Raw genomic sequence first — 288,358 nt, 5'->3', positions numbered from 1 at the left:
CTCCGATCATTGCGGGAAAGTGATGTACTTTCACGATGACTGTGAGAAAATTGAACTGGAAACCTCGTGTCACCACTTCTGTTTTAAAAATAGATGCGATGGCGACACTTATTTTTTTGTACAAATTATGGATTAAAATTTGCAAACGAAGTGCTAATTCGTTTTTTCTCGTCATGAAGGCCGTAATGGAATTTGTCTAGTAGGAACAAATGCATGATGATAACGATGTAGAATCTTTCACTGATGTTGGGTGCCAAAATTCATTACGTGCATGCAGATTGCTAAAGTTATTCCTTACTCCGCACCTTCAGTCTCAACCTGATTTACTGGAGCTACTGATCCGCGCCTGGAATCCAACAGATGGGAAATTCATAATCCGAGGCCGAGACATCGAGTTCGATGCCACAGATATATACTTCATGACCAAGCTATCTCGTCGTGGTGAGAGGCCCATTCTCGAGGGGCAGCGACCCGGGGGTGATTCTCTAGACATGCTGATGGCACAAGTGTGCCCACATGCACACAAAACGAGGAGCGAGAAGGTGGAAATCCCAACAGTGGAAGACGTGGTTCTTCGCACTATTCATTTTATGGTGACATGGGAAGCGGGCTCCCAAGCCCAACACGAGGCCTTGAAGACCCATCTTCGGTTGGCTCTCGAATGTCTCAATCCAACCATGTTTAACTGGGCAGAAACAATGATGACCAATATGAAGAGGCAACTTATCAACTGCCGTCAACGAGAGACAAAGAAGTTTGGCTGTGGGTCGATCTTAGTCCTGCTCATGCTGGAGCAGGTGCCAGCATTGCAGTTATAGGACATGGATTTGGATTTTCCCAAAGCACATGAGACCAGGGCCACACAGTGGGCACACGTTATGCCACGAGGAGGTGGTGGATGACCAGTGTTGTGGGGGACACTATTTCAAGAGTGGTTGGAGTGCCAGATGATCTTTGTTAAGGATTGGCCATATGCTAGCATGGAATTCTGCCGAGATCCTGACATGTAGCTGCCCACTGGGAGTAGTGGGATGATAGTGGTAAGACACTTGATCACATTAATTTTGCATTTTATTTTTTATAATGTTTTTAGATTTTTTCTTGTATATGTCCTAATGACGAATGCTATGGTATTGCAGATGTGGGACGAGTGAGACCCTTTGGGCTGGCTCCAGAGGCACGGAGGGATGTATAGGGCATTGCAGTGCTGGCCTTGGCTCCTCCAGCTGATGATCCAGTGGAGAGAGTGGCCCGAAATCTTGAGGGCCTGACGGTAGAGATTCCTGATTACATGGGGGTCAAGGAGGTCCCCATAACATTCCAGATCCACATAGTAGGAGTGGTACCCAGGGTGCACCGCCTGTTGAGGTGGGTGGCATGAGCTGTGGTGTGCTATAAGGAGCATAACCCATCGTAGTAGATGCCTAGGTTTTATTTCTTGTTGATGATTTTTTGAGATGCATGTGTCTCGGATGTATGGAGAACATAGACTCTATTTGGACATATACACTTATCTTTTGAGCACCTTAGTGTGCCACATGAGATATATATATACATACATATTCCTATGGTTTATTATTGTGTTTTACATGCTTCTTATATGCTGTTTTGATTACATGTTACACAACTGTCTATCTAATACATGGTTTGCCAATGCATTAGTTAATGTGTTTAATCTTCGTGGAATATGCTAATATGTGATAAAATCAAAATTCCTTTCTAACAATTTAACATGTAAATACAACCTTAAAATCTGATGGTCTCTGATGGAATATCACCCATTGAGCTGGTGGACAACAAGCTGAGAATCCAGGTTCACAACCAATGTACGAATACCAAGATTGATCGCCTCGGCCAGTAACTCAATAACAACACTATATTCAGTGACATTGTTTGTGGTACAACCTAGACAAACACCTTGAAGGTCTTCCAACTCACCATGAGGATCGTAGATCACCCATGTCGTAGAAGACAGGTTGTGGGTATTGCGGCAGGAACCATCAGCGAAACCAACGTAAGGTGCACCAGACATCTGCACAAGAAGCAAAAGACACAATAAGCGGCAATACGCCTACACACTAAGCCAAAAACATGAAAACACACACACACACCTACTAAAAACACATGTATGTACAAATCGAAGTGTATGAAGTTCACGCATAATATTTTTTCAAGTAAAGCCCATTTCGGGGCTTATCTAGAGGGTTCCCTTCATAATCAATCAGCTCGTAGGCCCCTTTTTGCAAAACTCGCTTTACAATATAAGGCCCATGCCACATGGGCTCGAATTTGCCTGCCCCCAGCTTATCATTTGCTTGATCGTAGAGTAGGACTAAATCTCCTTCAACAAAAGAATGAGGATGGACAGTATGATCGAAGTGAGTTTCCACTCTCTTCTTCTGTGCTTCAATAGCAAGAGAGGCTAGTCGACAAGTCTCATCCAGCCATTCTAGGTAAAGAAGGCATTCTTCTAATGGAGTAGTGTTGGGGAGTAATTCGACAGCTAATTTCAAAGAAGGGATCTCACACTCGATGGGAAGGGTAGCCTCCAGTCCGTAAACTAATTGGAATGGGGTGAAACCGGTGGCATCCTTCACAGAAGTTCGGTAGGCCCATAAGGCAGAGAACAACATCAAGTTCCAGTTAGACTTGTGCATGCTAATGTTGCGTTGAAGCATCGTAACTAGAACCTTCTTGACAGCTTCTACTTGACCATTGGCCTGAGGATAGTATGGTGTCAAGCTATCGTGCCGCAAGCCTAGCTGGGTTGTTAGCTCAGTCATCATATGATTACGGAAATGCTTACCGTGATCAGTGACGATAGCTTGAGGGACTCCGAACCGTGAGATAACATGATTAAACAAAAATTACGCTGCTGTGTGACCGTCTTCAGATAGTGTGGGCATCACCTCGGCCCATTTTGTGAAGTAATCAATGGCAACGATGATATATCCATGCCCCCCGACCGAGATAAGGTTACAAGTCATATAATCAATGCCCCATTTGGAAAAAGGGCCAACGGGAACAACAGGCTGCAATGGAGCAGGAGGCGCGTGCATCTTCCACTGGTAGATTTGGCACTCGTGATAGGAGCAGACAGTAGGAATGCAATTCTTGAATATGGAGGGCCAAAAGTAACCACCACGAAGGATCTTTTGAGCAGTAGCATATTTGGACATGTGACCACCACAGGCACTAGAATGGCAGTCATTTAGAACTCGCTCAACTTCCTCAAATGTTAAGCATCGGCGGAGAACAGTCGGTGCTGAGACGATACAGGGTGTCCCCAATAATACAGTAGGGCTGAGATTGATGGCGAATTCGTCATCAAGCATCCTTAGACACATCAAGACGAAAAGAGGACGTATGTAGATAGACAATGATATCCCCGTACCAGGGATCGAGGGTGCTAATTAAGAACAAAGTTTCATCTGGGATATGGTCCTCTAACTGAGAGGGCACGGTAAGAGATGGCAGAGAGCAAAGCAACTCAGCAAAGATGAGGGATTTCATAGACTTGGTAGTAGTGAATTCCAAGTCGAAATCTTGGAGGATAACAATCCACCTCGAGTACTTGCCCCCCAGCAACCAACGCGACAGGATGTACGTCATTGGGTTGCAATTAGAAACCACTGTCATGGTGTGCAATAAGATATAATGGCAAAAACGTTGGATGGCACAAACAGTGGCCAATTCCGACTTCTCGACATAAGCAAATCGAGTTTCCATATCTAGTAGATTGCAGTTGAGATAATAAATGACATGATCAGTGTCATCATCATCATCTTGAACGAGAACTGCTACAGGGAAAAATGTCTATTTAGAACTGCTCTATCCCACTAAGGTGTGACAGCTGCCTTAGAAACAAACATAGAAAAACTACTTTTGTTTTTCCTTTATGAATTATAGATAGAGAGGAACAGAAAGACCAACCTCTGTCTTGCGCTAATCCTTCGATTCGATCCCTCTCTTCTTTGATAGTCCTCAGCTACCTGCTCCCTTGCACGCCCAACTTCACAAAGTACCTGTAAGATCACATAAGCATAGCACTATACAAAGACATGGATCTATAATCATAAACAATCTAGGATCAGATGTAAATTGACCATACAAATGTAACAAGCATAAATGATACAAAAGCATGGAGGAAAACTCAAATAGCTTTTATTGATAAACAAGAAAAGAGCCAGGAGGAGTTAAAACTAGTTGTTCTGACCCAGCATCAACCTCCCAGCAAAGAAGCCCCTCTTCACCTCAAACAAAGCTTAGATCACCCAACAATTTGATGTTTGTCTCTAGAAACCAACAGCAATTCCTTACAATATGCAAAATTTCAGCCTCTGGATCTCTGGGATGAGGGATCCATATATAGATATCTGTAAGGGGGATGAGTCAGCTTGTGATTTGATTAGTGTCTTCTCTCTAATAGTTCTTGCTTCCACTTGGATATTGATGGCCTCTTACTTATCCTTGGTCGAATTTAGAGAGGCAAGTGTCATAGGAGAAGATTCTAGAAGCTTCCATTGCCTCTCCACCTCGCGGAATGACACTGCCATTTGTCATTTCTCACCCATCGCACCCCACAGAAGGGACTTTTGAAATGCAACGCACCCTCACAGTGTATTTAGGTGAGATGCAACGCACTTAGCCAGTGGAGCAGCTGCAATGATCCCGTTTTGACCAATTCTGAGTAGTTTCTCATGGAGAACTTCCGACAGAAGCTATAATCTGTTGACCTTGTTCCTTTAGGGGTTAGAACAACACTTTTAGGGACTTAGGAGCCCTTGGTTTATGGACATTTCATGCTTGGGATTGTAGGGCCCAAAAATGTCTATAACAGTTGCCCCCTAAAGTATGAGGCCGTTAATCTTTTGGTGTCAGGTGAAATGCTTTATTATGAGGATCCGAAGTTCTTTCAATGTTGGGCGGAAACCTGTAATAAGATACAATACAATACATTATCTTCATACTATTTTCATGATCTAGCTAAGGCGGGCATTCCCATGCTCAGCTTTATAAATTCATTTTAATGTACATAGGAAAAACAATCATATGAGTGTAGACTGATGATTCTGATAGAGCCATCATCCTTTTGAGTGGATGATTATCTGTGCAGCAATGATGTACATTTAATGTCTTTATTTCCCTGAATATATCGCAGCCCGGATGGATGAAACTAGATCTGGGGTCTTCAATCTCGTCCGATCTTCACTCAAAGTACAAGTCAATCCATGTGAGAAATGTTCTGAAGTCGAACATGGAAAGACATCTCCAGTCACTGATGTAAACTGTTAACAAGCACGAGAGGAATCACCAATAATGATAATGACCCTCAAGGTACTACAGTACAATTCACATGGTGTGAATAAAGGACTTGGCGTCGAACACCACGCAAAATCTTTTGGTCGAAGGCCATTGATGTAAACCTGTCGCCGGAAGTGAGAAACTTAACATTGAGGCATGCAAGCTTCAAAGTACTGAATGGTGTGTTCCTAGATCAACTTCTTGGATAATGAGTTGATGTCGACAAGAAGTGATCTGTCACAGGAGGGCCTTAATGAATCCCCCATCAATGACACGGAACGGAGCAAATGATTTTAATGGAGGTGAAAACGATCTGGCGATATAAGGTTCAGGGTGGCGGTCATGAAAGAATGGAGTATAGTGTATGGTAGTGGGTGAGACACAGGTGAATTCACTGAATGACTTCTCTTGAACATATCGGTGACACTGATGTGATGGATTGGTAGCATTAACCCCAAATGTGGATGGTATAGCGTGACCATGGTGATGTGACCGGTCAATGAAACAACCCAACCCGACTCGGACACGGAGTGGAAGTGTCACGTTCAAGAGCGACTTGCTACCAGCAAAGTTTCTTTAAGTTTTCTTCCCAATTTTTCCCCAGTCATTGCTGACCAGTACCTCTTTATTTTCGTCAAGCTTGAGGAGGATAACATATGCTTGTTCTATAATTTGCCCTTGGGGCAAACCCATCGCTATGTTTTAACGAGCCTAGCGATAGTGAAACTCGTTCTCGTCTATAGACAAGTTTGTCGCTATTAATCTTTTTAATGAGTTTAACGACAAAGATAACTCGGTCCTTTTCAATTTTAGAGAGTCTGAAAAGGAACGTAAAGGTAACTCCAAAATTCCTTTTTCGTCATCTAATCCCTTAAGTTCGAAAAAGTATAAAACAATACAGAAGGGATGAATTTTCGATACTTTTAACGAGCCGAACAAAACAAGCGCTCGATCGTTTTGTGTAATAATCCCTCAGGTCCAAAAAGATTAAAATCTAGAGGAGGGATAGCACTTCCTGTCCCTTTAACGAGCTGGAGAGGCCAATGGCTCGACAATCTTTTCATATTTTACGAGTCAGCTGAAAAGAGCTTAAAGGAGACTTGTCTTTTGAGGAACGAGTGATAAAATGGGTAGCAGCTGATTCCAGGTAAGGTTTGGAATTTTCCAATCACGGCAGTGTCACAAGGATGGCTAGTGAAATCACTCTTCGCAGTTGTTTGTCAAAATGGGTAAAAAATCAAATGGAGGTGAATGATCGGCCAATCAAATGGAGGCGACGGTGCAAACACGACCAAGGCTTTAATGGCTGAAGTACTACATTCACGATGGTTATTTACCGGGGAATAGTTCATTTTTTAACGAGTTTAAACGTGGGTGGAAACATTTGCTCATGTCTTATTTTTATATTTTAACGAGCTTGAACTATGTGCTAAAACTGCTCGATTGAATGGTCCCATTTTGATTTTACCATAAATAGCTTTGTTCTTTCAAAGATTGTACTGTATTTTCAACTGCTTCATCAAACTAGTCAGAAATTAACAATATATGCTTGAAAACGAGTTAGAACACTAATATTTTATTTTGAACTACGTAAAAAGTAATGAAAAAGTGTTTTTACCTCTCATTTTACCATTTCATTTGAACTTTGGTTTTTTGGAGCTTTGGAGGTGCTTTCCCCCCTTGATTTTCATCAGCTGATGTCGAGAAATTCAGTGGACGATTCTCGGCGCCGTCTGGACTAGGTAGGAGCTAAACCTGAGCTCTTTCATTTCATGGTTTCCATTTTGCATTTTGAGCTTGATTCCTAGTTTTTTTGAGCCCTTGGGGTTTGAAAAACTCGTTCTGCCTTCAGTGCACCTTCTGTGTATCGAAATGTGCGTTAGATGTTGGCCAGTCTGAAGGGCATCTGACATGCAACACACCTAGAGCATTGCTGTAGGTGCGATGGGCGCAGAGAAGGAATTCTGTGCACAATTTTTGATGGAAATTTTGCCTGTTTCTTACCAAAATCAGGATCTAACTCTTCTCTTGTTTTTTTTCAGAGATCTTTGGAGTAATATGACCATTACATGGTGAGAACGTGAGCATGAAGAAGAGGACATGCTTGCCCTACATGATCCAGTTACAGTAAACGCACTGCGGAACTGTGGCTTGCTGAAGCTTTTCCGCATTTCTAGCACGAGACAACAGATCAACTTATTGCAGTATTTGCTCGATGCTTGGGATCCTACCAACCAGGTTTTCCAGATCAGGGGCAAATCTATCGTCTTGACTGTAATAGAAATCTATTTCTTGACTGGCTTGTCGAGGCAAGGTGCCCCCATCTCTTTATCAGGTTCGACCCGAGGAGGCGACTCTATGAGAGATTATGTTCTCCAGTACTGCAGAGAAGGATCTCAGCCGAGTAAAGATGGCAACATCATCATCCGTGATGTCACTGACAGGTCCCTCAGGACTATTCTGTTTACTTTTGGTAGGATGGCCGGTGGTGCGGCTCTTCATGTAGCCAACCGATCTTATATGCAGTATGCCTTGGAATGCCTCCAACCGAAGGTGTTCAACTGGTGCGACGCAGTACTTCTTGTGATGAAAGAACAGTTGACCAAGATAAAGAGCGGGAGGTTGAAGAACTTTGGGTATGGTTCTATTTTGACCGCCTTTTCCTTGGAGAAGATACCACTGATGCAGCCGTAGTATATTGCACTCAATTTACCTTCACCTACTGAACCATGTATGCAGAGATGGGTTGACCATATGTCTAGGCATGTTGGTCAGTCTCAGATTTCATTTTCTGATACCTTCTTCAGGTGGTTTGATCGTCAGGAGATGGTTTATTTCGAGTATCCATATGCTGGCATGGACTTCCGGGGTGATCCAAATTTAGTACTGCCGGATGGCGAACAGTGGGGCGCCATTGGTAAAATCTTTGACCATATTCCTGTTTATTGTTTTTTCAATTATAATGTTCTTGTGCTTTATTCTATCAAGATTTTAATCAAACTCATGTGTACATGCAGATGTTGGTCCTGTTCGTCCAGTAGTTTGCCTGAGAGTTCCAGCTACCGCCCCAGCAGGAGAGGCTGTCGGAAGGGCTATCCTTCGTGACCTCGATGTGGCCGAGACTCTCACAGCGTTACAGGAGCAGGTTGAGGGCCTCACTCTTGGTATTCCAGATGTGAGGACCAACGAGCTACCTTTGAGGCTACAACAGCATACTACTAGTGTGCCAAGACGATGGACTCGTCTCTTACGCATGATTGCACAGGCTGTGACTTGCTATCATGAGCATCATTAGACTAGGGTGCCCCCTAGCATTTTGAGTTTTTGGGTCACTTGACCGATTTTGTCTTGGTTACAGAACATTATGTGTAAACCATAAACAGTTTTATATATATTTTTGATTTTCGGAGTTTTATTTTGGTTAAGTTACATGATCCAAATGCAAACATTGATGATATGTTTATTTTTATAAATGTTGCAAATGTCTATCTAACACATAATTTGCTAATGAGTTAGTTAAAGTGTTTAAGTTTCTGGAAATGTGTTGATATTGAATAAAATCAAATTGTCTTTCCAAAATCTTAACCCTTAGGAACATACGATAAATAGCTGGGTTTTGAACGGAATATATACCATTGAGTTGTAGTACTACGAGTTGTGAGTCTAGCCTGACAATTAGTCGGTGTATACCATGTGTGATGGCATCAGAGAGAAGTTCTATCAATGCTCTATATTCAGCGATGTTATTTGTTGATTGACCAATACATACCCTTCTGAAACTTACTAACTCGTCGCTTGGATCAAAAATAGCCCAGGCTGCGGAAGATAGGTTCCGCGAACTATGACTCGCTCCGTCGGCATATCCAACACATGATTCCAATAGGTTTGACATCTGCAACAAATGTAAAAAGTGGATTACTTGACCAAAATAAACACTTTAGTGAAAACAAAAACATAACAAAAGCATACAGGTTACCATTACGCATAGTAACGCTTGAGGTACAACCCATTACGAGGTTGCGCCAGTGGAATTCCGTCATAATCCATTAACTCATAGGCTCCTTTTGCTAACACTCATTTAACAATATAGGGGCCCATCCATAAAGACTTAAATTTACCTACTCCCAATTTATCGGATTCTTGGTCGTAAAGCAAGACCAAGTCACCTTCTGAGAAGACACGGGGTTTGACATTTTTGTCGAACTGTGCCTTGACTCGTTTCTTATGGGCTTCATTAGCCAAAGCGGCATCACGACGGGTTTCATCCAATTGGATTAATTCCAAGAAACGAGCTTCTTCTTCTGAAGTTCCGGGGAGGAGATCAATTGCGAGTTTGAGAGACGAGATTTCACACTGGATTGGTAAGACTGCTTTCAGGCCATATACCAGTTGGAAAGGTGTAAACCCAGTTGCATTCCTTACCGATGTTCGGTAGGCACACAAAGCTGAGTACAGGATTAGGTGCCACCCTCTTTTGTGAATTCCAATCATCCTTTGCAGCATGCGCTTTAGGACCTTGTTGATTGCTTCAACTTGTTCGTTGGCTTGCAGATAATATGGAGTAGAGCTGTTGTGAGACAACCCTAGTTTGGCAGCTAATTCGACCATCATGTGATTGAGAAAATGCGATCCATGATCTGTGACTATAGCCTGTGGTACGCCGAATCTGGCGACTACATGATTGAAAAGGAAGAGGGCAGCTGTTTCACCAGTATTATCTAATGTAGGCATCGCCTAGGCCCATTTGGTAAAATAGTCAACTGCGACTATGATATACCCATGCCCCCGGTCGAGGTGGGGTTACATGTCATGAAATCGATGCCCCATTTGGCGAATGGCCCAACAACCACTATTGGCTGCAGAGGTGCGGGTGGTCTTCTAGTTTTGCTATCGAAAATTTGACAAGCATGGCAACTTCTGACTGCGGTTATGCAATCTTTGAACATTGTTGGCCAGAAGTATCCTGCTCGTAATATTTTTTGCGCTGTAGCATATCCAGACTGATGCCCCCCACACGCGCCTGAATGACAATCATTCAGGACTTTTTCGGCCTCCTCATGGGTGAGGCACCTTCTCAGAACTGTATCGATACCACGACGATAGAGTGTATCACCGACGATCATGTAGTCTTTTGCCTGGTATCAAATACGGTTTTGTTAGGAGTGGGAGGTGTCTGGCCTATATTTTTGGGTTTGGAGATAAATTATTATATCCCCATACCACTCATTGCTTGAAGATATCAAAAACAAATTTTCGTCCACGATTGTTTCTTCGGATGTTTCATCGTTGGACGACGATGGGAGATCGCATAATAATTCTGCAAAAACTAGAGCTTTCTTCGACTTGGATTTTACAAATTCCAGATAAAACTCTTGTAGGATTGCTATCCATTTTGAATATTTGTCCCCCAGCAACTGTCACGACAATATATAAGTCATGGGGTTGCAATCTGACAGAATGGTAGTTTTCCGAAAGAGGACATAGTGTCGAAATCTCTGTATCGCTTGAACAACTACGAGTGCTAGCTTTTCAACGTAATAATATTTTCTTTATGTATCATTTAAGTTTTTACTTCAATAATATACAGGATGTTCAATTCCATCGACTTCTTGAACTAAAACCATTGCGATGGTCGTATCCGCTGCAGCCAGATACAGGTTAAAATCTTTTTGATAATCAGGAGCATACATTAATGATGTTTTCATTAGTGATTCTTTTAAAGCATCAAAGGAAGCTTGCGCAGCCTGATCCCAGACAAAGGGCACTTCCTTTTTCAAAAGACATGTATAACCTTTAGCAAGTTCGGTGTAATTTCGAATGAACCTCCTCAGAAAGTTTGCTCTCCCTTGGAGTTTCTGAATCTGAAGTAAATTCGAAGGTGGAGGGAAATTTATGATTGCCTGGACCTTACATGGGTCGAGACGAATCCCGTCCTTCGAGACTACAAAGCCAAGCAAACGACCAGAACTGACACAAAATACACATTTGTGTGGATTGAGTCGTATCTTGTAGTGTCAGCAACGTAGAAATATCACTCTTAAATGCTGCGGGTGATCAGTCCGCTTTCGTGAATGAGCCGGAAGGTCGTCGAGGTATGGTTGAGTGAGTTTTTGATGTCATGGAAGGCATAATTCATTGCCCTCTGAAACGTTGCCCCTGCGTTCTTCAAACCAAAGGGTAATTTTCGATATGCGAACGTGCCCCACGGACAAATAAATGCAGTCTTTGACTGGTCCTGTGGGCGGATATTTACTTGATTATACCCGGAGAATCCATCCATGAATGAAAATATTTCGCATCCGGTGCATTCATCAATTATCTGGTCAATGAAGGGTGTAGGGTAGTTGTCTTTTGGACAAGCCCGATTTACATCCCTATAATCGACGCACACTCTAATTGTTCCTTGTTTTTTCATAACAGGGACAATATTCGATACCCAATCGGTTAGAGGAACTAGGTAGATGAAACCAGCATGGAGAAGTTTTTCAACTTCTGCCTTAATGGCAGCAGCTTTCATGGGGTGCACCTGCCTTAGCCGTTGTCGTACTGGTTTGACATCTAGATACATCTTAATTTCGTGTTCAACAATACTCGAGTCAATGCCTGGCATTTCACTGTATGACCAAGCAAAGAAATCTCTTAATTCGCGAAAAAGAGCGTTATATATTTCCAGTTCTGAAGGAGAACAACATTTGCCAACATAAATATTCTCTACAACATCTGTCTTGGTCGAGATATTTATGGCGATAGTCTCTTCAATATTGGACAAGTTTCGCTCGGAATCCACTGTGTTTATAGTATTTGATAGGAAATCAAAGACTGAAGGATGATAAAGGTCATTTTGAGTATCTTCTCCATAATCTGGAAGAAGGGAACGATGGTGGGAATCATTCCATGGTGCTCCTTCAATTACCATTGATTGGACAATTCCTTCGTCGGTGACATGCACTTGCAACCAAGGATCTGAAGGGGTACCATATTCTTTAGACCTATCTATCCAAACGCTTGATGAGCGTTGATTTGGGTTTGCCTCCCATGCTAGGAACATTCATTGCTACAATATTTCCATTGGGCTTGGGGGCAAAACCATTGCATGATCCATGTCGATATCGTTTTCTGAGATCTTTTTAGAAGATATCATATTGCAGGTTCCTATCGACGCCACTTCCGCCAGGTTGATTGGAGGTGGAAGGGCGAAAGTTCCCATTAGTATAGGATCTTTTAGTAGGCCTACTCCGATATTTTGAAGCGAATGGGGGCTTCCATGGATCATGGGAATGCTTCCTGTAACTTGAGAACCATTGGGGAGGAAGTTTTGTTGATCGACGATTGTAATCCCTCCTTGAAAGGGAAATGCAATCTTCCTAAAATAGGTTGACACAACAGCCGCCATAGCATATATCCATGGTCTTCCTAGTAGGATGTTGTAATCAAGATTGCCATCGATTACCTCAACATCTATTTCTGCTGTTTTACCTCCTAGTTCAATTTTCAAGTTACTTAGAATACCATATGGGGTATATGTCGTTCCGTCGAATGCTTTTAATGTCGTCGAAGATCGCGACAAGGTTGGAGATCCTAAAGTTTTCCAGCAACTCATCGACATAATGCATGTAGATGCCCCCTCATCAATAATTGTTCGATGAACAGTTTTGTTGAGGGCTTTCACTTGAACAAGGAAAGCTAGTTGAGCTGGTAATTGAGGATCATATCCTTTATGATTGAAGGATACAAGATTGGAATCCTTTGGGTCTATCCCACCAATGGCTGATAATAAAGCCTGCCTTTGGGATGGGCAATTCTGTAGTACTTCAAGAGTCGACATAGCGGATGGCGATTGGACCAAATCTTCCACTATATTATAATGTTGTGTCGCTCTAGCGTGGGGATTAAACGTCGACTTGTGTACTACTCCCTTTGGCAGTTTTATTGTCAATTCAGGAATGATGGGTGGTGCAACTTCTGTCGAAGTTGTTGTCGAACTACTAGGTTGATCTTTATCCTTGTTGTTCGATAGCTGTGGATTCCCATAATCTTTGTTCCTTGTCGATATCAAAGCATCATTTTGCTGTTTTGAAACCGACAACATTAGCACTTGAGACGGGGAAGCATTTCCACTTTCAACCAGATTTGTTCCTGGATTTGGAAACGGATCAGTTAACACTGCGGAGGTTTTCGAATTCTTGAAGAATTTCTTAAGCTCAGCCCTATGTAGACAATTTGCGGTCCAATGATCCTCATCGCATATAAAGCATGCATTTTTTGGTTTCCTATCTCCAGGAGGGTTTGAAGAAGATTTCTCAGGTGATGATTCCTCCTGTTTCTTCTTCTTCCCTTTGCCTTTCTTCTTGCTCCCTGGTTGTTTGGTTTCTTTGCCTTTATCTGTTGATACGACATTTACTTCCGAAGCAAGAAGTTCATCTTTTGCATTTTGACTTGAAATCTTACGAGCCTTTTTGGATGTAGCCTTTGTCGATTTCGTGTCTGTTGTGCCAATCACACCATCGCCGGCATGAGAGTCATTGTTTGATTTAGGAGGAGGAGGAATTGAGAATTCTGGTCTAGGGGCGTCAGGTATTTTATCGTAGAGCATGCGGGACTGAGTGTAAATCAAGTCCAGGTATTGCACATGAGCAATAACTTGCTCTTCTGTTACGACTCCCCCCTTTGCCACATCTTCCGTGATGGAAGGTAGTAATGACTTGATAAACCATTCAGCTAAGAGCTAATTGGGGACATATGCTTTTACCATTCTATGACGACGTCACCACTCATGTATATGATCAGATATGTGAGTGGTCGTTGTCTGTTTGAAATTGGTAAGAAGTTCTGTTCCCGTTTCGTACCTTATTGGTAACTGAAAATGCGTTAAAAAGGTTGTGGCTAAGGTACTGAAGTTGTCAAACGAAGCTCTAGGCAATTCGATGTACCATTTTGTTGCAGGACCCATTAACGTCCTCTGGAAGAGGCGAAGTCTTATCGAATCATCATTTAGGGTGTTTGATGAACACCATAGATGAAAGGTCATCACGTGATTCAATGGATCTTCACCCAGATTTCCATTAAATTTAGGAATATCTGATGGAAGTTTATGCGGAATCGCTGGCCACCTAGGGGCGTAAGCGACTGGATCGTTTGTTAACCTATTTAAATCAGGTAACTCTAAAGTTTCCACAAAGGGTAACTGCTGACTCAGGTTAGGTGAAGCATACCCAGGATAAGATGGCATTGCCTGGGCAGTTGGTCTTTGCATACGAGCATAATGCATTTGATGCTGGTATGTTTGGTAAGGTTGGTGGACATGACCATTGTAAAATGGTTGATTTTGACCGTTTTGAATGTACGGCTCTCCACTATTAGCAAAGATTTGTTGCTTAGAACCTTGGTATACTTGTTGGAATTGCGGTTGTTGGTATTGCACCAGCCATGGTTGTGAAGCCATGTGTTGTTGCCCGATACTAACAGTTTGACCAAGATGAGGGGTAATTGTACCCATCTGAACCTGTGTCGTTCCACTGATTGGCGATTGTGGTTGAGTCGCAGGGTCAAAGGGCTGTTGCATTAAAACCTGAGAAACCTGAGGTTGGCATACAATAGGCAGCGCTTGAACTTGCGACACCGTCACAATAGCTGGCATAGTTGGGATATTTGACATAGGTAAGCATTGTTGCATCGAATATACAATTCTTGGTTGTTGAGGTAGTATTGGTACCCAACCACTTGAGGTAATTCCAGTATAACCTGAATGTTGTTGTGAACTCCTGTATGGATATCCTCCCGGAGGGGATAATGAAAGGGTATACTGCCCCCTATACGGTGGTAATCCAGAACTCAAGGGAATTGTTTGCCCTTGGGGACCAAACTGCCCAAATTGACCTCAAAATGGATCAATTTGTTGAGACTCAACATAAGAGTTTCCGGATATTATTCAAGATGAACAAACAGGAACAGACCATACTGTCGAAATAGCCCCTGACTGGGCTCCTTCTAGCGGTTGAGAGCTAGTCGGGACAGATGGTATACCGACGAACATTGTCGGAGTGATAGCAGGGAGTTCTGTCGTCGCTGTGTCAGATGACACAGTCCTAGATGTTGATGGTTGTTCAGACATTTGTACTCTATCCAAAAGATTACCTAGCGATTCTACAGGAGCTTCCGCTGGTGGTAGACTAACTTCTGATGAAGAAGGATATAGATTGATCCCGACTCCAAATTGCGATGGAGTACTTGTTGGAGGATCTTCTACAATTTCTTCTATGGCAATCAGACCAGGTGGAAGGTGAAGACCGTCAGGTCCATAGAATATTTCTAGTGCCGAAGAAGGTATGGAATCAGTAGCGACAGATGTTTGAAGGGCAGGACTGTCCGAACCGGTTGTAGATGGAACTGGTTCGGTAACACAAGTGTTTACTCTCAGACTAGGATCAGTATCACTGTCCTTCTGTGGCTGTTGAACTTCTTCTGTAGAGGCAGGGAATCCAGAAATTTTTAGAGTAACCGGAGTCTCTGATGTCGTTGGAACACTTGTTCTAACTTTAATAGGAGATTTGGAACCGGTTAAACGAGTTCGCTTTGCCCGTACTGGCTTCGATTCCGGAGACAAAGATGGTTGACTCGTAAGCCTCCGCGAACGACAGGGTTTCAATTGACTTTCTTCCACGATTGCGGATTACTCGATCAACTAAAATAAAGGGGAAGTATGTTTCCGAATTAAATAAATTTTAGACGCTTTGACACAACTTGTTTTTTCAGTTTTTAAGTGTCGAGAAAAAACAAAAGATGACTCTAGTCTCCTTCGATTTTTAATGAGCCTGAAGTGACAAGTGCTCAGATGGACCTTTTCTGTTAAGGAGTCTGAAAAGGAATGAACGGGACTGCTCTGGAAATCTAGGTAGAGGGATTACCAAACCAATCGCAAAACTGCAGAATACTTTTTACGGTATGGCAGTCAATCTTCCCGAATGCTGTGTTCAGTGCATTGCGATCGATACGGCGGCAGACACGACTTCCTATGGATAAAGGATTAAGCCTATTGGTGTCTCCCAAAATATACTCGACGGTACGTGGGAGCACAAGTCCGTACTGGCACTTATCATCTCAAAGTTGAGGAATCACCCAACCATCAGTGAGAACAACAATTACCAGGCTTTACGACGCCGGAATACGTCTCTAGCCTAGACTTCTAAATGTTGTGCGTTAAGTTCCAAAGCGTTGTTAGATTCATTGAATTTATTTTAAGTTGATCTTGTTTATGAAGTTTGCCTTTCGAGTTCACCACGAGATGTAGATGTAATTCCTAAAATGCAATCTAAGATGATAAAAAAACTTTTTATCTCCTTTATGCAATGAAAATCCTAGCTACTAGGGAAAAGAAAGACAGAATCTTTTCACAAAGAGCAAAGAGCACACTCTAAATGCACTTTCCTAAATCAAACCAATCAGACTGTCTATATGCAAATGCACATGCATGTATTTGTTTTTCGACTTTCTTAGTATATGAATGCTAAAAAGAAAGTTGATGCACAAATCTGAATTTCTTTTCAAGTGACAAATATCAACAAGTTTCTTTTCGAAATCAAAAAATGGAGACGATTACAACACCTTACGATTTTGAAATGAATACTTGTTCTCGACACTAGAAGATTACAAATTCAGACCAAAAGAAATAGTAACAGGATAATCGACCATCAACAGCAATCAAACTCTTTCCTACGATTGAAATCGACACTTGCGACAGTTTCAAATCAAAGGGCGACAGTACGATTACGCTATTTTTGCAAAGGAGAACTATAAATGACTCAACAAACACATAAAAACATCTACAGTTCTTTTTCACAAAGGAGGTGGAATAACAGTAAGGAAAAGGGATTTCAAGCAGACATATACTGATCACAGGCAGCAAAATTCAAGAATAGAACTGGAAAGAATGAACCACAGGAGCCACAACTACACAAAGCTAGTCTGATCAGCGCACCTGTAACATAGAGAATCTGAAATGCAGCGCAGGTTGTCCACTTGGGAAGTGCGCTGAAATTCAAAATCTCTGAACAGTACCTGCGTTGGGCCAGAAACGAGACTCTGTTCGGGTTCCGGGTCATAGTTTGTAGTTCAGTTCTTGGGTTTTGGCCGAGCAAAAACAATCAGTAATGCAACAATCAAGGGTAGATCTGAGGAGGATCTAAGAGCTATCACAAGGGCAATCAGATAGTTTGTGAATCAGTTGTTTAAATCATAAATAGATCCAATAGATGGATTGAAGTAGCAGTTGTCTACTTTGCATTTGTTATGGCAAATGCAGTTCGAATGCTACTTGTAAGTTTATGAAATAGACAAAAAAGAATGATAAACAAACAAACTAATTAGCTCCCCAGTGGAGTCGCCATTTTGTTATAGGGAAAAGTGTCTATTTAGAACTGCTCTATCCCACTAAGGTGTGACAGCTACCTTAGAAACAAACAGAGAAAAACTATTTTTGTTTTTCCTTTATGAATTATAGATAGAGAGGAACAGAAAGACAAACCTCTGTCTTACACTAATCCTTCGATTCGATCCCTCCCTTCTTTGATAGTCCTTAGCTACCTGCTCCATTTCACGCCCAGCTTCATAAAGTACCTGTAAGATCACAGAAGCATAGCACTATACAAATACATGGATCTATAATCATAAACAATCTAGGATCAGATGTAAATTGACCATACAAATGTAACAAGCATCAATGATACAAAAGCATGGAGGAAAACTCAAATAGCTTTTATTGATAAACAAGAAAAGAGCCAGGAGGAGTTACAACTAGTTGTTCTGACCCAGCATCAACCTCCCAGCAAAGAAGCCCCTCTTCACCTCAAACAAAGCTTAGATCACCCAACAATCTGATGTTTTTCTCTAGAAACCAACAGCAATTCCTTACAATATGCAAAATTCCAGCCTCTGGATCTCTGGGATGAGGGATCCATATATAGATATCTGTAAGGGGGATGAGTTGGCTTATGATTTGATTAGTGTCTTCTCTCTGATAGTTCTTGCTTGCACTTGGAGACTGATGGCCTCTTACTCATCCTTGGTCGAATTCAGTGAGGCAAGTGTCATAGGAGAAGATTCTGGAAGCTTCCATTGCCTCTCCACCTCGCGGAATGACACTGCCATTTGTCATTTCCCGCCCATCGCACCCCACAGAAGGGACTTTTGAAATGAAACGCACCCTCACAGTGTATTTAGGTGAGATGCAACGCACTTAGCCAGTGGAGTAGCTACAATGATCCTGTTTTGACCAATTATGAGGAGTTTCTCATGGAGAACTTCCGGAAGAAGCTGTAATCTGTTGACCTTGTTCCTTTAGGGGCTAGAACAACACTTTTAGGGACTTAGGAGCCCTTGGTTTATGGACAATTCATGCTTGGGATTGTAGGGCCGAAAAATGTGTATAACAAGAACCCTGCCAATAGTGGTATTGGTAGCGGCCAAATATAGAGTGTAGTCACGATGATAATTAGGAGGATGCAAAAATTGAGCAGAAACAAGGAGAACCTTGAGGCACTGGAAGGACTCTTGAGCAGTGGCATCCCAAAGAAAAGGGGTATCCCACTTCAATAACTGCGTATAGCCTTTGGCCACTTTGGCATAGTTCGGAATGAAATGTCGTAAAAAGTTCGCTTTGCCCTGCAAACTCTAGAATTGCTGCAAAGAAGCAGGGGGAGAGAGATTCAGAATGACCTCAACTTTAATGGGATCCAAACAGATACCCTCTTGGGAGACGATGAACCCGACAAGTCTGCCTGACTCAACGCAGAGGATACACTTATGTGGATTAAGCCGGATGCAGTAGTGTCAACGGCAGAGAAAGATTCCGCGAAGGTGAGCGGGATGGTCCTGGCGTTTTGCTGGATGTGATGGCAGATCATCCAGGTAAGGTTGCACAATCTGTTGAATATCATGGAATGCATAAGACATTGCACATTGGAAGGTGGCACTAGCATTTTTCAAACCAAAAGGGAACTTTTTGTAGGCAAAAGTGCCCCAGGGACAGATAAAGGCAGTCTTGTGTTGATCTGCTGGCACAATATTAATCTGGTTATAACGAGGAAATCTGTCCATGAATGAATACATTTCACTCCCGGCACACTCATCAATGAGCTGGTCAATGAAGGGTGTGGGGTAGTTATCTTTGGGATAGGCCCGATTAATATCATGGTAATCAACATAGACCCTGATAGTGCCCTATTTTTTAGTCACAGGGATGATATTGGAGACCCAATCTATGAGTGGGATGGGGTAAATAAAACTAGCCTTAAGAAGCCTTTCAAGTTCTGCTTTAATAGCCGTAGCCTTTCAAGGGTGCATGGGGTGTAGATGCTGTCGAATAGGCTTAGCACTTGGATACGTAGGTATCTCATGCACCATGACACTAGGATCGATGCTGGGCATCTCTTCGTAAGACCAAGCAAAAACATCACATAATTCGCGAAAAAGATCATTATAGAGCTGAATCTCCTCTGGAGTACAAGTTACTTGAACATGGATATGCTCTACAATCCTTGGTTTAACAGAGATGTTGATTGGCTGGGTTTGCATGATGCTTCCCATGTTCCCTTCAAAAGGCACTTGATAAACTTGAATGGGTGTCCAAAGGGGTAGGGATGGGGGACAAGGAGCAAACTGCCCAAGGCAGGTAAGCATTTCCCAATGGGTAGGGAGAAACGAGGAACGATGGTGATGATCAGACCAAGGGGGTTCCTCGAGAGACATGGTCTTGATAATGGCTTCATCAGAAGGAAAAATTTCCTTTAAAGGGTCTGAAGAAGTGTCACCTCCAAGCCAAGGAGAATGAGCATACGAGTCAAGAGTTCTGCTCGAAGGAACAGATTCTGGGGGGGAGCCGATGCAGAAACAATTTCAACGTAGTTAAGCTTGGCAGGACTCAATGACATCTCATCGCCCCAGGATTCTATCTGATCAGTGGGGGGAAGAACCCACGGGTCAGAGCGAACATAAATCATATTAATAGGAGCGACGTCGGGAGGTGGGAGTGAAAAAACACCCATAAGGGCAGGATCTTTAAAGAGTCCAGCACCCACACTCTCACATGGGATGGAGGTATGCTCCACAAAGTGCACGTTGCCATTGGAAGAGGAGGAGAAGAAAGTTAGCTGGTATACTATGACGATCTTCCCCTGATGAGGGAAACGAATGACGTGAAATAGAGATGAAGCCACGACTCACATGGCATATGTCCAACTCCGTCCCAAAAGGAGGTTGTAAGTTAAATTGGCATCAATGACTTCAACTTCCACTTCGACCATCTTCCCTTCTAATGTAATAGGCAAGCGTTGGAGTATACCATAAGGGCGAGACTCTCTCCCATCAAAGGCTTCCAAGGTCGTAGGAGACTGGCTTAGAGTCAGAGAACCGATAGCCTTCCAGCAAGCAACAAACATTATGCAAGTCGAAGCACCTTCATCAATGACCGTACGATGGATTGTTTTAGAATTGATGATGACCTGGATAAGGAAGGAAATTTGGTAAGGTAGTCTCGGTATATGACTATCGAGGTCAAAAGCGATCAAATCTGAGTCGGCTCGGTTGATGCCACCGATAGCTGATAGCAAGGACTTCCTCTGAGAGGGTCAACTCTGGAGAATTTCTAAAGTAGACATAGCTGACAGAGCCTAGGCTAAGTCCTCAATGATGCTATAGTGCTGAGAAGCACAAGAATTAGGGTTGTAAGAAGACTTCCGGAGTACACCTTTAGGAGGGGGTCGGATGGGCGTCTCAGTGCTAGGTCTCTCAATATGGAGTGGACCAAAACTGGATGGAGGAGCACTAGAGGGGACCTCAGGCTCTTTCCCAGCAGGTGACGGATACTCTCTTGCTTGAGTACTAATGTGGATGGGAATTTTCCCAGCCATAAATGCTTGAGAACCAAAGGGAGAAGAGGATTCGGATGGATCAAACACCATCTGCGTTTCCTATGAGGGAAAAGGCTCTTTGAGCACGGCAGGAGTCCCAGGAGCACCTTTCAACAAATGACTAACTTCAGGCCACCTCGGGCAGTCTTTGGTATTGTGATCCTAGTCACAGATAAAGCAAGGATACTTGGGATTATGTTTGGCACCTTCCTCGGGTGGAGGTTTAGGGGAACCCTGCCTGGGTTGATCAGCTTTATTCTTGCCTTTCCCCTTCTTATTTCCTTTCGAGGCTTTTTCCACCGTGGTGGACTAGATGGCGTTAACCTTGGAATTATTACTGGAATTGGAAACAGCCTAAGAAGTATTTTCATTCAGAGCATTCGACTTTTGCTTCTCAGGGTTCACAGAAGATTTCTTAGAGGACAGATTAACAGAACCAATGATGCCATCAACAGATGGTGCTCGCAGGGCTTTGGAAGTTCCAAGCCTTGGGGCATCAAGCAAATAATCATATAGTGTACCGAACTGGGAGTAAACCAAATAAAGGTATTGAGCACACACAATAGCCTACTCTTTAGTTACACATGCCCCCATAGCAATGTCCTGTGATATTGAACCGAGAAATGACGTTGTGAACCAGTTAGTCAGAAGCTGATCGGGAATCCAAAACTTAATCAAATGGTGATGCCGTCTCCATTCATGGATATGATTGTAGATATGCGTAGCCATTGTTTGTTTTAAGGATGTCATGAGACGTGTGCCTGTTTCATATCAAATCGATAACTGAAAATGAGTTAAAAATGCCATAGCGAACTAGTTGAAATCATAGAAAGATCTGTGAGCTAACTAAATATGCCATTTAGTAGCAGAGCCAGTGAAGGTCCTTTGAAAAAGGCGGAGCCGGATTGAATCATCAAGCCACGAATTTGATTAACACCATAGATGATAAGTCATAACGTGGGCTTGGGGATCTTCTCTATCTTTACCATCAAATTTGGGGCAATCACCAGGAATCTTAGTTGGAACCGGCGGTCAATACAGATTATGAAGAATAGGATCATTGATCAGTTTGGACACATCCGGTAATTCCAACGTTGCTAAAAAGGGTAATTGAGTGTTAAAGGATATCTGACACCATGGGTAGGAGGTAGCATCAGAGTTCCAACCAGCTGCTTGTTGCCACCATTGATTCTGTTCGAATGGATTTGGACCAGAAGGGTTCTGTCTGTAGGGATTTTGTCCATAGGGGTTATAGTTATAACTAGATGGCTGACCTTGGATTTGCCCCCCAGCACTCCATTGATTACCAACTTGTCCTACAGGAGCAACATACGGTTGCTAGTAATTCTGATAGGGACTCACCTGCAGTTGTTGATAATTTTTTTACGGGGAAAATTGGGTTTGCCCTTGGGATTGCTGGAAATCATAAGGCGTCTGGGCTCCAAACTGAGCCTGGGAGCCAGGCTACGTTTGATAAGCAGGCTAAGATTGGGATCCAACCAGAATTTGAAGACCAGATTGGGTCTGTAGCCCAGACTGGGGCTGAAAACTGGGTGGAGCTTGAGAAGTGACAATCATTTGAGTGCCTGGTTGAGCAGGCCCAGATGGATGTCCTTCAGAGAACTGAGGCTGAGCCACCTAGCCAGAAGGTTGACCTAGTTGAGATTGAGATTGACCCATTTGCCTAGAAGGTTGAGCTTGTTGGGTATTGAGTTGTCCTTGCACAAATGAGGGTTGTCCTGATGGACCGGATGACTGACCAAACTGGATAGTTGGTTGACTTGATTGGATTTGAGGCTGACCAACTTGTCCAGATGGTTGACCAGACTAGACAGTGCGTTGGCCTTGCTAAATGTAAGGCTGACTAGCTTTCCCAGAAGGGTAGCCCTACTGGACACCAGGTTGACCTTTTTGCATGTAAGGTTGTCCTGGATTACCAGAAGGTTTCCCAAAATAAGTAAAAGATGACCCACCAGAAGCCGAAGGTTGTCCATGGAAGGGTTGTCCTTGTGGGCCTCCAGGTTGCCTTGGATAAGGCTATCCATAATACTACTACCCATAGGAGGGCTGCATGTAAGACGGCTGACCTTGATAAGGTGGTCCTTGAAAATTGGCAGGGGGTACTTGGCCACCATGATAACCGGTGGTACCCCAAGCAATGGATAATGGGACTGTAACCTCAACCACAGGTTGAGAGGGCAAAGGTCGGGTATAATAAATATGAGCTCCTCGAGAATCATAATAATGAAACAGATCTTGGGGGTCCGGATTCTGAAGAGCGTGAAAATATTGATTATATGCCCCCCCTGCTAGAATGGAACCAGAAGAAGGTGGGGCATTTAGTGTAGGATCAACAACTCCAGGTGTAGATGATGATGGCCCACTATTCACAAATCCGAATGAAGGTCCAACAACAGTGGTCAAAACTAAGGATGTAGTGATAGCACCAAAAACAGGGGTCAAAGAAGCCACACAGACAATTGGAATAGTCGGGACTGAGGTCACAGACACATTGTGAATTTGAGGAATAAAAGACTCCGAGGTTGGAGTAACGGTATGAGACCACATAGAACTCATAAGGGAGGTCCTAGAACCCATAACATCCCTCAAAGCCTTATAGCGTAAAGGCGGCGTGACATCGAGAGGGGTGACACGGAAGGGTGTAGTCTCTGTTGAGATAGGGATTTCACCACTCGTCCAAACGGATTCTTCACTCATAATGGGGGATGTGTCATCCATGTTAGAAGAAGACATTGGGACCGAAACACTAGGAGGAGTACCGAGAATATATTCTTTGGAAGGCTCCCAAATGGGGTTCCAATGAATATCGTAAGACTCGTCTTCTGGAGCGCGAGAGTTAATCGGTTGGATACTCAGAATAATAGGGAGAGTATCACTAACAACCGGTATCTCAGGAGCAACAAAGGAGAGATATCCTTGGTCACTTAGAATGGGAGACAGGATCGGTGATTCCGCCAGGATGATTTGATTCAAAAACCCTAGGAAAGCTAACGAGAAATAACCCTACTCAGGCTAACACAAACAAGATCTAACGGGGTAAATGTGAACGTGGCTGAATAAATTTTAAGACATAGGAACAGAACTTGACCTTTTCATCTTTAAAGAGTCGAGAAAAGGACAAAAGATGACTCTAGTCGCCTTTGAATTTTTAATGAACCTGAAGTGACAAGTGCTCAGATGGACCTTTTCTTTTAAGGAGTCCGAAAAGGAACGAAAGTGACTACTTTGGAGAACTAGGCAAAAGGTTTACCGGACAACCCGTAAAACTGCATATACACCTTGGCAGTCATATGAAAACCAAGGACTTTCCGTATGGCAGTCAATCTTCCCGAATGTTGTGTTCGATGTGCTATGGTTTGTAAGGTGGCAGACACAGCTTCCTAGGGATAAAGGATGATAACCTAGTGGGGTCTCCCAACATATACTCGATGGTACATGGGAGCACAATTTCGTACTAGACCACTATTGAGTCATAGAAGGAGGAATCACCCAACCTTGAGTGGAAACAAAAGTGACTAGGTTTAACGACACGGGAGCACGTCTCTAGCCTAGACCTCTAAATAGTGTGCGTTATGTTCCAATGTGCTGTTAGATTTATTCAGTTCATTTTAGAGTTGATCTTGGATTATGTTTCGGTTTTCTGGCCTTACCGTATGTATATAAAAAATACTAGGATGCAGCTAGAATGAATGAAAAATCCTTTTTCTTCAATGAACATCTACCTATGGGAGGGTAGAGAGATTATTCCCAAACCAAGAAAACCAGGACAACAAAGGCAGTCACTCAATGCATACAGACATCAATTCCGAAAGTGCACGGATACTACTAATTAGAGATCTTATCATTCACTTTCCAACATGCAAACTTGAAATGCAAATTCGCTTTCACTTTTGTACACTAAATGAATGCAATCCTTTTGATTTTGATGTCTTTAAATCTAGAAGAAACAAATAAGCAACAAGCAAGTGTGGAAAAACGCGGTTGATCCAAACAATTGTAATCTATGTTTGGTAGTGACAAGAAATTGAATCAATGCGAAAGGTTGGTTCAATAACAGTCACTAAACAATCAACCAAAAACAAGCAAAGGGGAATTCTCAATCAAACCAAAAAAAAACTGCAAACTAAGCTTGAGCAAACAAGCAACCAAGCCAACTGATTCAAGAAACTTGAAATAATGAACTAGGTCACATGGGAAAAAAGGCAAGATTCATTCAACAAAGCTCACAAAAGAGTGCCTTAACCATAAACAATGAAAAACAAGCTAATAAGCAGGCAAGAAAAGCAAGGGACCAGCAGGATTGATGGACTTAGGAGGCAGAATTGAGAAAATCAATTCTATAGCAATCATCACGAGTAATACACAAGCAACAAGCACTAATAAAGAACTAACTGCAACAACAGAGCGATGTAAGCACGAAAGTACATGAATTTTCCGCGATGGTCGGATTTATAGAACCGTCGTGACTGTGTGATGTAATTACACAATGCACAGGATGTTACAAAAGGGTGAGCGCGATGACAGTGTGAATGTTAAAATTTAATCCGTGATGATGTTCAAAACAATGATAGGCATACCAAAACTCCCAAATCAAAAGCAGTCAATCCTTCAATCAAATAGAGGTAGTTCCCAGATCAAGTCAGGAAACTCAAAATACTGATAACTAATCCCCAAACTTCAAAAGAGACCAAATCAAAAATCAAAACAAGAGCAAACAAAGTAAGAACTAAGGTGAAACTCCCCAGTGGAGTTGCCAATTTGTGATGCAGGAAAGTGTTCCCTCTGCGGATAGAGGCAACCCCTCTAGCCCTAGAATGGGTCTAGTCACAAACAAGGACAGATCAACAATAGTTTTCCTTAAACAGTCATAGTTGGAGGCCCACCTCAACTGGTGGTCGATGGAGTTCCGTTGCACTGCTCCGGCTTCCATTTCCTTCTCCTAATGAATGATTAACCTGAAACAATGTAGAGGAAATACAACAAAGCATGTAACCGAAAAACAACAATGATCTATTTACTCACAAAGTCAATAAGTCATGAGCTATCAAGTAAACTACATACAAGACATAGGAAAACATCATTGACTATATTGATAATGAAATAAGAGTAAGCTTACAAGCAAAGTCTTGATGTCGCAAGCCTTCTCAGAGGGATCCAATCAGCATGTCCTTCAAGCATTCACTCTTTGAAGATGGATCTCGCAACATACAAGATCGCTCTCACTCATAAGTTTTACACAAGATTAAGGGCACTTCACAACCTTCCACAAGCTATCAATAATCCCACACTTGTCACACTCACACCAACTATCTAGCAAACTCACAAACACTAACAACACTACTCAACTAGCCAACTATCAGAAACTAGCAATGCATACCAATGCTGAGAGTTTAAATAGGAGAAGGAGTCTCCATGAAAGGTGGAAAAGTGAGCTTATCCCAAAGGAAGGTAGCACAGTTGATGAAACTGCCATGCCAGAGAAAGAAGGGCGATACAAACTATGCCAACAACAAGGTCTGGAGTCATCTGGAAGGCCGACTGTTGGAACAAACTCGCCCAATCTAGATAATCGCGGAGGCATAATAGACTCTTAGCGCTGACATTGCTAGTGATCAATGTAGCCAGTCAGATCATCGCTAAAGATAATAAGTAACCTCGCACTGGAGCATGAAATCGGACCATCATGGGAATTAGATGTAGTTCCGCGCTGGCAACACAACTGGACTGTTTACGAGCGCCTTTCAGCGTGTATATTTAGTCCATAGTAGAGATGAGGCAGATAACTTCGGAAAAAGGGTCATTTGGCAGCACAAGAGAGTATTTGAGCATGTTTGATTTGGACACATGACATAGTAGAAGGACTAGAGTGAAGACAGTGACAAATTACTGTGTAACAAGGACCTGGTAGAGGTTGAGGATTGTTGATTAGCTACAATTGCAGAGGACCAGGACACTATGCCTATGATTGTACTAATCCAATGCATCCGTCATGAAAGTATTGCATGCTGTTTGATCATGAAACAAAAGATTGTCCTATGCTGATAGCTAGGATATGTGACAGAGGGGCGCTACCACCTCTGTCAACTCAGAACCTGTAGATGATGAGATCTAAGCAACACGAGGAAGATCCAAATGTAAATATAGTACTCAAAAGTGGAATCATGATAGGATATGACAAGGGGAAATAGCCAGAAGACAGTACATGAGTTCCCAAAGCCCTGGTGAAAGAGGCTGGATTCGATTTGGAGCGCGCTCGTGAAACCTTCATGGAAGCTAGGAAGAGCTTCATTGAGGCCTCCACCTCAAGAAGCAAGGATAAGCCTAAGCCAGAGATGGACCCCTCTATGCTCACAACTTTCCTAGAGAACTAAATGAAGTTATTTCGCGACAGTAAGGTTGTGAAAGGGTTACAAGAACTCATCAATAAATGTGTTGGAACTGTGCTAGGTGAGCTGCGCATAGTAAGAAAGATTGGCAAGAATAAAACAAGGACAAGACTGGAGATGAGACTGGCCACATAGATAGGAGAGTATGAAATGGATTAGGTCATTTTATACCTAGGATCATATGCGAATGTCCTACCAAAGTAGACTTGGGAGTGAATGGGCAGACCTGCATTGCAATGGTCTCTGATTGAGCTAAGGATGGCGAATCAACAGAAAATCATCCCCATGGGGCGGCTACAGCGGGTAACTGTGGATATTGAGGGAGCGAGCGCGTTGGCGAATTTTGAAGTAATAGAGATAGTGGATGATGTTACACAAACATATCGTCACCATGATTATTTGCAGTCAGTATGGGTCTATCATCACTTGTATTGTCCTCGTAAGCAAGTCTCAGACCTCAGCTCTTCAAGTCAAGCTTTGTAATTGAGAGAAAGACATTGAAAATCAATAAAACTCTGGTTCCGCACTTTCTCTCATTATTGCCTGCAGTCTTGCACCTTCTGTTTACAAAAACTGCGGACCTGCCCGCTCTGTCCCTAAAGGTGTGGGTGCAGACCCCTGTGAAAGTCAAAAAGGTGCAAGTTTATTCTAAAAAACTCACTTTGGGTTAATTCTAGATGATTCTAGAAGGAATTTTGACGTGGATTGGCCGCTCTTAGGTAGTTCATGCATCCCAAAAGAGAAGGAGCTAATCCCTTGATGAGAGGAGCTATCCCTTTGAAGGAGGGCTTTATCCCTTTGAAGGAGGACCTAGTAACTTCCCTCCATTGCACTATAAATTAAGGCAGTGGGCTGGTTGCTAAGGAGGTTAGAAGCTGAAGATTTTTTAGGGTAAATGCTGGTGAGATTAAGACTTCCTAGTTGAGCTTAAGAGGAGAGATCACATACCTTTTTGGCTTCATTGGGGAGTGAGTGAAACTTGTCAAAGTAGAGGAGACTTCTTGCTGGACCGTGGGAGGAACTTGTACAGCGTCAAGGCAAAGGTTGTAAAGTTCTTCTTCTTTTGAATTAATACAATCAAACTCATTTTTCTCAACAAGTATCTCATGTTATTTGTTTCATGGACTCCTTGACTTTCATGTTAAATATGTTTTATGCAATTGGCTTTTCAGGTGCTATTTAATTTGTTTGCCTTGTTTGTGTTTGCATATTCGTGACAAAGGAGCTCATTTGGATCGAAGGAGCGAGGGCATCCACAAGCTTGCGTTGGACCTAAGGTAGGCCCTAAAAACACTTGTTTACCATTGTTTATAAAAGCATATTTAGAGAAAGATAGTGTCTGGTTGGTTTGCTTGTCATTAGGTCTTCTTTAGATTCTAGGAAGGTCTATCTTGTCCGCAAGATCGACTTATTCCGTGTGTCAAGCTCATTAAAAAATGAAACAAGGAGTCTTGAGCATAGTTCCTTGTCTTGTGTCAAGCTCTTTAAAAAATGAAACAAGGGTAGGTTATATCAGTAGATTGTAGAGAGTAGAATCGAGGATAGTTTTGTTCCTGTGTCAACCTTGTTAAAAAATGAGACAGGGTGTTAGAGGATAGTTCATGTTACTGAGTCAACCTCATTAAAGAATTAATGAGGTAGATTGTAGGTTATATAGGTATATTGTAGAGAGTAGTTATGAGCATAGTTCCTTTTCCTGAGTCAACCTCGTTAAAAAATGAATCAGGTGTGAGGATAGTTTTGTTCTGGTATCAACCTCACTAAAAAATGATACAGGGTTTCGAGGATAATTCCTGTTACTGAGTCAACCTCGTTAAAAAATGAATCAAGTTTGAGGATAGTTCTTTTCCTGTGTTAACCTCGTTAAAAAATGAATCAGTTGGTTAGAGCAAAGTTCCTGTTACTGAGTCAACCTCATTAAAAAATGAATCAGGTATGAGGATAGTTCTTTTCCTATGTCAACCTCACTAAAAAATGAAACAACTCCCACGAGTATTTCCAAGATTTCGAAAGTAAGCCTTCATTTCATCCACCTGGTTCAATGCAATGAAGCTTGGGGGGCATGTACCTTGATTTGCGTCATTATGCTGGGGGCATGCGAACTTATAACAAGCGTAGTTTTTTGTTTCAAGCTTGCGTAAACATGAAATCGAATCCAAGCATAGTTCTTTTCCTATGTCAAGCTCATTAAAAAATGAAACAAATCCTCCTCTAATTGAGTCGAGAGTTTGACTAGATCTCATAAATGTTAAGTTGTATATTTAGGTTAGTTATCTCAGTTTTTTGCATAATTTTCTTACAGTTGTAGGTCAAGTCTTTCAAATGATCTTGTAACTGAACCTTCATTCCATCCAGCTATTAATTAATGTACTTAGTTGAATGAAATGAAGCTAGGGGACATGCGCTCTAGTAGTTATGCTTAGGGGGCATCAAGCACAGTTTTCTCTCTATTTCAAGCTTGTGTAAAAATGAAACTACTTTGAAGCATAGTTTTTCTCAGTTTCAAGCTTTTGTAAAAATGAAACCTATCTCGAGTCAATTTCAGTTATTTTCAAGACTCGTTAAACTCATGAAAATACCGAGATTATTTTGCTATCTTTCATTCTCATAAAACAAATGAAAATGCTGAGTTCTTTTTGTCGTTTCCTGCTCGTAAATTAAATTGAAAGTCGGCCATATGAGTACATTTTTATCATTTTTTTGAACTCATTAAAACTTACAAAAAAGTGAAAACTATGAGTACATTTTTATCATTTTTTCGAACTCGTTAAAACTTACGAAAAAGTGAAACCTTGGAGTTCTCTTTTAAGCCCTTTTCAGACTCTCAAAATATGAAAAGATTGTTGAGTTTTTCTTTTTAAACTCGTTAAAATGGAATTAAAAAGACGGTCCACTTACAGCTCTTTTCTGACCGTAAAAACATGAAAAGATTGCTCGATTTTTGTTGTTTCAAATTCGATATTGGTTATAAAATGACATGTCATTGATCGCTTTTTTACTTTTTCGGATCAGGGGCACTAATTACGAAAAGTACTCCTTGGTCGTAAAGATCAAGCGGTTCTCTCAAGTATTATTTTATACTTTTTCGGGCTTGGGAGACACAAATTTACGAAAACGGTCAATCCTGGAGTCTTCTTAAGTTTTTTCAGACTCTCTAAAATTGAAAAATGCCGAGTTTCTCCTATACTGGACTCGTTAAAATTTTACAGTAAAGGACCTATTCAATTACAAACATGAACGAACCACTCCTTCTTAGGGTTCGAATTTAAACTAAGTTGGACTCATCCGAAGGATGAGCTTATAATCAAGCAAATGTTATCCTCCTCGAGCTTGTCAAAAATAAAGAGGTACTTGCCAGAAATGGTGGGGGAAAAGAGAGAAAAATGAGACTGTTTGTCATACTTTGTAACCACTCTTGAACACGACACTTTTATTCACCTGGGTTGGGAAATCCTTTGCATAACAGTTGATCAAACCACATTGAAAGTCTTCAGCCAGTTTCTGGGTATTAACTTTGGGTCAATTGTCACCAAACCATCTGTTGTGTCATTATGCGTTCAAGAGGTCACTGCCAATAAGCCATTCATCTGCAAAATATCTGTCATCCATCTTGACCATCCCTGAGTCAGTCCTTGCAACTAAATTTCTTCAACTTGATCTATGATTTCGTGTGGTGGGCTTGCCTGCGATGGATCGCTTTCTATCGACTTCAGCTCATTATATATAAAGATGATCTAGAAATCGTCAATACCTTGGAATCTGCATGCCTCAATGGCAGGTTTCTCGCCTTTGACGACAGGTTGCATCATTGACCTTCGATCAAAGGATTCCGTGACATGTTCGACATCAACACATTTATTCACATCTCATGGATTGTACTTGGTACTTTGAGAGCCATTGACATCACTGGTGGTTTCTCTCACACTTGTTAACAGTTTACATCATTGACTGGTAATCAAGTGGTTTCTACCATGTTCAACATCAACACATTTATTCACATAGATAGAATTGTACTGTTTCAGGAAGTAGAAATGGAGACCCTGGATCTAGTTTCTACAATCCAGGCTGCGAGGAATTTTGTATTCATTATATGATGGACTATTCACGAACAGATGGTTGCGTCCATACTGTGTCCACATGAGTTTATACTTGTGGTGTATTATAAGATCATTCCTATATCAGAGCAGTAGTTAGTTTGCTAAGTTAGTTTTGATCTGAGTATGGGAATGCCTACCTCAGCGATGATATGATCTCATATATATATCTTGCATTGAATGTTTTTACAGGTTCCGACCAGGCTCTCCACAAGACGATCCTCGAAATGATAATGTACTTCACTCTTCCTAACTGATAAATGAAATCCTCATCTACTACAGACTTAGCACTTTAGGGGGCAATCTGTTACACAAAAATATCGTCACCATGATTATTTGCAGTCAGTATGGGTCTATCATCACTTGTAATATCCTCCTAAGCAAGTCTCAGACCTCAGCTCTTCAAGTCAAGCTTTGAAATTGAGAGAAAGACATTGAAAATCAATAAAAATCTGGTTTCGCACTTTCTCTCACTATTTCCTGCGGTCCCGCACCTTCTGTTTACAAAAACTGCGGATCTGCCCGCTTTGTCCCTAAAGGTGTGGGTCCGGACCTCTGTGAAAGTCAAAAAGGTGCAAGTTTATTCTAAAAAACTAACTTTGGGTTAATTCTAGATGATCCTAGAAGGAATTTTGACGTGGATTGGCTGCTCTTAGGTGGTTCATGCATCCCAAAAGAGAAGGAGCTAATCCCTTGATGAGAGGAGCTATCCCTTTGAAGGAGGACCTAGTAACTTCTCTCCATTGAACTATAAATTAAGGCATTGGGTTGGTTGCTAGGGAGGTTAGAAGCTGAAGATTTTTGAGGGTAAATGCTGGTGAAATTAAGACTTCCTAGTTGAGCTTAAGAGGAGAGATCACATACCTTTTTGGCTTCATTGGGGAGTGAGTGAAACTTGTCAAAGTAGAGGAGACTTCTTGCTGGACCCTGGGAGGAGCTTGTATAGCGTCAAGGCAAAGGTTGTAAAGTTCTTCTTCTTTTGAATTAATACAATCAGACTCATTTTTCTCAACAAGTATCTGATGTTATTTGTTTCATGGACTCCTTGACTTTCATGTTAAATATGTTTTATGCAATTGGCTTTTCAAGTGCTATTTAATTTGTTTGCCTTGTTTGTGTTTGAAGATTGATGACAAAGGAGCTCATTTGGATCGAAGGAGCGAGGGCATCCACAAGCTTGTGTTGGACGTAAAGTAGGCCCTAAAAACACTTGTTTACCATTGTTTATAAAAACATATTTAGAGAAATATAGTGTCTGGTTGGTTTGCTTGTCATTAGGTCTTCATTAGATTCTAGGAAGGTCTATCTTGTCCACAAGATCGACTTATTCCATGTGACAGATGACAAAAATCCTTATCCTGGACTCCTGGGAACTGACTAGGCTACTAATATGAACATGGTAATCAATCTGAAGAAGCGAAAGATGATCTTTGAGAAGAAATCAATGCACGTAATAATACCCCTCAATCCTATTGAAGGATATCACTATATTGAACCTGTCCATGCTTATGAGAGTGATGACGACCTGGAATGTATCTATAAGATAACAACATGAGACCAGGATTGGGTGAATCCCACCATGGGTGGATGTATTACATGGGATTGCAAGAGTTCCTGCACTTCAGACTTTGATGAAGAAATATAATGCTGGCAGAATCGGTTACATGAAGTAACTACGCTGAATTGCAACATGATGAGCAAGTTGTTATGTTGTGTGTCATCAAAGGTAAGAAATCTACCTATTTATGATGGTATAAATGAGATAAGAAATCTACATATCTAACCAGAAAAGCAACGCTTCCAGGCTTTGCATTGGGCACTGCGCGCTACGCCCGCAAGATGGTGGGGTACGCACAAGGGAAGCTTTGATGATTGGCGCAAATATACGAGGATGATGAGAACATGATCCAGGAAGCCTAATATGCGATTGATAGATAAGTACGATGGGAAGAATGATCTGTGCATGCATCTAGCCAAATGGATGCATGCCTATGGAGAAAAGCCCGAACCTGAGTGGGTGCACCTATTTTGTCATACCTTGGATGTTATCCCAATGAATTGGTATATAGAAATAGAGCTCCTCCATGGGATAGGTGAATGGGATATCCTATGCGAAGGATTCATGATGACATTCATTTCTGACAGCGGGTTTGACAGTATTGATGAAGTGCTACAAGAGGTGAAAGCAGCCATCTTTAAGATACTGCAGGCTCCTTTAGACCTGATTCATCCTAAATGGGCTACTCAACTGAGTCATGCACTTTGAATGTTATAATATAATTATTGAAGCAGAGAACGATGATCCACAGAAGATTAACCTGAGTGGGTGCACCTATTCTGTCATACCCTGGATGTTATCCCAATGAATTGGTATATAGAAATAGAGCTCCTCTATGGGACAGGTGAATGGGATATCCTGTGCAAAGGATTCATGATGACATTTAGTTCTGATGGCGGGTTTGACAGTATTGATGAAGTGCTACAAGAGGTGAATGTAGCCATCTTTAAGATACTATAGGCGCCTTTAGACCTGATTCATCCTAAATGGGTTACTCAACTAAGTCATGCACTTGAATGTTATAATATAATTGTTGAAGCAGAGAATGAAAATCCACAGAAGATTAACATTCCATAAACAAAAGGCCACCGCGAGGTTTAAGGATCATAGATTCAGGACCCTGATATAATCGTGCCATTGAAAACAAAGGAAGTGAACATTGGTATGGAGGAAGAACCTAAATTCGCGAAGATTGGAGACTACTGGGATGAAGTGATGGTGGATAAGGTCGCTGAATTGCTATACAAATACCGGGACTTATTCCCTACCAAGATTATGGATCTAAAAGGAATAATCAGAGACCTAGGAGTGATGAACATCACATTAAAGCCCGACGTGAAGCCAGTTAAGCAGAGGCCGTACTGCCTCAATCCGAAATATAAGGAGATGGTCCACTTAGAGCTAGACAAGATGCTAGTGATAGGCATCATTGAGCCTGTGGTAGAATTCAATTGGGTAAGCCCAATGGTGGTCCAAGAGAAGAAGCGAAAGGATGAGATAAGGATATGTGTGGACCTTAGAAAACAGAATGATGCTTGTGTGCAAGATCCTTTCCCGACTCCATTCACAGATGAAGTGTTGGACAATGTAGGTGGCTAGGAAGCATATTCCTTCACTTATGGATTCTCTGGGTACCACCAAATCAAAATCGCGTCAGAGGATAGGAGCAAGACAACCTTCACGATTGAGTGGGGTTGTTTTCAATACACTATAATAAGGTTTGGATTGAAGAATGCGTCTACAATCTTTTTGCACGTGGTTGTTGCGACATTCAAGGAATTTATTCATAAGTTCCTAGAGGCATATTTTGATGATTGGAATGTATTTAGGCTGGTTAAGCGCCATGTAGAAAGCTTGCACTTGATGCTGGATACTTTTTGAAGATACCAGATCATGCTCAATCTCAAGAAGTGTCTGTTTTGCTTTACTTTTGGGAACCTATTGGGGCATGTGGTTTGCAGACAAGGACTAATGGTAGAGCCCGTGAAGATGTGATCCTGAACTTGGAAGCGCTGAGGAGAGTGAAATAGTTGCGCACTGCTCTGGGACATACGAGTTATTACAGAAAGTTTGTCAAAGGCTATGCCCAGATCACTGCGTCGATGGTAAAATTATTGAAATAAATGATGGTTACTATGCTGATTATAGTCTTCCTGGACTCGAAGAAAGAGTTTCATGTACATGTTGACGCGTCATGTATAGCGCTAGGGGTAGTACTAACACAGGATGGTGGAGAAGACTTGGACCATCCTATCGCATTCGCAAGCCACATATTATCCAAAGGAGAGAAGAACTATTCTACCACTAAATGTGAGGGGCTAGCTATGGTGTATGCACTCCAGAAGTACTGACACTACTTGTTAGGAGGCCATTATAAGATGTATACAAATCACTCCATGTTGAAGTACCTGGTCAATAAGCTTGTGTTGGGGGGGCGAATTTGTAGATGGCTCTTCCTATTCCAAGATTACGATTTTGAAGTTGTTGTGAATCCTAGATGATTGAATGCAAGACTAGACCATTTGTCGTGCATCGGGACAGGGGAGGAACCTACTGACTTCGAAGAAGGATTTCCTGACGTGCAACTATTTGAAGTATGCATCGTGAATGGTCATTTTGAGGATATAATACACTTCCTAACAATAGGAACTACACTAAAAGGATAATTTGTTGAGCAAAAGAAGTAATTAGTGGTGCGCGTGACAGATTTCTTTGTCATTCATGGGCATTTATACAAGATGGGGACTGATGAGATATTGCGATGGTATGTACCTAAGTTTGAATGAAGTAGCATCCTCGTGGACACTCATGGGAGCACCGTGGGAGGACATTATGCAGGGAGAGAAACTATGCAGAAGATTCTACGCTCAGGGTTGTGGTGGCCAACCCTTCATCAGGAATCAAAAGCATATTGCAAGCTGTGTGATGTATCTCAAAGAATAAGCAGGCCATTATGGAGGGATGAAATGTCTTTGAATCCAAAAATGACATTGAAACCTTTCGAAAAGTGGGCAATAGTTTTTGTAGGACCCATCCAGCCACAAGGGAAGACAGGAGTGAGGTACATTATCACTGTGATAGAGTATTTGACTCGTTGGGCTGAAGCACAGCCGGTGAAAGATTGCATGGGTGCGACGGACACGAAGTTCCTATTTGAGCATGTACTAATGTGATTTGGATGTCTATGGATCTTGATGACTGATCGGGGTGCGCACTTGCTGAATGAGACGATCAGTGCACTAACAAAGGAATTCTAGGTACATCACCAGAAGAGCACACCTTATCACCCACATGCTAACGGGATAGTGGAGGCGTTCAATAAAGTGCTCAAAAATGCATTGACCGAGGTTTACAATACTCAGTGAAGTGATTGGGACCTACACATATCTGTAGTATTGTGGGCTTATCAAATGACATGCAAGAAGTTGATGGGACAAAACCCTTTTAGGCTTGTCTATGGTGTGGAAGCCATATTGCCTATGGAATATATAATGCCTAGTCTACGCATAGCAGTGCTCATAGGTATGATGGATCGCGGATCCCTGGAAGAGAGGCTCATGCAACTGGATGAGCTTGAAGAAGAAATATTTTTGGCTAGATTTCACCAACAGGTCTAAAAGCAGCGTGAAACAGCATGGCATGATCGACACATCAAACTGCACACATTTATGGTAAATGATCTAGCATTGTTGTATGATAGTAAGTCTGATAAATTTCCCAGAAAATTCAGGATGCACTGGTTAGTGCCTTATGTTATTAAGGAGATTATCGATGAAGGAGTGGTACAGTTGGTCAAGTTAAATGGAGAAACATTCCCAGAAAAGGTGAATGGCAGTTGCCTGAAGCCATATACCGGCGGTCCATCCATGTGACTAAATGAAAGTAGCACAGTCTTAGCGCTCCATGCAGCTAAAAGGAGGCACTAGACTATAAACTACACTACCCAAGTTAGGGAGCTGCATGATTGGAAGATGGTGCGAAGCAATGACGTGTCACTAGGTCCACGACAGTGCAGAGGGAGTTGTGCTACCCAGGGAGAAATCATGCAAGTCGGCTGGAAAGTGACTGTTAAAGTCACTATTCATGAAAATATGGCAAAAGTAAGGCCAAATTAGGCCGCCAACATTTAAGACAAAATTTATGGCTTAGATCCTTGAAAATCTCTCGCCAATCTGACATTAATGAACTGATTTTAGGGGGAACAGTTGGATTTGAATTCAATTTTCCCTATAAATTACAAGTGGTTGTCTAGTAAGAAACACTTGGTACTTTAAGTATTCAGCTATTGAGCTCTCAGACACCTATGGGCCAAGAGTTTTTTTAGGCTCTCAAACAGACTCCTACATTTGTGAACTTTCCTGAGACATTGCAAGTACTGATAGAGAGTTTTATTGTTGAAAATAGCAACAAGAAATGCTAAAAATAGAATTGTAAAAATAACATTGCAATAAATAGAAATTCAGCTAGTGTTGATCTTAGCAATAATGGATGGAAATTGGAAGTGCTAAAAATAACATTCTATAAATAGCATTTCGGGATACCTTCCTATTTTATTCAGTCCCTAAACTAAAATAGTGAAGTAAAATTCGAATTTGATCTTATCAGCAGTTTGTAAATTAATTAATTAATTCATCTTGAGTTTATTAGTTAAAGAAAATCAAACTTGAAGTCTATGTGGGGACATGCAATAATTTCTCCATTAATTGAGGAATTTATCCATCAGTTAAAGGATAAGGGTGAATTGTAATTAGTTGGCTCAGTTAACTGAGTCAAGTCCAGTTAGATTAATTCAAACAACTTGTTGAATTAATGTAAGTTCAGTTAGTTAATGCTTGCATGCATGTAACTACTACACTTTAGATAACTGAGTATTCTCTCATAAATAACTCATGCATATCAGTTCAGATAGAGACCTAGTTGAGATCAGATGGAGGGGCAGTGTACTATCAGTGTCTAGAATATTCCATTGTGAATATTCCTTGCATGTAGAAGGAATTCTTTCCTTGAGGATTGTGCAGTTACCTCTTCAGGTTTAGTGAGTGTGATGAGGCCAATTCACACATGTGACATCATTGGACCCCAAGAAAAATTGCGCAAGGAAATAGGAGGCTTGGAGGGCTTGAGGAGGACATATATAGTGTCTATTCAGTCTGTGAATTGTATTTTTTTATTGTAGAGAAAGTAGGATAGCTTGAGAGCTGTTTATCTTTGTAACTTGAACAAGATTTCCACTTGTATGATAATACAGAGTTGGGGTTTTAGGCTGAGGCTTTCCCTGTGATATTTCTTCTGCGTTATGTGTGATTGATTTCTCATTCACAGTTATATGTGTTATCTTGATCTTGCTCAATTCATTTAAGCTTCCGCAAAGTGTTGTAGAAGTAGATCTTGTATTGTGTTTTATTATATTGCATAATTTGTTGATCTACACTGGGAATTTCTACATGGTATCGGAGCAAAGGTGATCAAGGCGAAGAACAATATACAAAAAGGAGAAGTTCAAAGTTTGGTTCTTGAATATAGAAATTGAGTTCTTATCACATCTCTATTTCACCTATGGAATTTAGTTCTTTAAGACTAGAGTATTCCCTTGATGGCATCTCGAATTATATAGCCTAGAAGGATCACATGGAGGTAGTGTTAGAGGATAACGATCTAAAGGACTTCATTGATCAAGAAGTCCCCAAACCGTCTGATGCTACTCAATTGGCAGAATGGAAGAAATGTGTGGCTAGAGCAAGGAGAATCCTCGTGGAGGGAGTTCAAGACCACATTGTCTTGAGCCTCCATGGGAAGGAGACTTTGTTTTCGATGTGGAAAAAATTGAAATATTTAATATTTATATTATAACAACAATGATCAGAGGAAGTTGGTGCTGAAAGACAAGCTTTATAAGATCAAGTGTGAAAAGGGCGACATGATCTCTACATATCTGAACAATCTCACCACTTGCAGGGATGAGCGTGGAAGTGTAGGGATCGTGACCGTTGATGATGACATGGTGAGTCTTGCACTCCTTGGTCTCCCTAAGAGCTGGCATAGCTACCAAGACTCGGTTAATGGGAGAGAAAAACTACCAGATTTGGAATGACTTTGGTCGGATATAATGTAAGAGGAAATCAGAAGAATCACCAGAGATGGATCCTCATCGAAGCAAGATGATGACGAAAATCTAGCCTTAGCGAGTAAGGTGAGGAAGGGGAAAGGGAAGGCATCCCATGCCAAATACGATTCTTCCCATGGTGGGAAGAAGATTGACAAATCAAAAGTGTGATGCTTTCATTGTCATGAAGTGGGCCATTATGTTACGAATTGTCCACAGAAGAAATCCAAGAAGGGTTCCTCAAAGGGATCTGATGGTGAGGAACTGGCCTCACAGTTTGAGCTGGATTTCTCACTTATTGCATGCATGGTTTCATCCATGGTGGGATGCATGTGGTACCTGGATAGTGGAGCTTGATTCCACATGTCAACTGACAAGAATCTTTTCAGTACCTTGGAGGAGAAGGATCTCCAAAAGACGGATTGAGATGGGTGATGATGGAAAGTACCACGTTTCAGGTGAAGGTACGGTTGTGTTTCAGAGGGAGCATGGAGCTCCCCTCACCCTGACTAATGTAAAGTATGTACCAGGTCTGAAGAAGAATCTTGTGTCTATCACTATGCTAGAAGATAAAGGCTATGATGTAGTCTTTAGTCAAGGAAAGTTATTCCCGAGGCATATCGATACTCGACAAACAAAGAAAATAGGGATTCAAGTCAAGAATCTCTACAAGCTAGAGGTAGATGACTATGCTGCTTTGACTTCTAAAGCTGAGATGGTGTAGAGCCAAGATGTTGGCAAGCTATGGCATAGAAGACTGGGCCACTTGCACCATGGAGCCCTGAAGATCATGCGGCAAATTTCAATCGGATTATCCAAGGGAAAACTTGAGCAGATGACTACATGCAAAGGTTGTACCTTAGGTAAGTATGCGAAATCTTCCTTTCCAGATCAAGACAGTAGAGCTGGATCCATCCTAGAGCGAGTTCACTCAAATGTTTGTGGGCCCTTCTCTACAGCCTCCACCGCTAAACAAAGGTACTATGTTATTTTTATTCATGATTTTTCTCATAGATATTAGATCTACTTTATTCAAAAGAAGGATCAGACCTTCTTGAGGTTTTGTGAGTTTAAAGCCTTGGTAGAGAAAGAATATGGAAAGAAAATAAAAGCCTTGCGTAGTGACAATGGTGGGGAGTATGTCTCCCAACAATTTAAATACTTTTGTGCTGCGAAAGGTATTAAATGGGAATTAACAGAACCCCATAACCCACAACAAAATGGGGTGGCCGAAAGGAAGAATAGATCGATTGTTGGAGCAGCTTGAGCGATGTTGCATGACCAAAGCCTACCACTGCATTTGTGGGCTGAGGCATGCAATACAACAGTATACGTGTAGAACAGAAGCCCGCACCATATACCAGGGATGAAGACACCTATGAAGGCCTATTCTGGGAAGCGACCTGATGTAAGTCACTTCTGAATCTTTGGATCATCAGTTTACTGTCATGTGACCAAAGGTGCCAAGAAGAAGCTAGACCCAATAGCTGAGTTGGGAATACTTGTGGGGTACACGGATACACCCCACAACTATTGGGTGTAACTACCTTCCACTCAGAGGATTGTAGTATGTAGGGATTTGAAGTTCAACGAATAGAAAGCCATGCCCTTATCACTTGAGAGGGAGCTCAAGTTGCATGTAGTTGAGGAACTTTCAGTTCCTAAGGATGAGGAGCCTCAGATTGATGCAGAACAGCTACATGCAGAGGATCTAGGAGTGGAGACATCCACTCATGCTAATACTTCCAGAGATGGGTAGAAATGCTCAAGCGAAGCTGACAGGTTGATGCTAGATGCGTAGGAGAATGTGGGACGGCCATCTTCTCAGTGTAGACAGAGGAGGTCACCCAAGCGGCACACTGGGTACACGGCCCTGTTGGGGAGTGTGTAGATATTGAACCTTCTTAATTCGAGGAGGCAGTGCAACAACCAGTCTGGGTTGATGCAATGGTAGAGGAGTACGACTCTATCACTTGGAACAGTGTGTGGGATGTTGTTCCAAGGCCTCAGGGCAAGTCAGTGATGAGTTCCAGATGGCTTTACAAAGTAAATCAGGTAGCTGAAGGCAATTTTGAGAAACATAAGGCAAGGTTTGTTGCCTGGGGTTTCTCACAGGTTGAAGGGATCGACTACGATGAAACTATTGCTCTTGTAGCAAGGTACTCATCGATTAGATCGATGTTGGCACTATTAGCTCAGATGGGGTGGAAGATCCACCAGATGGATGTGAAGACAACATTCCTCAATGGGAAGATTGAGGAGGAGGTGTACATTGAGCAACCAGAAGTTTTCGAAACCTTCGATCATGAGTCGCATGTGTGCAGACTAAAGAGGGCTTTGTATGGGCTGAAGTAAGCACCCTCTGCTTGGTACACCAGGATCGACAACTATTTCACCAGTTTGGGCTTTACCAAGAGTGAAGCAGATGTGAAACTTTACCACATCATGCTAGAAGGTAAACCATTGATCATTGTTCTTTATGTCGATGATCTGATTTTGACAAGTGATGATCAGTTTATACAGTCTTGCAAGGAGGACCTTGCAAGAGAGTTTGAGATGAAGGACATGGGTCTTATGCACTACCTTCTAGGCATGGAGGTGTGGCAGAAAGATGGGGAAGTATTTGTGTCTCAAGGCAAGTATGCCAATGAGATACTCAGGTGCTTTCACATGGAGAAGTGCAAGCCCATGCAACCTCCTCTATCTGGGAACTGGAGGAAGGAGGATGATACTTCAGGTGAGGTAGTAGCTGCTACTGCTTATCAGAAGCTGGTGGGTTCACTTATGTATCTAGTGAACACATGACCCGACTTATGCTTTGCTGTAAACCAGCTGAGTCAAGAAATGGTTCAGCCTACCAAGCTGTTTTGGAAGGCAACGAAGCATGTGTTGAGATACCTTAGAGGCACATCTCAGTTCAGATTGTGGTACAAATGGAAAGAGGGAGTGAAGCTTTAGGGCTTCACAGATTCAGATTGGGCAGGGAGTCCATCAAACCAGAAGGGCATTTCTGGAGGAATCTTCAACCTTGGTTCAGTTGCAGTTTCCTGGGACAACAGGAAACAGAGATCAGTTGCACTTAGCTCATGAGAGGTTGAATACATGGCTGCTAGTCAGGCTGCATGTGAGGCCATTTGGATGCAGAAGATTCTAGTGGGATTGTTTGGCCAGATGATGGATCCTACAGTGATCTACTGCAATAACCAGAGTTGTATCAAACTCTCGTAGAATCCAATTTTTCATGACAGGTCCAAGCACATAGATATCTGGTATCACCATCTTTGAGACTGTGTGGTCAAGAGGATCATGTTGTTGTTTTATGTTTTGACCAAGGAACAAGACGCAGTTATCTTGACTAAGGAATTGTCAAGATGCAAGTTTGAGTTCCACAGAGACAAGATTGGGGTCACTCATAATCCCTTTCTTGTTGAGAGGGAGTGTTGAAAATAGCAACAAGAAATGCTAAAAATAGCACTGATATAAATAGCAATTTAGCAGTGTTGATCTTAGCAACAATGGATGGAAAATTGGAAGTGCTAAAAATAACATTCTATAAATAGCATTTTAGGATACCTTCCTATTTTAGTCAGTCCCTAAACTAAAATAGTGAAGTAAAATTCGAATTTGATCTTAGCAGCAGTTTGTAAATTAATTAATTAATCCATCTTGAGTTAATTAGTTAAGGAAAATCAAACATGAAGTCTATGTGGGGACATGCAACATTTTCTCCATTAATTGAGGAATTTATCCATCAGTTAAAGGATAAGGATGAGTTCTAATTAGTTGGCTCAGTTAATTGAGTCAAGTCCAGTTAGATTACTTCAAACCATTTGTTGAATTAATGTAAGTTCAGTTAGTTAATGCTTGCATGCATGTAACTACTGCACTTCAAATAACTGAGTATTCTCTCATAAATAACTCATGCATGTCAGTTCAGATAGAGACCCAGTTGAGATCAGATGGAGGGGCAGTGTACTATCAGTCGCTAGAATATTTCATTTTGAATATTCCTTGTACTCCTTGCATGTACAAGGAATTCTTTCCTTGAGGATTGCACAGTTACTTCTTCAGGTTTAGTGAGTGTGATGAGGCCAATTCACACATGTGACATCATTGGACCCCAAGAAAAATTGTGCAAGGAAATAGGAGGCTTGGATGGCTTGAGGAGGACATATACAATGTCTATTCAGTCTATGAGTTGTATTGTTTGATTGGAGAGAGAGCAGGATGGCTTGAGAGCTGATTCTTTTTGTAACTTGAACAATATTTCCACTGGTATGATAATACAGAGTTGGGGTTTTAGGTTGAGTCTTTCCCCATGATATTTCTTGTGTTATGTGTGATTGATTTCTCATTCTTAGTTATATGTGTTCTCTTGATCTTTCTCAATTCGATTAAGCTTCCAAAAAGTGTCGTAGAAGTAGATCTTGTATTGTGTTTTAGTATATTGCATACTCTGTTGATCTACCGTGTGAATTTCTACAGTTATGTCATCAACCCCAGAACTTATCAATACACAGCAAGTGGTAGAAGAGCCAACACAAGAGATGGAGAAACAGGAAGAAGAGGCTACCCCAGAAGTAGCCGAAGTACTAGCGAAGGTCCCTAAATTCTCAAAAACACCAAGACAGAAGCTAACCCCAACAAAGGAGACCATGAAAGATAAGAAGGGAAAGAAGCCTTGCATCACAGTGCGTGCATCGCCAAGATGAAACCCAACAAATCCCACTTCCTAGGAGAAAGGCAAGGCTATAAACCTAGAGGCAAAAGAGGAGGATATCAAAGACATCCCCATGGATGATGAAGATGTGGGAGTGGAAATAAAGGAGGTTGAAGCCCAGGGTGCAGACCCTATTACACAGTTGCTGTAGTATGTCCCTCCGTGCAAGACTAAGTCCATAGTCCCCAAGGACATTGACAAAAGTAAGACTCCCCTACAAACCCCATTGCTACCAAATGAGACCACTTTTGACAATCAACGTTTGACACAGGTGCTAATTTTGAAGCTCGAAGACTGGGAATTGGCGGAGCATGAGAAGTTACCGCACTTGGAAACCGAACAGTTGATGCACCACATCATAGACACAACTATGGGGAGTACTAAAATGTAGCCACTAAAGTGGCTCAGAGGAGTAGAGAAGGTAGGATTACTCAACTTGCTCTAGGTACTGCACTATAACTGCACCGCTGTCACAGTTTTAGTCATCAAGCAGTTGTTGTGCTTGGTGCATAATGGGTGCTTGTGGCTAGACGAGCCAATACCCATCACTGATATGTTGATTCACCGCATAATAGCCTACTGTATACAGGCAAAAATATAGCAATGATCTTTGGTGGTAAGGGTGGCAAGCTGGTGCTCGCAGAATCAATGAAAGAAAAGTTCAAATTGGTGAAGAAGTCACATGGGTACTCAATATCCAGCATATGTGACCCTGTTGTGAAGGTGGAAACTCAGATCCTCGCAGGAAAGGTGATGCAAGTGTGTTGTGCTAATGAGGTGTTGATGCTTGTCGTCACGCTCACACAACAGTGTGCAGAAGGAGTTAAGTTTAACTGGTTGGACTACCTTTGCGGTGAGTTCTTGGCAAAACTACCGCGAAGTGCAGGAGCAAAGTAAGATGGTCCACTACGCATGGCTCTTGCTATTGATTGTTCTCATAGCATGGGAGCTATTAGAAGAGAGCCAATTCCACTCGATTGCGTCAGACCTTCCTGAAGTAGCAAAGTACGCTTCACTGTGGGCGACCAAGGATGCGGAGCACTTGTGGGATAGAAAGATCTTCTGGATCTTGATGGAATTGAACATTAGAATGGCTATCAATCACAAGCCGTGATTGTTGCCCATGGTATATGCTAACTTGCAGAGCTATGCCAAATTCAATGGTGATTTCCATCGGATCTTAATCAGGGCACGGAAGCACCCTGCCCAGAAGTGGTACAAATTATCATACCTAGCCATAGATGATGCCAATGATGTGGTGTTGGATAAATGGCCAGCAAAGTGGCGCACCTCTACCGACGTGTCGGTGGGTGGAAGCAAGTTTGCTACACTAAACAAGAAGTACAAGGCCAAAATGAAGATGGTGCAATTGGTAAAAAAGTGGAAGAAGGAGGCCGTTAAGAAGGCCAAGGAAGAAAAGACATGGAAGGAGGCAGAAAAATAGATAAGTGGCACAGAGCAAGGCTCTGATAAAGGTGTGTGGTCACCTTCACCTGAAACTAAAGAAGAGGACATAGAGCAGCACACTATGGACCCTCAGGAGACATCTAGTCGCATTAAACGGCCAAGAGAGTCGGAAAAGGGAGGGTCCAGAAAGAAATCAAAAGCGACCAAGACCTTGCTGGACCCTATCGCACTGACCAAGGGAGATTTATATCACATTGGTGACATAGTCAGCGATGTCCCCACAGAGGCCTTGCAGCAATTTGAAAAGATGTAGCAGATTACCCTAGGGCCCATCCAAACGAGACTGCAGGAGTTGTAGACCCGCGCATCGCAAGTTGCTACGGTGTCTACCAGCTTGGCTATTGGCAAATCAGATGCTGCTGATATGCTGCGCATGAAGGATTCTAGCACATTAGTTCTGCTGGATGGAGCACTAACAACAGAAAATGAGGCTGACAGGCCCACTGTCAGCGCCTTTTAGGGAGTAGGATTGAACCTGGTAGCACTCCCGCGCCAAGCACTCCACTCCTTGTAGGATGGAGTAATTGCAGAGCTGAGGGCCCGCAAGCAATGCGCCCTCCAAGTGATTAGTGAACAAAAAATAAACAATGAGAAGATGGCCTTATAGAGGGATGTTTCCATCGTTGCCGAGGCTGAGGCAACTAGCCGGAGAAATAAGATCATACAGGTCTTGGAGGAGGCCTGCAAAATGGTCCTGGAATTGGCCATTCCGGAGGAGGATCCAGTTGAGGTCTGCATTCGTAAATTGGCCATAGGGGTGTGTGACACTTGGACAGAGATGCCATGGGTTCAATTGGAGCTAAACTTGCATATCACAGAGCTCCAATTGAGGGCTTAGCCTTCAACACCACCGAGGTAAAGGAACAGCGGGTGGCCGCTATTACAGAAGAAGTCATGACAGTATAGAGTGCAGTAGCAGACTGCACCTAGTTGTTTGATCAATCATTTGAGGTCCTGACTCGCTTGCCAATGATGATGCCAATGATGCGGTGCTGGATAAATGGCCAGCAAAGTGGCACACCTCTATGGACGTGGCGGTGGGTGGAAGCAAGTCCGCTACACAAAACAAGAAGTATGAGGCCAAATTGAAGATGGTGCAACTGGTTGAAAAGTGGAAGAAGGAGGCCGCTAAGAAGGCCAAGGAAGAAAAGACATGGAAGGAGGCAAAAAAATAGACAAGTGGCACAGAGCAAGGCTTTGATAAAGGTGCGCGATTGCCTTCACTTAATACTGAAGAAGAGGACACAGAGCAGCACATCGTGGACCCTTAGGAAACACCCAGTCACATTAAGCGGCCAAGAGAGTCGGAAAAGGGAGGGTCCAGAAAGAAATCAAAAGCGACCAAGACCTCGCTGGATTCTATCACACTAACCAAGGGAGATTTATATGACATCGGTGACATAGTCAGCAATGTCCCTGCAGAGGCCTTGCAGCAATTTGAAAAGCAGCAACAGATTATCCTAGGGGCCATCTAGAAGGGACTGCAGGAGTTGTAGACCCATGCATCGCAAGTTGCTATGGTGTCTACTAGCTTGGCTATCGGCACATCAGAGGCTGTTGATGTGCAGCGCATGAAGGATTCTAGCACATTAGTTATGCCGGATGGAGCACTGACAATAGAAAATGAGGCTGACAGGCCCACTGTCAGTACCTTTTAGGGATTAGGATTGAACATGGCAGCACTCCTGTGCGAAGCACTCCACTCCTTGTAGGATGGAGTAATTGCAGAGCTGAGGACCCGCGAGCACCGCGCCCTCCAAGTGATCAGTGAATAAAAAATAAAGAATGAGAAGATGGCCTAATAGAGGGATGTTTCCATCGCCGCCAAGGCTAAGGCGACTAGCCAGAGAAATAAGATCATATAGGTCATGGAGGAGACCTACAGAATGGTCCTAGAATTGGCCATTCTGGAGGAGGATCCAGTTGAGGTCTGCATCCATAAATTCTCCATAGGGGTGTGCGACACTTGGACGGAGATGGCGCAGGTCCAATTGGACCTGAACTTGCAGATCACAGAGCTCTAGTTGAGGGCTCAGCCTTCAACACCCCCAGGGATAAAGGAACAGTGGGTGGCCGCTGTTATGGAAGAAGTCACGGTAGTATAGAGTGTAGTAGTAGACTACACCCAGTTGCTTGATCAATCATTTGAGGTCCTGACTGACTTGCAGGAGGACCCAAACATCCAAAGGATCGAGACGGAAGTGCACAAATACCAACAGCGGTATGACGAAGTTAAGGGCACAATGCGTACTATCACGCTGACACAAAGGTTAGCCAAGCTACAGGAAGCCAAGCAACTGAAGGAATAGGTGGACACAATGCTACACAAGGAAGCAGTGTTAAAGGTACAACTAAAGCCCTGGTTGGAGGAATCTTATGCAGTCACAGGAAACATTAAAAGCAAGCTTGTGACTCTACAAGCGTCAGAACAACAACTTTAGGCTGATAGGGCAGGGGTAGTAACCAAGAAGATAGTCAAAGATGTGAAGCAGGAAGTAGCTCATTGCACAGCGGAAGTTGCAGTCATCAGGGTTGAGCTAGACAGGCTTTGTGCAAATACCTCCGCACCTACCGAGTGACTTGAGGGTGAGTCATGATGTTTGTTTTAGGGGCCTGTTGGGAGTGGGATCCCCCAAGGGCCGTTTTAGGGCTAAAAGCCCATGTTTAAGTCAAGCTTTTGTAATATTATTGTAAAAAATCTGCATTTTGTGGTCGCAGAGCGCGAAGGTATTATGTGTCACAAAGGATAGTCCACCCTTATTTTTGTAAAGTAAAGTCAGCTGTAAGAGATCTACCCATGGTCCACAGACCATGGGATTGTATAAAAAGAGCTAAGCTCTAAGTAGCTAGAGGCATCAATCAATGGGAGTAAGAGAGCCATAGCTATAGAGCAAGATGTCTAAGTCTTGGGTTGTAGCGTAGGTAGAGGCTCTGGAGCTGAGTGCGTAGAGGCCTATGGTAGAAGTCCGCACCTGAGTGCACGGACCCTTGCAGCTCTATGCGTAGGGTGAACAGAGTCTGTAACACTTGGAAGATATTAATAAAAGGATTTATTCTATAATTTCTGTGTATTTGTTCTGTTGATGGGTTTGGATATTTTGTGTATGAATTTCCTTTGTTATGCTTCTATGTTGTGCAAATGAATATAGTTACATTGAATAATTAAACACAATTACGAATATCTGATTACGCGGCAATAAAATTAAGTATTCAACAAGATAAGAAAATCACTTAGGGTAATTAAGGAATCTACACGGCGCGCTGCCATAACAGTGTGAAATTACATGAGCCCCAGGCTAGGGCTACGTGAAGGTTGATCATATACTTTCATGAAGGTATTGAAATCTGGAATATAGGATTCATCTTACAAGCCCTAGAGTGAGACCACCTGTGCGAAGGTAGGGATAGAAGAGATCAAATGACATCACAACCATCTCAGTGTGTAGAAACTTTGTTCTAGCATCCCCCCATACTGCTTCGGGTGAGACTTCACTCTGCACTCCACGGGCTGATGTTGAAAAGGCCAGTAGTGTAGGGATTTGTTTGGCTAAATAACATTGAACCTGGGTTAGGCCCCCTCAAGCCAACACTCCTTTACCCAATCCTTGAGAATGTCTCTGGAGTTAGCTCTGTTGTTGGGTAAGCTGAATGGCAGACTCATGGCAGTCACGGGCTCAGCCATCTGATACATCTCATCATAATCTTGTTCCCAGAAGGTCGTAAGCTTCTTCTTCTTCCCACTAACACTGCCCAAGGTCATCATCTCAAGATCAGTCTGAGAGATGGTCTAGTGTATCATGTCTGCACATGGGAACATGGGGTATCTACATGCAATCCGGTACAGGTCGGACTTGTGAATGTTCATGTACACCTGACGATCTTCGAGGTCTTACCCAAAAGTTCCTGCGAATATTTCATTAACTTCTTTCCACTTTAGTTTCATGTCCTTGTCTACATACAACTTCGTGTATTCATAGATCGATAGATTAGAGGACACCTGCTCAAATACTACTTCAAATATAGTTCCATCAGTGTCTTGTGATCCTATTCTCTTGGAAGCCATTGAGATAGATGAACACCTGGAAGATCTAGAAATAAGAAACATGCATGGAAAGAAATATGTCAGTGAAAACAAAGAAAATCCAGGGAATGACATATCTCATACCTAGGAAACTGATGAGAAAGATTGCACAATTTCTTGTTGGAGGCTGGGTGACTAGCTGCTAGAACTATGTGAAAGGAAGTGTTAGTGTCAATATCTTCATCCCTCCATCAGTGATCAAATCATCTTGTTGCATTGCATGTTAGGTGTCTCATCTGATCAGTTGCATTCCATTAGGGTCATGGATCATCTGATGGTAGTGGCATTTTTTACATTTTCCCTCATGCTCTTTACTTGCAAGCACATTTTCATACATCTAGATCATCTGCAATCATTTTTTGTCCTTAAATATGCAAAAGTCATTTTTAGGGTTTTAGGTCTCATTAGGTCTAGGGTTTCGTTAATAAGTTCTTGAAAATGCTCAATAATGGTCAGTAGGCACACGAGGTCAAATAAAGTCTCAGCAACAATAATTTCCATAATCACATGCTCAGTGATTGATTTTTCCTCAAAACCCTGTTTTGAGGAAAAACTAAGTTTTTTATGTTCTATGTACAAGATTTCATGTAATTTCATTTTTTCCTATATGTAATAATTTCAGAGGCAACCCTGGTCACCTTGCCAAGCCTCTACTACTGTAGTTCCTACAAAAGAAACAAATGCCAAAGTATTTAGTACATTAAAGGCAAAAACTAAGCAAAATGCCAAAACAGAGTTTCAAAAAGAAAGTGAAAGTCAAACATTAGAAGAGTGGGTTTTTGTAAATGAAAATCAAAACCATATGTATATAAACTATTTTTCATGTTTAAAAAGTTCATTTGTGCCCAAGGGAGAAAGAGTGAGCAATCAAAAAATCGTTTTGGGGCAAAGTAGGCAAAATTGAAGCAAGTTTGACATTCTCCCTGTCACAACGCACCTGAGCGTGGACACGGCGCACCCATCTTGCGTGGTGCACCAGGTAGTAGTTTACAGTGTATTCTTATAAAGGGCGTGATGCACCAAGGTAGCATGGCACACCTATGAGGTGGCATGGCACACAGGTCTACAAAGCCTGAAGTCGTTCACATATTCCTCCAAAGGCTCTCAAATTGTAAACTCCTCATCTTACAAGTCAGTTGACACTCCCTCATGGCCAATGAATGAGTTTGCTTAGTGTTCATGGTGATTCAATAGGGAAATATTGAAACCCTAGCTCCTTGTATTTCTTGTTAAAAAAGAAAACACTGCTTAGGATTTACAAATTTCTTTTCTTGCCGCTAAATCCTACCCCTATCATTTGCATTCCCTCACTTCATTTTCTCCCTCCCTTTTCATTCATATTTACCCATTCCCTATTTCCCATATCCCTAAACTACTAACCCTAAATACCTACCTTTACTTTTCCCAAACCCTAAATATTATTCCCTAAACCCTTTCATTTCCCAATAATCCTACAAACAACATCCCCAACCCCTTATACACAATCCCCTCACAGTCCCTCATCAATTTGTATATTTTAGCAGCAATTTCCTATTGTCACTCTAAAATCTATTCATACTCATCTAAGAAAACTCAAGCATTGGCAAACATGGAGTCAGATTCTTCCTATGACAGAAATGAGGAAACAGTCAGTGACTCTTCTATAGAAATTCATGCACCAAGGAGACCCCATAAGAGTGGTAAACATAACTGGGAGGAGCCTACTTCACTTGCTGAGTTGTTGGCCTGAACTCTTGTAGTCACATGCTTCCAACATCAATCTTGTTTTCAATTTTGTGAGACGGTGGAAAGAGTCAAATACCACCATGAGCTTGCCAGACTGTTTATACTCCATCTTCACAATGGCCAAGTCAATTTGGTAGGTGTGACATTCACCTTGACACCTGAGACTATAGCTCAAGCAACCGGTATTCCGAATGTAGGTGAGCAGTGGAATAAGGGGCAGCTAGTTGACAGAGATCACTATGAGCCTTATATCAGGGCTGGTTTCCAGAGACATGTCAGTAGGGTCTTCCCATTCAGGTACCTATAGGACACATATGGTCCCTTGATGAAACTCTTAATCAAATATTTCAGCTTTGAGGGCAGATTCTCTCGTCTATACACATGTCACATCAGATTGTTGATGCACTTTACTAGGGTGAGGATGATGAACATCCCCTATTTCATTTGCCATAATATTGACAAGATGACCACGCTAGTGCAAAGGAAGCCTCCTCATCAGCAATATAACAACATCTATCACTTTGTACTAATCAAAATTGTGGTTTTGCATCAACTTAGTCTACTAAATGTTTTATGGGAGGATTTCATCTCACATGAGGTCTTTACTGGTCCTCAAGTGCCCCCATCAGTTTTTCATGAGGCAGGAGAGCCTTCACAACAGTGAGAGGTGCATGAGACACAAACCACTAGTGTGCCAGTGTTTGTCACATAACAAAAGGGCACTAGGAGATTGTTTGCAGCAACAAAATGAGTACTATGTCCACCCAGTGTGGAAGGGGTCTCATTTCCTCCATCAGTAGAGTAGGTACAGGACAAGGGTAAGCAGCCATTACATGATGAGGTCAAGAGGCAGATTTCATTCTTATTCAGGATGATGACACTGATTTGAGCACAAAGCTCAAAGAGATCATTCGGGAGCAGCAAGATGACATTCATCATTTGTATCTCAACCTGGAAAGAGACAAGTGGATAATCAACTATTTGGAGTAGAGAAACAAATAGTTAGAGGATCAACAAACCATTATGGAGCTCCAAAACATAAGGGCAAACTGAGAAGCTACCAAGAGGAGGAAAACCAAGTTGACACCACTTGAACAAGAAATTGAAGCTGATCATGAATCTTGGCTTAAGAGGATAAACATGCACTTGGAAAAGATTTTGGAGAAGGACAATAGAGAGAAAAACATGTTGAGGCACATGGCCTATCACTACTTGGCGAGAAACAAAAGTTGCAAAGCAAGAATCAGGACTTTAAAGGCCAAGTTGAGGAAAGCATTGAGGAAGAGAAAAGAGGAAGATAGACTTCAGATCTTGGTTGAGGCTTCCTTAGCCCAACACAACACTTGATGAAGGACACTCAACCCAAATTTCAAGAAATTTTGGAAACATTTTGCAAATTTGAATTTTTGGCCTAAAAGACAGGGTTTTCTACCTGGCGCGCCACGCCACCTAGCATGCACTTTTGCTCGAGACCTTGTTTTGAGGAAAACTCAGCATTTTTGGATTCCTCATGGAAAAATATTAATGCCCTCACATGGACAAGAAATTTTGACAAGTTTTGAGCTTCCATAAACGTCAAAAACACCTCAAAAATGACCTTTCTGCCCCTTTTTGGCCACGCAAGAAGCAATGTTGGGAGAACTCATTTTTGGAGGGGCAAATGGAGACCAAATTGAGAAATTCCACTTGTTCTAGAAAGTAGATAGGTAGATCTTTCGAACAAGCCCACTTTAAGTAAATTTGGTGCAAATGAAGGCCTCCAAAATTAGCTCCAAAGTAGCGTGGTGCACATGATGAAATTTTCTCATTTTGGCCAAAAAAATCTCTTTTTCACCTAGTTTCTTGTCAGTTTGACTTTTCTCTTTCTAATAGTCAAACTCATGATGTAATTTGATGTAACTTGATGGATTTTGATGTAATTATGCTAAATTTTCACTCATGGAGGTACATTCATCATGAAAAGGTAGTTTGCAACTGAATGAATCAGTTTCCTAGGTTTTAGAGGCAATTTGTTCCATTGCCTACTTTTCAGCTCTTAGTTTAGATCTTGTTGAAACAGCTCCCAAACTCATGAATTCGACCCCTAAAGCCTAGAATAAGTTGTTTTTTTCCTATATCTAGTAGTTTTTCGGTCATTGGTAAAGGATGGACTCTTTTGAATGCTTTGAGCATTGTTGTACATTCATCTCAGCAGTTTGGCAAAGGAATAGACCAGGGTTTTCAACACTTTATGGGATTCTTGTGGCAACTAGGTTTGGTATTGTGTTTCCTTCTATAATTGAAAGTTTACATGTGTTTTATGTATTCCATAATCTCTCTCTATTCATCTTAACTAAATGAAACAATGATAAAGGTAGAATTCATTGAAATTGCAGTGCTCTACCTAGGGTTTGTTTAGTTATTTATGTTTTCAGCTGTTTGAAGAGGATCCCTAAGAATTTCATGCCCTCTCCAATTCCTCACCAGTATTAAAGCTCTCCATCTCACTCAATTTGAAATACTAAACCATTTGCCTACCTCGCCCCATAGATATCTCTGCAAGATTGTGTTCATTCCCCAGACCCAAAATTTCCTTTCACATTTGAGCTAGCAAACCAACATTAAATTCAATCAAACTCTTTTGAACACATACCTAGCCTAAAATCAGTCTTTACATCAGTCATCTCAAGCTTTATTGGCCATCTTTTATGAGATTGATAAGGAGAGAGCCCTCTCCCAACCTGGTAGGGCTAGCTACCAGGTTAAGCGTGGTTTGATGTTACCCTAGATCCTGCCTTTCTTAGCCTGAGGAAGATTTAGGCCCTAAAAGGAAGTCTAGCATGTCTAGGAGGTAGGACTGGCTGCTGGATCTACAAAATGCACAATCAATTCTGGATGTTAGCTGTTGGGATTGTGCAATGTGCAACTCTAGTTGGGAAGGACTGCAGGTCTAGGGACTGATTTGTACAATTTCCTGGCCCAAGCAGTTAGTGTCCTCCAGAAATGCACAAAAAAGTTGTGGAGGCTAGTGCAGGGCATAAATGTGTATTTTTGGAGAGCAAGGCAGAGCCTTCCTTCCCCAGATTGCACAAACAAGTCTTAGTGAGGCATAGTTCGGGCCAAGGTTGACCCGACTCGCCGACTAGAAACTAAAATAAAATAAGACAATGAATGCATGGTGACACTAAGTCATAGAAAAAGTGATTCAAAGTGCATGCAAAAAATGAATGAAAGATTCAACAAACAGATCAACATGCATGTGAGTTAGGCAATTCGCCGGTTCGGCGAACATTCGTGCAAAACAATTTCATGCATTCGACAACAGTGAGATAGCAACAAAAAATGAAACAAGGCTAGGACAAGGTAATATACATGTAATGATAGCAAGAGTTCAAAGAAATCAAGAAAAAAACACTAATACAAGTGAATACACAAAAAGCGACAGAAATGATGAAAAATACAAGTTGAGGCCACTTACCTGTGAATAGCTAAGCCAAATGTGTCTTAGAGTCTTTGACATGCTGTGGGATGTTAGAGCTCCAAGATCGTTGCGAAATAATGAGCTCTGATACGTCGAATAAATAAGTTTGGGTGCATGATGCACATGCCAAAAAATCTAGGAAAAAATGACATTTGGAGGGAAACTTCTAAAACAACTTTGCTTGTAACCCCCAGCTGCTAAAAATATCTCCCTAAATCATGGGATGCCCTTTGCATGTTACCTTCTGCTATTCCCAGAAGAAGAAGTCATGCATGCATGCAAGTCAAGTTTCCTTGGTCCCGGGTGGAACTAATCAACCTGACCGCTCACGCATGTAACTTCTCAACTGCTTGAGAAAAATGTGCATTTATGGCTAGGAGCTGGGCAAACTACCCGAGAGGTTTGTGCAATTTCAGGGCAGAGCAGCTAACTGCTACCTAGATTTTCCCAAGTTCTAGGCTGAGCAACCTTGCTAGGGAAATTTTCACAATTTCTGCTAAGAGTGTTGGCCAGTAGAATTGCACAACACTTGAGCCCGACAGTCTTCTAGATAGAATTGCACAATTTTGGATGGGAGGCTAGTTGCCCTCCAGAAATGTGCAATTTTCTTGGGGAAGCTACTCAACCAGCAGTTGGACCAAGTTTTGGTGAATAGCCTCTGAGAGGATTGCATCAAGCTATGCTCGACAGGTTACCTTTGTGCCTAAAAAACATAGAACCTTATATACTTGACGAAGCAAGACAAAGTGCTGTGAAAGGTTGGTAGGGAGGCTCCAAAATGGGCTAAGGAAAAATTTTAGAGGGTGGTTGTAGCTACTACAACAGAAGTATAATAAAAAACAAATTTGACGTCATAGGAGGGTTCAAATTTTAACATAATACTAGGTATTAGCTTAAGAATTCCATCAAAATTAATTGTAAGAATGATTTACTAGTTTCATGGTAGCCAATCAGTGGATAGGGGTGGCCAAAATCATGTGAGTGAATAAATATTTATGTTTAGAAAGTGTTCCATTATGATGGTGTAGGTTATACGAAGAATGAAACTAGAAGAAGGGACCAACATTATAGTTGCATAGGGAACAATGTTTCACCGAGAGGAGAGAATGAAAATAATAATAGATATTTATGTTCGGTTTAGATCAATTCTCTATCTAGTTGAAGCATGGGAGCTAGAATTTATAATTAGTTGTAGGAGCTCTATGAGGGGGGCCATTGCTAGGCTTAGCATTCGAGTGTACTAGGAGAGTCAGGTTACACCAATATGGATGCCTTCTCTTCCCAACAACTTGGAAATTAACTGCATGCCAGAGTATGAGGAGTAGTGGCAATACCACCAAGAAAAAAGACTTCCTAATGTAGGTCTCCAAAGTAATTATTACTTTGAGAATTGGCATCTCTTAGTAATTCATAACTACAATCAGTATTTTTACAGTTTTATTTTAGAACCCCCTGCCATTTTATTTGGAACTTGGGTAGAAATGAAAATGGTATATTCACATAATGTTATTTCCTTGTGATTGTGCTAGCCTTTATGAAAAGAGTCAAATTTATTAGGCAATTGGGAAAATTATTATGGGCAAAAATCTAGCATAGTCAATATTTGGTGGGTGGAGAAAGGAACTACATGTTTTACAACCCATGCTAGTATGTAGTGGTGGGAAAGGTTGTTCAAATTCATTAATTTCTCACTATTTTGGTAACGTTGGGTTGGATTTGGAATAAAATTCAATAAGAGTTGTATGGATACTTCGAGTTACTACCTTAGGTTCGTGTGGATTGATAATTTCATGAGTGTATTCTAGAAAGAGAATGAAATTGTCACCTATTTTCTTTCAGTGAAGTGGGGGGATAGGAGTTGCATTGTTCTTGTCTTATGCCAAAGAAATATATGAGGAGGAGTTAGTGGAATTATCTTACTTCTCAGGGCGGGGAAAAATAATATTGTGTGCTACAAGACTATCGTCTCTTTTAATGTCAACCTCTATATTCTCTCTACTTGGTTAGATATTCCAACTTGGCTCTCACATAATAACTTTTCAATTCAATTTCTGGTCATTAAACAAAATATTACCATGCTAAGGGAAAGGGAGAATGTGAGAACGGGTTCTACATATTATGCAAAAAGACCTAAGAGAGGGAACACTAGCCTACAAAATAAGGATAAAGGATTTGTAGCTTGGTATTGGTATCAGATTCACTCACATGTACAAGAAGAGAAGAACTATGTAGAAAGGGAAGTAGTGGCTCAATGAGGATCAATACATGATCCTACACTAAAGGAAAAATGCAAAGCATGGTTCCAAAACACTGGGAAAATGACGAAAATGACAAGTAACTACATGTAGGTCATAAACCTTTATTCGATAGTGAAATTCCTATTGGGAAGAGTGATAATGGAGATAAAGGAATTGTGGAGGGATATGCTTTAGACGTTGGACAATATCCATGCTCATCTAAAGCATAATTATTGTAGACTTGACATGATGGACCAACAATTGGCTCACACTGAATACCGCTTTGGTATCTCCTTGGTGATGCCAAGACCTCCATTAGACCCAACGAACCCAATTATGGTAGTAGGCTTAGAATCTAATCCGATATCTTGATTATGTAATGAATTTTGACTTGGACTTTCTTTTGGTTATTGAATGTGCTTGTGACTAGATGTACACAATTTATAGTATAGGCATGTTTTATTCTAGTTATGCTATGTTATGTATGGCTCTTATGACCCTTCATAGAGTCCAATTTTGGGTGTGGTCCAATATACCTTGGGAGATAATAGTAGGAAATAGTAATTCATTTCAATGTAAAATCTTGTTTTATTGTTGCTATGTGGAATCTATGACTACGGACAAAAGTATCTTCACTAGGAATGGTGAATTGGCCTAGAAAAATAGAAAGGAAAAGAGACTAATGTTTTCCTTAAAGTAAATAGATAATGGGATGAATCCTACCTGGAATTTGTTGCATGCTTCACTCCTTTGGCTTGAATGCAACAATCCTTGCTCCGATTGCTATTATTAGAACCTACATATTTAGATAACACAAGCCAATGATCCATGAAATCTATACAACATCATATAATCACTTTATTTAATAGATCAACATAGTGTTGAAATATATGAAACCATAATATCATATATAGGAAAACAAAGAACACTTTTCATTAATAGAAATGGAGTGAGTTACAACCAAAAATAGGTGTTGATCCTATAAAAGAGCTCTTCCAAGTTGACTTTTCCTTTCCTTGTCACAAAGTGCACCTCCAATCACTCTAATGCATTGAAATATATCTCTCACAATAGCATCATAAGAATATAATCACGCTCCAAAATCCAACCCATTTCCTATGGATAACAACAAAAATATAGCTAAAGGAGGTAGTTCATGAACTCTTATCCTTTCAGCAATTTAGGATTGAGGTCCACTCTTGATGGGAGAATGAGCTCAAGGGATAAGGGATGAAATCTCTGTTGGGAGAGGCATCCCCCAAGGGTAGTTTTGGGGCTAAAAGTCCATGTTTAAGTCAATTTTTGTAATATAATTCTAAAGACTCCACATTTTGTGGTGGCAGAGCATGAAGGTGTTATGCGTTGAAAATGGTAGTCCGCCCTTAGTTTTCTAAATTAAAGTCAGCTGTAAGAGATCTACCCATGGTCCGCAGACCATGGGATTGTATAAAAAGATCTAAGCTCTAGAGAGATAAAAAGACACATGATGTAATAGAGTCATAGATTTGGATCAAGAAGTCTAATTCTTGGGTTGTAATGTAGGTAGAGGCTCTGCAGCTGAGGGTGTAGAGGCCTAGGGTAGAAGTCCGCAACTGAGTGTGCAGACCCCTGCAGCTATGTGTGCATGGTAGACATAAGCTGTAACACTTGGAAGATATTAATAAAAGGAGATATTTTGCAATTTTTATGTCTTTGCTATGTTGCGCGTTTGGATATTTTATGTATGAATTTCCTTTATTATGCCTATATGATGCGCGAATGAATGCAATTACATTGAATAATTGAACACAATTACGAATATCTGCTTACACGGTTTTAACTTTAAGTATTTAATGAGATAAGAATATCACTTAGACTAATTGGGGAATCTGCATGGTATGTTGCTATAGTAGCACGAAAGTACCTGAGTAGTAGGTTAGGGTTGCGTGAAGGTCGACCATGCCCTTTCACAGTGATACGGAGGAACGGAATAGAGGGCTCATCTTGCAAGCCCTAGAAAGAAGGAACCTACATGAAGGCAGGGATAGAAGGAATCAAACGACATCACAACCATCTCAACGTGCGGAAATGTGGTTCCAACATCCCACCATACTACTTCGGGTGAGAGTTCAGTCTGCACTCCGCAGGCTAATGCCAAAAGGGCCAGTAGTGCAGGGATTTGTTTGGCTAATTAACATTGAACCTGGGTTAGGCCCCATCAAGCCAAGAAATGGTTACATTTCTGGGAACGAAATCTGCATAAGAGATGTGTGATGTCGTATCACTAGAATCCAACTAAGAAAGAGATCAAAGGTTTGTTGGATAGGAAGATCCATCAATTCATGGCGCAGGAGAACAGGAACCCACGACTGACAAAGGAATACTGGTTGGAAAAATACCTGTATACAGAGATCCATGAGATATTTTTCTTCTCCTTCCCTATTTAGCTATACGACTAGATCACGACGCTAGAAGATAGCCAAGGAAGGTGGAAACTTGACGGTCCTATTGTGTGGACCTCGGAGAAAATACAGAAATTGGAAGCATATGAGGACAATATTGCCTACGCTGTCAATCATTGACTTGATTATGTCATAGGAGGATTTAGGACTGAATTCATGGCCGACACCTCAATCAGCTATAGTGAGGTAGAGCGATTCTTTGTCAAAAGACCGCGAGGTAGGTTCGTAAAATCTCTGAATACCTGGATTAAAATGCTATTGTGTGAAAAACGGGTTACGTAGCTACCTTGATGTTTAGGACTACGTAAAGTAGAAAAACTTACAGGAACGAAGGAAAAAGGGGTCCAGAGTATAGTCCATTTATTTCTCCTCTACGAGGTGATGAAGAAGGAATAGCAAACATTTCTCTGTGAAGTGCTATTCAGTTAATAAGACAAGGATTCCTGCGAATACCACCTCCGCCAACAACACCTCCAACTTCAACGCCATTACCTCCAACTTCACCCGTACTATCTCCACCTCCACCGCAGTTTATTATGGCAAATACAGTGAAGCTGCCATTGTTCAAAGGCTTGGGAAATGAGGACTTGGACCAATTCTAGTTTGTTGTAAGGGTTGTATGGGAATCTCAAGGTGTTAGAGATGATCATATAAATAAGGCGACGCTGGTTAGTGCTCTGCAATATCGCGCACTAACTTGGTATATTAAGTACTCCAATGATAATCTGAATGTTGGAGTGGCAGACATCCAAGCAACACTGAATATAGAATTTAGTAGGCCTAAATCTGAGGCACAGTCGATTGTGGGATTCAAAGAGATCGCAATGCAACCAGGCGAGATGTCTTAGGAACTAGATTAGTGGTTGAAGTGTACAATCCATGAAGACAACATGAATTTGACTGATGGACAACATCGTGAATGGTTTGTATCTTCACTACTACCACACTTAAGGACTGCGCTGTCATAGCAGAAGATAAGAACTCAGGTAGATGTCTTGGATATTGCCATGAGACTACATGAAAATCTGATACAAGATCCAAATCTAGGATTTTAGCAGATCCATGTGCAGTTGAAGAATATGTGCCTTGAGATGCAAAGTTTGAAGTAGGATAGGATGGTTTGACCAAAGGTGTGCAAGGAGGTATGGTACTTGAAATGCAAGAGTCAGGTAATGACAAAGATAATTGCCCAGTCTTTGAAAACTATATTGCAGGAGGAGGACCAATTCCTTTAAGGCCAGAAGCTCAAGCAGGACCTAGCATGGGACCTGTATTATGGTGTGCTATCTTTCAGGTAGCCAGAAAACATGCCACGCACAATTGTCACTTCTTACAAAAGTTTGTACAGGCACCGCAATTTCTTTTCTGCAACTTTTGTAGGTCGGTAGGATATGATGAGAGTACTTGCAGGAGCTATGAATTGATGATGGATAGAACTCATACCTATACAGTTCAGGCCGAAACACAGCCCCTTGACCAGAGTGCAAGGATGGCGTAGACAAGATTTCAGGGGCACGGAAGAGGTTGAGGTAGAGGAGGACCTAGTAGAGGTCGAGGACAATTGATTTGATATAGTTGCGGGGTACCAGGACAGTATGCCTGCGATTGCACTAATCCAACGTGTTCATCATGCAAGTATTGCATGTTGTTTGATCATGAAATGGAAGACTGTCCTATGGTGATATCTAGGATACGTGACAAAGGGGCACTACCACCTCCGCCAACTCAGAACCTACAAATGATGAGGTTTGAGCCATGCGAGGAAGATCCAAACGTGAATATAGTGCTCAGGAGTGGAATCGTGACAGGAGATGACAGAGGGAAACAACTAGAAGATAGTGTGTGGGTCCAGAAAGCTTCGGCGAGGGAAGCTGAGTTTGATTTGGAGCGCACACGTGAAACCTTCATGGAATCTAAGAAGAGCTTCGCTGAGGCCTCCACTTTAGGAAGCAAGGCTAAGCTTAAGCAGGAGATGGACCCCTCTATGCTCACAACTTTCCTAGAGACCTGTATGAAGTTATTGCATGATAGTAAGGCTGTGAAAGGGTTACAGGAGCTCATTAACAAATGCACTGGAACTGCGTCGGGTGAGCCACACGTAGTATGAAAGATTGGAAAGCATAAAACAAGGACGGGACGGGATATGAGACTGATCGTGTAGATAGAAAGTATGAAATGGATCAAGTTATTTCGGACCTGGGGTCAGACGTGAACATCCTACCGAAGTAAACTTGGGAGCAAATGGGGAGACCTACACTACAATGGTCTTTGATTCAACTAAGGATGGTGAATCAGTAGAAGATCATCCCCATGGGGTGGTTGCAGGGGGTGACCATGGATATTGAGGGAGTGAGCGTGCTAGCAGACTTTGAAGTAATAGAGATAGTGGGTGACAGCAATCCCTATCCTGTACTCCTGGGAATTGACTAGGCCATTGGTATGAACGGGGTAATCCATCGAAAGAAGCATAACATGATCTTCGAGAAGAAATCAGTGCACATAATAATACCCCTAGACCAGACGGAAGGATCATGCTATACGGAACCAGTCCGCGATTATGAAAGTGATGACGATATGGACTGTATCTATAAGATAACAATGCGAGACCAAGATTGGGTGAATCCCACTCCACTGTAGATGGATGGATTACATGGGATCGTGAGAGTTCCTGCACTTCAGAATCTGATGAAGAAATAGAAAACTCGTAGAAATAGTTACATGAAGTAACTACGCTAAATTGCAACATGATGACCCAATCGTTGCACTGTGTGTCCTCATAGGTAAGAGATCTGCCTATTTATGATGGTCTGAATGAGGTAGATATCTTTTTGGATGCATTTGAAAGGGAGGTACTAGAAAAGCAGCACTTCCAAGCATTGAACTAGGAACTGCGTGCTACGGCCACAAGATGTTGGGGTACGCACAAGGGAAGCTTTGATGATTGGTACGAATATAGGAGAATGATGAGAAATCACATTGGGAAGGCGAAGATGTGAAAGACAAAAAAGTATGATGGGCAGGATGATCCATGCACACATTTGGCCAAATGGACGTAGGCTTATGGAGAAACACCACAACCTAAATGGGTGCACTTGTTCTATCATACGCTGGATGTTGCCCGAATGAATTGCTACGTAGAAACAGAGCTCTACCCTGGGACAAGCGAATGGGATATCCTACATGAAGGGTCCATGCTATCATTTAGTTTTGAGGACGGGTTTGATAGCATTGATGAAGTGCTACAAGAGGTGAAGGTAGCAATCTTTAGGATACGTGGCATTCTTTAGACCTGATTCAGCCTAAATGGCCTACTCAACCAAGTCGCATGCTAGAATGTTATAACCTAACTATTGAAGAAGAGGACGAGGATCAATGGAAGATTAACATTCCAGAAATAGAAGGTCATCGCGAGGTTGAAGGGTCGTAGATTGAGAACCTTGATATAACCGTGCCGTTGAAAATGAAACAAGTAAACATTGGTACTAAGGATGAACCCAAATTCATGAAGGTTAGAGATTATTGGGATGATGCGATGGTGGATAAGGTCGTTGAATTGCTCTTCAAATTCCAGGATTTATTCCCTACCAAGTTTATAGATTTGAAAGGGATAATCAGGGACCTAGGAATGATGAAGATCACATTGAAACCCGACACAAAGCTAGTTAAGCAAAGGCTTTACCATCTCAATCCAAAATATAAGGAGAAGGTCCACTTAGAGTTAGACAAGATGCTCACAGCAGGCATCATTGAGCCTGTGGAAGAATCAAATAGGGTAAGTCCAATTGTGGTACATGAAGAGAAGTAGAACGATGAAATAAGGATATGCATGGATCTCAGGAAGCTAAATGACTCTTGTGTACATGATCCTTTCCTGACTCCGTTCACTGATAAAATGTTCAACAATGTAGTTGGACAGGAAGCATATTCCTTCACTGATGGGTTCTCTGGGTACCACCAGATCAAAATCATGCTAGAGGACAAGAGCAAAACAACCTTTGAAACTGAATGGGGTTGCTTTCAGTACACCGTGATGCCATTTGGGTTGAAGAATGCACCTGCGATCTTCTCACACGTAGTTGTCGTGTTTAAGGAATTTCTTCATAAGTTCCTAGAGGTATATTTTGATGATTGGACTATATCTGGGCTAGTTAAACGCCATGTAGCAAGCTCATGCCTGATGCTCGAAACCTGTAGAAGATACCAAATCACGCTCAATTTGAAGAAGTGTTTCGCTTGTGTTCCTTTTGGGAACCTGTTACGGCATGTAGTTTGCAGACAAGGACTAATGGTAGATCCCATGAAGATAGCGGTGATATTGAACTTGGAAGTGCCAAGGAGTGTGAAGCAACTGCGTGCTACCCTGGGATATACGGGATACTACAGGAAGCTTATCAAAGGCTATGCCCAGATCACCATGCCTATGGAGAAATTTCTAAAGAAGGATGTCACATTATGCTGGCATGATGATTGTAAGAAGATCTTGGATTTATTGAAAGAAAAGATGGTCACCGCGTCGATTCTAGTCTGCTTGGATTGGAAGAAGGAGTTTCATGTGTATGTCAACACATCATGTATAGCGTTGAGAATAGTACTAACAAGTTGGCAGAGAAGGCTTGGACCATCCTATCGCATTCGCAAGGCAAAGATTATCCAATGCAAACAAGAATTATTCCACCATCAAGTGTGAAGGACTAGCTATGGTGTATGCACTCCAAAAGTGTAGGCACCACTTGCTGGGAGGCCATTTTAAGATGAATACAAGTCACTCTATGTTGAAGTACCTGGTCAATAAGGCTATGTTGGGGGGGAGAATCTACAGGTGTCTCTTATTATTCCGGGAGTATGATTTTGAAGTGGTTGTGAAGCTTGGATGATTGAATGTGGGACCAGACCATCTGTCGCCAATCAAAGCAAGGGAGGAACCTACTAACTTGGAAGAAGGATCGCTTGACACACAGTTATTTGTAGTGTGCATCATGGATGGTCATTTCGAGGATATAATACACTTCCTAAAAATAGGGACTGCACCGGAAGGATACACTATCCAACAAAAGAAGAAATTAGTGGTGGATGTGGTAGATTTCTCTGTCATTGTTGGACATCTGTACAAGATCGGGATTGATGAGATATTAGGACAATATGTTCCTGAGTTTGAAAGAAGTAGAATCCTTGTGGAAGCTCATGGGGGTGCTGTAGGAGGCCATTATGCAGGGAGAGAAACTCCACAGAATATTTTACGCATAGGGTTGTGGTGGCCAACCCTTCATCAGGACTCAAAAGCATATTGCAAGGTGTGTGATGTGTGTCAAAGCACTGGCAAACCATCATGGTGGGATGAGATGCCTTTGAATCCACAAATGACGTTGCAACCCTTTGAGAAGTGGGTGATAGATTTTGCAAGACGCATTCAGCCACAAGGAAAGACTGGAGCAAGGTATATTATCACCGCAACGGAGTATTTGACTCATTGGATAGAAGTGCAGCTGGTGAAGGATTTCACTGGCATGACTATCGCGAGGTTCCTATTTGAGAATGTACTGACGTGATTTGTTTGTCCAAAGATCTTGATGAGTGATCGTGGTATGCAGTTCTTGAATGAGACGATCAGTGCACAGATGGAGGAATTTCAAGTATACCACTAGAAGTGTACACCTTATCACCACAGGCTAATGGGATGGTGGAAGCATTGAACAGAGTGCTAGAAAACATGCTAACCAAGGTTTTCAATGCTCAGCAAAGTGATTGGGACCTATGCATACCTGTAGTATTGTGGGCTTATCGAATGACATGTAGGAAGTTGACTATACAAAACCCTTTTAGGCTTCTCTATGGTGTGGAAGCGGTAATGCCTATGGAGTATATCATGCCTAGCCTACGCATAGTAGTGCTCACAGGTATGACAGATCATGGAGCCCTCGCATAGCTAGATGAATTGTAGGAAGAAATATTTTTAGCAAGATTTCACCAGCAGGTCCAAAATTAGCATGAAGAGGCATGGCATGATTGACACGTTACGATGTGCACATTTAAGGTAAATGACTTGGTTTTGTTATATGATAGTAGGTTTGATAAATTTCCAGGGAAGTTCAGGATGCAGTGGATAGGGCCCTACATTATTAAGGAGATTACTGATGGAGGAGTGGTACAGTTGGTCAAATTTAATGGAGAACCCTTCCCAGGAAAGGTGAATAACAATCACTTGAAGTCATACATCGGCGGACAAACCTTTTGACTAAATAAAGGTAGCATAGTCTTAATGCTCTAGGAAGCGGAAAGGAGATGCGGGACTATAAACTACATTGCCTGGGTTGGGGAGTTGCACGATTGGAAGATGGTGTGAAGCAAGGAAGTGTCACTGGGTCTGCGGCAGGGTCGAGGGAGTTGTGCTACCTAGGGATAAATTGCGCAAGCCAGCCGGAAAGTGACTGTTAAAGTCACTGTTTAAGAAAAGATGGCAAAAGTGAGGCAAAATGGAGTAGGTAGTCAGCATTTAAGATGAAATTTATGGCTTAGATCCTTGAAAATCTGTCACCAATTTGAAATTAATGAACCTATCTTAGGGGGAACGGTCAGATTTGAATTCAAAATTCCCTATAAATTACATGTAGCTTTCCAATGAAAAACACTTGGCATTTTGAGCGTTGAATTGTTGTGCTCTCAAGTGCACATGAACTGTGAATTCTTTCAAGATCTGATAGCGAGTTCGGCATTTGAACAATTGTCAAAGGAGACACGAGAACTAGTGAATAGCGTCATGTCGAGACATGCAGAAGCTATGAACATCGAAGAAGTGGTAGCCGAGGAGAATGTGCAAGAAATTGTTATGGAGGCCAAAGTAGCTACTCCAGAAGTAGTCGCTCCAAAAGTGGCCGAAGTATTGGCGGAGGTCCCTAAATTGCCGAGAACACCAATACCGAAGCCAACCCCAACCATGGAGACTGTGAGGGAAAAGAAGGGAAAGCAGCGTATCATATCGGTGCGCACGTCACCAAGGAGAAACCCACGAAATACCACTGCCCAAGAGAAAGGCAAGGCTATAAAACTAGAAGTAGGGGAGGAGGATATCGAAGACATCCTGATGGACATTGAGGATGTGGGAGTGGAAGTAAAGGAGGTTGAAACCCAGGGTGTAGACCCCATTACACAGTTGTGGGAGTATGTCCCTCCATGCATGCCTAAGTCCAAGGTCCGAAAGGACATTGATGAGAGTAAGACTCTCCTGCAAACCCCTCTACTACTAGATGAAATTACTTTCGACGGTCCATGCTTGGCCCAAGTGCTAATAATGAATGTTAAAGACTGGGACTTGGTGTACCATGAGAAGTTCTTGCACCTGATGATTGAGTAGCTAATGCACTGCATCATAGACACAAATATGGGAATGATCACCTTAGAGCCACAGAGGTGGCTCAATGGGGTAGATAAGGTAGGCTTGCTGAACCTACTCTAGGTGTTGCACTATAACCACACCCCAGTGACAGTTTTGATCATCAAGCAGCTATTGTTCCTAGTGCATGGTGGGTGTCTATGGCTGGAGGAGTCGATACCCATCACAGATATGTCGATTCATTGCATAACGTGCCTGCCATAAACAGGCGAAAATCCAGCTGTGATCTTTGGCAGCAAGGGTGACGAGTAGGCGCTCACAGAGTCAATGAAGGAGAAATTCAAGATGGTGAAGAAGCTGCGTGAGTACGCTATCTCCAGCATCTATGACCCCACTATGAAGGTAGTAACGCAAATCCTTGTAAGGAAGGTGATGCGGAAGTGTTATGTTGACAAGTTTCCAGTGCCTGTCATCATACTCACATGGCAGTGCACGGTAGGAGTCCAATTTAACTGGTCAGACTACCTTCGTGGAGAGTTCCTAGTGAACTGCCGTGAAGTGCAGGAACAAAGCAAGACATTCCACTACGCGTCGCTCTTTATGTCGATTGTGCTGGTAGAGTGGGAGCTATTAGAGGAGAGCCAATTCCCTTTGGTCGTGCTAGACCTTCCTGAAGAAGTGAAGTACGCTTCCCTGTGGGCGACCAAGGACGCAGATCAAGTTCAGGACTGCAAGATTTTCTAGATCTTGATGGAAATGAATATCAGAATGGCCATAAATTGCAAGCCAATATTGTCACCCAGGGCATACACTAACCTACAGAGCTCTGCCAAGTTTAAAGCTGATTTCCATCGAATATCAATCAGGGCATGGAGTGACCCTATTTAGAAGTAGCATTATTTCTCGTATGTAGCCACAAATGATGCCATTGATGTGGTGCTTGATAAATGTTCGGCAAAGTGGTGCACTACCACGAACTTGGTGGTGGGTGGAAGCAAGTCTGCTGCACAGAAGAAGAAGGAAGAGGCCAAGCTGAAGATGGTGTAGCTAGTCAAAAAGAGGAAATGGAGGCCACTGAGAAGGCCCGCATAGAATAGGTAGGAAAGGCGGCAAGAAAATAGATAGGTGAAACAGAACAGAGATCTGACAAAGGAACGCGTTCACCTTCACCTGAGACTGAAGAGGAGGACATAGAGTAGCATGGTGCAGACCCTCAGGAGACATACGCCTACATTAATCACCCGAGAGAGCTGAGAACGGAGGGTCCAGAAACAAATCTAAAGTGATGAAGACCTTGCTCGACCCTATCACATTAATGGAGGGTGACTTATATGACATTGGTAACACAGTCTGAGGTGTCATTGTGGATGCCTTGCAACAATTTGAAAAGGAGCAGCAGATCATACTAAGGGCCGTCCAAACCAGGTTGCAGGAGTTGCAGACCCGTGCGTCGCAGGCTGGTATGGTGTCTACCAGCTTGGCCATTGGCACTTCAGAGGCTACTGATATGCTATGCACGAAGGCTTCCAGTACGATAGTGATACGTAATGGAGCACTGACCATGAAAAATGAGGCTAACAGGCCCACTATCAGTGCATTGAAGGGACTTGGACTGAACTTGGTAACACTTCTGCATGAAGCACTCCACCTCTTGCAGTATGGAGTAATTGCAGAGTTGAGGGCTTGTGAGCACCGCACCCTCGAGGTGATCAGCAAATAGTGGATAAACAACAAATAGATGGCCCTACAAAGAAATGTTTCCATCACTGTTGAGGCCGAGATGAACAAATAGAGCAAGAAGATCATGTAGGTCATTGAGGAGGTATGCAAAATGGTCCTAGATTTGGTCGTTCTGGAGGAGGAGCCAGTCGAGGTCTGCATCCAAAAATTGGCAACAGGGGTGCGCGACACTTGGACAGAGATGGTGCAGGTTTTGTTGGAGCTGAACCTACATATTACAGAACTCTAGTTGAGGGCCCGACCTTCAACACCACCAAAGGTAAAGGAATAGCCGGCGGTCGTTGTCACAGAAGCAGTCACGGTGGTGGAGTGGGCAGTAGCAGACTACACATAGTTGTTTGGGCAACTGTTTGAGGTCTTGACCAGCTTGTAGGAGGACCCAAACATCCAGAGGCTAGAGACGGAAGTGCGTGAGCTACAATAGCGCTATAACAAAGTTAAGGGCACAACGCGAATCGTCACGCTAACATAGAGGTTATCCAAGCTGCAAGAAGCCAAGAAGCTAAAGGAATAGGTGAACGTACCACTGCACGAGGAAGTAGTGCTAAAGGTACAACTAAATCCTTGGTTGGAGGAATATTACGCACTCACAGGAAACATCGAAGGTAATCTTGTGACTCTGTAAGCGATGCAACAACAGCTTCAGGCTGACAGTGCAGGAATGGTAACTGAGAAAATAGTTGAAGATGCGAAGCAGGCAACAACTTAGTGCATGGCTGAGGTTGCAATCATCCGGGTCGAGCTGGACAGGCTTCGCACAAAGATCTCTGCGTGTACCGAGTGACTTGAGGGGGAGTCACGATGTTTGTGTTGGGGCCTTGTTGGGAGTGGGATCCCCCAAGGGCAGTTTTGGGACTAGAATCCCATGTTCAAGTCAATTTTTGTAATATAATTCTAAAGTCTCTACATTTTGTGGTCGCATAGCATGAAGGTGTTATCTGTCAAAAAGGGTATTCTGCCCTTAGTTTTGTAAAGTAAAGTTGGTTGTAAGAGATCGCGGACCATGGGATTGTATAAAAGGAGCTAATCTCTAGAGAGATAAAAAGACACACAATGTAATAGAGTCATAGATTTGGAGCAAGAAGTCTATGTCTTGGGTTGTAGCATAAGTAGAGGTTCTGCAGCTAAGTGTGCAGAGGCCTAGGGTAGAAGTCCGCAACTAAGTGCACAGACCCCTGCAGCTGTGTGTGCAGGGTGGACAGAATTTGTAACACTTGGAAGATATTAATAAAAGGAGATATTCTGAAATTTCTGTGAGTTTGTTCAGTTAATGCATTTGGGTATTTTATGTACGAATTTCCTTTATTATTCTTATATGATGTGTGAATGAACGCAATTACATTGAATAATTGAACACAATTACGAATATCTACTTACGCGGTGTTAACTTTAAGTATTTAATGAGATAAGAAAATCACTTAGACTAATTGGTAAATCTACATGGCACGTTGCCATAGAAGTCCAAAAGTACTTGAGCAGCAAGTTAGGGCTATGCGAAGGTCGACCGTACCCTTTCGTGTTGGTACGGAAGAACGGAATAAAGGGCTCATCTTGCAAGCCCTAGAAAGAAGCAACCTAGGTGAAGGCAGGGATAGAAGGAATCAAATGACATCATAACCATCTCAGGGTGAAAAAACTTGGTTCCAACATCCCCCATACTAATTTGGTTGAGAATTCAGTCTGCGCTCCGCGGGCTGATGCTGGAAGGGCCAGTAGTGTAGGAATTGGTTTGGCTAATTAATGCTAAACCTAGGTCAGGCCCCATCAATCCAACAATATCCAAGGTAGGATAGGATACGATTTGAGAATTTTATCTGGGGTAAATGGTTACAACATATCCTCAAAGCTTCTAGAAGAAGAGGCTTTGGGATTCTCTTTCTTTTTCCTGAATTTCTAGAACCAAGACAGGTGCATAGTGGAGCAACCTGTAGGTGATCAAGGCAGGCCAAAGTGGAGACATCTAGTAGTCAATGCTATCGAGTAGGAGATCAAGGAGTGTTGGTCCTTAAAATGGATGAAACAAGGTGTTCTCAGGAAGAAACTCAGGGATTTGAATGAGTCATGGTTAGGTATTTGTGCTAGGATGATGAGAATGAAGTTATAGGATGTTGGCTAATCCATTTGAAGGCGTATTGACCAGATGTGACAAAATGGCCTATAAGAGATTCCCCCCTAAAGCACAAAGTTAGAAATGATAACAAAGGAATGAAGTTCTTTACCTTTTGACAAGTCGAGATCAAGAACAAAGGTGAGATCATCATCTATTACAATAAATCATGATATATTTGTTGAGGGAGGCATACCCATAATCAACACACAAACTAACATTACATGAACAATGATCAAAAGATGCATCCACGGATGATTGATTGTGGACCTATGATTGTATGAATTAATATATGATCATAGCCATCATACATTGTGATCTTGTATTACTCATGAAATTATATCCTAGATGGATGAAATTAGATTTGGGGTCTTCTATCTTTCCCATACAACCAGCTAATGTACGAGTCTAACCATGTGAATCAATGAGCTAGAGTTGAACATGGTAAACACCATATGATTACCGACCAATGATGTAAGTTGTTAACATATGCAAGAGAAATCACCAATGATGTTAATGGCTCTCAAGGTACTCTCTGTATTTTGTGAATAAATGAGTTGAGGTCGAACACCACAAAATATTTGGTCGAAGGCCAATGATGTAAACATGTTTCCGAGAGCAATGAAACTTGTCATTGATGTATGAAAGCACCAAGGTACCAAGGTATGTTTCCAAGTCCACTTCGTAGATAATGAGTTGATGTTAATAGGAAGCGACCCATCACATGATGGCCTTGATGTATACCCCATTAATGATGCAAAACAGGTATGATGATTTGAGACAGAATGGTCAAAATGATGTTGATATGGAACTAGATCAGGAAAGGCATATATGGAATGAAGGATTAAGAGTATTGTAGTATATATTAACTGAATGATTTCTCTTGAACACAATAGAGACACTGAATGGAGTTGGAATCTTTGACCAAAAAACAAAAGCAGAGGGTTTGAAATGGTATGATAAACCAAAATACAAGTAGATTTCCCAACCTAACATCGACGAAGATGAAGTGGAAGACTATCATGTTCAAGAGTGACTGACTTCCATTAGCAAAATGGAGTACCTTCTTTTGCCAATTTCCCTAACCATACTGGTCAATACCTCTTTATATTTTAACATTCTTGAGGAGGATAAAATATTCTTGATCTATAAGTCCATCCTTTAGATGAATCCCTCTTAGAATGTTTAACAAACCTAGAGAAGGAGTGATTCAGTCTTGTCATGAAAGACAAGTCCATTATTGTTTCATGTTTTAATGAGTCCAACGAAGGTAAAATTTGACATCTTTTTCATTTTTAGGGAGTTTGAAAAAGAGGTGGAAAAGAAAACTCCAAATGTTCATTTTCGTAGATAGTCTCTTAGGTCCAAAAAGGCATAAAATAATACCCAAGATAACCTCCTAGCCATGCTCGGCTAAGGTATTCCTTTTTTGGAATTATTCTATCTCATTCTGGAATAGGGTTAAACTTATACTTATTAGATGTATTTTTATTTACTTTAATGAGTTCGAAATATCAAGTGCTCAACAATATTTTCATATTTTGGGAGTCTAAAAAGAGCTAAAAGACGACTCCTTCTAGAGGAACAAATGGTATAAATGGTAGCAATTGGTTCCTGTCATGGTGGAGCTTCTCAAAACATGAAAAGGTCAATAGGATGGATAATAAGACCACTCATTGTAGCGTTCCTTAGGAAAGGGTAGAAACCAAGTGAAAGTGTATAATCGAAAAAATAGATGGTGACACTGGGATGAGAAAACCAAGACTCACTTGACAGAAAAAGAATGATAAAAATGGAAATCACGAGAGGTAAAGTTGGAATACATATATTCCTTTTCGTAGATATTCCCTTAGGTCTTAAAAGGTAGAAAATAATACCCAAGATAACATCTTAGCATGTTTGACTAAGCTATTCCTTTTTCGTGAGTCATCTATCTCAGTCTAGAAAAGGGTTGATCTTATACTCAACAGATCTCTTTTCATTTACTTTAATGAGTCTGAAAATACAAATGATGGAAACTATTTTCATATTTTGGGAGTCTAAAAAGAGTTGAAAGAGGACTCTTTATGGATGAAGAAGTGGTGTAAAGGGTAGCAACTAGTTCTGGTCATGGTGGAACTTCTCAAAACATGCAAAGGTCAATAGGTTGGTTAATAAGACCACTCATTGAAGCAGTTCCTCAGGAAAGGGTAAAAATGAAGTGAAAGTGTATAATCAGAAAATAATATGGTGATAATGGGATGAGAAAATGAAGGCTCACCTGATAGAAAAACACTGATAAAAATGGAAATCACAAGCGGTAAAGTGGGAACGGTTTCATTTTTACAAAAGCTTGAAACATGGGAAACTATGCTTAAAATTTGTTTTGTTTTTACACATGATTGGAATAGAGAAAAAATATGCGTGAAATAAGTTTCAATTCCCCCAACATAATGACTCAATTCGATGTACATGACCCCTAAGCTTCATTTACAATATAACCACATAAATATGTACATAGTGGCTTTTTACGTAGGAAATCCTGGTAGAAAAGTAACTAAATTGTAGTTGTAGCAATCTTGGCCCTTAAAATAATTATAATGGGGTACTCAATAATAGAGATAAGATACATTATATAAGTATTATATGTGTTATTGTGCTATTAAAATTTAGCATAAAAACCAATATTGTAAATTGGCTCTATGATCAAGTCAAGTATATCCAAATTGCTCTAAAAATATCCCCTTAAACATAACTTGTGGGGATAAAATTACTCTAAATATTGTTGTAGAAGGTTATATAAAAATGTTATCATCCATCGAAATATATGGGGAACCGATCCCCCACTTAAACTTAAATCGGGGAGATCAAACTAGTCTCAATCTTGTTATCAAAGTCCATATAAAAATATTACCATCAATCGGAATACATGGGAAACCAAACACTATATCTACCAGTTTTCTAGCATGTTTTTTCTTGTTCATGGCTCATCAACCATCTCACTTCTTCACATCTCACATTTCCTCCCTCAAGCTAACATTTAAGTACACTCACTACACTTGTACTTATTCAAGTAGTGTGTTCCATATTTTAATTATTCATGCACGGAACATTACTAATTATGAGAGAATAGGAGGTCATACAACAATATAAGCTGAAGATAACGACCGAGTAAACCAAATGCACTTGTACCTATACAAGTGGTTCATTAAATAACTTGGAAGATAATGTGCTACCATGCTGCATGTATACCTAAAAACAAGTCTTACAACATCCTTATGGAAAATAGCATAACTATAACTATGATTTATGAGCTAGACCAAAATCCTTTATGATGTTCAAACACTATTACATCTCTCCATAACATGTTTCTTCCTTCACCAGTCCTCAACACCATTGAATCCATATCCATTTTCACATCAAAGTAGCCATGAAACATCTATTGCTATATCTCCAGTCCATGTCAATCAATACTTGACCCGCCCTTCTAACACAATTTGCACTCATTACATCCACATGATTTCCCATAAACACATATCATGTCCATTTAAGAGTCATCATTCTCATTTATCATAATGACAATAGCCTTTTGTTGTGAATGCACACACTCTTCCCCATCGTTAACATTGACTTTCTCATTGGCTTCTCTAATTCTAACCAGGCATGGTCATCTCTTGCACATCATCCCATGCTCTTCTTGGCCTACCAAACTTCCCTTGTCTGATGACCACATGCTATGGTGCCTTAAGACCATCATGGGAATTGTGTGGCGCCAAAAATATTTCATCAAAGTTATACAACTATGCTAACCTAGACTACACCTAACTCCTTTGCGCTTCAACACTTAGTCAATTTTCCAATTCCAATCTTGTTTATTCAAGTACTTCATTCAATAGTTATACAATTATGCGATATCATAACTTCAATACAAGCAACAGAATAAAAGTTCATTAAAAGTATGCGATATTACTTCTCTTGTGTGAACTTGCTTCTTGCCTCCTTCAAGTTCCGATCTCCTCTACTTATATATGTTACTTCCCTTTGGTTCACTGTGGGCTGCCACCCCTTTATGTGTTGAGTCAACCTTTCACTTTGCGCAGGTGCCTCTTCATGGGCGGACACACCCCTGGGGCGACCTGTTGTTGGGTCATGTGGGTACACCCCTACCTGGGCATTTTGCCTCTATGTGCTCCACGTTACTACCTTGTTGAAATGTATTATCACCTACTCCATCGTCACATTGCCCCTCATCTCACCCCATTGTACCCTCGCTTTCCTTGGCCACTAAATCTGACACATCTTGTTACTTAGCTACATTATCCGCTACGTTTTTCTCATCGCATTTCTTGATTACCTTGGATACTGCATCATGCCCATCGTGGCACCCAGGCATCCCACCATGGGTGCGGGCATGCCCGCGGCCATGGTCCTACCCAGTTGGGCCACTACTATGTTATGTGTGGCCAGGTGGTCTCTCCTACATGCCCTCCACTATGTCATGTTGTTGGATGGTCGCACCCATCATGACGTGCACGCTGTGCCTCGCCCGATGTAGTTCCTAACACCCCGCCTTCATGTGGGAATTCCTAGGGTGCTTTACCTTCCAATTCATGCATGTTTCCCTTATGTGGGCCTGGGCACCCCTCCTCCATGTGGTTTTGCATGTTTCATAGGCATGCTTGTCATGCCTCCAAGTCCATTTTTCACCACAAAGTGAGCATGCGTTATCATGGATGCTCATTGGCCTCAGTGCTAACTCAAGGCCCTGACATCCTACCCCACTTCCAAATGGGTTTCTTCCTCAACAATAGATCCACTTAAAAACTCCATCACCAAGTATTCATAAAGTGCCACCAGCTCCATGTCAATCATTTTGTTGATGCATGAACTCCTTGCCTTTTCCATATGAAAATTCATCAAGAATCAACCCTCCATGTGGGTAAGACTCCTCAATCTCACAGTTATCATCCATAACTCATCGCAATCCTCCACACTACCTCAAATTACAGAAGGTTTCTCCCTCCCACACGGCTGCATGCTTTGGTCACAAATCATATCATGCCAATTTGTTGCATATCGTCATCATGTGAACTGGTGTTTCCATACTCCCATTCAACTCCAAAACATCTCAACACATTTCACGACCCCATGACTTGAACTAGTTGGCTAGCTAATCTAACCATCACATTCAACCCATGATCATGCACCTCCTCATGCCTTCATGGGTCATATCATCAACACTTTGTCACATCTTCAACTTCAATCAAGGACTCTCCCCATCTCCATGCATAATGTTCATCGCATCATATCTAGGTCTATGAAGAAAACTCCATATCATGTGCGATATGTTGCTAATGAACGTTGTCAAAGGGGAAAGTATTCACTTGCCTCATTGTATTGTCAATGTACTACCGTTGGTCATAGACCAACAACTTGCATGTCGATCAAAATAGTTAAGTCTCATCAAACTGAACCCATTCCTAAGTGCTCCCACCAAGGAAACGTTGTTGCTGCAACCACCATCCAACTCCAAAGTGTCATTCTCCTATCACATATAGCATATAACTCCTCACGAGCACATTCGATACTATTCCCAAGGTATGCATCGCATATTACATCAAAGTCAAGTTAAAAATTGACCTCAGTTCCTCAATCAACGAGACACTTCAAGACCACCATCACATGAAGTCTTGATTGGTTCCAACTTCTTCGATTCATCATAGGCTCCTTTCAACTATATTCATTCAACACTTCAAGAAAGCGCACTTTTGTTGGTCGTAAGTCCCATCACAAGTTTCCTCTGTTGTCTTTTTCGCATGAATGCTCTCATAGCTCGCCCATGTCTTCCTCCAAAATGACCATTGCCTTATTGTTTGGATGTGCCCAAAATTTGGATCATTCAATATGCAAATCATCTTCATATCACATCAACACATCCTTTCTTCATGAAAAACTCACTTGGCACTCCTTCTTGATGTCCATATGTGACATTATTTAAAGCACCCTTGCTTGATTCCCTTGCATGAAGTTTGTGATGATCTTCTCTACAACTACTCGATGCACACAACCTCAACTGCCCAACTCATCCGCTTTGATAGGACCATAAACTTCAACCATCACATCCTTTCCTTCGGTCAGAATAGCTCCCTTAGTCACCCTACCCTCATATCACCATCATAGGTTCCTTCCATGATCATTGCCTCCCACATCAGAGGTTCACCAAACAATTATCCTTGTTCCAACGAGGCTCCAATGATGAAGTCCACCCAAATATGCATCATATTGACTTCCTCATTTTGGTGTGCCCTTCCTTCTTGCTTTCCATGAGCCATGCCAGGAACTTAGTAAAATCTCCATTTAGGCTAAGCATGACTCACCCATCACATAAATTCATCATGTTCCACCCTTGTTCCGGGCACTGAAATTTTTTTCTCTAAGGCCGAATACCACTCGAAAAGGCCCTGCAAAAAACAAAATCATCCATCACAAAACTAAATGAAAACTCACCTCAACCTTCAAATTGGAAGTCATCGATCACACGTTCCCATCAATCAGGATAATGGAAACCATCATAAAAAATCCATCAATAGCTTCATATTTCTTCAAAGGCTGTGATATGCATGAATTTGGTCCAACTTTGACAAGCTCCATCTCACCAAGCCCTTCCTCTTTCATTGGTAATCTTGCAACACTTTCTTCGTAGTCAACTTCCTCCCTCAATATTTCCAATAGGCCCAAATTTGGTTCAGTTGTGCTAGCCATCGTGCCACTGAACGCTTCCTCTTTTGGTACCATGTTCATAGCACTTACATCACACTTGACCATTGGACCAACTTCCTCTTCAACATGCTCGACCAACCAACCAAGTTGAATAATATCGCTTCTAACCTTGTCTTCTAAAACTTCAAGTTGATTTCGCAAGTGTGGCCTCTCTTCCTTCATGTGGCCTAATTGTCCATGAGCTACAAAATTCTATCATAGCCCTCTTGTAAACCTACCATCGTACTGGCCAACCTTTAACTTGTTCATAGCCTTTATTGTAGCTCCTTTCCTTCTAAACTTCTCCAAGTTCCCACCTTCACAAACCTTACTTTCATCCCATTTGTCACGGCTGCATGTTGTAGAGCATTAAGACTGTTAGCTTTGCTGAACAAAAAAGCAAAATTGGATTTAAAATGCTCTCAAAGGCAGCGAATATACGTATAGTCATGCTCAAGATCCATTCATGCTGTCAAAACACTCATGTTGGGCTAAAAGGTCTTCCACCGATAAAATTTTGCGAGAGGAAAGCCCTTCGGAAGGCGGAAATGATCTATCAGGAGGCCTAAAGCACTCCAAAACAAGAAAAATTCAAAATCACAGGCCTAGCAATTCAAATGAGCGACAGCCGTTTGATCTGGCCGATCAACGGTCCAGATCGCATCGGCGGGTCGAAATTGGAGGAGGCAGGCAGTGGCAGCGACATGAGACTTCGCCGATGAGCGATCGCCGATATCGCATCGGCGTATCGCAATGGAGGATTTACAAAGGGGCAGGTGCAATCGCCGATGGGTCGGACCCGACAGCCATACAGCGCTGCATTTTATATTATATCGGGTCCGCGGTGGTCGCCGATATCGCATCGGCATTTCGCTGTCGGGACTGTCAAAGTGGACAAGGTCTTCACGTAGGCTGTGTTCCGACCCGATGGGCCGGACCCGATGACCACAACACTCCATTTTATATTCTGTAAAGTCTGCGCCCATAGTGTTTTAAATATATTTTGTGTATTTTCTTTATATAAAGAAAATACAAAAAGAAGCTTATGGCAAGCGCCGATCGCTGACGGGGTTCGGGCCCGATAGGGTTCTAAAAGGCCAAATATATATATTTCAAGTCCACCAAGGCCAATTTTTCATGTTTTGTGGCAGTTTTGCAGTGGCGCGGAAATCATTAATGCAAGCATACAACAGTACAGCGCAGTAGGCAGCTGCCTTCAATTGACAGTATGGCCTAACAGGAAGCAAGACGTGCCTCAGATAGATCAACATTTATCAGTCATGATTGACCCATGGTTGAAACTTTCAAGTCCAGATGAAGCATTGTGGGCGGGAATGAACAGTGTGGCAGTGTTTCATTGTTGCCAAGCCAAGCAGTCATATTGGAGCCATTCAATGATTCAACAACAGCATTTAATCAGTAGTATGGCCGAGGAGGAGATAGGACGCCACAGATCCAGTCATAGCATTCAGTGGTTATGGGATTCGCCCATACTTCATCTCACCTACCCTAGAAGGATCGCAGAGCACCAGAGAGGGACAAATTTATTCAAAGCACGGCCAGATTTGTACCAGAGGCCCATTCTTGAATGTAAATATGGTTGGTGGCCATTTATGGGCTCCTCCACGTATTGTTCAGTAGAGATATTTTGTATTGTAGCAATATATATACTCAGAACAGAGATGTAATGGATTGATGAGTGTTTGATGAATGAGAGCTTATTGTAGCCTTTTAACTTCTGGAGATTGTTAATACTATGAGACCTGCAGCTTCTGGTCTTGATTTCCATTTATACAAGCTTCTTTTGCTGTCACCTGCTCACTTTCTACTTCTTCTTCTTGTTCCAGGCTGTGCCTGCTTGCATTTATTTGATGTGCTGTGAATGTTTGATATCAGAGGGGCTGTCATCCCACCTCTGTATTATAATTTAGTGGCTCATTGAAATTGTTTGTAGGTTGCTGTTGTTCAGATAGCAGAGAGCTGTCATCCTCACTGTTTATTGAATAATAGTCTTGCAGATCCTTTAACTGATTGCAGCTGGCCATCACAGAGCTTTGCATCCGCTGGTGCAATCAGTCTTCTCCATCATCACTTTTACCTTAAACCGTGAGTAGTTGGCGGTTGAAAGCCTTGTAGTTTGGGGGTCTTCACCCATGTCTGGGGTAAATTATAGTAGAAGTGGTTATCTGGCTTAAAGGTGCTGCACATCCTTCATTCGTCCATCATTTTATCCAACAAAACTGTTGAATTTTTAATGTTCCTGAGCATCACCGATTTACAACCTAGGTGAGTTCCTTGGGGTGATAACATAAATTGGCGCCGTTGCCGGGGAGAGGAGAATCGAAGCTCAGCTTCCCTGGGAGAACGACACAGCTTCAAACTTTGATGACAAACAAAGTTTTGAACACAGATTTTGGTTGTAATCATCTGTCTGGCGACTCCACTGGAGGAAGGCCATCCTTCGGCGACTCCACATTGAAGTTCTGGCGCAGTTTGTGAGGCATACTAGAAGAAATCCACAAAAGTCTCCAGCTGTTCCAGTGCCTGACCCTGAAAAGATTGTTAACTCAAAGAAAACATTACAGAAAGGAGCATCAGGATCAGGTAAGCCCAAGAAATCTTCTACATGAGGAGTTTTTAGTTGAAGATACACAATTTGAAGCCTTAGAGCCTAGTAACGTTAAGGGAGAAATACCTGCAGAGATTTATAAAGCTCCTTCTCCATTTAATTCACCTTTGAATCTGAGTCCGAAGAAGGTTTCCCATACTGTCCAAAACATCCCAATATCTTTCCCATCGATTACATTATCTCCTACCGCTCCATCTGTTAGTATTCTTCCACATATTCCAAACATGGCAGGACAGCAAGCACCTACTAGGATTGAGAGGATTGTTGCTGCTAGATATGGACCTTTGATATTGCCTACACCTTTAAATGCCATGCCTACAGGAGAATATCAAAAATATATGCCCAAATTCACTGGAACAGAGGGAGTCACAGCAGAAGAACATCTTGAAGCTTTTTACAGTTATGCTGATAATTTAGACATAAGTGAGAATGATGTATGGATGAGAGTTTTTGTCCAGAGTCTTGATGGAGAGGCTAGGAAGTGGTTTAGAGAATTACCCCAGAGATCTATAACAGATATAGAAGCATTAGATGAGGCATTCTTGAAGCAATGGGGAGATAAGAAGGACTTGCTGTATTATCATACAGAGTTTGGAAACTTGAAAAGAGAAAAGGGTGAGTCTTTGCCTGACTTCAATAAAAGATTTAATAGAATGTATAGTAAAATACCAGCTGAGGTAAAGCCTACCCCTACTGCTGCCAAACTCACATATGCCAATGCTTTTGATTCTGACTTTTGCTTATTGTTGAGAGAAAGACGATGTGCTACGCTGGGTGATATGCAAGAGGCAGCCTTGGAGGTGGAATCAAATATTATGGCAGCAGAGAAGTTAAAGAGTCAAGGTGACAGAAGAAGGCCGAGAGGTGAGGCTTCTTCTTCCACTGCATCAACTTCCGAGCCTAAGTTAGACAAAATGACCAAAATGATAGAGTCATTGGCTGCCGAAATTTCTAAGTTAAAAGTTGACCAGACTTCTGGCAAAACAAGGCAGCAAAACACATTTGGCCCAAGAAATCCAAACCCATTCAGAAAAGCAAATGAGCAGCTACAGATTATGCAAAGGGGTGAAGAAGCAAGAGAAGATCATAAAGTAAAAGCTCCCTTTTAGAATGCAGTCATGGAGGGGGAACAATCTGAAGAAGATGAAGATGAAATTCACTGCTTAGAGGATAAAGGTAGTGCTGCATTTTTAACATTGGCCGAATATGAAGAGTCATTGCAGCAAGAGCAAAACAGCCAGAGGTGGGACAGTGGTGCTGTTCTGCAATCTGGTGAGCAGCAGCAAAGATATAATCTAAGATCCAATGCAAAGAATGTCAAAGAAAATACTGTGCAAGAAGCAGTTGCTCGAACAGTGCCACAAAATAGCAGGCAAAGAAGACCAGCAACCGATCCTATCACCCTCAGAGCTCCAGTTCAAGAGGTAAAAACTGCTGATAAAGTATCCTCTTCTTTTAGTTTTGAGTCAGAAATTCAGAAATTGAAAATATCCATGCCTCTTACTGAGTTGGTGAAGAGTGAATTATTTAGGAAGCCCATCCTTGAAGCCCTTGAGCTAGAACCTAAACAATCCTCCATTGACTCTGTCAATTTGCAAGATGATAAGCCTGCTATTATTATTAGCCCCATGATTGAACCTGCAGATGATACTTCTCCATCTTTCTATGTTTCATTGACTATCCATGATAAAATCCTCCACAATTGCTTGCTAGACACAGGAGCCAGTCACAATTTAATGCCTAAAACTGTCATGGAAGAGCTAGGCCTTGATATCACCAGACCCTATCATGATTTATTCTCATTTGATTCAAGGAAGGTAAAATGCCTTGGATTAATTAAGGATCTGGCCATTACCCTAACCCAGCTGCCCATGAAAAGTATGATAATGGATATAGTGGTGGCCGATGTTCCTCCTAAGTTTGGTATGCTGTTGTCTAGAGGGTGGATTAAGAGACTAGGAGGGACATTGTAGAATGATCTATCTTATGCAACTGTTCCAGTGTTTGGAGGAGAAAGCAGGAGGTTATATAGAGAAGCACAGCTGGCATATGTTATTAGTGATGAGAAGAATCCTACAAACCATCCCATATATGCAGTGGACACTGATTTTGGAGCTTTCATCCTCCAAATAGAAGAGTCTCAGAAGGCTACATTGCATATTCGGAAACCAACAGCTCTGGCTGAACATGATACGGGTGGTCAAATTTGGGAAATGTTTTTTGATGGAGCATGTACCAAGGAGATTGCAGGAGCGGGGGTGGTGTTAGTGTCTCCACAACAAGAAACAGTTCAGTTATCTCTAAAGCTAGTTTTTCAGGTGACAAACAACATAGCAGAATATGAAGCACTGTTGTTGGGCCTTCATGAAGCCAAAGATAGAGGAATAAAAAATCTGAAGGTATTTGGAGATGCTGATCTGATAATTCAGCAAGTAAATAGAACGTTCCAAGCAAAGCATCCAAGGCTGAAAGCTTATAGAGATGAGGTATGGAGAGTCAAAGAGTTCTTTGATTTTTTCTGCATTTCATATATCCCTAGAGCCCAAAATTAGCTTGCTGATTCCCTTGCTGTCTCTGCTAGTTTATTCATCCCTCCATCGCTTCCCAAACTAGTTTATGAGGTACAAATGAAGTATAGACCCTCTGTGCCTGATAATGTCCACCATTGGAAGGTTTTTGATGATGATGATGAGTTAAGTAGGTTCCTTCAAGTCATTGATGAGTTCTCTGAAATGCAAATTGACCAAAACAATGATGTTTTGTTAGAAGATCCCAAGTCCCAGCTTAGAAATAAAATTGGCAAAAATAGCATAGTCCAGCTTCCTAGTAACCATATTCCTAAGGGTCTAATTCCTCTTGAAAGATTGTTTGACCACAATGATGTGCCTTACAAAGCTGCCCAAAAAGAAGATCAGTCTCAAGTTTGCAAGCATGATATAGGAGGTCCAGGTCAGCCCAAATTCATAAATCTGTCCACTAATCTATCTGCTGATCAGAGTGCTGAATATTGCAAATTAATGAGGCAATTTGCTGATGTGTTCGCTTGCGAGTACAGTGATCTGAAAACATATGACAGGAGTATAATACAGCATAAAATTCCACTTGAAAAAGGCGCTACTCCTTTCAAACAGAAGCTGAGGCCAATGAACCCTATGCTCTTTCCTCTGGTCAAGAAAGAAATTAAAAAGTTATTGGCTGCTAAAATTATAGTGCCTCTCAAATACTCTAAATGGGTGGCCAATCTGGTTGTTGTGAGGAAGAAGAATGGAGAAATTAGACTATGCGTTGATTTCAGGAATCTAAATAAATGCTCCAAAAAAGATAATTATCCCTTGCCAAAAATGGAGCATTTGTTGCAGCAAGTCTCAGGTGCCAAAGTGATGTCTTTCATAGATGGGTTTTCAGGCTTCAATCAAATCGCTGTGCATCCAGACGATCAAGAAAAGACAACATTTACCACTCCTTGGGGCACGTTCATGTATGCAAAAATTCCATTTGGGCTAATGAATGCTGGAGCCACCTTTCAGCGAGCTATGGATATTGCTTTTGTGGGTGAAAAGGATAAATTCGTGTTGATATATCTTGATGACATAACTGTTTATTCTGGCAGCCATCATGATCATCTACAACATTTAAAAAGGGTGTTTTTAAAATGCAAGAAATTTGGAATTTCACTCAATCCCAAAAAGTGCCAATTTGCTTTGGAAGAAGGGAAATTGTTGGGACACGTAGTATCTGCTGCAAGCGTTTAGATCGACCCAGAAAGAGTCAAAGCGATTCGAGCCTTGACCCTTCCAAGATCAAAGAAGGATATACAGTCATTTCTTGGCAAAATCAACTTTGTGAGGAGGTTCATCCCCAATTTTGTAGAGCTGGTTAAGCACATAACCTCCATGTTAAGAAAGGAAGCAACGGTAAAGTGGACTGATGCAGCCAGAAAATCTTTTGAGTCCATTAAGAGGGCTATTGTAGAAGCTCTGACTTTAAAAAGTCCTGACTATAGCAAGGAGTTTCATCTCTTCTCATTTGCCTCTAAGGATACCATTGCAGCTGTCCTGTTGCAGCAAGATGAAGCAGGCCAAGAGCATCCAGTTGCCTTTTTCAGCAAGAATCTGAGGGATGCTGAACTAAGGTATGATATTATTGAAAAGCAGGCTTATGCTCTTATCAAATCTTTGAAGGCTTTCAGAATATACATCTTGCACTCCAAAATAGTTGCATACGTGCCTTCTGCTACAATAAAGGATGTTTTAACGCAGCCTGATGCTGATGGAAAAAGAGCGAAATGGATTGCAAAAATGATAGAATTCAACATAGAGCTGAAGCCCACCAAGCTGGTAAGAGGTCAAGGGCTTGCTAAACTGTTGGCTGAAGAAAATTGCAGGTCTTTGGACATTGATTTCTTGTTCAATGTAGCAGAAGATGGTCTAATGGAAGAGCACGAAATAGCTGAAATGCAAAGAGGACAATCAGTGGCCAAGAACCTAGCTTCATGTAGCTGGTATGCTGCAATAATTAATTTCCTGCTAAAGCTAGAAGTTCCTTCAGAATTTTCTCAAAGTCAAGCAAGAACGTTAAAGCTCAAGGCAACGAAATATTGCATCAATGGTAGTTTGCTTTATTGGAGGGATCCATCTGGAGTGCTTTTAAGATGCCTGGATAAACAACAGTCAATAGAAGTTATGCAGCAGTTCCATGACAGCTTGTGTGGAGGACATCATTATTGGAAAACTACAGCCCAAAAGATTCTCAGAGCTGGATATTATTGGCCCTCTTTATTTTCTGATGTATTCACTTTTGTTAAATCTTGTGACAGGTGCCAGAGATTTGAAGGTAAGCAGCATTTGAAATCCCTGCCCCTCAAGCCAATCATTGCAAAAGGACCTTTTCAGCAATGGGGTTTGGATTTCATTGGTGAAATCAACCCACATTCCAGCGGCCAGCACAGGTGGATATTAATCACCACTGATTATTTTACAAAATGGATTGAAGCAATCCCAACAAGGAAGGCTGATCATAATGTGGTAATGAAATTTTTATCAGAAAACATTTTCAGTCGATTTGGTTGCCCACATAAGCTTATAACAGATAATGCAACAGCTTTCAAGGCTAAGGAGTTGGTGGAAATGTGTGATTCAATGGGCATTAAACTTGTTCATTCTACCTCCTATTACCCCCAAGGGAATGGTTTAGCAGAGTCCTCCAATAAAAGTCTGATCAGGATTATTAAGAAGCTATTAGAGGATAATAAGAAGAATTGGGATGCCAAGCTGAAATATGCACTTTGGGCGGACAGAGTGACCATTAAGAGATCTACAGGCTGCTCTCCTTTCAAGTTGGTATATGGTACTGATGGTATTTTTCCCATTCAACTTACCCTTCCCGTGGCAAAGTTGTTCCAAACAGCGCAAAATGAAGAGGATGATATGGCCAACAGAATCACCGATTTAATAGAATTATATCAGACCAGAGAACAGCTGATTGAAAAAGCTACAGCACATCAACAAAAGGTAAAAGAAGCCTTTGACAAGAAAACAAAAAGAAACAATTTCCAGGTTGGGGATTTGGTCATGAAATGGGATGCTTTTAGAGAAAAGAAAGGCAATCATGGCAAGTTTGATGCTTTATGGACAGGCCCTTTCAGCATTGCACAGATTCAAGGAAACAACACTTTCATACTGAAAAGTATGGGAGGGGAACCAGTTTTTGATGGCCCAGTTAATGGGCGGTTTCTAAAGAACTATGTGATTTAAGGTCTTCTGGCCTTAAAAGCTGTAAATAGTCCGCTTTTATCAGTTTTTAGTATGGCCATAGTAGACTCCATGCCCAATGGAACACTAGGAATTTTGGCTAATTTGTTTGTTGTTGGAAAGGCATTGATCTACAGGTTCTTGAGACCTCACAGGGAGGATCTCATCCCCAGAAGGAGCCAGTGTTAGCTTTGCTGAACAAAAAAGCAAAATTGGATTCAAAATGCTCTCAAAGGCAGCGAATATACGTATAGTCATGCTCAAGATCCATTCATGCTATGAAAACACTCATGTTGGGCTAAAAGGTCTTCCACCGATAAAATTTTGCGAGAGGAAAGCCCTTGGGAAGGCGGAAATGATCTATCGGGAGGCCTAAAGCACTCCAAAACAAGCAAAATTCAAAATCACAGGCCTAGCAGTTCAAATGAGTGACAGCCGTTTGATCTGGCCGATCAACGGTCCAGATCACATCGGCGGGTCGAAATTGGAGGAGGCGGGCAGTGGCAGCGACATGAGACTTCGCCAATGAGCGATCGCCGATATCGCATCGGCGTATCGCAATGGAGGATTTACAAAGGGGCAGGTGCAATCGCCGATGGGCCGGACCCGACAGCCATACAACGCTGCATTTTATATTATATCGGGTCCGCGGTGGTCGCCGATATCGCATCGGCATTTCGCTGTCGGGACTGTCAAAGTGGACAAGGTCTTCACGTAGGCTGTGTTCCGACCCGATGGGCCGGACCCGATGACCACAACACTCCATTTTATATTCTGTAAAGTCTGCGTCCATAGTGTTTTAAATATATTTTGTGTATTTTCTTTATATAAAGAAAATACAAAAAGAAGCTTATGGCAAGCGCCGATCGCTGACAGGGTTCGGGCCCGATAGGGTTCTAAAAGGCCAAATATATATATTTCAAGTCCACCAAGGCCAATTTTTCATGTTTTGCGGCAGTTTTGCAGTGGCGCAGAAATCATTAATGCAAGCATACAACAGTACAGCGCAGTAGGCAGCTGCCTTCAATTGACAGTATGGCCTAACAGGAAGCAAGACATGCCTCAGATAGATCAACATTTATCAGTCATGATTGACCCATGGTTGAAACATTCAAGTCCAGATGAAGCATTGTGGGCGGGAATGAACAGTGTGGCAGTGTTTCATTGTTGCCAAGCCAGGCAGTCATATTGGAGCCATTCAATGATTCAACAGCAGCATTTAATCAGCAGTATGGCCGAGGAGGAGATAGGACGCCACAGATCCAGTCATAGCATTCATTGGTTATGAGATTCGCCCATACTTCATCTCACCTGCCCTAGAAGGATCGCAGAGCACCAGAGAGGGACAAATTTATTCAAAGCACGGCCAGATTTGTACCAGAGGCCCATTCTTGAATGTAAATATGGTTGGTGGCCATTTATGGGCTCCTCCACGTATTGTTCAGTAGAGATATTTTGTATTGTAGCAATATATATACTCAGAACAGAGATGTAATGGATTGATGAGTGTTTGATGAATGAGAGCTTATTGTAGCCTTTTAACTTCTGGAGATTGTTAATACTATGAGACCTGCAGCTTCTGGTCTTGATTTCCATTTATACAAGCTTCTTTTGATGTCACCTGCTCACTTTCTACTTCTTCTTCTTGTTCCAGGCCGTGCCTGCTTGCATTTATTTGATGTGCTGTGAATGTTTGATATCAGAGGGGCTGTCATCCCACCTCTGTATTATAATTTAGTGGCTCATTGAAATTGTATGCAGGTTGCTGTTGTTCAGATAGCAGAGAGCTATCATCCTCACTATCTATTGAATAATAGTCTTGCAGATCCTTTAACTGATTGCAGCTGGCCATCACAGAGCTTTGTGCATCTGTTGGTGCAATCAGTCTTCTCCATCATCACTTTTACCTTAAACCGTGAGTAGTTGGCGGTTGAAAGCCTTGTAGTTTGGGGGTCTTCACCCATGTCTGCTGTAAATTATAGTAGAAGTGGTTATCTGGCTGCACATCCTTCATTCGTCCATCATTTTATCCAACAAAACTGTTGAATTTTTAATGTTCCTGAGCATCACCGATTTACAACCTAGGTGAGTTCCTTGGGGTGATAACAAAGACCATTGTGGGAATTTTGCACCATTGACAATATTTCGTCGTGTTATACAACTACTTTAAACTAGACTATATCTCACTTATTAACACTTAAGGACTTAGTTAATTTTCCAATACCAATATTATTTATTTAATTATTTCGTTCAATAGTTATACAATTATAGGCGATGCCATAACTTCACCACAAACAACAAAATAAAACTTTATTAATAGTATGTGATATTAATTCTCTTGTGAAAGCTTTCTTTCTACCTCCTCCAAGTGTCGAGCTCCTCTACTTAAAGGTGTCCCTACCCTTTGGTTAAGTGTGGGTTGATGCCCCTTCTATGTTGAGCTAACCTTCCACCTTGTGCAGGCACCCCTTCCTATGATCCACGGTACTCCCACATCACAATGTTGTGTCGCCTACTCCATTATCATGTTGCCCCTCATCTCAACTCGCCACAACCTCAGTTGAATTGGCTGTTATGTCCTTCCTATTGGGTTACTCACTTACCTTGTATGCTATGTTATGCCCCTCGCATCTCTCTCTTGCCTTGGACATTGCATCAAACCTGTCGCGGCACCCGCACACCCCATGTCAAGCCCATGAGTCATGTGTGTCGGATGGACATGTTTAACCAATGGGTCAATGGGAGTTGGCACGGGCGAACAACGGGCGAGGGCATCTAAGGGCATTTTTTTGAATGACCGTGTGAGGGCGTCGAGCTGAATGACAAGGCGAGGGCGTCAGAGGGCATTTGTCTAAATGATCGTACGAGCGCGTTGGGCTGAATGACCAGGCGAGGGCGTCCAAGGGCGTTTTTTCGAATGACCAAACGAAGGAGACACGATGTTTGGGTTGGCCGGTGGGCGAGCCGACTCGTTGAAAAATTAAAAAGAAGGAATACATGGTGGTCAGCCAAGCATGGAGTCACAATGATTCCTCGAGGGCGGGGTATATATATGGGCGTGCTTTAGCATTAGTTAAGGCATCAAATCAAACGCAAAGTTCAGATCATCCAAGGGTGGAACAAGGTGAAAGTGCGAAGGTGGGTCTAAAATTCGAGCGAAGGTGTAGGTAGATGAAGTGCAAGGCCAAAGCACCCGAGCTGAGCTGAAGGAGGTCGTTAAAAGGTGTTTGTGCAAGCAGTCATTCGATGGTGTTCGTTCAGAAAGTCATTCGAGGGCATCATGCAAGAAATTCATTCGAGGGCGTCATTCAGAAAAGTCGTGCAAAGCCATTTGGGTGAGGGCATCGTTCAGCAAAATTGTGCAAGAGCATCGGGCAAGGGCATCATGGAGAAAAGTCATGCGAAGTCATCGAGCGAGGGAGTCATTCAGAAAAGTCATGCAAAGTTGTCAGGTGAGGGAGTTTGTGCTCTATCATTCGAGGGTGTTCGGGCAAGGTCGTTTGAGGTCATTCGAGGGTGCGACAAGGCATCCGTTTGAATGGTCATTCGAGGGCACGGCAGGGCGTCCACTCAAATGACCCAATTTGGTCAAACGGTGAACCGGGTGAAGTCTTGAACATGTGACACGACCCACCTGTGGACGAGTTGGGCGTTTGGTGGAAGCACCTGACGAGTGGAACAGGTTGAATGAAATGCAATCGGGTGAACATGCGGAGGCAAATGAAGAGTTGTGTAGAGTTGTTCAGATGACCGTGTGGGCTTGCTGACGAGTTGGGCTAACTGAGTTGTGCTAGTGAATGTAAAATTATTCTAAGTGTAAATTTGGGGCTTGCTCAAGATTGTCACTTACATATATATATATTGATATTTCAAGTAGACTCATTATAGGGAGTTGCCCCTCCCAATTATACTATTGTGCATTTATGGTGAATGTTAATGGTTTTCACTGTGTTATAATGAAAACATATACTTGGTAGAAGAAGAAAATAAATGAAGTATCAAAAGTAGGCGTAGTCCACGATTGCAAGTATTGGTGAAAAGAAAGTGGTCGGTAGTGCCGCACCTCCTATAGTGTGGTTAGAAGAGTACCACCAGTGTAGGGGCATGATAGGTGGTATCAGAGCTGATTCACAAATCTGGAAGGTGATTCAGGATTTACAAAGAAACTGATCCCACTACACTTTGTGACAGGTTTAGCAGGGGTGAAGCATCTTGCTTGGGCCAAGCTGAATGACAAGACATGGCAGATTTGGAATAATGTGAAGGGAAGCTCTTGCTGACCTTATAAAAGTTGAAGAGGATGAAAGAAGAGAACCCATGGATTCGTGATAAACTTGAAGTCTTGGAAAGGAATGTTGAAGATGAACTTCTTCGACTTGGTTGGGCAATGGAGCAGGATGTAGCTGCAAATTGCGATGACAAAAAAGAGCAAGTTGTGATGTTTGAGGATGTTGCAGATACGACAATGATGGAGGATGAACTTGGAATCGATCAAGTTGGACCAGGATCGTGTAGTTTGCAGACATTGGTGGATGAAAATACTCACTTGGAGGAGCCTCATGATGAAGTAATTATTATTGATACTTTTGTTTCAGTGAGACTTTCGGAAGATGGACCATATGCAGGGAAGAGAAAAATCAATTTGTCGATGCAAGGTAGGATCTTACCATGGATTTCTACGATGAGACCTTGTATGAAGAGGCAAGAATCATTGACTATTACAGGGCTTGTTGGGGTTATTGGTGACCTTATGGTAGAAGGTACGAAGGCCCGTGACTAGGGAGGAAAGTGATGATCATTGTGGAGGAATGGGTCATGCTTTAGCCAAATGGAGAATTGGCTAAGTGCCCAGCATGACTCATGGACAGATTAGAGGAGGGCACACACTTGGGTATGGTGATATTTGGGTGGATTTCTCATGGCCAAGACCAAGAAGAAGTCTTGGTGGAATCTTCAGTGGGGGAGCAATGGTGGAAGAGACTCATGTGATGATGATATGGTTGGGTGACCAAGTTCACTAGACAGGACTGCAGACTTGGATAAGGATGACCGATTGTTGTGATGGGTTTACTTAGTTGGACAACATGGGAAACTTGAGTCATGGACATCGAGTTGGAGACATGGAGCATGGTAGTCTTATGCAGGGACATTATGCAGGAGCACTTGTAGAGGTGTTTCTTATGGGCATCCAATGAGGAGTACCAAGGCAGGGATGTTGTGCAAGTGGATTTGCTAATGTGACATGGAGATGTTTTACTTGTGAGTCGATGGAGATGTTGTGTACTCTTGTACAACAAGGTCGTGGATTGATTGGAATTGTGAGCAGACTATGGAGCATTACTACTACATGCAGAGTTGAGGCATCTTGCAGAGACCTTTGGGCCAAGACATTCATGCTTGCTAGGGTGTTGGTTGGAGATGACTCATGGAGCTCATGATGACATGAGGTTCTGACTTTTGTGGACTTCATATTATGGTGGACTTAGAGGATCTGATGCATTGAGGAGCTAAGGTCAGGGACTTTGATGCAAGATGGGGTGCATACTTTTGAGTACATGTATGGCTGTGCTTGAAAGAGTGACTTGATGAAGAGGATCGATATGAGACACTTTGGAGTGATGGAGTTATAATGATGATGATGACTTGGTGGCAACACTTGGGCATGGGTTGAGCCAACTTTTTACATATAGGAGATGAGACATGTGTATACTTGATTCTATGGTAGACTTGAGGGATGGCACATTACAGATATGATGGAGGTGGCTTCATGGACTTGGATGTGGCACATCGAGAGTCGGGTTTGATGAGATGATCTCTTCATATTGAGGAGATGGATGTTACGGAGATAGATGATGATGTTGGATAGATGCGGCTAATTTCATGCAGCACATTGATACTAAACATCATGGACAACATGTTGCAAATGAGATGGAGTTTTGCTTCATGGACATGGACATGGCTTACTTGGATGGAGATGGATTCTTGATTATGTTGATGCTGTGATAGGAGTCTGAGAAACGACTGATGATGGCATGAGAATGTGCATTCTCATGGTTTGAGCGTGACAGTTGGATTAGCTAGCCGACTAGTTTGAGTCATGATGGCTAGCAGTGTGCAGAGATGTGTTAGCATTGTGTTGGAGCATCATGGTAGCAGTTCACACAATGACGATACATGATGGAGTCAACACAATATATGTTGCAGTGAGCATGTAGCTTGAGTTGGAGGGGCCAACCTTCCACGATGAGGCAGCATGTGGGGATTGCGACAGATGTGGTTGATGATCATGGATTGGGGAGATTTTCCAATTTATGGAGACATGAGCCTTTAATGGTTTGTGCGATGGCAGAGTAGAGGCAGACAACATGGGCATCTTTGGATGTTGGAGCTAGTGACACTTTGCGATGTTGTATGATGGTGTTGTCAAGGACGACAACCATTTAGAGTGAGGGAGTATGTCAAGCCCACGACTCGGGCGTGCTAGACAGATGCGTTTAACCAATGGGTCGATGGGAGTTGGCATGGGTGAACGATGGGTGGGGGCGTCCAAGTGCATTTGTCCAAACGACCATGTGAGGGTGTCGGGCTGAACGACCAGGCGAGGGTGTCTGAGGGCGTTTGTTTGAATGACCATGTGAGGGCATTAGGCTGAATGACCGGGCGAGGGTGTCGGAGGGCGTTTGTCCAAACGACCAAACGAAGGAGACATGACGTTTGGGTCAGCCGATGGGCAAGCCGATTTGTTCAAAAATTAAAAAGAAGGAATGTATGGTGGTTGGCCAAGCATGGAGTCACAATGATTCATGGAGGACGAGCTATATATATGGGCGTGCTTTGGCATTAGCTAAGGCATCAAATAAAACACATAATTCAGAGCGTCCAAGGGTGGAACAAGGTGAAAGTGAAAAGGTTGGTTTGAAATTTAGGTGAAGGTGCAGGTGGATGAAGTGCAGGGCCGAAGCACCTGAGCCGAGCCGAAGGAGGTCATTCAAAGGCATTCGTGCAGGCGGTCATTCGAGGGCGTTTGTTTAGAAAGTCGTTCGAGGGCATCGTGCAAGAAAGTTGTTCAAGGGCGTCATACAGAAAAGTCATGCGAAGTCATCTGGGCGAGGGCATCGTTCAAGAAAATTGTGTGAGGTCGTCGGGTGAAGGTGTCATGTAGAAAAGTTTTGCGAAGTCATCGAGTGAGGGCGTCGTTTAGAAAAGTCATGCGAAGTCATCAAGCGAGGGCGTTCGTGCAGGATCATTCGAGGGTGTTTGGTTAGGATCATTCGAGTTCATTCGAGGGCGTGGCAGGGCATTTGTTTGAATGATCATTCGAGGAGTCATTCGAGGGCACAATAGGGTGTCCGCTCGAAAGACTCGAGTTGGTCGAACGGTGAACCAGGCGAAGTGTTGAACGGGTGACATGACCCGCCGGTGGACGAGTTGGGCGTTCAATGGAAGCGCCCGATGAGTTGGATGAGTTGAACAAAATGCATTTGGGTGAATGTGTGGAGGCAAACGAAGAGTTGGGCAGAGTCATTCGTATGATCGTGTGGGTGTGCTAACGAGCTGGGATAATTAAGCTGTGCCTGTGAATGTAAAGTTATTCTAAGTGTAAATTTGGGGTTTTTTCAAGATTGTAACTTACATATATATTGAAGACTCATTATAGGGTGTTGCCCCTCCCAGTTATACTTTTGTGTAATTATGGTTAATGCTGTTTATGGTGAATTTTAATGGTTTTCACTGTGTTTATTTTCCTAATTATTAGTTTGATTTTGTCCTTTCTCAGTTCTTTGATCATTGTCATTCATGGAAAAATTATCTTCATATTTCCTTTCATTATTATTATGATGTTTCTTCTCATTTTGTTTCATTTCCCTATCTAACTTTTGTTCTACATATGAATTTGCATCCTGGTCTAATCTCTTTCCTTTGATCGAAGCACAATCAATTTTATCGTCTTCCTTATTCTTCTCATTTCAAATGGCAGGCCTGCCATCAGATGATTTATCTCATTTGGTCTTCTACTCGATCTTAGGGTTCTTTCTCTCTTTGGGCTTACTAGATTTCTAGCCTCTTAGAGACTTGTCCTTTGCATCCTACCTCAATGATTATGATGATTTCGTTTTCTCACCTTTCATGTTGTCAGCTCCCTGTTTTCCATTCTCATCTTTAGACTTGCAGCTTGTCTTTCCCAGTTTCCAAAGCTTAATGGGTTTTTTGGTAAGGAGATCAACCGATGCACCATTAGGAAATAAATATGGCAATTCACAATATATTGTATTATCCTCTCTTCTAAATATCGAACCCCTCAATATCAATCTATTTATATAACTTTTCTAGCACAATTCGCACAACTTCTTCCTTTGTCGAATTGATTTGACTCTCCCCTTGTAGATCTCCAAAAAATAAGATCAATAGCGGGTTAATATCTCACAGTGGCCAACCCAAAAACACCTCCTACTTAGCATCTACACTCGCAAGTGATATACGAGACTGAATCTCCAAGGAAGTCTTTGCTAACGGTCCCTTGAGCCCACAATTCCCTTCATTGATGGTATATAGAGCCTCATTGTTGTCACTTCAATGACAGGCCATCGATTATTCACACTGACACCTTTGATTCTTCATTACATATATTTTTCACCTTCAAATTTGTGAAACTCACCATAGCATCCAATTACAATATGTCTCTAGTGGTTCTCTTTTGATGTAGCCATAGTTAAAAATTACAAGCTCAACCGAAAAGTTATAGTTAGACCATACTCATTCTAAAGAAATTTTAAGAGAAACAAATGATACATTCACATACATAAGTAGCAAGAACACACATCACCCATATTTAGCATGATTTACGCTTAGAAACTCTAATAGGGAAAACTAGTCTAATAATAGATATAATAGTATGTTAGGGGTTAAAATCAACAATGATTTCACTTAAAATAAGTGAAATTGGCCAACTTAAAAGAAGAGAAGTTACGCAACAGCTTGGCCCTACCAAGTAAGGCTTCCGCATTCCAATAAAGAATGTCTAAACATTTTAAAGACTTCAAAACATATAATCCAAAAGCTCTAATAAAACTAGCCACCAAAATCATGTCTTTAAAACCATCATTATGAACCTAAAATCATTTATTCTTTTATCAAATCAAATTTAGTATAATAATATTAATTAATGAAATTTAATTTGATTTTTTTAATTCAATTAAATGTAATATAAAATTTATATTTAATTTCTTATAATATATTTTATATTGGATTTTGTTTTAAAATTTATTTATATTATTATTAAATTTAAATAATTTTTTTAATATTTTGATTTTATTGTTTTGACAGGTAATTAATCTATATGTAAAATTGATGGTTTATTAATTCATGTAAATATTAATGAATATACCGAATTCCAAGAAAAGTTTGTTTGAGAAATATGGGCAAGTTTCAAATTAAAATAGAATAAGATGTAAATTGAATTGAAATAGGAGAAACTTAATGCCAACCTATTGAAGATAATAATAACATAAATAAATTCAATTTAGAAATAATATGAAAAAAATATTTATAAATATTTAAAATTAAAAAATAGTACGATCAGTGTCAATATAATAGATATTTATTTATTTTTAAATGTGAAAATATTATTAAAATAAATTATATAATAAAATATATTATTAATATATATGTATATTCATTTCAAATTTCATTTAATATTTAAATATTTTAAAAATTATTATGAATTACAATTTTATAAAAAAATTCCAATTAATTTTTATTGTTTCAAATTTTTCGCTCACTGTTCATCTTAAATTAATCATTTTTAATAATTAAATGTTAAATTTAAGCTCGAACTGTTTTCCATTTCATTCTCTAGATGTAATGCCATGAAATGATATTTCATACCTGCTTTTAAGACTATATTCTAACGATCGATTGTGCCATTCCTTTAGCACAATCATCAATAACGATCTTCGATATGTTAATGGGTGTAGCAAGAATATTAGTTCTATTTACGTATTTATTTATGAGATACTAAGTTATTTTATTATCAAGTGGATTCATATTTACATTTTCACTATTTCTATTTTAAGAAAATTCATCTATAAAAAGAGAGTGATATCTCATTTCTAGGGAATAAGCTTAAGAAAATAGTGCAATTTAGGTTCGTGTAAAATGTAATTTCATGACATTTTTTTAATATAAATGTATTTTTATAATTTTGTATTTACTGTGTGGTTTTATTATACTTAAGTTATTGTAATATACATATTGTGATTTATTCTTTGAGATAAAGTTTATTTCATTAGAATAAAGAGTTGCAGAAGTGAATGGTCATTTATTTCATTTTTTAGGTTTTTATTTATTTTTCTATTTTCCAATTTTTTCCATAGTATTTTACTTTTGCAAATTAAGCCGAAGTAGCTAGTGTTTGGCATAATTTTCCAATAGTAAGAACTTTTATCTATGTAAAGAAGAGGTGCCCTCATTAACCTAATAAGAACACATATAAATAGATCAGTGTTAAGAATGAGTTTTTTTTTCTTAGGTTATAGTTTAGGTAGATAGTAATGTAATTTGTTTTGATACAAACATATTAGAGAAAAAACGGGAGTAAAGAATTTAGAATATACATATATATTATATGGAATCTCATAGGCATTTAGTCTCGAGTTGACAATCTAATCCACAATCTTTTTGTTTACTCATTTTTTAAATAGTTAAGTAATTAAATAGAGAAAAGGCATTTTTATATACTTGAAATCATTAATATGAGAAAGCTCAAATAATATAAAAGTGAAAATAAGAAATATCAATAATAATTATTATCTTTAGAATATTGAGATATTGCATTAAAATAAAATAAAAACAACTTGAGATGAGTATATATGTAGACCTTGTGATGTTAATTAGATCAATCTTAAATTCAAATCTAGCAATTATTAAGAGGGATAAAATTTGTATATATGTAATGTCTTTTTAGTCAGAAAAATATGAGAAAAGATTACATTTCAATATATTTGATTCTTATCAACACTCAACATATTCAGAGTTACGATGGATCGAGGTTGAATCTAATAATAGGTTGACATGTCAAACTTAAGACTATCATCATCATGTATATAAATGTATGTTCTAGATAGATTTGATCCTTTTAATATTTTCATCCATACAAGATATGTTTATCGTCAATCCAATGACCCATGTGAGCAGAAAAGAACATAATTATGAGAATAACAAGAATCATCCTTCCACATAGGATCTTGTAATACCTACACATCCAAATGACCCTCTTCACATCAAAAAACCATCATTTGGTGTTGTGCCACATCCTCCCAAAGTTGCACTTCAGAATTGGTTACATTACCTTGATGCAAATGTTGCTCACAATTACAGTATTCTTGGGGATCTAATCTAAGCGCCCACTGCCATGTCTTCCCCATGTCTTACATGGTCTCCCTACACAATGAAAATAACTTCTAACCACCATTGTGCTATATCCTTTAGAATCAAATATCATCATGTTTGACCCAACTGGTTCTATGCAATAATGGATATTGTTTCAGTATTTTTAGGGTCTTTATGTTACCCCATGAGAGAAATATTGTCACTATCAACCACTAATAAGTCTTTAATCATCAAACGCATTTCCATGATTAACAGTTAGATTCATTTGTGGGTGATTTTCCTCATTTTTTTTACAGTTATAGAAAGGGTATGTTTAAATATTCATCATTGGCGGGTACATTTTCCTGTCATCTACCATAGCCATCTTCATCTATAGCCACCATGAACCTAATATCTTCTGTCAACGGTGGATCCCCTTGATTGCTTAATCCTCAGGTGGTGCCTATGGAAGATAAATATCATGGGGGCATAATGCCACCTCTTGTGGAAGTGGTCACCTGTTTAGTGGTCCCAACAATGCTTATTTAATTTGATGAAAAACTCCATCTCAATATGGAATATGATCAAGATACTCTACCCACATAGGTTGTCACTGCATCATTTTCTCATGACTCCCTTGATACTGAGTTACCTTCAATGGAGACCATCTTGCGATCAATCGATTGACATGATCAACCAAGGTACATTGCCCCTAATAAATCATCTACTACACAAATTTAAAAAATGGAAAATTTGACAAACAAAGCCTTGAATCATAATGGGGGCATTGCATAGGTCAACAAATGAACTACCATGCCTAGACTAAGTTAAGTCTCAAATTGTAGAATCAATCTTTCCACTCAGTTATAAATTCAACTTATCCCATCAAAATGTGTCTTATACCCTCTCTGTTCCTCAATTTCCATCATTGTGGACTTGTTTTAGATCATGAGATCATTCATCCTTTATGTCCTTAGGTCACTCCTGAAAATATTATGGTTCTATATATTCCCTAGTATCATCAAACTTCAAGAATGTAGTAATTCAGACATATGTGGCCTCAACACATCACAGTGTGTCATATTTTACCAAAAGCGGCAAATAAGTTTATATGCATCACTTGAAATCTTCGGCTTTGCCTAAAAGTGTGCAGTACATTCCATAACCTAGTACAGTATCTGATGCATTATATATATGTATATAATACATCATAAAAATTAAAGAAAACTTTATATAATGCAAAAAAATAAAAATATATATTATTGTTATTAACCAATCCATGATTTTTTCTTCCACATATACTTTAAATATGGGTCTATCCTTTTGGATGGTTTTGTAGGATAGTGTGGATTTTTTCTACCAAGACATATATTGGTGACTTGAGGAATAGTTTTGAAACTTGAATTTAGAGTTAGGATCTGGATCAAATTTTCCACTCATTTTCCTTGTACTACTTTCTTTTGCCTCAGGTCCCACCCTATCATATTGCAATATTAACCTCAATTATGTACATATTATAACTACTCTTGTAAATCGTACACTTCATGGGTGCTCTATAGTAGCACTTGATTGTTGTCATGGTTCCCATTTTTTCTCATTTGTAGGCCCATGAAGCCTCTTCAGATCCAATCATGAAATTTAAATTGAGCCTCATACATCTCGTTTCTTACTATTTCTAGCCTCACATATCCCATAGAAGGGAGTTCTTATCCCTTTTTCATTTCTTTTTTGTTGTCAATGACTATGATCATAAATGTAATTCCACATGGTTATATGTTGTTGTTTTCCTTCATGTCACACACCACCTTCTAATTCATGTTTCAATTATTTCATTCACATAGATATTGCTTCCATCTCTTAACTCATATTAATGTTCAAGAGAGATTGTTGCAATAATTTAATTTCCATTGCTAGACACTTCACAATTTCATCTTTCTTTTGTTAGGTTGGTTTCATCATTCTAGGAAAAAAATGAGTGACTTCAAGCCACTCATTTATCTAGAATGGTATACGTTTCTTCTATCTATTCATGCTCATTAAAAAATGAAAATATCAAGGTCCTTTCACTTATCTTTTCAAGCTTGTTAAAATCTATAAAAAAATTGAGTTATTTCAATTCTTTTGTACTCCTTAGTTAGGATGAAAGTTGATAAACAATCCATTTTCCATTTTCGCACTCATTAAAGCATTAGAATGAAATGAGATCACTTTTACCACTTTTCTCGATGCATTAAGAAACTGTCATGAAAAATACACAATGTCTTGATTTTGGACAACTTTTTCATGAAAAATACACAAATACAAAAATTATCCTCTTGTCTACTAAAATAACTCTCATGAAAAATACACAAATACACAAATTATCCTTCTCTATCCTAAAATCAATCTCATTGGTGTCCATGGTACTACAGATATCTAGTGTGACAAAGATCCACATTGTATTATGATTAATCCTTGATGACATGAGTCTGCAATATATTATGGCCAACCATGATTTATTCCTTTGGTATTGAGTATGGGTATTCCTACGTTGGGGATGTATGTAATATGTATCTATGACTTTTGCAACTCCTTATAGGTTCCATGTCCTCAGATCCCACTATCTTCGAAGCTCAACAATATTATTATAATGTATTTTAGTAATCATTTTTTGTTTTGACCTCATACATTCGGTTGAATCTATTATAGCTAGAAATGATACCCCCAAGGTTTACTAGGGAAGCGACATAGTATTATGGATGAAATGCTAGAAAAACTACATGGAGACACTACAAAATCTTTAGTTTTTCCTCTTGAATTTCCCATGTACAAAAATAAGGAGAATTTCAAAGTCCCAAATGGGTTCAGAATAATATTTCAATACTGAGACACCTCAACAACATAGCATTAAAATGACTATCATTTCCAGAGCACATGGATAAGGGTTGACAGGGTAAACAATGACTAGATTTTGAAGATGAGGATGAAATAACTTAAACAAACTTAGTCAATACAATGTCTAGGATTGTCTAGTAACTCTTGTTAATTCATCTATAAAATAAAGGCTCTCAATGGAGAAAAGAGAGAGAAATGAATGTAGTTGAATGTTTCTGAAATGACAACTTAGTCTTTCCTTGTGATAAACCTATAACAACAGTGATCTTGATGGTGGTTTTAGGATAGAGGAGGAGCTTAATATGAAGAAGATGTGGAGGGAAACCATTATAAGAAATTTTGGTAGACTAAGAAATTATAGTTTCTACCCCGTGTTATGCCCCTATACCAATAGGTGTCATATATCATGATTGACTTGATGAGCTATATAATATGTTCATACCTTTACTTGTTGCCAAGGTTTTCCATATTTGTAAAAAAACAAAAAATTTGAAAAATGTAAAGAGGGTATACCCTAAAAGAAAAATCAAAGAGTAAAAATAATAAAAAGATGATCAAAAAATGAAAGAAAATGAACCCCACCAAAAAGAAAGACCACGAAAGTGTGCAAGTCTAAATGCCACTACTTTTTCACTTTTGTATAATAAAAAATTGTGTGCAGCTTGTCAACGTATGCCACAATTCATGAATAGTCAAAAAATTTAAACTTGGCTAGTTCATAGTTCAATTTCATGTTTTAGAAATAGAGAATAAAGATCTGACCAAATAGTGTAATCTTGGCAGATAAGTAGATAGGTAGAGTGAAAAAAGGAGCTCAATAATTTAATCTGAGCCCTTGGATGTAATAAGTGTAGACTTAGATAGGCATCACCATGTAAAAGAAAAGAAAGTTTGATAAGGGTTTGCTAGTCTAAATGCACCCAAATAAAGGAGTAAAAATGCTAGGTTAAGTAGGTAGGGTAAGTAGATGATGGTTGTAGAATGGTATGTGGTGAATGATGATTCTAAATGTGTAAATATTTTACTTTCATCACAAGACAAAGGCATACATCATGTGGAAGACAAATAAAACAAGCAAAGTCAAAATAATTAACTTCCCTACCCATTTCCCCTAAAAATTCACTAATTTCCCCTAAGTGCCAAGGTATCTATCAAATTAGAGGGGCTTACAGCATTTCTCTGACTTCTGGAGGGACCGGACCCTTGGCCCAATAATTTATAATGCCTAAGTGCTTAAGCTCAATCATTAATCATCTCATCCCTCCATGAATCATTCATTCCCTTGATAAGTTTTTTCTAAGTAAAATCCTATTTTACTTAGGGAAATTAAAATATTTTATGTAAAGACCCTCATTATTCAATAAGCCTAAGTTTTAATGTACACATGGAAATGTTATACACTTAGCATTTTTTCCTTTCATTTTCATACTAACTACTAACTTAATAATATATATAAATCCCCTATAAAAAATCTACCCATTCCCGTACTACTATAACTATATAAAAACCCTGAAATATTATATATCCTGCCCCTTTGGTTAAAATATAACCATAATACATTACAAAGAGATTAATTAGTTAATCAGTAACTAATTAAGAACCCCGTCTCCCTGCCACATTAAAAAGGGATTAAATAACCCTCATGGTTAATTAATAACCTTCCCGACGAATCTCGTTGCTTCCAATATGGTTAAAAAATCTTTAATTACATCGGGCTTGCCCTCATTAAAGTCATGTCACCTTGCCTCCACGATAGCCATCTGATCAAGTCTCTGAGATCCGATGACTATTGTACATATCGCATGGCCCTCCATGACCGAACATTAGCGTGTGATCGCAGAGCGATTTTGTGAACAGTACCCGTGCCACATGTCGCCCATCCTATCGAATCACTCGTTCAAGCCCGAATATCACCCCCCCTCCATGAGCGGTGCGATAGAAACCGTTTACCGCCTCCCACAAATGACAAAACATCACATCATTTGCCTGCTGTCACCACCCATCTAAATCCTGAAACCCACCATATTCTTTACTTTGTATAAAAAACAAAACAAATCATTTTGTCATTCTATTCTGTGAACCTATACATGCTTGCAAAATTAACGATGAGGTGAACTAGATTGTGCTTCCAGCCACCAACCAACTTCAAACTTTGTAGTCGACGCTGCCTAGAGCCATCCATTCACACTCAATACCTGCTTTCCATCGCCCACCCCCAAGAGTAGGTATTTACCAATTTCCCATCAAGAAACCCTTTGAATACTTGTTTTCCACTGCAAATTAATTGAAAAGGCCAAAATTCACCATAATTCTGCTACTGCATTTGTAATTCAAGTTCCCAGACCTACTATTTCATCATTTTCACTTAAGAAAGCTCAATTTCCTTTCTGAATCCATAAGAACCAGTATGGAAACTCTGGTAGCCCTAAATATTGCATCCATTACCACCCCTCACCATGATTTAGACTATCTATCCTTGGCAGATAAGGACTTTCAAATAAAACACCTAACCACTGATAAAGACCATCTAAAAGTTTTTTGCTAATTCCGAGATAACCACTTGAATGGCTATGATGCCATAGGACTGTGGGAATCCAACCTCCCAATGTACTTTCTTCCCTCTGTGCATGTTTTCCCTGACATAATCCATCAGTGCCATGCAAATTACGATCCCAACCTTAGAGCAGTGATGTCCCCCAACCAAATAGTCCTTTTCACAATAACTGCTGACTCAATCAATGAGATGCTGCAATTTCATCCTGGTCAAGCCCTCACCCCCATTTCCCTTGGAAATTTGCTTGAGAAATCAACTAAATTATCCCAATCTGAACTCAATCGCCTTTGTCAAACTTTTATGGATAAGAACCATCAACCCAAAGATCCCCCTCCTTATGTGTCAGATTTCTTCATAGATATAGGCAAAATCCTAGTTGATATGATATCTGCAGTCATGGGATTCAACACTAGTGAGTATGTAGATGAATTGACCCTAGTGTTGATGTCCATCTTTACCCCTGGTCAACCCTCTGTTGTCAAGTATGATTATGCTTCATTTATTGCTTAGAAAATCCATGATCAGTTCATGAGACTGGAGAATGAAAAGGTTTTCAAATATTCCACCTTCATATATCATCTCATCCTCTACTATTAGTCTGACAAGTTCCCATTTTCTGTCAAGAAACTTGATACAAAGGGAAATCCAAGGTTTGTCATCTTTCGGTCTTCTATCTTCCATGAATATTTTGCTTGCCCTTATTCATATAATGAGTTCATTGACTAGTTTGTCCACCCAGCAACTACCTTGCTGACAGGAAATCTTCGCCCAAGGATTAGTGATGAAATCAGAAGGATCCTTTAGCTATCCAAATAGTACAGAGTAGGTGACTGGTACTTGTACCAGAATCACACAGAAATCAAGGTATATGGGTGTGATCTTTCCCCATTCAAGCTACCTAAATATGTTCTAATGAGGTTGTTTGTATTGGAGTATTATAGATAGATGATAAACTCAGATCTGATTCATTTTACTAAGGCTAAGAAGAAAGCACAAATGAGGATCAAGGATCACTTAGGCCCATTTGTCTGCAACAATAGGGAAGTTGGGAAAGCAGTAGAATAAATCCTAGAAGACCACATGAAATTAAACAAAATTTTTAGTTGGACTCTATATGATCCCCACAGTTTCATCTGTGATAAAAGAATGAAAAATAGACTATCAACCTATTTTCATCACGGAATTCCAGAGATTGAAAAATGTGCTAACACGGATGAATGGAGGGAAGGGACTCTTATAGAAACAAATAGTGAAAAGGTCAATGTAGAAAATGTAATGAAAGATCTGGAAAAGACACTTGACCTAGATTCTTTTGGACAGGTGCAATTTGAGACTTCTCAAAAGCCAACATCAGGGACTAGTGCCTCAACAACTGATACCTCACAAAGGCACTCACACGGGACTAGTGCACCACTTACAGAGATATCACAGGGAAGAGAAAAAGAGATCATCACTCAGGCAACAGAATAATCAACCATGTCAAAGCAGCCTGAAACCTCTCAAGAGAAGGCTCAAACATAGACCCACCCAACTCAAGTCAACATTGGAGATCCCCCAATTTTACAGACTCCTCTGAATGAGGAAAGGAACAAAAAGAGATACGGGGAAGTAGCTACCCGTGCCAGTGGCCCATTAGACCAACCTGGTGCTAAGAGGCACAGGCTAAATCCCCATTCAGAAGAGGAATACTTTGAAGAAACTATAGAGAGTCAAAGAAAAGAAGGTGCAGATAATCAACATACTTTCCCAGCAGGTGGGACACCTTCTAGCTCACAAAGACAAGAGCTGGAGAGACAGCAAAGTGCTGAAGTATCATCCTTCAGGTCTTGAGGTAATAAGAACATAAACATTAAAGAAAATTTCAAAGAAATAAAATCCATAAATGAACCACTAAGGGTCAAAGTCTACAATCAATATTCGAAAATGGCTCCCACCAATCAGAATAGGTTGATGTCATCCTATGACATCAAAGAAGGAAAGATGCTAATGAGCTTTTTCAAACCCAAAGTACAACAGCCTCAGTCAATTGCAGATTACCTCAAAACTGATTTTGAGGTTATGGCCAAGGACATTCACCCCCTAGATCAGATTGAATTACATAAATAGGTAGGGGAGATGGTGTATTCCAACTTGACAAGCAAATATATGATGGCCCAAAGATTGGAAAATTCATTAAATAACACAACTGCTTAAGTAAAACTAGAAAGAGCCTCCTCATAGGCTAAAGACAATAGAATCAAATCACTAGAGGAGTTGGTTATTGGACTGGGTCATAACCCAAAGGATGTAAGGGCAACAGAGGCCTTCATAAAGAGAAAAGATGAAGACTAGCTGCCTTGAGAAAGTAGCTAAAATTACCACCATCAAGGCATCCACAAGCTGCTAAAGTTATACAAAAGAAATCTGAAGAAGAGCTTATGGACTTGGTCCTTAAGCTTAATGAACAATTGAAGGAGATTGAGCAAGAATTACAAAAATCATTGAAAAGCAGGCAGGGAGAGTCAACCTCTCAGCCTCAAAATGTAATACCAGTGGTCTCCACGGTAGTCCCCTCAACACTAATAACAACTCTCGCATCCAATGTCCCCTTGGCCACAACAGAGATAGTTACAAGTACAAGCACAGGCACAACACCAGCAGGAACTTCAGGTTTAAGTATAGAAGAGTTAATCAAGTCAATGGAGGAGATGAAACTTCAAGTTTCTGAAATCCAAAAGTTAAATAAAAAATTTGTCACTTTAGAACAAAAATATGATGTTTCCAAGATTAATTTTGTTGAAGAAGTAAAAGGAATAATAAAGGCTTAGCTCAGTAGGTGAAAACACTAGAAAAGGACCTCACTTTTGAAAAGCCATTAACAGACATTAGAAAAATTTTATGGGCCAACATCACTCAGTCAATAAATGATGTTTGGTCATCAATACAGATTATTTTTGAATAGATTGAACTGGTGAGAGTTGCTCTTCAAGAAATTCAGAAAACCAAGGAAGAGCTAGGGGGAAAGCCTGAGGAAGCTATCAGGCTAATAAATTTTTTGAACAACAAAAATAAGTACCAGCTAGAAGAGCTGAAAATTGAGGATAGAACTGGGACTATCTTAGAAATCAAGAAGGTATTGACCAAAATATCTTTGATGCAGAATTTAGAAAGAAAATGTCAAAACATGCAAGAAGACATTGATGATTTTATGGAGAAGTTTGGCATTTTACAAAGCAAAGGACTTCCCAGTCCTTTAGTTATTAATGATAAATTGATGAGGCATGAAGATTATATTGACAAATTGGATAAATATGCAAATAACCAGGCCAGTTCATCAGCTAGTGCATCTGGACCCAAGGCACTACCTACAGGCAGAGTTCTCTATGACAGTCTAGAGAACCTTTTTTATGTTGAACATGAATTGAAACATTTATTTCCAGTTCAGCCTAATTTTGTAAAATATATAGAGGCTGATGAAATCTTTAGAAAGCTACAAAGGACCAAGATACCAAGGGAAGATTGCTGGACAGACATGACCGACATTTTGTAATTTACCTTGGTAAAAAGTGAAATTGAAGTATTTACTATGGTCAATTTTGGTAAAAGAAGATGAATGAAGATAAAGCAGGTAAAGAGTATCAGAATAGGTCAAATAGTATTAGTAATAAGATGAAAAGAAAGCAACCAACACAGAATTATGAGCAAGACACCAAGATGCTCAATCTTACGGCCTGCCTCTAGTTCATTCACAAAAATAGGGACAACAAGCCATCAATTCATTCTTAGCTTCTATCTTTGAGACCATCTGTCTCTACTTTTATGTAACATATAGTTAGGCTTCCTAGATTATATCTCTATCTGTTATGAGATATTTTATTGTAAACTTTTGTATAAAGAATCCCTCATTCAGAGTACTTAGGGTGGATTCTAAAACATTTCGGTATACTTATTATTTTGGAAAGGAAGTGCTATTGGAACAACTCTTGTATGGCTGGCTGGAAGCATTGAATAAAGCAAAGGAATTTCATAGGATTCATGTGAAAAACATTGGTCAAATAAGTATTCTATATCTCTTTTTATTATTGTTTTCACTCTATTTATTAATAATCACATGTGTTTTCATGAAATCCGAATGATAAATGAAATAATGATATCTCAGGAAGTGCTTTATCGCAATCTGTTTTAAAAGGTTTATCTTTCTTAATGTTTTCTTCAAAACTATTATAAGCAAGGAATTCTTAGTTGCTCCTCATTTCTTAATTTTTCATTGTGGTCATTTAGTAAGAAATTCTTAACTGCTTTTTATTAGTGATCACCCACTTTCCCTCCCCTCGAAATTTTTTGAAGGATTCTTAACTACCCTTCCTCCCTTTTGAGAGCATTTCACCCTTTCAAGTTACCATTTGCCTCTTGTTTTGATGTCTTTCCCTTCGAAGCCCTCCTTTCCTGAATCAACCCAATTCAGTTAAGCCATCCTAAGTTGACTCCATAGCCCAATGGCTTAAAATACTCTGTTCTACCCATCTGCTTCTAAATTACACCACCTAATCAAAATCAAAACCCCCAAGCTTTCATAACTAGCCTAATACCTTAACAAACAAAGATAAATCATAAAGAGAGAGCCCTCTCTGAGTACATATTGGCTACACTCTATACTTAAAAGTCGGTTTGTGGTTACCTCGGATCCATTTCCTACTTCTGACAACTTCTAGGAAAATCTGAGTGATAACACCCCCCACTAATTTTTTTTGTTCTATTGATGGTGCTGGACCGACCAACATTCAAGGGATCTCCCCAATACGAAGTCCCAACTAGACCTCACACTATTTATAGTAATATTCACAACAATGGGTGATAATGTAATGCCTTAACCGTAGTAGCGTGCAGAGAAACATATGATAACTTTGGGTGAAACCAAATCTGTGAACTTGGGGAGAGTCAAGTGCAATCCATGAAGGTTCTTACACATGGAGGAGAAAAGGAAGTGCACCCCTTAGAAGAATGTAATAGTGCATAGCTTGAAAGGAACAAAAGAGAGAAATGACATCACAGGCTAAAATGCAGAATATTTCACAAGTTGAAGTGATGATTTAATCCAACAACACACATTCAACAAGATTTATACAAATGCATACAAATTAGTTCATAAGCATATGCATAAGTTAAATAACATACATGGTAAATATAACATGAATAGTCCTACTATATTAACAACATATGCATGAAAGCGTGTTGGCTCTGATAATATTATTATAAGTGAATGTTCGATCCATACATACACCATTGATGAACACTAGCCCCAATAGTGGAACATTACAGTGAGGAACATCTTCTCCTCCAAATAAGTATACTTGATCTATGCCATGGAGAAGCCAAGGCTCTTCACAATACTCCCAAGCCTTCTCTAAGACTAAGCCTAAGAAAAAACATGGCTCCCAAAATCATGTTCTATGGGTTATGAGGTTATAATTATAACAAAGGGTGGGTTGACCTTCGACCTTCCCCTTTGTGACTCTTTGAATTCCCTCATGACTCATCAACTTATTCACTAAATGACACATTGCATTACATAATGACTTTTCATATTCCAATATTGACACTTGGAATTTCACTTACAACATATTTACAAATAATATTACATTTTCCACATGTACCTACATAAGAGAAAATAGGGTGGAGATACCTTGAAAGACAAAACACTATGATTCTGAAGTTTGGGGGAATTCCAACTCAGAAACCTCCACTTGGTGCTTCTCGGTCACATATTGGTGCCAAGATTAGTACTCTAGTATGGTGTCCCCAAACTTCTTGATTGTGTCTTTCTCGAAGTGGACTATAGCCTACATGGCATCCAGGTGCACTGTCTTAGAACCTGTATCCAAGTCATTCTGAAGCACGAGTAGCATGGTCTTAACCTTGACAGGACCTACAATGTACTTTTGCATGTTGTGTGTGTTTAGCTCCAAGTCTTCTATGGTGGCCTCTCATATTAGCTTTTCCAAGTACTCATCGATATCTAGTTGGACTTGGTTCTTGGGTTTAGCATTGGTGGTGGAACCGATTGATGGGATCCTATGCTTTCTCACCGTGACATCCAAAGAATTGTACAACCACACATATGAGGCTTGTATGTTGCCAATGAATGAGGTGAAATGTTCATTTTTCTAAATCAACATTTAGACCTTCGCTTTACCTAGCTCTACCTATGGCTTCATATTCTTCTCTAAGTCAAGCGGGGCCCCATTGTACCACATTTACCACTCTTTTACAAGGCCAATGGTAGCATGTATCTTCTTGAGAGTTTGAGAAAACTCTTTGATCCACTATTGTAAGCCATGCACATAGGAAACTACTTTATCCATAGTGACAAATCCATCATAGAGCTTCCACATGGTTTCTAAAAGTGATGATGCCTCAGCAGGTATCGCTTTCCTCATCTAACCCAATGTGGAAAATGCATTTGTGTTGTTGCCCAAAATTGTTCTATCTCTCACCTCGGAGCTGCAAGTTATTTTCTAGTTGTTCATTGTTCATAGGTCAAGTTGGCTTCGGAAAGGGAAGTTGGATGCTTCCCCATGTCTGACACTATCACCCTTTCCTTGATGAAGGCAGGTGATGCGTGATCATCCGGAAAGTGGTTCCTCCATGCTTGTATAATCTTCTTCTGTAATTGGTCAAATGATAGATTGTACACATCCATTACCGGATCATCATGAAGGAGAACATCATCTACTTGCTTACTTGGCGTTGGTTTTGATATTAGAGGCAGTGGAGACTGAAGGATGAATTGTGGTGCTTTCAGGATCAATTTAGTGTCTTCCCATTGTGACACCCATTCTAACTCCATGTCTGTCACTTCAATCAATTGCTCAATATGCTGAGTAAGCTTCCGATCCTCTATTTGTTTACCCTCTTCCTCAACCGTTGGTTGTTCCAGCTCATCATCCTATATCGATGTTGTTTCCTCTCTCATCACACCTTCCCTTTGTTCCTATTCCTACTTTTACCTCTCTTCTCTTTCTCTCCTCCTCAACTCTTGTTCTTCCTTCAACTTCTTCGTCGTCTCCTACAACTTCAGTTTTGCTTCTTGCAACCTCTATTTTCCTCTCTTCCTTCACTCTACTCTCTTTATCTGCTGCTCCCTCTTTTCTTTCGTTGCCAAAGTTTCCTTCTCCAGGATAGGATCTGCCTTCATTTTTCAACTTTTCTCTCCCTCTGGGTTCTCAAAACTCTTCCTCTTTCCCTTGTCCTGCATTGGATTGCTTCCTTCTACTTTTTCTTTTGTTTACTTTGGAGCTACTTCTATATTTAAAGAAGCCTTCGAAGTTATTTCTATATTGACCAACTCATGGAGTCTGGAGGTATTATAGAAGTACCTCCAAGGGTCCTCCTCTGGGCAGTGAAATGTCTCATGGATCCATGGAAAGTACTCTCATGTACAGTGGTCCTTGAAAATATTGTGGGGATCATATGTATTAAATTCCTTCCTTCCGAACTCAAATTTTACTATGTCCTTGGCATCAACATCTACTTCTTTTAAGATCTTAATTGTGTATAATCTGATCCGCAAACGAAGAGTGGGCCATGGCACCTTTTTCTTCCTATGCAGTCCTGCTAACAACCCTATAGAAAGGTGGTATGAATATTCTTGCATGACTAGTTTGTCAGTGGCATACCTTGGTAGAGCATGCATAAGTTTATCTCCACCAAACACTCTGATGAAGGTTCCACCTGGTGAGGCATATCAATACGCAATGTTTACTATCACCTTCATTGCTTATCGAGACATGCAAGGTGGATCATGTTGAAATATAATCTTGTATAACAAGATGATAAAATGGTTAGTTAACCTTGCCATCAATCCTCGATAGTTGTAGTGAGAAGGAAACTTGTAATAAATGTTCACAACAATCTCTTGCAATGTCCATCTTCATCTCATGTTAGGGAACTCATGCCGGGAACAAATTGCATCCAGTGAATGTGAGGACATGTAAAACCTTGCTTTCTCATTCTTTGGTGGATTTTGAGCCTTAGCCACATGGGACTTCAAATGATGAACCAAAATATCCGACGAGTTGAATGGCCTCACATCATTCATAAACCAATCTAGTATGACTGCCCAACCTTTAAGAAAGTTCTATGTCTTCTCTTGAGGATATATTCTGCAAGAAAAGATGATCAATAACTAGTAAGCCTTCCCAAGGGACTTTGTCTTGTAAACATGGGTGTGTGTTTGTCTAAACTTCTATTGTTCTTTCACCCAACTCTTAATAATTTCTCTCATATTAAAATAGCTATGGGTGGCATGGAAGAGTGATTCCATGTGCTTCAGCAGCTAGAGAAAGTGATACATCTATTGAATGTTGTCTGCCTTGAAGGTAGAAAGATCTCTCTTGTTGGCCCTGCTCAATGTCATAGTCTTTTAATCCGTATGTGAGAAAATCTAGTTAATGATGTTTGCACAAGCAAAGCCATGGTATATGCAAGCAACCTTGAATGATCCTAACTGCTCGGTGCTAAGATAAACCTATGAGTCTTCGAGGTCTAGCTTGAAGTCCTCTGCAAAAATGTCTTTGATCTCCTTCCATGTCAGTGTTGTTCCCTTCTCAATCAATAGTTGGGTATTTGCATATACTAGTAGATCAACTGATATATGCTCAACTGCTTCCCCAGTACTACTCTCAATGTTTTCCTTTGATGAAGCTCCCTTGGATTTCATGTAAACTATAACTACTAAAGAGATTCTTAACAACTGCTATACTTGTGGGAGAGAGAGGATACTCATGGCAAGAAACTGTCAGCTAAAAGAAAAAAAACTTTAAGACAAAATCAATTAGTAAGTCGAGCTCATGATGAGAAGGATTATGTAATTTTGACTACAAGGGGTGACTAACTCACATTGGGAAGTACACATTGTGTAGTCCCAATATTCAGTTTGGAAGCTTGATGATTGGAACTACACAATTTGCAGTTCAGTCTAGGCCAAGGCCTTGGAGAGAGTATGAATTATGCAGTCTCAGCAGCCAATCTAGGAGACTGGCTCCTGGAATTGTGCAGTGCTAGTTGGAGCTAGCCTAGGCTAGGCTCTGCACAATTCCAGAAGCCAAGCTAGAGGAGTGAGTCTCTAGATTGCCCAGAGCAAGCTATGCATAGTGAGATTTGGGCAAGGGGACCCATATCTGCCCAAAGGGAGTGTGAAAAAAAAGAAGATATGAAAGATGGTGTGATTTCGATTTCATATCTGACTAATTTTTTATGCATGCATGTGAAACACGTGTAGCAATTGATTAAATTGAACGAAAGAGAAGCATGTTTGGAGAGTCGCCACAACGAGGACCGTTAGTGAAAAAACAGGAAAACTCATGTAACAGTATAATTAGAGTCTACATAATCAATTTTCTTTGGTAGGAATCATCTAACTTACAAGAATGAGAATATTCAGACAATATTGAATATTAAAGTTCATCCAAAAGTTTTCTAACATACAACTAAAGGTTGTTAATTTAGAAAGAAGGACCATCAAGATCATATAAGGGACACCATTTTGGAAGGTCCTCATAAGGATCATTATGAAATCATTGGTATATATTCCATTTAGCATGGAAACAGTGCTCTTGAAGGATGAAGTAATAAAGATGGTCAAGTTTCATCTTGAAAGGCATGATGAAATTATTTCTTAGGATCCTATCCTTAACTTGTATAAGAAGCAAGTTTATTCAAGAATGGATGGCTAGATCATTAATGTATGCATATTTTAAGAAACCCTTCTCTAAGCTAGGATTCATATCTAGAAGAATATTGCAAAAAGAGTTGGTTATAAAAGTGTGCTTGGTAAACCTTCCATATTCTTAGATGATGCTTGAAAGAAGAATTTTGACATGACTAGAGATCAAGTTTCTCACATAATATATCATGGCATAAACATAATTATCAACATCAAGTATGGTATCCAAAAGAAAGAATGTGAGTTGATGATAACTTCAAGGAAGATATTGTAGCTTGCTAATCAAGCTCGAAACATGGCCACCCTCATTCAAAGTAAATACATGGAGAAGGATTATTGTGTGAATCATATGGAAGGATGTTGATCTCAGAGGGTTAAAATAAAAAAAATGCTTTGATAAAAGGTCCATTATGATCAGGTATGTCTCATATTAATATTTTGGTATTGTTAATCTAGTTGACATATTATTTTTCCACCTAAAAGGATATTGCACAAATGCATAATAGTTGATGCTAGATGAACTGATGATGTTGAACTTGATTGAAAGAACATATGCACTGAGTGAATGGCATTTGTAATCCTTAAAGAATTATGTACTCAATATGTATACATCGTCATCTTTGGATTTAAAGCTAGTAGTACAAAATGATAACCTAATGTTTCAATCAAGATCACTTTTGTGTTTAGAGGGAGATATAATAGGATTAATATAATGCCTTCATTAATAATAACTAATGGAAAGTGATATATAAGGTTGATGTCCTAAAAATTGTCCAAATATTAAAGGAAGAGAATGCCTCCATAATATCCAGGAAGGTGCAAGCTCAACATAATGAGATGCAAAAGAAAGGAAGAGCCATGCAAATACTACTTGAAAGTCTCCATGAAGAACTAGTAGAAAATACTTTTATGAAAAAAACATATAAATCTTGTGGTTATGACTTCCCAATTGAAAGGAAGTGAAAGAATATTCTCTATGATTTTTAGGGAGTAATCATTCTAAACAATTTAATAGTCACAAAAATCTAAAATCTAAAATCATCAACCTACACAGAAGGGACAAAATAAAAGAAGTTGTCTCTTTAGGATTAATTAAAGTACTTCTAGCTAAAAGTACAATTTATCTCACCTTCCTAAAATGTTGTTATTACAACCTAGGGGTTGATCCATTTTCCATATTCCTTCTTATCCTAAACATGAAGAAAAATTGTGGTTTTGAAACCTTGATCTCAAAATTATCACGAATGCGATGGATCCAAAACATCATTTGGAACAATTTAATAGTCACAAATTTCTAAAATATGAAATCATTAACCTACACAAAAGGGACAAAATAAAATAAGTTTTCTCCTTAGAACAAGTTAGATTACTTATAGCTAAGAGGAAAAATGATCTCGCCTTCCTAAAACGTTGTTATTATAATCTAGGGTTTGATTAGTTTTCCATATTCCTTTGTATCCATAAGATGAACCATAATTGTGGGTTCAAAACATTCATATCCAAGTTATCATAAATATGATGGATCCAAAAACGCATTTGGATCAAGTTAAGAGTCACATAAATATGAAATCTGAAATGACTGATATTCTTTCAGGATTGGGAATCCAAGACAGGAATAGTCCTAAAAGGACGTACCTAGTGAACATCTAGATGGGGTATGTACCTTGAAGAGGTAGTGTTGTATCTCACCTAATGCCTCCTAGAATTATCCTCTGATATAAGAAGAGCTTGTCACGTTAAGGCCTTACTATGTTGACAATGTTGGACATAATATTAATGACTAAAGGTGGCTTACTAATCTAATTCTTCTTATGAGAAATCTTTAGTTTGAGAATATCCTTGTACCATGTGTACAACTATGAATACCTCCCTAGTTAAGAGGGAGTATTGGAAAATGTAACTAGATTCAGTCTTCATAATTGTCATTATACTCATGTCATTATGTATATATTATGTTACAAGAAAAAGAAGAAAGAAAACTATCATTTTAAGCATGGATTTCATGCTCCATTTTGTTGATCAACTAGGAAAACCGTGTTCTTCATGCTTCTAGGGTTTTTCAATTCAAATGAATATTTTTCTTGAGTCAAGAGAGTCTTTATCATTTGTATAAGACCCTATTGGGATAGTTTTAACATGAAAAAGATATTATTTTCAGTATGAAAACTCCTTATATGCCTCCTAGCATAAGTCAACCCTACCAGCAAGAAGTTGATCTAGAAAGTGGTATTCAACCTCATGGAAAGCCTCTATATAGAAGAAACCTCAACCTCTCTCACCATGAATTAGATCACACAAGAAACAACTTCGATTAGAAGCTGGGAACAAGAAGGAAGCAAGAGCAAAGGTCTAAAAGAAGAGAGAATTTCAAGGAGAAACACAAATTTGACTTTTGTGAGTATCTTTCTCTCACACGTGGGAAGGATATAGGGTTTTTGTTGCAGCTTCAAGGCCAAGATTTTAGATCTAGTTTTAGGTCCAAAGTTTTGAAAGAAGGTCAAGACTTGACGTCAAAAGTATATAAGAAAAGGAGAAAGTCAACAACAAGTGAAGGAGACTTATATTTGATCTCTTCTATACACCGATGTGATAGGGTTTCTATACCCATTATAAGACTAAAAGTTGCAGGACAAGATTGTAGATTCAAAGATGGGGTCGAAAACTAAGATTGGAAGTATATTGAAGGAGGATGCACCCTTGTTGACTTGGTTGATTTTTTACCTACATGGAAAATATTCTTGGACGACTGACTTGGTGCTTTGAGGAGGAATTGGTATAGGGATTCGGGTTTGGTTCTCTCATTTGAAGTAGATTCTATAAGAAAATAAGACATTATTTCTAGGTTTTCCCCTACCTTCAATCCTACTTATTATGTCGATTTTCTTTATTGTTTTTGCAATTGATAATTGTTTGATGAAAATATTTAATAAAGAAACATATGAATATAACTGAAGTTCACAAGAAATTAATAAGATTAAGGAGATTTTGTCTTAGTAGATACCCTACTACAATCTCCACCATTAGATGCTCTATTTTCAATTACAGTTTTAGTTATTTGTCTTTGTTTCATGATAGGTCGAGCACTTCATAATAAAAAAGAAAGTCCAAAAACATTTCCTTTGTGATTAGTCTCAGATTTATGGTTTACATGTTATTATTAGTTCTAGTTATGAATGCTCGCATTAGTAATCTTTGAAGGATTTTGCATTCGAAATTTTGTCAACAATTCATTAATTTTCAATCAATTCCTTCTAGAATAGTTTCATTTCCAAGTTTTATAGAATAGTTCTTCTTTCAAATCGATAAATAAATTTCCTTTCCAATTATTTAGAATAGACTTATTTGAAGTTTCAGTAGATAAAATCTAGAATAGAACCATTTGAGAAGCTTTCTAGAATATATTTCATTTTTCCAAGTCAATTATATTAGATTTAATTTCATTGTTAAATAGAATAGATTAGAGTTCTTGTTCACTAGAGTAGTTTTCCATTCCTTAAGAAACACGATAGTTTACTTTGAAGTTTATTTACATTGAAGTTTGAAATGACATTTTGAAACATAACATATGTGTATGCTTAATGAGATATAGTCTAGATTTGATTTCAATTTGTAATTAGATTAATATTTTTTAAATGCAAAAATATGTCCTAGCATATACGGTGCATGTACACTTCACAAGTTCACAAACCCTCGTGAAAAGTTTAATTAATTAATTTAACTAAAAATTAAATTAACCAACAGTTTTGGCATCGTTGCGAGGGAAGTGTACATAGAAATGGTTGATTCCTTCATTTTTTGAAGATAATTTGGGAAATCAGTGTTCATAATAGTCACAGAGAAAAGAATGGATAGATATGCTAGAAGAAGACTAGTAGAAAAAAAATGGCAAGTAACTTGTGTTGTGAATTATTGAAATTGTGAAATAAGGAAATCTTAGCTACAAAAGGAGGAAATACAAGCTCAATTTTGAAAGGATCAAGAAGGATATGGACAAATGCACCATGTTTTTTCAATGTGGAATAGATCAAGCATAGGATCAAAGACCCTATGCAATGAATAAATCAAGCGAGTTAGTCTATAAAAGAAGCCATAGATGGGAAAATAGAGTAGCTAAAGCTAGAATCAGAGCTAGTATTCCGATTTACTACTAATGGTTTATGCCTTGAGAGCTTCTAACTTGCACAAAGTTATGAGTATTCCTTCTATGAATTGTAAGGTTTTGGTGTAGTTTATTTGATATTAAGATATGATAATGCATAAGTATGTCCAGATATTTATTATAATGATTGATCGAATAATAATGAAGGAGTTACAAGAATTACTTGTGTGATATGGTTTGATGAATGTGTGACCCTTTTATTTATTTTTCATCAATTTGTAGTTATTTATCTATTAATCCATGAAAGTTTTATTTGTAATTAGATTTGGCTACGAAGAATGGTACTATGTTTAAAATCAATAAATAAAGTGATGATAGTTTTAGTTTCACGCCACCTATCTGGATTCATTATATCATTTTCTGCTTTGGCATGCCTCGGGTTAGGTGATTGTTTTAATTGAAGTGAATGAAAATGATGGCGATAAGATAGACTATGATGGTACATTGTTGGAAATCTTAGGTTGAACCCTATGCCTATAATATTCCAAATTGTTTTCCAAGAAATGGTTTCGTTGGGAAGACCCTAAGCTTACAAGTAGGATCTAGATCGTGGCATCTAGAATTATTGATATAGGTATACAGGATTGGTGGCATGAGAAGATTGGCCATTTTATTCTGCAATAGGCTCAATTGAGTAAAAGTGTTTGGAATAGGTCAAAGAAGAAGTTGTGTATGTTAAACTTGCTTATGACCAATACTTAATATTTTGGTTCAAGTTCCCTAAAAAATTACAAAATATGTTAAGGTGGCTGCAAGTCAGAGTAGGAGTTAGAAGTTTCCATGGGCTCCATAGAGACTAGTCTACATCTAATTTGGTTGAAATTCACCGATTAGATAAATATCTTAGAAGGGTTTTTCAATTTTGGGTGAATTCGAAATTAGAAGGCCATATTATTGAGTTTATATGTGAAAAAGACTAGCGGTTTTCCATAGTAGATCGAGTATTTAAGTTTAGGTTGCGATGAAGACTATTGAAGGAGATCCTACTTTGGATGAAAGTCTTGATAGATAAATATAATCTACTACCATTCGAGGAAGATTGAATTTCTCCTTAAAGCCCTTAGTGTTTGGGGTTCGATATAGGGGGAGGAATGTTGTGCAGTTGGAGAAAATGAGGGTTGTTGCAATGAAGAAGAGTTGTGTAAGGTACTACATTTTAGGGCATTGTGGAGGTCATAGATATATAATGACTGGAAAGAAGGTAAGTTTCGGGAAATTAGGTGTAGAGGAAGGGAATTACATAGGATAGGAGAAGTGATTATGAGTTCAGCATCGCGAAGGAATACCATGGGTAGTACAAAGTTGTGAGGAGGAGAGACTGAGAGATCTCCTTCTATTGAAATAGGAGGTAACTGTGTAAGTGTTGTGGGGAGTTCAATTGGGACAAATAAACCCCAGTGAGAGTCAGCAGGATTTCATATGCTTGAGCCATTTATACAGTCGATTATGATGTCTAATGAGCATACTCTAGCATACAGTGATATGCACTTTGTGATGATGTGATTTTTCCTTGAAGATTACTAACTCCTTGCTAGTGGTATTTTGCAACATATGGTTACAATTACTCCTCTCCCTAACCTTCCCCTGATACAATATCAAAATCATGATAATTTCTTTTCTAAGTTGAGTAAGACTCTAAAATTTTAGCAAGTACATTTTAGATATAGTACCGATAGTTCTAGTGGAGGAAGTAGTTCTAGTAGTGGCTTTCAATCAAGGTCAACTAGTTATTCTCTACCAGGTTCCAAGGGATTTATGATAGTTCAATTTTGGAAAACAACCATGGCTAGAAACATGGTGGGATCGCTTACCTGGTACTCAGAGTTCTCAGGACGGGATGGTGAATAATTTGAACAACATTCATATCTATGTTGGCTATTTGGAGGGCTAGACAGAATCCTGCTATGACCAAGCTTGTTGAATTCCATATTACTTTACAAGATTAGATGTTATGATGCTTCATTAAGTGTATTGATGCAAATCCTAACACCACCATGTATATAGTTAAATGATAATTTCTTCAAGAATTGAAGTTTCAATGGTCTAATTAGCAAGTTTGCCAGAATTATTAGACATCAGACAGAGGGACGAAGAATCTACTTGGTAGTGTATGCAAAGATTCAAAGATGCTATTATTAAACTATATTATCGCATAGAACCTCATCATTAGGGAAATTTCTTCATTGGGACTTTTTTACCCATGACATTTTGATGTCAAATAGAATATTGATATGTTGTAGATTCTATAGAGCAGGTGATGTAGATTTAAGAAATGGAAATATACCCTAAGGATTATAAATTGGGAACTTCTTCTATTGATCCTACTATTATGGGGCTTCAAAATCAAATTTCCATCTAGACTGAGAAATTCAAAGATATTTGTTCGACACGGCCCAGGAAACCTCAAGTTTGGTGCACATACTTTGAAGTTGAAGGGAATCATGTTATGGAATGCCATGACTTAGGGGTCTAGGACAATCTAGCATTCCTATGGGACCTCCTTAGTTGCCACCACATAGTGTTGGGATTTTGCATATTTCATTAGAAATTATTTTCGAGGACCTTGTCAATATCAAGTGTTCCTGAATCACCAAGGTATGTCTATGAACAGGTTTTGTGAAATTTGCAAGTATTTTAGTCATTTGACTGATTCATGTCATATTTTACATAAGTATTTCAATGTGCCCAATAACATATTATATGAATTTTGTTGATTTCCCACACTCCTATAGAAATCCTTCATCCTGTTGGAGGTATACTCACCCCTGTTATATGATCTCAACACCTTGATCTTTTTCCCTCTTTGATTCTCAACAAAACCTAAAACCCTTGGAACCTCTTCACACTCTCATATTTGGCCTTGAGAAAGAAAATCTAGGTCTTCCTGGAGAGATCATCAATGAAAGTCACATAGTACTCACATCCACTCAATGATACATGATACATAGGACCACAAACATCAAAGCGTACCAAGTCTAGGATAGCTCCTACTCTATCTTCACTACTTAGGAAAGGTGTCTTCCTATACTTTCCCAAAGCATACCCCCTCCACACATCACAATGCTCTTTGTTGAACTTTTTTTAACCACTAACCATATCCCTTAACATCTTAGTTTCTCCATGGTGCAAGCAAGCCATCTTCTTATTCCAAACATCTCACAACTCACTATTATTGGTTTGCGCCACTAAGGGTCTACTAGGCTGAAACATAAACCACTATAACCTCCCTCTGTGGATGCCAATCAATTTATAAGAGTTGATACTTTAGCCTATGGGATATATCAACACCTGTCCTTCTTAGAAAACCACCTTATACACTCTATCCTCGATACTTGAGATTGATATCAAGTCCTTCTTTAGCACAAGAACAGAAAGAACATCCACGACTTTCAAAAGAGCTAATAAGTCCATCTAAAATGACACTATCACCACTCTTACTGCTTTGTCCTTCAAATTATCTCCAAGCACAACCTCCAAGTCAATAACATTCTATGAGAGACTTGTGAAGCACTTACTCACTCTAGTCATATAGTAGGATAGTCCACTTTCTATAAGCCAAAAGCCGGAATAGGTAACATTAGTGGTTAAAGGTGCCACTAAGGAAAACTAATCCACCTTCGACTATAAGGAAAACTCTATGTCAAATATAGACATGAACTCATCCACCTCTGCCGAAGGTGAAACTCCCTTCATCTTCTTTCCCTTCTTGTTGGGCCATTAGACAAAGCAGTGACCCATCTTCGCATAAGCAGAGCATTTTAATTTTCTCATATCCTTCTCCTTCACCTTTTGCTTCCCCTTCTTCTTCTTAACTCCACTAGAGTACCCATTAGTTTCTTTCTTCCTTCCCTTTATTGCAATAGAAATATCCTCCTCCTCATCTAACCCACCATAGAAACTGTCAACCTTAGCACTCTTGGATAAGATCATCCCATGTCCTCCTCCAGTTTGGAAAATGCTCTATATCGACAATGTCATGCCTGAATCCATCCCACTTTAGGTGAAACCATCTAGTGCAATCCTCACCAAATGCTCCTCGGGATAACCTCTCCCATAACATCCAAATCATCCTTAACCTATGATATGTTGGTTAGGTATGAAGTGACATTTCCAGTCTTGGTCATCTTGGTGTTTCTTAGCTTTTTCCTCAACACCATATTCCTCTTCTCATTGGAAATATAGTGTAAAGTGACAAGAGAATCTCATGTCTGACGGAAAACTTCATTCTTTTCACATGAGGGATTAACTTGTCTTTGATAGCACCAATGATGCTTCTCCTTGCTTTCACATTCCTCTTGTTGAAGCCCACCAACTAAGCGGGATCAATAAGAGGTTTCACAGGATCCTCCACTATATCCCACACTTCAACGTCCTCATGTATAAGCATCATTCTCTCCTTGCCAGGACCAAAATTATCAACCCCACTCAATCTATCCTCTACACTCAAACAAGTCACCATGGCCCTCACAACCAACACAAAAGAACAAATTTTTTACTAGGTAATCTTCCTCCCTCTCAACCAATATTTCCTTGGGTTTCTAACTGAGGTTTAATGTTTGTTGTTCATTAATAACAAAAAAAATTGCTTGTTTGTCTCTTCTAGCAACTGATAAAACTTTTAGATCTGAAGTGCCTTAAGCTCTCATACCATGTGGAAAATTTATGTACGTTGTAGCCCTTCCCCGTTTCATATTTTTTCATAGGATTAATACACAAAACCCATCATAACATATGACCTGATATATATTTTAGCATGCATTTTACTCCAAACATAGAACTACTCTACTCTTTTGACTTTTTGCAACTGATACAAGAAATAAATGCAAGCACACACTTAGAAATTACATAGTGATTTGATGTAATGACTCTGGAAAAACCCATAAGGGGAAACCACTCTTCAATGAGGATTTTAAATGCTTTTCAAGAAATAAATACATAGTAGAGACAAAGTCAACTTACCTGCTTTTTAGCTTGAAGAAGTGACTTTCAGAATATATATAAATTCAAGCTCGCACATTCATAAGCACCTTTTATTTTATGCACAGATAAACATTGATAACTTCCCTTGGAATTCATTCCAAGTAATAACTAAATTTAGCATAAATTTCTTCATTAAATATGACTCGAAGGTACCTCACTTTACCACAAAAAATTTCCATTAGAGGCCCAAAACCAACATTCAATGTCACTAAGATTCTCAGCCCTGTTGACTCTATATGTGACAAAAACAAAGGGTTCCAACAACTCCTCTATTTCAGAAGAAATATTTGAATTAGTTAATCACTACTCCATCTATCAGCGAAGACCCTGACCTAGAATCCTGGTCTATTTCATACTTTAAAATTCACCTAAAAACTGCTACAAACACGACTTGAAATCATTTCTTGAAATTCTTAGGAGTCATGCTAGATAACAACAGTAAACATAGGTTATTCTTTGGTGTATGAATCCCTCTTCCTCAAATCTACAAACTCATCATGCTTGCTCCGCTCCTTCTCCTTAAGTTTCATGACGATAATGAATGAGATTTTATGTCCTCTTCCCCTTTTTGTCTCTTACAATGATGAGAACCCTAACCCATAGAAATCAAGGGTTGAGATTAAATATCGGTCCAATAACTTAATGGATGATATCAAGTCCCCCACATTACCCCCTCGTTCTTGTGGTCCCCCTCAATTAATGAGCCTCCTAGTACATTTTACTGTTTTGTACCATGTTCACTTTTTCTTGCATAAAGTCGCTTTTAAAACACAATTCACTTTAATATTATAAAGTGTACTGAGTAGTTTTCTCATAAAGTCACTTTTATAGCACATTTGACGTTAATAAATTAAACTACATAGTACAAAGCTCATGAAAAGTACTTTTGTCCATGACATTGATAGAACTCATAAGGTCACATGACAAAAGTGTCATTAATGTTTCCTTCAATGCCAAAAGGATAGATGCACTAGAAAACACCTCCTTGGTAACCTTCTTTTCAACATTTCTTTGGTATGATAATTTTTAGATTTCTCCTCTCCTACTGGTGCATGTTATATTCTTAGCCAAATTTCTTCTTTGTGTATTTTCCTTCCAAAACTATTGTCATCAAAATATCCTAAAAAGCTGGTTAAAGGCAATTATGACTAAGAAACATAGTTTTCTTATAATCTTTCCATTTCCCTGTAGCTCACGTTGTTGTTCATAATACTTTATATAAATGTGTTGTGAAGGCACCTCAAAAGTTCATTAGCTTTCTCTATAGAATGTTTGGTCATAGTGTTAACAATTACATGCTCCTCCTTTTCCCCATTATTAGATGGGTTTTATCGAAGTTAGTGGAAATAACTATTGTTGATTCATAGTCCATTGTATAATATAAAAGTACTTTAAATGATTAACCTATCAATAACCTCTATTAGGTTACCTCTTTATCGGATGTCAACTTCAATAATCAATGATCTTTATAGATATTAGTCATATATTTCCATGACCTCCTACTTTGAGATGCCTAAGAATTAGAGTCTAACATTTTCTATTTCAAACATGAAAAAAAAATTGTCAAATAAATAGGAATTTGAAACTAATAATCCAAACATGACCTGATATTGATTGGAAATGTGCATTGTTTATATAACTTCTCACACTATTCACTACCCAACATTCCATTTTTCTTTGATTTTTTATTTGAGTTCCAGTTGGAATCTATTCATTCCCCCTTCTTATCTTCCCATTGTTTATCAAATTTTTTGATGAAATTCTTACATGATCATTAATTTCTTATGAAATCTTTCCATGTTTCCCAATTTTCTTCTCTTATTGTAGTGTTCGAATATTGGCTTTTATTCAATTGTCGCATTTATCAACCATAACAGACAATTTATCAGTTTGAACCTCCTCAATTGTTCTGGGTCTGTTAACATAATTATGTTTGACATAGCTCACACTTGTAAGATTCACAATTAATCACTAGATGTGGATTTTATCTCCCTCTCTTATGTCCTACATGTGTTATCTATCAATTCTCTAAGTGGAACTATTCAATGGTATGGCATTTTTCCTTGGCCTCAAGCTCTTACTTTCTCTATTCTTCTACACAATTTCTATCTTTCTATGTTTACTTCTTTTCCTCCAAATCCTTTTCCTATATTTTAGCATCTTCATTAACCTTTTGTTTTTGATGATATTTTTGAATGGAAAAATTCTCCTTATCGATATTTTCTCTCTCTATGCCCATCAGTTTATATGAGGCCTACCTTGTTTTTTTATGCCCATTCCCTACAACCCTTTTTATTCATCTTTAGATACATGTTATTCCACTCTCTCTTTTGATAGAGTAATATTATTTATTGATTAGGATTCTTCATGTTGCTACCTATGTATAATGAAATTGATTGATTTCAACAATTTATATTAGTCACTTCTTTTACTACTTATTGACTATTCCCTAAAATTCTATAAAGTTTTCATTGGTCACATTATGTAGCCATCAATAACCCTCTATCTATGTCAGGTATTCCATCATTTTAATTGAATGACAAGACTACATTGTCCTTGTTGATTATGGTCCCTATTTTTGTTGAACTCTTCTCCTTCTCAATCGGTGTCATTCATTTTGTGTGGCTTCTCTTGATTTCCTAACTTGGGGTCTATTTGGATTTCCTAGAACATCAGGGTACCTCATTAATAATGGTGGCAAGCCCATTGTCCAATCCTAGATAAGGATGAACCCTAAACTAAAAGTTATTTTCAAGGAAGAAGTACAATAATTATTGGATGTTGGGTTGTTTTATCCTATTTATAATATTATGTGGGTATTTCCTTTGCTTATTGTTTGCAAAAAGAACGGAAAGTTGATGATGTGCATGAAATAGCAAGATCAAAATTACATTTATGTTTCATTAATCGAGTCTTAGATGTTTCATCGAGGAAGAAATTCTTCTCAGTCGTAGATTGTTTTAGTGGGTATAACCAAATTCAAATCAACATAGAAGATTAGTATATGACAACTTCCACTTTACCTTCAGGGTCATTTTCTTGTAAAATTCTTCCCTTTTGGTTATGCAATACCCTACCCACTTTCCAAAGGGAAGTAGTTAGTATATTTTTTGATCTCATTCTTGATGTAGTGGAGATCTATATGAATGAATTTATACCTTATGGAAATACTTTTTTAGGAATCTCTCACCACTCCTACTAAATTCCTTCAGAGGTGTCAATAGATGAATCTCTCATTCAATGATAAAAAATATCAATTTTTGTTAAGGGAGGGGTTTTTCCTAAGATATTTGAATGATGTTTTCTTCTTATTTAAGAGAATTATAGTTAAAGGAATCACCAAATGGGTTGATAAATAACCATCGTCTTGATATGACATGAGATGATTAGATTATATTATATGATATGATGGCCTATTATGGAATATGATCATGTTGGGATATACATTTGTATTGATGTGCATGTGAGTAATATTCTTATAAGCGATATGAAATTCTAGTGATAAGTGATTACATGAGATGACACAACTGAATACATGTTATATTATGAATTTTACTATATTATGTTATGCTACTTATGGATTATCAAGTGTGACAAGGAGAAGCATGGGAACATATGGACTTTAGGATAAAACATTATGTGTGGACCCAACATGCAGTCATGATATTGATAATTATCATTCATATCTTGTTTCTTATTGTGTTTTCATGATTATTCGAAACCATTATTTGCTATGTTTATCTCTATATGTGTGAAGATATGAGAATAACATTTTCTAGTTAATCTAAGACATTTAGAAATATTTCTACATAGAGTTGTGATATACATACTATTAGAGAGAGGAGGTATATGTAGCCCTTTCTAGGCTACTGCCATTATATCCATGTAATATGTTGAATAACACATGGTTTCTCTTGGAAATTACAGGTTGTCGTAATAGTAGGTCATGGATTTAGTCACTCAAGAGGACCTACTCAAGGGTATAGAATAAGTTCTTAATCTTCATTCCCTTTCTATCGTTAATATTTCATTAGGAGTAAACAAATCGGATTAGGTAGGTACCACTCTAGTAGTATTACCCAACATGAAAAATTAATACTTGAAGGCCATAAGTTAACTTAACCTTATGTTTGTTCATGAAAAGTTGTAAAATTGTTCCTAGAGCTTGGTACGAAATACTTGGACACCTTTGACTTGCCTCTGTCTCACTCATGGTATGAACTTTGATTTGTGTAAATATTTACATTAGGAGAAAACTTTAATTTTATTTTCCTAATTATATTGGCATAATAAAATGAAAAAAATCATATATGACTTAATTTGTTAGGGATACCTACGGATATTATATAAGAACGGAAGACTTAGAATAGAATCACTTTTATTTTTTTTTTAAATACCAAAAAAATTCAAAATAAAGTAAAAAATGAATTTGAGTTAGAAGTTTTATTTAAATATGAAAAGAAAAAATCTTTACTTAGCAATAAAACAAGTATCAAGCCTAAGCTTTTAAGAATAGAAATATGAAGGATAGTTGGAATATGGTGAATAATATACTTTGATGTGCTTTTCAAACTAATTATTAAGTTACCTATGAATATTTTACATGTGGAAACTATATAATTAACATTTTTACATGAAAATGGAAAGTGAAATGACTCTCAAGTCCCAAGTCCCATGTAAGGAGAAAGTTTGAGCTTCAAAGCTATATTTGGTACCATAATGCACCCTAATGCTAACCCTAATGCTAAATGGTTGCCTTAGCATTAAATATTTTCATATTTTTTTGGTTGTGAGTTTGATCTCAAGTACTATTCCATTAGATTAGAACTTACATATTTCAAAAAATGCTCTATAAGAGTTCCACATTTTTCATGAGAATTATTTTACTCTCTTTCTACAAAGCCATTATAACTTGATTTTAGTGGAAGAAAAATATAAATCAATTGCTACACATTTATCAATTAGAAATTCTTAAAATTTAAAATAATTTTTTTTTTTTAAATATTCTTATAGAAAACATAGATCTAAATACTTGACTAGAGACATGTATGTATATATATCACAATTTATAGTATATATTTATCTTTTTTCATTTTGAAATTTGCCGTGAAAAATTAAATCTATGAATGGACATAACTCTCTCATCTTATTATGAGGTTAAAACCTTTGTTTATGGTAAAAAAATCGTAAACAAAATTAATAAAATTAAATATAAAAATATAGAGATTATTAAATGATTTTTATGCACATATCTCTATTATGAAGTTGAGGATTATATATATAGTTTTATTTTTGGTAGTTGACTAACATACTAAAACTTTACACAAACAAATAAAATACGTTTTTATCCTTATTGCAATTTTTTCATCCCTTCCGAAAATAAAGAGAAAATATATCAACAGCATTTGAAACTAATGTAAGAAAGAAAGAAAGAATATATATATATCGAAAGGGAGGATCGATGGGCAGCTGGAGAGAATGCATTCACATTGATCATATATATCTATTTTATATGTATCTGCAATACATCCAGCCTTGATTGACAAAAGCCGATGTTGATTATAGCTCCTGTATGTCGCCAAAAATTAAGACAATAGCATATAATTTTTTACAGTGATTATATACAATTTGTGACGTTATGTTTGACACATTTAGCTGTGTACAAGACTTAAATGGAATTTTACACAGTATTTCTTGAAAACTGAAAGCCACATCCTTAAGATTTCATACGCAGCCAAGATGAAAATATGAACTGCAGTTATTACATTAACACAATCACAAGTGAGGCAAATCGCCGAAGTAGTAATGTATCGAAAAGATAACAAGTGTGGAAGAGAAAAGACGATCCGTTCTACTTACATGGTGGGATCAATCAAATTTCCATGCATACACGTTCTCACGGCTCACTACTAACCTCACTTTCATAAATTTTGGGGGAAGTATGTACAGGCAATACCTATATCCTTCCACATGAATACACACAGCTTGTAATAACATTGACAGACTGAGTAGGCGGTGTATTACGCGGAGCCACCATAGCCCGCCATAACATTATTCCATGGAATAACAGATATTTGAACGTTTTCATAATAAGTGTAATATGGTGAACGGGTACGAGTGGAGTAACCTGGGCCACCCAGATCTGAACTACCAATCCTCCTCTCAAGGAGCAAGTAGAGGGTGCGAGCTAAAGCCGTAAGTTGCCTAAGCATTAATTGTATGTTCCTGGTTGATGGAATGCATAACACCAGCGAGGAGAGGAGGTCCAACACGCCTGCCATATCACAGTGTATTTCTGATGAGATCGGCACTTACAATCCTTCAAATATGCAGCAGAAACGAATTACTTGCGCAGAGCTCAGCCACAGAAATTGGAAGTAGGTGCCAAAAGCCCTGAAAACCCTTTTTCACGCCAACAGAATATCGCTTCCTACTGCTGCTCACCTTCAGTACCGCTTTGATGGTGGGTTTCTGTAATAGCTCATGTGCAATCCTTGCTTTCTGCAAGGCGGATAAAGTTGAAAGGAACCCGTTGTACAACATCTGCATTTGCAATTTGTTAGTTTTCTTTATTTGGAAGACTCTGACAACGTTAAAACAATGATGGTTGATATATTGATCAGTGAAGGCCCACATTATCTCGGGCCTATCGATTCTGTAGATACCCAATTTGCCATTATAGAAAAGGAAATGAGAGTTCTGCTTTCTCCTAATAAAGCTTTTCAAGATTCCTAATGCATGACGCTTAACCCGCACAAGAATACGAAATGAAATAACATGATTGCTGAGGTTTCCTTTACTTCTATTGTAAGATTTCTTGAGAAAAAGTTATTTCCATGCTGCCCACATTCCTGACTACCTGCTTGGATCAGCAAACAACTTCGTTGAAAACATGATTCATTATAGCCGGTTTCTCATGCATCTATGTATGAAATTATAATGTAAAAGAAGGCTGCAAGTGAAGTAGATCTAAATATTTAGAGCAGAAAGCATTTCTAATTCTGTTTTTTACACACGGAAATTTAAAAACAAAATTGTAGGTTGATTGGTTTGATTATTTTTAAAGTCGGATAGATTTGGAGTTAATATTAGCTTAACTTAATTATTTTATATATGTGTAATTTACATCTATTAATTTTGTAGCATTTAAGGAATTACACATCTCCATAATTTTGACTATCAATAAAAATCTATTTACTAAAAATTTATGAAGCATTAAGAAGGACCAATTCTTGTTAGGCAAATCTTTATCATAGTCCAAAACATCTATGATTGATAAATCTAATGCTAATATACATTTAAATTCATTTTTTTTAATTTATATAGAAAAATGACACTCCATTTTGAAAACAACACCAATAAAATGTTTTAGATATAAGTTATTTTGGAGGGAGACTTATTCTATTTTACCGTTGAGTATGAGGAAATGTCTAAGAATTGGCACTTGTTCCTCTTAAAATAAAAATAAAATACATTTTAAATAGAAAAATAATGTCAGCTGTAATAAAAAAATCAATATGTTATGGATTAAAGTAACTTCATCTAGAAATAAAAAAAAAAATAAGATATTTCAACATGGGATTTAAATAGACTATTTGAAGATCTATATTAACTAATTTTAATGTTGTATATAATAAAATTTCCAATGTTACGCATTATATTTTGCACTATAAGGAAGTTTATATGTGAATCCCTCTTGACTCATGTTAGATCCATGGTTAAGATGGATGTATATTGGATCTATGTGTAAGTATATCTATATATCAAGTCAGCCAAACTAGTAGGGCCTAACCCGAAGGCCGTCAAGGAGAATTGGTAGGGCCTAAGCCCAAGGCCCTCAAGGAGAATTGACCCTGTGACCTCTGGATCAGGGAGGTACTTAACAATAGAGATTCTAGTAATTGAGCTAACCCTTGGAGCTATATCAACTTTATATGCAAAAAATTTTAGCAAATAAAAATATTTTAATATTGTATATAATAAAATTTCAAATATGAATTATATACTTAAAAATATAATAATAGTAAAAAACCAATTTTGAAAAATATATAAAAAAAAAATTATGTATATATGTGTCATATGGCCAAGGCATTCCAATGGAATAAGCTGTTCCACGCATAACTAAACTAGCAATCTCCTCTGAGAAACAGGTAGAGACATAACTAAACTTGCAATCTCCTCCGAAAAACAGGTAGAGGTTACGACCTAAGTTGCTTAAACATTAAGGGTGTGTTACTGGTTGGGAGAATGCATAACAGCAGCGAGGAGAGAGGTCCAACAGGCCTGCCATGTCAGTGTATTTCTGATGAGAGCGGCGTTTAAAATCCTTTATCTGGTATGTAGCCGAAACGAATTACCTGACTGGAACTCAGACGCTCAAATTGGAAACAGGTTGTAAAAGGCTCCAAAAAGTTTTTAATTGAGTAAAAAGAGTATCATTTGTATTTAATTTTTTATTGAGTAAAAGGAGTATCATTTGTATTTAATTTCCCGAGGTGTTATTCATATGCCTGTAGTGTAGGAGGATCACTCACATACCAGTAGTGTAAGAAAGATACAGCAACATAAAAACAAGCAGTGTTTAGAATGGATTTGTAACTAGTCTCACCATGTATTTCTCAACTTAACCACGGTATAAGTCAGGTTCTGTAATAGTTGTACGTAGAATCAAAGTTAAAAGATTATGCTCGTGAATGTCAGGTTGCACAATTTTCTGCATGTGCAATCGATTTCTATTGCTGTCTTGGGATACTGCAAGATAGTTAAAAGAAAAGATGGCTGATAAATTCATAGTTGGATGCCCCACACTATCCAGTGCCTATCGAATCCGTCGATATCCACACCAAAAAAACAGCAAAAAAAAGAGAAAGAAAGAAAATTGTGACACCCCCATAATTTCTAGGCCCTACCTTATCTGTAATATCCAATTTGTTATTAGGGAAAACGATATAACGGCTAGGCCCTACCTTATCTGTAGATATCCAACTTGTTATTAGGAAAAACGAAATAAAAGATATATTTTGTTAGGTTATGTTTTGTTTTGGATTCGTTTGAGTAGAAATAACATAAAACCTGTATATGCATATGGCTCATCAATATGACAACTGTAATAACATGATCTTACAAGATTCCTTTGTTTCTGTCGTAAGACTCCTGGAGGAAAAATAATTTCCATTTTCCCTACGTTGACGACCAACCACTCGGATCAGCAGATAACCTATAAGTATTTTGACAATTTAGCTGAAACGTGAACCTTTTGGAAACATGATTTCTTTGTTATATATAACAAGGAATAGTTACAAGAAAACAGGGTGCAAGGGAATGACGCAATAAATCATATAAATACATAAGATTATGCAACGAAACGAAAAAATGAAACTTATATGTTCTTTATGGAAAATAAAAACTAAATTACCTTACATTGCACTAGGTGCAAAACTATTTTGGTTAAGTATGAGAGGTTGCTTTCTCCATTTTATTTATTTATTTATTTATTGTATTTTATTTAAGTTTGAAAGTATTAATCAGTTTATATTTATTTTAATTCTAGATTTACCATGTTTAAAAAAATCAAATTTCTGCAAACCACTTAATATTTGTGTGCTTTTAGTAGATTCCGAGTTAACATAGATTAATATGATGTTATATAAATTTCAAATTCGTATCTATAAGTATTCTCATATTTAATTTTGTAATTTTAGATCTCTATATAAAAATATTCTCATATTTAATTTTATTAAAACTGCTCTTTATTCTTCATTGAATATCCATTAAATAATTTATTTTTTTTAGTGAAGGTGTTTAGATGTATCTCATAAGTATAAACATCTTCCCTTTAAGTTCAATTAAAAAATGTTATAAAATTATATTAGAATAAAATATTAATAGAATATTTAGGTTGTGAAGTGACTTATGGTTTTTGGTCATGTTGTATTGATAAGCTATGGTATTGGCCTATAGTATAGGAAATAAAACTATTTACAAGTTAATAATATGCATGGTAAAGTGGGGATGACTATCCATGGTTAAGAATCTTGTTATATTGTAAGTTTACTATAAGGATTTGATGTACTTATTTATTAAATTTGAATATGGTTACAAAATCATTATTAGTCTCTACCAAGGCACCACTAGCCATCCATGTTTCCACTGACCTTCATTAGTTTAGCATTGAACAATGCAACTTATAATGTTTGAAAAATAAAATTTATTTTTCAATATTATTAGGAAAATATTTTTCAAACATTTGATTTTACCATAACTCAAGCTCAGATTATAGGCTTTGCATAATATCATGTGGATAACTACATCACATATTTTATGCCATAATTTATGGATATGGTTCTGTAACCCACCCCTCTCACATTTACTCAATCTCATGAGCCTCTTAGGGTAAATATGAGACGAAGAGTTACTATGACATGACCTAACCTACAAGCTTTAGTTAAGGAAATGGGGCCTAAAAGTTGACCACAAAGTGGCAACTCACAACATCCCTCATGGCTACATGACACTCAATAGCCAAAGAACAAGCCCAAGTGACCAAACCCTGAGCTGGAACTCCTTTTCGCACAACTTAACCTCAAACTCCACATATGACAAGGCCTACATGAGGTTGAATGCCTCCAACTGTACTCACAAGCCTTTAAGAGTTTAGTTGTGACCCAAGTTGTCAAGTTTAGAAGGTGCGTTACCGAGATTTGAGCTACAATTCCACATCAGCCTCCATAATACTACCCATAATTGCTTGCAACTTCTCATAATCATTATTGACATGAAAACCAAGCTAAACATTCAAACTCGAATAAAAAACTTGACCTAGACTAACCAAAACATACTAGCCATTTTGTCAAACACATGGAAAATATGTAAGCTATAGGTCATGAATGCATATATGATCATAAAAGTCAGAGATGCATCTCAAAATCACCATAAAATCCCCATGCCCTCTCCACATAACAACAACAACATTTATTAGTCCATAAATTCATTAATACATCAATAGATAAATAATTCAAGACAAGAGTTGTAGAAGATACACATCATATAAACAACAGATAACCAGAAAATAACTAGCATCTAAACCATGGTAACTCATCCATGACATCACCAACATCATTGCTACAAATATACATGAATCATAATAGAATAATAACTCTTATTAACATATGAAAATACCAACCAAGTGAGTGACTTCCACATACCACTCAACCCTAGATTGGGATGAACCAAATCTCTCTTTCATCCAATCACCCCTACACCATATTCCAAGCATGAATGTGGGACCTCGTGGAATAAACCAAACAACACTAAACCAAGGCTTCGATATGCCAAACCATCTTAACCCTCAACCAATGATTCCACCTCATGGTTAGACATCACTAACAACAACTAGATTGGTCTCTACCCAAGCTAGTTAGGGCTCTAGGAACTAGTAACTCAACCCACAATCTTATAGGACTCTAGAGCATTTGTCCAACCTGGCTCCAGGGACTAGTAATTCATCCCACCAAGGGCTCCAAAGCATTTGTCCTAACCTAGGATCTCAGACTCGTATCTCAACCCAAGTTGTTCTAGGGCTTACAAAGTGTTTTTTCAAACCCACAACAAAAAGGAATTATGACCACCAATGAGAAAATAGTCAAGCAAAAAAACCCACAACACCATGGCTATCCAGGAAATGGAAAGAAAAGGACAAAACCACTGTCAAGCCAGCCAAATACTCCATACTGATGACATCACATAACCATATAATCACATGCATACACTATGTATCCATAAATCAACAAGGAAATCACACATGCAACCTCTTACCTGCAATTAGTAATCTAGTTGTAGTTGTTGATCCACATGTTCCCCTGTGCTTTCCTACTTCATTTTCCTTCTTTCTCCAAATCCAATGTATGCAAAAGTTCTTGAAGAATAATCTAAGCGCAATAGTATGAGATAATGAAAAAATATATGAGAGATCCAAAGAATGAACTGAGAAAAGGTTGTGAAGTCACCCTCAAAAGCCTTTTTATTATTGATACCTTTATTTTCTTCATTTTCCCTCTTTCTTCCTTTAGTTTACTCCTTATGTAAATTTGTGACCTTTCATCTTCGATTTCTTCTATTTCTTTTATTTCATAAATAAAATGTCAATTATTGCCACTTTTCCTCTGTCAATGCCTTTGCCAATTTTCATAGCCATAAATTAATCACAAGTGATACCCATCACTACGTTTTACCCAACATTCATCTTGGAATACATTTCCCATCACCTTAGTCTTATTTTTATTTACATAGAAAATCAACAAGGGGCTATTACAAACCCCTCCTCCTTGGGGGAACACAATCCTCGGTGTTTAATGACACTTATAAACCAGAAAAACACATGTTTCCCATGCATATTTATAACATAGTTCGATGAAACATTTACATCATACCATATTGTTGACACGATGACCATCATACCATGAGCACCATACTGCTTATTGGAGCTTTATAAGACAACTCATTGTGGTATTTACATACATATGCATATATAGACATAATCAAAACACATAATCAAATCATATATGAAAATACATCCACTCAACTAGCGAACAAAGAAGGATACATAGCTCGCATATTATCATTCACTTAGCGCAAAGTACTTACATTAAAATTTAACTTTCTTGACTCATCTGTTCCAGAGCATGAGTGCCTTTCAATGAAAACTGCACTTAGGTTTCGGCTGGAATTCTCCTTTTGGTTCCACTTGCAATATAGACTAGTCAATCACATGATCAACATCCTTCAAATGTATTTTAAGCAATGTCAGATGGAAAACATCATGGAATTTCATTGTTAGAGGCAGTGCTAGTGGGTAGGTCACTAGTCCAATTCTCTCAAGGATCTCGAGAGGCCCGCAATACCAAGGTTCCATCTTAGCACATGATCTAATCCTCAAGGAGTTCTTCTTGGGATTGATGTGTAAGTATACATTCTCCCCAACATAAAACTCCTTAAATATTGTGTGTTGATTTGCATAACTCTTCTGTCTATCTTGCGTTGCCTTTAGATTTTTCTTCATAACCTGTATTTCTTGCTCCATCTCAGCCAACATATCCGATCCAATTAATATCCTGCTCACTGCATCACTCCAACTAATGGGAGTATTACAACTCTGCCCATAAAGTGCCTCAAACAGACTTATCCCCAAAGATTCCTAATACCAATTATTACATGCAAACTCCACTAGTAGAACATACTCTTCCCATTTTCGCTACTAATGCATGACATATATCCTCAACATATCCTCAATAATACTATCGACTCTCTCTGTCTTTCCATATTTTTGCGGATGAGAAGTTGTACTCAAAGCTAACTCTATCCTCAAACCTACAAAATAGTCCTTCCATAACCTAGAAGTGAAATTGACATCTCCTTTTGACACAATATTCCTAGAAATGCCATGTAACCTCACTATCTCCGTGATGAAGACCTGGGCTACCTCATTAGATGAATTCATAGACTTCACTAGAATAAAGTGAGCTACCTTAGTCAACCTGTCTATTGAAAAATGTGTAACTAGGTTCACTCTTCAAACAAAATGAAATCTAGTTTGTACTCTTGTATATTATAAAATGAAAAAAAAATTATTATTGTTATTTTTGAAGCATGGGTTGCTTGCTTAAGATATTTTAGTTTAGAGGTCAAGCACCCATTGAGTGCTTCTAGAATTCTTATGATCAAGAAGTCAAAAGATTCATTTTCATATATGGAAGACCCGATCGAGCACATTTAAACTTGATTTTTTTTTTTTTTGTATTTTAAAGTCTCAATATAGCTTCCAAGACCAAGTCATCTTGGAAAATAAGAAGTTGACCTATTCTATGACATTTGGTCCACCTTGGAGGCATATATATAGGACAGAACTTGACCTCCTTAGGAAATCATTCATCCTCTCATCATTCAAGCAAAGGAGAAGAAGAAGAAGGCTATTGAATAAGAAAGAAGGACGAAGAAAAGTGTTTGGGTTGTTTTTGTCTCTTTCTCACACATGGGAAGGAAAAAAAACTAGGGTTTTGCTGCTGCATGATCGAATTTCAAGAAAGTGTAGAGAGAATCCTGAAGGAATTCTCATTAGGTCATCATCAAGCCCTAGAAGAAGGAGAAAATAAAGAGAAGGTCAAGATAAGACCTAGAACCCCTAAATCATCTCAAACGTACGAAGGCAATAGTTGTTGGAGGGGCCAAAAATTTTAGATCTTCAGTAGAAGTTGAATTATGTACCTCAAAGTCGAAGTAGTGTTGCTAGAGGATATTTGACTAGGTTTGGCTTGGGAAAAGGAAGCACATCATCAAGAAGGTTGGACTTGGTCTTGGTCTAAAGGTATTAGAATTCATCAATTAAAGAATATATAAAAAGATAAGAGATTTGTGGGTTTTCCTCTCAATTGGAGAGGTTTTGGCCCTGGCTCGAATCCTTTATCCTTTGTTCCTATGTATTGTTGATATTATTGTTTTGGTAGTTTTTTATGATAAAAAATAACATAATACAAAGAGAAGAAGATAATAAGTAAGAAAAAGTAAAAATATATCACAAGAAATTATCAATTATAAGAGAAATCATCCTAACTATTGGCCTATATATTTATCAACATAGTATCAAAGCTAAGGTTGGCTAAGGGCATGACAAAGATCACTAATCCTTTGAAGAAGTATTTACAAAAGTGTTATATGGTATAAATTCATCTCAAGAAAGGTATCAAGCCATTGGGGAATATCCTATTATTCATCAAGAATAGTATGACCAAGACATTTACAAATGACAAAGGATTATTCATAGCACTTACTAGAACATTTGAAGATGAGAATATTTAGATAATTGACAATGAAGTGTCAAGAAATATTACTAGTGACCACAAGAAACTAAATACCTTATCAAGAGGAAAATCCACTTACTTCGTTGATCTTCGTGACAAGAAGAGTTATTTTGTAAGAGGAATTGGATCAACCTCACTAGAGCTAGGGAATGGACGAAATATTCATCTCAACAACATCCTATTTGTTCCAGGTTTGCAAAAGATTCTAGTCTCTATTTCATGTCTAGCAGATAAGGGAGATAGAACCTCTTTTATAAATTGAAATATTTTTGTATGGAATAAAAATTCTAGCATAAAAAATGCAAATTTTATTGGGATTCATGAAGGAAGACAATACAGATGGCTGACTCCTCTCTCTCAAGCTTTGGTTCACATTGAAATAAGTCCATGTGAACTTTGGCATAAAGTTTTGGTCACCTTCACTACAAAACCTTACCAGCTCTAAATTCAATGGTGAATGGCATCCCCGAACTTAAGGAGGATCATGAAGGAGTATGCAACTCATGTGCATTAGGTAAAAATGTCAAAAGACCATTTGGAAGTAGTGCTTCAAGCTCAAAATAAATTGTGGATCTCATTCATTTGGATGTTTGTGGTCCTATGTCTACTAAATATCTTGGAGGTCATCTATATTATTTGACATTAATTTATGAAATTGAAGGAAAACTTGGGTTTATTTGTGGAAATCCAAGGATGAAGTATTCATCAAACTTCAAAAATTCAAAGTTGAAGTGCAGAACCTTACAGAAAGAAGAATAAAGGTACCAGGGTCTGACAATGGAAGCGATACACTTTAAAGGAAACCATATCTTTCTATAAGGAAGCTGGGATTAAGAGGGATATAATAGTCCCATATAATTCTGAAAAAAATGTAGCTTCAAAATGAAAGAATTGATCTATTGAAGAAATTGCAAGAGCCATGTTACATCATCAAGATTTGCCAAAAAATTTGTGGGCTGAATCAACAAAGAATGCTACATATATTCAAAATTGAAGTCCTCATAGATCACTGGACAACATGAATCCTAAAGAATCATTCACTAGGAAGAAACCAAGTGTGGACCATCTTTGAATATTTGGATATCCTATCTATATTCACATACCGAAGGATAAGAGAAAGAAATTGGATCTTACAAGCATGAAGGGAAAATTTGTTGTATATAATAATACTTCAAAGGCATATATGATCTACATAAAGGGAGGACAACAAATATAAGTCAGACGGTATGTGATATTTGTTGAAAGTATTGCATTTAAGAAATGAAAAGACTTCCCAATGGAATTTGATCATGAAGAACTTCCTATATTTGAAGAGGAATGTACTAGGAAGGAAGATGATTCAAATCATGAAAATGAAGGTCCTAGTGAACCTGTGCAACCTGTGGTCATCTCTGAAAGTATAAAGAGACCTAATTGGTTGAGATCTACTCTTTTAGATGCAAAGGGACATTGAGCAACCAAAGGCACATTTAGGGAAAGTAAGAAGCCCAAAAGATATTCAGGATATGCAGCCTATATGACGAAACTAAAGAAGCATAACCATCCACCTTTAAAGAGGTTGTCAAACATCAAGAGTGGAAATATGCCATGAATGAAGAGTATCAATCGATAATCAAAACTGGATTTTGGGAGATTGTACCTAGGACTGAAGACAAATTTGTGGTAACTTCCAAGTGGCTCTATAATATTAAACATGCAACAGATGGAAGTATTGATAAATATAAGGAAATATGTGTGTCTAGGGGTTTCTATGAATAGGAATGCATCGATTATGAAGAGATATTTACACCTATAGAAAGGTATACAACTATACATTCACTAGTCTCTTTAGAAACATCGATGGGATGGAACTTCCATCAAATGGATGTAAATATTTCATTCATGGATGGAAATATTGATGAAGAATTCTATCTAGATCAACCCTTGTTATTTGAAGTAAAATATAGAGATACTTATGTTCGCGGGTTGAAAAAGGAATTGTATAGCCTTAAGAAAGCATCAAGGGCATGGTACACAAGGATGGATGTATACATATAAAGATGAGACCATAATCATTCTTCTGTATGTGGATGATTTTCGCATGATAGGTATGGAATGTCGTGTTCAAGAGTGCAAGAAGAAACTGGTAGTAAAATTCGACACGAAGGATCTAGGGATGATGCAGTATTATTTGGGAGTGGAAGTTTGGTAGGGACCTGATGATATTTATCTAGGTAAAGGAAATTATGTGATCGATAATCTGAAGAGGTTTGACATGATGGATTTCAAACCTATGACAATTCCCATGATCACAAACTTAAATAGGCTAAGAAGTTTTGAATCAAGTCCAATGGTGCCAAATAGGTATAGAAAATTGATTGGCTTGCTGATGTACTTGGTAAATACTCAATTAGACATTTGTTTTGTAGTGAATGTCTTAGTCAATTCCAGGTAAATACTAAGCACAATCATTGGGTGAGAGCCAAGCATATATTGAGATATCTGCATCGAACAATCCACTATTTCCTTAAGTATGACGAGAGGAATGATGTCCACTTGATTGTATATACAAATTCTAACTGAGGAGGTAGTGAGCAGGATGGAAGAAGCACCATTTTAGGATGTTTTAGTTTGGGATCTGCCATGGTATCTTGGATGAGAAAAAGGGAAGAATCGATTGAATATATTATAGCTTCTGAAGTAAGAAGAGAAGTTTTCTAGTTGAGGAAGTTGTTATTTGACTTGTTTGAATGACTAATGGACCCTAAAGTGATACATTGAGACAACACCAATTGTATAAGGTTATCTTAAGACCCAATGTTTCATGGAAAGGCAAAACACATAGATAACAAGTATCACTATTTTTGAAATCTGGTTTAGGATGGAGTATTGTAGCTATGGTATATCACCATTGATGAACATGTAGATGAAATCCTGACAAAATGTCTTATTAACAAGAAGAGTGTGTACTTCAGAGACATACTTGGTTTGGTTAATATAATATCCAGGCTAGTTGAGAAGGAGAGATAGACACATCATTATTGTCTTCAGTTCATGAATAAAGAATGGATGGTTGGCTAAGCATTTCGAATCCGACACTCTTTGAGGATGAGGTGGGGAATCCAAGATAAGAGTTTCTGGGAATTATCCTAGAAGGAAATACCCTATAAATAACTAGGTGGGGTATGTGCCTTGAGAGACAATGATGATGATGTCTATCAGTCAATGGTCTCGCTATCATTTTCCTATGATCTTGTGGAGAGATAGAGTTGTTAGTTAAGGCCTTGCTATGTGACAATGGTAGTTGATTTGATGAAAATATATGGCTTACCAATCCAACTCTTCTTATGAGATCTCTTTATATTCATAATATCCATGTTCCATTTATGAATACCTCCCTAGTTAAGAGGGAGTGTTGGAAAATGTGTAACTAGGTTCAGTGTTCACAAATATGAAATGTACCTTTTATTATTATATATTGTAGAATGAAAGAAAACAATATTATTATTATTATTGAAGTGTGGGTTTGATTCTCAATATATTATATTTTAGAGGTCAAGCACGCATTGAGTTCTTCTAGGATTTGTCTTAGGGTCAAGAAGTCAAAAGTGTCATTGTCATATTAGGAAGACCCCATTGGGACCATTATAACTTGTAAAAGGAAATAATTTTGTATTTTGAAGTGTCAAGATACCTTTTAATGCCAAGATGGCCTAGAAACAAAAAAGTCGACCTATTTTAGGGAAATTCATCCATGTTGGAGGCATATATATAGGAGGGAACTCGACCTCCAAAGGACAACATTCATCCTCTCGTAAATAAAGAAAAAGAGAAGAAGAAGAAGGCCAAAAAAGACAGAAGAAGGACAAAGAAAAGTGTTTGGGTTATTTATCTCTCTCTTTTCACACGTGTGAAGGAAAAAAGGCTAGGGCTTTTGTACTACAAGATCGAATTTGAAGAAAGTGGAGAAAGAAGGTTTAAGGAGGGTTCATTAGGTCATCCTCAAGCACTAGAAGAAGAAGAAACTAAATTGAAGGTCAAGAGAATCCCTAGAATCCATAGAATACGTAAATCATCTCACATGTGTGAAGGAAATAATTACTGGAGGGGCCAGAAATTTTAGACCTACTCTAGAGGCAAAAATTATGTAGCTCAGGGTCGAAGTTGTGCTGCTGGAAGAGATCTTACTGGGTTTTACTTGCACAAAGGAAGCACATCATAAGAATCTTGGAATTGAGCTTGGAAGGGTATTGGTATTGGTCTAGAGGTCTTGGAATTCTTCAATTGAATAACCTATAATTAGAGAAGATATTTACGGGTTTTCCTCTCAACTGGAGAGGTTTTATCCCTGTCTTGCATCCTATATCATGTGTTCTTCTGTATTGTTGATGTTCTTGTTTTGGTAGTTATTTGATGATAAGAATAACATAATAACAAGAGAAGAAGATTATAATTAAGAAAAAGTAAAAATACATGACAAGTAGTTGTCAAGTATAAGAGAAATCATCCTAACTATCTCCCTATAGATTTTTCAACACTATCAACCACAACCATAATAGAATCACGTTGTCTAGATGTCCTCAGCAAACCTGTAATCAAGTCTATGGAAATGACCTCCCATTTTCACTATGGAATTCGAATCAGTTGCAATAAACCACCTAGATGTTTACACTCTTATTTTACCTGTTGACAATCCAAACATCTCGTAACATACTTAACCACCTATTTATTCAAGTTCAACTAATGGTAGAACTTCTTAACCATTGTCAATTTATTCTAATATCTCGGGTGACTTGAATATAACTTGACATGAAATTTCTTCAACATATGATTCTTGAGCTCATTGTTGTCTAACACATAGTTCTTGTCCCTAAATATGACCAAACAATTTTCCGTGAGGTGATAGTCGACATCTTGTTCAATTGTACTCTACTATTGTAAGTTGTGCTTAAGTTGTTGGTACCTATCATCCTCTTATCATGCCTGTAATATCTAATCCTATAAATATGTCCCATATGTACTAACAACTGAAATGTTCTTTACCTATAGTCTTCTACTGAGAGAATTTGCAACCTTGTTCTCCTTACCCTTAATGTACCTAATCTCGTAATCAAACTTAATGAGCTTACCCAACCACCTAGATTTCCTGATATTCAGATTAGGTTGGTGAAACAAGTGCCTCAACCCACTGTGATCACTCATTAGAATGAACATCCTGCCAATAAGATAGTGGCTGCACATCTTCAATGCATGGATAATAGTTGCCAACTCAAGAACGTGTGTCACATAGTTCTTCTTGTGCACATTCAATTTCCTTGACTCATAGCATAACACCTGCCCTTCCTACATTAGGACTCCAATAAGTCCTCTCTTGCAAGAATCTTTACAAACCAAAAAATGCTTTATGAAACTTTGCAAACTTCAAGACTAGAGCATTTGTAAGAAAATGCTTCAATTGCTCGAAACTAGTTTCACACTCCTTTGTCCATTCAAACTTCTTCCCTTTTCACTGCAACGATGTAAGAATATAGGAAATTTGTGAGAAGTTCTTGATGAACCACCTATAGTAAATTTCTAGTCCCATCAATGATCTAACCTCATCGACATTCTTAGGAGTTCCCACTCCATGATAGCTCTGATCTTTCTTGGGTCCACTACTATACCTTCCGTGAAACCACATGCCCTAAGTAATGAACTTATATTTGAAAGAAACTGCACTTGGTAAGTTTTGCAAACAACTAATGCTCTCTCAAAAATCTTAACATTGCTACTAGATGTTCTGCATGCTCTTTCTCATTCTTATAATATATCAATATGTCATAAATGAATACTATCACAAACTTTTCTAGATAAGGATGCAACACACTATTCATCAAACACATGAACGTAGTTGGAGCACCACTAAAACCTAAAGGAACCACAACAAACACATAATTCCCATACCTAGTCTAGAGAGAAGTGTTTTATATGTCCTATTTTTTTATGTGTACCTCATGATATCTTGATCTCAAATCAATCTTCAAGAAGATTTTTTTCTCCCTTCAACTAATTAAACAAGTCATCAATCTGTGATAAGGGGTACATGTTCTTAATCGTCCCCTTATTCAGTTGCATGTAACCAGTGCATAACCTAAGAGTACCATCCTTCTTCTTCACAAACAACATTAGTGCAATCCAAGGTGACACACTTGGAAAAATGTATCCCTTATCAAGCATTTCCTTCAACTGCAACTTCAATTCCACCAACTCTAGAGTGCTTATCCTGTAAGGTTCCTTCAATGTCAGTGCTACTCCTAGAGTTAGCTCAATACAAAATTTGAATTCCTATGAGGTGGTTACTCTGAGATATCTTATGGAAATACATCTTGAAACTGCTACAAAATCAAATACCTCTTCAAGACTTCAACATCCTTAATGTCCTTCCCTTTATCACTAGAAATGTGAACTGCAAACAATACACATACTTTCCTTCTACTACACTTTGTCTGCATATTTGTAGGCATTCTCACTTATGTAGGCTTCTTCTTACCCTGCAAGATTATCTTCTCTCTTCCATCATTCAAATACTAAATAACCTTATCGTAGAAATCTACCTTGATCTTGTGAATGTATAACCAATCCCTACCCAATAACATGTTGTATGATACCAGCAAAATCACATTTAAATGTGTTGATGCAGACAAACCATTCAGCTCAAATTCACAAGATCTGACCCAATGATGAACTCTTTTCTTGGTACCTGTAGCGAATTGCACAAACCAATACTTTACACGTATTTATTTATTAAATCAACACTTATCTTCCATGTCATGAATGATATAACTATAGTTAGATCTAGCGTCAATCAAAATGGAAACAACTTGATAAAAAATCCCACCTTCCATCTCAAAAATAGATTCCTGATGATTAACCTGCCTATTATCTAATGCTGCATAAATCTAAGGAATTATTTTTCCAACATCCCCAACTATGTATGCCTCCTGAGTGTTGTAAATTTGCAGTCTAAAACCATGATGTTGTGGACAATCTCTCCTTAACACAAGTCTAAAACTACAAAGACTTTCTGCGATCATCATTGTTTTTCTCCTAAAACTAAAATACATGTCCTCCATTAGCCTCATTGAATTTATTATGAAACACTACATTCTCCTTGTCATTTGTATCCCAAGCTTTTCCTCTCTTGTTAGCCCACTCTATTTTATTCTTCCCATTACCTTTCCAATCCTAGTTAGACTCACTCTTGCACTTTGATTGCTCATAACACTACTTCATCTTTCTAATGGCCTTCTCCAACGATCTAGGCTCATCAAACTCAATCATGTCTTTGAATGACATAAAAAACCCACTGATGAATCTTTGAATCATTTCTTTCTCCTCCTTAAGATAATGAACATACCTCAACAACTCCAAGAATATTCTAGTATACTCATTAATCATAGATCCCATCTTCAACTCATAGAACTCATTTTCCATGACATCACAATATCTTCCGTATATATACTTCTTCCTAAAAATTATCTTGAATTCACTCCAAGTTAGATTCTCCTCTCGAATGCCTCTGAAATTATTTACATATTCCCACCAAATGTCTGTTTTTCCTTTAAGAATGAAATTAACTATCCTAGATTTCATATTCTTTGAATAATCATGCAATCTAAAAAAAAATATTCATCCCAAACAACCAAGCTTCTACATCTTGTGGCTTCTCCATTTCTCCATTAATTTTAGGAGGCTTTTCTTTCTTGAACTCCTTTAGAAGGTACTACTTCTCACTCCTCCTATACAAATGGTGGGGATGATGATGATTATGTCTATCTAAACCAAAACTAGAATAGAACCCATGGTTATTACCCCTCATATCAGGTGTATCCAATAACCTACCATCTATGACTATGTCATCCTTGTCAACCCTATATCTTGATTGAGACGTGTTGCCATATGTCCCATTAGTCCTTTCCTCCTAGCTAGGATAGATCCTAAGTAGTCACTATTGCTACAAATCTCAGTCTCTGAAGAGTGATTGCATTAACTTCCGCTTGCTTTTCCTATGCTCTGGAAAGTTTTTCCTATGATTGAATGGTCCTATCATTATCTAACTTACAACATTTGATCTCTACTTTTAACATTATCAATCTATCTGCTATGTCAGGGAAATACTCATTGCCATTTTCTTTATCTGATCTCTAAGGAGAATCACTTGAACTATAGACCACCATTTTTCTTGTCATCTTTATCTTCTACTTCATGAAAACATACCATGTCAGATAAACCAAATACAGAAAATAATCAAACATACCTTAGTGAAGTTCAGGGGAGGCTATCTCCTCTACACAATAAATATTGATTAGCACAACATATGTATATATAATGAAATCAACATATGGATCATCTTAACATCAACATCATCAACCTCTACATAATGACATTACTGCAACAATGGCTATGAAAATGCATGTGGAATGAAACCATAGACAACTAACATGCATGCATGACAAGCACAGTCCACCCATCCAATCCAAGTGTTAAACCTAGGAGCTCTAATATCAATTTGTAACCCACGCCTCCCACATTTACCCAATTTCACCGTCCTGCCAGGTAAACATGAGACAAAGAGTTTCTATGACATGACCATTCCTCCAAGCTCTAGTTAAGGAAGTCACGCCTACAAAATGACCATAAACTAACAACACACAAAATCCCTCAGGGCTATAGGACACTTAGGGGCCAAAGAACTACACTAGGTGACCACAGTGGAGAAACCTATAGGTGGATTCTATCAAGCAAGTGGCCAGGGTTTGTTGGTCCTAAAATTTTCTTAGATGATGTAGTTTAGAGAAGAAACTTTGGGGAATGAGAGAGTCATGCATAGGTATTTGTGCAATGATGATGTAATGGGTGAATAGGATGTTGATTGATCCCATTAGGAGGTCGATTGATCAGATGAGATAAAATAGCCTATAACACACATCCATAAGGAAATATGAGCACCAACCAAAAAATGATCAAGCAGAAAAAGCCACAACACCATGGCTATCCGGGAAATGGAAAGGCAAGGCTAAAACCACTATCAATCCAGATAAATCCTCCATGCGAATGATAGAAAATAACCATATAATCACATGCATACACCATTCATCCATAAATAAATAAGTAAATCATGCATGCAACCTATTACCTGCAAATCAATCTAGATGTAGATTTTGATCCACCTATTTGCCTGTGATTTCCTGCTTTCCTTTTCCTTCTTTCTCTAAATACCAAGTATGCGAAAGTGCTCCAAGAACACTCCAAGAGTGCAAGAGTATGAGAGAATGAGAAAATCAATCAGAGAACCAAAGACTGAAATGAAAAAAGGTTGTGAACTCATCCTCAAACCATTTTTATTATTGAGACCTATATTTTCTTCATTTTCCCTTCAATTTCCTCCCCATGCAAATATGTTACATTTAACCTTGCTTTTATCCTATTTTCATTCATTTCATAAACAAAATGCCAATTATTGTCACTTTTCCTTTTCCACTTCCCTTGCCAATTTCCATAGCCATAAATTAATGACTAGTGATACCCATCACCATGCTTTACCCAACATTCAACTTGGAATATGTGCCCCATGACCTTGGCATTACTTTTATTTACATAGGAAATAAACCAGGGGTTATAGTCATTTTTTAATCCAAAAAAGAAAAATCCTTGAAAATAACTCATACTCATGTAAATAATATATTTACCATATGTTACTTCCCACCATAATTTAACCAATTTCTTGCATAAAAAAAGGATAGAAATAAGATATAGTTATCACAAGTCACTACCCACCATTATTTATGTTTTCCTCGAAACTTTTGTGGGAATAACATTGTAAATATATAGAATTACAAGTGGTTACTACTGACAAAAATTTATGCAAGTCCTTGTGCCTCAATAATCAATTAATTTATCCACTTCACATGTCAATTTATTAGCTCATTCCAAAGAAATACTATAGGACTACACCACTTGTTTTAATTTATATGGTAAAATGGATCCTAATTTATAGCTACTATTTATATGCTATATATTTTAATGTGATATGTATATTTTGATTTTCTTTTATGTAAAAAATTGCTCATAATTTTATTAATTAAAAAATATATTATAATGACGTATATTGAACTTTAATTGCGAATGGAGATGATGGTTTGTGCTAGGGTTTTGGTGCTCGTTGATTCTTTCCTAGGCATGGAAGATCACTGAGAGACTACAAGAGAGTTCAAGGGCTTCCAATGGATTGCAATCTAAGTTTGTTGCATCCATTCCAATAAGGAGTGTGGTGATGGAGCATTCCAATGGATCTATTGGGATGATAAACAATGGATATTTTCAAGTGATTGATGTTGCAGGTAGACAATGATATAACGGGAAATCACATATGCCATTGGTGCATTAACAAGGAAACAAAATTTATCAGAGTTGGTGCACCTGATTTTTTTCAGATCCAGTTGTGTTATGGGGTATGGTTTTTGTTCGGCATCTCCGTTAGAGAGAAGGGCATGTATCATTTTATTTTTTTATATTATGGGGGATTTCATATATACACATATTTTATTTCCCCGATCTCTAGGACATAGTAAATTTGTATAAAAATCTAGATCAAAAGGAGGCCATTTGTACCTTACTCCCAAATCTTGCCAAAATACATGTAGACACTGATACTTTTCAGATATTATATCTAGATCCACCCTCTTATGGGTATCATCTCTATCCTTATCTCGCATTATGGAGAATAGATAGATAGAGAATGAAAAACAACATATTTTATTCAAATATTTTAATCGAAAGACACTTATCCTCTGGCTTTGAGGCTCATATCTATTGGGAATACTAGTGAAACTTCAAGTTTTGACATATGAGGGAAAATTTCTCCAAGATTCCTTCTAGATGAAATATTACGGCATGGCAAGGGATTCAACCATAATATTAAGTTTTAGGTTATGGTGTGGGGCTACAGGCTTGATAAACCATAATACAGGTTCTAGAAACCCTAATGGATTAATATCATTCAAGGATGATATGAGAGGGAAGGATTTTCCTACATACCAAAACCAAAATTTACAAGGACGCAACATTGTTGAACAAATGGAATAAGCTCTAGCCATGGAAGTTAAAAATATAAAGGTAAATTCACTTTTCTCAGCTTTTCAATCTATGGCTACAATGTTCAAGTTTAATGGGTTTTGTTCAAGATATAAATATTTATACTAGTGGGTATCCTCCTCCTAGACCCCTAACTATAACATATTCTTTTGTTCAAAAGGATTCTTCCTAATTGAATTTGAAAAATATAAAGATTTAGAAAAAGTCCTAAATGATGGGCCTTGGTTCTCGAGTTGGGAATGGCTCTTTATCAACCCAAGGTTCCCATATTTTGATGCCCAATTATGGTGGTCACAACAATGTTGATTTGGGTGAAATTACCAATTCTTCATATTCCATTTTGGAACCCTTAGGTTGTAGAATACGCCAGAAACATTATGCGAACATTAAAAAAGGTGGACCATAATAGAACATAGAAAGGAATCTTCACATTCCCGTGAATCTATTTAGACGTAGACCTCAACAAAGTTCTACCAGATCGCATCCATATGAAAATAAAATAAAATAAAGTAAATAAATAAATAAATAAAATAAACTAAAATAAATAAATAAATAAAAATAAAATAAAATAAAATAAACTAAAAAAATTTAGTGGGCCCATGTTTTAAATTATGAGAACGTGAAATTTAGATCTCGTAGTTTTTTTCAAATAGGACAACTACAAAACAATTTCCCATAGGAAAAATAGCTCCTAAAAAATTGTGGCAAGTTCATACTCGAAAGGGATGGAAAGTATTCGAACCTTACCTTTTTGAAGAAGAAGAGGGGGAGAATGTGGAGGAAAGTTCCAAGAAGGAACCATAACAATAGAAGGAAACCATGAAGATGAAGGGGCATGGACCAGATAGGAATTGTGACCTGTATCTAGAAGGGTACTGAATTGGTAGAGATCAACGTAGTTGAACAACAGAAAGAGGAAACACTTAGAATATGAGCCATTGGGGTGCAAACATAATTAATTTGTACAATAGTTCTCACTGTTAGGTTCCTATAATAATAGGATTCATAATTTTGAACTGACCATGTAAGTTTTGTAATATTGTCCATACCTTTGCTTTCTACAAATGTTTTCCCATATTTAAAATATTAAAAAATGTAAAGAGGGTATGTCCTAAAAGAAATATCAAAGGACAAAAAGAGTAACAAAATATAAAAAAAGTGAAAAAATGTGAACCCTAAACAAAAACAAATCATGAAAGTGCGTGTTAGTGTCAGTGTCTTCACACTGCCATCAGTGATCAAAATTTACTCTTTTTAATTTCATACTAGGAGTCCCATTCTAATGAGTTGCATTCCATTAGATCATGGATCAACTGATGGTAGGGTTCATTTAGGTTTTGTCCCTCATGACATATATCTGCTGACCTCCTTTCATACTTTTCAGTCCATGATTCATGCTTATTTTTAGTTCATTTCATCAATTAGGTCTTAGGTCTTAGGATTTTAGTATCATTAGGTATTAGGGTTTTACCATGGTCAAATATTAGTGACTATTGATTAATAATGGTCAGCAGACACATGAAGAGGACAATAATGATCATAAAAGTTCTAATCTCTTAATTTGTAAGCTTAATGAAGTTCTCACCTAAAAACTAGTTTTGAGGTGAAAACAGAGCATTTGTATTTTAATGTTAAATTTCATGTAATTTTATTGATGTTATATGTAATAAATGGTTCCATACTGCTCCTGGTCACCTGGTGATATTTACAAGTACATGCCACTATAAAAATTCAAAGAAATTGAGCAAGAAATTGAGCATCAGTTAAGCTATCCAAGCAAAAAGTCAAATATAAAAGAAAAAAACTGAATATTTCAAAAATAAAATAGACATTACAAAGTGGGTTTTGAACATCAAAAATCAAAAAGTTGAGAAACTATATAAAGATCATCCCTCTTTCAATCATTTCATTACTTGAGTAGAAATTCAAGAGCTAAAAGGCGATTTTGAAGTGTCATTGAGCAAAGGTGTGCAATCATTGCATTTTTGGACAAGTTCAAATGGCGCTGCGCATCAAAGGCTGGCACTACGCACCTGGCACACTTCCTCAGTGTTAATTTGAATGGGCGTTGTGCACCTGGGTGAGGTGCTGCGAACTTGGTAGCCAAGCTCCAAATCACTCTAAATCACCCCAATTTGCCTCAAATCTTCCAAGTTACCTCTTTCCCAAGTAAGTACATTAATATTTCTTGTTGAAAATGGTTTTGTGTCAAGTCTTGGTGACTCTTTCACTCATAAAATTAAAACCCTAGTGTTCACCAAACTGTCTCATAAAATTGACAAGCTCACTCTCTCATTTGTTTTCCTATCTCATCCATTTCCTATTGTTCCCTAAACCCTATTCCCTCATATAATTCCCCTAAATCCCATTATCATATACAAATTTCCCAAACCCTATACATTCTCCCCAAAACCCTACACACTTTATCCTACATACATCCCTAAACCCTACTCACTCCCTAAATCCCATTGACACTCCCATTCACTCTCATTTACTCATTCATCAAATATCTTCATACTCATCTTTCATTTGTTCACTCTATCTCCTCATTCACCATAAGTGATCACAACAATAAAAACAATGGAAAGAGACATTGAATATGAGCTTGAAGAAGACACCCTTAGTGACAGTTCAAAGGAGAGAAACATACAGTACAGGAAGCCTCATAAAGGAGGATGAGTTATCAGAGAGGAGCCCACCAGTTTGATGGAGTTGCAAGCCTGCCCACTTGCCATTTCTTGTCTAAATGCCAGTGAAGTTTTGGTTTTTGTGAAATGGGGGAAAGGGTTAAATTTCAACATGAATTGGCAAGATTTTTTGTGACACATTTGGGCAACAATGAAGTAAACCTTGTTGGAATTACATTCACCTTAGCACCAGTTGTCATTTCAGAGGCTAAAGGTATTCCAGATGTGGGTGAAAGATCAGGATATTGATAGGGAGTACTATGAGCGTTACATCAAGGCTAGATACAAAGACAAACTCAAGAGAGTATTCCCCTTCAAGTTCTTACAAGACAGGTTTGCTCCATTGATGAAGATCATCATCAAGTACTTCACTTGTGAAGGTAGGTTCTTCTAATTGTATTCCTACCACATTAGACTGTTGATGCATTTCACTAGGGAAGCATGATGAATATCCCTTACTTCATGTTTAGAAACATTGAGAAGATGGAACTTTTTGTAAAGAAGAAAGCATATCCCTAGCAGTTGACTAGCATTTACCACTACTCTTTGATTAAAATCATTGTTCTACATCAACTGAACCTTTTTAACATGCCATGGGAGACTTTCATTTCTCATCAAATGCTCAAAGGCCCTCAAATATTTTCATTAGTGCATCATGAAGAAGGTGGACCTTCAGGACATGAAAAGGTCAAAGAGAGTGAAACTGTTGGAGTGCTAGTGTTTGTGACATATCCGAGGGGCACTAGGAAACTTTTTGCAGCTACTAGGTGAGTATTATCTTCGCAAGGTGTGGAAGGGGTCTCGACTTCTTCTTCAGCAAAGCAGGTACAGGTAGAGCAGCTGAGCAAGGGCAAAACTATGGGAAAGGAAAAGATGTAAGAGAAGGATCCTAGTGATGGGCAGGAAAGAGATTTTGCTCTCGTTGATCATGAGGAGTCACAATAGCATTTCATTCATCATGGAGTTGACATTATTGATTTGGAAACTCAAGATCTAAGGATGGTCAAAGATAGGATCATAAAAGAACAAGAGGCTGAGATACAAGCCTTATCAGACAACTTGGAGAGGGATAAGTGGATCATTAACTATAGAGAGCAAGAAAAAAAACAATTGAGTGACAAGCAGGTCCTCATGGAGCTACAAATGATCAAATAAGATAGGAAAAAGATCAAGGAGGGCAATGCTCCACTGACCCATATTAAGTAAGAGATTAAGAATGACAGGGAAACATGGCTAGAGAGGGCCAACATACAGCTTGAGAATTTGATTAAGAAGGCCAACAAAGACAAGAAGATGCTTTGCCACATGACCTACCACTACATGACTCGCAACAAGATCTGCAACATAAGAATGAGGAAGCTTAAGGCTAGGTTGAGGAAGGCCTTAAGGAGAAAAAAGGAGCAAAGACAAGTTGCAAAGGCAAGTTTTGATCAATTTTTGTCATTTTCAAATATTGAAATTTTGAACACAAAAAATTGCCCTAGGTGCATATGGAGGACTTTTTGAAGAAATGACTTGTATATCTAGATTCAGCATGATGAGAGCATCAAACCCAGAAAATATCAGCAATTTTGGAGCAAATCTAGGTCACGAGAAGGGCAAAAAACTAACAAAAAATGACCTCTCTGCTTCTTTTCGGACACACAGAAGCAGCCTTGGGAAATTTCACTTTTGAGGGGAAAATAACATCGAAATCCAAAAATAAAAGATTTTCCAAAAACTAGACAGGATGGCATTTCCAATGAGCTATCTTGGGCTCAATTTGGCTAAGGGGAAGGTGTCTAAAAGTGGCTGTAAAGCATCACTATGCACTTGGCCAGTGACACTGTGCATAGAGCCAGTTTGCCCAAAAAATCCAGTTTTTGCCTAGTTTCTCTGCAAGTTGACTTTTTCTCTCTTCATGGATGAATTTATGATTGTAATTAATGATATTCTATGTAAATGTAATTGTTAAACGATCTTAGAGGGTAGATTCATTAGTTTGAGGTGGTTTGGGGGTCAATGAATCAGTTTCGATGCTTATAGAGGCAAGCTGTTCCACTGCCTATACTCCTGTTCCTTGTTTCGAAATGGTTGGAACAGTTCCTTATCTCTTGGATTTGACCCCTGATGGCTAGCATAGGTGGTTTTTTGTCTATATTATGTGTTTTTTCAGTCATTAGCAAAGGTTGGACTCTCTTCGATGCTCTGAATTACATTTTACACCTTTATCAACAGTTTTGCAAGGAAATAAACCAGGATTTGCAGCTATTTTATGGGATACTTGTGCTAAAGTGTTTTTGCATAGTTTCTTCTTCTGTTATTAGTTTTTCTCATGTGTTATGTGTGCCACAATCTAATTCATTCTTCTAGCTAAATGATATCAAGGTAGATAGGTAGAATACATTGGTTACAGTGCTCTGCCTTAGGAAACCATTTAGTTTTTGATGTTTTCTACCATTTGAGAAGGATACATGATCCTTGCATGCCCTCCTCAGCTCCTCACCAGTCTTAATCCTACCATCTCACTCAATTTCAAGTGCCAAAACACCTACCTATCTTGCCCTATAGAACACCATGCATTCCTGATTTGATTTCGCGGACCCAAAGTTGCCTGCTCCATTTGATCCAACAACAAAACTAACAAAATCAATCAAAAAACCTTAGAGCTACTATACCTATCCTAAAATCTATATTTTATCCAGTCATCTTGACTGCGATTCTAAAGGAGAGAGTCCTCTCCCGACCATGTAGGGCTAACTACTAGGTTAAGCTGGGATTGTGGTTATCCTAGGATTACCTCCCTTCAGCCTGAGGTCAATCTAGGCTCTAACATAGTGGTGACCATACTGGGGAAGAAAGAAAAATCACCTTAGTACTATTGAGAAGTTCTAAACTTTTGGATGATAGGCTTAGAATCCATTAGGCTAAAAAGTGGAAAGTTGTAAAGCAATATAAAAATCTTGAGAACTTTGAACACACTGGCTTCAAGAATATACACCAGGTCTAATCCCGATCATGATCCTCCTATAGTATTTGAAAATACTAATCTCATTTCGAGGATACTCAAATAAGAAAGTTCACCAAGTCCAAGACCAGTTTTCAGATCTCATTCATACCCTGTGGAGTGGCTGTTCCTTGAAGATCTTCGTTTTGATGAATATTTTGGTCTCTCCCTGTTTAGAACCACATCTAATAGTGAGCTATTGGACATATTTGCAGACCCATAATTCACAAGAGAACTTGAAAAAGAAAGGGCCAAATTGATAAGTAACTGAAATCTTCAAAACTCTCCTCAGTCATCCCTTAGTACTGATCGAATTCCTAAATTCTCTGATTCAGCTTCAACATCTTTTGCCTCTCCATCATTTCCCCATATTTCAGAGACTCATCCATCATCTCCATTCATACCTTCACTCCCTAAAAAACCTATCATTACCCCTCAAACACCTATCACTTCTGCTACATCAACTGCCCTTGTTGTCATAAATCCCCCTCTTTCCCCAAGACCAGTTTCAAATCCACCTCAAGTCATGGCTGCCAGATATGCACCTTTCGTTCTGCCTCAGAATTTGGATGATATGCCCAGTGATTACCAAAGTAAGATACCTCTATTCAACGCCACTCAAAGTATTACAGTGCAACAACATGTCCATATGATGAATGACTTCTTTGATCTTCATGAGGTAGATGCAAAAAATATGTCCATGAGATTATTTATGCAGAGTTTTGGAGGCGAGGTTTGAAAGTTGTTCAGAGCATTACCAGCGGGATCTATCAATACTTTGAAGGTTCTCCATAGACAATTCCTGGATCGATGGGGGGTAAAGAAAAATCCTCTCCAAATTCTATCTGATTATGAAAATATCAAAAGGAATGTAGGTGAAAGTGTCCAAGATTACTGTGTAAGGTTCAATGCAGTTTATAATGCCATTCCAGGTGATATTAAACCACTGATGGGGTTAGCATTGATCAAATTTCTAGACTGCTTTGATGCTGATATGGCATATCAGTTGCAAGAAAGAGATCCTACCACACTTGAGGATATGCAGAAGAACGCTATGAGTGTAGAGGCAAATCTGCTAACCAAAAGATCAAGGATGAAAACTGAAAAGAAGGTGACTATAAAGGAAGAAGCATCTTCCTCATATGTTAAGGAAGATCATATACTCCAAAAAATTGAGAAGATGTTTGATCGGTTGACAATTGCAGACAAGCTTGAAACCACAATCAGAAATCCAAACTTCAGAGGACAGCAACAACCTCAGTTCAGGATTAAATAAAGGGAGCAGAAGGCACAAGATCAGTCATCGTAGTAGCAGGTCAAAACTTCCTTGCAACAAAACTATGTACATGGAATAGAAATTGAAGATGATGATGATGATCCAATGGTGGAGGAAAATAATTTCTTTACTGCTGATGGTTTACCCATCTATCTCACAGAAGATGAAGAATATTTGGAGGTCCTAGATGCTCAAAAGGATGAAGATTTCATACTAGCAAATGAGGCAGTTTTGGAGGATGATTCGAAATGATTATCAACAAGGATATATGAACACATTGACAGCAAAACAAAAACAATATTCATTTAGAAGCAAAGATGTACCAGTCAGTCCAGGTCAAAAGAGAAAGGAAGTGCAATCCAAAAATGACTCTTAAAACATTCAGAAGAAAGGGAAGGATCCTACTGACCCAACTTCCAGCAAAGGATCATTTGCAATTGAGAAGACCAATCAGTAAAGTGCAGCAAAGGAAAAAGTCGAAAAGAAGGACCCTCCAATCAAAGAGGTAGATAAAGTTTCGGCTTTTAGTTTAGAAAATGAGATTGCTAAATTAAAAGTTTCAATCCCTTTGACTGAACTGATGAAGAATAGTAGCTATAAACACCAAGTGTCCAAAATTTTTAATATAGATCCGTTATTTGATATGGTTAATGTAGAAGCTGATCACCCTGAGCTCATTTTTGGCCCTAGTTTAGAAGGTTAGTCCGAGGATAGTGAAGTTCCTCCATTCTATATAAGCCTTAGATTGCACGAGTATGTCCTCCATAATGCCATGTTTGATTCCAGAGCTTCCCATAATCTGATGCCAAAAGTCATTATGGAGAAACTAGGCCTTGACATTACTCGTAAATATCATGACCTATATTCTTTTGATTTTGGTAGGGTCCGTTGTATTGGTCTTATCAAAGACTTGGTGGTGTCTCTATACCAAATCCCAGGAAAGAATGTTCTCATGGATGTGGCTGTTGCAGACATTCCACCACTGTTTGGTATGGTTTTGTCCAGATCGTCGGGTGCAAATCTTAAAGGGACTTTACAACTAGATTTCTCCTATGTCATCATTCCTGTGTTTGGCCAATTGAGAAAACTTTATAGGGAGAAGAAAATGAAGTACATGATTACAAGCAAGGAGAAATCACTTAATCATCCAATTAATGTTGTACATACAGATTTAGAGTCATTTTTATTATATTCAAATAGTGGTTTGAATGATGTTGATAGTCAGTTAGTTGAAGTAGAAGATGTGACAGAGATTTTAGAAAATTTTAGACCAATCCTTGATCAAGAAAGACACAAAATTGCAAGCACTTCCGAGCAGTCCACATACCAGCAATAGCAAATCGAAGAGATCAGTCAAAGTAATGAAGAGACTGAAATAGAATTTCAGCATTTAGAAGAAGAAGCAAGCCTATGGAGCATGGATTTTGATGGAGCCGTGGATAAGGATGGTGCTGGCATAGGGATTTGGATTCACAACCCTGTTTTCCATCCAAACAAAGTCCCTAGTAATGTTACAATTAGTTCATATAAATTGGCCTTTGACTCTTCTAACAATGAAGCCGAATATGAAGCATTGATTTTAGGTTTGAAAATTCTCAAAAAGCTAAATGCAAAAAGGATATCAGTCTATGGAGATTTAGAGCTACTAATAAAGCAATTCAAGGGTCAATATCAAGCCAAACACTCAAGGATGAGGGCCTATTGAAATGCAGTTTTAGATATCTTAAGGATGTTTCCAGATTATACCTTGATAGCAATATCTCATGCTCAAAATGTTATTGCAGATTCTCTTGCCACCGCTACAAGTAATTTGAAGATTCTGATGAATTCCAATAACAAGTTTGAGATCCATGTCAAGCACCGCCCAGCTGTTCCAGACAATTTAAGGTATTGGTAGGTGTTTTGGGATGATAAGGAGATCAATATGTTTTTTCAGAATGAAGGGAACTACAAGGATTCTTGCATAGATGTTGATTATCATACCTGTTAGCACCTAAATCTGCCTTAGGCTGAAGGAAGGCAAAAATTAGGGTAAACACAAACCACGCTCAGTCTGGTAGCTAGCCCTACCAGAACAGGAGAGGGCTCTCTCCGAGTCACGCTCAGTGAATATATAAGAAAAAACGGTTTGAGATGACTTACAATGAAATATTGATCTTAGGCTAGTAAGTGAATAGGGTTATAAGAAACAATTTCTATGAATGACTGAGCTTCTGGGATGGTATGGGACCAATGGTCAGCAAAGAACAGAGAATTTAATACAAAGGCACAAATTACTTCGTGAGGCAAGGCAGGTGGAAAGTGTAGCAATTTAGTTTGAAATAACGCGGAACGGAGAGATTGCTGAGGAGTGTGAAAAGGGCATAGGAACATGAATCCTTTTCAACAGAACAAAAACACTGAACACAAAATTTTCCCATAGGCAGAGCAATAAAATTGAATTCTACCTAATCTCACTCAGAAAATTTCACTGGAAATGAACATAAATTGAATCATGAAACATAACGAAATACATATGAAAACATAAGAGACACATTTACTACACTCACAACCACAAGAATCTCATGAAACAGAGCCGCTGCCTTTCACTAATTCTCTGTCAAAAATATACAGTGAAGAAACAGAGTTTCTTTCCTATAGTCTCCCAGAAGTTACAAGCCAACCAACCCTTTGCAAATAGCTTGCATACAATATATAGAATGTGTAATGAAGAGATAGAATGCCCAAGGGTTGGGAAGTTACTCGAATCATTACAAAATGGAGATGAAGAGCCAACCATCAGCTACAGGTGCAGCGCTACAAACATGACATTTGGATTAGGTGACCGTTTGCCTTCCTTCGCCACTTGGATAGAAGCGAATATGGAGAAAAAATAATTTAAATGCCGCCTTTGGTGCCAAAAAACTGAAGTGTAGATGAGCGGGCCCACTTGGAGAAGTCGCGAACCGAAAATTCGCGAAACGGAAGCAAATTTGGCAATTTTTCCTCTGTGCACTGCACCATTTTCTCTGTGCGTCATGCTACTTTGGGGCCTGTTTTGGGGCATTTGCAGGTGTCCAAAATGTGCCAAAGTGGTATTTTTGGAGAGCCTATCCTTTCTTCTTTCTAAAACCACTGGAATTTTGAATTTGGTGCTCATTTTCCCCTCTAAATCTTCATTCTCCCAAGACTGCTTCCTATGTGTCAAAAAAGGGACAGAGAGGCCATTTTTGGGTGTTTTTTGACCTTTTGGAGACTCATATCTTGCTCAAATTTCTTGTACGAGCACTAGTAGTTGTGATTTTTCATGCTGAAAACAAAAATTCAAACCATTCCTCATTTGGATATCTAGAATTTTAGCGTCACGCCACTGGGAGAAAAACCCTGTATTTTGCCCAAAAATTTGTCATGTGACCCAAAATGCCCCAAAAATGCTCCAAATTTCTTTTTCGGGCACCAGTAGTTATGATTTTTCATGATGAATCCAAAAATTCAAACCATTCCTCATTTGGAGTTCTAGATGTTTAGCACCGCGCTAGTGCGCGGCGCACAGGGAAGTGGCGCGATGCAGTGGGCTTGAGGCACGGCGCATATAACCTCTGTGTAGCGGTTTTTGCAGGAGACTTTGGAGGCCTTTCCGGTGTCCAAATTGGGTGAAGGATAGCTTGTTTGAAAGGTATTTTAGTCTTATTTCTAACTCAACTGAAATTTTGCAATTTGGAGTTCATTTTCCCTGTCAAAAATCAAATCTCCCAAGACTGGTCAAAATGTGCCAAATGAGGCTGCCTAAAGGCAGAGTGCGGTTACAGTCAACTTTTGAATGCCTTCCTCAACTCCAAATTGAGCTCATGATAGCTCATTGGAAAGATATTTGTGTCGAGCTATCATTTAATTCATCACGCAAGTCATTTGACCAACCGAGCTAGGAGAAAATTTGATTTTCCCAAGGTCACTTCAGAGGTGAATCAAATCTCCTGAGGCAACTATATTTTTGACATTTCTCCAAAACCATGACACCTGTGTAAAATGGGAACGAATTTTTTCTTCCTTGGCATGTTTTGGACAAAAACCTCTCTTAGTTTTCCCAAATTCATCTTTTATTGCTCAGAAACATCATTTGAGTGAAACCTATCCTGATGTGTGGAACAAGGGATTAGTCGAAATGAAGCGAAGTGATGGGGATAGGTAGCTTCTAAATTCTTGAGGAAATTTTGGGAAGTAGGGAGGGATTTTAGGAAGTAGGGGAAAGTGAAATCTTAGAGATTGAGTGAGGGGAAGGGGTCCAAAAAGGAAAAACACAGGTCCAACCTAGAAAATTGCTAGGTTGTAGCAAGAAACTAGGGTTTGTGCGAAAATGAGGAATTTGGGGGATTTTAGTGATGGGTGGTGTTTAATAAGGTACATTATGGATAGGGAAAGGTGTATGAACATCAGGATACAATTTTTTCCAATGATTTGACCATCCAAGAGAAATTAGCTTCAAAACCTTAGGAGAGGGAAATGAACCTTGCCTAGGCACAACTGAAGCATGAACAAGGTGTAAAATGGCCCAGTGGAACTTGACATGATGATGAAAACCCGAATGATGGTACAATCAATTGAATTGTGACATGGAACGTTATTTGGAAAACTTTGACAAGGGTAAAATCAAACCCTAGACCTAATGCCTAGTGACCAAATTTTGCTTTGAAGACTCACTGAAATGACAAAATTTGACCTTGACTTTGTAAGAGCATGTTTGATCACTGGAGGAAGGCTACAAAGACTAACACTAACATTGGCTCCAATAGGGATGGCAGCTCCAGCTCCTTGGAGGTGCCAAGAACTGCAGATCTTTGGGTGAGCGGACAGTGCCTTTGTCCATTAGGCTATGGAGTCAAAACACGGATTCCTGACATTATGCAGACGAACTCTGACTGAAGACTCAAACTGAAAACCATAATAAAACCAGACATGACTATGTTAGCTACCTATACCAATAGGTTTCATATTTCATGATTGGCAAAGAAAGTTCCAAATATGCTCTGCTTTGGTGATACAAAGATCCCATATTTTCAAGGGAAGATAACAAGTGTATATAGCTTGATGTTGACTCAATTTTGATGGATGTTCCAACAGCCTAATCTGGATCATGCCATGTTTCAATTTTTTGTTGTAGAATAGAGAAAGAAGTCTGTCCAAACTGTTTAATCTTGGCAGACCAGTAGTTAGGTAGAGAATTAAGGTTCCCAACTGCTTAATATGGGACCTTGGAAGCAATAAGGGTAGCCTTAGATAGAAAATCAAAAGAAAAATCCAAAAGAAAAGAAAAGGCACATAAGGGTCTGCAAGTCCAAGTGCACCCTCCATGAAGAAACAAAAAATGCTAGACAAATAGATGGGTAGGCAGATGGGGTTGCAGAAATGTCATTCATTTCAACTGAGTCTTGCTGGTCTAAAATAAAGGAGGCATCAATGGATAGAAAAGCTCCTCTTCTCTATCATTTTGTAGCGAAGCAAAGGAGCATGTCTAACTTCCCATTTTCCCCCTCCACATTCATTGCTAACACCCCTACACCAGTTGTGTTCATGAAAGAAATCAAGGTCTTGTGTTGGTTCTTGGTTCTTTAAGAGCCACATTTCTTGTCTAAAATTCTTTTCATTTTGATCTACTTCCTATACTAAGTTAATTCCATCCAAAACTTAGTGTATCCACTTCTAGAATCCCTTCTCATTCACTTCTCCCATTCATACTAACCCCTAATTTCTTATTATCTAAATCCCCTATTTTCCCCTTTCCCTTACTATTATAAACACTATGGTGTATAAACCCCAAGCATTTTATAAATATCCCTTCCCCTTTGGCATTATAGCCATTTGTTCACAGTCAGGGATTAAAGTGACATCTGGTCAATTTAAGAACCCGAACCCTACCCCTCTTCCCCTTTCAGAAGTTATCTAAACCATTTAACCCCTTCATTTGCTAAAGAATCTTGTAAAAAAACCCCATTTTCACCCCTAACCCACTTTTCCCATTTTACCCAAAATTTGGTGCAAAAGCGCATTTTGATAAAATACATTGAAAAACCATACAAACTCGCCAAAATTCCATAATCCCCGCTGGGCACGTATTCCAAAGAAAATATTATTTTATTCCCTACCCCTTTCTGTATTGTCCTGGCACCTTGGCGATCCGTCGACCGTCAGATCTTGCCCTTTTCATCCGACGGCTCTCATCAATATCGGACCGGGCCCGACGTCCGTAAGTTACCTTCTGAAATTTGTCAGAGGGTGACGTCAGGCCTCTGCCACGCGTCACCCCCAAATCGTATCGGAGCGTCCTCTGACAATTTCGCTTCCGTATAATGAGCGGTGCGATATCATACTGCTTACCGGTTCTGGTTTCTGTGAACCCGCCATGCCAACGTCACTACCACGTCATTACCGCGTCACCGCTACATCACCGCCGCGTCAGTGCCCCCGTCCGCCACTGCTCTGACCTGCCCGCCACCTCACCATCCCCGTGGACCACTCACAGACCGCCACGTCACCCAATGACGTCATGCTGACATCATCCCACCTTGACCCCACCTGATGACGTCATGCTGATGTCATCCAAAAAAAAGCGCCAAATAACCCAAAAGTCTATATTTTGGCCGAAAAATCGTGTTTTTCATTACTTTTGCAAAAAACAACTGTTGCACCTCTGCATGTATTTTACGACCAAATAAGCGTCAACCTGCTGAATTCAACCCAAGGACCGTTGGCGCGCCAAATCCACCTGCATTTGTGACTATTCCCGACAGTTTACCAGGTATTTATCCCAGTCATTCCCTCTGCGCTTGGTTTTATCCTGCATTCTCCAACAATAGCTTAAAGAGTAAGAAAACACTGTGTTTGCCGATAAATCCCCTGTGGCTAGCCTCCATTTTCAGTTGTAAAATCGAAATTCACCTGCAGAGCCTTACTTACCCAAGTTTTCACAAAACATACAGTTAAAAAATCTCCAAAAGTTGCTTGACTTAGAGCTTTGTTCACAGGTATTTGCTCTTCCAGGCACTCAAGTGGGAGCAGCTGCCTCATCCTCTACAGCACTTCAGCAAGAAGCCAAAGCTACTGATCAAACTTCCAGCAAAGGCAAAGAGAAAGAGATGGAGCCAGAGTAGCCACCCCATGAAAAACAGTACAGCAGCAGGAAGTTCAGCAAAAGGAACAACAACAAGAGGGGCAGCAAGAAAAGGAGCAATCAAAGCAGCAAGAACAAACATTAGGAGCCCCAACGTCCACAAGGTAGTAGGCTCAGGACACTCTGTCTCCTAGGCAGGAGACTACAGTGGAGGCCTCGGTCCTCCAAACTCCACAAAATGAGGACAAAAATAGGAAGAGGGACAAAGAGAATCCCCTCACAACATCCACAAATCAAGGAGAGAAAAGGCACAGAATGAATCCCCTCTCAGAAGAAGAAATGCCTATAGGGCAATCTTTGGGCATGGGCCCACCTAGCATGGAAGCCTTAGCAAGTTCCTTCCAGCAGGAACAAGAAAGGACAGTGGGAGGAGAAGTCAGCTCCTCAAGCCAGCAAAGGGGAGGTGAACTAGGCATCAAACAGCAGCTCATTGATATAAAGAAGAGGAATGAGCCAATAAGAATACAACTGTACAATCATTTGTTAAAGATGGCTCCCACTAACCAGCAGAGATTAATGTCTGCATATGATGTCCAGGAGGGAAAAATGATCATGAGCCACTTTATGCCAGCCGTGTTGCAGCCACAGTCAGCTGCAGATTACATAAGGACCAATCTTGAGGTCCTTGCTAAAGACATCCACCCAATGGATCAAATTGAATTACATAAACAAACGGGTGAGATGGTGTATGCCTCCTTGGCAGACAAAACATTAGTGAACTACAGGCTGGAAAATAGCCTAAACAACACAACTTCCCAACTTGAGTTGGAAAGAGCATCCTCCCAAGCAAAGGACAACCGAATCAAAGCGTTGGAGGACATCATAATAGAACTTGGGCATGATCCCAAGGACATCAAGGCTATACAAGCACTATTGAAATTAAGGGATGCAGATATGGCAGCATTGAGGAAAATGATCAAAATCCCAGCAACTCTTCATCCTCAAACAGAAGAGGTTGCCCAGCTGAGACATGACCAAGATGCAGCAGCTATGCTGGTATCATTATATAAACAGTTGATCCAGACACAAGAAAAGTTGGCAGAATCTGAGGCTGCACTGCAAGTAGCACTGCAACAAAAGGAAGGAGGCCAAACTTCTCAGCCCCCTCCGGAAATAATCAATTTGGAGGAACCTCCTCAGACTACTGCTCCTCCCACTGAACAGACAGAACAGGCAGCACCATCTACATCAGCGCCAGCACCAACTACAGAGCAGGCTCCAAGCTTGGATATGCAGAAGCTCAAGAATGAAATTCAGGCCTTAGAGGCCCAAATGGCAGAGCTAAATGAAGCCAGGGAGAATCTGGCTAAGCTCAATGAAAAATATGATAAATCCAAGCAGACTGTAGCAGAAAAAGGAAGGGAAATAAAGGCCCTTAAGGAGAAGATAAAGGAGCTGGAGAAGGAGCTCACACTTGACAAAGTGATAGCTGAGCTCAAAACAGTCTTATGGGCCCACATTGGCCAATCAATCACTGATCAATGGCAATACATCGAGACCATTCATGAGCAAATAGAGCTCATAGGAAAGGCACACAGGGAAATCCAGAGAGCAAGGGCATCTCTAGGCAATATGCCTGAGGTTGCCAATAGAATGATTAATGTGCTTAATAACAGAACAAGTGCTCAGTTGGCAGCAATGGGAATTTCCAACAGGACTGAGACCATCTTGCTGATTAAGAGAGTCCTGACACTAAGAAGCCTGGTACAAACACTAGAAAGAAGAAGCCAAGATATGCAGACAGAGGTTAACAAGTTTATGGACAAATTTGTAGCATTGCAAAACAGAGGTCTTCCTAGCTTACTGAACAGCTCAGGGAGACTACTTTCACATGAAAATTATGCCAAGAGGGTCAACACATTTGCTACAAATCAGGTCACTGAAAGACCAAGCACTTCAGAAGAAACAGGGCCAGCATCAGGACAGAGTCTCTACAATAGGGTAGAGAACTTATTCTTTATTATGAATGAGATCAAACATTTGTTTGAAGTGCCTCCAAATTTCTACAAATACACAGAGGCAGATGAGACCTTAGAGGCAATTCTGAGACATCAATTGCCCACACAGGAATTCTGGACTAAAATGATATATTTAATACTATAAACAAGAGCCTGTAATCAAGTTTTTTCATTAAAATACATAAGTTATCATGCACAGGAAAAGTTGATGAATTCATGCATGTATGAAGAAAAATGGGCTGAACCAACTCAGCAAATCTACTCGGCCACTAAAGCAGCACTGACAGTCACAGGATGACAGGGCCGAAAAGTCTACAGGATGACAGGGACATAAAGACATATCATTCAGCATTTATAACAGAGCGTTCAAACCGACTCAGTGGCCTCCAAATGTCAAAAAGTCTTCTGACAGAATTAAAGAGCATTTATTTTGTATTCAAAGCTGTAATAACTTCTTATCTACTGTTCTGTACAAGTTGGTGAACATATTTATTTCTCAGATGACTCAACGCTTCAGATATTTTGTGTAACCGATTGTATATATTCCCCCTCGCATAAGCTTGCAGGGGTTGTTGTTGATTTCTTTTCTAGAGTTCTTCTGATGTAAATTCTCAGAGAATTAATACAAAAGCCGATGGAATTTCCAAAGCTCTGCGTTGTCTGAGGCATTATGGTGTTTTGCTGAACGTTACAGGATTCCTGCGTATCTCATGGCACAATAAGTTTTTCTTCAAACTTTCGTTATGTGTTTTTGTTATCTTTTCATAGCTCATTCATGCTCAATGTTTCACAGTTAATAGCAAGGAAAAAGAATAGTTCCAGGATTTAATCATAGATTACCCTGAACTCAATCTAAGCTATTATAAATGTTTTTCTTCAGTTATAGTAATAAAGGTGTAATTCTTAATTGCTGCACCTCCACACTATATCTTTCATAGTGATTATTGTTTCAGGAATTCAAGTCTGCTCCTGTGCAATATATCTCTTTCTCACACTCCCAGCTTAGTGGAAAATTCTTAATTGCTTTCCACTGGTTATATACACTTCACCATCACAATTTAAGTTTGTTTCATGAAGTATTTAAATGGCCCTGTAGTTTCAGCAACCCAACTCAATATTTCAAACAACCTGTAGCCACAGACTCCATTGCCCAATGGATTAACACTATCTGAAGACTTTCACCTTAGGTACAGAAAGATATCCCTCAACCAAAACATAAATCAAAACCTGAACTCATAACTAGCCTAAAATCTTCACAAAGCAGAGATAAACCTTAAAGAGAGAGCCCTCTCTGATTATAGGTGGGCTAGAACCTATAATCCAAAGATTGGTTAGTGGTTACCCCGGCCGTATTCCCTTGGGAGTCAAAGGGAACAACCTGGGTGTTAACATAATGGCGACTCCACTGGGGATGCATATTTTTCAACTGTTGTCTGTCCCTAGACAGTGGTTCTAAAAGCATGAGCAGTTCCTTGAAACAGTTCTAAAAAATATCCTAAAAATACCAAAAAGAAGTTCAGAAGCTGGCTCCCAAAAGGAAAACTAGGCACACTAGGTCAAATCCTGACCCAAATCCTCCTCCTGTTTTCAATAACCCCAATTTGATCCATAAAACTCATAAAATCCAAGAGGAATGGGAGCAGTCTCCTGAATCCAGCCCTGAGGCAGTTCAGCATAGTTTTATCCCCACCCCTGCTAAACATACTACTCACCTCCATACCACTCATTCCTCCCCCTCTTCGTCATCCACTTCACAAAATATATTGGCAACACCTAACGCACAAACTGCTATCGTTGTTCCTGTTTTTCCGGTTGTCCCACCTATCCCACCAAATATGGCTAATCATTATGCACCCCTACAATTACCCAACAATCCTAGGGCCATGCCTCAGGATTGCCAAGGAAAAATAACTTATTTTGATGGAACTAGTACATACATTGCCTTACAACATACTAAGAAAATGCAAGACTACTTCGAAAACTATGAGATATATGATGATGATGTAAGGATGAAAATCTTTGTACAAAGTCTGACAGGTGATGTAAGAACATGGTTCAGAGCACTGGCTGCAAACTCTATACCTAACTCGGGTACCCTGTATCAGTCCTTCCTCAACAGATGGGAAAAGAAAAAGGACCCTCTACACATTTTATCTGAGTATGACACCATAAAGAGGGGTCCACAAGAAACTGTTTCAGACTATTGCACTAGATTCAATTCTGTCTATAGTGCCATTCCTCAAAACCTCAGGCCTCCACCTGATCTAGCATTAATTAAGTTCCCTGATGGATTTGATGCTGATATGGCATATCAATTGAGAGAAAGAGCCCCTGCTACTTTGGCAGACATGCAAGACATAGCAGTAAGTGTAGAAGCAAATTTAATTGCCAAAAGAAATAGGGCAAGAACTGAAAGAAGAACAACATTTAAAGAAGAACCCTCAGCATTTGAGCAGAAGTTAGATGCAATCATCAAAGGTATGGATAGGCTTCGGGACAGAGTGGAAACCATAGAAAGAAAGTCATCATGGGAAGGGCAAAAAAGCAATGTAAGAAACCAAAATTTTAGAAAAACTCAAAATCCCAATATTGGAAGGACTGATCCTGACCAACATGTCAGACCCCCTTTCCAAGAAAATTATGCTGAGGCTTCTACATCTAGTGAACCCAATGAAGACCCTCACATTAATCTAATGGGTTTGGATGGTGAAAATCAAGTCTTTTTAACACAAGAAGATCATAAGGATGATGACATCAAGCAATTCCAAACCAAATCAGGTGAGTCATTTGACTTCAAACAAGGATATGATACAGCTGTTTATGAAGTTCACAAGCAATATAGATTGAGGAGTAGAACAATAAATGTGACACAGCCTTACAAAACAAAGGACACCCCACAGCCTGAGAAGGCTATTGTCACAGAGCCAATTGACAAAACTGATCCAATCTCAAAGGAAGTAACAGTTGAGGAAATAACTGAAACATCCCCCTCAAAACAGCAACCGGTAGATACAACACCCTTCCAACATAACCCAAGCAACATTTCTCAAAAGACAAGTAAAAAGGATAAGCCTCAAGATCAAAAAGAGAATCATGAGGAAGGCATCAAGGATTCCATTGAAAAAGAAAGGGCTATTAACCAAAATACTAAGACTCAATCTGAAAAACCTTTTGACTTAGAAGCTGAAATTGGAAAATTGAAGATAGCCATTCCTCTTTCAGAGTTGGCCAAACATAACATCTATAAACAACAAATCAAGAAGTCCCTTCAACTTACTAATAACAAAGATGATGTTAATGTGTTGGATGATACTCCTGAACTACTTTTCAGCCCAAAAGTTGATGGAAAGATAGCAGTTACAGGAACCTTACCTTTTTATGTCAGCCTGCATGTTCATGATAAGATATTACACAATGCAATGTTTGACTCTGGTGCTTCCCACAACCTGATGCCCAAATCAGTCATGGAAATATTAAATCTGGATATTACAAGACCATACAAGGACCTATTTTCATTTGACTCCAGCCAAGTTAAGTGTGTAGGTCTCATCAAGGATCTCTGTGTATCACTTGTCCAATACCCAAATAAGACAATCCTGATGGATGTTGTAGTTGCTGATATCCCACCCAAATATGGAATGCTGTTATCAAGATCATGGGGGGCTAAACTTCAAGGTTCCCTACAGTTAGACATGTCATATGCCACCATATCTGTCTTTGGGCAACCTAAGAGACTATACAGAGAAACACTGATGAAATACATGGTAAGCAGTGAAGAAAAACCTCAAAACTTTCCCATATATGCTGTTCATTCTGACATAGATTCCTATATTCTCTTCAATGATAACACAGGCCCTACAAATAATGATGAAACTAATACACTCAAAACAAATCAGCATATAAATGAACAAACCGCTGCTCTAGAAATCAAGCTGATGCAATCAAGTGATGAGACTGTCCTAGAAGGCAAACTAAGTGAAAAACCAGAACTTCAACTCACAATTCCAGATTACAGAGAAGCTATTAAGCCTCCCCTGAAACAAGAGATCCTATGGTTTCTTGAATTTGATGGGTCAGTCAACAAATTAGGGGCAGGAGCAGGAGTTTGGATACATAACAAGCAGAACAGTCATGCAGAAGGTCGAGCCTATAGGCTAAACTTCAGGTGTACCAACAATATGGCAGAATATGAAGCTCTTTTACTAGGCCTAAAACTAGTAAAATCCTTACAAGCCACAAAGGTTTCAATCATGGGAGATTCAGACTTAATTATCCAACAAGTGAAGGGAAATTTTGTCACTAATGACAAAAGATTGAGATCCTATAGGTCTGCTGCTGCTGAAATACTAAACTCCTTCACTGAATTTCAAATCACCAAAATCTCTAGGACCCACAATCTTCACGCTCATAGTTTAGCTACATTTGCAAGTACCTGCAAACTACCCTTTGAACCTAAGCATTGTTTTACAGCTGAGGTAAAACACAGACCTTCTGTCCCAAACAATGTTAAAGATTGGCAAGTATTTGAAGATGATACACAAATAAATAATTTCTTGACATTACAACAAGAATTTGCAGGATTAAACATTGACACTGAGGGAGCAAGTCAATCACAAATACTGAATGAACAGAACAACAAGCCAATATCACCCAAAACAGCTAACCAAAGGCTACATCCATCAATTTTCAACAAAGACAACATACAAGAAATTCAACAAATCAGTTGTGAAGAAATAGCTGATGCTGAAGCTGAAGTGATACAATTGAAAGACAATTTTCTTCCAACAGGCCTAACTCCATTAGAGGATATTTTTGACTCAAATGATGTCCCTAGAAAACCAAAAATGCAGCCCCTTAATTCTGCCATTGAAGAATGCAACATTGGAACTGTTGACAAACCCAAGATAATAAAATTGTCTGCGTCCTTACCTCCTGATCAGAAGCCTAAATACATTGACCTTTTCAAAGAGTTTCAAGATGTCTTTGCATGGAGTTATGAGGACTTAAAATCCTATGACACCTCTGTTATCCAACACACCATCCCTCTCAAGCCTAATCAAAAGCCATTTAAGCAAAAATTGAGAAGGATCAATCCCATGCTTCTCCCTTCAATTGAGAAAGAGGTACAAAAAATGTTTAAAGCTGGTATCATAGCCCCTATCAGGTTTTCTGATTGGATCTCAAATTTGGTGCCCACAAGAAAGAAAACTGGTGAGATAAGACTTTGTGTTGATCTTAGAAACCTAAACCAAGTGTCCCTCAAAGACAACTATCCCTTACCTAAGATGGATCACATTCTCCAAAGAGTGGTAGGAGCATCAAGGATCTCATTACTTGATGGATTCTCAGGCTTTAATCAAATCCTAGTGCACCCTGATGATCAAGACAAAACTGCATTCACAACCCCATGGGGAACCTTCAAATATGTGAAAATGCCTTTTGGATTGAAAAATGCAGGGGCTACATTTCAAAGAGCAATGGCTATTGCTTTTGCCAAAGAGATTCATGACTTCCTTGTCATTTATTTAGATGACCTCACACCTTTCTCAAAATCTGACCAAGAACACTTGAAACACTTGAGACAAATATTCTTAACATGTAGGAAATATGGCATTTCCTTGAATCCCAAGAAGTCTCTATTTGGTTTGGAAGAAGGTAAACTATTAGGTCATATCATCTCAAAGGAAGGCATTAAAATTGACCCAGATAGGATACAAGCTATCTTACAAATGCCCCACCCAAGAAACATCAAAGAATTACAAGCCTTCTTGGGTAAGATCAACTTTTTAAGGAGGTTTATCCCAAACTTAGCAGAATTGATCAGATTACTAAACAACATGCTAAAGAAGGATTCAAAGGTGAAATGGACAGTAGAAGCAAATTAAGCTTTTGAAGGTATAAAATTGGCCCTTACCCAAACACCAGTCCTAACAAATCCTCAATTTGATAGAGAATTTATCATTTTTTCTTTTGCCTCCCAGCATACTATTGCTGCTGTTTTATTATAGAAAGATGACCAAGGAAATGAAAAACCCATTGCTTTCTTTAGTAGAGCTCTTAGAGATGCACCCCTGAAATATCAGATCATGGAGAAGCAAGCCTATGGTTTGGTCAAGGCCATTAAAGACTTTAGTATTTACATCCTGTACTCCCATGTTATAGCTTATGTACCAAGTCCTATTGTAAAAGACATACTTACTCAGGAGAACTTAGAGGGCAGAAGAGGAAAATGGATAGCTAACATTTTAGAATTTGACATTGAAATAAAACCTACAAAACTGATAAAAGGGCAAGGTTTGGCCAAGTTAATGTCTGAAACAAACTTCCAAGCCTTAGACATAAACCAGCTGGACAATGAACCGGAGCTGGCGACTCCAAAGATCAATGTAGCCTTTGAACAATCCCCTTGGTACTCTGATATATGTTATGTGTTACAAAACCTGTGTGCTCCACCAGGATTGTCCAGAACTAAGTGTAGGTTCCTAAAAATGAAAGCTTCAAGATTTTTTGTTATGGATGGCAATTTTCTTTGGAAAAACCATGAGGGTATACTGCTAAACTGCTTGATAGAAAATGAGACTAACAATGTCACCAAAGAATTTCATGCAGGTGACTGTGGTGGACACTTGTATTGGAAGTCCACCGTGGATAAGATACTGAGGGCTGGTTACTATTGGCCCACTGTTTTCTCTGATGCCAAGAAATTCACAACTTCATGTCATAAATGCCAAGTATTTGAGGGAAAGAGAAAGCTACTACCACTTCCTTTGAGACCTATTGCAACAGAGAGACCTTTTCAACAATGGGGCTTGGATTTCATTGGGGAAATTCATCCCTCATCTTCAGGCCAACATAGATGGATTATAATAGCTACAGACTACTTTACTAAATGGATTGAAGCTGTTCCATGCAGACAAGCAAATGATTCCACTATCTTTCAGTTCCTTGAGACCAATATTCTTTCTAGATTCGGTTGTCCTGATAAGATAATAATAGACAATGCTGCTGCCTTCCGATCTAAGAAGATGGTCAATTTCTGCCACAAATTTCACATTACTTTGGGCCATTCTACTGCATACTATCCACAAGGAAATGGCCTTGCTGAATCATCAAATAAAAGCCTTGTAAACATCATAAAGAAGGTGTTGGAAGAAAATAAGAAGAATTGGCATAAGAAGCTGGTCAATGCCTTATGGGCAGATAGACTAACAACCAAGAGATCAATTGGGGTCAGCCCATATGAGTTAGTCTATGGACTAGAAGCTAAATTCCCTTCATCACTAGGAGTTCCTGTCATGAAACTTCTTCAAGAAAGCCAGGCTGAACCAAATGATATGCAAAGAAGGATCAATCAAATAATATGTTTGCAGCAAACTAGAGACCAAGTTTACAGCAGAGTTCAAGTTTTACAAGAAAAATTAAAGAAAGCTTTTGATAGAAGGACCAAGGCAGAAGATTTTAACATCGGTGACAAAGTCCTCAAGTGGGATTCAAGAAGGGAAGATAAGGGAAAACATGGAAAATTTGATTCCCTTTGGAGAGGACCATTTGCTGTTCAAGCAGTACAAGGAAACAATACTTATTTCCTTAAAAGTCTTGATGAAGATAATTTGGATGAAGGTCCTGTGAATGGCAGGATGTTAAAGCACTATTTTGACTACTATCCCTAAGTGCAGCCTATGTTTCCCTTGTACATATTTAGGTGTATATATTACTTTCTGTTAACATGTAAAAATGCAGTTTCTCAAGTTTTATAAGTTATCAGCAAAAGGCAAATAAGTTCAGAGACCTACTAAGATGGCAAGATCACAATTTTGAGATTTCAAAGAGCAATACTCCAAGTTTTGGTAAAAGAAGTCAAGGGCCAAGGCATTCTGACCTGTTGTTCTTGATCTTTCAAATGAAAGAACCATCCCCATGTGGAGCCACTCTTAGCTACCTATACCAATAGGTTTCATATTTCATGATTGGCAAAGAAAGTTCCAAATATGCTCTGCTTTGGTGATACAAAGATCCCATATTTTCAAGGGAAGATAACATGGGTATATAGCTTGATGTTGACTCAATTTTGATGGATGTTCCAACAGCCTAATCTGGATCATGCCATGTTTCAATTTTTTGTTGTAGAATAGAGAAAGAAGTCTGTCCAAACTGTTTAATCTTGGTAGACTAGTAGTTAGGTAGATAATTAAGGTTCCCAACTGCTTAATATGGGACCTTGGAAGCAATAAGGGTAGCCTTAGATAGAAAATCAAAAGAAAAAGCCAAAAGAAAAGAAAAGGCACATAAGGGTCTGCAAGTCCAAGTGCACCCTCCATGAAGAAACAAAAAATGCTAGACAAATAGATGGGTAGGCAGATGGGGTTGCAGAAATGTCATTCATTTCAACTGAGTCTTGCTGGTCTAAAATAAAGGAGGCATCAATGGATAGAAAAGCTCCTCTTCTCTATCATTTTGCAGCAAAGCAAAGGAGCATGTCTAACTTCCCATTTTCCCCCTCCACATTCATTGCTAACACCCCTACACCAGATGTGTTCATGAAAGAAATCAAGGTCTTGTGTTGGTTCTTGGTTCTTTAAGAGCCACATTTCTTGTCTAAAATTCTTTTCATTTTGATCTACTTCCTATATTAAGTTAATTCCATCCAAAACTTAGTGTATCCACTTCTAGAATCCCTTCTCATTCACTTCTCCCATTCATACTAACCCCTAATTTCGTATTATCTAAATCCCATATTTTCCCCTTTCCCTTACTATTATAAACACTATGGTGTATAAACCCCAAGCATTTTATAAATATCCCTTCCCCTTTGGCATTATAGCCATATGTTCATAGTCAGGGATTAAAGTGACATCTGGTCAATTTAAGAACCCGAACCCTACCCCTCTTCCCCTTTCAAAAGTTATCTAAACCATTTAACCCCTTCATTTGCTAAAGAATCTTGTAAAAAAACCCCATTTTCACCCCTAACCCACTTTTCCCATTTTACCCAAAATTTGGTGCAAAAGTGCATTTTCATAAAATACATTGAAAAACCATACAAACTCGCCAAAATTCCATAATCCCCGCTGGGCACGTATTCCAAAGAAAATATTATTTTATTCCCCGCCCCTTTCCGTATTGTCCTGGCACCTTGGCGATCCGTCGACCGTCAGATCTTGCCCTTTTCATCCGACGGCTCTCATCAATATCGGACCGGGCCCGACGTCCGTAAGTTACCTTCCGAAATTTGTCAGAGGGTGACGTCAGGCCTCTGCCACGCGTCACCCCCAAATCGTATTGGAGCGTCCTCTGAAAATTCCGCTTCCGTATAATGAGCGGTGCGATATCATACCGCTTACCGGTTTCGGTTTCTGTGAACCCGCCATGCCAACGTCACTACCACGTCATTACCGCGTCACCGCTACATCACAGCCGCGTTAGCGCCCCCGTCCGCCACTGCTCTGACCTGCCCGCCACCTCACCATCCTCGTGGACCACTCACAGACCGCCACGTCACCCAATGACGTCATGCTGACGTCATCCCACCTTGACCCCACTTGATGACGTCATGCTGATGTCATCCAAAAAAAGCGCCAAATAACCCAAAAGTCTATATTTTGGCCGAAAAATCGTGTTTTTCATTACGTTTGCAAAAAACAACTGTTGCACCTCTGCATGTATTTTACGACCAAATAAGCGTCAACCTGCTGAATTCAACCCGAGGACCGTTGGCACGCCATATCCACCTGCATTTGTGACTATTGCCGACAGTTTACCAGGTATTTATCCCAGTCATTCCCTCTGCGCCTGGCTTTATCCTGCATTCTCCAACAATAGCTTAAAGAGTAAGAAAACACTGTGTTTGCCGATAAATCCCCTATGGCTAGCCTCCATTTTCAGTTGTAAAATCGAAATTCACCTGTAGAGCCTTACTTACCCAAGTTTTCACAAAACATACAGTTAGTTTGCGCATTCGTGAACTGAGAACCCAAGCTGCACCAATTCACCGTGAAGAGAGTTTTTAAGGCCAAGCATTTACTCTATCAGTGCTTTGTGCACTTTTTCAATTACTGCCATTGCCATTCTGCCCTCTGTTCCTCAGTAAGTCACTTCTCTGGTCCAAGAATTACTCCTCTGTGTCGCTCTGTTCAGTAACACCAGTTCACATACAAACAGAGTCCTAAAGTAACCATGGATGCACCGGTAGCACCTGTAGCTTTGAATATTGCTCCATTAAATGCCCCTCAGAGAGAGTTGGAGTGGAAAGCATTAGCAGATCTAGATTATCATATATCAGAGGAAATGCTGCTGCATAGCAAGTACCACATCCACTTGCTAAATGAATTAAAGATTAAGCATGAGTGTGGAACGGATGTATTGGGCATTTGGGACTCTTTCCTCCCAATCTTCAAGCTCCCTCAGGTTAACCAGTTTCCTGACCTAATCCACCTATGTGCTGACTGCTATGACCCCACTCAGAGGGTTGTGCTTGACCCTTCAGGCTCAGTTGTTTTTTATGTCACCCCTGAAGCCATCAGAGACATGCTGCACTTCAATACTAATAAGAAATTGGTTCCTTTGTCATTGATAAATCTGATAAAGCAAGGATCTAAACTGACAGATGCCCAGGTCACCAAGCTAAATCAATTGTACATTGACTCTAACACTGTGAAGTACCCTCCCATTTCTCATGTATACCTCAATCAATTGGGCAGAGACCTTGTAGATATGATTAGTCCCATATTGGGCTATAATTCAATTGAGTTTGTTGATGAAACTGTGCTGGTTGTGATGCTCATGTTTTCCCCTGGCAAGTCCCCAATCTGTTATGACTATGCCACTTACATATCTGGTAAAATGCATGAGCAATTGATGAACTTGTCAAGAGAAAGGGTGTTCAGATACACCTCATACATCTACCACTTAATCTTGTATTATCAACATGAGAAATTTCCTTTTGTTGTGAAAAGAGTGGATGCACAAGGCAATCCAAGGTCAGTAGTCTATTGGTCCTCTGTTTTCCACCGCAGATCTTGTTCTCCATACACTTATTGTGAGTTTATAGACCTTTTCATCCACCCAGCCATGTCTCTGCTTCTGAGCTCACCTCCTCCTAGACTAACTGATGAGATGCAGAGGATTCTTCAGTTGTCTAAGGTATACAGCATTGGGGATTGGTACTATTACCAAAACCATACAGTTATCAGGATATATGGGTGTGAGTTGCCCCCATACAGATTACCCAAATATGTGCCTATGAGATTGTTTGCCCTTGAATACTTCAGGCAATTTGGCAATGCTGATATACTCCATTTTTCAGGCAAAGGAAAGAAAGCACAACTCAAGGTCAGAAACCAATTAGGCCACTTCATTTATAACAAAAGGGAGGAAGGTTGGCAAGAGGCAGATAGCATGCTAGAAGCCCTTGGCTTGCAGACCAGCTTCCTTTGGAAACCATACGACCCCAATCATTTCATAAGTTTAAGAAGGGTCAAATATAGACTGACCGGTTATGACCACTTAAGGTTGCCTCACATAGAAAAATATGCAAATCAAATAAAGTGGAGGAAAGGCACCTTAGAGGAGGCTGCTACACACGAAGAACTAAGTCAAAGAGAAGTAAACAATCTCCAAAAGTTGGCTGACTTAGAGCTTTGTTCACAGGTATTTTCTCTTCCAGGTACTCAAGTGGGAGCGGCTACCTCATCCTCTACAACACTTCAACAAGAAGTCAAAGCTACTGATCAAACTTCCAGCAAAGGAAAAGAGAAAGAGATGGAGCCAGAGCAGCCACCCCATGAGAAATAGTACAGCAGTAGGAAGTTCAGCAAAAGGAACAGCAACAAGAGGGGCAGCAAGAAAAGGAGCAATCAAAGCAGCAAGAACAAACATTAGGAGCCCCAATGTCCACAGGGCAGCAGGCTCAAGACACTCTACCTCCTAGGCAGGAGACTACATTCGAGGCCTCGGTCCTCCAAACTCCACAAAATGAGGACAGAAATAGGAAGAGGGACAGAGAGACTCCCCTCACAACATCCACAAATCAAGGAGAGAAAAGGCACATAATGAATCCCCTCTCAGAAGAAGAAATGCCTATAGGGCAATCTTTGGGCATGGGCCCACCTAGCATGGAAGCCTCAGCAAGTTCCTTCCAGTAGGAACAAGAAAGGACAGTGGGAAGAGAAGTCAGCTCCTCAAGCCAGCAAAGGGGAGGTGAACTAGGCATCAAACAACAGTTCATTGATATAAAGAAGAGGAATGAACCAATAAGAATACAGCTGTACAATCATTTGTTAAAGATGGCTCCCACTAACCAGCAGAGATTAATGTCTGCATATGATGTCCAGGAGGGAAAAATGATCATGAGCCACTTTATGCCAGCCGTGTTGCAGCCACAGTCAGCTGCAGATTACATAAGGACCAATCTTGAGGTCCTTGCTAAAGACATCCACCCAATGGATCAAATTGAATTACATAAACAAACGGGTGAGATGGTGTATGCCTCCTTGGCAGACAAAACATTAGTGAACTACAGGCTGGAAAATAGCCTAAACAACACAACTGCCCAACTTGAGTTGGAAAGAGCATCCTCCCAAGCAAAGGACAACCGAATCAAAGCATTGGAGGACATCATAATAGAACTTGGGCATGATCCCAAGGACATCAAGGCTGTACAAGCACTATTGAAATTAAGGGATGCAGATATGGCAGAATTGAGGAAAATGATCAAAATCCCAGCAACTCTTCATCCTCAAACAGAAGAGGTTGCCCAGCTGAGACATGACCAAGATGCAGCAGCTATGCTGGTATCATTATATAAATAGCTGAACCAGACACAAGAAAAGTTGGGAGAATCTGAGGCTGCACTGCAAGCAGCACTGCAACAGAAGGAAGGAGGCCAAACTTCTCAGCCCCCTCCGGAAATAATCAATTTGGAGGAACCTCCTCAGACTACTGCTCCTCCCACTGAACAGACAGAACAGGCAGCACCATCTACATCAGCGCCAGCACCAACTACATAGCAGGCTCCAAGCTTGGATATGTAGAAGCTCAAGAATGAAATTCAGGCCTTAGAGGCCCAAATGGCAGAGCTAAATGAAGCCAGGGAGAATCTGGCTAAGCTCAATGAAAAATATGATAAATCCAAGCAGACTGTAGCAGAAGAAGGAAGGGAAATAAAGGCCCTTAAGGAGAAGATAAAGGAGCTGGAGAAGGAGCTCACACTTGACAAAGTGATAGCTGAGCTCAAGACAGTTTATGGGCCCACATTGGCCAATCAATCACTAATCAATGGCAATACATTGAGACCATTCATGAGCAAATAGAGCTCATAGGAAAGGCACACAGGGAAATCCAGAGAGCAAGGGCATCTCTAGGCAATATGCATGAGGTTGCCAATAGAATGATTAATGTGCTTAATAACAGAACAAGTGCTCAGTTGGCAGCAATGGGAATTTCCAACAAGACTGAGACCATCTTGCTGATTAAGAGAGTCCTAACACTAAGAAGCCTGGTAGAAACACTAGAAAGAAGAAGCCAGGATATGCAGACAGAGGTTAACAAGTTTATGGACAAATTTGTAGCATTGCAAAGCAGAGGTCTTCCTAGCTTACTGAACAACTCAGGGAGACTGCTTTCACATGAAAATTATTCCAAGAGGGTCAACACATTTGCTACAAATCAGGACAGAGTCTCTACAATAGGGTAGAGAACTTATTCTTTATTATGAATGAGATCAAACATTTGTTTGAAGTGCCTCCAAATTTCTACAAATACACAGAGACAGACGAGACCTTAGAGGCAATTCTGAGACATCAATTGCCCACACACGAATTCTGGACTAAAATGATACAGTTAATACTGTAAACAAGAGCTTGTAATCAAGTTTTTTCATTAAAATAAATAAGTTATCATGCACAGGAAAAGTTGATGAATTCATGCATGTATGAAGAAAAATGGGCTGAGCCAACTCAGCAAATCTACTCGGCCACTAAAGCAGCACTGACAGTCACAGGATGACAGGGCCGAGAAGTCTACAGGATGACAGGGACATAAAGACATATCATTCAACATTTATAACAGAGCGTTCAAACCGACTCAGTGGCCTCCAAAGGTCAAAAAGTCTTCTGACAGAATTAAAGAGCATTTATTTTGTATTCAAAGCTGTAATAACTTATCTACTGTTCTGTACAAGTTGGTGAACATATTTATTTCTTAGATGACTCAACGCTTCAGATATTTTGTGTAACCGATTGTATATATTCCCCCTCGCATAAGCTTGCAGGGGTTGTTGTTGATTTCTTTTCTAGAGTTCTTCTGCTGTAAATTCTCAGTGAATTAATACAATAGCCGATGGAATTTCCAAAGCTCTGCGTTGTCTGAGGCATTGTGGTGTTTTGCTGAACGTTACAGGATTCCTGCGTATCTCATGGCAGAATAAGTTTTTCTTCAAACTTTCGTTATGTGTTTTTGTTATCTTTTCATAGCTCATTCATGCTCAATGTTTCATAGTTAATAGCAAGGAAAAAGAATAGTTCCAGGATTTAATCATAGATTACCCTGAACTCAATCTAAGCTATTATAAATGTTTTTCTTCAGTTATAGTAATAAAGGTGTAATTCTTAATTGCTGCACCTCCACACTATATCTTTCACAGTGATTATTGTTTCAGTAATTCGAGTCTGCTCCTGTGCAATATATCTCTTTCTCGCACTCCCAGCTTAGTGGAAAATTCTTAATTGCTTTCCACTGGTTATATACACTTCACCATCACAATTTAAGTTTGTTTCATGAAGTATTTAAATGGCCCTGTAGTTTCAGCAACCCAACTCAATATTTCAAACAACCTGTAGCTAGAGACTCCATTGCCCAATGGATTAACACTATCTGAAGACTTTCACCTTAGGTACAGAAAGATATCCCTCAACCAAAACATAAATCAAAACCTGAACTCATAACTAGCCTAAAATTTTCACAAAACAGAGACAAACCTTAAAGAGAGAGCCCTCTCTGATTATAGGTGGGCTAGAACCTATAATCCAAAGATTGGTTAGTGGTTACCCCGGCCGTATTCCCTTGGGAGTCAAAGGGAACAACCTGGGTGTTAACAGACTAGATCCTAACTAACAAACTGGAAAGATGCTCATATTTGAGCTTATTCAGCAAACCTACCCTAATTACTCTTTCCACCACTCGGTCAAGTGAGATGGAATAGCCAATGCAACCAGGTAAGCATTATGGCTGATATTTGATTTCTTCCCAAATGCTTTTTGATGCGTAGGAAAAGGGAAGAATCGAAAGGCAGCTCCCATGGAAACTTGGAATCAAGTTCACTGCTGACAAACTTGCAAAGCATGAATTGGCTGGATGACTTCAAGAATACTGTAAAAGGATATTCATAAGCATCGCCATTGATTTCCATTAATACATTACTGCTCTAGTCCAAGTAATCTTCATAGCTGGATATTAAAATTTTCCTCACATCTGCATTGTGTTTCTCTGATGATTGCAACAAGCGGTCAAAAGGATCTTGAATTTCGTTAAGAACCAAACTTTGTTTTTGATTCCAAACATAACCAAAGCCTCTTTTATCGATCTCCTCATATGACTGCAAACTTTGGTATGGGCTATGAAATGAACAATCTGTTAAACAAGACAATGAAGGTGACCCTTGAAATAGATGATTATCAACATTCTCTTTTGTCTCCTAGTTGGCTGATGGAGAAGAAGTTTTACAGCAAACAAAATCTAACACATGAGCAAAAGGATCATCAAAAACTTGAGGAGACTGCCGCGATGTATCTATTGAAACTCTATGACATCCTATTGGATGTTCATCCTTTTCTTTAGAGATATTACAAAGATTCTGCCTTATAAACTGAAATGCTTCGTAACACAAGGGTACATAATCCTCTTGCATCATTAAATAATGTGTTTCGACTACTTCACCTTCATCTGTAATCTGACCTTGAATTGTGTTTGGTGGCTGCAAATCTGGTTCTGTACCCAAAATTATTTCATCAATCATTTCAGGGGAAGATTCCTTATTAATGACCTGCTCAAAAATTTCGCCATTTGTGTCATCTTCAACATTAAAATTGAGAGATTGTTGATTTCCTACAAGATTTTCATTTGAATATTTACTATGCAATTTACCCCACAAAAACTGAAATGATTCAAAACATAAAGGTAAGGAATCTGCTTGTATCATTTGGTCATATAAGCCAGCTTCTATGTCTTCATGTGTAACCTGACTATTAATGGCATTTAGGGGCTGGAACTCTGAATATAAGAAGTCTGGAACAAAGTTTTCATTGCCCTCAAGAGCATCCAAATCCAGATTTGTTGATAGTTGATGTCTGATTGCATGGAAATTTTCTCTAATGAACTGACATGAATCAAAGCACAAAGGCAAAGATCCTTCACTTACTTCAAAATCTGATGCACTTTCCTTGTCGTTTCCATAGCTGATATGCATTGTTTGATCACTGTACTCGAGCTACTGTAAGCGAACATCCTCATCCCACAAATTAGCTTCTGATTTTTCTGCAAGATTAGCTTTTGTTTGGAGAGCATAATCATCATCATCATAATGATCAAATTGAGGCAAATCATCAGTATAAAACACGTCGTCAAGCATACATGTCATATCAACAGGTCTTTCTTCTCCAAGATGATCTACAAAACAATCCTTATGACTACTGAGATAAGAAACAAAATGTTTTGGATCAGCCACTTGTTCATGAACGTCATTTTCATCTTTTGCAGTCATTTTCCTCACCATCTCTTCTACTGCACTCACCAAAATGTCAAGATTTTCCTCTAAAGGTGTAGTTTTCTCTGGATCCACGTTTTTCATCTCTTCTTCTTTCAACCTTGCCCTTCTGATCAGCAAATGAGCCTCTACATTTACTGCATTGTTCTACATCTCTTCAAGTGTTGCGACATTCTTTTCTCTCAGCTGAAACTCCATTTCCAGATCAAAGGCACCCCGGTAGTGCAAGAGAGCAGATCCAGGAGTGGGTCTTATATCAACTGGCATTGAATAATAAAATTGATTAAATCTAGCTAAAAACTGTTATACTGTCTCCCCTGGCAGTCTTTTCAGCTGATTATACTCTTCTACGATAAGGAAAAGGTTCTGTCTGATCCTCCAACTGTCAAGAAAAAATTTGATGAACTGCTGTAAATCTGTGATGCTCGCATCAGGCAGGGCTTTGAATCAACTCTTGATTTTGCCTTGCAAAGAAAGCGCAAAAAGCCTTATACTGACATCTTCTTCATCAATTTCATAAAAGGTCTAGAAAAGTCTCAACATTCTGCACATGTTTCTCGGCATTAACATTCTTACATTCACCGTCGAATCTTGGCAAGTATAGATCATAGTTTTTGGGGAAAGCATGAAGAACAGAAGGTAAAACAAGAGGTTTATACCTATGTGGGATTATAACAGCTGTAGGAATATGTACAAGAGCGATGGGGTCAAGTTTTTTTTCTTTAGGCTCATCACTCTGAAGAGAGGCATCATAAGATGTGGGAAAAGTAAGGAGGCCAGGATCTAAGGGGAACTCAATCTTTACACTTTTTGAATAGGTCGAGTGAAGACTCTGATCACCTTTATCATACAACAAGTTCTGAAACATTTTCAGGGAAGCTTCAAGAACAACAAAGAAGTAATTCACAAGGAAGCTGAGTAGGTCCTGAATACCATTCCACTTTGGATACCCAAACTTTGTGTAAGATCCTTCCATTTTCACAGAGAAAAATTTAGTCCTCCAGTGGAGTCACCATGAAGCACCGATTGTTGGATTCTTCAGTGAATGGAGTTGCTAGGTGAATGATTTCAACCATCTTCTATCTGATCATTGTCCACCATCAACCATCAGATCTGAACTTGAGATATGTACTGGGGCAAGACAATCTACAAGTAAACCATTTTCGTTCCCCAGTATGGTCGCCACTATGTTAGCACCTAAATCTGCCTTAGGCTGAATGAAGGTAAAAATTAGGGTAACCAGAAACCATGTTCAGTCTGGTAGCTAGCCCTACCAGAACAGGAGAGGGCTCTCTCCGAGTCATGCTTAGTGAATATATAAGCAAAAATGGTTTGAGATGACTTACAGTGAAATATTGATCTTAGGCTAGTATGTGAATAGGGATACAAGAAACAATTTCTATGAATGATTGAGCTTCTGGGATGGTATGGGACCAACGGTTAGCAAAGAACAGAGAATTTAATACAAAGGCACAGATTACTTCGTGAGGCAAGGCAGGCGGAAAGTGTAGCAATTTAGTTTGAAATAACACAGAATGGAGAGATTTTTGAGGAGTGTGAAAAGGGCATAGGAACATAAATCCTTTTCAACAGAAGAAAAACACTGAACATGAAATTTTCCCACAAGCAAAGAAATAAAATTGAATTCTACCTATTCTCACGCAGAAAATTTCACTAGAAATGAACATGAATTGAATTATGAAACATTATGAAATACATATGAAAATATAAGAGACACATTTGCTACACTCACAACCACAAGAATATCATGAAACAGAGCCGCTGCCTTTCATTAATTCTCTGTCAAAAATATACAGTGAAGAAACAGAGTTTCTTTTCCACAGTGTCCCAGAAGTTAAAAGCCAACCAACCCTTTGCAGATAGCTTGCGTACAATATATAGAATGTGTAAGGAAGAGATAGAATTCCCAAGGTTTGTGGAGTTACTCAAATCATTACAAAATGGAGATGAAGAGCCAACCATAAGCTACAGGTGCAGTGCTACAAACATGACATTTGGCTTGGGTGACCGTTTGCCTTCCTTCACCACTTGGATAGAAGCCAATCTGGAGAAAAAATACTTTAACTTCTGCCTTTGGTGTCAAAAAACCGAAGTGTAGATGAGTGGGCCCACTTGGAGAAGTCGTGAACTGAAAATTCACGAAACGAAAACAAATTTGGCAATTTTTCCTCTGTGCGCCGTGCCATTTTCTCTGTGCATCGCGCTACTTTGGGGCCTGTTTTGGGGCAATTGCTGGTGTCCAAAATGTGCCCAAGTGGGCTTGTTGGAAATCTTGTCCTGTCTACTTTCTAACCCCACTATAATTTTTGAACTTGGTGCTCATTTGCCCCTCCACATCTTCATTCTCCCAAGACTGCTCCCTGTGTGTCAAAAAAGGGGTAGAGAGGCTATTTTTGGGTGTTTTTTGACTTTTTGGAGACTCATATCTTGCTCAAATTTCTTTTCTGGGCACCAATAGTCATGATTTTCCATGCTGAATCCAAAAATGCAAACCATTCCTCATTTGGAGCTCTAGAATTTTAGCGTCGCGCCACAAGGAGAAAAACCTTGTATCTTGCCCAAAAAATTGTCATGTGACCCAAAATGCCCCAAAAATGCTCCAAATTTCTTGTCTGGGCACCAGTAGTCATGATTTTTCATGCTGAATCCAAAAATGAAAACCATTCCTCATTTGGAGTTCTATATTTTTAGCGCCGTGCCACTGCGTGGCGCACGGGGAAGTGGCGTGGTGCAGTGGGCTTGAGGCGCGGCGCATATAGCCTGCGTGTAGCGGTTCTTGCAGGAGACTTTTGGAGGCATTTCTGGTGTCAAAATTGGGTGCAGGATAGCTCGTTGGAAATGTCTTCGAGTATACTTTCCAAATCAACTAGAATTGTTCACTTTGGAGTTTATTTGACCTGTCAAAAATCAAATCTCCCAAGACTGGTCAAAATGTGCGAAATGAGGCTGCCTAAAGGCAGAGTGAGGTTACAGTGAACTTTGGAATGCCTTCCTCAAATCCAAATTGAGCTCATGATAGTTCATTGGAAATATCTTTGTGTATAGTTATCATTTGATTCATCAAGAAAGTCATTTGGCCAACTGAGCTAGGAGAAAACTTGATTTTCCCAAGGTCACTTCAGAGGTGCATCAATTCTCCCGAGGCAACTATATTTTTGACATTTCTCTAAAACAATGACACATGTGTAAAAAGTGAAGGAGGTTTATCTTCCTTGGCATGTTTTGGACAACAAATTCTCTTGGTTTTCCCAAATTCATCTTTTATTTCTTAGAAACATCATTTGAGTGAAACCTATCCCGATGTAGGGAACAAGGGATTTGTCGAAATGAAGCGAAATGAAGGGGATAGGGAGCTTCTAAATTCTTGAGGAAATATTAGGAAGTAGGGAGGGATGTTAGAAAGTAGGGGAAAGTGAAATCTCAGAGATTGAGTGAGGGGAAGGGGTCCAAAAAGGCAAAACATAGATCCAACCTAGAAAATTGCCAAGTTGTAGTAAGAAACTAGGGTTTGTGTGAAAATGAGGAATTTGGGGGATTTTAGTGATGGGAGGTGTTTAATAAAGTACATTATGGATAGGGAAAGGTGTATGAACATCAAGATACAATTTTTTCCGATGATTTGACCATCCAAGAGAAATTAGCTTCAAAACCCTAGGAGAGGGAAATGAACCTTGCCTAGGTGCAACTGAAGCATGAACAAGGTGTAAAATGGACCAGTGGAACTTGACATTATGATGACAACCATTTGAATGATGATACACTCAGTTGAATGGTGACATGGAACGTCATTTGCACAACTTTGACAACGGTAAAATCACACCCTAGACCTAATGCCAAGGGACCAAATTTTGCTTTGAAGACTCACTGAAATGACAAAATTTGACCTTGACACTTTAAAATCACTTTGTAAGAGCATGTTTGATCACTGGAGGAAGGCTGCAAAGACTGACACTAACAATACTGATGAACCACAAATTGAGGTGAAGCAGATGGAAATATTGCAACTGAAGGACAACACTATCCCTAAAGGTCTCATACCTTTAGAAGAAGTTTTCGATCAAGATGATGTGGCTAGAAAGCCAAGCTTGGTGCCTACAAACAAAGGTGTTGAGGATGTTAATCTTGGAACAACGGATAAGACCAAGTTTGTGAAATTGTCGAAGATATTGTCCCCCGAAGTAAAATCTAAATATGTTAGACTGTTATATGAATTTGTTGATGTTTAGATTGGGATTATTCAGATCTAAAGGTGTATAAAAAAGATATAATTCAACACACTATTCCCATCAAGACAAATCAGAAACCATTCTAACAGAAGCTGAGAAGAATCAATCCCAATTTGCTGCCTTCCATTGAAAAAGAGGTAAACAGATTATGCAAGGCTGGTATAATTTTCCCAATCAGATTTTCTGATTGGATTTCGAATCTTGTTCCTGTGAGAAAGAAGACCGGCGAGATTAGATTGTGTATTGATTTCTGGAATCTGAATAAAGTGTCATTGAAGGATAATTACTCGCTGCCGAAGATGGATCGTATCCTCTAAAGAGTGGTTGGAGCATCACGCACGTCACTACTCAATGGATATTCAGGATATAATCAAATTCTAGTGCATGAAGATGAAAGAGATAAGACTGCATTTACCACCCCTTGGGGAACATTTCATTATGTTAAAATGCCATTTGGTTTGAAAAATGTTGGAGCCACATTTCAGCGTGCAATGGACATCGCTTTTTCCAATGAAAAGGATGTATTTTTTATTGTATATTTAGATGATTTTACAATTTTTTCAAATTTAGATGATGAGCATCTTCACCATTTGAGGATTTTGTTTCAGAGATGTAGGAAATTTGGGATATCACTCAATCTGAAGAAAAGTCTCTTTGATATGGATGAAGGGAAGTTGCTTTGCCATATTATCTCAAAGGAAGGAATTCACTTTGATCCTTCAAGGGTAGAAGCAATTCAGCAGGTAGATTTTCCCAGGAATAAGAAGGAGATACAAGCATTTAACGGTAAGATGAATTTCTTATGAAGATCTGTACCCAATCTAGCTAAGCATTTGAGAGAAATTACTAATACGTTAGAGAAGGACAATGTGGTAAAATGGATGGAGGATGCTATGAAGTCATTTAATCTGGTAAAGTATGCTTTATATACAACCCCAGTTTTGATTAGTCACGATTATACACAAGGTTTCATTTTATTCTCAATTGCATCTGAGCATACCATGGCAACGGTTTTAATGTAAAAGAGAGATCAGCTAGAAAATCCCATTGCATTTTTCAGTAGGACCATTAGAGATGTTGCTTTGCAGTACATCATAATTGAGAAATAGGATCTTTCTCTTGTCAAAGCTTTGAAGGACTTCAAAGTGTATATTCTGCATTTACACATCTTAGCATACATTCCCAATGTAGTAGTTAAAGATGTGCCGGTACAGACCGATCCGGAAGGAAGGTGGGGAAAATGGATTGCAGCAGTGTTAGAGTATGATCTAGAGATCAGGCCTACAAAGCTTATCAAAGGACAAGGCCTGGCGAGGCTCATGGCGGAATCAAATTTGCATGCTTTAGATATAAATCTTATTGCAACCATGTCCGAAGATGAAGAGGAAAGCTCCCTAATTCAAGTGTCTGAAATGTTCCTCTAGTCACCATGGTATTAAGATATTGTGTATGTATTTCAACACCTCTCACCACCTTCGGGGATGACAAAGAACAAAGGTGGATCTCTCAAACTTAAAGCTGCTAAATTCTGCATTTTGAATAATGCCCTGTATTGGAAAGATCTGGGTGGTGTTTTGCTAAATTGTTGAATTGAAGATGAAGCCCAGTAAGTGATGAGTGACTTTCACAAGGGTGATTGTGGTGGTCACTTGTTCTGGAAGACAACATAAAACAAAATATTGAGGGAAAGCTATTACTGGACAACCTTATTTTCGGATGTGTACAAAATAGTCATGAGCTATCATGAATGTCATGTCTTTCAAGGTAAAAGAAATTTTCGGCCTCTTCCTTTGAAACCAGTTGAAGTTAATGCACGATTTCAGCAATGGGGACTCGATTTTATCAGGGAAATCCATCCAAAATTGTCGGCTCAGGACAAGTGGATCCTAACAACAACAGACTATTTTACCAAGTGGATTAAAGAAATCCCAACCAGATAGGAAACATATACGATAATCATTCAATTTTTGGAATCAAATATTTTATCTCATTTTGGTTGTCCTAGTAAAACCATCGCAGATAATGCAGCTCCATTCAAATCTAAAAAGATGATCAATTTTTGCAGCAAATATAAGATTACCTTGGGTCACTCTACAACATATTATCCGCAAGGTAATGATCTGGCTGAATCATCAAATAAGTCATTGGTGAACATCATCAAGAAGCTATTGGAAACAAATAAGAAAGGTTGGCATAAAAATTCAGTTAATGCCTTGTGGGCTAATAGGGTGAGCCAGAAGAATTCCATCGGTATGTCTCCATTTGAACTAGTTTATGGCATTGACACAATCTTTCCGACTTCTCTTGCAGTTCCGGTTGTGAAACTTTTACAGGAGGTTGGCAGTGAGGAAGATGATTTTCAACGATGAATCAATCGGATGATCCATTTACAGTAGACAAGAGAGGAATTCTTCCAAAACACTTTCAGATTGAGGGAGAAGATCAAAAAGATCTATGGCCGGAAAACAATAGCAGATAAATTCCAACTTGAGGATGTAGTGTTGTGGTGGGATGCTAGGAATGAAGATAAAGGAAAGCATGGTAAGTTTGAAAATTTATGGAAGGGACCCTACAAGATTGCTACATACAGAGGACAAAATGCAATTTTGCTCAAATAGATGGATGGACAAGATTGTTCAGGAGGACCAGTGAATGGTAGGCTCCTGAAGTGCTACTTCTTCTAAGGTGATTTCTGAAATCATGAAGTGATCATTGTATATATCTTTTCCCTTTCATTGCAAGTTTTCAAAGGTACACAGTCATTTCAACTTGGGGCCCAAGGTGAAGGCTATAAGGTTGAGTGATTTGTATCAGTTTGTGTGTTTATTTTAGTCTTTGAGTCTTGAGTTAGTTTTCATAATGTCAGTTTCAGTTTTTGACGTATCTTGACTGTATTGCCCAATGGATGAGGCACTAGTCTACTTGTCTTAGAGATCTATGGTTCTTGGCACCTCCAAGCAGGTACCATCCCCATTGGAGCCAATGTTAGTGTCAGTGTCTTCACACTGCCATCAGTGAACAAAATTTACTCTTTTGCATTTCATACTAGGAGTCCCATTCTGATGAGTTGCATTCCATTAGATCATGGATCAATTGATGGTAGGGTCCCTTTCAATTTTTTCCCTCATGACTTATATCTGCTGACCTCCTTTCATACTTTTCAGTCCATGATTCATGCTTATTTTCAGTTCATTTCATCAATTAGGTCTTAGGTCTTATGGTTTCGGTTTCATTAGGTATTATGGTTTTACCATGGTCAAATTTCATTGACTATTGATTAATAATGGTTAGTAGATACATGAGGATGATAATAATGATCAGAAAAATTCTTATCTCTTAATTTGTAAGCTTAATAAAGTTCTCGCCTCAAAACTAGTTTTGAGGTGAAAACAAAGCATTTGTATTTTAATGTTAAATTTCATGTAATTTTATTGATGTTATATGTAATAAATTGTTCCATGCTGCTCCTGGTCACTTGGTGATATTTCCAGGTACATGCCACTGCAAAAAGTCAAAGAAATTGAGCATCAGTTCACCTATCCAAGAAAAAAGTCAAATATAAAAAAAACATACTATTTCAAAAAGAAAATAGACAAAGTGGGTTTTGAACATCAAAAATCAAAAAGTTGAGAAGCTATATAAGGATCATCCCTCTTTTGATCATTTCATTGTTTGAGTTGAAATTCAAGAGCTAAAAGGCGATTTTGAAGTGTCATTGAGCAAAGGTGTGCAATCGCTATGTTTTTGGACAAGTTCAGACCGGCGCTGCGCACCAGAGGCTGGCACTACGCACCTAGCAGGCGCTACACACTTGGCAGACTTCCTCAGTGTTAATTTGAATAGGCACTGTGCATCTGGGAAGCGCTATGCACCTGGCAACCAAGCTCTGAATCACTCCAAATCGCCCCAATTTGCCTCAAATTTTCCAAGTTACCTCTTTGCCAAGTGAGTACATTAATCTTTCTTATTGAAAAGGGTTTTGCATCAAGTCTTCGCAACTCTTTCACTCATAAAATTAAAACCCTAGTGTTCACCAAACTGTCTCATAAAATTGACAAGCTCACTCTCTCATTTCTTTTCCTATCTCATCCATTTCCTATTGTTCCCTAAACCATATTCCCTCATATATTTTCCCTAAATCCCATTCTCACATAAAAATTTCCCAAACCCTATACATTCTCCCCAAAACCCTACACACTTTATCCTACATACATCCCTAAACCCTACTCACTCCCTAAATCCCATTCACTCTCATCTACTCATTCATAAAATCTCTTCATACTCGTCTTTCATTTGTCCACTCTATCTCCTCATTCACCACAAGCGATCATAGCAATAAAAACAATCGAAAGAGACAGTGAATATGAGCTTGAATAAGACACCCTTAGTGACAGTTCTAAGGAGAGTAACATACAACACAGGAAGCCTCATAAAGGAGGAAGGGTTATCAGAGAGGAGCCCACTAGTTTGAGGGTGTTGAAAGCCTGCCCACTTGCCATTTCTTGTTTTAAACACCAGTCATGTTTTCGTTTTTGTGAAATGGTGGAAAGGGTTAAATTTCATCATGAGTTGGCAAGATTATTTGAGACACATTTGGAACCCAATGAAGTGAACCTTGCTGGAATTACATTCACCATATCACTAGTTGTCATTTCAGAGGCTACATGTATTCCAAATGTGGGTGAAAGGTTAGGATATTGATAGGGAGTACTATGAGCATTACATCAAGGCTAGATACAAAGACAAACTCAAGAGAGTATTCCCCTTCAAGTTCTTGGAAGACAGGTTTGCTCCATTGATGAAGATCATCATCAAGCACTTCACTTGTGAAGGTAGGTTCTCCCAATTGTATGCCTACCACATTAGACTGCTGATGCATTTCACTAGGGTAGGAATGATCAATATCCCTTACTTCATGTTCAGAAACATTCAGAAGATAACACTTTTTGTAAAGAAGAAACCATATCCCCACTAGTTGACTATCATTTACCACTACTCTTTGATTAAAATCATTGTTCTACATCAGCTGAACCTTTTTAACATGCCATGGGATACTTTCATTTCTCATGAAATGTTCAAAGGCCCTCAAATATTTTCATCAGTGCATCATGAAGAAGGTGTACCTTGAAGACGTGAAAAGGTCAAAGAGAGTGAAACTGTTGGAGCACCAGCGTTTGTGACATATGAGAGGGGTACTAGGAAACTTTTTGCAGCTGCTAGGCGAGTATTATCTCCACAAGGTGTGGAAGGGTTCTTGCCTTCTTCTTCAGAAAAGAAGGTACAAGTAGAGAAAAGAAGGTACAAGTAGAGCAGCTGAGCAAGGGCAAAAGTAAGGGCAAGGAAAAGATGCAAGAGAAGGATCCTAGTGATGGGTAGGAAAGATATTTCACTCTTGTTGATCATGAGGAGTCACAACAACATTTCATTCACCATGGAGTTGAAATTATTGATTTGGAAACTCAGGATCCAAAGTTGGCCAAAGACAGGATCATAAAAGAACAAGAGGTTGAGATACAAGCCTTGTCAGACAACTTGGAGAAGGCTAAGTGGATCATTAACCATTTAGATCAAGAAAACAAACAATTAAGTGACAAGCAGGTCCTCATGGAGCTACAAATGATCAAAGAAGACAAGCAAAAGATCAAGGAGGCCAATGTTCCATTGACCCCTATTGAGCAAGAGATTGAGAATGACAGGGAAACATGGCTAGAGAGGGTCAACATACACCTTTAGAAGTTGATTGAGAAGGCAAATAGAGACAAGAAGATGCTTCGCCATATGGACTACCACTACATGACTCACAACAAGATCTGCAACATAAGAATGAGGAAGCTTAAGTCTAGGTTGAGGAAGGCCTTAAGGAGCCAAAAGGAGCAAGACAAGTTGAAAACATTGGCTGAAGCCTCACTAACCCATCAAAGCAACTAATGGTGGTGCCTTCTGCCAATTTTGGCGGGTTTTGATAACTTTTGTCATTTTCAAATTTTGAAATTTTGAACATAGAAAATTGCCCTAGGTGCACAGCGCCACCAGCACTGCGCTTTTCACTGGAGGACTTTTGAAGAAATGGCTTGTATATTTGGATTCTACATGATGAGAGCATCAAACGCAGAAAATCTCAGAAATTTTTGAGCAAATCTACGTCACCAAAACAGCAAAAAATACCAAAAAATGACCACTCTGCTTCTTTTTGGACACATAGAAGTAGCCTTCGGAGATTTCACTTTTAAGGGGGAAATGACATCCAAATGTAAAAATTAAAGATGCTCTAGAAACTAGATAGGAAAAAATTTCCAATGAGCTATCTTGTGCTCAATGTGGCTAAGGGGAAGGCCTCCAAAAGTGGTTGTAAAGCAGCACTACGCACGTGGCCAGTGGTCCTGCGCATAGAGCCAGTTTACCCAAAAAATCCAGTTTTCTCCTAGTTTCTCTGCAAGTTGACTTTTTCTCTCTTCATGGATGAATTTATGATTGTAATTAATGCTATGCTATGTAAATGTAATTGTGAAATGATCTTCGAGGGTAGATTCATTAGTTTGAGGTGGTTTGGGGGTCAATGAATTAGTTTCCATGATTATAGAGGCAAGTTGTTCCATTGCCTATATTCTTGTTCCTTGTTTGGAAATGGTTGTAACAGTTCCTTATCTCTTGGATTTGACCCCTAGTGGCTAGCATAGGTGGTTTGATGTATATATTATGTATTTTTTCAGTTATTAGCAAAGGTTGGACTCTCTTGGATGCTCTGAGCTACATTGTACACCTTTATCAATAGTTTGGCAAGGAAATAAATCATGATTTGCAACTATTTTTATGGGATAATTTTGGTGAAGTGTTTTTGCATAGTTTCTTCTTCTGTTATTATTTTTTCTCATGTGTTATGTGTGCCATAATCTAATTCATTCTTCTAGCTAAATGATAACAAGATATATAGGTAGAATACATTGGTTACAGTGCTTTGCCTTGGGAAACCATTTAGTTTTTGATGTTTTCTACTGTTTGAGAAGGATACATGATCTTTGAATGCCCTCCTCAGCTCCTCACCAGTCTTAATCCTACCATCTCACTCAATTTCAAGTGCCAAAACACCTACCTATCTTTCCCCGTAGAACACCCTACATTCTTGATTTTATTTCTCGGACCCAAAACTACCTCCTCCATTTGATCCAGCAACAAAACTAACAAAATCAATAAAAAATCCCTAGAGCTACTATACCTAGCCTAAAATCTATATTTGATCCAATCATGTTGATTGATATTCTAAAGGAGAGAGCCCTCTCCCGACCTGGCAGGGCTAGCTACCAGGTTAAGCTTGGTTTGTGGTTATCGTAGGATTCCCTCCCTTCAGCTTGAGGTCAATCTAGGCTCTAACAATGTGCAAGTCCAAGTGCCACTAATTTTTACTTTACTATGAAAAATAATGGTTGTGTGTAGCTTGTCATAAATGCCACAACACATGATAGTCATAATAGTTTAATCTTGACTAGTTCATGCTTTAAATTTCATGTTTATAGTTAGAGAATAAAGATCTAGCCTAACTGTTTAATCTTGGTAGATCAGTAGTTAGGTAGAGAAATAAAATGTGCTCAATAGCTTAATCTGATCCATTGGAAGATATAAGGTTAGAATTAGATAACTTGTTTGAGAAAATAAAAGGGAAAGAAAGAGTTCGCTAGCTTAAATGCACCCAATAATGTGAAGAAAAAATGTTAGGGTAGGTAAAGGGTAGATAGAAGAAAGGTTGCAGAAGTACAAGGTTGTTAAAGCATAAGCACACTTATCATGCTTAACCATATGTTTCAGTGTGTGGGAGCAGTTATGAGAGTAAAAGCATGTTTAGAAGCTTATTTGACTAACTTCCCCTCATTTCATTTCACCCCCACTACATACTTACTAATTTAACCCTTACCCCTTGGTTTCATACATTTCCCTAGAAAATTACCCTCCAAAACTTATTTCCCAACCCAAAACCCCTTTTCCCTAAGTGTGAAACCCATTCCCCTTGAAAAAATACCCTTTCCCCTCATTTTAACCTTTTTTCATTAATTTCAACCCTTTTCCCTGGACATTTTCCTTTAAAAATCATCCCCCCTTGTTAATTTCCTTTTTCCCTTGTAAACCCACTAAAACCCCTTATCCTAAGCTTGAATAGTGTATCGGGCCCCATTCAAAAAAAATACCCTCCCTGATACCCTTTTAACTTATATCCCTGGTGTATTTATTACCAGGTCCCGCATTTTATTAACACATCACAATATGTTAAATCCCGCTCATATACTAATATTAACATTTAACTCTAATTATTTAATTCCCCATATATATGTATCCCATATTAAAATAATTCCCACATATATATTAATCCCAAACCCATGTAATAAAAACCCACATATATTAAACTATATTAATATATATCCTAACCCCACCTCCATTATATCAAACTACTCTTCCGTACCCGACCCCACGTCAAGGTTGACACCCCACCATATTCATTGCGCGATAGCCCTCCAATATCTCACCCCCAAATCTAACATCAGCATCAATATCGCGCTCATCCCATCTCTGATCTTTACCCACCTGAGAGCACGCAAGATTCGCGATTTTTCTCGGGACCCTATCAGCTACGTGGCAGCTCTAGGCGAACTTGCATGCTCTCAGGGAATTACCGCCCAACCACCAAAAGTGATGCGATGGACCCTGAAACTGCCCCCCCACCAAAAACCAAAACCACTCATTGTTCATTTATTGAATTCTACGCAAAATTTGACCGTTACCCGTTAAAAGGCCAACAACGCCCAATTTTTACTCTTTTCACTCATTTTCACAGTGAAAGCTGCCTAAGCCTCCCTACGCCACCATGAGCATCTGCAACCGAATTTGAGCCCCGATTTCCTTTCAAACATGCTCCAGACTCCATCGACAAACATCTTAGTTCAATAAATCCATTCATTTCCTTCCCCACAGACCTATGCTTTATTAATGATTGTTTCATTTTGCAGGTGATTAGAAGGCCACGAGATTGGACAAAAAAGTTTTGATAATAGTCAAAAAACATGTTTGCTCCGGATTCTCAGGAAATTTTTCAAAGGTTTCATTGAGCAGGAGTTTTGTGTACAAATAAGAAAGTCAAGTTTAATACAACAGCAGAGCAGAATGAAACAATTTGCATAGTAATTATTAAAACATAGATGAAATCATTTTCATCAGCACAGCAAACAATTCTTACAAACTACTCTCCAAGAAACATTTTGTATTCTCCATGTGTCTTTTAGTAAAAATCATTTTTACTAAAAACACAGAAGCATGAAAGGGTGAGTAAGATTTACAGTAAAAGTTGAAACTGAACAAAACATCTAGTGTGAAGACCAAACAACAAAGCAGATTAAAAGGCAAAAGATCAAAGATTTAAAGCCAGCTGAACCTAAATAACAAGGACAACAAATAGAAGTTCAATAGCTATCTCTATCTTCTTGCATGAAGATGTTTCTTTTTCCTAGAATAAATCCTAAAACAGTTTAGGATATTTTGTAATAGTTTTTGTATAAATACTTCATAAATTGAAGTATTAAGGGGGGGGGGATTTTTGGACATTGTTATAGCTGACTAATCTACTACCTAAGGGTTATTGTACCAATTTCCAGTTGACAGACAGGACAATTTAGAAAGAAACTTCTTTACAGGATTCATGTGTTGACCTATATCAGTGAAGTACAAATTTCATCTTGTTTATGTACTTTTTCAAAGTATTCCATAAACTCATATTTGAATGTTATAATAGGGATGTTACTGCAGAAATTGTTTAAGTACACTCTGCTTTTACTGTTATACATTTCTATGTTTGCTTCTAATATCTAGAGTAGGGAATTCTTCATTGCTCTCTATTTTCAATTGACCTCTTTCACTTTCTTCATTGTCTGTTTTAATGAAACCTTAACTGCTCCTTGGTCCCAGCTGGAAATCATTTCACCATCCAACCTTTGAGATCTAATATTGCTCAACTATCTTGCCATGTAACATTTTCTTTATGGTTTGTTATTTTTCTGTTTTCAAAGCCTGATTGACTCCATAGCCCAATGGAAAAATAGACATTCATATATTCATCTAAGTAAGTGATCCCACCACTGAAATTCAAATCAAAACCAAATCAAGCTTACATAACTAGCCTAAAATCATTTTAACTAAACAAGGTTAAATCTTAAGGAGAGAGCCCTCTCTAAGCATTAGGAAGGGTAAATCATAGTCTCAAAAGTAGGTTTTTTGTTACCTATGTGATTTATTTCTTTAACCTTGAGAAATTACTGAGTGCTAACATAGTGGTGACCATACTGGGGACATTTTCTTCAGGAGCATTATATAAAGATCAGATTTGATCTCTGATGGTGTACAGTGATCAGACACACAAAGGTTAAAATCATCCACCTGGCGACTTGGTCGAGGTGGATATTGATGGCCACCAACCTATCCCACTTTGACCCTCACAACTGTCTCTTTCAGTTTTTAAGTTTCCTTAATTGTAGCACAATTTACTATTTTAGCATTTTTTCGGGTCCAGAACTTCCGAAGCCTTTTTAAGGCCCTAATCAACGTTTTTTGGGAAATCTGGGAGCAACATGGGTATTTGGATGGATGTTTCTCTTCCCAAAGTTGTATTCCTTTAATAGTTATTTCTAACAAGCTATTGTTCGCATCAAACAGAGATCGTATGCCAAAGTTATGACCCCGGGAAGCTGATGTACTAATTTACCCGAAACAGGCCCCACAGTTTGACGTTTCATCTCCTAGGTTTAGGTTTTTGGATGTTTAGGGTTTTCCATTATTTCTCAGCAATAAATAGTGCTTCGAGCCTCATTGTAACACATTTCAGAGGCATGTAGCCTCCACATCTCTTCTCAAAGATAAGCTACCATCGCCCTAGCTTGTCTATTTCCATTTCTATTTGTAAGCATATTTCAGTATTTTACATTAACGAAATGAAGTATTATTTCTGCTACATCTCTATGTTTATGGTTATTTCTATAATTTTTTGTGTTCCTCTTTAAATCTGGATCAGTGGTATTAGAGTAGTCTACTTTTTCTCAGTTTTTCTTTGCATGTCCCCAACGAGGTCGGGATATAAGGAGTTAGGGCTTGAACTGGTCAAACCTTTGCAATACTAGCCCGGCAAATCCTGACGGCCCCTAATGGTAGATGAGAAGAAAGATGAGGGGGTAGGAGATCCTATCAAAATATTGCTTGAAGAAGCCCTCAAGCGACAAAGGTACACGATGATGGACAACTTTGCCCATATCCTTTATCGGCTACCCAAAGGTGACGCATCAGCTTCCAACAACTACTCTAGAAATGCCACACCCTTTAAGGTACAAGTTAATTTTGAAATCCCCATATTTGAGGGTCAAATAGATGCGGATGCCATAGATAAATGGTTAAATCTGCTAGAAGGGTATTTTTCTTTTCATGATTTTTCTAGTCGGGAAAAGATTATTTTCGCTCTTCTCAAAGCAACCCCCCATGTCGAGGACTAGTGGGAAACCTAGTGTGAGTAGAATGATGAAAGCAAGAGCTCACTATTTTCAACCACACCCACTTGGAATTCATTCTTGGATGCCATCAAGGAGTTGTACTACCCTGTAAAAAGCTATGAGGACAAATACATAAAGTGGAATACATTGCAGCAGGGAAGGGACCAAGATGTGCTAGAGTTCACAAAAATTTTTCATACCGTTCGCACACAGTTGGGTATCAAGGATTCTGAGCTGTATTTAGTACTCAAATACTGCAGCTGCCTAGACAGATACATCTAGGATGATATGGATTTCTTAAACATCTACTCGCTCGACACGGCGTACCGATATGCTATCAAAATCGAGCAAAAGTTTAAACAGAAGAAGCGAGACTTTGGATTTGCGAATCCAAAGCAAGGGAAAGGCTTCTCCAAATCGAAAAACCAAGGACAAAACCAAGATGGGTCAACCCAAGTGTTTTTAGGAAAACTAGTATTCCTATAGAATGCTAGCCCTCTAGGTTTGGTAGCTACCCTAGAAACAATAGTTTAAAGCAATTCAACGATTTCTTCTATGTGTAACAGATAAGAGAAAGATAATGGAACCAACCTAGAACTTCCACTTAATCCCTTGCTTTCTCTCTCTCCCCTTTGACAGATCCTGCAACTCCTCCCTGTACATAACACGCTTGGAGAGTACCTACACAAGTACAGCAACAAAGAACTGTCAAAACATCGTGACCTATTACAACATAAACATTATAGAATCAAATATATAATGAACAAATGATAACATTCACAATTTCACAATCATATGGAAGAAAACTTGAAGAACTTTATTAATAGAAGGGAGAATTACAACCCAGTTGTCTGATCCAACATCATCCTCCTAGCTTCAATCCTTCTTCACCTCATGAAATAGCAAGATCACTCCAACAATACAATGCTCTTTCCTCAATTACAAACTATCAGCACTTCCTTCCAATTCACAATATTTCAGCCTCTGGATCTCTTGAATTGGAGATCCATTTATAGATGTGTGCAAGGGTGTGAGTCATCCATGGGGTTTGATTAGTGTCATTCCACTTGTTACAATTGGTTACACTTGAAGATTTCTCAGATCCCTTATTCATCCTAGGGTGAATTCAGAGAGGCAAGTGGCACAGGACAAGTTTCTAGAAGATTCCATGAGCAACCACCTAGTAAACTGTCTCAGACATTTGTCCATCCTCGCCCATCACACCCTATAGAAGGCCTAATTAGTATGCATCTCACCCTAGCAGTGTACCACTCAGTATGCATCGCACCCTGTTGTTACAGACATATTTGGGTACTGTAACCCCAATCTTATATGTCGATAAACCAAGGGCTCTTTAACCCCTAAAAGTGTTGTTTCATACCCTAAAGGATCATAGTCAACTGATTACATCATTCCCCAAAAGTTCCACTTCAATAACCACTCATAACTGGCCAAAACTGAACAATACTGACTGCTCCACTATCAAGGTGCGATGCATACTGACTGCTACACTATCTAGGTGCGATGCATACTGAAGTAGCCTTCTGTGGGGTGCAATGAGAGAGAATGGACAAATGTCTGAGACAGTTTGCTAAGTGGATGCTCATGGAATCTTCTAGAAACTTCCTCTATGACACTTGCCTCTCTGAATTCACCCAGGGATGAGTAAGAGATCCAAGAAATGACCAAGTGGAACTAAGAACTACAAGTGGAATGACACTAATCAAAAACCCAAAGATGACTGATACCTCTACAAACATCTATAAATGGATCCCTCATCTGAGAGATCTAGGGGTTGGAATTTTGTAATTTGTAAAGAAGTGTTGTTAGTTTGTCTTTGAGAAGGAGCATTGTATTGTTACGTGATCTTGCTTTTCATGAGGTGAAGAGGGCTTTGATGCTGGGAGGATGATGTTGGATCAGACAACTGGGTTGTAATTCTCCCTTCTATTTTAATAAAGTTCTTTGAGTTTTCCTCCATACAATCATGTATTTGTGAATCTTGTTATTTGTAAATGCAATTGTATGTTCAATGTATTTCTGATTCTACATTGTTTATGATATTATAGATCGAGATGCTTTGATGGTGTTTTGTTACTTTGTCTCTACAGATATTCTCTAAGTGGGACAAGTAGGTGAGGAGTTGCAAGCTCTATCAAGGGAGAGAGAAATCAAGCAAGGAGTCAAGTGGAAGATCCATGTTGGTCTCTTTGCTTCTCTCTTATCTATCATACATAAAGGAAATCGCAAAGTGGTTTTCTTTATTTGTTTCTAAGATAGTTGCCAATCTTAGTGGGACTAGCAGATAGAAAAGAGACTAGTTTTCCCGGAAACAAAATGGTGACTCCACTGGGGAGTGAATAGTTTGTTTGTTTGTTATTGTTGTTTGCTTTATAAACTACAGATGGAGCCTGAAGTTAGCCATATAGCCTTCGAACTGCTCTTGCTATGCAATTGCAAAGTAGATGAATGTTGCTTCAGGCAATCTCCAGGTTGGTTTATGAACTGAACATCTGAGTTACGAGCATTGTAAATGCCTTTGTGGTAGCTCAATAACCTCCCAAGATCGTACCCCTGTACCTTGCTTTTTACTGTCCATCATAGCTCAACCTAAATCACTGAACTCAGCTGCAAATTTGAGCAAAAACCCACCTCAGTTTCGCTCCCTAGCCCATCACACTATCTATCACTGGAAGCCAATATGCATCGCACCTCCCATGTGTAGCAAGTGGGATGCATCCTTGTTTCTGTGAAGCACAGGTGCGATGACTGAGTCATCCTATTTCTCTCTTTAAAATTTGGGTTTTTTGTCCTTGTTTTCAGCTTTATTCAGTAGTTTTGCTGCTCATGATCAGTATCTCATTGCTGATGCGTCCTTTCTTTACATATTTCAACCTCCATTGATTAGGATTAGTAGTTTTTTTTATGTATTTGTCCATCATTTACAGTCCTTCGTCAGAAAGTAGCTTAAATCGAACTGTCATTTTGATGCAAAAAGTGTCATAGTTGTCGTTTTGTGTCAAAGAAGAGGAGTTTCGTAAAGTCTTCCTCCTCTAGATAGTCGATTGAACTTTTTGTCATGTATTTGATTTGAATTGTTAATATTTGAAGCATTAAAAGAATTTCACTATTCGAAATCGAAAAGTGTCATTTTAGTCTTCCTTTCATTTTGAAAAGAAATCGTCGAAATGTCGCTTTGAAGAAAATAGTTCAGATCTGTACTTAATTTTCCTTTTTTGCACTCTTCACATTAAAGGGAATGAAAAAAATACATGTATTTGCCTTTGCATTTAGACTATGTGCAGAAAATGATTTAGGAAAAGTGAATTTAGTGTGTGCTCTTTTCTCTCTGTTCGAAAGAAATCATAATCGTCTTTCCTTAGTAGCTAGTATTTTCATTGCTAAAAGTAAACAACGACTGTTTATCATTTTAGATTGCATATTTAGGAATTTTACATGTACATCACATGGTGAACCTTGAAAGGAAAAATTCCATGCAAGATCAACTCTAAAATAAATTTCAATGAACTTAACAAAGCTTTGGAACCTAGCGCAACACATCTAGAGGTTTAGGCTAGAGACGTGTTCCGATGTCGTAAAATATAGTAACTATCGTTTTCATCAAAGGTTGGGGGATTCCTCCTCTTTGATACGACAAGTGCTAGTACAGACTTGTGCTCCCCATACCGTCGAGTATATATTGGGAGACCACAATAGGCTTATATCCTCTATCCATAGGAAGTAGTGTCTACCGCCCTATCGATCGCAATGCACTGAACACAGCATTCGGGAAGATTTACTGTCGTACATAAGTCCTTGGTAATTTCTCTTTAATTTACCACCAAGGTGTATTTTGCAGTTTTGTGATTGGTTTGGTAATCCCTTTGTCTAGATTTCCAGAGTAGTCACTTTCGTTCCTCTTCGACTCCTTAAAAGAAAAGGTCCATCTGAGCACTTGTCACTTCAGGCTCATTAAAAATCGAAGGGGACTAGAGTCATCTTTAGCTTTTTCTTTACTCTTAAAAATTGAAAAAGCAAAGTTGTGTCAAAGCGTCATTAAAATTTATTTACTTCAGAATAACATTTTCCCCCTTTTTTTTGAGTTGATCAAGTAATCCGCAATCATGGAAGAAAGTCAATCAAAACCCCATCGTTTGTGGAGACTAGTGAGTCAATAGTCTTTGACTCCAAAAAAAAACCATTCTGGGACAAACAATCTCGTTTAAATGAGTCCACTTCTCCTGGTTTATTTGAAACTTGTGTGTCAACAGTTACTCCGATCATTTTTGGTATATCCACCTTTATAGAAGAATTTTTGCAGTTACAAGAGGACATTAGAACTGATCCTAGTGTAATGGTAAACACCTCTATTCCTAAAATAGCTCTAGCTAGATCTGATCCAGAGACTGAAGTTCACTTGCCTAAACATCTGGAAGTTGAATTCTAGAATTCAAAAGGTGTCACCCCCCGATATCTGTCACTACAGAAGCTATGCCTTATTCGGCTCCAGAAATATTTTACGAACCTGACAGTCTACCTCTTCCACCTGGACTGATTGCTATAGAAGAGATAGTAGAGGATCCTCCATCTAGTACTCCATTCCATTTTGGAACTGGGATCCACTTGCATCCTTCTACACTTGAAGTTAGTTCTTTTAATCATCCTTCATCGCAAGTTCCTGTTGAATCGCTTGAAAATCTTTTGGATAGACTAAAAATGTCTGAGCAACCATCAACATCTAGGACTGTGTCATCTGATATAGCAACATCAAAGCTTCCTGTTGTCGTTCCGATGATGTTTGCTGGTATACCATCTGTCCCAACTAGTTATCAACCACTAGCTGGAGTCCACTCAGGGACTGTTTCAACAAGATGGTATGTTCCTATTTGTTCATCTGCAATCCCATCCAGTATTTCTTATGTTGAAACTCAGCAAATTGATCCTACATGCCAGTATCAATTTGGGCAGACTAGTTTTCAAAGACCGGTAGATCCTTTGAACACTGGATTGCTGCGATATGGAGGGAAGTATGCTTTTTCATTGTTCCCTCCTGGAGAACAACCATATGAGAGTTCACAACAAAATTCAGGTCAAATTGGAATTACATCCAGTGGTTGGATACCAATACTAACTCAACAACCAAGGGTTGTATATTCAATGCAACTAGCCCAATCTGTGTCCAATATCCCCACTACCCCTACTATTGGGACTATGTCGCAAGTACAAGAACTGCCTATTGTGTGTCAACCTCAAGTCTCTCAAGTTGCAATACAACAACCTCTTGTCTCTACAGCTCAATCAAAACCTCAGGTTAGTGTTTCCTTACTTGGAATGACTCAGGCTCAAACAGGTACTATCACTCTGCATCTTGGTCAATCATCCAGTATTGGGTAGCAGCAAATGGTCCAACAACCATGGCTGGTACAATATCAAAAACCGCAATTCCAGCAAACTTATCGAGGACCTAAGCAATAAGGTTTTTTAGGTAATGGGCAACCGCATTTTCCAAACAGTTATCAACAACCATACTATAATGGTTATGCCCATCAACCTTATCAAAGTTACCAGCACCAGATACATTATGCTGGTATGCAAAGACCTACTGCTCAGGTGATCCCATCTTATCCTGGGTATGCTTCGCCGACCCTGAATCAACAGTTGCCTTTTCTAGCAACTCTAGAATTACCAGATTTGAATCGGCTGACGAATGATCCAACTGCATACGCCCCTTGGTGGCCATCGATTCCTCATAAACTTCCCTCCGATATTTCTAAATTCAATGGAAATCTAGGTGAAGATCCATCGAATCATGTAATGACTTTTCATTTGTGGTGCTCATCTAACACCCTAAATGATGATTTGATTAGGATTCACCTTTTTCAATGAACGCTAACTAGTCCAACAGAAAAATGGTATATTGAATTGCATAGAGCTTCATTTGATAACTTTAGTGCCCTTGCCACTACTTTTCTAACCCACATTCAATTACCCATAAAGTACGAAATGGGAACAAAACTCCTTACCAACTTTAAACAGACAATAGCCACTCACATATCTAATCATATTCATGAGTGGCAACATCGTCGTCGAATGCTAAAGACGTATGTTCCTAACTAGCTTCTAGCTGAGTGGTTTATTAAGTCATTATTACCTTCTATTACTGAAGATTTCACAAAGGGAGGAGTTGTCACTGAAGAGCAAGTCATTGCTCATGCACAATATTTAGACTTGATCTATACTCAGTCTGGCATGCTCTACAACAAAATTCTTGATGCTCCTAGACCAGAATTCTTCGTTCCCCCACCTCCTAAATCAAAGAGGGACTCTCACGCCGGTGACAGCGTGATCGGTACCTCAATCACGCAAACTACAAAGGCTCAATTTGGTAAAGCCCTTGCAGTCTCTAGTCAAAAAGCAAATGATAAACCTCTTGCCTCAAAGATTAATGCCGTGTCATTTGACAAGGGCAAGAATCCAAAGAAGCTAGGTAGCAAGAAGAAGGGGAAGGACAAAAAGAAGAAACACGATGATTCAACTCTTGAAAAATCTTCTGTCAACCCTACTGGGCAAAAGAAACTAGGTCAACCATGTTTCATATGTAACGAGGAACATTGGACGAAAGATTGTCCACATAGAGCTGAGGTCACGAAATTTTTTAAAAATACTTCAAGTACCTCAGCAGTGTTGACTGATCCATTTCCAAACCCAGAAACTAACCTGGTTGCTATCAATAATGCTTCCCCATCCCAAGTGCTTATGTTATTCGTCCTGAAATATCAAAATGATGCTTTGATATCGACAAGGAATAAAGATTATGGGAATCCACAGATGTTGAACAACAAGGCTACAGATCAACCTAGTAGTTTGACAACAACTTTGTCAGAAGTTGTTCTACCCATCATTCCTGAATTAACTATAAAGTTGCCTAAAGGAGTAGCACATAAATTGACATTTAATCCTCGTGCTAGAGCAGCACAAAAATATAGTGGAGGATATGGCTCAATCACCATCTACTATGTTATGAAACCAGCTCACACAAAGATAGAAAAGAGAGATCCACGCCTTAGAATTCAGCCTCTTCGAGGGGGCAACCTCCTTTACATTACATAAATGAACAATTCTTGGATGATACAAATGACAAAACCTCCTTTCTATATATAGGAGTCTAGGGAGTCACAATATAATCCAGCCGACCTAACAATAATAATATAAAGCCACAAAAATAACAATAGAGGGATTCTATGGGGCACAGAAATAACAATATAGGGGTAATAGGGGCACAACAATATAAATAAGGGGTATAACTACAATAGTAATGGGGTAATCACTAGTATTATAGGGACCCAACATGCCCCTCTCCTTCAAAAAAGTGTTGTCCTCAACGCTTGAGTAGTTCTGGATACTTCTGCATAAAATTCTCATCCTCCCATGTGGAATCTTCAGCGGATAAGTTCTTCCACTTGATAAGATACTTTGAAATTGATCGATTTCGTAGCTGTCGAGTTCTTGTTTCTGTGACTGCTTCCGGTTCCAATATAATTTTTCCTTCCTCGTCAAGTTCTGGCAATATTGTTTGAATTGGGAGCTTGTCATCTATAACCTTCTTTAAACATGAAACATGGAAAACTGGGTGCAATCGAGAAGCTGCAGGAAGCTCCAATTTGTATGCCATAGTACCAATCTTTTGCAACACCTTGTACGGACCATAATACTTTGGTGATAATTTATTATCCTTCTTAGCTTGCTTTAGGGACATTTGCTTATATGGTTGTAGCCGTAGGAATACCCAATCACCTACATCAAAACTTCTTTCACTGCGATGTTGATCTGACTGTTGTTTCATTCTATTTTGTGCCAACACTAGGTTATCCTTTAAGAGTTGGAGGACTTGTTGTTGATGTTCGATGTGATGTTCCACTGCCTGAACCTTACAATTTTCTCTTAAATATGATGTGATGGATGGTGGTTGATACCCATAAAGTGCCATAAATGGGGTCATTTTTGTTGCTGTATGGAAGGAAGTGTTACACCACCATTCAGCCAGAGGCAACCATTTGACCCATTGTGTCTGCGTATCAGATACAAAGCAACGAAGATATCCTTCCAAACATTTGTTTACTATCTCAGTTTGCCCATCAGATTGAGGATGATAAGATGAGCTATGAGCTAACTGAGTACCAAGACAAGAAAATAATTCTGTCCAAAAATTTCCAGTGAAAATGGGATCTCTGTCACTTACAATAATCTTTGGGTTTCCATGTAGCTTTTGAACTGTTTCCATAAATGCAGTAGAAACTGTACTAGCTTTAAATGGATGTGATAATGCACAAAAGTGTGCATACTTGGTAAGTCTGTCAACTACCACCATGATGACACTCTTTCCCTCAGACCTGGGTAAACCTGTGATAAAATCCATTGAAACCTCCTCCCAACGTTGGCTTGGAATGGATAAAGGTTGTAATAGACCCGGTGTCTTAATTGTTTCAACTTTATTTTGCTGGCAAACCAAACATTCCGCCACAAACTTTTGAATATCTGATTTAAGGCCATCCCAAAAAAATTCCTTCTTAACCCTGTGGTAATTTTTTTAAAATCCTGAGTGCCCTCCTAAGGGAGAAGTGTGCAATTCCATAAGAATCTTTTGTTTTAGCTGGGAATCCTTACAGAGGTATAAGCGATCTTTGTACCATAACGAATCATTTTGCCAGCTAAATGTATCAGAAGTACTGGAATCTTGTTGTAACTTTCGAATAAGTGCCCACACTTCTTCGTCATTCTTCCATTCCTCCCTTGCTTCGTTTATCCAATCTGGTTGGATAATAGAAATGGCACACAACAATGCTTCCACATCCTCATCCTTTCTTGAGAGTGCATCTGCCACCACATTTTGCTTCCCTTTTTTGTAGATGATTTCAAAGTCATAACCCAACATCTTTGTGACCCACTTTTGTTGCTCTTCAGAGGATAATCTTTGTTCTAAAAAGTATTTAAGGCTATCATGATCCGTTTTTACCTTGAAGTGTCTTCCCATTAGGTAGGGTCGCCATTTCTTAAGTGCATGGAGTATTGCCAACATTTCCTTCTCATAAATAGCTTTGCTTAAAAACTTTCCCTTGATTGGACGACTTTCAAAAGCAATGGGTCTTTCATCTTGCATTAGAATAGCACCAATTCCATTTCCTGAAGCATCACATTCCACAATAAAGGTTTTTGTGAAGTCCGGTGTAGCTAAGACCGGTGCTTGGCACATTGCCTCTTTAAGATGTTCAAAGGCCTTTGTTGCTTCCGGAGTCCATGAAAATGAATCTTTCTTCAATAATGTTGTTAGAGGTGCTGCTATTCTCCCATAATTCTTAACAAACTTGCGATAATACCCTGTCAACCCAAGAAATCCTCGCAGATGCTTTATGGATGTGGGGATTTTCCATTCCTTAATGGCTTTAATTTTCTAGGGTCTACCTTAACTCCTTCATGAGATACAATATGACCCAAATATTCCACCTCCTGGACTCCAAAGAAACATTTGGATCTTTTTGCATATAATTGTTTCTCCTCCAATAGTTGTAGCACCCTGTCAACATGTTCAACATGATCCTTCCAAGACTTGCTGTAGATTAGTATATCATCAAAAAATACTAACACAAATTTTCTAAGGAATGGTTTGAAAATTGAATTCATCAAACCTTGAAATGTTGAAGGTGCATTGGTAAGGCCAAAAGGCATGACCAAAAATTCATAATGACCCTCATGAGTTCTAAATGCCGTTTTCGGAATGTCTTCAATCTTCATTCTGATTTGATGATATCCTGAACGAAGATCCAACTTGGTGAAGTAAATTGATCCATGCAATTCATCCAGTAATTCATCAATAACAGGAATGGGGAACTTATCTTTAATAGTGAGCTTGTTGAGCTCCCTATAATCTGGACACATGCGCCATGATCCATCCTTCTTGTGCACCAATACTACTGGAGCTGAGAAAGAACTTTGACTCGGTTGAATTATACCAGCCTCTAGCATTTCTGCAACCATACGTTCAATTTCACTTTTTTGGACATAGGGATATCTGTACGGCCTGATGTTTGGAGGAACACTTCCTGGAATCAGATGAATAGCATGATCATGATCACGCATAGGTGGGAGACCTTTGGGAGTCTCAAATACCTTGGAATGATTGTCCAGGACTTTTTGGAGATCTGGAGAAATAGATGATTCCAATGTGGAAACATCTAGCGAACATAATTGTGCAATTACACCTCTTTGCTCCTTTTTTAGAAGCTTTGTCATGCCATTAGAGCTGATTATCTTTCCTGGTTTCCCTACAATACCCCTTAATTCAACTTCCTTTCCTTCCACAGAAAATTTCATGAAAATTTCTTGAAAATTAAAAGCTATTGTACCCAAGGATTGTAGCCATTGGACTCCTAGTACAACATCAGCACCTCCCATTGGAATGGAAAGCATTGGGCTAGTCAATACATATTCTCCCATGGATAGCTTGATATTATGGCACTTTCCAGAACAATTTATTGTTCCTCCATTTGCAATCATCACTTGACACTCTGGTGCTGGATATAGGAAGCAATTCAATTCTTTTGCTACCCTACAATGAATAAAATTGTGGGTGCTTCCTGAATCAATCAACACTATTACCTTTTTCTTCTTGATTTGTCCTTCTATCTTGATGGTTTGAGGAGTGGTAATTCCTGCCAATGCATTACAAGATATGGTCGGATTTATTTGTTCTTCATCTAGGCTTTGTTCCTGGAATATATCCTCTTCTTTTGACCTTTCTTGCTCCTTTTCTTCTTCCCCTTCACAATCTATGTAGAATAATTTCTTCTCAGCACACTTATGACCTTTAGTGTATTTGCTATCACAATTGTAACAAAGCCCTTTTGCTCTTTTTTCTTCCAATTGTTGTGGTGTCAACCTTGTAGGTTGTGGAAGACTATGGGCAACAACACTTCCGTCTTTATAGTTGTGAACGGTATGCTTCCTAGTTGCCATAATTTTGCTTTCCATTTTTCTTGCTAACCTGAATGCCTTCTCTAATGAATCAGGTTCCCAAAGGCGCACATCATGTTGGATATTATCCTTTAAAGACCCTATGAACACATCAATCCTATGCTCCTCTGGAATATCTTTTACCCTTATGTTCAATTTTTGGAACTCCTCAATGTGCTCCATTATTGAACCCTTTTGTTTGAGACTTATCAATTGGCTAAAAAAAGTGTTGCTTTTTGTATCCTCATAATGTGCTATCAATTCTTCCGTAAAAATTGCCCAAGTGATAAATTGTTTACGAGAACAAAGCCATTGATACCATACAAACTGATTTGGTTCCAAATATAAAGTTGCCATACGTACCTTTTGTGTGTTTTGCACATTATTGAGATCGAAGAATTGCTCCATCTGTAATATCCATGTGGCGGGATCCTTGCCATCAAACTTCCTCACATCAATTTTTGGAACATGGTGAGTCTTCGATCCAACATTAGAGTCTATGGAATCATGATTAACATTTCTTTTATTCTCATCATGAGTTTCCTTTACTACCTTTTCACCATTAGTGACCCTTTCTTGTAGCAACTTCTTCAATTCATCCATCTTATCATCCATGCCATCAAATTTAGCGTCAATCTTAGCTTCCATGCCATCCATCTTAGCTTCCATTCCCTTTATCTTAGATTCCACGCCATTTACCTTAGATTCCACACCACTTATCTTAGCTTCTGTTAGCTTTTGTGAGCATGACATTTGTTGCACTTGTTCTTGTAATTTTGATATATCATGTAGCATTTCTTCCTCTTCTTCATGAGTCATGCTAGAGCTTTCAGGTTCCTTACTAGGTGTTTGCATTTTCTTTCCTCGGGGCATCAGTTACCGATAATAAAGTTTTACTATGCCCTTTGAATTCCGTTAAACCAAGCTTACACAAAAATTAAAAAAAACTACACACCTTTTTTTCACTTTATAGAAGCCTGATATTGAATCTGATGTATCTCTGTAATTTCGGATCCTCCAATTCTGAAATTGCTACCTGTAGTAGCCTTCTACGTCCTCTTTCCAATGCCATAAGTCTGAACCAAATTGGATTCTCCAAGGAAGAGTTATGTGAAATCTCCCACAGTTACTCGCTTTTAGACTGGTTCAGTAGAGCAAACTTGTATGACGTGCCACGAGTCACTGTTTCAACCTCTGAATCTGAAACACACGCACAAGAAACTAGAGTCCGTCCTCTTTCTGTACCTTTTTATGAAATTTCAATCTGATCCTCAGAGAGAGAGTTATGACGATTTTCCCCCGGTCACCTGTTTTGAATGTAATTCAGGAGTCTGCAAAAAGACCAACTTCCTTAGATCATATCTCCGAAAATATCGCGAGAAAAGCTCTGCAAATCAGACCCAAGGTTCAGCGCCAATTCTTCTCAAATGGGTTTTTTTTGCAACTTCTGAAACGTCACAGAAAAAAAGTTATAGTGAAAATTCCACGATGACCTATTTGGAGGAGCGAAACCCTAGAATCCAAAGCTCTGATACCAAATGTTATGAAACCAGCTCACACAAAGATAGAAAAGAGAGATCCACGCCTTAGAATTCAGTCTCTTCGAGGGGGCAACCTCCTTTACATTACATAAATGAACAATTCTTGGATGATACAAATGACAAAACCTCCTTTCTATATATAGGAGTCTAGGGAGTCACAATATAATCCAGCCGACCTAACAATAATAATATAAAGCCACAAAAATAACAATAGAGGGATTCTATGGGGCACATAAATAACAATATGGGGGTAATAGGGGCACAACAATATAAATAATGGGTATAACTACAATAGTAATGGGGTAATCACTAGTATTATAGGGACCCAACATACTATGTCGACACTTGCAGCACTGCAGAATTGCCCTTCCCAAAAGCAAGCTTTGTTATCAGCAATAGGTGGGATTGACCTAGCAGATTACAATCTTGTGGCCTTTAACCATAAGGGATACGAACCTCAGTTACCAGCCCAACTTGCTTTCCTTATATAGGTAAAAGCCTTTAATAAAACTATTCATCGAACAATCATTGATGAGGGGACATCTACCTGTATTATGTCAATGAGTTGCTGGAGAACTTTGGGCTCACCATGCTTGTCATGATCATCAACGGCATTAAAAGCATTCGATGGAAGAACATACAAACCGTATGGGATATTGAGTAACTTGCAAGTTGAACTTGGGGGAAAAACAGTAGAAATCGAAGTCAAAGTCATTGATGGAAACCTTGACTACAATATCTTACTGGGTAGGCCCTGGATTTATGCTATGGCTACTATTGTGTCAACATATTTTAGAAAGTTTGCATTTCCCTTCTAATGTGGGATTAAAGTCGTTGACCAACTGGCCTTTTCCCCCAATAATTCTCAAGTTACTGGAAGCATTCCATTGATCCATGGAAGTTCTCAATCGCTTCAAAATATCAGAGTAGGTCTCCTAAAAGACCCTTCCTTAATGGGTACTTTTTCCCCCTTGCCTCAAAGTAATCTGGTTGAAGTGGCCACAGTGGAAACCTGTCATATGATATCTTCTACATCATCCGAGATTGAGAAGAACTCTAACCATTTTGATAATGTGGATCATCGCCAGGTGTTGCCCTCAAGCCCTATAAAATTTTTGTAGCAATCAATTTTCTGGGCCTGGGCGGCAAACCCAAATCAACACTCAGCAAGTGTTTGTATAGATAGGTCTCTAGTGTATGGTACCTCTTCCGATCCTTGGTCTCGTGTACATTCTACAGACGAAGGAATCATTCATTCAATGATGATAGGAGAGGAACCACAGGAAGATCACCACCATCGTTCCCACCTTCAAGATAACAATGAAGATTATTCCAACGACCTTAATCATCCTTCAGTTTTTTATTTTCTATCAAATACTGTAAATACAGTGGATTCCAAGCTAAATCTGTCCAATATTGAGGAACTATCACCATTAATATCTCGACCAGACCTAATGTTGTAGAGAATATTCACACTGGCAAAACTTATTCTCCTTCAGAACTGGAAATATACTGCGCTTTCTTTTGCGAATTCAGAAATGTCTTTGCATGGTCATATGAAGAAATGCTAGGCACTGACTCGAGCATCATTGAACATGAAATCAAGATGTATCCAGATGTCAAACCAGTACAACAACGGCTTCGACTAGTTCACTCGAAGAAAGTCGTTGCCATTAAAGTAGAAGTTGAAAAACTTTTGCATGCTGGTTTCATTTACCCTATTCCTCTCACTAATTGTGTATTCAATATTGTTCCTATGATGAAAAAGCAAGGAACGATTAGAGTGTGTGTCGATTATAGTGACGTAAATCAAGCATGTCCAAAGGACAACTACCCTACACCCTTCATCAATCAGATAATTGATGAATGTGCTGGATGCGAAATCTTTTCATTCATGGATGGATTTTCCGGGTACAACCAAATCAATATCCACCCACAGGACTAGTCAAAGACTGCATTTATATGTCCATGGGGCACATTCGCATACCGTAAACTACCTTTCAGTTTGAAGAACACAGGGGAAACGTTTTAGAGGGAAATGAGCTACGCCTTCCATGAAATCAAACACATCGTTCAACCATATCTTGATGATTTTCTGGCTCATTCACGAAAGCGAACCGATCATCCGCAACATTTGAGAGCCATATTTTTTCGTTACTAGCACTACAAGATATGACTCAATCTACACAAGTGTGTGTTTTGTGTTGGTTATGGTCGGTTACTTGGTTTCATAGTTTCTAAGGATAGAATTCGACTCGACCGATGTAAGGTTTAGGCAATCCATGACATGCATCCACCTTCAAATTTGCTTCAAATTCAGAAAATCCAAGGGAACGCAAACTTTCTAAGAAGGTTCATTCCAAATTACGCTGAATTCACTAAAGGTTATACACGTCTTTTGAAAAAGGAAGTACCCTTCAACTTGGATCAGGTTGCACAAGCTTCCTTTGATGTTTTAAAAGGTTCCCTAGTAAAAGCGTCATTAATGTATGCTCCTGACTATCAAAAAGACTTTAAGCTATATCTAACCGCCACAGATACAACCATCGCAATGGTTTTAGTGCAAGAGGACAATGGGATAGAACACCCTGTCTATTATTTAAGCAGAAACTTAAATGATACAAAGAGAAAGTACTCCTATGTTGAAAAGCTAGCTTTAGCAGCTGTTCAAGAATTACAGAGATTTCGACACGATATTCTCTTTCGTAAAACTACCATTTTATCAAATTGCAACCCTATGACCTACATTCTGTCACGTCAATTACTAGAGGGAAAATTTTCCGAATGGATAGCCATTTTGCAAGAGTTTGATCTGGAATTTACCAAATCCAAATCAAAGAAATATTTGGTCTTCACGGAGTTACTTTGCGACCTCCCATTGTCGTCCAACGATTCAACATCTAAAGTGTCAATCATGGATGAGACACTGTTTCTCATATCGTTAAGCGATCCATGGTATGGAGATATACTAGTCTATCTCCAAACCTAAACTTTTAGGGCTAACACCTCTCGCTCTAGACAGAGACGTATTCTATACCAAGCGAAAGACTACATGATCATCGGTGATACACTTTACCATTGTGGTGTCGATACAGTTCTGTGAAGGTGCCTCACACATGAGGAGGCTGAAAAGGTCCTGAATGATTGTCATTCAAGTGCGTGTGGGGGGGATATATCGGGTTACTCTACTATGCAAAAGATCTTACGAGATGGTTACTTCCGGCCCACTATATTCAAAGATTGGATAATTGCAGTCAGAAGTCGCCAAGCTTTCTAGATTTTTTATCACAAAACTAGATTACCACCTGCACCGCTGCACCCAGTAGTTGCTATTGGGCCATTCACTAAATGGGGCATAGATTTCATGATATGTAACGCCACCTCGGCTGCGGGGCATGGGTATATTATAGTCGCTGTCAACTATTTTACAAAATGGGCCGAGGCAATGCCTACATTAAACAATAGCAGCGAAACAACTGCTCTCTTTTTTTTAATCATGTAGTCTCTAGATTTGGTGTCCGACAGGCTATAGTCAGAGATCATGGATCGCATTTTCGCAATAACATGATGCTTGAATCAACTGCCAAATTAGGACTATCTCACGATAATTCTACTCCATATTATCCGCAAGCTAACCGACAAGTTGAGGCGATCAACAAAGTCCTTAAGCGCATGCTGTAGAGAATGATTGGAGTCCACAAATGAAATTGGCATTTGATCCTTTACTCAGCCCTGTGGGCATATCAGACATTGGTAAGAAATGCAACTGGATTTACGCCCTTTTAGTTGGTTTATGGTCAGAAATTGTCTTACTGATTCAGTGTGAAATATCATCCCTCAAGCTCGCAATTAATCTACTTCCCGAAACTTCGGAGGAAGAGGCTCGTTTCTTGGAACTAATCCACTTGGATGAAACCCGTCGTGACGCTGTGCTAGCTAACAAAGCACATACGAAACGTGTCAAAGCATAATTTGACAAAAATATCAAGCCTCCTATCTTCTCAAAAGGTGACCTGGTCTTGCTGTACAATCAGGACTCCAACAAACTGGGAGCAGGTAAGTTCGAACCATCATGGATGGTCCCCTACATTGTTAAACAAGCACTGACAAAAGAAGCCTACAAGCTGGTAGATTATGATGGGATTCCACTATCACAGCCCTGAAAAGGGTTGTATCTTAAGCATTACTATGCTTGATTAAGTGTAGTAATCTCTTTATAGATATGCTTTTGTTACATTTTTGTTTTCTTTAAGAGTTGTCATTTTGGTTAAGTAATCCACTTTGCATTTGTTGTAGATGTCAGACTTTTTGGCAACATTCATTGGGTACATCGACGAAGCTAGTCATAGTACGCGTAACCTATCTTTTGCAGCCTGGGCCATTTTTGCTCCAAGCGATGAGTTAGTGAGTTTCAGGGGGATATGTATTGGTCAATCAATGAACAACATCGCTGAGTATAGCACGTTGATGGAGCTTCTCTCTGATGCCATTTCACATGGCGTATGGTGACTTGTTGTCAGACTAGATTCGCAACTCGTCATTCTACAGCTTACTAGCGTCTATTCCGTTCGGAACCCAGCTATCTATCATATGTTCCTAAGAGTCAGGGTTTTGGAAAGATAGTTTGATTCCATTCAATATCAACAAATTTCCAAAAACTTAAAAATGTTAACTAATTCATTAACAAATTACGTGTTAGATAGAAATTTGAAACACCTGTAAAGAAAAGTATTTCACATGAACATTTGCATCAGGATCGCATAACTTAGCCAAGATAAAACTCCGAAAATCAAAAAATATATAACTGTTTATAATTTTTACAAAATGTTTTGTGTCAAGACAAAATCGGTCTTATGACCAAGGAACTCAAAAATGAATGTATGAAAGCATCCTAGAGTAATGATGCTGGTGATAACATGTCACCGCCTGTGCGATCATAAGCAACAACGTAGTCCATCGATTCGGCATGCCAATAGTATGGCGCTGTAATCTCAAAGGTAACTCGTCAGTCCTTACATCCTCAATACCAAGAGTGAGACCCTCGATCTGATCCTACAGCACTGATAGGGTCTCCACTATGTCCAAATCATGAAGGACAACCCTCCCTACAACCTCTCCTGCTGGAACATCAGCTGCCGCCCGTGGGCGTGCCACTGGTCGCACTGGCCCGATATCTACACACACATATGAGTTTGATTAGTCTTGATAACATTTAAAAATGCAAAAACATTATAAAACTGATAAACAAAGACATAGTCAAATCATTTTACCCATAACACTCCACTGCTCGCCAGCCAGTAACACCAAATTTGGGTCACCTCAGAAATCCATCCCAACGTATGGATACTCTGCAAAGACCATCTCCTAAAGGTTGAACCACTCAAAGAATGCATCAGAGAAAGAAATTTGTGACTGACCAACATGTCTAGCCATGAGATCAACCCATCTCTACATCCGTGGTTCCCTTGGTGCTGGCAATCCTAGTGAAATGTACTGTGGTTGCATCAGTGGAATCCTCTCCAAGGCGAAAACATTTAAGATGGAATCATAACTGAAATTCCTTGATCTTCCATTATTTACCTTGGAGAGCTGTTCTTTTATGACCGGAAGTATCGCCTCGCACCAGCTGAACACCTTTGGTTCTAGGCATTCCACGGTGTACTGCATGTAAGATCTGTTTGCCAAATGAAGAGCCGCACTACCAGCCAATCTAGCAGAGGTGAATAAAATGGTCCTCAAGGGCCAATCAGTGACATCTCGGATATTTATCTTGTCGTCTCTGCTAGGCTGATATCCATCTCTACAAAATTGGCGAATATAATCTCTCACGGATTCACCCCCACGGGTGGATCCTGATAATGAGAGAGGGGCACCACATCTCGATAACCCCGTTAGAAAGTAGATATCCTTGACTATCAATGGAATGAATTTGCCTCTAATCTAGAATACCTGGTTGATTGGATACCAAGCATTGAGGAAATACTGCAACAAACTGATTTGTTTCCTCATGCTGGATATGTGGAAAAATTTGAGCAAACCACAGTTTTGTAATGCAGTAACTGTGCCCTGATCATGTAAGGCAATGATGTCTTCTTCTTCGTGTTCACATTCATGCCATGTGATGACCATCTCGATCTGATAAATCTATGAAACACAGACAAAAGATGAATTAGGATACTAATTTGAGCAAAAACAGGCAAAAATTTCATGAAAAATCGTTATGTAAAGTTTCCCTTCTGTGCCCATCGCACCCTGCCTGTGCACAGGGTGAGATGCATACTGACTGGCAACTGTCTAGCTCAAATATGCATCACGCTTTTTGATTCAGGCTAGGTGCGATGGATGGAGAATGAGTTCTTCAAACCTCAAGGGCCCAAAAGAAGGGAAAAACTTGCTCAAAATCAAAGAAGAATGGTATGAAAATGAATAGCTCAGGGTTAGCTCCTACCTAGTCCTGACGGTGTGGAGAATATTCCATTGGATCTCAAGAAATCAGCTAATGAAATTTGAGGGGTAAAACCACTCCAGAGCTCCAAAATCCCAAATTCGAAATGAAATGATAAAAATGAGAGGTAAACCTACTTTTTATATTACTATTCACGTACATCAATTAAAATATTAGTTTTTAATTCATTTTTTAGGCATATATATGTATTTCTAATCAATTTGATGGAGCGATTGAGCAGGTTGTACGATCGATGAAGGAATCTAACATGTTAAATGGTGAATTGAATATCTTTGACTACTGGTATGAGCAATGTTTCCGCAAGGTTCAAGCTCGTTAAAAAATAAATCCGTTACTGAGCATATGTTAACACAAGTTTCAAGCTCATTAAAAAATAAACCTGCCTTTAGTAAATAACCTTTGTGATTGCCATTCTATCTGCCTTTTGAACCTTGGTTGTGTTCCTTCCATCACCTCCATCCGTTTGACTGATCATACGCTTCCACTTGATTGTTTGCCATTTTGAGGAACAACTGCGACGAGTGGTTCTGTTAGCCACCCTCTTCACATCACCATGTTTTGAGAAGTTCCAAGCTTATTCAGAACAAGTTGCTACCCTAAAATGCCACTCGTTCCTAAAAAATGAGTCTCTTTTAAGCTCTTTTTAGACTCATTAAATACGAAAAGACTGTCGAGCTACTCGCCTTTCCAGCTTGTTAAAGTAAGGGAAAGCGCCATCGCTCATGTACATTTTAATATTTTTGGACCTGAGGGATTATCCCACAAAAAGATCAAGCGCTTGTATTCTTCGGCTCGCTAAAGCGATCAAAAAGTCATCCCTTTTGTATTATTTTATACTTTTTTAGACTTAAGGGATTACGCTACGAAAAAGGACTGCTGGAGTTTCCTTTTCGTCCCTTTTCAAACTCTCTAAATATGAAAAGTACCAAGTTATCCTTGTCGTTAAAATCATTAAAACAATAGCGACAAACTTGTCCGTCTAGATAAGGACGAGTTTCACTGTCGCTAGGCTCGCTAAAACATAGCGACAGGTTTGCCCGAAGGGAAAATTATAGAACAAGCATATGTTACCCTCCTCAAGCTTGACAAAAATAAAGAGGTATTGGTCAGCAATCACTCGGGAAAAAGGGAAGAAAACTTGAAGAACTTTGTTGGTAGCAGGTCGCTCTTGAACATGACACTTTCACTCCATCGCCATGATTGAGTCAGGTTGGGTTATTCTGTTCACCGGTCATATCACCATTAGTCCTCCATACCATCCATCCTTTAGGGTTAATGCTACCAATCCATCTCAGTGTTGCCGATATGTTCAAGAGAATTCATTCAGAGAATTCACCATCCCGCTAACGCCTCATCCACTACAATACCTTCACCCTCCATTTTTCATGACCACCATTCCTGAACCTTGTATCATCAAATCGTTTTCACCTCCAAGAAATCATTTTCTATGTTTTGTGTCGTAGATATGGGATACATTAAGGCCCTCCTTCAACAGGTCACTTCCTATTGACATCAGCTCATTATCCAAGAAGTTGACTTAGAAAAAACCTTTTTAGTACTTTGAAGCTTGCATGCCTCAGTTGCAAGTTTCTCACTTCCGGCGATAGGTTTACACCAATGGCCTTCGACCGAGAGATTTTGCGTGGTGTTCAACATCAGATCATATATTCACACCACGTGAATTGTACTATAGTACCTTGAGGGTCATTATCATTATCAGTGATTCCTCATGCGCCTGTTAACTGCTTACATTATTGGATGGTAATCATTTGATGTCTTTCCATGTCTGACTTCAAAACATCTTTTCACATGGATCGACTTGCACATCGGGTGAAGATTGAACGAGTTTGAAGACCCCGGATCTGGTTTCATCCATCTGGACTGTGATATATTCAGGAACATAAAGACATCAAATGTACACAAAAGTTGCACAGATAGTCATCCAAGCTAAGGGATGATGACTCTACATAACAAGAATCACCAGTTTGCAACTGCAGATGATTATCTGTCCTATGTACATAAAGATGAATTTATAAGGCTGAGAATGGGAATGCCCACCTTAGCTAGATCATGAAAATAATATGATGATGATGTACTGTATTGTATCTTATACAGGTCACCTTCCAATTCGAATACCTCGGATCCTCATGATAAAGCATTTCACCCGACATCAAAAGATTTATGACTTCATGCTTTAGGGGGCAACTATTATAGACATATTTGGGAATTGCAACCCCAATCTTATATGTCAATAAATCAAGGGCTCTTTAACCCTAAAAGTGTTGTTTCATACCCTAAATGATCATAGTCAACTGATTACATCATTCCCCAAAAGTTCCACCTAAAAAACCACTCAGAACTGGCCAAAACTGGACCATACTGATTGCTCCACTATCAAGGTACGATGCATACTGACTGCTACACTAGCCAGGTGTGATGCATACTGAAGTATCCTTTTGTGGGGTGCAATGAGTGAGAATGGACAAATGTCTGAGACAGTTTGCTAAGTGGATGCTCATGGAATCTTCTAGAAACTTCCTCTATGACACTTGCCTCTTTGAATTTTCCCAGGGATGAGTAAGAGATCCAAGAAATCTCCAAGTGCAACTAAGAGCTACAAGTGGAATGACACTAATCAAAAACCCAGAGATGACTCACACCTCTACAAACATCTATAAATGGATCCCTCATCTGAGAGATATAGGGGCTAGAATTTTGTAATTTGTAAAGAAGTGTTGTTAGTTTGTCTTGGAGAAGGAGCATTGTATTGTTGGGTGATCTTGCGTTTCATGAGGTGAAGAGGGCTTTGATGCTAGGAGGATGATGCTGGATCAGATAGCTGGGTTGTAATTCTCCCTTATATTTTAATAAAGTTCTTTGAGTTTTCCTCCATACAATCGTGTATTTGTGAATCTTGTTATTTGTAAATGCAATTGTATCTTCAATGTATTTCTGATTCTGCATTGTTTATGATATTATAGATTGAGATTCCTTGATGGTGTTTTGTTACGTTGTCTCTGCAGGTATTCTCTAAACGGGACAAGTAGGTGAGGAGTTGCAAGCTCTATCAAGGGAGAGGGAAATCAAGCAAAGAGTCAAGCGGAAGATCTAGGTTGGTCCCTTTGCTTCTCTCTTATCTATCATACATAAAGGAAATCACAAAGTGATTTGATTTGTTTGTTTCTAAGATAGCTTCCAATCTTAGTGGGACTTGCAGATCGAAAAAACACTAGTTTTCCCGAAAACACCTGCTAGTGGAGCAGTCAGTATGGTTTAATTTAGGCCATTTCTGGATGGTTTCTCTTGTGGAACTTTTGGGGAATGATGTATTCAGATGACTATGTTCCTTTAGGGCATGAAACAACTCTTTTAGGGGTTGTTGAGCCCTAGTTTATCAACATATAAGTTTAGGGTTGATGTGCCCAAATATGTCTATAACAGTTACCCCCTAAAGCATGAAGTTGTAAATATTGATGTCGGGTGAAATGCTTTATCATGAGGATCTGAAGTTTCGAACTGGAAGGTGACCTGCATAAGTTACAATACAATAAATCATCATAATATAATTTTCATGATCTAGCTGACGGAGGCATTCCCATGCTCAGCTTTATAAATTCATTTCAAGTACATAGATCATATAGTCGTATGTAGATGCAAATTGGTGATTCTTCAGGTGTAGAGTCATCATCCATGGTTTGGATGACCATATGTGTAGCACCTTTGTATATTTGATTTTTTTATATCCCTGAATATATCGCAGCCTGGATGGATGAAACTAGATCCGGGGTCTTCAAACCCATTCAATCCTCCCTTGATGTACAAGTCAATACATGTGAAGAGATGTTTTGACGTCGAACATGGAAAGACATTTCCTGATTACCAACCAATGATGCAAGCTGTTAACAAACACGAGAGGAATCACCGATAATGATAACGACCCCCAAGGTACTACAGTACAATTCACGTGGTGTAAATATATGATCCTATGCCAAAAACCACGCAAAATCTTTCGGTCGAAGGCCATTGATGTCAACCTGTCACCGGAAGTGAGAAACTTGGCATTGATGTATGCAAGCTTCAAAGCACTGAAAGGGTTGTTTCTAAGTCAACTTCTTGGATAATAAGCTGATGTTGACAAGAAGTGACTCGTCGTTGGAGGGACTTGATGTTTCCCACATCTACGACACGAAACGAAGCAAATGATGTCTGGAGGTGAAAATGAACTGTCGACACAAGGTTCAGGAATGGCAGTCAAGAAAAAAATGAAGGTTGAAGGTATTGCAGTGGATGAGACATTAACTGGATGGTGGTTTCTCAACTGAATGACTTCTCCTGAACATGTCAGCGACACTGATGTGAATTGGTAGCGTTAACCCCAAAAGATGTATGGTATGAAAGACCAATGGTGAGATGATAGGTGAATGGAATAACCCAACCCAACTCAATAATGGTGATGAAATGAAAGTGTCATGTTCAAGAGCAACTTGCAACCTTAAATTCTTCAAGTTTTCTTCCCCTTTTTCCCCAGTCATTGCTGACTAGTACCTCTTTATTTTTGTCATTCTTGAGGAGGATAACATATGCTTGTTCTATAATTCGCCCTTCAGGTAAACCTGTCACTATTTAATGTTTTAACGAGTCTAGTGATAGTGAAACTTGGTCTCGTCTAGATGGAAAAGTTTTTCGCTATTGTTTTAACGAGTTTAATGACAAGGATAACTCAGTCCTTTTCATGTTTAGAGAGTTTGAAAAGGGATGAAAAGAAAACTCCACCAGTTCTTTTTTGTAAAATAATTCCTCAGGTCGGAAAAATGATAAAATAGTATAGGAGGGATGGCATTTCCAGTCACTTTAACGAGCTAAAAACGACAAGCGCTCGACAATATTTTCATATTTAACGAGTGTGAAAAGGGTTTAAAGAGGACTCGGTTTTGAGGAATGAGTGGCGTCTAGGGTAGCAACTAGTTTCGGTGTTTTTGGAACTTCTCAAAACATGATGATTTTTGCGAAGAGGCTGGCTAATAAGACCACTCATCATAACTGTTCCTTAAAAAGGGTAAAACAACCAAGTGGAAGCATATGATCAGCCGAAGAGATAGTGGTGATGAGATGTACACAACCAAGGCTCAAATGGCTAATAGAATGGCAATCACAAAGGTTAATTACTTGTAAATGGGTTCATTTTTTGACAAGATTGAACCATGGGGAACTATGCTTGGATTCGGTTTCATTTTTACACAAGCTTGAAACAACAAAACTATGCTTGAAAAAAGGTTTGGATGCCCCTTGCATGATAAAAGGGAGAGTCTCTTGTAACCAAATGGAAGTCACTATGATGAGGTAAGATGGTTTCGTCCAGAATAGACAAAACATCTCTTTGGCTTCATCCAGAATAGACAAAACATCTCTTTGGCTTCGTCCAGAATAGACAAAACACCTCTTTGGCTTTGTCTAGAATAGACAAAGGTGAATGATGTGTTAGACCAATCACATAACCTACAGGGAAACTTATCTTTACAACTAGGTGCATGCCCCCTAAGCTTCATTACACTCACCAGACTACTCATGGTTATCAGGTGGATGGAATGAAGGTTCAATTGATATCGTTGATGCAAATAGACCATTTAGGGATGATGATTGACTTGGAGCTATGCTTGGACCGGGAAATGAAAGTTGGTCAATGGTGACAATTTTGCCTTCATGCGGGAAACACATCACTCAGAAGAGTGTCGAAACAATAGCTTCCATGTTATAAACATAGTCACGCCCAAGAAGTAAATTGTAGTCTAAAGGTCCTAGGACTACCATCACGTTCAGATAAACGGTTTTCCCTCCCAAAGTAATAGGTAATTTAGGAAGGATCCGTAATGGTCGATTGGTTCCTTTCTTAAAGCCTAAAAAATTCTATGTAACAGGTCTAAGCGATGGCGAACCAAGCGCTTTCCAAGCAGTTGAGGAAAGGATACTCATTGATGCACCTTCATCTATAATAGTGCTAGACATGATCATTTTACAAACTTGTACTATGATCCATAAAGGTACATAAAAAGGAAGGCGGGATCTTGCTAGTCGAATCCAATCAAAGGAAGTGACTAGACTATTTAGAGGGGGTACCGAATAAATGGGAGAATTAACCCCTTGAGTTACAAGAACTGGAGGGTTTTCCTCCTGTCTAGATGGAAAAGGTGAATCGCCCCCAAGTTCGTTAGAATCCAAGGTAACAAAAAGAACTTGAATGGTACTATTTTCACTCTCTTTAGGAAAGGTACAATTAGCTGAAGGTGAAATTGGGCCAGTTGTCACCTCGACCTGTTGACTTGGGTTGGGTATGGACTCATAAGATTCACTTTCAGAGAGAGTGGTTTCGACCGACAGTTGATTTAAGTCAGTCAGTTTTTCAACTAGTGAAGGACTTAGAGAGAGTTTCTTGTAACCAGATGGGAGTCCCTACAGTGAAGCAGGACAGTTATCCAACACTCTTTTGGATTCATCCAAAAAGGGACAAAGATGAAGGGAATGGTTACCTTCACATAACCTACATGGAACCTTAACTTTTCTCCTGTATCCAGGAACTTTACTATCACTAGTTGAAGGTGTGTTACCAACATGATCTCTAGAAGTTGATGACATGGGATGGCGTGAACAGGGAGACCATTCTTTCAAGATCTGAGGAAAGCAAGGACAATCTCAATGAAAATGGTCTCCCATACAAATTATGCATGGAAATTTGGGTTTGGGAAGTTTAATGGGTGGATTTTCATTAGATGATGCATTCGAAGCAATGGTTGCTTGGTTGCCCCCTTGATGAATTGGCTTCTTCTTCTTCTTCTTCTCAGCCACCTGATTACTTGTATCACTACATTTACAAAGTGAAGAGCAAGAAAGGGATGGAGAAACAAATGAGGAAGAAGGAAAAGGGTTAATTTCAGGTTCAACCAGAGGTGTACTCAATTGCAGAGAAATCATAGCATTTTGAACCACAGAGGTTGAAAACAACCATACTGGCAGGCCAATGGTAATTCCCAGAAGGGACAATGTAGCCATATAAGGAGCACCAATATTTCCCCAAGAAGGAAAAGGACTAGGATTCCCCTCAAAAGGGATCCCTTGATCAGTGCACTTCAGATTCGTCGCCATATGTCTCAACCTAAGATCAACTAAGGAAAAATGATGTTATTCTGAATTGAATTAATTTTAATGACACTTGGACACAACTTTTCTTTTTCATTTTTTAAGAGTCGAGAAAAATCTAAAGATGAATTTAGTCTCCTTTGATTTTTAATAAGCCTGAAAGGGAAAGTGCTCAGATGGACCTTTTCTTCTAAAGAGTTGAAAAGAAACGAAAGGGACTACTTTGGAAAATATATATAGAGGGATTACCAAACCAATCACAAAACTGCAATATACACCTTGGTGATAAATTAAAGAGAAATTACCAAGGACTTATGTACAAAAATCAATCTTCCTGAATGTTGTGTTTAGTGCATTGCGATCAATAAGGTAGCAGACTGAGCTTCCTATGGATAAAGGATATAAGCCTATTGTGATCTCCCAATATATATGCGATGGTACGGGGAGCACAAGTCCATGCTAGCACTTGTCATATCAAGGAGGAGGAATCACCCAACCTTCAATGAAAATGATAGCCACTAGTTTTAATGACGCCAAAACATGTCTCTAGCCTAGACCTCTAGATATGTTGCATTAAGTTCCAAAGCGTTGTTAAGTTCATTGAAATTTACTTTGAAGTTGATATTGTTTAGAGTTTTCCTTTCAATGGTTCACTGCGTGATGATGATTTGAAATTCCTAAAATGCAATCTACAATGATAAACAATCTTTGTTTATTTTGAGCAATGAAAATCCTAGCTACTAGGGAAAGAAAATTACAGTGCTTTTGAACAAAGAGCAAAGAGCACACACTAATGCATTTCCCTAAATCATCTTTTCAAACACAAATCTACAACTTCTAAATGCAAATGCATGTATTTTTTTCATTCTCCTTAATGTGAAAATTACCAAAAAGGAAAACTAAATGCAGCAAAGATATGAAATATTTCATTCAAAATGACATTTTCTACAATTTCTTCTTCAAAAGAGAAAGGAAGACTCCACAACACTTTTCAATTTTGAATAAAAAATGCTTTAGAAACTTTGAATATAAATAAATCAAACCAAACACATGAAGAAAATTTCAATCAACCATCAAGGGAAGGAAGAACCCACGACACTTCTCCTTTTGACACAAATTGACAATTACGACAATTTTTGCATCAAAGTGACAAATCAATTTAAACAACTTTCCGACAAAGGATTGTAAATGATTAACAAATACAAAAAATAATTCACTAATCCTATTCTAATTGAGGCTGATTTATGTGATGCAAGTAGGCTTCAGTAAGGAGGCACTGTTCATATGCAGCAAAACAACTAAACAAAACTGAAAACAAGATCAAAACCCCCCAATTTCTAGAATGGAAAAAGAGTTCAGTCAGTTATCGCACCTAGGCTTCATAGAAATAGGGATACATCACACTTACCACACTCGGGAGGTGTGATGCATACTGGGTTACATTGGAAGATAGTGCGATGGTCCGGGGAGTGCAACTGAAAGGGGTTTTGGCTCAGATGTGCAAATGTTTTAAGTGAGTTAAGCTGAGTTTTAATGAACAATAAAGAGCAAGGTATGAGGGAATGTCTTGAGAGGTTACTGAGCTACTAAAATGGCATCTAGAATGCTTGTAATTCAAATGTTTAATTCATAAACTAAACCAGAGATTGACTGAAGCAACATTCATCTACTATGCAATTGCAGAGTAAAATCAGTTCAAAGGCTACTTGGCTAACTTCAGGCTCTATCTATAGTTTATAAAACAAACAAGAACAACAAAAAAACATATGTTCTTCCCTAGTATGTTTGCCAATTTGATTATGGGAAAACTAGTATTCCTATATAATGCTAGCCCTCTAGGTTTGGCAGCTACCCTAGAAACAATAGTTTAAAGCAATTCAATGATTTCTTCTATGTGTAACAGATAAGAGAAAGATAATCGAACCATCCTAGAACTTCCACTTAATCCATTGCTTTCTCTCTTTTCCCTTTGATAGATCCAGCAACTCCTCCTTGTACTTAACGCGCTTCGAGAGTACATGCACAAGTACAACAACAAAGAACTGTCAAAGCATCGTGATCTATTACAACATAAAAATTACAGAATCAGATATATAATGAACAAATGATAGCATTCACAAATGATAACATTCACAATTTCACAATCATATGGAAGAAAACTTGAAGAACTTTATTAATAGAAGGGTGAATTACAACCCAGTTGTCTGATCCAGCATCATCCTCCTAGCTCCAATTACAATGCTTTTTCCGCAATTACAAGTTATCAGCACTTCCTTGCAATTCACAATATTCCAGCCTCTGGATCTCTTGAATTGGAAATCCATTTATAGATGTGTGCAAGGGTGTGAGTCATCCATGGGGTTTGATTAGTGTCATTCTACTTGTTACAGTTGGTTCCACTTGGAGATTTTTCAAATCCCTTATTCATCCTAGGGCAAATTCAGAGAGGCAAGTGGCACAGGAGAAGTTTCTAGAAGATTCCATGAGCAACCACCTAGCAAACTGTCTTAGACATTTATCCATCCTCGCCCATCGCACCCTATAGAAGGCCTAATCAGAATGCATCGCACCCTGGTAGTGTACCGCTGAGTATGCATTGCACCCTACCAGTGGAGCAATCAATATGGTTTAATTTAGGTCATTTCTGGATGGTTTCTCAAGTGGAACTTTTGGGGAATTATGTATTCAGATGACTATGTTCCTTTAGGGCATGAAACAACTCTTTTAGGGGTTGATGAGCCCTATTTTATCGACATATAAGTTTGGGGTTGATGTGCCCAAATATGTCTATAACACCAAGACAACCCATCGAAGCTACAAGAAAACAACAACACCATGAAGTCAAACAAGGACAGAGGAAAGTGGTGCGAGTTCCATAAGAGCCCCACTCACAACACAAATGAGTGTCAGACCAAGCAGTTGCTGGTGGCTGAGTTGAAGGCTTCAGAATTATATGCATGTTCTGACCCTAAGTCAGAACCCAACAAGGAGATGGCAAAGGGAAGCAGATCATTGACGTGGAGCTCAATGCCACGGTTGCCACCTCTAAGGTCCAGAAGAATGAGCCCAAATATCCAGAGGAGGGAGAACATATTTTCCACTCACAAATTTGGGTGAAGGGTTCACCATTGCAATTCATTATTGACAGTAGGATCCAAAAGAACATCATTTCAGTGGAGGTTGTGAAGCGGCTAGGACTACCGACCATACCATAGCTACAACCATACAACATCGGGTGGCTTCACCAAGGACGAGATCTCTGATTCCACTAGCAATGTTGCCTTCCCTACAACATCAAACCCTTCACAAATGAGTTATTGTGTGATTTTGTACCTCTAGATGTTTGTGATGCATTATTAGGCCAGTCATATTTGTGGAGGCGACATGCTGTGTATGAGTCAAGGCCTCGCACTGTTATTATTTTTTTAAACAATTCATTATACAGGATACCAGAGGTAGCCCCATCTACTGCCACCTCTTTGATCTCTACAAAGAAATGTAGTAAGATCATCTCCCAAACAAGGAAATTTATTTTCTACTTGGTCTACTCCCAAAGTAAGGGGAAGATCGTTGCCACATCCATGACCCCCGCAAAGGGTTCCTCCATGGAGCAGCAACAACAGATGGATATGGTCATGAAAGAAGATAGGAACATCTTCTCCTCACCCATAGGGACATTGTTGCACTATCAAGTACCACACAAGTTTCTAGTGGGCGACAAATTTTGGTTGCATCTGTAGAAATAATGCCTTACAAGAGCCCATCAGAAGCTTCGACCATTCCGATATGGTCCTTACACCATTACCAAGGCAGTGGGAAATAATGCTTTGGAGCACAACATTCCCCCATTCCTTCGCTTGCATCGAGCATTCAATGTGGACCATAGTCGACCATGTTTCCCACCATTACTGGATAGATAATAGGTTGCACAACAGCTCACAAGGGCCCAACTCAGCAAAAGCTTCCTCATATCAGGGAGGAACTCAACGCAATGGGAACCATTTCTTCCTAAGGGGGAGGAATGATCCAGGTGGATGTTGGTGGCCAACCACCTATACCACTTGGACGCCCACAACTATCTCTTTAAGTTTTTCAATTTCCTTAATTGTAGCACAATTTACTATTTTTAGCAGTTTTTGAGGTCCTGAACTTCTGGAGCCATTTTGAGGCCCTAAACGACATTTTTTAGGAAATTTGGGAGAAACATGGTTCTATGGTCTGACGTTTCCCTTCCCAAATTTGTAGTCCTCGGATATATATATCTAATGAGCTATTGTGCACGTCAAAGGAAGATCGTATGCAAAAGTTACAACCCTGAGAAGTTGATGTACCAATTTACCGAAAACTGGCCCCATAGTTTGGTGTTTCATCTCCTAGGGTTAGGTTTTTGGATGTTTAACATTTTCAATTGTTTCTGAACAATAAATAGGCATTCGATCCTCATTATAATATAGTTCAAAGGCATGTAGCCACCACATCTCTTCTGAAAGATAAGCTACCATCGCCCTAGCTTGTTTATTTCCATTTCTGTTTGTAAGCATATTTCAATATTTTACATTAATGGAATGAAGTATTATTTCCACTGCATCTCTGTGTTTATGGTTATTTATGTAATTTGTTGCGTTGTTGTTTAGATCCGGATCATGACTCCACGTCCAAATCAATTTCACAATCAACACTCCACTGGAGGAATGAACCTGAAAGAACAATATGGGAAGATCAGGCTTCTAACTTGGCTTGTTATCCAAGACATCATGTTCTTTCTCATCAAGAAGGTTTTTCAATGTATATTGTATTTTAAAGAAGATATTAGATTAATTTTTTATTATTTTCCTTTGAAGATTATAAATATAAATTCTCCTTATCCATTAGAGTAGCTTTCTTCTAAATCTTATGATGATCATTTTCCAATTGAGAAGCCTCAAACAATCAAGACTAATCTTACAATCCCTGTACATATTCCTACACCTTGCAAATTTCCTGATAGATATAAGCCCCTCATGTTACCTCCTATACTCCATGATTTCCCTGATAATTGTTACAAACATCTCCCGGGTTTTGATGGAGAGAATGGTATCACCACCCAAAAACATATTCAAGGCTTTGAGAATTATCTGGATCTATTTGAGATTGATGAAGATGATGTTATTATCAGGATTATTGCTTTTTCTTTGCAAAGTAAAGTAAAGAGCTAGTTCAAGAATCTACCTATGGCAAGCATCTCAACTTTCCAACAGTTTGTCAAATTTTTCCTTGATAAATGGATAATCAGAGTCAATCTTTTTGTTATCGTAGAAGAATATAATCAGTTGAAAAGATAGCCAAATGAAACAATACAACAATTTTCTAACAAATTTAATCAAGTCTATTATTCAATGGCATCAAATACAAGACCTCCTCCTGATTAAGCTCTCTTTCATTATCCAAAAGCATTTGATCTAGAAATAGAATTTCAGGTAAGGGAAAGAAGCTCAACAACTCTTGAACAAATGCAGAACATTGCAGTAGATGTATAAGTTAATCTGCAAATCAAAAGAGAAAAGTTGAAAGTAGAAGCAGAGAAGAACAACATTGAAGAGGTAAAATTCAACATTTTGGTAAGAAAAAAAGAGGAAATGATACACTAGATCACCGTGCAAGATAATTTTTTTGTGCAAGATCACCTTGACACATATATTTCACAAAAAGAAGAGGTTGATAGCCATGAATAAATTCCTGCTAATTTCAACTACCATAGATAAGAAAATGTGGAAGAGGAATATACTGATTTAATGTGTATGTTTGATGACATTCCTTCTTTTAATGATTTTCCTAAGTATGATTAGTATGATGATAATTATGTTCTTCGAACTCAAGCTAGCCTTATAGAGCAATCAGAAACTAGTTTGGAGGATGAGGAAATTCAGTTTCAACAAATTAAATATAGTGATTAGCCTATACATATCAGATATGAAAATGAGAAAGGAAGTGCAGGAAACTTGGAAATAAGTGGAGGTTCTTTGCCTCTTTGTCTTGCTTCATTTTAGTTCATCAGAGAACACTTTACAACAATAAAAAATCAGTAGTCTTTAGGTATTGATATTGACAACAAACAAGACCATAAAAATCTTAATCAGGATTCTTTGGTTTCACAATTACAGTTATCAAATTTCATTGAAACACCTGATCAAATGAAACAGGAAATTTCTATACCACTATGTATTGAATCATTTCATTTTTTAAAGGAAATGTTGTATAAAATCTCTAAAGAAAAGCATGAGTAGCTTGTAGAAGTCTATGAAGTTCCATTCAAACCTATATGCAATAAGTTGCAGCAATCCTTCCAAGTTTGTTATGATCCAATAGCTGATATATTGGATAATGAATGTAATCAGAATTTTTCTCCATTAACTAACTATGAGATTTAGGATCAAGATGATAAAGGTTTCATCAATTAAACAATTCAATCGGTAGAAATATCATCACAAAGTTTATTTGAAAATCTGCAGGGGGATAAAGATAAAAATGACATTTCCGTTTCATGGCATTGAGGCCATCCAAAAAAATTGTACAATTGCTCAAATCGGTTGAACAATAGTGTATATATTTTGGAAGATCCTTCTGTACACCTTTTAGAGTCAACAAAGGAAATCAAGTATTTCCTTATCTTCTCATTTGTTAAAAAGGTTATATTTGGCTATAGAACTTCAGTTTTAATCACAAACAAGCACAAGAAAAAAAATACATCAAAGTAAATGATGCTTGAATGGTTGCATTGCCTATTTCATTTTACCTAACCAGTAGTTGGACAGTTGATTAGAATAAGTAGGTAGGATTTCAGTTTGAATAAATCCAGTTTTTCAGCCGCAAGTCTATTTCTAATCAGATTTCAATACAACATGTGTTAGATTTTAGTTTGCAGAAAATTTTATGATTTTAGTTCAATATTTTCATTCACAGAGATTAGACAACAAAGCATGTGCAAGCTTGGGATCGGCCCTATGGATCAGGCCACTAGTCAACGGTGTTCTTGACATCTGACAAGGGGATTCCATCCCCATGTGGAGCCACTGTTAGTGTCCTATAATAATAGGATTCATAATTTTGAATAGACCATGTAAGTTTTGTAATATTGTACATACATTTGCTTTCTGCAAATGTTTTCCAATATTTAGAATATTAAAAAATGTAAAGAGGCTATGTCCTAAAAGTAATATCAGAGGATAAAAAGAATAACAAAAGGTCAAAAAAGTGAAAAAATATGAACCACAAACAAAAACAGATCATGAAAGTGTGCAAGTCCAAGTGCCACTACCTTTTACTTTACTGTGAAAAATAATGATTGTGTGTAGTTTGTCATAAATTCCACAACCCATGATAGTCAAAATAGTTTAATCTTGACTAGTTCATGCTTTAAATTTCATGTTTATAGTTAGAGAATAAAGATCTAGCAAAATTGTTTAATCTTGGCAGATCAATAGTTAGGTAGAGAAATAAAATGTGCTCAACAACGTAATCTGAGCCATTGGAAGATATAAGGTTAGAATTAGATAGTTTGTTTGGCAAAAGAAAAAGGAAAGAAAGGGTCTGCTAGCTTAAATGCACCCAATAAAGTGAAGAAAAAATACCCTTTCCCCTCATTTTAACCTTTTTTCATTAATTTCAACCCTTTTCCCTAGACATTTCCCTTTCAAAATCATCCACCCTTGTTAATTTCCTTTTTCCCTTGTAAACCCACTAAAACCCCTTATCCTAAGTTTGAATAGTGTATTGGACCCCATTAAAAAAAACCCTCCCCGATACCCTTTTAACTTATATCCCTAGTGTATTTATTCCTGGGTCCCGCATTTTATTAACACATCACAATATGTTAAATCCTGCTCATATAAATATTAAAATTTAACTCTAATTATTTAATTCCCCTGAAACATGTATCTCGTATTAAAATAATTCGCACATATATATTAATCCCAAACCCATATAATACAAACCCACATATATTAAACTATATTAGTATATATCCTGACCCCACCTCCATTATATCAAACAACTCTTCCATACCCAACCCCATGTCAAGGTTAACACCCCACCATATTCATCGCGCGATAGCTCTCTGATCACTCACCCCCAGATCTAACGAAGCACATCCATATCACGCTCATCCCCTCTCCAATCTTTATCTGTCTGAGAGCACGCGAAATTCACGGTTTTTCTTGGGCCCTTTTCGGCTACGTGATAGCTCTAGCTGAACTCACGTGCTCTCGAGGAAATACTGCCTAATGGCCAAAAGTGGTGTGATAGCCCCAAAAACCGCCTCCCCGCCAAAAATCGAAACCACTCACTATTCATTTATTGAATTCTGCGCCAAATTTGACCGTTACCCGTTAAAAGGCCGAAAACACCTATTTTTTACTCTTTTAGCTCATTTTCACAGTGAAAGCTGCCTAAGCCTTCTTGTGCCACCCTTAGCACCTATAACCGAATTTACCCCCAATTACCTTCTGAACACACTCCGTACTCTGTCTACAGACATCTCAGTTCAATAAAGCCATTCATTTCCTTTCCCACAGACCTATGCTTTATTAATGATTGTTTCATTTTGCAGGTGATTAGAAGGCCAGGAGATTGGAAAAACAAGTTTTGATACAAGTCACAGAACATTTTTGCTCTGGATTTTCAGGAAATTTATTCAAAGGCTTCATTGAGTAGGTGTTTTATGTACGAAGAAGAAAATCAAGTTTAATACAGTAGCAGAGCAGAAGGAAACAATTTACACAATAATTATTAAAACAGAGATGAAATCATTTTCATTAGCACAACAAAATATTCTTACAAACTACTCTCCAAGAAGCATTTTGTGTTCTACATGTGTCTTTTAGTAAAAATTAATTTTACTAAAAACACGGAAGCATGAAAGAGTGAATAAGATTTATAGTAAAAGGTAAAACTAAACAGAACATCCAGCGTGAAGACTAAACAACAAAGCATATTAAAAGGCAAAAGATCAAAGACTAAAAGCCAACAGAACCTAAATAAAAGGGACAACAAATAGTAGTTCAATAGCTTTCTCTAATCCTAAAACAATTTAGGATATTTTGTAATAGTTTTTGTATAAATACTTCATAAATTGAAGTCTTAAGGGGGGATTTCTGAATATTGTTCTAGCTGACTGATCTACTACCTAAGGGTTATTGTACCAATTTCCAGTTGACAGACATGACAAGTTATAAATAAACTTCTTTACAGGATTCATGTGTTGAGCTATCTCAGTGAAGTACAAATTTCATCTTGTTTATGTTCTTTTTCTAAGCATTCCATAAACTCATATGTGTTCTAAATTTGAATGCTATAACAGGGATGTTATTGCAGAAATTGTTTAAGCACACTCTACTTTTATTTTTATACATTTCTATGTTTTATTCTTATATCTAGAGTAGGGAATTCTTCATTTCTCCCTAGTGCAATTGACCTCTTTCACTTTCTTCATTGTCTATTTTAAGGAATCCAAAACTGCTCCTTGATCACGATTGGAAATCATTTCACCATCTAGCCTTTGAGATCTGATATTGCTCAACTATCTTGCCCTGTAACATTTTCTTTATGGTTTGTTTTTGTTTTGTTTTCAAAGCCCGACTGACTCCATAGCCCAATGGAAAAATAGACATTCATCTCTTCATCTAAGTAAGTGACCCCACCATCCAAATTCAAATCAAAATGAAATCAAGCTTACATAACTAGCCTAAAATCATTTTAACTAAAACAAAAGTTAAATCTTAAAGAAAGAGCCCTCTCTGAGCATTAGGAAGGCTAGATCCTAGTCTCAAAAGTAGGTTTGTGGTTACCTCGGTGATTTGTTTCTTTAACCTTGCGAAATTACCGAGTGCTAACACTCACTTAGACAAAGAATCCCATATGCAAGTATGAAGAAAGAATTAGCCACGGTAGCAATTGAACCATCCCAAGGGGTTCGACAAAAGGTTCAGAAGGTGAAAAGAAAGAAGGGGAAGTTAAGTGATTGTTATCATAGTTAACCCCCATCATACTTGAATGTAAATTATTTTTTGTCTTTTGCATTTCTCATCAGTTCAAAGGATGACATGATTGAATGCTTAATAACATCTACAAAATGTAATTTTTTTCTTGGCTTCACGTTGAATAAAATTACGATTTTTCCTCCGGAAAAAAATAAAAAATAAAAAATATAACAAATTAAGTTTTATTATTCTGATTACTTTTAAATTTTCATTATTGATTGAGCGAACATTTAAATGTTTACAAACATTTACATCACAACTGGGCCAACATTTAATTCATGTGTGTGTGTGTGTGTGTGTGTTCTCAACATTTAAAAAATGTTTACATAATTATTTACTTACATTACCCGTAGGCATCTCCCCTATATCAGGTTGTAGAGCACCTCGCAGCGCAATTATGCATATATATATGTCTATCTTGGAATAGATTTCAATAGATGATATTGATTTTTAACCTCTACATAATATTTTAAAATATTCTTACTAGTAATCACAGATTAAGGGTTAAGATTTATCTAAAAAATTGTTATGCCCTTTCTTATATTCCTTGTTAGAGTAATTAATTGAAAAATGTTATATTTATGAGCGTTATATGGAATCATCCTAGATCCATCCTAACTTTATATCTATCAAGCATCGATAGGGATCAAATATCTTGACGTGCATGCCTCTTTTAGAATGAAAAGGTATTTGATCCCTCTTGGTTCTTGATAGATCCAAAATTAAGATGGATCTATGTTCGTTTAATTATTAGCCTTTAAATAGGCTACATTTGAGAATGCAACCATGGGAAAAACAATGGGATAGATAATTTATGTTTTTTATTTTATTTTATAAGTTTATCTTATTTCTATTTGTATATTTATTTTTTTTTGACCTAGTGAAAATGTTAAACATTGCAACATCTCTACCATACTTGGATGGAAATCTCAATGCAAAGAGTTATGGATTTTGGGGGATATGGTATTGATAAGCTATGATATCGACACATAGTCTGGTAAAACAATCTATTTACAACTTAAAAATATCTATGTTAAAGTGGACATGAATTTCCACGATTAAGAATCTTGTTATAGATTATTTTATATGTAAATTGTTTTACCACATATGTTAATTTCTTTTATAATTAGTAGCTATAATAAATTAAAGTTAAGTTAAAATTCATTTATTGTTTACGATTTATTTTGAACTAAGTGTTTTTACGTTTATCATGAGTTGTCAATTACCATGTTCTAGTCTATATTATCTCATTTCAATTATAATGAATGAAATATAACTAATTACATTTATAAAAGTATATATCAATTCTTAAATTGATAAGAATTAATTATAATACATGTGTTAAGTAATATTATTTAGCTCATTTATTGTGAAGTAAGTGTTTTGATGATTATCATAAAAGGATTTCCAATCATTTACCATCTGTTTAATTTATATGGTTGTTTTAATGTATATAATTTCATTTCAATTATAATCAATGCCATATAGCTAATTACATTTATAAAAGTGTATATCAAATTTTAAGTGAATAAGAATGAATCAGAAATTTAACTATAGTACATGAGTTAAGTAAGATTATTTAACACTTATTTTACTCAAATGCACATGTTAAGAGCTTGACTTGAGAGAACAAGGACATTAGACCTAATCTTGCAATGCTTGTAGTCATTCTCCTTTTTATATGGATGAAATTGTTATTATAAACATTTATTATAAGAGTATCAATTACATAATATTAATCACATATTGTATAAGTACATAGAATACGTCGACGATGTAACAATGAAGGGGGTCCATTGTTGGTTAAAGATAAATTTGAAAACATATCATGTACAAAAATACCTACATAAGCTTGCAACTCACTACAGCTAGCTCATTGGAAAAAGGAGTGTTGGAAAATAACAACTCTAACACCACCCTAAGTGAAGTGTAAAGAGTAAACATAAAGAAAAAATGAGTCCTGGTAATGAGGCCTTATAAGGTACCCAAGTATAAACTCTCATAAGATTAGAAAGGGAGAAAAACCCACAGGATGGAAAATATCCTCTCTAAAAGAGAGAAATATGTTAGTTCTTAGAAAAGCTTTGAGCTAAAGCTATAGATTGTACAACATTCCACTAAAAGGTAAAAAAAAAGTTTGCTCCATATAGGAAGTATGAAAAGATAAAGTATGAAAACTATGAAGATGAGAGACATAAAAACTTGATGAGGTTGGTTGATCTATGAAGTAGAAAATGTTGCAGATGCAAAAGAAAAGAGAAAACTATCAACAACCATAAATTCTTAAGAGAAAATAGGCACTAGTAAAGAATCAATATAAGGATTCAAACAAAAGCAACACCACCAACCAAAAAAATAAAAAAAATGATGTAGGTAAGTATGGAATACTCAGCTCAAACATAGTACATCAATAGTCATGAAAATGTCTAGACGTCGTCACCATCACATAGAAGAAAATCATAAAAATTTAATCAACACAACAACAATAAGAATATTTTTCATTATCATACTTTCCCCTTGAAACACAATTGTGGGAGTGGTGGGAATCAATAGTCCCTGTCATGAATACATTCTACCCCATATACACAACTAAGGGACCAACATAAATCACCAACTAATAAGAGGAGTTGAAACAAAATGGTATAAATTCACAAAAATCTATTGAAATTATTCCATGACCATCCATAAATCCAACTACAATTGATTTTTAAGGTCGGCATTATTCCACATTTTATCCTTTCATGTCTCTTCTATAATTATCTGAATTGAAGGCTACTATCTAAGCATGAATTCTAATGCCTAGATGAATTCCTTTGATCCTTATGAAGATGTTGATATGGCCCAATTTTATGCTATCCAGACTTAAAGTTGGATGTAGTAAGAATGTCATATAAAATGACACTAGAATCCATGTTATTTATCTATTTATGATAATCAATATTTGAATGTTATTATAATACCTTATTTATAATTCCTCTGATAACAAACAACACTTATCAAGTCTCAATAGAGTTGGATGTCAGCCATGACACAATGAAAATATCATATCCAAGTCCTGATCATGATATCTACACTACAAGGTTAATAGAAAAAATTATCCACTATTCATTTTTCCTAAGACCTCCTTTTGTATATCTCAATTTTCTCAACAATCAAAAGAAAATACTAGTGATGTAGTTTTCAAATATAGGTCAAACAAAAGGACCATTATCAACATCAGTAGGTGAGAATAAAAACTCAATAATAGCATTATCCCTTGGAGCCTTCTAAAGGAAACAAACCTTAAATTCAAGGTACTTTTTGCATTCTTGCAAGTGCTAAATAACCTTATCCTTCTCAATCAATTGCTATGACAAAGTAAGATCATCTTATTTCAAAGTTTTATATTGATCCAAAAACATATTATTATTTATTTCAATAGGGATTTATTCCTCACTAAGTAGTTCCATCTAGTATTTTAAATAGAAAAACTCCATAACTCATTGATTATTCTTCTGGTCTAGCTTAAAAATTTTCTTCTTCAAAATTGCATTTTATGAGTAAGCTAGGGAGTCAAATTCCTCCTTCAAATCATCAAGTACATCAATCATTCTTGGGTGTGGAGCTTGATTATCTTCTTGATTCTTAGGTCCTAGTTTTTTTGGACCCCAATTCCTAAATGGCATGGCAACACTTCCCATATGATAGCTTCCAGGGGGTTCCAGCGTGGGAAATGACTACTTTTAAAGAGGCCTTCCCTGGCGAGGGTTCAGGGGCAATGTCCTCGAAGCTAAAAATAGTTGAAATATTGCATTGTAAAATATTGTATTTTAATAGTAAATATGGGTTGTTCATTAGGTGAATAATCTGATGGTAGGATTTATGTTAATTTAGTGTTTTTTTCCCTATAGCAAAACCCTCAATTTATATGAGCAAACCGTGTTGCGGTTGTGCATGTTTATTCCGAGAGAGAGAGAGAGGAGGTTGTATCTCTTCATTTTGCTAGATAGTATAAAAGGAAGGACTATATATTTCTTCGTGGATGTAGCCCAAATTGGGTAAACCAGGTATATCTGTGTCTCTCTTATTTTATGCGTTTATGTATTTGTGCTTCCGCAATGTTTTTTGTTTTTCATTGCTGCGTTAATTAATTTATAACAATTGGTATTAGAGCTGAATGTCTATTTGGCTAAGAAACTCGTAGGAGAGAAGGGTTCCTAGATCGACTAGGAGCAATGGAGGAAGATGGTAGGTTTAGGGACGAGAAATTTAACTGCCAAAACAACTAGTTGTAGAAGATGCAGATGGAATATTATTTTTATGAGAAATATCTATACCTAGCATTCAGCGGGAAAATAAAGAATTTTAAAAGTATGGTAGATGCAAAATGGGATATTCTCGACCGAAAGGCACTAGTAACAATATAATTATGTCTGGCAGCATTGGTTGCATTCAACATTTCAAAGGAAAAGACAACAAAAGGTTTAATGATAGCATTTGAAAAATTATATGAAAAACACTCAGCCTCAAATAAGGTATATCTTATAAAGCATATATTTAATATGAACATATTAGAAGGTGGATGTATTGTTGATCATTGAAATGAATTTAACATGTTACCAGTCAATGAAGTTTTTTAAGGCTAAATTTTGATGATGAAGTTAGGGGTCTATTGTATCTTTGCTCATTTCCAGAATGTTGGAATTTCTTAGTTATGGCTACCATTGACTCTATCTCTAGATCTAGTACTTTAAAGTTTGATGATGTTGGTGGTGCTATCCTTAGTAAGGAAATGTGATGAAAAATCTCAGGTGGGACTTCAGGTAATGCTTTGACTGCAGAGACTAGGGGAAGAAAAATGGAAAGAGGTAGGAGCCCAGGAAATCATAGTAAGTCAAGAAAAGGTAGATCCAAATCCATATCAGGGATAGTGTGCTGAAAATGTAGGAAGAAAGGACACCTGAAGAAATACTTCAAATCTTGGAAAGGAAAAGAAGGAGATGGAAAATAAGAGGAAAATCATGAAGAAAATGTGATAGGTGATGTGTTGAAATATGCTTTGATTCTTTCATTAGATAATATTATTGATGATTGGGTGGTATATTCAGAGGCCTCATTCCATGCCACACCTGATATGAAATGTTTCATGACTACGTCCAAGGATATTTTGGACATGTTCATTTGGGTGATGACAAACCATGTAAAATCATTGGAATGGGTGAGGTTAAAAAAAAACAAAATGGAAATTAATGCATGTATTAAAGGAGGTAAGGCATGCTTCGGATATAAAGAAAATCCAATTTCAATGAAGCAATTAGGTGGTGAAGGGTGTATAACTACATTCACAGAAAAAACCTCGAAGGTCACTAAAGGATACTTGATAATATCAAAAGGAGAAAAGGTTGGTATGTTTTATTTATGTAATGGTATTTATAATTTTGTTAATGGTTTAAACTCCACAGGAGAAGATATGACATTATGGCATGATTAGCTTGGGCACATGACTGAGAAATGGATGTAGATTCTTCCCTCAAGAAATTTGTTGTAGGGTTCGAAGCATGTTGATTTGGATTTGTGTGAGCATCATCTTTTGAAACATAGAAGAGAGTAATATTTATCAGAGTTCAGAAGGAAAAGAAGAGAGACAAATTAGAGCTTGTGCATACAAATGTTTGGGGAACAGCTTAGGTGTCATCTCTTGGTGGCTCTCACTATTATGTTACTTTATTGATGATGCACAGGCAAAAGTTTAGGGGCTAATATTTGGAGATGGGCTAATTTTCCATATTTCTTCCAAAAAGAAGATTCGCCAATTTCTATTTTTTCTAAAATGATTCGCCCATATTTTATAGTACAAAATTATTTTACCCTAAAAATTGCCAAAATTTTATATAGACTTCATATAAAATCATTTGGAATATATATATTTTTACAAGAAATATTGTCAAACATTTTACAATGTGCATATTAGGGACTAGTAAGATTCGCGAAGGTTTATAAACTTTAGGATAAAATTCCATCCTTAAAATTTTCCTTGATGATGCAACTAGAAAAACATATATTCAGAACATTCAGAATAAACATGATGTATTTGATACTTTCAAGAAATGTAAATCTTTGGTTGAGAATGAGACAAGAAGGAAGTTGAAGTGTCTCAGATCACATAATGGAGGTGAATATTGCAACAAAGAGTTTGACAATTATTGTTCACAGAGAGAATATAGTTCTAGGAACACCAAAGGAAAATTAAGTGTCAGAAAGGATGAGAAGAAAATCATGGAGTGCACAAGGTGCATGTGATTGCATATAATATGACCCTTAGAATTTAGGTCGGATGTTGTACATACTATTTTTTATCAAATAAATAGAGGGCCTTCAAGTTATTTGGATGGTGCTATTAAAGAGGAGGCATGGATAGGTAAAAAGGTAAACTACTCATTTTTAAAGACTTTGAGTTGTGAAGCCTTTGTCCACATTAATAAAGAAAACATAACAAAGCTTGAGGAAAAATTAAAGAAAACATGTTGGTACACCTCTTGCTAGCCATTTCAAAATAAGTTAGGAGGTGTCATGAGACCCACGAAAAGATGGATTATATGTGTAAAGCTCCATATGCATCATCAGTTGGAAGCTTAATGTATGCAATGGTCTGCACAAGGCCTCATATTTCACATGTATTGGGAGTTTTAAGCAGGTATGTGAACAATACAGGAAAAGAGCATTGGATGGAAATGAAGTGGATTCTAAAATATTTTAGTGGTACCACAAATCAAGCATTATTCTGTAGTGGTTCAAACATTACTGTATAGGAATATTTTGCTGCGAGTATGGTAGGTGATAGAGTTAACCAGAGGAGCACCACATGGTATGTGCTTATTGTGGGTGGAAGAACTTTAATTTGGGTATTAAAATTGAAAAACATTGTTCCACTTTCCATAATGGAAGCAAAGTATGTTGTTGCTATAAAGGCCAGTAAAGAAATGATTTGGTTACAAAGGTTTATAGATGAGTTGGGAGTGAAGAACAAGATGGGAATGTTATACAATGATAACCATAGTGTTATTCATCTTGAAAATACATCAACATTTCATTCCAAGACTATACATATAGAGCTCAAGTACCATTTCATATGGTTAATGTTGGAAGATGGATAGTTCAAGCTGGAAAAGATACACACTAGCCAAAATCATGCAGAAATGTTAACAAAATTTGTAACCAGGTAGAAAATGAGATCTTTCTCAATTTTATTTGGTCTTCAAGGATGACAATGAAGATGAGAAAAAATCAGGTCCAAAGTGGAAGCATTTTTAATAAAATGAAGGAAAAGTGGAATTACTATAATTAATTTCTAAGTGGGAGATAGTTGGGTGTGGAGCTTGATTATCTTGTTGATTTAGAGGTCTCAGCCACATTGGACCGAAATTCCTAAACGAGGTAGCAAATCCACCTGTATTATAGCTAGTAGGGGTGGGGGGGGGACGACTACTTGTAAATATTCCCTCCTTGGAGAGGGTTTAGGGGCAATGCCCCCGAAGCTCAAAATAAATATTGTAATTTCGTAGTCAATATGGCCTATTCATTAGGAGAATGATATTCTGGTAGAAGATACATTAACTTAGGGTTCTTTTCCCTAGAAGGAAACCATTAGTTTATATGAGGGAATGATATTGTGGTTGTGCATGAATATTCTGAGACAGAGAGAGATGAGGTTGTCTCAGAGTGAAGAGGAAATTACAACAGATATGTTGTAGGTTGTATCTCTTCATTTTCATGGATGATATAAAAGGAAGGACTCGTTGTTTCTCCATGGACGTAGCCCAATTTGGGTGAACCATGCCTATATGTGTCTCTCTTGTTTTATGTGTTTCTATATTTTTGTTTCCACAATTTTTGTGCATTTCATTTCTCTGTTAATTAATTTCTAACAATCATTTCCCAAAACTCATCTGCAAGATTGTATAAATACTTTCCCATGGTTGACTCTATATTAACAACCATCCTAATTTTCTCAACAAGAGTTCTCTCAAAGAAATTCTTAAGTGTGGTTACATTTCCTTTTGCAAGATAGAATATATGGAATGAAAATCAAGAACCTCATTGTAGAGTTGATACACTACCTTATGCTCACAAAGTTCTTACAGTCTTTTACCCATTATGGGAAATTGTTCACATCACCATAAGTTAAATAAAATAAGAGGGTTATTGTTGTTTCCCTTGTTTTGTGCTACAACTCATCAACACATTTTTGAAATAAAGTGATAGGAAATATTTTCCGCGTGCATATTTCCTGAAAGTACACCTCCTTTAACATGAATAGGCTAAAAGTGACACGCACGACACATTTGTGATCACAACTATTGATGGATGTCTTTAGATTCAATGAGATCTAAGGGAGACACTTTTACAACAAAAATTGAAGTGAGGCCGAGCCACTCTCCAACAATGATGTTACATTATAACATTTTAAGGAGGCAAGAAAAAGTGTACATCTAAACTATACAATTGGGTATGATTTTCACTACAATATATGATATAAAATGTGAATGGTTGAAAGTCAATATCCTATCCACTTCCTTGAATACCTACTAAAATTGACTCATTTTCTCTTTCCTTACTAAAATAATCAGACCCATTAAATTTAAATAATTCAAGAATATAAGTCAATTTAAAAAATGGTTTTTAATATTTTACTAAAATGCTTTTCTTGATGAACTGACGAAAAAAATATTTTCTTATAGAAATCGATTTCTCCTTCAAAAATAATATCTCTCTAATGAATTGGTGGAAAAATATATTCCACCAATACAAATGCTCTAAAAAAATCCATTACCACTTTAATAATGGATCAAACTAGTGAAATTTAAGACTATGCGAACTAAATCAAAGCCTTCATTCCAACAATCCCCTCTCCTTATAGATTGGACTTTTGAATAACATACAAGCTTCACTAAAAGAAATCATTAAAGTTCATTAAGATTGATGGCTACTGTAGTAGACACATTATTAATGTGGACAATGAAAATAGTTAAACACACTTTTGTTTATTTTTACAAATTGAATACATGCTCACTCTTTGGCTTTACATTAGAAATCACCATAGAAAAAAACAAAAATCATTGTAGTAAAATATATAACTACCATAGTCCATCTTTCAAGAGTTTGAAAACTCTAGCATGTCACTTTGAAACCATGAGTACCAATCTGGTTGGTAAAGGCATTCTCCAAAGCTCAAGTTACCATAGGTAGATTATCCTTCAATGCAAAAACTTTGATCTAGAATGGTGTGGGTGTAAACTTTGGCCACAAATAATAAATAAGTGAGCATGCACCAAAAAAGATTGCATGTGCACATGATCTATGGAAGAATTTTTTTTTATTGTAAAACTCACAGATAAAACAACTCAGTCTCTCAAAAAATATGAGAAGTGGTTTGAATAACTTTCTTTGATACCATACCAAATATATCCATGCATACTCAACAACAAAAGTGGAAAATAACTTAAATAAGCGAAAAAGAAATCAAAGAAACTACCTTTACATAGACGAAAATAGAAGTATATAAAACTCACATCACGCAAGCATATTTATAGTTCTATTTAAAAATAAATATTTGTTAGACCCCATTCAAAATAGATTCAGCAAGGAAGCTAAACACCCACTATGATAGCATGGAAGAGTATCAATTATGCATCTGAGAATTAACCAAATATTGAAAAAGGATATAGAATACCTACATTATATAATAGTGGAGGAGGCATACTTCTAGTTAAAGCTAACTATGGCAACTAGTGAGATACAAATCCCTGCATGAGCTTACAACTCACTGTAGCTAGCTCATCAATAAAAGAAGTGTTGGGAAAGACCAAATCTAACACTTCTATGTTAGAAAACAAGTTAATATTAAGAGTGGGGTGAATCAATATTATGGATACTTTTAATAACCATAAACATTACCCCATCATTTAGCAATTAATCATGTAAAAAACACATGAATCACACAAGAAAACTATAAAACAACATAAACATATGAGACATATATTTACATGGAAACCCATGAAGGGAGAAAAACATTAAACTTATGTATGAATAATGTTTTAGGCTATATTCTATTATTACATCATTGTTTTGGGCTTCAACCAGAAAGAGACGCCCATCCCTTGAATTTACAATCCCCAAATTGAAGGAAGCTCCAACTCCCTAATCTTTATAATCTCCAACATAAAGGAACAACAAACTCCCCCATATTTTATAGGAACTAACCTTGAGGAAGAACCAACTCCTTCATGTTTTAGAAGCTCCAACCTAAACGAATCACCAACTCCCTAATTTGTAAGCATCCACTTGCAGGAGGAACCAATCCCCAATCTTACAAGAATTGACTAGAATAACCCACCAACTCCTTAATTTTTTACATGTTCTAACCTAAAGGAATAACTAACTCCCTGATGTGAAGGAACAAATGTTCTTAGCCTAGCAGACCACACTTAGATGCTCACACCTAAATCTGTTCTTAGGAACCTACTTCTTGAATGTACCAACTTATCAAATTGGTTTATAGGCACGAACCTTCTAGAGGAGCCAAACCCCAATCTATTACCCCATGGACATCCTTTTCATATAATTTTCAAATTGGATCCATAGGTATTGTGTGATCTTACTCTTTCATATTTTCTTGTGTTACACTTACTATTTCAACTCTCACTCAATGGGATATTCAACTGCAGTATTGAATGTTATCACTTCTAATTTTAACTCTATCTCTACTTTGTAACTCTTCCCTCAAGCCCATATATGATCATGAATTTTAATATTTGTTCTCAAAAATTTCTCTGAAAGTTTCATCTTAGCATATTCGCTCTTGATCACTTCTATAATTTTCATTCTTTACATTCTACATAATCTTATCGTCTCTCTCTACACTCTATAGTGTCTTCTCCACTCTCTCAACACTCTTGAACTTTTCTTCTACTCTCTCTACACTCTATTATATCCCCTCTTATCTCACATCACTCTTTAAGCCTTCTCTACCCTTTCAACCATTTTATGAGCTTGACCCTATTAGAAAATAAACATTCATATCTTACCTTACTTAATATATCTTTCATTCAGAGTTAGTACACACATCTAGACTCGCCTCCAATTTTTCATAAGGACAACCAACCATGTAGTTTATCACACTCTTGTACATATCATTAACAAACAAATACACCTCATGCAAATACTTCATATCTGACTTTTACATCGTTAGCATGTCTCTAGTTACATTTCCTTTTCATCTGTACATATAACCATATTCCCTCATTCTCTCTATATTTTATAAACATTTCACTTAGATTCCCATGGGTGTTAGTCCTTAGCTTTGTCCATGGGAATTATTCTTTGACTGTATCAATTAAGCCAAGCTATTTGACTAGATAAATGCCCAAAATTGTTTGAATTTGTAAAACATTTAATATTTGAATAAATTAGTACCATGGATAAGGATTTCCTTTCAGTAGCGTCGGTTATTAGTTCCTTCTCTCAACTCCTCACAAGAGTCATAATAGTGCAACATCAATGCACAACCTTCAATATTCATTGTCCTAACTCCTTTACCACGTTGCTTTGGATTTTCCCGTTAAGTCCCGTTGACTTTCCCATTTTGTTCCATGGGTGAGTTCATTTAAGAGACCTTTTCAAATCCATTTTGGGCCTCCAGGCTGAGGTTCTGATGCCTATCAATTATAATGAATTTTCTCCATCAACTTCTTATGATATTGTGATCACAATCCTCCTGTCCCTAAGCCATTCTCTTAATCAAACTTCACATGAATCCAAGGCCATGTGGTTATATATTAAGGTTAATCGCTAATTAGGATCACTTAACCCTAAATTATGTTGCCAATTTTTTTCCTTGTCTGTTGGCTAACTTAGGTGCCGAGTCATCATCTCCAGCCAATTTATCACCACCATGTTGCTCTTTTATTACCTCATCACTACGACATTACGTTACCACATTACATTGAATCAATTTGGGACTTATACAAAATAAATTATACATTGAAAGCTTAGTATCCCAACATGTAAATATGGGACCAAAATTCCATGTCATACATCACATCAAATGTTGGAACCAGTCTGTATTCACCACTACTTAAATGGCTTCCAAATCATCTGTTTATCCTTGTCAATTCTTCTTTTCACTTATTTCTTGAATCATGTTATCATCATCATGATGTCATCCTACCATGTGGCATCCTATTTTTGGTGTGAAGTTCTGCCAAAAAATAGGCCACTGAGCCATGTAAAAGGGTGAATTCCACCTGCCACTTGTGACGTTGATGGTGTTTGACAATGTCATCTCTCACACCAATCGCACCACCTAGAACTTACATGAAGATGACACTTGTCCTTCTATGCGTGCCAACCGCTGCTTACTACTCATTTTAATGTTGAGTGCAATTTATTTTTCACCTAATGGGTCGATAAGCACATTGGTGCTTAGGTTAAGCAACCTGTAAGTAGGAGCTATGACTAGAGGCATTTCAATTTTATCACCTACCACTTGCGATTTTCTACCGCATAGTTTTTTTTTCTTTGATAGGATCTATTGGTCTAACAAGCACCTAATCTCTTTACCCTATCTCCCTATGATCATGGGCTAGGACTAATGGTTGACCACTCTACTCCCTACACATTAGAGAAAATTTGAGGTAAAAAATGTGGCTCAAAACATAAATGTACAACCAAAATCAACTTTATATGAACCAATAGGATTCAATATGTTGAAGTCAACCATGGGGGATGATTCACTATTTTTGGAGTATAAGAATAAAAGGAAGAATAGTGCTATTGCTTGAAATTTGAGTAAAACCATAAGGAGATAAGGTTAAAATGTGACTTTAAAAAGTAGTTTTTGTTTTTCCCTTCTAAAATTTGGTGATGTAATCTAATCTCATTTTATTATTTTCACTATTATTATATTATATTCCTTAGGAGGCCCATTTTGGACCTCAAGATTTCTCTAATGACTCATAACTCTTCCTCCTAAGCTTTGTTTTATAGTTTGTCACTCATCTGGTGAGGAAGGGCCTATTCTTAAACCATGGGCCCTAGAACATTGTTGAAACTTTAAAATTTGATAACTTGTTATCCCTTAGGAGTTATATGAAGTGCCATATATCGTTGGGAAGTTCTATAAGAGGAATATCCAACTGAGAACTTGGTTTTATCATTAAATCTAATAAACTAAAGAGATATTTCCTTCAAATATATTACTTCCATCCTTGACCTTGAATATCCAATAACACACATTAATAAACTTACGAGGCTCCCCTTGATCTTGACAGTTGACATCAAATGACTTAAACTTGACATGAAAGACAACAAATTTTCAACAATGCTGAAAAATTCTCTTAGAATTGACATAAATGTCTAAATTTTGACATCACTTTACTCAATAATATCACCCTTTAGCATTGATGGCAATACTATAAAACATTGTCGGTCATTTATGGCAATACTACTACTTTGCAACACTTCTTTTAATAGGATGCTACTTCTTTCTTACTCTCTAATGTATCGCCAATGTTTTCTCATCTCATGCCAATGTTTTTTCATTCTCCCAATTTGACATCAATGTAAAATGCCCCAGATCCCATCTCTCTAATCATTCTCCCAAATCATGGATATAAGAGGTTGCTGATGATTTTTCCTTGGACTGAGAGAAATACATATGAATGTAGGATTACTATGATTTTGTGCTTAAATATTCAATTTGCTCCACCTAATGTTTTACTCCTCATTCTAATCAAAATATTCTTCTTTGGTACCTTTGTACCAGTCCACACTCAAGGCTACTCCACAAACCAAATATACTACTATTCTACAAATGAGCCAAAACACATTAATGGTAGTTCCACATGTCAAGTTTCTCTCCTACCTTAACATGATGCTAATTTGATAGTAATTTTTTTCCTATGCTTATGACTATTGACAGTACACATATCAACTACTTAAATGGAATAATACAAAACATATACGATTTGAAAACCTTTAATTTGATGTTTTCCTTGACCAAGAAACTCTTCCTTAATGCATGCTCCTATTGATCATGCAACTCACCCTCAACTTACACACTATTCTTCTTTTGATGCTCTTGACCTAAAGTTATTCGTGACAATATCTGATAGATGGCTTGTTTGTTTTTCAATGTTTTGCTGCTTCATTTCCTCTATCTTTTGCAATGCACCTAGTTTCACTGAGAAGTGCTCTATGGCCCACTATATGGAAGATGTGTAGTAAAAATGTATGTATGTCAACATTTTTAAAATGTTGAGAAATATATATATATATATATATATATATATATATATATATATATATATATATATATATATATAATATATATATATATATATATATATATATATATATATATATATAATGTAGTAAATGTAGTGATTTTGTAATGGTGTAAATGTTTGTAAAGATTTAACATTTACATGTTGGCTAAATTAAAAACAAAAATTAAAGGTTAAACGTAATATAGAGTTGAGGGCAGGAGTGATGTTGTAGTGTTCATAAGCGAGTGTTAATAGCTCAATGTTTGCTTAATTAATAATAAATACTCAAAATTATTCAAAATAATAAAATTCAATTATTTATACTGTAAGTTTTTATTCATAAAATTAAGAACAATTTTTAGATAAATAAAAATCATAATATACATATCACATTAAAATATATAATATATAAATAGTAGCTCTAATATAAGGTCAATTTTAGGATATAAATTAAAACAAGTGTTACAATCTTATAGTGTTGCTTTGAAACGATGTAATAAATTGAGATGTGAAGTGGAGAAAGTAATTGATTGTTTAGGCACTACGTAAATTTGGTGGGTAGTAACCATTAGTAATGCTACACATTTACAAGTTTACCCCTACAAAAGTGCAGAGAAAAACATAAATAATGGTGGGAAGTTACTTGTAATAAGTATATTTATTTACACCTTATTTTTATCCATTTTATATGCAAGGACTTCTTTCAATTATGGTGGGAAGTAACTTATGGTAAATATATTATTTATGAGAGTATGAGCTATTTTCAAGGATTTTATTTTTGGATGGAAAAATAAAGGCACAAATATATAAAAATAATGCATGAATATTGGAATCATATCCATAGATTATGGTATAGAATATGTGATGTAGTTTTCCACATGGAATTATATTATGCAAAGACTATAACAAGATATTCAAGTTATAGTCTAATCAAATGTTCGAAAATTAGTTTATTTTAATAATATTGAAAAATAAATATTTAATTTTCAAAGCTAAACATTATAAGTTGCATTAGTTAATGTCAAACTAATAATGCTCAGTTGGAAAATCGATTGCTACACTCCTACCTTGGTAGGGACTAATAATTATTTTGATAACCACATTTAAATTTAATTAATAAGCGCATAAAAACTTAAAACTTACAATAAACTTAGAAAGTAAAAGAGTTTTAAACATGGATATTAAGTCCCACTTTATTATGGGTATTATTAACTTGTAAATAGGATTTGTTACAATACCATGGGATAACACCATGGCTTATCAATGTCATGTTCCTAAAAGCCATAACTTAAATCACAATCAAAATATTTTATAAAGATTTTACTTTAACTTAATTTTATAACATTTTTTTAGTTAAATCTAAAAGATAAAAGGCTATACTTCTGCTATATACCTAAAATCTCTACCCTCAATATTACTATAAATATTTCATGGATATTACATAGATATTAAATCAAGGTTTTAATAAAATTAAAATGAGAATTAAATTTGGTAGAATAAAAAATTGGTAGAGGACATATAGTGATATTCAACTCTAGAGGACGTAGGATTAGGAAGGAGCACTCTAGAAAATTAATAGCAAAAAGAATATAGGCTCTAAATAGTGTCTATGTGATGAAAGGAAGAAAATACAATAATAGGGACTTGAAATAAATCTCTTCTTTACATTACCAATGATAGAGTCCTTATTAAGCCATGGCATATTCAGGATCCATCTTAACTCTGTATCTACTAAGTGTCAAGAGAGATCAATTATCTTGAGGTGAAAACCACTTTTGAAGTGAAAATACATTTGATCCCACTTAAAATTTTGTAGAGTTAAAAATGAGAATAATTTGGTAGAATTAAAAATGAGCCCTCATATTGCAACAAGTGTGTTGCAACTCCCAAAGGCTCCTCAACTATATTTATCAACTTGGGTTCATACAAACTTCGAGGTGACAATGTTGTATACACAGTAGATGGAAATATATTCATGCCACCCTCAACTAGGTTATTTGATAGTTAGGGTTCTAAGACCATTCTTTTACTGAATTAGGGGGGATTAACAGCTAAACATGTAATTCAAAAGCTAGCAATATTGTATAAAAAGTAAATGTTTTTCAAATCCAACTTGTAAAATATATCAACTTCTAAATACTACTGAATTAATTCATGAAAGAAACACAAGATTTATGCTAGCACCAGAAAGGAAACTACACTAATTTCAATCAACCATCTAGCATCATTCATCTAATTCACACTTTCATATTAAGTAATGCCCTAATTCCCAAATATGTGATGAAGAAACTAATGTTATTTTCTCTTGCAGTGAAGGAAAAGGAGTGGAGGGAATGGACTATGTGGTACCTATGATCATGGAGTCCAAGTTGGCGGGTCAACCTACTCCTAAACTAAGCTATAATGGCATTACAGGTCAAAACAAGGGCAAAACAGGCTACTACATGCATGCTACAGGAAGCTTCTATAGGTTTCCTGTATTGCTACAAGAAGTCCTAAAATGATATAGGAAGTTTTCCCAGAGGCTTTACAGGGTAACGATGATGGGATAAAGTGATGGAAAGATGTATGAAGGTTATGGGGGCTGGATGGAAGGTGACCAACATCCCTATCCAAGCTGAACAATTTAGGAAGCCCAAGTTTGGACTAGGAGGGTTACTCACGGTGAACAAAAAAATAGATATCAAGACGATCGTTGGGTTTCATCAAAAGAGAGTGGAGAAGTCCTAGATGGAGATGGTGAAAATGTCCCTTGCCTATAGGTCCAATAGTCCTACAACATCAAATGCACCTATTCTTATTTTCATTTGCAAAATATTATAACCAATGGTGGAAAGGATGAGTTGAATTTGGAAACAATCTAATTGATGCTAAAAAATCTGATCTATGCAATCAATTAACTTCTAATATACAAAAATCATATGTGAAACAAGATAACAAATGTATATATTTTCCCAAGAAATTATAATCAAGAAATCATTACATAATGTTTTTGGATTGTGATTGTGTATTCCACTAGTCACGCTCCCTTGAGAGAGATGAGGTAGAGGCACATTCATTGGCTTTTTAATAACTTATATTCTACTAAAATGCAAAAACTAATAAAAATTCTGAGCTAAATAATAATATCAATACACAAGAGGGACCTAAGCTATTGGGGTTCATCCCAAACCCAAGAGCCTCAGCCCTCTGAACTATCTCAATGATGGATCAATAAGAAACTTCTCATTATCATTGCAAAAATGTCAAATACATCACATAATAAGTAAAAAATAGGAGTCACAAGTGCTTGAGCTCAATACTTTCTTATCTGAAAAAAATTGAATCCTAATGAGTTCCTCAGAATTTTTATTTATAAAAAAGGGTAGCTACTAACATCTCCCTAGAAAATAGAGATGTTTGTCTCCCAAAATTCGAGAAAGGCAAATCTAGATCTTCCTTGAACTGCACTAGCTTGGCTTCCACTGACCTCTTCCTACTTGGCTGCCAATGACTTCAAGTTGATGAGAGAAAAAGTGGTGAACTTGGATGTTTGAAGGACATAAGGAGGTAGACAACCTCCTAGGATCTCTCCTAAGCTCCTACATGAAATTATCTCAAAATTGTCCCAATTTGTGCATTTAAACCATGTTAGGACACATGACATAGAAAAACATATTTTCTCCCCCTCACTAAGCATAATATAACAAAAATTGTAAATAAATTTAGGAAAGAGATAATTCTAAAGTTGGAGGATGACATTATGACCCTTGTGATATACCTATTGATGAGCCTCATCATCAACCCCCTACTAAAACTATTGTTCATCCTCTGAGCAACTCACTCATATATGTCCATATATTTTGTTATCAATGAGCTAATAGAGTTGGGTTGTGTCAACCTTCAACCCAGCATAACTATTTCAAACCACTTGTAGCTAAAAGTTAGCCCTTCTAGCATGAGAGGGCGCTCTCAAGGAAAACTGGATAATATTCTAAATAAAACTCAATTTCAGATGGCTAACTCTAGTTTTTCATGTGATTTTGTAGGTCAAAGAGTGTGGAGAAAATCACCATTTGGCATGGAGTTAATTAAAGAAAATCAATGAAAAACAACATTGGTTTCATGGAAGCTGAGGAATTTTTTATTTTAATCTAGTGTGAAGTAAACATTTACAGTAAAATAGAGAAACTTTAAGGAAGTTGGAGTGATTTAAAATTGAATTCAAAGTAATCAAATAAGCTATGAAAACATATAACAACATGAAAGCATGATAGGATGGAACTGAAACAAAAAATGAATCTCAAGTTAAAACAGAGTATTATTGCAAATTGTATATCTGATTAACTGAAAAATATGAAAAAGTGGTCTTCTCACATCATCGATCCCCCTTTCAAGTGAAAAAGTTCTACACATATAGAGTGAGGGCTCCATTTAATAATCTTCCACATGTACTAGACTCGATGCATAGCTAAAAGACCTAATTCTATTTGAGTAACAAAAAATTGAGCCTTTATTGGGATATTTTGTTTTAACAGAGTTTGAATACAAATAGGGGTCTCTTATCATTTATGAGCTCAAAAAATTCTGTCGTTGAACCTTATCAAATAAAAAAAAAATTCTAAATTTGTTTTTGATGTGTCTCATGTCACGTGGATGTGCTAGCCTAGTTGACTTTGTTGAGCTAGACCTCCACCAAGTCACCTTTCAAAATAGCTAGGAAAATTTCTATAAAATAGGCCTCAAAGACAAGTGCCTATTCTACAACCCTTGATATATGTGTAAACTCTAAGAGATATTTTTCTTATATGAGCTCGTACTGATCAAAACCATCCTTCAAATTTCCAAAATTTGTTTTCATTTGGTCAGAAAGTGACCCTGAAGTTGACTACTAAAACAATTATTTCCAGAATTTTTGTAGCAAATCTCAAAAACCACCCCTATGTGGTCATCTTGATGCCCTTGTTGATTCTAAGGTGTTTAGTAATGTTTTTTAATTAAAATCATGCTATCAAGCCCTCCCAATTGAAAATTTTACTGGATTTTCTCTTTATGGAAAGCTACAACAGTTTTGTAGTAAACCTTGGTAGCAACTTCAAAAGACACTCTTATGCTACCTCTTTTCTCTCTCTGTTAGTTCTGAGGTATTATTTGGTGTTTCTAAGATAAATATAGGCCTTCAAAACTATATTTTATGAGCTTTAGATCACCCTTAACCTCCATGGAAAGCTACAACAACTTCGTAGCAAATTCTCAGCTTCATTATGGGCAGTTGCTACGAAAGTTGCAAAATTCTGAGTTTTTATAGTTTTCATGATAATTAATGCCTCCTTATGACTCCTAATATCATGTTGACTATATATAAGGTTTAGTTTACTGGTTTATGTAGAGTGAAGACAAAATTGATAATTTTACCATATCATGGAGTAACATCTACTTGTGCTTGCAAGTCTTTGACTTGAGTTTGCAACTTCCTTCTGGCAGCTTGCAACCACCTGTTCCTTCTATAAATATGCTTCAATATCTTTTGTAGTGGTATAATTCTCTTTGTCTTTTCCTATCCTTTTTACAATTTCCTCATCGAAATCTAACTGCTCCAACACCTTCTTCTTCATTTCTTCAAATTCCAATTTGGCCTCCATCAGCTCTTCTATGGCCTCCCTTAACTGTTCTTGTAACACTTCTTCTTGGCTTTTGTCTTGCATAATTTCTTTTCCATGTCTTTTCTTTGATGGCTCTATTTTTTTCTCTATCTTCTGGTCATCCTCCTCTCAGTGTTTGTGGAAGCCTTTACTATAGGTTTCTCTGCCTCTCGTTGCTTCTCTTCTCTAGGGGTTATTGATGGAGCTTTTGGATTTTTCCTAGAGGGGGTGGAAGTATCTAGCTCATAGCCACTTAAAAACAAGAAAGTAAGGCCATGGCTGGAACACGTAGGAGATGCTTGTGAGTTGCTTCCTCTTCACCTACAAATCAACTTAAGAACACCTAGACCATGCTTAGACCAAAGCTAGACTCGTTTTGACAATGCAAATCCTATTATAGTGACAACACTTGTGAACAATTTGATAGAAGTATATGGTATAAAGGGGAAAAGGAGAGGTAAGTGTCAAAGAAAAGGAGCAGATGACACGAGAATAAAGGTGTATAATGACTCAGTACAAATTTGACATCACTAACAATCATTTAAAATAAAATTGTTACACAGCTGGACTTTCATAGTGAGACAAGTGTGAGGATGGACCGTTTTGCTACGGAACTCTCTGGGACTTTCATAGCAAATTCTAGGTTTGTTGAACTAGAGTTGTTGTGAAAGTTTGTAGAACTGTCACAAAAGTCTATTATGAAATGATAACCTGAAAACAAATGGAATTATGACCTTTTTTCTTTTATGATGACCCTATCAAACATTAAATGTACCATATGACAACTTTCAAATGAACCTAAACATAAAAACCCTATCTAAAGTGATTAATTAAACCAAAAATTATTTTTAGGGGTTATCATGGATAACAATGGCTCCAATGGGGATGTTGCGCCCCTATGGTGTAGCAAAGAATGAGCAGACCATTTGCCTTACCATTGGGTTGATCCCAATTTGAAGACTACATTCAAACCCACTTCACCAAACTGAAAAGCAAACTGCAAGCCAACTAGAAACCAATTATTACTATTGCAATGTGATATCAAACTTTTGTACAAACTAAATCTGACAACTGCAAAACATAGCCTAAAGCTTAAGGAAATGCTTTCCCAACAAGCTTATTGATGTACCAATAACTCTACTCTAACATCTAAAAATCCACCTCCTTAATTCAAGCAATATGAAACCTCCAATATAACCAGTCAAAGAGTTCATCCAACACCTAGGCTCCTTGACTGTTCTTGAACAAAATTAGCAGTGGATCATATAGTGGCAACTTAGAATAAAAGAGGAATACATCACCTAACCTTATAAATGAAAGAAACTCCACCTTCACTAATGACTCAAAAATATTTACCAAGGGATCTTGATAATCATGAAAAATCACCTCTTCTTGATATGTAAAACCATGAGGGCTAAATTTATTCATAACTAATGGCTTCTTTCATCCTATGTCTTCAATTCCAAGAACATTATCAAATAAAAATACAACAATGTATCTATCTTCCCTTCATGTAAATGAACAAAAACATCGATGCATCCTTGAACATCTTCAAACATGACATCCATATTGTGTGTATCAAAACTAATCTTTTTCTTTTCAAACAATTCTTATATAATGTTTGGTAGTTTTGCTTGAGGAAATGTCATCTTGAGTCTAAACAATAACACCTCCTATACAAACAAATTCATGCATATCATCCATGTCATTTTGATGATCCTCAAATAGAATCGATAAAACCTGTATATTCAACACTTCATGTAACTCAAGTTTACCTAAAAGTGAAATTTTATGCACTTTAACTAGGACAACATCATTATGATCTTCAATTGAAAAAATTTCTTGTCTAGGTAGATAGATTTCATCACATGTTACCTCACTATTCAAAATTTTGATGCATGTATTTTCAATAACCTGATCTTGAGGATTTTCTTCTTGACATAAAATCTCAGAACAAGAATGGGCTGAAAAATTATTTGAATGATTTGGATTATACCTTTGATTGCATATATATGGACAAAGCTGTAAATCCTCATGGATTTCATGTACTATGACTTGACTGTCAAATTTCTGATCCATTTCATATTCAACTAAAGAAGAGACATCTTCTTGTTGGAAAACGTCTTTATCATCATGACAAATACCTTGAGAAGAAAATTCATAAAGTGCCTCTAACATCTCCTCATCATCCATAAATTCTACATCATCATTAATACTTTTGAGGTATTGAATGAAACCTTTCCAAAAATTACAACAATCTTGAAACAGTGGTGATGAAGGATGAGACTTCCCATAATGTGCAAAGAATATTCTACGAAATAGTTAAGAGAACATAAGCTTCTTGTTTGCAACCCTTCATACCATACTCTGGCTTTGTCTTCTAGGGTAGCCATAAACATCTTCATGAGACAATCTTCAGGAAACTCAACCCTCAGTATACATACATGTAAATGGAAATTAACCAAATGCAGACTAGCATCATCTTTATTTTCATCTTTGAACAGGGAAGATGAGTTGACCAATCAACACAAGGCATAGGATCTGAAAAGCCATAGATGTGAGACCGATCCATAGGATCATACCTAACATTCCTTCGTACAATATAACTCAACTTGGAACTTATTCAAGCTACTGATCTTCAAGCAATGGAGTCATCATGAATCTTTGATCTTTTGTATCCTTTGATATTGGAGTCACCAGGGTAATATCACAACCTTTAGAAAACTCTAATTTCCTGTTACCCTTAAGAATCAGAATGAAGAGACTCAAGGAAATCTGGGAAAAGGATATTTTTCGCTCCTAGCAAAGCACCAAGATGTTATCACTGAGTTAATAGAGTTGGGTTGTGTCAACCTTCAACCCCGCATAACTATATCAAACCACTTATGCTAGAAGTTAGCCCTTCTAGCATGGGATGGCTCTCTCTAGGAAAACTAGATATTATTATAAATAAAACTCAATTTTAGACGACTAAATCTAGATTTTCGTGTGATTTTTCAGGTGAAAGAGTGAAAGGACAGCCACCATTAGTCATGGCTTCAATTAAAGAAAATCAATTAAAAACATCACCATTTTGATGGAAGTAGATGCAGGAGCATCTAGCACTCTTCATCAAATTCAGAATCCGAAGCGGAGCAAGGAAGTGGACGTGGACCATCGGAGTAAACAGGGGACATTTTTGTTATAATAGAGCTTAAATGATGGAATGGATAAAGTCTCTAGAAGACTTATTTAATGTAATCTAATTTTCCATGTATGCATACAGAGAGAATCTAGGGGTTTGTTGAGTGATTGTGGGAAGAAATTGTGCATCTTAAATGATCCACGACTGTTGTAATCTCTTATAAAAAGAGAAGTTTGTATGTGTGAGATGGATAGAGAGTGGAGATAGAGTAAATTGGTGAGAACAGAGTAGTCAAAATGTAGTCGAGAGGAGAACTGTTACTAAGGCTAAAATGCCTTAGAATGTAATTATGCGTGTATAATAGAAAAGTGTGTTTAAGTGTTGATATTGTATTTTCATAAATAGAGAAATCGTATGTTGTCAGATTGTTGATCGACCATTGATCACTGAAGGATCGATGGCGATCTAACGATATCAATTATATGAGTGTTCTGTGTGTTAACAGTGTGTAGATAGAGTCGGCAGAGAACTGTGATTCGGCCCTGGTTTTCCAGTTAATACTCTGATAAAAGTCGATTTGAGTGTTTTCCTTCATATCGGTGTGCCTCTATTTTCAATTTATGCATCATTTTAGTCCCGCAAGTCGAATTCTAGTTTACACTAAGAAACAGCGAAAAACATAGAATGGATTCAAAATTTGGACTTGAAACCTTATAAAGGGTGGCTTACATCCTTATTGGGTCCATAAGGATATCGGATCGGCGCTTTGAAGCAGACAGAGCCTAGCTTGGAAGATTGTGACTATGCAACATGTGATTTAATCGTGATCATCGGATCGCGATCAATCGCAACCATTGGATTGGCGGAGTATAATATCGTGTCACTTTGATCAGCGCATTGCATAACTATTCACATCACAAATAGTTATTGCATTGTAAGTTTTAAGCGGAAGGAGCCTGGCGGGGAGGCGTTGAACCTGCCGATTGCAATCACCGATAAGTGCCACAGTTATATCACATTGGGGAAATGCCAATACCGAAGAGCTGATACTCTTGTTCCAATTCTCATGGAATAACTCGCCAATAGTGGATTTTTATGTATAATTGAATTATTTCCATTTTAAACAGTGTCGACAGTGTATTATGTAATTCCATGGAATTACAGTGCCGAGAGTGTTAAGTTCCTTTGTTATGAAATTGTGCCCGATAACGAAATGCGCTCATAACCCATAGGTCCGAGGATCGATTATTTATAAAGAAAGGGGAAATGGATATACCCCTATTTCTCCTTTCATCAAAAATTGGAGAAAGCATGAAATTAGATAACGACATGAAAGCATGATATGATCGAATTGAAACAAAAAATGAATCTCAAGTTAAAACAGACTATCGCTGCAAACCGTATTTCTTATTAACTGAAAAATATAGAAAAGTGGTCTTCTCACATAATTGAACCCCTTTTTCAATTGAAAAAATTCTACATATATAGAGTGAGGGATCCATTTAATAATCTTCTACATGGGCTAGACTCGATGCAAAGCTAAAATACCTAATTCTATTTGACTAAAAAAACATTGAACCTTTATAGGGATATCTTTGTTTTAACAGTGTTTGAATACAAATAGGAGTCTCTTATCATTTATGAGCTCAAAAAATTATGTTGTTGAACCTTATCGAATCCAAAAAAATGCTAAATTTGTTTTTTATGTATATCATGCCACGTGGATGTGCTGACCTAGCTAACATTGCTGAGTTGGACCTCCACCAAGTCGAATTTCAAAATTTATGGCTAGGAAATTTTTTGTAAAATAGGCCTCAAAGATAAGTGAATATTATACAAAGCCAAATATATTTATAAAACATGAGAGATGGTTTTGTATATGTGCCCATGATGGAGAAAAACTGTCTTTAAATATCCAAAATTCCTTTTCATGTGTCAGAAAGTGAGCTTGACATTGACTACTAAAACAGTTATTTCCAGAATTTTTGAAGCAAATTTTGGTAGGAAATTTCAAAAATCTCTCCTATGCTGTCATGTTGATGCCTTTTCTGATTCTTATGTTTTTAGTAATGTTTTTCCATTAAATTCATGCTATCAAAACTCTCCCAACTAAAAATTTTGCGGAATTTTCATTCCATGGAAAGCTATAGTAGTTTTGTAGCAAACCTTGGTATCAACTTCAAAAAACACTCTTATGCTACCTCCTTTCTCTCTCTTCTTGTTCGAATGTCTGATTTGATGTTTATAAGCTAAATGTATGCCTTTAAAACTATCTCTGTTGAGCTTTAGACCAGCCTTAACCTCCATGGAAAGTTACAACAACTTCATAGCAAATTCTAAGCTTCATTATGGGCAGTTGCTACGAAAGTTCCAAAATTCCAAGTTTTTATAGTTTTCATGATTCTTAATGCCTCCTTATGACTCCTAATACCATGTTGACTATATATAAGGTTGATTTTACTAGTTTAGGTATAGTGAAGACAAAATTGAGAATTTTACCATATCATGGAGTAGCATCTACTTGTGCTTGCAAGTCTTTGACTTGAGTTTGCAACTTCCTTCTCTCATCTTGGAGCCAACTGTTCCTTCTATACATATTCTTCAACATCTTTGTAGTGGTGGAATTATCTTTGTCTTTTCCTATCCTTTTTTGCAATTTCCTCATCGAAATCTAACTACTCCAACACCTGCTTCTTCATTTCTTCAACATCTAATTTGGCCTCTATCACCTCTTCTCTAGCCTCACTTAACTATTCTTTTAATACTTCTTCTTGGCTTTTCAATTTCATAGTTTCTTTTCCATGTCTTTTCTTTGATGGCTCTGTTTTTTTCTCTATCTTATGGACATCCTCCTCTTAGTGTTTGTGGAAGCCTTTACTATAGGTTTCTTTGCCTCCAGTCGCTTCTCTTCTCTAGGGGTTATTGATGGAGCTTTTGGAGTTTCCTACAGGGGGTGGAAGTATCTAGCTCATAGCCACTTAGAAACAAGAAAGTAATCCAATATTTATTCAACCTATTAAGCTCTTCTACAACCAATAGTTTAATGAGGCCATGGTAGCAACACGTAGGATTTCTTATGAATTGTTGCCTTTTCACTTACAACTTGAGAATAACTAGACCACGCTTAGACCATAACTAGACTCATTTTGACAATCCAAACCCCATTAGAGTGACAACACGCGAACTTTTTAATAGCAGAATATGGTATAAAGGGGAAAAGGAGAGGTAAGGGTGAATGAAAAGGAGTGGACACGAGAATAAAGGTATATAATGAATTAGTACAACTCTGACATCACTAACAATCATTTAAAATAAAATTGTTACAGAGCAACAGACTTTCGTAGTGAGACAAGTGTGAGGATGGACTATTTTTCTACAAAACTGTTAGGGACTTTCGTATCGAATTTTGGGTTTGTTGAACTAGAGTTGTTTCATGTGATGAAACCAACTCACAAAAATATAGAAAAGATAGATCAACGCCTTAGAAATAAGCCTCTTCGAGGGGGAAACCTCCTTTACATTACACAAATGAAAAATTCTTGGATGATACAAATGACAAGCCTTCCTTTCTATATATTGGAGTCTTAGGGGTCATAATATAATCAGAGCCGACGTAACAATAATAATGTAAGGGCACAATAATAACAATAGTGGGCTTCTATGGGGCACAATGGTAACAATATGGGGACTACATGGGTACAACAATATAATAAGGGTGTTGTACTAATAACAATAAGGAGTTACACTAGTAGTATAGTGGCATAACATTGCAAAAGTTTGTAAAACTGTTAGAAAAGTCTATTATGAAACGATAACCTAAAAGAAAAATTGAATTATGACCTTTTCTCTTTTATGATGACCCTATCAAACACTAAATGTACCATATGGTAGCTTTCACATGAACCTAAACATAAAAACCCTATCTAAAATGATTAATGAAACTAAAAATTATTTCTAGGGGCTATCATGGATAACATATTTCATGGCCTTGGTGGCCTCTCTGACATCCCAAGGCTCTTCAGATGGTTTGTCTTCTTGATGATAGAATCATGCATCATTTTCTATGTTTATACACTATTCCCTCTCCTCTTCCTCATCCCTTCCTTCCTATAAGCCTAGCAGTAAAGGTGGACTAAGCTTGAGTCCAATCTAATTGATTTTTAATATTTGCATGATTCCTTTGTACACGGGTGCCCTTTCCAATGCATTCCTCAACCTTTTAGGAGAGTGATACTCGCTAATATGGAGATTGTGGAGTAAGGCATTCTATCTTCTATGGCATGCTTGCTAGCTTTCTATCCATAACAGCCTGAGTGTGCCTTGAAAATGTGAGATGGCCTACTCTTGGGTGGAAAGGTATATGGGTGCCATATTAGCATCATTGGAGATGATGCTATGATTACTAATGATAGCCAATGTGCTTATCTTCTCTTCCTTGATATATAGTGATTCTTTTTCCTCCTTTGTCATTACTTTCTTTACCTCCTCAGCTTTGACTTCCTCATGAGTCATCCAATATGCTAGGGCCATGAGTTGCATGTCCCCCAACTTTGCATTGGTGTCCCAAAAATTCATATTAGTCAAGGTGATGTTATGTATGTAGAACTCAACCAAATTTTCTTTGTCTTCTATTAGACTTTGGTCACATAATTCAATGATTCTTTTGTAGTCTTGAAATGGCATGGATACAAGTTATGTTAGGGTCTTGATTTGGAATTGCATCCACTTCTCTTTGATAAAGATTTCATAAGACATGGATGGATGTCTGCACTATAATGCCTCCATGGAGAGGCTTTCCATTGTGGCCAGTCAGGTTTCCTTCTCCTGTAACTTCTCCCTCAGCCATTTGTTCTTTGAATGTAGTTGTTCCCTCATTGTGTTCTCTCTCTCTTATCTCACTCATCTCTTTTCCCATTTCAAGGACTCTCTTTTCAATGAGGCCCACATCTTCCACTTTTTTGGACTTAGTGATCTGCATCAATTTTTGGGTTCTTCCTGTTTCTTCTAGAACTTCAAATAAAAGTGGGATTCCAATTTTTTGGGGAATAACTCTCCCTCCTTTAATGAATTTATAACAGGAGCTCAAACTAGGCTGTGGACTAGGCTATTGTAGGTATGGGAAGTCCTTCTCAAATGTTTTTGGGGACGTTTCCCCATCCTCTAACTGTTGTGTTATCTTTTGCCCCTCTTGTAGCAGTTTTTGTTATTCCTATAGCACACAATGTTTTCCTATAACACACTCTATTTTTCTAGTAGCATGCTCTATTTTTCCTGTAGCTTCCCCTTTCCTTTTTTTTGGAGGGTGGTAGGTACCTTTGGTTGTTTAGATGAGGTTGATCTAGTGGTGGGCATCCTTAGATATCCTATAGGAGTCTTTGAGATGTTTGCTGGAGAGGTGACCTCCTCAACTTTCCTTTCAGTGGGCCCTACCTCCTCTTTTCCACATGGGGACTCTTCAATTGTGATAGGAGCCTTTGTGGGAGTTTGAGGCCTTCCTTGCTTAATCCTATTGCTTTTTATAGTCTTAAAGTAAATGAGATTTTTCTTTTTCCATTTATTTTTTGGGTTTGACTAGAGTGCTCAAGATAGTTAAGGTGGCAACTACCTGTTTTTCACTAGGTCTTGGAGGCACACTTGTTTCCTCTGGGGATACCCCTTCTCCTCTAGATTCAGTATTTTTCTCAGGGCTACGTTTTTTTTGTTGCTCCCCCTGTTCCTCTTCATATTTCTCTTCCTCTACTTCTTTCTCTATCTTCTCCACCTCTATCTCTCTTTCCACTTCTGCCTTTGCCTCTCGTTCTTCTTCTTTCCCCTCTCTTCCTCCAACACTAGAGGTTGGGGTCTCACCTAGTGTGAGGGTTTGAGTATTAATGAAGATCTCTCTTTCCATATCAATGAATTTGGACCAAAAAACAAGGAACCTTTTTTTTTCTCAAGGCATCTATTACCATCGGCTTAATGAGGCCATGGTAGCCTAGGCATTGGTGTTTTCCCTCTCTCACTTTTTGACTCATGTCCATAATGGATTGTAGGATGAATTATATTACACTGAGTCTTTCAGCGAGGGGAAATTCTACTTGAAACCTTAGTTCATGGAAGAATCTAAAATGGTAGCCATAGACTACAATTAGCCTTCCTTCACAGGACATGTATTTTATGATATTGTATGCCACCTCATCCAAAGGATATGGTAGGTTTTCACTCCTAAATCCATTTGTCTTCAATAGGTTTTTCAGTCGTAGTGAAGAAGTTCTTTCCAGAAATGGCACTGGTGGTTTTGTATTCTGTTTTCCATTGGCTTCCTAGGGAAGGGCTGTCACCCTACTAGTTCTCTCAGGAATTATTGAAATAACTAATCCCCTCACCATAGTGGTGGCATTGACTTGTGTCTAAGAGCTTAGGTACATGGAAAATTCATATGTGATGTCATCATCATATCCCCTTAACAGTTAAAAAAATCCTACCCATTGATATCTTCTAAAAATGTCTAATACAAAAGGGTGAAGATGAATACTTTTAGTGTTTGAGCGTCCCCTTCTATTGAATCCTTCCCCCATCATGTTTTGTTGATTTCAATTAAGTGAAGGAGGGATGATTCCCTTAATAGCTATGATGTGCAATTCGATGGAAGTATAGGGTTGAAATATCTAGTTGATGACAATTTTTTATATTCCCTCTAATCTACAGCCAAAAGAGTTCGTATAATCCCCAATTTGACTGATATTTCCTATAGACTTTAGGGTACACTAGCATACGAGTTATGGACATATGAGGGAGAGGATGCACTTACTTTTACCACGTGGCATAGGATAAATATAACATATTGGAGATAAATTCGACCCTTGGTGGTGTTCTTTAACCATTTCAAGCTTCCTTTTGAAATTCCTCGGGCTTCCTGTTGCTTCCTCCTATATAAATGGTAGAGCAGGGTTCGAATCTCCTAGATGGCTCCCCAAGCTCATCCTCACCTTAATTGTTTTTGAAATGAGCGTAAATGCAAGAGAATTCAAGCCCCAGCAAAATATAAGCCATTTTTGGCTAGGGCTCAGAGCACCTTGATGACTTTGAAAAGGAACAAGGTTTCCTCTTTTGGATCATTGTCCCCACCTGCAATAATCATTCGCTCATTCTTCGTAATCAACACCCATTATCTGTCATCCTATCTTGACTGATGTGACACTTCCACGTTGAATGAGGGCTCATAATCACTTTTTGATTACTGACCAAGGTTGGCCAAGTTAACTGGACACCTCTAGCTTATAAAAATACCTCCTCTCAACATTCATACATTTTTCATTATTTACCTATGCCTACCTCATGATCAACTAATGCAGGGATGTGCATGCTTGAGTGTTGGACCTTTGTGAAATCACCGAGGGGTTGCCTTGTTGTGTTTTTCCTATTCCTGGGTATATCTTCTCTGCCCCTCATCGAATTTGACTATTGTTGTTGCTATGTGTGTAGGCTCTTTGTTGATTCCCAAGGTGTTGCTGCTACTGGTGGATAGTCTTGCAGGTTTCGTAGAGTTCCTCATGAGTTGGTATCACCCACTCTACTTCATGTGAAAGGGAAAAACATAGGATTATGGCTTTCTATAATGGTTGGAAAGGATGCTACAATAAGAGGTTTTCTTCCTGTAGCAACCCTTTCCTTCTCGCTTTAGGGTATTTTAACTGCATGGGAGTGATGAGAAAGGATGTAGAGTGTTTGGAGGATGATTTTAGGGCTCTAAGGAAGTAGTGTAGGTTTGTGAAAATGGACATGATGTGTTCTATGTGCTTTTCAAGAATTTTTCTAGGGTGAGATAGAGTGGAGGGTTTATTCTTGAAAAATATTAATTATTCTTGTGAACTAGGATGGATGAATGATGGATAGATGGTGGACCATGGTGGGAGATCCTTATTTACCTTTGTCAAGGTCATGTTGGGTGGTATTTTCATTCAAAAATTTTCCTGTAGCTTTCTGGCGCCCTCCCGTAATGCTATAGTATCTTCCTGTAGCAATTACAGTCTTCATGTAGCAATGAAGAGATGGGCTAAAATATGATTTTTGAGCTACTGGGATGATGGAGAGTGGTGAGAAAATGAGTTTGGGTGGTGGATATGAAGTGGATAAATGGAGAGGTGAAGAGAATCTTGAGTATGTCAACCCTGTAGATGTGAAATTCACTAATGTCTTCAAACCTACAAAATGAAAACAACAATTAATAGACATGTTGTGGATTCATGTCCTGTGCTTTCTCCTTGTTTCCTTCTTTTTCGTTTTTTCTTGAGACACAAAGCCACCTCAGGAGAGGATTTCGAACTGTGTGCCTACCCTAAGCACCTCAAGAGAGGCTTTCACCCAGGGATATTTATTTTTTCATTTTTATTTTACACCTCGGCTGCCTCAAGGAGGTTTTCAACCCAAGAGTTGGCCTTAGATGCCTCATAAAGGTTTTAATCCAAACCTTTTATTATTTAGTTTTTATTTTTTACAGTACTTAGGAATGTTGTGACCTAGAAGCTATGACACTTCTAATTAATTAAACCTCTTTGTTGATGGTGCTGATGAATTCCTCCTTAGACATAACCTTCCTGTATAAATTTAATTTGTAGCCATTAACAAACAAGGGAATCCCTTCCTCATGAATGCTCCTGATTTGAACAACTCCATTGTCATGATATTTATCTATCAAGCATGGTCCTAACCATGATGTCATCAATTTTCCCTTGAAATCCTTCAACCTAGAGTCATATAGTAAGGCCCAAACCCCTTCCTGGAAGAATTTGTCCTTGATATGCCTATCATGCTAGACCTTCCTCTACAATTTTATAACATCAAGGTGTAGGAGGGCTTGCATTCTGAGCTCATACAAGCCATTTAAATGGAGCAACCTCTCCTTCTGTGCTTTGGTGACATCTAAATACAATTGGATTTGCATTATCAAAGTATTATACTCAAATTCAATATAGAGTAGAGCTTCCTTTCCATAAACCAGATCATATGGAGAAAAACGAGTAATTGTTTTTCAAGTTGTGTTATAGGCCCAAGTGGCCTCCACTAATATGTCTTCCCAATCCCTCCTGCTTCTCCACACAAATTTGGTGAGGGTTCCCTCTAATTCTCTATTTGTAACTTCTACTTGTCCATTGGCTTGAGGGTGATAGGAAGTAGATTTTTTGTGTTTGATATGATGTTGCCATAATAGATTGTCGACAATATGTGATGTGAATTAAGATCCCTGATTCGTGACTATCTCATTGGGGTACCCAAATTTGTACAACACATTCTCCCTTAAGAACTCAACCACTTTCTCCTTTGTTGTTGCCTTAACAACCTTTGTCTTAGCCCACTTTCCCTAATAATCATCCTAGACAATGATGTAATTTTTCTTCTCTGATGGTGGATCAAATCGCCCAATGAAATCCATGCCCCACTTGTCAAATGGATCCAAAGCCACCAGGGGTTGTAGGATAATTTCATACTTGGGTTTGGGTTTCCCCATCCTCTATCAATGATCACATTGTTGGTATACCTTCTTGCACCTTGTTGGAGAGTGGGGCAATACTAGCCATCTTGTAGAGCTTTGAAATTTGTTCTCTTGGCAAAAAAATGACTTTCACAACACCCATCATGACAAGCAAAGAGGATGTCAAAGAATTCCTCTTCCCTGACACATCTCCCTAAGATTTGATTTGGTCCCATCATGAAGATATCAGCCCCAATCCAAGTGAAAGGGGCACTCTTCCTTACAATTATTCTCTTCTCCCTAGATGACATAATTGGAGAAAATCTTGCAGCTAGTAGGTAGTTTTCTATGTCAGAAAACCATGGGGAGAGCACAGAGATAGAAAAGAAGTGATCATTTGGAAGCTGAAAATCAATCATCTCTTCATGACCTGCAAGCAAAGCAAAGTCTAGAAAAAAAAAATTTCAACTATATTTTCTTGTCCTATCTTGTCAATGATAGTTAAATCAAAATGATGTAACAATAGCATCCATCTAATGATTCTATCATTCACATCAGGCTTGTTCATCAAGTATTTGATAGCTACATGGTCAATAAGTACAAAAGTTTGGTATCTAGTGATATAGTGTCTAAATGTGTTCAAAGAGTGTACAATATCTAGGACTTCTTTCTCAGTTATAGTGTAGTTCAATTCAGCCTTAGACAGATTTTTAAAAATGAAGTAAATGGCATAAGGTAACTTACAATCTATTTGTCCTAAAGCTACCCCCACAAATTTTTCAGATGCATCATCATGGATATCAAAAGGCAGAGTCCAATTTGGGCCATTATGGGTGTAGTGGTTAATATACCTTTCAAGATCTCAACGACCTCTTAGAAGTTATATGTCCACCAGAATTATGAGTCCTTGACCACCAACCCAAAAAATGGTCAAACCACTTTGCCAAAGTCCTTCATAAACCTTATACAATATCCATCAAAGCCCAAGAAACTCCTAACATCCCTCTGATTTTGAGGATTAGGGACCCCTTTTACAATGACAATTTTTTTTAGGTCCTCTTGTATTCCCTCTTAAGATATTGAATGGCTCAGGACAGTCCCTACATTCATTAAGAATTCACACTTCTCAAGACTAAGTGAGAGGTTCATTTCAATTCACTTCATCAGGACTTTCCCCTAATTAGAGAGGTCCTTCACGAGGTCATGCCCATAGGGAGTGAAATAATCCATTTAGATATCTATGAAGTCATGTACCAACATAACAAAGATGCTTAGAACATCCCTTTGAAAAGTGGAAGGGGAATTACATAAACTGAAAGGAAGGATCCTATAAGAAAAGGTACCTCAGGGACATGCAAATGTAGTTTCGTCTTGATCCTCAGGGCTGATCTAGATTTGATTGTAGCCACTGAATCGATCCATGCAAGGCCATCTAAATCTTGACGAATGAAAGGTAAAGGAAAATGGCCTTTCTTGGTGGATTTGTTTAGCTCTTTGTAATCCACATATATCCTCTACTTCCCATTATTCTTTAGGACCAAAACTAGAGGGGACATCCACTCACTATCTGAGATGTGGTATATGAACCGTGCACCCAACAAATTTTGCAACTCTTCATTTACTATGTCCTTGAGAGCTGGGTTCATTCTCCTTTGAGGTTAGTGCATAGGTTTACATCCCTCCTTGATCTAGATATGATGAGTACAAATAGAAGGATTCACCCCTTTCATTTTTTATTATAGCTCCAAGCAAAATCATTTAAGTTCTCTCTCAGCATTTTGCACAACTTCTCTTCTTGGTTGGTAGAGAGAAGGGGGTTAATCTTCAAGGTTCTAGGTGGACCAAATTCTACAACTTTCACATGCGTAGGACTTGGGTCAGCTAGGCATAACTCAGTCCAAGGATTACCCTCAGATTCCTTCACAAGCTTAACAAGAGGCATGGTATTGGGGGGTTGGTTCTAGAGTATTTGGTCAATGAGGTCATCTTCATCGGGTTTCCCCCCTCCTATCACAACATCTAGGGTGAAAATTGGATGGAATGTTGTATGATACACTTCATATTCCTCCTCCTCTTCTAACCATAAGGGTAAATCATGCTCAATGGATGGCTGAGCAGGGGGTAGAATACCAATTATTTAGACAAATTCCCATTCTTAATGGTTATTTTCCCAACCCTGCAACTTATGTAAGCAACAACAGTGGCTAGCCATGGTCTTCCCAAGATGAGAGAATAAACATTGAAGTTGGTTTTTCACTAGAGAACCAAGAAGTCAGTGGGATACTCCTAGGAGTCAAAGAGACCATTACATTCTCAACAACTTCCTTAGTAACCACTGTAGATCTATCTACAAGTTGCAACACTATAGTGGTCTTTCTCAAGGGTGCTTGGAGGTTTAATTTTAGCATGGTTTCTTTAGTCATTACATTTATGGAAACCCCAATATTAATCAAGGTGTGAGGCACAATGATGACATCAATGTGCACATCTACACACGTCTTCCAAGGTCTAGATATTTTGGACAAATCAGTCTCCCCAACATCAAGAAGATAATCATCCAATAGCATTGATCGTGGGGGTGTCTCTTTTTCTCCTCCCAATGTGTCTGAAACATTTAACTTTGATAATATTATTTTATATTGGAACATCCTTAATAGCTTCAAGGAGGGGTATTTTAACACACAGATTCTTCAATTCTCCCAGATGTTTAGTCTCTCCTGGGGTGTGCTGGTTAGAATGCATCAATCTCCCAGGAAGAGGAGGTCGATTCACTTGAGGGATACTCTATTCCCTTTCCCCTTCAAGATCCTCAGGTTGACATGGAGGTTGGTTATCTGGGAGGACTCTACCATACTTCAGGTTGATTTCTTGAACAGCCACAGTATATGCGGAGTAAGATGTCTCTCCACTATAGAGCTATTGTGCATGCTTGTTATACGGGTTCAAATTGGGTTGCAAAGGCATCTAAGGTTTCTTGGGTGGAACGGGATGAGTGAGTTGTGGTTGAGATGGACATGGATGTAGTAAAGTAGGAGGTTGGTTGAGTTTAGGCCTCCACCATTGTGATGGGTTATTCCACTGAGGATGTGCAGAAGTATATGGATGAAATGCTTGATTGAGAAGTTGGGGAGGATATTAAGGTGCATAAGGCCAAGAAGGAGGTGTGGACCGTGATGGATGAGTGGAAGAGTACTATTGTGTTCAGAGTGCATTATGGTTAGGATGGTAATAATACGAAGATGGACCTTTCAAGTCCAACTTCTATGGCTAAGGTCCTAGAGGCCTCCTTTGATTGATAAAATAGAGTTTCTCAGCACCACCTTTTGCCCCTTGGTATAGAAATTTCAATCCAGAAAAGAAGGAAACTTATCCATGTCATGTTTTTCCTCACAAACCGAGCAAACCCCTATGACATTTAATAAGCATTCATTTATGGAGTGCCTTCTAGTGCATTTAGGGAAAAAAATAGCTAAGTCCCTCTCTACTTCCTATTATCTCCTCTTGATCTGCATGGTATCCATTTTCAAAGAAAAGGTATGAAACATTTCACTTTTAAATTCCTCCAACATGTTTCCAATTTCATTCTTGATTGATGTTATGGAGGGAGAGGAACTGACCAAATATTTCTTAGCCCTACTGCTCTTCCTAGTAGCCCTAGAATGGTTTTTGAAAGCTTTTGATGTCTCCCCCAGACAATGTGTTGATGGTTCCAGCATGTCTTCACTTATCCCCCAAAGAAGAACTAACTTGAGTGATTTAAGATCAAGGGTGTATCATGCCCTCCTATAACTGAGATGGAATCTTTCCTAATAGTCCACTAAGGATTTATCAGGTCCAAGAGTCATTCTAAATATTTCTTCTTTGGTTTCTTCAGACCTATAATAATTGATGTACTTTTCGTTAGAGGCTTCTTGAATTTGAGCCCAGGTAGTGATGTTATCCCAAGGTACACCCATAAACCAGCATAAGGATGCATCCTTAAGGGTATATGGGAATAACTTCAACTTCTAGTCATCAAAGGTATAATCATAGGTACCAAAGACAACAACAAACTGAAAAATACAAGTATTAGGGTCCTTAGAGGTTAGGCCATGGAAGTGAGGAATGTCATTAGGGATTATCTTCCTCATTCTCGCCTCTCCATTAGTTTCTCTTATAGCAAAAACCTCCTCATTATTGTTTTCAGCCATGGTTTGCACAGGTGAGATGGGTTATTATTCTTCCCCAATAGGTTATTCATGAATATCAGGTTGTTTACCTAAGGCATCTTCTAACTCCCCTATAGCCAGAGAGGAAATTTGACAGCCACTGAAGAAGAGTGAAGGATGACTGTTTCATGTTGTGAGGGTGTTTGGTAATAATTTTCCTTGAGTATCTCTACTCCTACGAGGTATGAAATAAATTTCGTTTCCTTTTATATTATTTTTTCAAAATTGAATCCAAAATAGAATGAAATGATTAAGCAGAAATAATATCTACCTAGACACCTCCCAGGTAACATCGCGAAAAGGTGGTGAGCCCTGATATTTCATCAAGAGTGTTGCACTCTTAGAGGCTCCTCAACTTTATTTATCAACCCAAGGTTCATAAAAAATTCAAGGTGACAGTTCTATATACATAGTAGATGGAATTCTACTCATGCCACCCTCAACTACGACATTTTATCATCAGGGTTCGAAGAAAATTCTTGTACTGAATTAGGGGAATTAAATACTAAAAATGCAATTCAAAATCTAGCCCTAGTGTAGAAAGAGTAATTTATTTTCAAATCCAACTTGTAAAAGCCATCCACTTGTAAATTCTACTGAATTAATTTGTCAAAGAAACACAAGAGTTATGCTACCTGCAGAAAGGAAACCACACTAATTTCAATAAACCATATAACTATCAAATTCACTTGAAAACAAAAGATTATTATACCAACCCACAACTCAATATTTCATGCTTCATTTATCTAATTCACACTTCCATATTAAGTAATTTCCTATTTGCCAAATTTGTGATAAAGAAACTAATGCTATTTTCTCTTGTAGTGAAGGAAAAGGTGCGGAGGAAATAGCTTAGCTGGTACCTCTGATCATCAATTCCAAGTTGTGGGGTCAACCTACTCCTAAACTAAGATAAACTAGAATTACAGGTCAAAACAATGTCAAAACAGGCTGCTACAGTCATGCTACAAGAAGTTTCTACAATATTCTTGTATTGCTACAGGAAGTCCTGAAATTCTAGAGGAAGTTTTCCAAGAGGGTTTGGAGTGTAAGGATGATGGGATAAAATGATATAAAGATGGATGAAGGTTGTGGGGGATGGATGGAAGGTGATCAACACCCTTATTCAAGCTCAACACCTCAAGAAGGCCAACTTTGGACTAAGAGGGTTGCTCACGGTGAGAAAACAAATAGAGATCAAGATAATGGTTGGGATTCATCAAAAGAGAGCGGAGAAGTCATGGATGGATATGGTGAAAAATCCCCTCTCCAACAAGTCCAAAAATCCTGCAATGTCACATGCAATTTCTCTTCTTTTCATTTCCAAAATATTATAAGTAATGGTGGAAAGGATGAGTTTAATTTGGAAACCACCTAACTGAAGCTAAAAACTCTAATCTATGCAATTGATTAACCTTTAAGCTACAATAGTCATATGTGAAAAAAGATAACTGATGTATATATTTTTCCAACAAATCACCACATAATGTTTTTGGGCTTTCATTTTGAATTCCTTTAGTCAGCCTCCCATGAGCGAGATGAGATAGAGGCACAGTCACATGCTTTTTGAGGAATATATTCTACTAAAATGCAGCAACTAATAAATATTCTAGCCTAAAGAATAATATCAATACAAAATAGGGACCTAAGATACTGGGGTTGGACCCAAACCTAAGAGCATCAACCTTATGAACTAACACATTGATGGATCAATAAGAAGCTTCTCATTATCATTAAAAAAATTATAAATACATCACATACTAAGTCAAAAATAACAGTCACAAGTGCTTGAGCTAAATAGATTCTTAGCTGGCAAAAAAAATTGAATCCTAATTAGTTTCCTGGCATGTTTATTTATAGAAAAGGGTGGCTACCAATATCTCCCTAGAAAATAGAGATTTTTTATCCCAAAACTCGAGAAAGGTATATCTAGATCTTCCTTGAACTGCACTGGCTTGGATGCCATTGACCTCGTCCTATTTAGCTGCCAATGGCTCTGAGTTGATGAGAGACAAAGTGATGATGTTGGTTGATTAAAGGAGTTAAGGAGGTAGGCAACCTCCTATAATCTATCCCTATTGTCTACTCTGAGCTCCTACATATAAATTATCTCAAAATTGTCCCAATTTATGCATTTAAACCATGTTAGTCCAGATTACATAGAAAGACATCTTTTATCCTCCTCACTAAGCATAATATAACAAAAATTGTAAATAAATGTGATAAAGAGATAATTATAAAGTTTGAGGATGGCATTATGACCGTTGTGATATACCTATTGATGAGCCTCATCACAAATTATAAGCACCTTGGTGCTTAGGTAAAGCACTATGTAACTAGTGTTTACATCTGTGAGGATTTCCACCTTCTCACTTACCACTCACTGCTTGTCACCTCACTATTGTTTGTAATTTGACAATACCATGAATTCCAATAGGTAAATAATCAATTTTTCCTAGCTCCCTACAATTAGGGGCCAAGACCAATAAATTATTGCTCTACCAACTACTACCCATCACTCCTCTTCCTAAGATTGGTTCTATAGTTTGGCATTGATCCAGTGAGGAAGGGCCCATGTTGGAGCCATCAAGCTTGTAACCATGTTGGCACTTCAAAGCTTGATAAATAGTTGTCCCTTAAGAGTTATACCAAGTGTCATATAATTATTTTTATTTTCGAAGATGTAGTCAAATTAAGGGTATTGTTTAGTATGCCATGACCGCATGTGATATGTCAGAGGTTCATTGAGTACAGCCCCCGTGGTTGGAATCAACATCAAGAAAAATTTAAACTGGAATTGTAGTGTTGAAAGGTGGATTTGTGAATGTTGAAATCGGAAATAATTTTACAAAATCCATGTCCTTGATGGAGAAAAAATTGTTTCTCTTGGTAAATATTTTTATCGCATTGATTTTTCATGTGTGTGGAGCCTACTGGTGGAGTATCTTTATGAATACATAGATAAAAATTGAAGAAACCATAAAACATTTATAATAAAAAATCATATAATTAAAATGATTTTTCCCTACCTAATGCTTCTTTTATGAGATGTTGTTTTACTTTTGCAAAGTAGGAATATTATAAGGTACTCAATTTATAAGTTGGGTAAGATGAAGAAAGACAATATCCTTCCAATAGTAGAAAACATTAGTTAAAGATAAGAAACACTTGCTTGATGACGTACTAAGTATTCTACCTCCTCCTTCCATATTTGGGGGATATTGGAAGGTGATTCCCTTTAGAATTTCAAACATTAATAGTACTATCAAAAATGAAATTTTCTGTTCTTAAAAAATAGTGGAATTGTAATGAAATTGAGAATAAGAAAAGTCCATTAGCATGCAAAAATTATCTCTATACTATCATTATTTTAAGAAGAAAAAAAATATTGCCAAAGTATGAACAAAACCCTTGAAATTCATATTGAAATTGAAAGGCGGACAATACCTAAAGCATGAGGATGTGAAAAAAACTTGTAAAGTGTCTAACTCCAAAAACGTTGAATGGAAAATATTTTCTATTTGAGTGAATGAATGTTATATCTAGATTTTAAAACATTCATTATTGATATTTATGATATAATAACCCATGCAAACCAAAGTGTAAATCAAAATTTTATTTTAAAGTTGTTCGATCTTTAAAACAACACAAATCAATAATAAAATGAACTTTTCTTTGTAAATGTTTGACACACCATCAATGTTATCATTGGATGGTAAGCACATCAATGTCATCATTGAAATCATAATTAACATTGTACATCATGTTACTATTGGTATTTTGATAAATATATGAAATAAAATCAAGGAATTCTACTACCATGACACTAGGTTGATTCCAGTCGCTACTAATGTGGCTACTCACAGAGCTAGAATTGGACTAGTGACTTCACAATGAGTTCCTTAAAAATGCACACTATCATTAATTTATCTACACCCTAGGGAATCAGTCAATTATTTTATGGCTGATAGAACAGTAATCAAAACTAGACTTCATGTTGCATCTAGGTTAGATGGGATCTTTATTTTCCTATTTGGAGTAGATGCTTTGTATGAAAAAAAATATTTATCTCGTCTATTGTAATATAACAAAAAGAGTTCATAGTTACCAATAGACAGACATGAAGTAACACAAGACAAGCATATACAAGTATGCAAAGAGACATAGTAATGGAAAACTAACAAAAGAGCAGAGATATATCTTATTATATTTCAGAAACAGAACTAGAACCATTACATGATATATAGACAAACATATATAGAATTATTGGGATAGTTATGTTGGTATAACTATTCAGCCAAACATGTTGCTTATTCTATTATTAGTTAGCCTTCATTACATTTTGTATTTGTCGACATAACTTTGGGCTAGTCAGTTAAGCCGACTAGCTCCTTCAACATCTCCCCCACCCTCAAAGCCTTCTTCATCCCAAGAAAGGGGAGAGTTGGAGCATAACAAAAATTAACAAAAAGAAAGAGTATATACATTCATGACAATGTGTCCCAAAATAATATGCTAAATACAACTATTGCAATGAAGAAAAATAAAATGCAACAATTGGTGGATCATGGCTCTGTTCCTCTATTGTTGGGGTTCGACCTGTAAAGTTGGCTGACACAACTAGTTCATAGCATGGTCTACTTCCTCTTCATGAGGTTATTTTTCTAAAATGGTAGAATATGTTTATACACTCGATGCATAGAATTGATGGTTATGTCGTTGTGGGTGTGGTGATACTAAACATGCTCGAGGTGGTGGAAATATGCGTGGAAAGTAGTCTAGTAGATTACTGGAGCAATACTCTATAGGTATTCATCAAAGATCAACTATTCTCAAACTGTGACTCTAGATTTAGCACTGGATTCCATAAGATCAGAAAAATATTTCACATTATCTTCCATAGATGTACGGCATGCTATCCTCTGACCCAAAGGCTCCAATACTTCAATACTTGCAACTTATTGAAGAATTTGTTGCAGGAATTTAGAGATATTTGAAGTTTCATGTTGATATTTATTCCCTTCCTATAACCATTGGAGGTGTTGTTGTAGGAGTTGTGAGTAATTTTCCTTTTCCTATTCCAATTGAATATTAATTGTCTCATGTGCTCTAAGATATAATTTTTTCCTCACCAACAAATACCTAATAAGCGTCTCTTGATCCCTTATCTTTGAATGAATAGAATCCAAGTAGGTAGGCCAAGTATTCAATGTAGTAGTGATAGAAACTCCTCTCTCAAGGGTGGCTTCTAAAGTTGTTTTTGCTGCTAGAAACTCATTTTAGGCCTTCTACAAAGCTTGTGCAAAGTTAGGATTTTCAAAAATTGTGGGTCGGGTCTGAAACTCCAAGACTTGTGCATGAAGTTGGGAATTTTTGACAATTAGTTGTTATACCATCTATTGGATAGTGATGATATTATACTCATTCTTAGCTAGAGTTGGGATGCATATTTTTTCTGCTGCCTATCTTTGATATGCAAGTATGGTTTCCCTTTCTCGTTCCTGTAAATGTTGAAGCTTGTTAATATCTTTCTTTATTTTTTCTAACCATTTCTTATCAGTCTTAAAAAAATTTTCAATAACTTGAAAAAGTTATTTATCATGAGAGATTTTAATATCGACATACTTAGTAGTGATATCAATAGGCTTATTTTTATCCTTGGTCATTGGAGTGGTTGTTTTAGTATGTTATATAGTTTTCTTTATAGTCGGCATAGACTTGGTACTTGGATTATTTGTAAATGTTGTATTAGTGGTAGGCACCTAATTTTTTTTTTCTTGTTGGCACTTAGTCGAAGCACCCATTGTTTGCTGATTGAAGATTCTAACTATTTCATCAGATTGAGTCTGTTTAGATGAATTGTATTTGGAATTGGCCTTCGAGTTAGTGTAAATGTCTAATAAATTTAGCTCTGACTCATTCATCTCTAACTAAGACCTCTCTGACTGATTCATATCTAAATGAGGCCTCTCTGACTCAGTGTTCTCTGATTGGTTTTTCTTCGAGTGGCTCTGTTCTAGATGCTTGTTCTCATATTTCTCTTTCTCTGACTATTCTTCCTCATACTACTCCCTTTCATAATGTTCTTTCTGAGTTTGATATTATTCAGAGTGTTCTTTCTCACGCTACTGATGGTCTACCTGGTTTTGTTCTTCTAAGATATGGGTCAGGGAATGGAGAGGACTATCACCTGTTAATTTGATCTCAGTTACTGTAGCAACATGGTTTGATTGACTATGAGATTGGTCCACAACACCATTATGTCGACACTCTTGAGAAGAAGAACCAACATGATGGTTATATTTTTGAATTATTTCATCCATTTTGATTTGGATGTCTTTCAGTGAAAACATAATTGGCATTTTTTATGGCATCTTTGATATTAATCTTGGTGGAGGGAGATCTAGTCTTGCGAGGATTCTTAGTTGTTTTCTCTTCTAGTTGCAATTGTTTAATGATTTCTTCTAACTATTGTTTCTTATCAGGATTATCCAATTTCATTTCATTAAGCATTTTTTTCCACTGGGATGATTTGGTTTAGGATGGGCTAGTCTTAGGACTGATGTACTCTTCGTGCAAAAAACTTATGTGAAGATTCAGGCAAGGGTAATGATATGTTGACTTTAGACGTGTTACAGGGAAAAGTGTCTATATAGAATTGCTCTATCCCACTAAGGTGTGACAGTTGCCTTAGAAACAAACAGAGAAAAACTACTTTTGTTTTTCCTTTATGAATTATGGATAGAGAGGGATAGAAAGACCAACCTCTGTCTTGTGCTAATCCTTCGATTTGATCCCTCTCTTCTTTGATACTCCTCAGCTACCTGCTCCCTTGTATGCCCAGCTTCACAAAGTAACTGTAAGATCACAGAAGCACAACACTATACAAAGACATGGATCTATAATCATAAACAATCTAGGATCAGATGTAAATTGACCATACAAATGTAACAAGCATCACTGATACAAAAGCATGGAGGAAAACTCAAATAGCTTTTATTGATAAACAAGAAAAGATTCAGGAGGAGTTACAACTAGTTGTTCTGACCCAGCATCAACCTCCCAGCAAATAAGCCCCTCTTCACCTCAAACAAAGCATAGATCACCCAACAATCTGATGTTTGTCTCACAAAACCAACAACAATTCCTTACAATATGAAAAATTCCAGCCTCCGTTTTTCTGGGATGAGGGATCCATATATAGATATCTATAAGGGGGATGAATCAGCTTGTGATTTGATTAGTGTCTTCTCTTTGATAGTTCTTGCTTCCACTTGGAGACTGAGGGCCTCTTACTCATCCTTGGTCGAATTCAGTGAGGCAAGTGTCATAGGAGAAGATTCTAGAAGCTTCCATTGCCTCTCCACCTCGTGGAATGACACTGCCATTTGTCATTTCTCGCCCATCGCACCCCACAGAAGGTACTTTTGAAATGCAACGCACCCTCACAGTGTATCTAGGTGAGATGCAACGCACTTAGCCAGTGGAGCAGCTGCAATGATCTTGTTTTGACCAATTCTGAGTAGTTTCTCATGGAGAACTTCTGGGAGAAGCTGTAATCTATTGACCTTGTTCCTTTAAGGGTTAGAAAAACACTTTTAGGGACTTAGGAGACCTTGGTTTATGGACATTTCATGCATGGGGTTGTAGGGCACAAAAATGTCTATAACAGTTGCCCCCTAAAGTATGAGGCCGTTAACCTTTTGGTGTCGGGTGAAAAGCTTTATTATGAGGATCCGAAGTTCTTTCAATGCTGGGAGGAGACCTGTAATAAGATACAATACAATACATTATCTTCATAATATTTTCATGATCTAGCTGAGGTAGGCATTCCCATGCTCAGCTTTATAAATTCATTTTCATGTACATAAGACAGACAATCGTCTGAGTGTAGACTGATGATTTCGATAGAGCCATCATCCTTTTGGTAGGATGATTATCTGTGCTGCAATGATGTACACTTAATGTTTTTATTTCCCTGAATATATATCGCAGCCCGGATGGATGAAACTAGATCCGAGGTCTTCAATCTCGTCTGATCTTCACTCGAAGTACAAGTCGATCCATGTGAGAAATGTTCTGAAGTCGAACATGGAAAGACATCGCTCGATTACCAGTCAATGATGTAAACTATTAACAAGCGCGAGAGGAATCACCGATAATGATAATGACCCTCAAGGTACTGCAGTACAATTCACGTGGTGTGAATAAAGGACTTGGCGTCGAACACCACGCAAAATCTTTCGGTGGAAGGCCATTGATGTAAACCTATCGCCTGAAGTGAGAAACTTGCCATTGAGGCATGCAAGCTTCAAACTACTGAATGTGGTGTTCCTAGATCAACTTCTTGGATAATGAGCTGATGTCAACAAGAAGTGATCCATCACAGGAGGGCCTTAATGAATCCCACATCAATGACATGGAACGGAGCAAATGATTTTAATGGATGTGAAAACGATCTGGTGATATAAGGTTCAGGGTGGCGGTCATGAAAGAATGGAGTATAATGTATGGTAGTGGGTGAGACACAGGTGAATCCTCTGAATGACTTCTCTTGAACATATCGGCGAAATTGATGTGATGGATCGATAGCATTAACCCCAAATATGGATGGTATGGCCTGACCATGGTGATGTGACCGGTGAATGAAACAACCCAACCCGACTCAGACACAGAGCGGAAGTGTCATGTTCAAGAGCGACATGCTACCAACAAAGTTTCTTTGAGTTTTCTTCCCAATTTTTCCTCAGTCATTGCTGACCAGTGCCTCTTTATTTTTGTCAAGCTTGAGGAGGATAACATATGCTTGTTCTGTAATTTTCCCTTCGGGCAAACCCATCGCTATGTTTTAATGAGCCTAGCGATAGTGAAACCCATTCTCGTCTATAGACAAGTTTGTCGCTATTAATCTTTTTAACGAGTTTAACGACAAAGATAACTCGGTCCTTTTCAATTTTACAGAGTCTAAAAAGGAACGTAAAGGTAACTCAAAAATTCCTTTTTCGTCATCTAATCCCTTAAGTCCGAAAAAGTATAAAACAATACAGAAAGGATGAATTTTCGATACTTTTAACGAGCTGAACAAAACAAGCACTCGGTCTTTTTGTGTAATAATCCCTCAGGTCCAAAAAGATTAAAATCTAGAGGAGGGATAGCACTTCCTGTCCCTTTAACAAGCTGGAAAGGCCAATGGCTCAGCAATCTTTTCATATTTTACGAGTCAGTTGAAAAGAGCTTAAAGGAGACTCGTCTTTTGAGGAACGAATGATAAAACGGGTAGCAGCTGATTCCAGGGAAGGTTTGGAATTTTCCAATCACGGCAGTGTCACAAGGATGGCTAGTGAAATCACTCTTCGCAGCTGTTCCTCAAAATGGGTAAACAATCAAATGGAGATGAATGATCGGCCAATGAAAAAGTGGAGGTGACGGTGCAAACACGACCAAGGCTTTAATGGCTGAAGTACTACATTCACGATGGTTATTTACCGGGGAATAGTTCATTTTTTAATGAGCTTAAACGTGGGTGGAAACATTTGCTCATGTCTTATGTTTATTTTTTAACGAGCTTGAACTATGTGCTAAAACTGCTCGATTAATCTAGTCGTGTGATAATAATGTCTCATATAAAAACGGAAACTTTTAGAGATTTGCCCCACATCCTTTCTTTATGAAAGTTAGAAAATGACCAATCCTACGAGTTTAAAGGGTTATAGGTCCTATAAATTTAAAAAATAAATAGCCGCTCTTCGCTTGCACTCCAAAAGGTTTGCATGCCCCCAGATATAAAACAAAGTTTCAAGGTTACCCCTTCTTTAGTCCGTTAAAACATTTGTTTTACCGAGAGAGGCCTACCTCTTACAGGTTACCAAAGATAGTTCTATTTACAGCGTAAACAAAACACTTCTCTGGCGATGTCTACCGAAATAAACAAAGGTGAGCGGCGATGCCCGCCAACTCACATAACTTTGACGAGAGAATCTTGTTCTAGAATAACCCCCTCTTCCAATCACGGACGGGGGTACAGACTAGTCATATTCTCCCGTGGAAACCTACCCTATACCCGAAGTTTTCTTGCTGAAGCAGACCAGGGTGCATGCCCCCTGGGTTTCAGTCATGTCCCCCTGAATCACTCGTGCTCATCGGGAGGACGGACTGGAGATTGAGACATTTCTTGCGTGAAAAGACCATTTAGGGATGGTATATGACTATTTGCTATGCGTGGTCCGGGAAATGAAAGCTGGTCCACGAGCTTGACTACTCTTCCTTCGTGCGGAAAATAAATCACTCTAAAGAGTGATGAGACAATGGCTCTCATGCAATAAATATAGTCTCGTCCAAGGAGTAGATTGTAATCTAGGGGTCCTTGAACTACCATTACATTCATGTGAACGGTTTTCCCTATCAATGTTATGGGCACATCGGGAAGGATCCCTAACGGTCGACTGGTTCCTTTATCAAAGCTTGTTAGATTTCTCATCTCAGGCAAAAGAGATGGCGAACCAAGCGCTTTCCAAGCAGTTGAGGAAAGGATACTCACAGAAGCCCCCTCATCTATGATGGTACCAGCCATAACCATTCTATATATTTGAACAATAATCCGGAATGGTATACTGGCCGGTAAACGGGGTCTGCCTAGTTGATTCCAGTCGAAGGAGACAACTAGGTTGCTTGGAGGTGGGACCGAATAGACAGCTGGCTACAAATCTGACGAACTTCCTTCCCACGGTAAGGGAACGGGTAGATTGCCCCCATGTTCGTTGGAGTCTATGCTTATGAAAAGAATTTGGATGGTGTCATCCTTGTTCTCTTCAGTGACTGTATCCTCTGAAGATGGAACCTCTGAAGGCAAGACTGGGTCAATTGCCGCCTCGACCTTTTGACTTTCATCTGGTATGGATTCAGATGGTTCATCTTCAATGATAGATGCTTCGGCCGACCACCTGAGCGGGTCAGCTGGATTTTCGACTAGTGACGGACTCGGCAAGAGTTTTCTATATCCAGGAGGAAGTCGTAACGGTGAAACCGACCGATCATCCAAAACTCTTTTAGCTTTGTCTAAGAAGGGACAACGGTGGATGGCATGATCGCCTTCGCATAGTTTACAAGGAAATCTATATTTTCCTTTTTGTCCTCGGGCTTCACTTTCACTAGTTGACGGTGTGTTTTCAACATGATTATCAAAGGTTGACGACACCAGGTTGTGCAAACGAGGAGACCAGTCCCTTAAGATCCGAGGGATGCAAGGACAATCTCTGTGAAAGTGGTCTCCTTTGCGAATGACACATGGCGATTTAGGCCTCGTCGGTGCAGTGTGTGGATTTTCGTTAGACGACACTCATTTGCCCCCATTCGCTTTTGGCTCCTTCTTCTTCTTCTCTTTCTTCTTCTTTTCCTTCTTCTCCTTAGGTACTTGACTTTTGGCTTTACTAGCCCCATCAAGCGAAGAGGAAGGAGGAGAGGAAGAATTAGAGGAAGTAAAAGGTTGGTGGGTAACTCTGGACTCGTCTAACTGCCGATTCGATTGTTTAGGAATTGTGGTGTTCTGAATGACAGAGGTTGAGAAAAGCCATATAGGCAAACCAATTGTCAATCCTGGAAGTGGCAATGTGGCCATATGCGGTGCACCAACATCTCCCCAAGAGGAGAAGGGACTAGGATTTCCTCCAAGGGGAATTCCTTGGTTGGTGGATTCCATTTTCTCAACCAAAGATCAATGTAGGAAAGGGGTAATGAATATTCCGTTTAAAACAAATGTTTAGACGCTTTGACATAACTTGTTTTTTTAGTTTTTAAGAGTCGAGAAAAAAGAAAAGATGACTCTAGTTGCCTTCGATATTTAATGAGCCTAAAGTGACAAGTGCTCAGATGGACCTTTTCCGTTAAGGAGTCTGAAAAGGAACAAAAGGGACTACTCTTGAAGTCTAGGTAGAGGGAGTACCAAACCAATCGCAAAACTGCAGAATACTTTTTACGGTACAACAGTCAATCTTCCCGAATGCTGTGTTCAGTGCATTGCGATCGATAGGGTGGCAAACACAGCTTCCTATGGATAAAGGATTTAAGCCTATAGGGGTCTCCCAAAATATACTCGACGGTACGTGGGAGCACAAGTCCGTACTGGCACTTATCGTCTCAAAGTGGAGGAATCACCCAGCCATCAGTGAGAACAATAGTTACCAGGCTTTACGACGTCAAAATACGTCTCTAGCCTAGACCTCTAAATGTTGTGCGTTAAATTCCAAAGTGTTGTTAGATTCATTGGATTTATTTTAAGTTGATCTTGCTTATGAAGTTTGCCTTTCGGGTTCACCACGAGATGTAGAGGTAATTCCTAAAATGCAATCTAAAGATGATAAACAAACTTTTTATCTCTTTTGTGCAATGAAAATCCTAGCTACTAGGGAAAAGAAAGACAAAATCTTTTCACAAAGAGCGAAGAGCACACTGTAAACGCATTTTCCTAAATCAAGCCAAACAGACTGTCTATATGCAAATGCACATGCATGTATTTGTTTTTCGACTTTCTTAGTATATAGATGCTAAAAATAAAGTTGATGTACAAATCTGAATTTCTTTTCAAGCGACAAACATAAACAAACTTCTTTTCGAAATCAAAAATAGAGATGATTACAACACCTTACGATTTTGAAATGAATACTTCTTTTTGACACTAGAAAATTACAAATTCAGACCAAAAGTAATAGTAACAGGATAATCGACCATCAACAACAATCAAACTTTCTCCTACAATTGAAACCGACACTTGTGACAGATTCAAATCAAAGGACGACAGTACGACTACGCTACTTTTGCAAAGGAAAACTGTAAATGACTCAACAAACACACAAAAACATCTACAGTTCTTTTGTACAAAGGAGGCAGAATAACAGCAAGGAAAAGGGGTTTCAAACAGACATATACTGATCACAGGCAGCAAAATTCAGGAATAGAACTGGAAAGGGTGATCCACAGAAGACACAACTACACAGAGCTAGTCTGATCAGTGCACCTGTAACACAGGGAATCTGAAATGCAGCGCAGGTTGTCCTTTCGAGAAGTGCGCTGAAATTCAAAATCTTTGAACAGTACCTGCGCTGGGCCAGAAACGAGACTCTGTTCGGGTTCCAGGTCACAGTTTACAGTTCAGTTCTTGGTTTTTGGCCGAGTAAAAAGCAATCAGTAATGCAACAATCAGGGGTAGATCTAAGGAGGATCTAAGAGCTATCACAAGGGCAATTAGATAGTTTGTGAATCAGCTGTTTAAATCATAAATAGATCCAGTGAATGGATTGAAGCAGCAGTTATCTACTTTGCATTTGTTATGGCAAATGCAGTTCGAATGCTACCTGTAAGTTTATGAAACAAACAACAAAGAATGATAAACAAACAAACTATTACTTCCGCAGCAGAGCCGCCATTTTGTTACAGGGAAAAGTGTCTATATAGAACTGCTCTATCCCACTAAGGTGTGACAGTTGCCTTAGAAACAAACAGAGAAAAACTACTTTTGTTTTTTCTTTATGAATTATGGATAGAGAGGGATAGAAAGACCAACCTCTGTCTTGCGCTAATCCTTCGATTTGATCCCTCTCTTCTTTGATAGTCCTCAGCTACCTGCTCCCTTGCACGCCCAGCTTCACAAAGTACCTGTAAGATCACAGAAGCACAACACTATACAAAGACATGGATCTATAATCATAAACAATCTAGGTTCAGATGTAAAGGGCCTCTTACTCATCCTTGGTCGAATTCAGTGAGGCAAGTGTCGTAGGAGAAGATTCTGGAAGCTTCCATTACCTCTCCACCTCGCGAAATGACACTGCCATTTGTCACTGCTCGCCCATCGCACCCCACAAAAGGTACTTTTGAAATGCAACGCACCCTCACAGTGTATCTAGGTGAGATGCAACACACTTAGCCAGTCGATCAGCTGCAATGATCCTGTTTTGACCAATTTTGTGTAGTTTCTCATGGAGAACTTCTGGGAGAAGCTGTAATATGTTGACCTTGTTCCTTTAGGGGTTATAACAACACTTTTAGGGACTTAGGAGCCCTTGGTTTATGGACATTTCATGCTTGGGGTTGTAGGGCACAAAAATGTCTATAACAAGACGGTTGCAGATATAGAGTAGTCTAAACTTCTTATTCAAATTAAACATATTTTAAGGGGGTGATGATGTCATGGGATGCTCTGAAAACCAAAAGTGGAATGGTGAAGTTGGTGTTGAAATGCCGACGCATTTCCTCAAATATTTGTTAAATAGTTAGCTAGTAGGGGAGTTCTTGAGAGTTGACCTAAGCAAAAATGTAATACCCAAATTTGGTATTATCTAGGTATAATAGATATGGTAGCATGGGGGAAGGAATTGACAGACATGTTGGGGCACTCTCCATTTATTAGAATTTTATTTATATTTAATAACCAGTTCCTAAAAATCTCATTAGTAACTAGAGATTGGGATTTCCGCAACTAGCTACTTGATTTTTTTTTAAATTGTGCATAAAGGGTGCATCTCTTCTAGTGAAGTGTCCTTCCTCAACTGGTGGGATATAATTAATTTCTATCCATATTAACAAGTAAGGGAAATGAATAGCCTTACTAGAATTTTCACATCCTTGGCAATTCATTTTGATAAGATCAGCCACATGGTCTTCCTAGTTGTATTCATGACCAAATTTTCCTTTCTCACCAATGGCTTCAAGCATTGTAAGCTTGACATCTAAGGCTTAATCAGTTGTAGTAAGGAATGATGAGACTATTGACACATAATCTTTGGGATTAGTAAAATCATGTAAATATTGTAATTAGAAAACAAAGGCCATTGAAAGATGAAGAGACATTGGGAGATGAATCCCAATAGTCTTCCTATCCTTGTATATATCCATTTTCTATCTTAATACCATGTTTTATCTTCCTCTCCTTGTACATATCCATGTTCTATATTTTTTCTTAATGGATTAAGAAAAAGGAAAGGCCATGACATATATATGTAATGTGATGCTTTTACATATACCATAATGCCACATGAATTCATTGAGTTCTTCTTAATGGCCATATATTATATGAAATTACCATATGGGGTATATGGAAGGTATATAATATATATTTGATGAGTGGAGGTTTATATACTTACATTAAATTATTGATTTTGTATAGTGAAGAGTGATGCTGGTAGTGATGGTTTTAAATAAAGTTTCTAAGAAGGAAAAACTAAGGCTGCAATTATTTTGGAAATCAAAAGCACATAGTATTTTTTTATTATGTAATCACTAATATCCATTGTGGGAGTAATTCTCTCTGGAAATGAGAATTATCCTGAGTGATCCAAGGAGATAAAACACACCCTTATTTTCAATGAACTTTGGAAAGGAGTTTGTGAAGGAGAAGGAGAAAATTCACTTAAAAACCTACTTTATACAAGGAGCTTACCATTTGGGAAAACAAGAACAACAAGGCATATTCCTTGATTGGAGCATTGGTAAATGAAGAGGTGAGTAGTCATATTTCACCATATTCAAATTATTTTGAATCTTAAATAAGTTGAAGGAATTATATGAATCACACTCTAAGCTTGAATCTTTTTAATTGATGATCAAGTTGTTCAACCTTGAGTTGAAAAATCATGACCCTCTTTCCTTAGCATCATAGATAAGATCCATTATGCATGAAATAAAAAATAGTGGTCTTGAAATAGATGTTCCTCTCACTACTTATGTCAAGGCACTATATCCCACTTATTCACATTATCTTGATTTGTTGCAAGAAAGTGGCAAAATTAAGGAAATTTCCTTTGACTCCCTTGAGAAGAAGTTTGTCGAAAGAGAGAAGGATTTTTAGAAGAATACAACTCCTCAATCTTCTGAAGAAGTTGCATGCCTTGAACATAAAGAGAAGAATCATGCACAAGTTTCTTCTTGAGGAATAGGTGGCGGAAGAAGACTTGGAAAGAAGAAATTTAGAGGCAGGGGGAGAAAACATTTTCAAGGAGAAAGGTCAGATCTTCATTATATACGGTGCAATAGAAATGGACATGATGCTTCCACATGTAAGTTGTCTTGGGACAAAATCAAGTAGGAAAGAAATGAAGAAAAAGGTAAAACACATGGTATAGGGAATGGAAAAGTACCTGAGTCCACTCATTATGTTGTGGCACATTGCAACATTGGAGTAACTGAAGACTTATTCATTGCTTCACTTGCTTCATAGAAATATGGTTCATTTCTGAACACAGGAGAAACTTGCCACACATTAGTTTAAGAAGATATTTCTTTGAGTAATTCACTAATAATGTTGATGGATTAGTCTACTTTGTGGACAAGTCAAAACTCAAGCCATCAGGGCTTGGTGCCACCAGGCTCATTCTTCTTGGTCTTCTATACTTTCTTCTACATGATGTTTTATACCTCCCATATTTAAGGAGAAACTTTCGGTCTTTGGTCCACATATCCCAAGAAGGACAATGCATTAATATATTTAATGACAAGGTTGAGGTAAAAAAAGCATTAGGAAACTCACTTGTCATGACCAAGATAAAATAAGAAACATTATTGAAGCTTCATGGAACCTATGCTCATGCATAAAATTTCTCATAAATTTCTCACTATGATGAAAGTAAACTTCCATCAAGTTTTTTATGGCATGCTAGATTTGAAAATTTGAACTATGATAGCCTTCATTTGTTGAAGAAAAATGGTGTTACTAGTTTTCATACAATTCCTAAGAAACTTAAGAAATGTGATGCTTGTATCTTAGGAAAGCACATCAAACAATCATTTCAAGATTCTCATTCCAAAGCAAACATAAAACTTGAACTCAGTCATTTTGATTTATGTGGCCCAATTCTTGTTCCTTTTGCAAATGGTGATAAATATATGATGAGATTTATTGATGACTCTGATGCGCACCAGTATTCCATCAAGGATGATGCAACTCTTGGGCTACCAGATTTACTTATCAACCGGGGTTTTGTACAAACTTGGAGGTGACAGTGCTATATGCACAAGTAAAAGTGAAGGCCCTGCCTATTGTCACTGTTCATCTGGTGAGATACTCTAGGGGTTCCAAGCCATACTTCTGTAGAGTTAGAAGAAGCTTGATTCTTTGATGGAAGAAGAGAAAATATATTCTAAGAGTGCTACTCTACTCCAGTAATGAAGAAAAAAACATGTAATGCTAAATCACACCATATCCTAATTAACCATTTAAATAGTCATGCTAAGAAGAATTGCTAAATCAACACTAACCTAATGCTGCTATCTAAGTTATATAAGTAAAGAGAATCAAACCATACTAATGTGTAAGCAACGAAACCAAACTAAATATGTTTTCACATTTTTGGTTTTTTTGGTAAAATCAAACATGCAATTTAATTGTTCTTGTGGATGTGACAGGTGGATGAAAGGTGGTTGGGGATGGCTAAAAGGAATATGGAGTGTTTGGATGGTGTGGAAGGGTCCTAGGAGGCATTTTGTGAAAGGAAAGACCACTAATATAAAAGATCAAGCCGAGAATGAACTCATTGTGTAAATATTTATTTATTAATACAGAAGTGTGATTTCTGAGTTTGGGTGGTGTGTATTAAGTAGTTGAATTATGAATTGTGTGTGGATTAGAGTAATTCTACATAACATAAATGTGCAAGGAATTCAAAAAGAATCCGAGAGAGAGGACAGTGCTCAGAGGAGTATTGCGATGATCAGACAATGTTGGAGTCTGATTGAATAACCAAATCAAAGCTCAGGAGTGGCAACATTTAAATAATATGCAAAACAAAGTTTGGGAAGGAGTCAAGCAGAAGAGCAATTGAAGATCAAAATTAGTGAAAGGAAGAAGTAGTGAAGCAGCAGTGCACAGGAACCGTTGGATCAGTCGGATCAACGAACAAGATTAATGGAAGATGAGCGATGTAGATCTTATCGCAGAAGATTAAGTTAATAGATTGATGGATCACATGAAGTCACGTGTCGATAGAAGGGTGGAAAATGTACAAAATGATGGAGTGGTTTTCGTAGGTGGTAACCAATATCTCCTGCGCCATAAGAGTTGTATGCGGTATTCCTAAATTTCACGCGATTAGCCTAAGTGGGTGACATGTAGCATGGGAAAACCACTTTTCTCATGCGCCCTCAATCAGATATTGGTCGTGCAATAATTCACGCGAGATTGCACAATAGCCGTTGGATCATGCGAGACTGATCAACAATGGAGATCGGCCAAGCTAGTTGGCGAGCTGGTGATGCGATAGCCGCTGGATCAAGTCAGACAGATCGATAGTGGAGATCAGCTAAGATAGTTGGCGAGCGGGTGATGCGATAGCCGTTGGATCAAGTGAGACAGCTCGACGGTGGAGATTTAGAGCACCTAAAGTCAAACATTGAAATGAATACGTCAACTATGTGACAAGCAGTTGTTGGTGATTGGTCAAGTTTGTTGTGGATCGGATGGTAAGGAAATCCACGGGTATAATCTGATTAAGATGTGATTTATTAGCTTCCGCTTAAGTATTCCAATGCGTCTAGGGGAATTTTAATGAAAAATGACGAAAAAACTAGTGACAATGAGGGTGGACCAAGAGATGGTTGAGGTGGATGAGGTGAAAGATGGATGTTGGTGATGAAGTCTAGACCTCTTCCTGAAGTACCTGCGATGCTTAAAATGCGTGTCTCTTCCAAGCAATATGCAACAAGATACATTCTCATAAACTAGAAAAGCATGAACCAGATGCCCATATTATGCATGAAGAAAGTATTCAATGAAATGGGAATATGAGTGAGATCTTATTACAGAAAGAGAGCAATGGAAAAATATGACAATGAAATGAACCAAGTACTAAATCAAGACAAAAAACTCCAAAGCTAATGCAAGAAGAAATTTTTGTTTTTGGGGTTGTTGAAGAGTCTCTTCCTCAAGTCATGGTCTGAGAGGGAGGAGGTGAGGCCGAGACACCTACTAACAACCTTATGGTAATCTTTTTCTCCATGCTAACCTACTAATTAAAAGAAGTCACAAATGGAAGCAAACTAATACACAACGAATCTACTCTACACTACTATAATGGAAATGTAGCTACTTAAGCAAATGAACAATTAAACCATGAATCTATGCTAGAATACATGGACAATAAATAGGAGCCTTGTATGCTAAGGTTGGGCCCTAACCCAAGAGCTTCAACCCTCTGAGTTAACTCAGTGCTGGCTCAAAAGAAAACTCATTCTTATTATCAAAACCATCGATTACATCCAAAATTGTCACAAGTCTTGCAGCTCGAAAATAGAGTAGAGTTTTACAATCAAAAATATAAATCGTACTGAGGTCCTAGGCATCTCTACTTATACGTCTGAAGTCTCCAACGAATTCCTTAAAACTAGGGAAGCTCGGCTCCCAAACTTGAGATAAACTGGTGCTTTGACTTGCACTTGCTCAGCTGCCTTCTAGTCCTCATGATTTGGTTGTTTGCACTCTGAGCTGACAGAGAAATATTCGAATGGGGGGGTAGTAAATGAGGAGGACTTACCTCCTATAATTCCTCTCCCTT

This window comes from Pinus tabuliformis, chromosome X (genome assembly GCF_031772625.1).
Source record: "Pinus tabuliformis cultivar Carrire ecotype Pingquan chromosome X, CPIR1, whole genome shotgun sequence".
NCBI classification, from domain to species: Eukaryota; Viridiplantae; Streptophyta; class Pinopsida; order Pinales; family Pinaceae; genus Pinus; species Pinus tabuliformis.
This window is presented reverse-complemented; position numbering follows the sequence as displayed.